At 53.3% G+C, this 275289-nt stretch overlaps 12 protein-coding genes, 1 non-coding gene and 2 pseudogenes across 21 annotated transcripts in view; 8 read left to right on the forward strand and 7 right to left on the reverse strand.

The window, feature by feature from the left end:
- The first annotated feature begins 13159 nt into the window (after nt 1–13159).
- Nucleotides 13160–44124, forward strand: POU2F2 (POU class 2 homeobox 2). The gene is made up of 16 exons (XM_036275889.1): nt 13160–13205; nt 21499–21564; nt 21664–21698; nt 21807–21863; nt 25324–25440; nt 25677–25955; nt 37301–37406; nt 37494–37585; nt 39635–39796; nt 40094–40235; nt 40318–40466; nt 40541–40717; nt 41965–42031; nt 43122–43326; nt 43455–43528; nt 43780–44124. Exons 1-16 carry the CDS (start codon nt 13193–13195, stop codon nt 44109–44111), a joined length of 2073 nt encoding a protein of 690 aa, XP_036131782.1. The 5' UTR covers nt 13160–13192; the 3' UTR covers nt 44112–44124.
- A 9161-nt stretch (nt 44125–53285) lies between these two features.
- On the reverse strand, nt 53286–59188 carry ZNF574 (zinc finger protein 574). The gene is made up of 2 exons (XM_036275953.1): nt 59056–59188; nt 53286–56247 (listed from the first exon to the last, which is right to left on the reverse strand). Exon 2 carries the CDS (start codon nt 56225–56227, stop codon nt 53537–53539), a length of 2691 nt encoding a protein of 896 aa, XP_036131846.1. The 5' UTR covers nt 56228–56247; nt 59056–59188; the 3' UTR covers nt 53286–53536.
- Nucleotides 59189–63710: 4522 nt separating this feature from the next.
- On the forward strand, nt 63711–117625 carry GRIK5 (glutamate ionotropic receptor kainate type subunit 5). Of its 2 annotated transcripts, none has more exons than XM_036275580.1 (20): nt 63711–63800; nt 67256–67384; nt 67639–67803; nt 70328–70425; nt 70539–70704; nt 72823–73001; nt 75097–75150; nt 75249–75410; nt 77004–77156; nt 77538–77642; nt 77760–77867; nt 87470–87673; nt 102523–102639; nt 102848–102957; nt 103459–103632; nt 109794–109959; nt 111188–111413; nt 112906–113034; nt 113126–113247; nt 116650–117078. In XM_036275580.1, the coding sequence occupies exons 2-20, from the start codon at nt 67306–67308 to the stop codon at nt 117076–117078; spliced, it is 2946 nt and encodes a 981-aa protein (XP_036131473.1). In that variant the 5' UTR covers nt 63711–63800; nt 67256–67305. The 2 variants fall into 2 exon arrangements, with proteins under 2 accessions (XP_036131473.1, XP_036131472.1); XM_036275579.1 differs by having other exon boundaries at nt 63758–63800; nt 102526–102639; nt 116650–117625.
- Nucleotides 68580–68651, reverse strand: LOC118639703 (annotated as a pseudogene).
- A 4025-nt stretch (nt 117626–121650) lies between the features above and the next one.
- ATP1A3 (ATPase Na+/K+ transporting subunit alpha 3) lies at nt 121651–142154 on the forward strand. Of its 2 annotated transcripts, none has more exons than XM_036274860.1 (23): nt 121651–121773; nt 125509–125598; nt 125697–125756; nt 125866–126069; nt 127143–127256; nt 127369–127503; nt 127833–127950; nt 128088–128356; nt 130822–131020; nt 131097–131206; nt 131287–131421; nt 133479–133671; nt 133924–134099; nt 134185–134321; nt 134621–134771; nt 134887–135055; nt 138139–138293; nt 138371–138494; nt 139278–139423; nt 139967–140097; nt 140474–140575; nt 140921–141012; nt 141318–141710. In XM_036274860.1, the coding sequence occupies exons 1-23, from the start codon at nt 121768–121770 to the stop codon at nt 141344–141346; spliced, it is 3045 nt and encodes a 1014-aa protein (XP_036130753.1). In that variant the 5' UTR covers nt 121651–121767; the 3' UTR covers nt 141347–141710. The 2 variants fall into 2 exon arrangements, with proteins under 2 accessions (XP_036130753.1, XP_036130752.1); XM_036274859.1 differs by having other exon boundaries at nt 121734–121773; nt 125470–125598; nt 141318–142154.
- A 4254-nt stretch (nt 142155–146408) lies between these two features.
- On the forward strand, nt 146409–149014 carry RABAC1 (Rab acceptor 1). Its single transcript, XM_036275138.1, has 5 exons — nt 146409–146574; nt 146866–147078; nt 147366–147463; nt 148601–148702; nt 148786–149014. The coding sequence occupies exons 1-5, from the start codon at nt 146519–146521 to the stop codon at nt 148872–148874; spliced, it is 558 nt and encodes a 185-aa protein (XP_036131031.1). The 5' UTR covers nt 146409–146518; the 3' UTR covers nt 148875–149014.
- A 36738-nt stretch (nt 149015–185752) lies between these two features.
- On the forward strand, nt 185753–190294 carry ERFL (ETS repressor factor like). Its single transcript, XM_036275997.1, has 5 exons — nt 185753–185819; nt 188495–188729; nt 189054–189249; nt 189353–189470; nt 189846–190294. The coding sequence occupies exons 1-5, from the start codon at nt 185753–185755 to the stop codon at nt 190292–190294; spliced, it is 1065 nt and encodes a 354-aa protein (XP_036131890.1).
- A 740-nt stretch (nt 190295–191034) lies between these two features.
- Nucleotides 191035–209925, reverse strand: ARHGEF1 (Rho guanine nucleotide exchange factor 1). Of its 3 annotated transcripts, XM_036274941.1 has the most exons (31): nt 209865–209925; nt 205569–205614; nt 205397–205480; nt 205039–205152; nt 203083–203181; nt 202813–202855; nt 202371–202617; nt 201948–201977; nt 201625–201724; nt 201428–201524; nt 201308–201343; nt 200938–201075; nt 200157–200262; nt 199518–199529; nt 198521–198688; nt 198078–198223; nt 196582–196728; nt 195303–195385; nt 195043–195168; nt 194832–194946; nt 194619–194719; nt 194319–194396; nt 194054–194129; nt 193807–193974; nt 193136–193223; nt 192924–193010; nt 192525–192595; nt 192340–192426; nt 191820–191983; nt 191620–191722; nt 191035–191368 (listed from the first exon to the last, which is right to left on the reverse strand). In XM_036274941.1, the coding sequence occupies exons 2-30, from the start codon at nt 205599–205601 to the stop codon at nt 191639–191641; spliced, it is 2928 nt and encodes a 975-aa protein (XP_036130834.1). In that variant the 5' UTR covers nt 205602–205614; nt 209865–209925; the 3' UTR covers nt 191035–191368; nt 191620–191638. The 3 variants fall into 3 exon arrangements, with proteins under 3 accessions (XP_036130834.1, XP_036130835.1, XP_036130836.1); XM_036274942.1 differs by lacking the exon at nt 199518–199529; XM_036274943.1 differs by lacking the exons at nt 198521–198688; nt 199518–199529.
- A 1135-nt stretch (nt 209926–211060) lies between these two features.
- On the reverse strand, nt 211061–214853 carry CD79A (CD79a molecule). 2 transcript variants are annotated; one of them, XM_036275182.1, is made up of 5 exons: nt 214576–214853; nt 212709–212903; nt 212259–212377; nt 211647–211715; nt 211061–211521 (listed from the first exon to the last, which is right to left on the reverse strand). In XM_036275182.1, the coding sequence occupies exons 1-5, from the start codon at nt 214649–214651 to the stop codon at nt 211408–211410; spliced, it is 573 nt and encodes a 190-aa protein (XP_036131075.1). In that variant the 5' UTR covers nt 214652–214853; the 3' UTR covers nt 211061–211407. The 2 variants fall into 2 exon arrangements, with proteins under 2 accessions (XP_036131075.1, XP_036131074.1); XM_036275181.1 differs by having other exon boundaries at nt 212598–212903; nt 214576–214850.
- Nucleotides 214854–217171: 2318 nt separating this feature from the next.
- Nucleotides 217172–217273, forward strand: LOC118639640. Its single transcript, XR_004961220.1, has one exon. It is a non-coding gene; the product is annotated as a U6 spliceosomal RNA (small nuclear RNA).
- A 1792-nt stretch (nt 217274–219065) lies between these two features.
- Nucleotides 219066–227124, reverse strand: RPS19 (ribosomal protein S19). Its single transcript, XM_036274987.1, has 6 exons — nt 227062–227124; nt 226552–226622; nt 226178–226278; nt 220530–220713; nt 219962–220016; nt 219066–219133 (listed from the first exon to the last, which is right to left on the reverse strand). Exons 2-6 carry the CDS (start codon nt 226620–226622, stop codon nt 219107–219109), a joined length of 438 nt encoding a protein of 145 aa, XP_036130880.1. The 5' UTR covers nt 227062–227124; the 3' UTR covers nt 219066–219106.
- Nucleotides 227125–232348: 5224 nt separating this feature from the next.
- DMRTC2 (DMRT like family C2) lies at nt 232349–237242 on the reverse strand. Its single transcript, XM_036275918.1, has 8 exons — nt 237019–237242; nt 236786–236940; nt 236422–236498; nt 235965–236145; nt 235694–235820; nt 233741–233801; nt 233411–233585; nt 232349–232461 (listed from the first exon to the last, which is right to left on the reverse strand). The coding sequence occupies exons 1-8, from the start codon at nt 237240–237242 to the stop codon at nt 232349–232351; spliced, it is 1113 nt and encodes a 370-aa protein (XP_036131811.1).
- A 12596-nt stretch (nt 237243–249838) lies between these two features.
- LYPD4 (LY6/PLAUR domain containing 4) lies at nt 249839–251425 on the forward strand. Of its 2 annotated transcripts, XM_036273946.1 has the most exons (4): nt 249839–249905; nt 250072–250215; nt 250653–250976; nt 251223–251425. In XM_036273946.1, the coding sequence occupies exons 1-4, from the start codon at nt 249839–249841 to the stop codon at nt 251423–251425; spliced, it is 738 nt and encodes a 245-aa protein (XP_036129839.1). The 2 variants fall into 2 exon arrangements, with proteins under 2 accessions (XP_036129839.1, XP_036129840.1); XM_036273947.1 differs by lacking the exon at nt 250072–250215 and having other exon boundaries at nt 249839–249936; nt 250645–250976.
- A 6006-nt stretch (nt 251426–257431) lies between these two features.
- On the forward strand, nt 257432–258482 carry LOC118638918 (annotated as a pseudogene).
- Nucleotides 258483–266262: 7780 nt separating this feature from the next.
- Nucleotides 266263–275289, reverse strand: part of LOC118638259 (carcinoembryonic antigen-related cell adhesion molecule 1-like) — a 16325-nt gene continuing 7298 nt past the window's right edge. For 2 of the 3 annotated variants that reach the window (XM_036273943.1, XM_036273942.1), the window contains exons 5-9: nt 269810–269936; nt 268207–268259; nt 267877–267908; nt 267434–267475; nt 266263–267190 (exon numbers count right to left, since the gene is read on the reverse strand). In XM_036273943.1, the coding sequence (XP_036129836.1) occupies nt 267125–267190; nt 267434–267475; nt 267877–267908; nt 268207–268259; nt 269810–269936 (320 nt within the window). In that variant the 3' untranslated portion in view covers nt 266263–267124. Of the gene's footprint in view, nt 267191–267433; nt 267476–267876; nt 267909–268206; nt 268260–269809; nt 269937–273843; nt 274212–274465; nt 274572–275289 lie in introns of those variants that run through there. The other variant, XM_036273944.1, reaches the window with a different exon arrangement.

The raw sequence follows: 275289 nt of genomic DNA on the forward strand, positions 1-275289 counted from the left end.
CCTTGTGAGGGCCAGAGGAGGGGGTGTTGGGGAGCAATGTACAGAGACCCCGGTGGCCCCACCTGGTTTGCTCTTCCTCTCCCTCTTTCTCTTCTCTCTCTTTGTCTCTTCGATCTGCCCATCTCTTTCTCTCTCTTTTTTTTGCATCCTTCTGTCTGTCTCTCTGTGTGACTTGACTGTCCTTTATTGCTGCCTCCCCTTCAGGGATTTAAGAGCCCCACACCCTTCTCTGCTCTCCCTGACAGTCCCTGGCTGTTCTTTCCCTGCACCCCTCTTTCTCTGCCCTGCTACATGCTTTCCCCTCCGACCTCCCCTACCTGCCTGCCCCCCACACCCTGTCTCATTCCACGGCTCTCTCGGTCTAGCCCCTCCTGCAGCTGTGAAAATACACAGGGCCCAGGCCTGGGAACGACCGTCAGCAGAAAGTCCAGAGAAAAGGTGTAAGGCCCCTCTTCTCTCTTCTCTGGGGGCGTCGGTGTCCGGTGAGAACTCATCCACACCTGCAGAGATGGAGCTGGAGAACCGGAGGCTGCGGCCCAGCTGCCTGCCACTGTTGTGTAGTGTGGCTTTTGCTCAACGCACTTGCCTGCCCTGAACCTCGGTTTTCCTCTGAAAAATGAGCTGCTCAGATGGCCTTTATGGCCTCTCCAGTGGGAGAGCCAGTGGTCTCAGGCTCCAGGGGAGGGAGTGGGGGGCAGGGTCCTCCTGCTGGGGAGCTGGTCACCCCTCTGTCCAGGTGCCTCTACTGCGGTGACATCTCAAGGTTGCAGCCTGCCCATTCACCTCCTAGTGGGTTGGGATGGTGATGCTGGGCTGGGGAGCGACCGACCAGAGTCATGCTGGAGGGAATAAGGAGGACATGGATTCCAGACCCAGGTCTCACCTCCATTGTCAGTTCTGGAGGGCAGAGGCCATGTCACTTGTCCCTAGCTTAGCGGTTAGGCCGGAGGAGCGAGACAGAGAGAGGGCTGGAGATGGAGCAGGGCTGAGGACCAGGGGAAGGAGCCAGGGTGCGGACATCTCTGGGTTGAATCAATGGGGAATTCGGGGCACTTGGGAGGAGAATGTTTCAGGGATGACTCCGGGCCTCCTTTGCAGACAGCCACCCTTCACCTAGGACGCAGTGGCCCAGTCCAAAGTCCCTACGTTGGTGGGGCACTCGCATTCCCTCCTGTCAGGCCTCACAGCCACCAGGCTTTGGAGGGGGAGCAGGGGCTCTGTGTTCGATCCCTCTGGCACGTGGGAAGAAGCAGTTTGTGTTAAAAAGGTGGCGAATGTGCCCTGGCCGGTGTGGCTCAGCTGGCTGGAGCGTCGTCTGGTGGTGGGTTCAACCCCCGGTGGGGGCATGTGTGGGAGGCAACCGATCAGTGTTTCTCTCTCACATTGATGTTTCTCTCTCTCTTTCTCCTTTTCTCTCTCTAAAATAATTTTTTTAAATTGTAAAAACAAAAGTGGTGTGTACACATGCATACCCACCCACAGCCTGTGCTTGCGGTGCCCGAAACAGTTCTCTCCTTTTGCCGTCAGGGATTTTTATGTACTACCTTCACGTAACGGTTCTGCGGTTAGTTAAAGGCCTTCCTAACAGGAGAGAGAAAAATCCCTTTGGGCCACGTGGTAAGGCAGGGCCTGTGCAAAAGGTCCCACCAGAGCGGAGCCAGCAGGGCCCTGGGATGGGGACGAGGTTGGCAGGTGACTGAGGTATATGGGACCCTGGCTGAGGCCCAGGAAACCTGGAAGGAGATGAGGGGTCTGAGGGCAGAAGGTGGAGACAGGGGGCAGGAGGTCAGGTTCACACTTCTCAACTTGACAGCCGGACACAGACTTGGGAGTCGCTTTCCATCTGGCTCCAGAGGCCTGTCCTTTGAGCGGTCCTCTCTGATTGACCCTCTCTCCACTAGTCTCTAATCATTCCCAGACCTGTCCCTTTGCTGGGACGGTAACAACCCTAACAGCTGCTTGTGGATTGCATAGTGCCTGTTAAGTACTCACCTGTGGGCTCTTGCTGACTCCCTCGATCACCCTAGGTGGCATGATCATTATTCCCCTTGTAGGCAGGGACACTTTGGCTCAGGGAAGGGAAGTGGCTTGCCCAAGGTCACCAGCCATTGAGTGGTAGAGCCCCAACTGCCATTCAGGCCCAAGTGGTTCTGGTTGGCTCTCTTCATGGGTCCAACCCATTAATGCTTGTCGAGAGCTCACTGCTAGGGGTCAACTTCTTGGAGGTGCGTGGGAAACAGGACTGCCTGGGTGAGGGGTTTAATCCCATCTCTGCCATGGGCTTGCTGTGACCCTGTGGGCAGGTGTTTTTTCCTCTTTGAGCCTCAGTTTCCTTCTCTGGGTCATAGCCACCATCTCCCAGGGGTCAGTGAACGAGGAAATGTAAAATGTCCAGCAGATAAGGTTACATGACAAATGGCCATGCCCTTCTTTCTTGTTCTCTTCTGAATTTGCCCGACCTCTAAATTCCAGCTCTTTGGAGCTTTTACATTTGAAGAGCATTTTTTTTTTTTACCAAACCACTGTCAATATTCATTGCTTGGATCCTCACCACTACCCTGTAAGGAGGAATTATTTTCTGGATTTTGCAGAAGTGGAAACTGAGGCTCAGGAGACTCAAGTCCTCTGCCTCGGGTGCTTGTCTCCATGACGGATTCATTAAACTGACAGTCCACATGTCTGCTGAGCACCTGCTATGTGTCGGGCCCTGTATTGGGCACTGGAGATAAAGCAGTGGACAAAATTGGCCCAGTCAACTTTCATGGAGTTTAAAAACTGGAGGGGATGCAGATCTTTACGTATAAATATCAATTACATGAAAAATCAGAAATTGTGATAAATTCCTCTGAAGTCGAGACAAGAATAAGGAACTGACAGAGAGAGGTCAAGACATTTAAACTGAACTTTGAAAGATGAGTAGGATTTAACTAGGTAAAGGATGTTCAAGGCAGTGGGACAGGCACATGCAAAGGGCCTGGGGTTGGAAAGAGCTTGGTTTGAAGGCTGCATTTTCTTTAGGAGGCCAGGGAAGCTTCTGGGAGGCAGAGACCTGGGTTGTGTCTGTTTGGTGTTCTCTGTGCAAACCTTAAGGTGGCTGGTGTTTTGGCCACTGAGGAGAAGTTTATTGCCAGACAGAGGTCCTGCATGGAGGAGAGTGAGAAGCCTTTCCATAGGAGACTCCAGCTGGAAGTGGGCTCTGAGCAAGGTGGTGCAGGGGGCGAGTGGGTTCTCTCACAGTTGCCTTAGCTCTGTGAGTTTGGAGAACGTCCCAGGGTCCCGAGGACACTTCAGTGTGCATCCCAGCGTTTCTATGACTTAAGGCAGATGACCAGCATGAAAGCTCTTAGTGAATGGCTCATATGGAAGGAGGCCATATTGGGACAGGGATGGGAGGCATGTGGACACCTCAGATGGCAAGCCCCGGTCCAAGTCCAGTGTTCCCTGCTGAGTCAAAGGGAAGAGGTGGCCAGGGTCTGGGCGACAGGCAGAGTGCATAGATGGCAACATGGACTTTGGGGGCCGACTGCCTGGATGCTAATCTTGCTTCTATCTGTGTGACCTCAGGCAAATGATTCTACCTTGCTGGGCATCAGTTTCTTCATCTGTAAAATGGGCATGTTGACAATGTTTCTCTTATGCAGTGTGGAGAAGATTCAAAAAGAAAAGGCATGGGAAGTATTTCTCACCAGTACGTTCAGGGTTCTTCCTTTGTCCAAAGCAGAACTCTCGATTCTTGGTCCCTGAGCTCCTTCAGGAGCGCGTCTCCATCTCAGCAGATGCACGTCCCACCAAAACGTACCCATTTCCCTTGATCCTTCACTCTCTCAAGTGTCCAGAGCTCTGCATTATTAAAACTAAATAAAATAAATAAGCAAATCAGTAAATGGAAGAGGGCTCTGCCCAGCCCTATGATGGGAGTATGCTGGGAACGCTTATGATTAGTGTGATTTTGTGCACCTGAGGCCCTTTTATTATTATTTTTAATTAAAAAACTGTTTTGTTAATTCTCATTGGAGGATATTTTTTCCATCACTTTTAGGAGAGAGTGGAAGGGAAGGAGGGAGGGGAAGGGAGAGAGAGAGAGGGGGAAAGAGAGAGAGAGACAGAAAGAGAGAGAGAAACGGTGTGAGAGAGACACATTGATTGGTTGCCTCCTGCACACGCCCCAGCCGGAGCTGGGGATTGAACCTGCAACCTAGGTATATGCCCTTGACTGAAAATCAAACCTGCGACCCTTCAGTGCGCTGGCCAATGTTCTAACCACCAGGCCACATTGGCCTGGGCTGCACCTGAGGCCCTTCTAAAGAGAGGCTAAAACTAAACAGGGCTGACATGCTTCTTGTCCTAGCCTGAACATTGGGGTGGGGGGAGACAGATGATTGACACATGGTGGGAACTTGAGCAGGAGAGAGCAAGCAGTGCTGGGAGAAAGTGCTCATGTAAAGGACAGAGTGCGAGGAGAGGGCAGACTGTGTAGGTGGGATGATCAAACGAGTTCTCTGTAGCTCTGGCCAATTTGGCTCAGCGGTTAGAGTGCCGTGCGGTCCAGAGAGTCCTGGGTTCGGTTCCCACTAAGGGCATGTACCTCGGTTGCAGTTTGTCCCTGGCCCTGGTTTGGTCGTGCGGGTGGCACCCATGTGTACCTTTCACGTCGATGTTTCTCTCTCTCTCTCTCTCTCCCTTCCCACTCTATCTGAACAAAAAATGGAAAAATGTCCTCGGGTGAGGATAAAAAAAAAAGTTCTCTGTGGAGAGGACGTGTAAGTGGAATCCTGGAATAAATGAGGGAACACACCTTGGGACATCTGGGAAAGTTGTGGGGGGAGAGCAACAGCAAAGGTTCTGAGGCATATTGGAGGTTGCGCTTGGGTGGCAGGAACAAAAGCCAGCCTGGAGGAAGTGAGTGAGGAGTGGGGAGTGACAGGAAGTGATGTGTTAGAGGCGGACAGAGGCCAGGCCACATGGCAGGGTCGTGGGGTGGCCGATAGGATAAGGAGTCTCGAAGCTGGCCTTAAGTACCCTGGACAGCGGCCCTGCCGATCACTGGTTGCCTTGGGCTCACCCTACTGAACGAATGAGAATGAACGAACGGGGACTTCTATTAAGGTCCGCTTCTTGGCAGTGAATTGGGGGTGGGTGGAGAGCAGATGATATTGCTATAAGTACAAATTGACCCCTGCCCACAAGAAGCACCATCGTGTAGGTGAGTCATAAATGTACAGTTTAATCAATCGAGTGAACATCTGTGCTGTCACAACTTAGGTCAGAAAAAAGGAGGCAGCCCCTGTGTGTCCCTTTCCAAACACAATCCTGCCTCCCTCCCTGCTGGAGGCACCACGGTCCTCACTTTGGGGTAATCATTTCTTTGCTTTTCTTCGGGTTAGTCATCTGTGTATCGCTTAACATATTCTCATTTTAATTAAAAACGAATATAATCTCATTATAAAAGCCAAAATGATAACAGAAGGTGAAAATCCCCCCTTTGAGTTTCCTCTGCTTTCCCAGTCCTGGTCCCTCACAAAAAAAAGGTGTGGTGTTTTTGTACGTGTTTTACATACATTATATTAAATTGTGCAAATCATTCTACCACTTGCCTTTCACTCAACAGGTCTTAGAAAACTTTCCATATCCATACCCATAGGTGTGTCTTGTTCTCTTTTATGACCATGTACTGACTATGAATGTATTTACGTAGCCATTGCTCTGTTGTGGCATCTAGGTTGCTTGATTTTTTTCTATTGCAAACCTTGATGTGATGAACACTCTGTGAACTTTTTGAATTCCTTGTGCATGGTGGCAAGTACTATATTTAATATCAGTGAAGTTCCTGTCAGCTGATGTTGCTTCCCCGATTTCACAGCTGAGGTGCCTGAGGCTCAGAGAGGTGAAGTCACTTGCCCAGGGTCACACAGCAAGGAAATGGAAGAACCAGTTCCCAAATTCTCATCTGTCTGACTCTCAAACCAGTGCTTATATACACCTGTACCTGTGATTACAGTCTATGGGACCGATGTCCTCATTCCACAAACATTCCTGGAGCCCATCAAACCCCACCCTGCCCTCTAGCCTTGCCCTGTGGCCACAGACTCATTGAGAAGTAATTACAATGCAATAGGATTAGCGATAAAGCCCAGGATGCTGCCCCGAGCTATGGTAAGACTGGAGTCATCGCTATTAATCTGGCCTCTAGTGGAGGCAGAGAAAGCTTCCAGGGAGGGGAGATTTGAGCAGAGTCTGTAGAGGTGGGTAGAATTTGGGCGACATACAAAGAAAGTACAAAGGATGGGTACATAAGGCAACCCAAGTTAAACCGAGAAGTGAGGTCTGAGGGCTTAATGGCGAAAGAGGTTGGCAGGGGCACCAATCTACTTGAGCTTGGAGAGCTAGCCTTGGACTTTATTCTGTGGGCCGTAGGAGCCAAGAGGGGTTCATTCACTCAACAAACAGGGTTTGAACATCTGCTTATGTGCCAGGCAGTATTTCTAGGTGCTGAGGATACCACAGTGAACAAGACGAAAGAGGACACCTGCTTTCAGAGTGCTTACATTTTAGAGGGGGAAACAGGCAGCAAACCACGTGGACGGTGTTTGAATTCCAGAGGTTGCCTTGAAGAGAGTGAAGCTGGGTGATGCAGTGGACAGTGACGGAGGGAGGGCCTCTCTGAGGAGGTGGCCTTCGAACTGAGGCTGGAAGAAGCATCAGAAGAATGGGAAGAGATGGGAAACAGAATTCTACGGGAGAGGTCAGCAAGGTCAGAGGTCTCAAGGTGGGACAACCTTGGCTCCCTCCAGTGTGGCTGACACGTGGTGCTCTTGCAGGGTGCTGGAGGCTGTGGTGAGGGCACTGGCTGGCAGTAGGGAGTTACCGGAGGGCTTCTGGGCCAAGGACGAGGGCTCGTGCATTTCAGCCGTTGGACAGCTCCCTGTGCTGTGGACCCAGCGGGGGCCATGAGCCTGTGGCCAGCGCTGCGTGAGTGGGAAGTTTGGGCTGAAGTGAAGTGTGTAGCATGGGGCAGGTGGGGGTTCCTGGGCTATGGGCGGAGCCTGGTCAGGGGAGAGCCCAGGGTCCCAGTGGTGAGGGATGCCAAGAACCCTGTTCTTGGAGGACTTACAACCTGAGAGACAAAGTCAAGATAAGGAGCAGGGAGCTCAGCACAGCAGTTAGCCTGTGCCTAACAGGCTTTGATATAAGAGACTCTGGGTCCACGCCAGCCTCGCTATGTGACCATGGGCCTCAGTTTCCTCTTCTTTAAAATGGGGATAATACAAGTCCCTGATGAAAGGTGAGGAGTCCATGCAACCCTCAGTACACTCAGCCAAGCCCTCTTTAGACTGAGCCCACAACACATTTACTTTTGGTATAATTCTTCTAGCTGGTTGATCCATCAATCCATCTTGCCTGTTCTTTTTTTTTTTTTTTTTCAAGCAGAATGGCAGAGCTGGAAGAAGTCTGAGTGCTCCTTTGGGTGGGGAAACTGAGGCCCAGAGAGCACAGGGAGCTGGCCCTAGGTCACCAGATGGCCAGCTTCAGAATGGGGACCTGATGGGTTTTCTGACTTATCTTCTTTGAGCCAACTCACAACGCTTCTCAATTTCCTCTTATTTGAGGTGAACTCCCGGAAATTCTGGTGGGTTTGGGAAATTGGTGGTGGGGGGGGATGCAATAGGAGCATTTGTGTCAATGCATTTATTAAGTGTCTGCTGGCTTCCTGGTGCATAGACCTTGCTGCTTCTGAGATGTCTCTTCCTGATCTTCCCCTTGGCACTACCCAAATCTCTTCCCCAACCCAGGCCCCTTCCCACTGTGCATTGGTGATGGCCTCAGGCTCACCCAGCTCCCTGCCCAGCCACCCATGTGCAGGCTTACTAGAGTCCTGCAGACTGGCACTGGAATTTGTAGCCTCATCTGCATCCTCATGGTCCCTTCCTCCCCTGATGTCTGAGCCATTGTCTCCGCCTCCCCTCTGGTCACCCTGCCTGCGTATTCCCCCCGCCAGCCTGTCCTCAAGCCAGTCCCCCATGGATCGCCCTTACAACACACACTCTCCCTGCTCAGAAGCCGCCCACCTACAACATGAAATCTAACCTTGAGGCACGGATGGTGTCCTGCTGGGATCTTTCTCATCTGAGCTTGATCCTTCCTCCCCCATCTCTCTGCTGTAGGAAAGGCACTTCTATGTTCCCGGCCCTCATTCTTTACTTGTCCCTCTCCCCACACCCCACCTTCAGCCAGTCACCAATCCTGTTTCTACTCTCAGAATTGCTTCTGGAGACACCTGCTCCTTTTCTACCCCCGCTGCCACCACCTGTTCCCAGCCATCATCAACTTTCATGTGGACACCACCATTTCTTCATGGCTGACCTCCTTCATGCTCTGGCCCCTCCGTACTAGCCTCCCACAGAGGAATTGTCCATGAAAATGTGCACAGAGCCCGGCCAGTGTGGCTCAGTGGTTGAGCGTGGACCCAGGCACCAAGAGGTCATCAGTTTGATTCCCGGTCAGGGATGCCCAGGTTGTGGGCCCGATCCCCAGTGGGGAGCATGCAGGAGGCAGCCAATTAATGTTCTCATTCATCGATATTTCTATCTTTCTCTCCCTCTCCCTTTCTCTCTCTCTCAAATCAATGAAGAAAAAAAAATTTTTTTTCAATGTGCACAGAACCACGTCACCCACCAGCTTACAACCATCTCAGTGGTAACCCACTGTACTCACAGTAAAGTCCAAAGTGCTACCCTAGCCTGCAAGGCCCTGTGGCCCGGCCTGCCTTCCTCTCCACTCCATCTCCCTCATCCTCTTTGTTCACTCTGGTCCAGCCAGACGTGCCTCCTTTTTGCTACTAGAATTGCTGTGTTGCTTGCTGCCTCAGGGCCATCACCTCCTCTGTTCCTATGGCCTGCATGCTCTTCCCCACACTGTTTGCCTTATGAATGGTCCAACTGCTGAGTAAGTGCTACCCTCCATCTTGCATCAGGTATCCTATTCTTGAAAACACTTTTCCCAACTTGGAATTGCATATTTACTTGGTGGCTTTTAAAAATTGTTCCCCCCAAAAGACTGTAAGCCATTTGAGGGGGAGGGCAGGAAAAAACATCTTTGTTTTGCTTTTTCAAAAAATTCCAGCTTTATGGAAGTATAACTGCTTGTTTTGCTTTTAACCACTGTGTTCTCTGAACTTAGCGATGGCCTGGCACATCATAGTGTGTATCGGATACTTACTGACCCAATGATGGAATATCAGGGTATTTCATCAACTCCAGTCTTCCCCTTGGACCATGAGCTCCTGAGGCAGGTTCAAGCTCATCTCTGGGTCCTCAGCCTCCAGCCCAAGACTTGTCACTAAGGGACACATAGGAAATGTTTGGACTGAAGGAAACGGGGAACTGATGGGTTCCTTCAAGAGAAGGAGTCCAGTCATTGCTGAGTGTCAAAAATAGAGTCTAAGGGCTATGGAGGGTTAGGCTGTGGGCTGTGGGGGAGATTCCGGTGTCCCTGAGTGGACAGGGAATGGCTTTCTGCTGTCCACTGGAGGATGGGGAGCATTTCAAAGCTCTAAGGAGGCCCATGGCTGAGTAGAGAAAGAGAAAGCTGAGAGAACAGCTCTGGTTTGAATACCACTCACATGCTGTGTGACGGGAGGCAAGTGACTTCACCTCTCTGAGCTCCAGTTCATCAGTAGAAAGGGGATAATAACAGACCTTACCTGCTGAGATTGTCACGAAGATTAGAAGTAATGTAATGGCTCAATTAGCACAGAATAGACGGTGATGCTGCTGCTGGAATTTTCAAGTCCCTGGATTCTGGATGCTCCTAAGAACATGGGGTAGATACAGCTGACCTTGACTTGGGGCCACTGGAGAAGCAGTTCTGAGGGCAGGCCCAAGGGTGAAACAGATGTGTAAACGGGAAATGAAGACTCGAGCCCAGAATCCGGCAAGGTGGGGAAGAGGTGGGCAAGCAGTGCCCAGGGCGGGCCAGGCTGGGTTTGAGTTGGAGTATTGGGGGCCCACTGGAGGATTGCATGGCCATATAGCAGGACCAGCTGGACATCCCTTTGCCTGTGTGTCTGTCTGCCACCCTGATCCTGTTTCCTCATGTGTTTAGGTGCCTAAGCCAGCTTTCCCTGTCCCCCCAGAGGCTGCCCTGGCCCGGGCTCCACTGAAGACAGATGTGCTGAGATGCAAAGGGAGGTTGGTGGTGTCAATGAATCTCAGGCCCAGGTTCGTCTTCTGGCCACAGACTCACAGCGTGGCCCGCAACCCAGTCTCCCTGTCTGCTTCCAGGCTGAGGGTCTGAGGGGCCTCTGAGCTCCCACATGCTACTGCCCTACAGATTAGGCAGCAGTTATAGGAAAAGACCCTTTGGGTCCCCACACAGTGTGGGGACACAGCCAGGGGCTCAGTGGAGATGTCGCCAGGCACAGCAGCATCCAGAGAGAGGCTGGGGAACTGAGCTGCAGACAGGGTCCCCAGGGGAGGCCCAGAGGAAGAGGCCATGGCTGGGGGCCCTGAGGGGTGAAGAATCCTGCTCTGCGGTCCCCGGTGGGCTGGCTGCTCCCCCCACCACTCCCCACCGGGCCCCCGGGGGACCTCGCTCTAATAATGTATTTGATCGACTCGCTGGCCGCGTACAAGCGATTATTGTCTTGTCGGGAGTCAAACGTATCGATCCGGTGAGAAATATGAGCGGAGCAATGGGGCCCGCGTGTCAGTTACCAGCCCCGCTGGCCCTGGGGAGCCCCCTGCGTCTCCTTTAATTACCGCTCAGCCCTGAGCCCAGCCTGGCCTCCCCGTGCTGCCTCCCACCCAGGCTCCCTGCACCCCCAGGGCCCCCACTGCTCCCCAGCTCCCATGCCCTACCTGCCTTGCTCAGCATGGCTTAAGGCTTCTTCTGTAGCTGAGAGGCCACCATCTCCTGCCTGGGGCCACCCCGTTCCTGGCTGCCAGGCCCTACCCACCCAGGGTGCCCCAATCTCTACTCCTCTGTTCTCTTAGGCAGGGGGACATCTCACACCGATTCTCCTTCAAGATCCCCTGACTTAGGCTCAGGGACTTTGTTCTGGTTTGCCTGAGGCCATAATAGTGGAGCCAACATGGTTGGCAAGAGGGGTGGGGTGACCTCATCCCGCGGGGAGCATGTAAGACTCTCCTCTGCTCCATACTCAGCTGAAGGCCTGGGAGGGCAGCCAGGAAATGAGCAAAGCTTCTCTCCTTGCTCACCAGAGGGGGCTGACACCCGTCACATCCGAAAGCACACTTCACACATGGGCAGTGGTAACTATGTCTGGGGTGGAGCATGGGGGTGGCTTGTTGGGGTTCGTCCCCTTATAGTGTCCTGATGACCCTCATTTCCAAATCCCCCAAAACATACATCGTGAATCAAAACAGAGTGTGTTGGGCAAATGAAGCTTTAAGACAAGGAGACTCCAGTACCCTACTGCCACCAGACTGCTATCTGGAAAAACCCTCGTGTATAGAAATCCTCCGAGAGACCGAGAGAGAGAGACCAGGAGGCAGGAGGTCTGAGTTGGAGTGGGGTTGATGCTGGAAAGTCTGGATTTCCTCAGTGAAATGGCCTTTACAACACAGAATGTTGTGGAGTGTAGACAGCTAGGAATGTCCCCTCTGTGTGCTGATGTAAGGACTGCTGGTCATTCCCATCCAGTGGGCCTGCCTGCCTGCCTGGGTGTGTCTGAGTACACAGGGTCCATGCAGACAGAGGGGCACTCGAGCAGATCTGCCTGTGTGTTATATCCTGCGTGAGTGTGCATGGGTGTGAGTGTGGGCACACTTGGCCAGGAGGCCTGCCTTGGCATACATGTGTAGATGTGCTCTTGTGCTATGTGTCAACGTGAGAGAGCAGAGGGGGTGTCTGAATCGGCAAGTGGACAGGGAGGGTTCATGTTGGGGGGGGTGCACAGAGTGTTCCTGTATGTCTGTGTGTCCACACGTGTGTGTGAAGTGCTGGGGTCCGTGTGTAGAAATAGTTGGATGCATGTGTGTGTGCGGGGAGAGTGCGTCCAGGAGTCAGTGTGCGCGCGTATGTTTTGGGGGTCCCCCAGCATGGGGCGTAGTGAGTACTGCAGGGCCCCGGGAGGGCAGGTGGGCTGTCTGGAGGAGCCGGGCAGCCCGGCAGCCTCGAACCTGGCACCGGGAGGAGGAAGAGGGCAGCCGCTCTCCCGTGCCTTTGTCTGCGCCGCGGTGCGCCCGGGAGTCCTGCGCCTTTGTGTGACCCTCGCAGGTGTGCGCGCGGGGGTGGATGAGGGGTGGGCGGGGAGGGGAGCAGAGGGAGGGGCTCCTTTCTCTGCAGCCGGCCCCGCCCTCCCGCCCATTGGCTGGGCGCTGCCGCCCTCTGGCGGGTGCGAAGGAAAGCGCTGGCCGGGGGCGCCGCGGAACGAAGAGCAGCCCGCAGCCAGGGCACCTGTGCTCCCCTCCACCGCAGCCGCCTCCGGCGCCGTATTTGCCCTCTGGCAGACTTCCTGCTGCCCTAGGGCAAGGCCCGGACTTGCTGCCTGCGCTGCACTGCCCACAGGTGCCGCTTCCTCTCAAGGGTGGCCCGGACGCCTCACCTGCTGCACAGGTGCACGGCAGGCTGTCCCCTTCCCACCGCCGTGCCGAAACCCACCACCCAGGCTGCCTCCTGCTGTGCCTGTTGGTGGTGGGCTCTGGTGAAGACCACCCTACCTCTCTGGTCCAAAGTCTTTTCTCCTATAAATGGGGCAAATAGTACCCGCTGCAAGAGATGACGCTTGTCACATGCGAGGTGCAGGGCCTGGCATCGGGAAAGCTTCCTCCCTCCACCCCGCCCCGCAAACCCCCAAACTTTAGCCAGTGTTTTAGTGTTGTTGGCCCACCTTCTCTCCGGGGCCCACACGCCCCGCTCCTGAATTGCCCCGGAGGCAGGCGGCCGGGGGCTGGGCAGCTGCCGCGCGCACCTCCGTAGGAGCGCGGGGGACTCAGCTCTTCCAGCGGCCTGGGCTCTGCCCACTCGCCCCGTCCCCCTACGCACGATTTGGGGTCGCTGCCTGCAGGGGTGGGCCTTCCAGCCAGGGTATTTTCCCTTCTGAAGGGGGCGGACCTTGTGGTTTCCTCCCAGGGTGACTTCCGGCTGAGAGGACTTGGCCCCCAGAGAGGGTGGGGAGATGACACAGTTGTTCCCCCAGCCCTGCGGGGCGGGCAGCGCGGTTCACTCCAGCATGGGGGCTCCAGGTAAGGGGCCCGCGCCACTGCTCAGAAATTTGGGCAGCTCCTGGGGGTTTGTCCTGCCGTGCCCATCGCCGCTGCCCTGCCCTTCCTCCTTAGCTGTGTCTTCTGTCCTTTCACTCTACCTCAGCAGCTTCCCCCTTCCACCCTGGGTCCCCACTCCCAGCTCCTTTTCTCCTCCCCGTCCACACCGGACACCTGGGGACTTCCAACCTCTTCTCCCTGTCTCTGCCCTGGTCCGAAGGTTCCAGGGCAGGGCTGCAACCCCGGGTGGTAGCAAGCTCTCATATGGAGGACCAGTAGGCAGGTGACAAGAGTTGGGGCAGCAAACGGCTTGGAGGTCTGTGTGAGTTGCTGGACTTCTGAGTGTGTGTGTGTGTGTGTGTCTGTGTACCCAGTGTGAGAGGTCCTCATGAGTCTCCTGAGTGTGACTGTCATGTGTCTGCATGTGAGGGATTTGGGGGCTGTTGTGTGTGGCATTGTAGGGGTAGCCTTGGCAGTGATCTCGTGGCTTACTTTCCCACTTCATTCGCCTCAGATGTCACCTCCTCAGGGAGGCCTTCCCTGACCTTCCCATCTAAACTGGCAACGAATCCCGCCATTCTGTCCCCTTGCCGTTTTGTCTTTTCTTCACGGCACTTACCACCGCCTGAAAATGTATTGTGTGTCTGTGTGCTCAGTAACTGCCCCCCCCCACCCCATGTCAGTTGACCGAGTGAACATTGAGTGCCAGGCACTGTACAAGGTGATTTGGGTTTGTTGTCTCATTTGGTGTAATGCGCCTGTCTTTGCATAATGGTAGTTATCTCTCAGTGCGTGTGGGAGAGTTACATGAGGTAATATATGTCAACCTGGAACACGGCGAACGTCAGTGCCTCATGATTGTTTTATTTGTGGCCATATAGGCGTGACTGTGGGTATGCCTCCCAGTTCTGGGTACCTGTGGCGATGAATCTTGCTTTGGTGTGTGCCATCCTGTGTGCATCGGTGTATGTAATCCTTCATCAACATGTACTTATTGGCAGTTCTGTGCTGGTGCGGGAAATACAACTGAAAGGCGGCTTCCGTTCTGTCCTCCTGGAGTCCCCGGTCCAAAGGGAGAGGGACAGATCAGTCGTCAGAGAGTGGAGCGGGCACAGACAGGCGGGTCAGGGGTGGGAGGCCGAGGCACAGGGCACTGTGGGAGCCCAGAAGACTTGCCCAATTCAGCCTGTGGGGTGTCAGAGAGGGCTTCTTGGAGGAGGGGATGTCTCGGCTCATATGTGAAGGATGAGCGGGTGTGAGCAAGGCAAAAAGGTGAGGAGGGGATTGAGATGGAAAGAAGACACCTTTCAGGATGGCATGTGATTATTTATTGAAGTGACTGTGTGTGCAACCATGTATGTGTGTGTGTGAATACGTGGTGGACACAGAGATCCAGAGCATCTGCTCACACAGGCCGTTTGTTCCACCACTGAGTCATCCCTGTCGGTGGTCGAATGGGGGTCTCATACGTGACAGGCACTGGGTTAGACCCTTTACTTGGGATTTCTCACAGTTGCCCTGACTGGGAGGCCTGCCCTGGCTCCTCTCACTTGGACAGGAACCAGTACATCGTGGGGCCTTGGGCAGATCACTCATGCTGCCTGGTCTTGGGCTGCACATCTGTGAACTGGGCTCAGGGGTCCAGTCTGGCCATCTCCCAGGATGACGTGGCTCTGGGTGTGTGAGTGTGTGTGTGTCTCTGTGTGTGTCTGTCTGAGTAACTGGACATGTGAGTGTTTGCATGTCTGTCTGTGTGTTACTCTGGATGTGTGAGTGTGTGCACGTCTGTCTGTGTGTCTGGGTGGATGTGAGTGTGTGCATGTCTGTTTATATGAGTGACTGGGTATGTGAGTGTGTACACATCTGTGTGTCTGAGTGGATGTGTGAGTGTGTGCATGTCTGTGTGTCTGTCTGAGTGGATGTGTGAGTGTGTGCACGTCTGTCTGTGTGTCTGAGTGGATGTGTGAGTGTGTGCATGTCTGTGTGCCTGAGTGGATGTGTGAGTGTGTGCACGTCTGTCTGTGTGTCTGAGTGGATGTGTGAGTGTGTGCATGTCTGTCTGTGTGTCTGAGTGGATGTGTGAGTGTGTGCACGTCTGTCTGTGTGTCTGAGTGGATGTGTGAGTGTATGCATGTCTGTCTGAGTGGGTGTGTGAGTGTGTGCATGTCTGTCTGAGTGGGTGTGTGAGTGTGCATATCTGTTTGTGTGTCTGTCTGAGTGAGTGTGTGAGTGTGTGTATGTCTGTCTGTGTGTCTGGGTGGATGTGAGTGTGTGCATGTCTGTCTATATGAGTGACTGGGTATGTGAGTGTGTACACATCTGTGTGTCTGAGTGGGTGTGTGAGTGTGTGCATGTCTGTGTGTCTGTCTGAGTGGATGTGTGAGTGTGTGCATGTCTGTCTGTGTGTCTGAGTGGATGTGTGAGTGTGTGCACGTCTGTCTGTGTGACTGAGTGGATGTGTGAGTGTGTGCATGTCTGTCTGAGTGGGTATGTGAGTGTGTGTGTCTGTCTGAGTGAGTGTGTGAGTGTGTGCATGTCTGTCTGAATGACTGTGTGGATGTGTGAGTGTGTGCATGTCTGTCTGTGTGTCTGAGTGGATGTGTGAGTGTGTGCATGTCTATCTGTGTGTTATTCTGGACATGTGTGTGGACGTCTGTCTGTGTGAGTGGATGTGTGTGTGTGTCTGTGAGTGACTTGGGGTGTGAGTGTGTACGTCTCTCAGTGACTCGGGGTGTGAGTGTGTGTAAGCAAGTGCAGATGTGCCTACTCGTGTCTGAGTGTGTTTTGCATATCTGTCTGTGCCACTGTGTCTGGGCCCATGTCTTCATCTGCACACAGTCCTGTCTGGGATGTGTGCACACCCATCCCTGTGTGTGTTTGCAGATCTCCATCCATGTCTGGGACCCTGCCTGGCTGTGGCTCTGGTGTGTGTGCTGTGGCCACTCTTGCCTGCTGTCAGCACAGCTGCGGGGCCACATCTTGTTGTGTCTGCCCGTATCTCCATCCCTCCCTCCCTCCTGACAGCTCAGAAGTGTTCACTCCCTTGAGGCTGCCCAGGGACAGCTGTGAGGGGGTGGGGGTGCGAGGTGTGGTTCCTGAGGAGGCCGGGACTAGGCCAGCTGGGCCCACAGAGGTTCCTGGCAATGCAGACCCAACCCAAAGGGGCTCCCAGGCCAGGCCTTGATTGAAGCAGGCTGTGGAGGCAGGGGGCCCAGGGGACAGGCCAAGCGGGACCAGGAAGGGTGAGGGGCAGCCCTTGGGCCCTCTATATTTAGCCCAGTTTTCGGTAAGTGCTAACGAGAAGCTGACCCAAGTCTGCTAAAACCGGCTGGGGGAAATGCAGAGGAGAAGTGAAAGTCGGGGTGGGAGGGGCAAGGGAGGGGTGAGCAGAGGAGGGCAGCCAGAGTCCCAGGCCTGGGGCAAGCCCACAAGCGGCTGTGAGGCCAGGGGCGTGGGCAGCCCAGGATGGGTCTGACTCGAGGATGGTGGGAATCCAGGGGTCTGTAGGTTCTGCATCGCCCGGTCCGCTACAAAGTTACACACTGCCTGGGCTGGGAGCAGGGTAGCATGACCGTCAGTGACCAGCCAACCTTTCCATGCGAATGTGGCTTTGAAAGCTTCAGGGCAGGAGCACGGGGCGGGGCTTTAAAATCCTGATACCCAGGTTGCACGCTGTCCCCGTGGGAATAGCATTAGCATTTCTGTAGCTAAGAGAGGGGCGAGGGGCCTCCCTGGCTGTGCCTACGTGCAGACTGCCTGCCGGGTGCCAGGGCCCTCCGGTCTCCATTAGGGCATCGGCTGGCTTCGGGTTCACGGTGGAAATGGAGTCCCCTATTCGTGCTTGGTGGAGATGATCTGATGAGACCCTTTTCTCCCGCGGGGCTCTGATGGAAGAGGAGAGAGCCAGCGAGGCCCGGGCAAAGGGCAGTGCTGGCCGTGCCCTCAGCCCAGTCTGCGGCACAGTGGTGCAGGGCTGTGTGTTGTGGGGGTGGGGGTGGGGAGGAATTTGGGAGAACAGAGGACACAGAACGATGGGAATGTCCCCTCAAACCACTTTTGCCCCTTCAGCCACTATCCCTGCAGAGGGGATGTTACCTTAAAGGTTAGGTTGGAGTTGCTTGGTGTTGGGCTGAGGGTTGAGGTGCCAGATGACAGCAGGGAGAGGGGCTTTTTTGGGACAGGAGTGGGTTCTGGTCCCCCAGAGAGTTTTTCATGCATTTATTCATTCCAAAGATACAGTCCCAGCCTGTGCAGCAAACACTCCAGGCTGGGCCCACAGTCTGGGGCAGGGGGCCACTGCCCAGCTGGTCAGGGTGTGTTAGGGTGCAGGGGCAGGGGGATCCCAGATGACAGAGACGCTGACCACCTGGGGAGTCAGGGAGGAACTCACAGAGGAGGTGACTTGTGAGCTGGGCCCTTCAAGAAGAGCAGGAGTTTGCTGCTAGAGAAGGAACAGGTGGCCCCAGGTAGAGGGAGGTCAGGGTTTTGGGGCCACTCTTGTTCGTTGGACCCACACATCCTGTGCTGGGTACTGTCAAGCACCCCAAGATAAGTCAGACCTGCCCTTGAGGGGTTCCTAGTCTCATGGGGAGATACATACTGGAGCCCAAATGGCTACAGTCTCTAGGGCAGTGACAAAGGGAGAGGCTGGGTCAGGGTGGAGGGAGCAGGGGAGAGACATCTGGCGGCATCAGGGGTGGTGACTTCACACAGCCTGTGCTGGCCCTGAGGGATGAGTAGGAGGTCACCAGGTAGACGGAGTGGAGAACAGCACCAGGCAGTCCCAGGAAATATGTGTTAATGGCCCAGAGACAGCAGGACAGAGGCCGGGACAAGGGAGCGACAGTCAGAAACATTGAGTACCTGTTCTGTTGAACTGGGTGATGCCACCGGTGAGTCAGACCCCACTTTGCATCCAGGCCTGGTGGGAAAGGACCGGGGCACAGCGGCCACAGCCCTGTGGGCTCGGGGCTAGGACAGTGGGGGAGCACAACCATCAGTGTATCAGTCTGTGAGGACTGCTGTAACAAACAGCACAACTGGTGGCTTACACAACAGATATTAGTTTTCTCGAAATTCTGGAAGCCGGAAGTCCAAGGTCAAGGTCTCAGCACGGCTGGTTTCTTCTGAGGCCTCTCTCCTTGGCTTGGGATGGTCGTCTTTTCCCCGTGTCTTCACTTCATGTGTGTCTGTGTCCCGATCTCTTCTCATGAGGACCCCAGTCATACTGCACCACGGCCCACCTGATCCAATGACCTTATTTTAGCTTAATTACCTCTTTAAAGACCCTGTCTCCAAATACAGCCGCATTCTGTGGAAAAGGGGTTAGGGCTTCAACCTATGAATATTGGGGGACATGACGCATCCCGTAGCAGAGGCCAAGGGTGAGCACGGACTCTCTGGGGTGGGGTTGAGGTCAGAGGCCGCCCTCGTCTGCGGCGAGAGGCATTCGCCAGCGAGGTGGGAAGTAGGGAACCTGCAAGGTCTGGAGTCCCCACGCAGCAGAAGCCCCAAGCAGGGCATTCGTGGTGTGGCTGAAGAGCCTGGTGCCTGGTGGGTGGAGATGGCAGTGGAGGATAGCAGGGCCACACCCCGAAGGCCAGGCCGAGGAGCCCGGCTTACCTCGGGTGATGGGAAGCCAGGGAAGGGTTCAGGGCCAGGGAGTGCTGGGTAGGGAAGGATCTACGTGGGGCGCTGTGGAAAGTGGCTGGAGTGGGGGACAGGGCTGGGCAGGGGTCTCAGGGATGCTAGGAGGGGTGGGGTTTAGGGCTGTTAGGGTTAGCTGTTGCCTGGAGCAGGGCCAAGGGCTGGGGGATGTGGGACCAGGACTGGCAGGATTCCTGTCTGGTGCCCCAGAATCAGGAGCGGGGTCTCACCGCAGCTCCCTTTGTGTTCTCCTGAGTCTCGGGTTCCTTGGTTGATGCCCAATCCCCAGGGCCCAGAAACAGGCCTGAGCTGGGCACCCACTCTCTACCCCAGCCTTACTAGCCTGTGCCTTACTAGGACTATGTGCTGGCTTATTCTTTTTTGGAGAGAGACAGGAAGAGAGAGATGGAAACATTGATGAGAGAGAACATTGATTGGCCGCCTCCTGCATGCCCCTCACTGGGGATTTGGCCCACAACCTGGGCATGTGCCCTGACTGGGAATCGAACCGGCGACCTCTTGGTACATGGGTCGATGCTCAACCACTGAGCCACACCGGCCGGGCTAACGTACCTATTGTAAAGTGCCCGCATTTTAAGTGTACGGCTCAAGATGAGAACATTTCCAGCCTCTGCAGCCTTTTTCAGGCCCTATCCTGGCCAGCACCCCACAAAGGCACCCACTCTCGCCGGACCTTGGTCGTCTGGTAACATCTCGCCTCCTTCTGAGCTTCGAGTAATCAGAGTTCTACTGTCTGTCCACTGTGGCGTCTGATGTCCACCCTCGGCGGCAGCTGGGCGACGCAGGAGTTCGTTCTTCCCCCGAGGTGGATATTCACTGTATGGACATACCACATTCGGCTGAGCCATTTCCCCGCTGACAAGCCCTTGAGTGATTTCCGGCTCAGGACCTTCACTGAAGGGCTGCTGGGGACACGTGCACCCGTGGGCATGGTGGGCATGGAGTGGACGGGTGGCGTCGTGGGAGGGGCACCTCTTGGCCTCCCTGCCTTGCACTTATATCGGTCTACACTCCCACCAGCAGTGTGTGACCTGGCTTTTCGATCAGGAATTTTAAACCTGAGTGGCATTTCATGTCGAGTAATCCTCAGTCACAAAATTTTTCCAGCTGCTGAGGATGTCCCGGCTCTCTTCTCAGCTGGCCTTCTAGAACTGTCGGGTGCAGAGCACACTGGAGTCAGGCAGCTCCTCGGATAGGGTGGGATCCTGCGCAGGTGGGGATGTGGAGTGACCCGTGGGAGGTACCTTCGGGTCTGAGTCAGGGTCATGAGTAAGGTCTGAGGCCAATTTGGGAAGCGAGCCCAAATGACGGTCTTGGACTGTCTGGGTGGGCGTTGGGATCCAGGGTGGGTCAGGGGATTGAGAACGGGGCGGGCAGAAGCCCAGGTGTGTGTGGGGGTGTAGGACCAGAAAGGATTGGGCTTGAGTCGGTGTCAGGGTGAGCCTGGGGTGGGGTGACTGTTGCAGATGAGGTGGGTGGCAGTCATCACTGGGGTTCATTAGCCTGCGACAGTCCTGATTGAAGGCGGGAGCGCTGGGGTAACAGAGACTGAGGTCCGATCAGGACACCTGTGCTGCCTCACAGTGCTCTTGGGGAAGGGACCCCTTCTCAGAGCCTCAGTTTCCTTCTCTGTGAAAGGGGAGGGGGTAATATTAGCACCAACTGCTAACGTGAGTTTGGAGTCATAATTAGCACTGTGCTTGGCACTGGTAAGCACGCAGCTTTCCACCGACAGCGTCAGTGTGCTAAGACAGGGCACGGTCTCCGCTGCTGAGTGTCCCCTGGGGCCAGCTTGCTGCTTGCCACCTCCCCTTGGCCACCTCCCTTCATTTCCAGGGTCTACAGAACTATAGAAAGGGATTGCATTTCAGGGGCCAGGTATCTCTCTGGGATGGGGGCGTGTGGTTGGAATTCAAGGCTGAAGTCCCAGGTGAGGTCTAGGATTAGGTTTGGGACAAGGTTGGAGCCGAGCCGGAAGGAGTTGGAGCTGGAGTTACTGCGCTCAGAGTGGTGGGGCTGCTCGCTCACGGATGGCAAGAAGGGAGGCGGTGGGAGTGAGGTGTGGACAGGAACGCGGTGTGCCGGGGGAGGGGCTGGCGGCCGCTGAATCACGCCTGATCTTCAGACCTGCTCCTTCGGGGATGCTGCAGTCCTGCCCCCCAGGCCCCGCTCAGAGTGGAAAACACGCCTCAGCCGAAACCTGGTGAGGCAGGACGGGCGCCTGGGCGGCAAGCCCGAGCTCAGGGCCCCGGCTGAGTCTCTGCTTTGGAACATCACCAACTTCCTCTTGGGCAGCCGGGCAGCCAAGGGCTTCTCACAACCACTCTTCACTGTCTACCTCCTGCCCTGCCCCATGGCCTCCCAGGGGTGACCCTCCCTGTGCACCTTCCGGAGGGTGAAAAGGGTCAGGCGGGAGCCCCAAGGCCTGAGGGCCCCGGAGAAGGGCAGAGGGTCAGAAGCAAGGGCATGTCTCCTGGAAAGAGACACTGGCGAGGTGGCTGGGGGTGAAGGGGATTTGGGGAGAGGCTGGGATGGTGCTGAAGGAAGGGCTGAGAGACCTCCTGCCTTCCCCCTCCTCACCCCACTTCCATCCTTCCTCTGTCCCCAGAAATAAGAATGTCTAAGCCCCTGGAGGCCGAGAAGCAAGGTCTGGACTCCCCATCAGAGCACACAGGTGTGTGGGAAGGTGGAGGGTGGGCAGGGGCAGGGGCCGGTGTGGTGGGGACCGGCGGAGGCAGCCCGGTGACAGCTCACCTTTTCTCTCTCATTTCAGACACTGAAAGAAATGGACCAGACACTAACCACCAGGTCAGGAGGGAGTGGATGAGCAGGAGGGGGCTCCATGGGGGAGGAACAGGGTGTCAGAAGCTGCTTCATTTCACTGGTCCCATCCCTACCCCAACTTTCTCTTCACAGAACCCCCAGAATAAGACCTCTCTATTCTCCGTGTCCCCAACTGGCCCCAGCACCAAGGTAAGCACCTGTCAGAACAGCCAGGGCAGGGGGAGGGGCGGGGTGGCAGTTGCTCTTGTCCCACAGGCCTGCCGGGGCCCAGGGCCTAAAGGGACACCTAGCCCTGCTACCTTGGTAATAAGACTCCTCCCACCCCTTCTCACCCTTTGGCTACGGCCCCAGGCCTGTGACTCACCCGGGCTCCTTCCCCTTCCCTGGGGGGTGGGGGTGGCCAGGGAAATCCCCCCCAGAACCCCAGGGCGATGAACAACAGGAAGCCAAGGGCCCGCCCCCATCCCAACTTCCCTGACTGACTGGGGCTTGCCCCACCCCACCCTCTGTCCCCCAACACACTCAGGGCTGGGGGGGCCAGACCCAGTGAGGATGGCTGAGGGACAGAGGGGATGCGGTAGGAGAGGTAGGAGAGGACAGTGAGGAGGCTGGACGTGGCCAAACAGCAAATCCCAAATCCAGAGCAGGCCCTGCTGCTGGGCACTGATGGGCTTCCTGGGGCGTCGGGGGGCCCAGGTCCCCATCCTCCAGCCTGGTGGGGGTAGCCGGCAGGTCCAGAGGCCTGAAGGCAGCACAGGGGGCAGGGACAGATGGGGCACAGGCAGGACTCCTGATCCTGACCAAAGGTGGCAGAGGGATGGGGTGAGGGGGCTGGGGACTGCTCTGTGACCATGGGAAAATCACACCCCCTCTGGGCTTCTCAGTTTCCTCTTCTCTGACACGGGGGGGGGTGTGGGAGGGACAGTCAGATTAGATGGACTCTGAGGTCGCTTGTACAGCCAGTGCGCCCTGATGCTGCTTGGTGGGGAGGTGTCTCGTCCTGAGCCGGTTGCACAGGGCTCAGGAAGCAGCTCCAGCTCGGACCTCCCTCCCTCTGGCCTTGGCTCTGGCTCTGACCTCAGCCCTCAGAGCAGGTCCTCCACACCTTCCTTCCTCCGCTGCATATTTGCAGCCTCTCCTGACCCCACAGCAGCCCTGTTTCCCCATGGGGGAACCCGTGGGGCCCAGGGAAGGAGGGGTTCTCGTTCCCCTGCCTAGGCCGGGGTCCCGGATTCCAGGGAAAGCTCAAGGCCACCCACCCTCCACCGCTCCCTTGTCGGTCTGTCCCTGGCTGCAGGCTGCACGTGCTCCCATCACCATTTCAGACAAATCCACACACCTCCGTGTACAATTATGTACATCACACCTTTGTTAATTGGCTCCATTTTTAAAAAAACATTTTACTGGGGGGAATGTGAAGCAGACACAGAGTAGAAAGAACAGCATAATGAAAATAACCCCCCAGGTACCCATCAATCAGCTTCAACAATTACTGACTCATGAACCGGCCTGCTCTTTCAACAGCTGAAATAAATGCTTTTTAAAATGGAAATTTCATGAATGGAAAACCAAAATTACTTGCCATGGAAATAAATACAATGATTATGAAAATGTACCCAGAGACGCTTGCCTGACGAAGGGTCTGAGCCTGAGGCCTGCTCTGCTAACAGGGGAGTTGGCCAGTGTCGGGAGGTGGTAGAGTCATCCTAGCTTCTGACGGAGACTTTTTTGTTTTTTGTTTGTTAATCCTCAGCCGAGAATATTTTTCCATTGATTTTTAGAGACAGTGGAAGGGAGGGAGGGGGAAAGAGAGAGAGAAACACACATCGATGTGAGAGAGACACATCCATTGGTTGCCTCCCACATGACCTGGACCAGGGCTGGGGATCGAACCTGCAACCTAGTTAGGTGCCCTTGACCGGGAATTGAACCTGTGACCCTTCAGTGTGCAGACCGATGCTCCAACTGCTGAGCCACACCGGCCAGGGCATGATGGAGACTTTATTAAGAGAACCAGAAAAAACAAAAGATGTGCCCTGGCCAGTTTAGCTAGGCGGTTAGAGCATCGGCCCGCAGACCAGAGGGTCCCGGGTTCGGTTCCCGCCAAGGGCACGTACCTAGGTTGCAGTTTGTCCCCAGCCCTGTTTGGGGTCGTGTGGGTGGTGACCAGTCGATGTGCCTCTCTCACATCGATGTTTTTCTCTTTCTCTTCCTCCCTCTCTCCCTCACTCCTTGTCTCAGGATAAATGCAAAAATGTCCTCTGGTGAGGATAAAAAAAAAAACTAGGAAAAGAAAAAAAGAACAAAAGATCTCAGAAGGAGGAATAGTGTTCTCACCATGGCTGTTGATGTTTTTAAAACTCTGAATTGAAATATGACACACACATAGATCCTCAGTGTACGACTCTGGGTTTTCACAAACGGAGCAGCTGTGTCTCCAGCCCCAAAGCAAGACGCAAAACACGAGCAGACTTCCAGCAGGTCCTTCATTCCCCGCCAGGAACTTGGCCGCTGCCCCGGCTTCTAATACTCACTATTGCTGCATCCTGTACCCCCAAGACTTTCTCACACTTGTATCCCATACTTTGGGGCATGCTGCTCACTCTCTATTATTCGGCCTTTTCCAGGCCTCCGTCTGTCCGTCAGTCTGCATTCCAGTTGCCATGCCTCTGCCAAGCAGCTGTGTTACCTTGCACAAGTTTTTTTCTACGGGCCTTTTTTTTTTTAGCAAAATGATGCTGGGACATTGAGCTGCAGGATGATCCCGAATGTCCCAAGAGTGTGTGATTCATCAAGCCATGCCTCCTCCCACCCCCGAGTATTCTTTACCAACAGACTCCCCCCCACCCCCAGGCAAGCCCACTGGTGTCTGGCTTTTTGTGTAAGAGAGGGAGGAGGCCAGCGCTGCTTTGTGCTGGGCTGCCCTGCTTCTGATGCCTCCACATCCTGCAGAGAGATGGGGGAGCTCTGGGGCGGGGAGCGCAGGCTGGCAGCGCCGGGCCACACCAGGCTGATGTGCGTTCCTCCTCCGGCAGCGTTTGTGCTTTAGATTTTAAATGCGCGGCTGGCGGAGCAGAGTAGGACGGGCAGACCTCCCCTGGGCCGCGGCGGGGCCTTCAGCCCACCCGCCCATCTCTGCGCACGTCGTCCATTTGTGCTGTCTGCCTGTTTCTGTCTGCACTTGAATTCGTGACCCACATTCTAAAGCAGTCACCCCTGTTCCCAAGACCCTTTCTCCCAGTAAAACCTTATTCCATTGGCCAAGTGAGAGATGCACCTCTGGCTGAAGCAGATGAGGGCCGCAGGACCCCTTCTTCGAGGTCCCAGGGCCCCATGGCATCATTTCCCATTTTACAGGTGGGGAAACTGACTCCTGAGAGGGGAACGAGCCCTCCAAAGGTGGCCCTCTCCCGTGGGGAATCTGGGTGCAGGGGGTGTGGGAGCCCATGTGACAGGCTGGAAGGGTGGTGGCCCGAGGCCCCCAGCCGGTCAGTGCAGGGTCAGGCCTCGGTACCGTGTCCGCTCTTCCTGTGCTGGCTGGAGGCTGCTGTTGCCACACTCGTGCCCTCTCTTTGGTTCACAGGTGGGCATTCTCTCTGGCCTCCACTTAACATTCTGGGGTCCCGGACCCTGCCTCTCTCCCCCCCAGATCAAGGCTGAAGACCCCAGTGGCGAGTCAGCCCCAGCAGCACCCCCACCCCCCCAGCCGGCTCAGCCACATCTGCCCCAGGCCCAGCTCATGCTGACGGGCAGCCAGCTCGCCGGGGTAAGTACTCAGGGAGGACAGTGCCAGGGGCACAGGCCAGTTGCCTCCCCGTCAGTTACAGGACCGGTGGCCTGGGCATCCCTCCAGGGCCATGCCACTCTCTGCTGCCTGCCTCTTGCCCTCCTCTGCCTCCTGGAAGACTTGCCCCTAACCTGTTTGGCTCAGACACTAACCCCTCTCTGCCTTCTCTGCTCCTCCCCACGCCCCCTGTGCCCCGCTGCCCACCTGCCCCACAGCTCACAGCGCTGATGCCCGCTCAGCAGCAGCTCCTCCTGCAGCAAGCGCAGGCCCAGCTCCTGGCCGCCGCCGTGCAGCAGTCCAGTGCCGCCGCCGCCGCCGCTGCCGCCTCCTCCACCTCCTCCTCCTCCTCCTCCTCCTCCTCCTCTGCCTCCTCCTCCACCTCTCAACCCCCAGCCTCCTCTGGGGGAGGCGACCTGCCACCGCCACAGCCTGCCAGCCAGCCCCCCGGGACCCCACAGCTCACTCTGTCCCAGCCCATCCAGCTCACAGCACAGGTAAGGGCAGCCCCGGAGCACAGTCCCCCAGTGGAGGACTCGCAGGGGTGAGCAGTGGACCATGCCCACCGCCAGCCACATGCCAGGCGGTTCCCAGCAACCCTAGGAAGCCTTGGGAGATGCTGTCCCCATCTCTCGGAGGGACAAGGCGAGGCTTGGTGAGGGGACATCCTCCACAGGCTGGAGTGCCCGGCTAAGTGCTTTCTATGCATCTGGCTGAGGGGTCACAGCCACCTGGGAGGTTGGCACACTGTCCTCAGTTTACAGCTGAGGAGACCAGAAGTCGCCCCACGAATGGTACCTGTGTTGGGTGCAAAGTGAAAGGCTGAGAATGGGGCCTCACAGTGTGTCCCCCGCTCAGCCAGGAGTTGCTCTTTCAGAAAAGGGGCCTGTGACCTCTGAGCTAGGAAATCCCGCATCGTTGCTCCCGTCCTGGAGACGTCTGGGTATTCAATCGAGAGTTAGGGGCTGTGTTGCTTTCCTAGGGCTGCGGTAACAAAGTTTCACAAACTGGGCGGCTTAAAACAACAGCGATTATTGTCTCGGACTGGAAGTCCGAATCTGGTGTCAGCAGGGCTGCGCCCTCTCTGGGGGCTCTCAGGGAGAATCCCTCTTTGCTTCTTCCAGCTTCTAGCTTTGAGGGGTGCGGAAATCCTGGTGTCTTGTAGGTGGATTGCCCCGATCTCTCCTCCCACCTTCTTCTTTCTGTGGGTGTCTATCTCTGTGCCCACATTTCCCCGTCTTATAAGCACACCAATCACTAGATGAGGGACCACCCCAGGGGCCTCATTTTAACTTGATTGCATCTGCAAAGACCCTGTTTTCAAATAAGGTCATAGTTACAGGCACCAGGATTAGGACTCCCAACATATCATTTTTGGGGACACGATTCCACCCGTGACCATGGCCAACAGTCTTCCCTTAAGGATAACTGGTGGGAGCAGAGCAGGAGCTGGGCAGACTTCCCCTCGCACCGGGCCTGCTCTCCGACCCACCCGTCCACATCTGCCCCCGTCACCCGCCTGTGCTACCTGCCTGGTTTCCGTAAGCATTTGCATCTGCGGCCCATGTTCCAAGACGGTGAAGGTCCTGAGAAGTCCTACAACCAGAAACCCTGTTTAACTTCCCTTAGCCCCGGGTTTCCCACAATGGCTTTCTCTCGCCACCCCCTTCCATGGACCCCTGGGCAGGTGCTGCTACACCGGGGTGCGGGCCAGTGCCCGCAAGGCTGTTCCCTTGACAGGGTTCTGCCTCCCATGGGCCTTTGCACTACTCACCAGTGCTCCCATTGGGGACTGTCCCTCACACTGAGCTGGTGTCTGCCTCCTTAGCGCTTCCTGCCTCTGGGCCTGGTTCGGCAGGAACCCACAGAGCCCTCCGTGTCCCCGGTGCCATAACGGCTCTTCAGACATAGCCTCCCAGTGCTGGCCACGGTCACCATAACTGGAGCCTGTTTGGTGCCGTCTTGGTACCAGGCACTGTGCTAATGTGACCGCCTGGAATCCACAGACCACTACGGCCGAGGCTCTGAGGGCGCAGTGACTAGCCTGCCCCAGGTCATACTATGAGCATGAGTGGCTGAGCAGCCTGGGAGGCCAGGATTCTAATCACATGACCTGGGGCTGCTGCTTTTAGCTGTCCTGCAAGGGACATGTGTGCTGCCTTCCCACCCCGGCCACCAGAGACCCTAGCAGCAGGTGTCCCGTTTCCTCGTAGAACATGCAGCCCTTCACAGAGCACCACCGAGGCTCAGGGCTCCGCACTAGGTCTCGAATCTTGGTGTCCCTGCTCTTGTCCTTCTTTCTACCTGGAAGTCGGCTTCCTCCCTTTCCCTGGACAGCTCCTCGTCATCCTTCAATCCCCAGCTTGGGAGTTCACACCTCTAGGAAGTCTGCGGTGACATCCCTCCCTCCAGCTGGTTTGCTTTCCTGCTTCCTGCCTCCAGGGGCCTGCAGCCCAAGCTCCTCTGATCTCCAGGGCCATGTCCTGATATGCCTGAGGAACAAAGATGACAGGGAGCAGGAAGGACAGGACAGCCTAGTGCAGACCCAGCTTGGCCATCATCCCGTGAGCAGCAGACACCCCCTAGAACCGCATCCCCCAGGCTCCCTGTGGACCCCAGCAGCAGGCTGACCCTGCCACCTGCCATCCCACCTGGCCTGAGTCTCAAATCTCCTGAAGCCCTCGCCGCCAAGCCCTTCCTCTCGCTCCCCCCGTGCCGGCTTCCCTCGGCTCTCGTCTTCCTGTCTGTCCTCCGAGAGTGCAAAGCTGGGCCAAGCTTGTCCTCTGGGAGTCCTGTAGCCCGTGACCCCTTTCCACAGCAGACAGACGTGTACCCTGTTCCACTGGTCTGCCACACACCTTGCTGGGCCCAGGCTGTGGCAGGGAGCAGGTTCATTCTCCCCTGGCTGCCCACCGAGGGCCAGCTGGCCCAGCCCCGGGGCTTGACCCTCTCCCAGCCAATGTCTCGGGCCTGCCTATTCCACATCCCGTGCCTGCTCGGCTCTGTCCTGTGGTCATTTCACAGATGTCTCTGGGCCTCCTGCGGGTCAGGCCCTGAGTGACTCACGCCCATCGTTGCCCCCATCGGCTCCCAGTCTTGTAGGGAAACAGACACACCAAGGAACCACTAAGAAATGTTTTACTTGCCTTGGCCAGTTTTGCTCAGTGGTTAGAGCGTTGGCCTGTGGTCCAGAGAGACCCGGGTTCGGTTCCCACTAAGGTCATGTACCTCGGTTGCAGTTTGTCCCCGGCCCTGGTTAGTCGTGTGGGTGGCAACCACTCGATGTGTCCCTTTCATGTCGATGTTTCTCTCTCTCTCTCCCTCCTCTACCTGAACAAAAAATGGAAAAATGTCCTCGGGTGAGGATAAAAAAAAAAAGAGAGCCCTGGCCAGTTTGGCTCAGCGGTTAGAGTGTCGGCCTGCGGTCCGGAGAGACCGGGGTTCGGTTCCTGCTAAGGGCACGTACTTCGGTTGCAGTTTGTCCCCGGCCCTGGTTGGTCGTGCGGGTGGCAGCCACTCGATGTGTCCCTTCACGTCGATGTTTCTCTCTCTCTCTCCCTTCCTCTCTCTCCCTCCCACTCTATCTGTACAAAACAATGGAAAAATATCCTCGGGTGAGGATAAAAAAAAAAAAAAAAAAAAGAGAGAGAGAGAGAAAAGAAATGTTTTACTTGAAAAATGCTGGGAAAGTCAAAAGCACCCATAGCCCTATCACTTCAAAATTATGAAAAGCAGGAAGGGAAAGTCCCCTCTCTGTCTCTCTAATGCCAGTTTCCAAAGTCATGTTGGTTAGACCGTTTGGCAGGAACCCTCCCGGAATGTTCCTATAGCTTATGCAGGTCAAGGGACAATCATCATACAATTTTATAACTTGTGTGTCCAGCGCTCGGCATGATGCTTGCTGCTGAGGGGGCTGCACGGGTGTTTACTGAATCGGTGAGGGATGTTTTACTGCAGCTTTTTAATCTTGAGTAGGGAAGTCGCCCTGGCCGGTTTGGCTCAGCAGTTAGAGCGTCGGCCTGCGGTCCAGAGAGACCCAGGTTCGGTTCCTGCTAAGGGCACGTACCTTGGTTGCGGTTTGTCCCCGGCCCTGGTTGGGTCGTGCGGGTGGCAGCCACTCTATGTGTCCCTTTCTTTCACGTCGATGTTTCTGTCTCTTTCTTCCTCTCTCTCCCTCCCACTCTATCTGAACAAAAAATGGAAAAATGTCCTCGGGTGAGGAAAAAAAAAAAGAGTGGGGAAGTCACCTCTCCAGGTGAGTCATTCAGAACATCTGGGGGTAGGGGTGGGCATTGATTGAAAATTTACATTAACTGTTAAAACATCATTTTGTAGTTGGAGAGGGGAAAAAAATCCCAGTTTTCATATGACCATGGCAAATAGAGCTTGATAAAATCTTTTAGGCTGGTAGGACCTAGTGAATAAAGGTTTCCCAGGGAAATCTACAGGATGTGGTGGGAAAAGAAAGGAGACCTATGTCTGAGGGAGTCAGGGAAGGCTTCTTGGAGGAGGTGGTATCTGAACTGAGGTGGGACAAGTAAGAGATTACCAAGTGGATGAGCTGAAGAAAGGGGTTCCAAGCAGTGGAACGGGGAATTCTAAGAGAGCAGGTTGGTCTCGGGGAGTCTGGGGGTGGGAGCCAGTGTTGGAAGACATTTAAGGATGAGCTGGGAGAGGGTGTCAGCTGGGCCACTCCAGGCAGCTGAAAAAAAAAAAAAAGAATATTTGGTTCATATCACTGAAAAGGCCCAGCCTGGAAGGTCAGGCCTAGCCCGAAGGATAGGTCCCCCTTTTCCCCTTTTCATTCTACGGTGGTCAAAATGGGTGTCAGAACTTATGCAGCTACCTAGCCCAGGGAAATAAAACACACCCAGTGGACAGCTTTGATTTTTAATTAAAAAAAATTTTTTTTAATCCTCATCCGGATATGCTTTTATTGATTTTAGAGAGAGAGGAAGGGAGAGAGAGAAACACCAATGTGAGAGAGAAACATCAATCTGTTGCCTCCTGCATGTGCTCTGGCTGGGGATCAAAGCTGTAACCTAGGTATGTGCCCTGACCAGGAATCGAACCCGCAAACTTTGGGTGTTTGGGATGATGCTCCAACCAACTAAGTATCCAGGCCAGAGCCAGTAGCCAGCTTTGAGTCTGTGCCCCAACCCCTGAGAAAATGGGGTTAGCCCCACCTGGACCTTGTGATCTGAGAGTAGGGGAGGGCAAGTCCCCAAAAGGAAGAGATGGGTCCTATTGTTTGAAGGTAGTGGGCGCCAGGCCAGCCAAACCACCCACCTGGAGGGTGTTGTCAGTGCAGCCACAGGCCCAGGAGCCCAGGAGCCGGGCCGAGGCGTGCCAGTCACTCCACAGTTCCTGGGTTGGGATCTGAATTTTAGCACGAGGCAGCATGGATGTAACACGCAATCCACATGCAGGTGGTTTTCCTCCCTGCTGAGTGGGTCTCTGTTCTGTGGTGTTCTGTCCCAATCAGTGGGACTTCCTGGGCTCTATGTGGCAGGGCCACCTCTGCCCCCAGAGCATAGAAGAGCCCACACTAGAGACAGGCATCTCTGTTCGCACCCCTCCCCTACTTTTAGAGCTTCACCTAGTACAGTGTCTGGAAAAATCATAGCGGTTTATTCATTCAGCTGACACTGAGCACCGTGTGTGTGCCGAGTGGCCACTCATGGCCCAGAGGGGACAGCTGTGAACAAGGCAGAGGTGGCTGCCCTTGAGGACATTATGTTCTAGTGGGAGGACAGTAAACAAGTAAACAAACTAGCAAAACAAGACTGTTTTAGAGTAAGTGTAATGGAGAAAATGAAACTGGGCGGTGCTGTAGAGGAAGGAAGCCACTTTTAACAGGGGGGTCAGGAAAAGTTTCATTGAGAAGGTGGCCTTTGAGAGTTGGGCCTGAATGAGCCAGTCATGAGTAAGCTTAGGAAAAGGCAACAGCAAGTGCAAAGGTCCTGAGGTGGAAACACGCTCAACTTGTTCAGGGCACAGAGGAAGGTGGTATGGCTGGAGCAAAACGAATGAGTGGGAGACAAGTAAAAGGTGAAGGGAGGCCGGCAGGACCAGGTTTTGCAGGGCCTTATAGGGCCCAATCAGGAATTTGGAATGAATGCAAGTGTGATGAAAACTACTGGGAGTTTTTAAATAAGTGAGTGGCATGACCCGCCTGTCCCCTGCCAAAGCTCTCTCCAGATGCCGCGGGGAGAATGGACTGTGGAGGGCGGGAGTAGAAGCGAGGAGCCCAGTCCTTGCGGGCATCCAGGTGGGAGATGGGAGTGATGGTGGGTGGCCAGGTGGGTATGAATCTCATAGGTTAAGGGTGATCCTAGGACTTCAGCTTCAGCCTGTGTGTGGTGGTCAGGTGCTTTTCCGAGATGGGCAAGATGGAGGAACAGGGCGTTTTGGAAACCTGTGGGGTAGGAAACCAGGAGTTTCGCTTGGGACGTGGTAGGGCGTGAAGCGTCTTAATCATCTAAGGGGAGACGTCAGATAGGCAGACGGTATGTGGGGCTGGAGCTCAGCAGAGAGTCTGGGCGAGGACTGGAGGTTGTGAGTTGTCAGGAAGAGGATGGAATCGATAGCCAGGTGGGGCTTCCTCGCGAGCTCATGGCTGGGTGGGGTGACGTGGAGGCGTGACATGAGACTGCAGGGGTAGCAAATGGCCGTGTTGGAGGACTATGTTGATATTTCCAAAACACTCTGTGGATAATAATATTCCTTAGGCCTCAGAACCACCCGGTGGAAAGTTAGACATTATTACCCCCATTCTGTAGATGAGAAAATTGAGTGTCTAGGAGAGAAATGACTCAGTAATAATGACTGCCATTTAGGGAGGACCATTCTATACATGTTGTCTCACTTCCTTTAATGGCCCCTTGAGGTTAGAATTATTGAGGTGTCACCTGAGGAAATTGAGTCTCTCTTTATTTATTATTTTTTTAATCCTCACCTGAGGATATTTTCCCATTGATTTTTTTCAGATAGAGTGGCAGGGAGGGAGAGAAAGAGAGAAGTATCGGTGTGAGAGAGACACATTGATTGGGTGCCTCCTACATGACCCCCTTCGGGGCTGGGGATCAAACCTGCAACCCAGGTACATGCTCTTAACCAGGAATTGAACCCAAGACTCTTTGGTCTGTGGGATGATGCTCTAACCACTGAGAAAACTGGCCGGGGCAGGAAATAGAGTCTTTTTTCTTTTCTTTATTGATGCTAGAGAGAGAGGAAGGGAAAGGAAGAGATAGAAATATCAATGAGAGAGAACATCGATTGGCCGCCTCCTGCATGTCTCCCACTGGGGACCTGGCCCCCAACTGGGCATGTGTCCTGACCGGGAATCAAACTGGTGACCTCTTGGTGCATGGGTTGATGCTCAACCACTGAGCCACACCGGCCAAGCAGAAAATTGAGGGTAAAGTGCCTGTGGTCCTAGGTGTGTGAGGAACAGTCAGATTTCTGGCTATCTCAAGAGCCTAGGTCTTTCCAGATCACCGTGCATTTTCACTCTATTAGCAAGAAGCAGACAAGAGGGCGAAGGTCAAGCCCCCAAGGTTCTCAGCTGGAAGGGACCCTTGCACCCCTCTAGTCTACCCTCTGCACTGTTCTGGGCAGGTGGGGGTGAAGTTTCACCCAGGTGGCCCCCAGGCCAGGGGCTCACTGCCTTCCCAGGCAGCCCATTCCACCACTGGACAGACTGACACGAACCCAACATGATTTATGTGGTCTCCAGAGCCCATCCCTTCCTGTTCTCCCACTCTGGACTTCACTCAAGGCTGTCCGTGTCTTAGAACTGGTCATGATTTGTCAAATCAGGGACGGCCAGTGAGTGTCAGCACACAGACACCATCCCGGTGGAGGTGGTTGCCAGAGCAAGTGTGGAGGCCTCTGGCCGGGGCCAGGGGATGAGGCGCTGCACCCCGGCTGGGGACCGCCAGCCGCTCTGGGTCCAGGCCTCCTCTGGCTCCTTCCCTCCAGGTGGAACCTAGCCAGATGGGGGAAATGAATGAACAGTTACACTCCAGGTCACCCGTGTGTCATATAAACTGTGTGTCTCAGTCTTTCTGCCCCCAATCTGTGGCCAAGATCCCAGCTGCAGCAAAGCACCGTCTGCTCCAAACACTAGTCCTGGGTTTTATCTCGTTCATTCGCTGTTAGGTGCCTGTCCTGGAGCGGGGGTATCGGAATACAGCAATGAGCAAGAATGGGTCTCTTGCCTTCTCGGCTTTGATGTGTGTGCTAGTCTCTCTCCTGGGTTAGAGACTGAGCAGGTGATACACTAAATATCCTGGCGGGGGGGGGGGGGGTGCCTTTTGGTCACTGGCATCTCTACTCTTTCTCTAACTTCACCTTCTGACTCAGTGGTAACTCGCCCCCAAGCCCAGAGCGGCTTCAGAACACAGGCTGTCTCTAGATTGTGGAGAAATGGGGCCACCTACTGGCCAGCCCCAGTCCTGAGCCAGCTCACTGTTCGCCCAGAATCTTCTCTCTCATTCTTTTTTGTTGTTGTTGTTAATCCTCACCGGAGGGTATTTTTCCATTGATTTTAAGATAGAGTGGTAGGGAGGGAGGGAGGGAGAGAGAAACAGCGATGTGAGAGAGACACATTGATGGGTTGCCTCCTGCACAACCCCAGTGGGGTTGGGGATCGATCCTGCAACCCAGGTACATTGACCGGAAATCGAACCCATGACCCTTCGGTCCTCGGGCTGACGTTCGACCCGCTGAGCCACACCGGCCGGGCACACATTTGTTAATTTTGATAGACATGGCCAAATTACCTCTCTCCAGCGATGTGCAAGTGTTGCCCCTCACACCCTAACACAACGTGTCCCGCACTGTTATCTTGGCTGGTCTGATAGGTAAAAATAGTATCTCGGTGTGGTTGTAGCTGTGTTTATCTTACTGTGAGTGAATCTGACGATCTTTTCATTCCGAGTTGTTTGTATTTGGCTTGCCGGGCAGTCACCATACCTATCCGTTGGCCAGATTACTACTGGGTCATTAGGTTTTTCTCCGATTGATTTTGAATCGCTGTTCATATATTAGAGAACTAAGCACTTAGTGTCGAGTTCCTTTTATTTTCCACCAGTGGTTCACTTCCTGGGACATTAAATTGGTCTTTGGAATAGTAATAGCATTGGGAGGAATTGAGGGCATGTGTCATCCACCCAGTTTCTCAGAAGGAAAAACATATTATAACTGTAAGTAATATACAGGGTGGGGCAAAGTAGGTGTGCAGCTATTCATATGGAAAACAGTACAATAATGAATAAATAATAAAACAAGAAAAAACTCTGGTGTACTCACAACTGTAAACCTACATTTGCCTGCCCAGTAACTTGCAACTAACCATACATAAAAGTTGCTAAGTGGATTATGAAATATCAGCCTTGGTTCATTTAACAAAAATATGTGGAGTACCTACTGGGTGCTGGATGCTGTTCTAGGTACAGAGATTACAGCGCTGACCGAAACAGTCAAGACCACTCTGTCATGGGGATGATGTACCAGTGAGAGAGTCAACAGAGGAGAGATATCTTGAGATAGGGATAAGTCTATGAAAGAGTTGAAGTGGAGGTGACCGAGGGTGGTGTGGTGCTGAGCTGGTTTAGATTAGGACACCAAGGAGGGCATCTCTGAAGAAATGACTTTGTTTTGTTTTTTATCCTCACCCGAGGACATTTTTGCATTTATCCTTAGACAGAGCGGGAGGGAGAGAGAAAGAGAGAGAGAGAGAAACATCGATGCAAGAGAGACACATCGAGTGGTGCCACCCACACGACCCCAAACAGGGCCGGGGACAAACTGCAACCAAGGTACGTGCCCCTAGCGGGAACCGAACCCGGGACTCTGGTCCACGGGCTGACGCTCTAACTGCTGAGCCAAACCAGCCAGGGCTAAAGACATGACTTTGTGTTAGGACCTGAGGGCTGAGGGTAAGAGCTGGAATTACCTGGAAGAGGGAAGAGCACATGTAAAGGCCCTGAGGTAGGAGCTGAGGTCACGACACCAGCACAAGCCTCAGTAGAAGGGAACTTCGAGGTCCGGGGAGGAGTTCAGGGGTAGCGCTGTGGGCTACACGAACCCACTGGACCGTTTGTGTGTGAGGGGATTTTGCTTTTTCTTTTGGAAATGTCTAAAACTAAAAGTAGAGAGACGATATGAGGAACCATACACATCTTCACCCAGCTCAACAGATACCAACATTTCACCAATCCTCTTCCATCTATACTACTTTTTTTGGTGGAGGGGCTGGATGTTTTTTCCTTTCCCTGCCTCATTCTTTACATTAAAGTATAAAAAATACCAAAAAGTGCACAAATCTTAAGTATACAGTTCAATGACACGCACTACCTGAGCTCGTCTGTTTAACTGGCACCCAGATCTAGAAACTGAATACGGCAGCAACCTGGGCGTTCCCTGGGATCCTTCTAGTCTCTACCTCCCAACACCTAACATGCAGATGGATCAGAAAAGGAATATCACAGGATGTTCTCTACTACGACCAGCTTCTTTCACGTATCATTACACTCGGGAAATGTATCCCGCTGTGTCACTCAGACTGTAGACTGCGCGTTCTCAGCACTGTGGCCTTCCACAAATCACAGTGTAATACCCCATCCACTCGTTGGTGGGTGCCCGGCTGTCTTCAGGTTCTGGCTATTCCAAATGGTTCTGCCATGAACATTCTAGCACATGTCTTTTGGCCAACACCGGGATGCACGCGTGGTGGCTCGTACCCAGGCATGGAATCGGCTTCAGTGAACAGTGCCTGTATTCATATGCCGGAGCTGCCATGACAGAGAACCAAGCCTGGGTGTCCTAAACAACAGAAAGCTGTTCTCTTACAGTTCTGAAGGGTACCAGTCCAAAATCAAGGTGTTGGCAGGGTCGGTTCCTTCTGAGGGTTGGGAAGGGCGGATCTGTCCCAGGCCTGTCTCCTTGGCATGTAATGGCCATTCTCTCCCTGTCTGCACGTCTTCGTTCTGTGCGTGTCTGTCTGCATCCAAATTTCCCCTTTGCATATAGAAACCAGTCATCATGGGCTACGGCCCACCCTAGTGACCTCATTTTAACTGGGCCATCTGCAAAGACCCTATTTCTAAGGTCACACTCTGGGGATCTTGGGGAGCGATGCCAACATATCCTTTTTTGGGGGGAACGCAGTTCAACTCATAACAGTGCCAAAGAGTTTCCCAAAGTGGCTGTTACTTTCCTCGCCTCCCAAGTGCGGGAATGCTTTAAAGTTCGTTCCAGACATGATACTGTTTGCCTCAGAAGTGTTTTATTTATTTTTTAAAATTCTTTTTCTTTATTGGTTTTAGAGAGAGAGGAAGGGAGAGAGAGACACATCAATGAGGGAGAACATCGATTGGCTGCCTCCTGCATGCCCCCCACTGGGGATCGGGCCCACAACCTGGGCAGGTGCCCTGACCGGGAATTGAACCGGTGACCTCCTGGTGCATGGGTGGACGCTCAATCTCTGAGTCACACTGGCAGGGCCTCAGGAGTGTTTTAAAAGGAGGGAAGACTTGGTCTGATTTACATTTTAAAAAATTCTATTTGTTCCCTGGGAATGTAAGACAAGGCAAATATTTCATCAAGAAAGAAAAGGTATCAAAAGAGTAAGCCCTCCTGGGACAGCCCAGGTAGGACACTCCCGAAGCCTGGGGTTGGGACAAACTTCCCAGGTACTCTTAGCTCAGGGATGCCATTCAGACCCGTGTTCCATCCCTCACTGCCTGGCGTCAGGCCACCCTGTGCAGCACCCTGTGGGGCGCAGGTACAGCAGAGGGACTCAGGTTGTCTTTCTGTCCACCCCTCTCCTTGCCAGGACATACAGCAGCTCCTCCAGCTCCAGCAGCTGGTGCTTGTGCCGGGTCACCACCTTCAGCCACCTGCTCAGTTCCTGCTGCCGCAGGCCCAGCAGAGTCAGACAGGTAAGGCCCCAACCGGATGGCCTCCCTGCCGCCCCTAAAGAACTCCCTCTCCCCCCTCACCCTGTGTGTTCCCCCTTGTCTTCCTAGGCCTGCTACCGACACCAAATCTATTCCAGCTACCTCAGCAAACCCAGGGAGCTCTTCTGACCTCCCAGCCGCGGGCCGGGCTGCCCACACAGGTGAGTGTCCACCGAGTGTGCCAGGCTGGGCCAGCAGCAGGGCCTGCGGAAGGCTGGGTGGTTGAGGGGGGAGGTATTGGGGGGAGGATCTCCTCTCCATTTGGCCCAACCCACAGCCACAGGAGCCAGGACAGGAACTGGGAGACCCAGAACCCAGTCCTGTTCTGCTAATTTGCTGTGGAACCCAAGGCACGCCACTCCCTGTCTGATCTGCCACAAGAATTTTAAAAACGTGCTATACCTGACTATTTAGTCAGGGGTACTGACCTCTCTTCCCTTAGATTGTAAAAAAAAAAATGACAGCAGCCAACACAATAGCTGTCTAGTGTGAATGAATCAAAATTACACCCATGTTTTTTGTCAGATTGGCAAAAAAAAATATGTTTTTTGGTGAGACGCAGAATTTTAGTCATTAGTCTGTGTGTGCCATAAGATGAAAAAGGTTGAAAATGGCCGCTCTGTAGAATGAGGGGAGTCAACCAAACCAGTGGCCCTTAACCCTTCGGGCACATGGACTCCTTTGAGAATTCGATGGAAGATTTGGATCTGACCCCCACCACCCCTGAGCGTGCATATGCACAGATCCAGGAAACGAGGGGGATTTGAAAGCCTTTAGGTACAAGTGCCTTGGGTCTGTTCCAGGAGTCCAAATGGAAGGTTCTCTGAGGAAGGGCCTGTCAGGTACTAATGCACATCCCCTTCCAGGCAGGCACTGAAAATGGGGGCACAGATATGTTTTATTTGGCCCACACCATATTTTAAAAATTGAATTAGTTAACAACAAAATTTCCAGGAAACACCAGATTCCCCGCTTCTCTTGACAAACCGGAAACTCTGGCAAAACTTATCTGTGTCCATGTGGCGTGGTGGCAGTTGGCAGCTGGCCACTGGCCACAGCAGGGGTCCCCTCAAGCAGGGTGTGAGTTCTCCAGGCCTCCTCGGCCTCCTCCTGCCTGGTCCCCGTGGTCTTTCTTGGCTTGCTGCCTCCGTTCTAGACTTTGATAATAATCTTTCATAATCCTTTACAGATTTCAAAGTTCCCTTCTACCCATTTTTTGTAACAGCCCTTTCAAAAAAAGATATGAACTATTTAGAAAACTCTAAAAGTTTAGAGACTAATAGAGGGCCTAACTGCAATTCTGAAATCCAAAATTGCTCGGAAAATCAAGCTGTTCTTGTAACGTGGGCACCAGAAGTCATTTGGCTGCAAAACCTGTCTTGACCTGACACAGGGCGGTGAGGGCTTTTCTTCATCCCTCTTTTGTGATTCGGGCTTTGTTGAGGGCTGTTAATGTGTCCGATTATGGGGTGATGCCTTGGCCCTGATTGGGAGGGTCACATCATCTATGATATATGCCCATGTAGGCTTTCTAAAATCTGAAAAATTTCGGAATTCCAAAACAGATCTGGCCCCAGGGTTTTGGGTAATGGATCAAGGACCTGTGTGACGAACCTCCCTGCACCTACCACTTGCTTCAGATCTTTTGTTTTTGGGGAAATAAAGCATTCCAGAAAGGGCTGTTGCTTCTTTGTAAATTCCCCAGTTTCCCTTCCCATCTATTTTTTAATACTTTTACTTTATTTGCAACCTACCCTTTTTACACCAAGTTTTCCCAACAATCCCATGCAGTAGGTAGAGCAGCTGTGATTGTCCCCATCCTGCAGAGGGGGTAACTGAGGCCCTGAGAGGTTGAGGTTTGCCCGAGTTACCCAGCAAATCTGTAGCAGAGCCAGTCCAGACTCCTTGCGGGAGAGGAGGACTGAATCACCGCCCCCAGCCCCAGGGAAAGAAAGAGCCCTTGACAAGAACCCGACTGCTCTCCGGGAGTTTGCAGGCTGGGAGGGAATCTGCAGAGTTGCAGCAGTGAGAGGCCCCACGGAGGGCAGCCCATGTGTAGGGGCAGGGGGCCTCTCGTGGGTAGGTGGAAGGGAGTCTGCAGGAAGAGGCTGGAAGGCAGGGAGGGAGGGAGAGAAGGGGACTGCGCAGCCAGTGCTGAGCCCCATCCTGGTCCTCCGTCCCGCATCCCGCCCACCTGCCCGCTGCACCAGGCCGTGACCCGCCCCACGCTGCCCGACCCGCACCTCTCGCACCCGCAGCCCCCCAAATGCTTGGAGCCACCATCCCACCCCGAGGAGCCCAGTGACCTGGAGGAGCTGGAGCAGTTCGCCCGCACCTTCAAGCAACGCCGCATCAAGCTGGGTTTCACACAGGTCTGGGGCCACCCGAACCTGCGGTGGGCGTGAGGGTGAGGGGGCCAGTCAAGCTGGTGGGCGGAGCCAGGGCAGAGCCCTCTAGGGGGCGGGGCGAGGAGCAAGGTCGGCTGGTGGGCGGGGCGAAGGCAGAGCCCTCTAGCGGGCGGGGCGAGGAGCAAGTCGGCTTGTGGGCGGGGCGAAGGCAGAGCCCTCAAGCGGGCGGGGTGAGGAGAAAGGTCGGCTGGTGGGCGGGGCAAACCCAATACCCGAAAGCCCCGCCCTGACCTCCGCCTTCTCCTTGCCCCAATGGCCCAGGGTGATGTGGGCCTGGCCATGGGCAAGCTCTACGGCAACGACTTCAGCCAGACGACTATCTCCCGCTTCGAGGCCCTCAACCTGAGCTTCAAGAACATGTGCAAACTCAAGCCCCTCCTGGAGAAGTGGCTCAACGACGCAGGTGGGACTGGGGCTCCCAGGTGGGCAGCAGGCACAGGGTCGGGGGAGGCGCCCTCTCATGCCCTCTCTCCTCCCCGGCACAGAGACTATGTCTGTGGACTCCAGCCTGCCCAGCCCCAACCAGCTGAGCAGCCCCAGCCTGGGTTTCGATGGGCTCCCTGGCCGGAGACGCAAGAAGAGGACCAGCATCGAGACAAACGTCCGCTTCGCCTTAGAGAAGAGTTTTCTAGCGGTGAGGCCTCATCCTGGGCAACCTGGAGGGCTGGTGGGAGAGTGAGCCTGGACTAATGAGCCCTCTGCCCGCAGAACCAGAAGCCTACCTCAGAGGAGATCCTGCTGATCGCAGAGCAGCTGCACATGGAGAAGGAAGTGATCCGCGTCTGGTTCTGCAACCGGCGCCAGAAGGAGAAACGCATCAACCCCTGCAGCGCGGCCCCCATGCTGCCCAGCCCGGGGAAACCGGCCAGCTACAGCCCCCATCTGGTACCAGAGCTGGGGGTGGGGTGTGGGGGACACAAAGCTCTGCCACCTCCTTGCCCCTCAGCAGGCACCTTGTGTGAAGCACAACCTACCTGGTTGTCCACCATGCCGAACAGAGGCAGGGAGAGTCACCCTTGCAGACAGGCTATCACATGGGTGGAGCACTGTCACCCAGGGACAGTTTCCAGGGAACTGTGGTCTTATGTGGAGGTATACAAGCACCCACACATACCAACATAGCCAAACAGCTATCACAGGACGTAGTCACACAGGGATGGATACTAGGTAAGAGATGCAGGCACCACCCCCTACACACACACACACACACACACACACACAGGTTCACAACCACACAGACACAGGCAGGGACACTATTACATCCCTAGGTGTGCACTCAGTCTATAGCTGCATACAGACCTGCTCGGGATCAGACACACCAGGACACCCCTTTGTTCCATCTAGTGTGGAAAGGGCTGTGACACTACACAGACGAGCAAGGGGTCCAGAGGAGCACCCCCCATGATGTGGAGGAAAGAGAGACCATCTGAGTTAGTCATAAAGGACAAGGGAGAGTCAGCCAGCCACATGAAGGACATGTGGCAAAGGAACTCAGGTACACAAAAGCCTAGAAGCCAGAGTGTGTCGAGCCCAATTTGAGGAACTCCAGTACAATTCAGTGTGGTTGGAGCTGGGATGTATTGAATGAATGTGGGGAGTGCGTGTAGTAGGGAGTGGGCAGGGGCCAGACACCCAAGTTACATGCTGAGGAGCTTGAGTTTGAACTTGGGCAGCGCAGAGCTAAGAAGGAGTTTTGAGCCGGGGAAAGACAGGGTCACATTTAGAATGAGGCTTCTGGGGCTGATGGAAGGATGAGACTGGAGACGGGGGGGCCAAGGAGATTGGCGGATGTTCCCAGAAAATCAAGGCATGTGACATCCCAACACTTATGCAGAGACACAACTTACCTTCATACCCCCGCCCCCACACACTTCAGACCTATAACTAGATAGTGTCAGAGGAGAGGTGGCCCCTCAATTGGGAATGATTCACTCCTGCTGCTGGCTCAGGGTCACCTAGGGCACATGTGAAGAAAGATGGCGGAGAACACCTGGCACAATACAAACAGCACTGTATCCAGAGCCCCCTTCCTCATCCTGGGGGCGGAGGAGAAGGGACCATACCCACAAGGAGCACCACAGGGGTTGGTGGGAGACAGTGGCCTAACCATGCCTTCTTTCCTCTCTCCCTAGGTCGCACCCCAAGGGGGTGCCGGGACCTTGCCGATGTCCCAAGCTTCCAGCAGTCTGAGCACAACAGGTCAGGGAGGGCAGAAGACAGTAGGGGTGGGGTGTGGGGGGGAAACACAATGCAGGCCTGAACCCAAGGGTCTCAAGTGGCTCAGAATGTCCATGGGCCTCAAGGCTGAGCCTGGGGATGAGGGGGCAAGGAGGACAGAGGGGAGAGGGCAGACTCACCCCTTCAGGCCAGAGAAAAGCATGGGGTTGCTGAAAGGTGACGTACTTGGATTCTGTTCCTGGCATTTATAAACTGTGTGTACTACAGAAGTGACTTTACCTCTCTGGGCCTCAGTTTTTATAAAATTACTGTGAATGTATAATGCATGTAGAAGCTATATACAAGCCTATATACATAAAAGTGTCACACGTGTACACACACATACATGCACACACACACACATGCCCTTTTGTACAAAGCCCTCTCTTCCTGGGACAGGGCGTAATACACTGTACATAAGAATACTATTTTAAAAAACCCACCATATTGCCCCTCCCCAGGTTAAGAAATAATAAGTGGAGGTTTAAAAAATAGTAAGAGTGTTCCTGGCATTGTTCTAAATACTCTATAAAGAATATTGACTCATTTAACGCTCACACCCTTTTATTATCTCCATTTTCCTGATGAGGGAACTGAAGGCCAGAGAGGTGAAGGCGCTTGCCCAAGGGCACAGGTGAGACGTGACAGAGCCAGGAATTGCTGCCCTGGCTGTCTGGCCTGAGTCTGGGCTCTGAGCCCTCTCAACCTGCCAATTCCTGAGTCAAAAACCAGTGCATAGTCGCAACCGCCATGCCTGGCCCCTAGAGGGAGCCATAGGGCTTTGTCTTCTGGGCACCCCCAGTTCTTTTCCGTATAAAAGGATCCCTGGGAAGAGGTACAGGGCATGGGCTCAGTCACAGCTGCTCTTACTTCGGTGACTGTGATTGCTGTCACAGTGGCAGAGGCACAGAGAAATGGCCCTGGGGAGAGAGGGCAGGAGGCCCAATTCGGCTCTGACTGAGGAGATGCTGGGAGACTGAGGGTGGAGGAGGCAGGCAGGAGTCGACCCCAGGTTCCTGAGTGGAGGACAAGTGGAAGCTGAAGTCTCCCTCTCTCTGTCTCTCTCTGGCAGTTACTACCTTATCCTCAGCTGTGGGGACACTCCACCCCAGCCGGACAGCCGGAGGGGGTGGGGGCGGGGGCGGGGCCGCGCCCCCCCTCAATTCCATTCCTTCTGTCACTCCCCCACCCCCGGCCACCACCAACAGCACAAATCCCAGCCCTCAAGGCAGCCACTCGGCGGCTATCGGCTTGTCGGGCCTGAACCCCAGCGCGGGGTAAGTGGGCAGCTGCAGGTGGGGAGACTGGGGAGAAGCAGGGTCGCTGCTGCTTCCAGGGTGGGGAACCGAGCTCCATTCTGATGGCGGCCCCACCCCTGCTAATGCCTCTGCTTTGCCTCTTGCAGAAGCACAATGGTGGGGTTGAGCTCCGGGCTGAGTCCAGCCCTCATGAGCAACAACCCTTTGGCCACTATCCAAGGTGCGTGCTGCCTCATGTCACTCCCATGGTCACCAGCCCTGCCCTCACGGGCCTCGAACCCCTCCATTGCTGCTCCAGCCATGCCATCCTGCCCCTGCTCACTGCATTGCTCTCCTCTTCATACCCATCTCACCTTTGGGGAAGGTGTGAGGGTTGCTCATGGGGGTCAGTGGGGCTGATGGGAAGACAGGGGGCACTGCGGGCAGGATGCTGGAAGGCGCCCCAGCCCAGCCTCTCTCTCTCCCTGCCAGCCCTGGCCTCTGGTGGAACCCTGCCCCTTACCAGCCTTGATAGCAGCGGGAACCTGGTGCTGGGGGCAGCCGGTGCAGCCCCAGGGAGCCCTGGCCTGGTGACCTCGCCACTCTTCTTGAACCACGCTGGGCTGCCCCTGCTCAGTGCCCCGCCTGGCGTGGGCCTGGTCTCGGCAGCTGCTGCAGCTGTGGCAGCCTCCATCTCCAGCAAGTCTCCTGGCCTCTCCTCGTCCTCCTCCTCCTCCTCCTCCTCATCCTCCACTTGCAGTGAGGCCGCAGCACAGACCCCTGGAGGCCCAGTGGGGCCAGAGGCGGGGTCCAAGCCCGAGTGAGGGCCCCCATGCCTCCCTTCCTACTCCTCTGACTCCCACTTTGGTCCCCCGCCTAGAAGAGGGCGAGGAGGCCAGTGATGGGAATGTAGAAGGTCCTTGGAGCAGGAGTGACAAGGGAGGAAAGACCAAAAAATCAAACAACCAAAAAAAAAAAAAAAGAAAAAAGAAAAAAAAAGAAAAGAAACCAACAAAAAAGAAAACCAAAAATAATCACAACAGAAACCAGCTGCCCCAAAGGAACCAGAGGTGAAAAACAAACAAAAAACCAAAAACAGACCAAAAAACCCCCCACAAAACTAAACAAACCAAAAACCAGTTGCAAGCCAGACCTCAGTGTGCTCACCCTCAGCGCTAGGACACCAAATAAGAGCCCGCCAGCCAGGGGCCGAGAAGCCTCGCAGGGCAGACCTCACCCTGAGCCCCTGGCTGTGGGGCCAACCTGCAACTTTGCCTCCCCCAGTAGGGGCCAAAGAAGGAAAAAGAGAACATGCCAGCCTCCTAGCCCCAAACCCCAGCCCTGGGCCAGTGAAGACAGGGCACAGCCTGGGGCAGAGGGGTGGGCTCAGAACCACCTGCCAAATGTTCTTTTCCAGAAGGTGAAAGAGAAAGGGCCTGAACAACCTTACACCAAATATTCAGTAGCTTCATCCAAAGGATGTACAGAATTTTTAGCGTTGTGCTCAACAGAATGTGTCTCTACCATGCGTCCTCCTCTCCCCTGACCCCCAGCTCTCCCCACCCAGGCAGGGGGTCTTGCTTTAACCTCCTCCCTCCCCCAGCCAGGGAGAGTGCAGGGGAAGGCCTGGGATGACTTTTCACCCTTGTACCTCCCCCCTTTCCCTTTGAAGGGTGGGCTAGGCCGTTTTTTTTGCTAAGTTCTAGCTCTCACACATTCCCCCCTCACCGAGTCACCCTCCTCTGCTCTGGGACCTCCCCCCTCCCCAGCCCATGGGAAGGTAGAAGTTCCAGGCAAGAGGGGACAAGGTGAGGGCATCCGAGTTGTCTTTTTTCCCATCCTTGTCTGTCAGTTTCCCTGAAAAAAAAATTCATATTCCAGTGCCTATCCGTGGAATCCTTCACGTTCTTTGACATTGACCAGAAACCAAAAAGAGAACTCACTTCACTCCCCCCCACCCCCGTGCCCATCCGATACTGGCAGATGCCTCTTCCTCTCCCCCACACATGCAGACACGCATGCACCCCAGTGGTGGGGTTCCTCGAGATGGCCTCCCCATCAGGGTCCATGTGGCGGGGACAGTGCCATGACCTGTGGTCCCCATCCGAGAGGGCACTGTGGTGGCCACTGCTCCCTTGAGACCTCCCTCGAGTCCTGGCTGGACCCTGTGTTTGCTCAGCCCTGGACACATCTCGTCGACGGACAGAGGAGAGATGCCGCTGGGAGCCACTTTGCCCTCCTGCTCTCGTGGAGGCCAACAAAGTTTTGAACCAAAAACAAAAAACCAAACAAACAATAAATTAAAACTAGAAAAAAGAATTTATATATATATATAGATATATATATATATTTAAGGGAAAGAAGACGAGGACTCTTCAAGAATAAGAAGGAGCCGCAAGATGGAGCCAAGCCCTGCCCCAGTGGTCCAGGCCCTTGGTCCTCAAGGCGGATGGAAGGACAGATACTTCTTTCTCTTCACAAATACCTCATGGACGTCGTCTTTGGGAAAGCCGGAGGGGGGCGGCTAGGGCAGGGCCTGTCCCTCAGCCAGGGCGGAAGGAAGCGGGTGGGCAGGGCTGAGAGAGGGTGTCAGGGACTGGGGTGAAGAGCCCCATACTCCTTGCCCCACCCCAATCAACTGAAAAAGCTTTAAAAAAAAACAAAAACAGGAAAAAAGGAGTAAGAAGACAAAAAGAATGGACAAAGAAAAACTAACAAACTTTTGGGTGGTTTGATTCCTCCTTTGATTTTTCTATCCCGTCTGTCCCCGCTCTTCTGTGTCCTTTCTCTCTGCTCGCCACTCTGTCTCCCTCTTCTTCCTTCCTTCTCTCATCTCTCTCAATCTTGTTCTTTCTGTGTCTCTCCTCAAACCAAAGTGTTGCTGTGAAGGACGCGAGCCATGGAAATCAGAGTGGCCCCGCCCCCTGCGGGGCAGAGGGGAGCAGAGGGAGGGGAACCCCAGAGACAGTGCTGCTGGACACTCAGAGGAGAGGCAGACAGAGCTTCGGCTGCCACCCTGGGCCCTGAGGCCTCAGCGTTCTTTTTCTCTTGTCTCTCTTCTCCCACCCGGGAAACCAAACTATTGGGCTGGGCCACAGAGGCAGCAGAGACTCAGCTGTTGCAGGGGTCTGGGATGTCTTGTCTGGCCGCGGTGGAGTGGCCTCCCCTCCAACCCTGGCACCCATGATGGGGCCTGGTGTGCCATCAGCCTGTCCTCGCCAGAATGTAAGCATCTCCGCTGAACCAACTCCCCGCCCTCACCCTACCTCTGAGTTTGTCCATTTTTATTTCCTGAAGAGAAGAGACTGTCGAGAGGGCCTGGGCCCCAGCTTGAGGGTGGAGAGGGGGGCCAAGGGCTCCTGAACAGACAGTAAGGACATTTGAGCAGAGCAAAGTCAAGGAGTTACAACCAAAAACCCCTCCGAGAAGACAAGCAGCATGGAAGGCATGGTGGAGATGACAAAAACTATGATTCTAGACCCCAGAAAAAAAAAAAAGAAAAAAAAAAAGAAAAGAAAAAAATGGGGAAAAAAAAAGGAAAAAACATCCAGGATTCACCACCCACTTCATCCTGCTTCCTCCCCATCAAGTCCTGCCACCTGGGACCTCTCCCCCACCCCAGTGTGGGGGTAGTGGGGCAGACAGCAAAGGAGGAAGTAGGGGGCAGGGATAGGGCCAATGCCCTGACACTGGTGGAGGGGCCCCCATGCAGGTGGGGTGGGTGGGGTGGTGGGGACCCTCCCCATACAACCCCTATAACTGGGAAAAGAAAAACAAGAAAAAAATTCCTGGGAGGGGGGAAAAATAACCAAATCCCAAGCTTTAACTACAGCTGTGAAACCAAATATTGGGAAGGGGGTGGGAGGGAGGGAGGGGCAGGTGTGCCCCAGGTCTCCCCCCTGGGCCCCCCTCCCCCGAGGACTCGAGATAAGGCACCAAATACCTCATAGAACTTTAATGTTAAAAAAAGGAAACCAAATATCGTTGGCTGGGGGCCAGCCAGGGCAAGGGGCTGGGGGGCAGGAGGGAGCCAGGGTTGGGAAGGTGACGGGGGAATTCATGCCCCCCACCCCCCTGTTGCCCTTTCCACTCCAGTCCCCCGTCTGGACTCCGGGAAACAAAACTATCTCATCGTTTTTATTTTGTGGTCTGTACAGAGCCTGTGTCCGTGTGTCTGTGTGTGAGCGAGAGAGTTGAAGGGTTGGGGAACATTATATGGGGACTGGGGAGGGAGACCCCGGGCCAGGCTCTGGGCTAGTTGAGATGTCTGAGGTGAGAGGCCAGGGGCCTAGGCTAGAAAGAGAGGAAGATGAATGGATTGGAAAAATGGGGCAGGGGAAGTCCTCTGAATTTCTCTTCTCCCCAACCATGACCACCTACTTGCGGGAGGGACAGAGACTGGGTCTACTCTAATGGTGGGCCTCTTAATTGTGCCAAAAAAAAAAAAAAAAGCCAGTAACTAAAACACCTGTCTCTGTTCTCTTCTGGGAGGGAGGGGCAGGGGTGGAAGTGGGGGTGGTTGGAGATGGGGAACCCAGGCCCCTGGAAGAGTTGGGGCTAAGATCAGGAGGAAGGGGAAAGATATTTCCCACACATTTCCCTGGGAAGAGCCAAGAGGGAGGGTATCCAAGTCCCACAGCCAAGCCACGTAGGGGTGACCTCCTGACATGACTAGACTTCCTCACCCACCCAGATCCCAGGATGCCTCTCTCCCATTTAGCCCAGGGTAGGGGGAACTGAGTGAGAGAGAGAGTGAAACAGACTGAGCAAGACTGAGACACGCGGGCCCCCACTGGCCTCTGAGTGGGAAAGGCAAGTGCGAGAGATAAAGGCCTCCAAGAGAAAAAAGAAACAAACCAAAGATTTAACCATTAAAAAAAAAAAACCCACAGACAACTCCGCTACCTTTTTATACGTTGGAAAAAAAAGTGAAAAAAATTAAAAAATAAAAATTAAAAAAATACACAAAACAAGCCGCAGTTCCTTCGTGCGGTTTGAACTTTGACCTCAGCAGTCTCCAAAGCAAGATGACGATGACAAAGGCGAAACAAAAAAAGGAAAAAAGAAAAAATGATGTATATTTTTAAGTATTTGTCCTTGAGAAGTTAGCTCCTTGTTAAACACAAAAAGGAGAGAAAAATCCAGACAGAAGTGTTGCTGGGACGGAGACAACTATTTACTATGTCTGTGACCCCTCTCTGCCTCCCACTTCCTCTCCCCTCCCCTTTCCTCTATCCCTGCTGCTCCCCCCCAAGCCTATCCTCCAAGCCCAGGGGCTCAGTATTTATTTATTTATATAATTGCAGGGTGACTGGGGGCCTCTCTCAACAACTTGTGGAGAAGGCCTTTGGATCATGGTGGGTGGGGAAGGGGCAAGGAGTCTTTGGGGAAAAGCAGGGGCCTGATCTTTGATCAACTCCTCTCTGCTGGCTCCTTCCTGGCTTCTTATCCCACTGCTGCCACCATCACCTCCCAAATCCAGGGCTGCACTAGGGCAATGTGACACGCCCGCCCCCCCCATATAAAGATCTGATTGGCTCAGCTTTTGCTGGGTGGGTGTCTCTCACCTACTCATTTGAATGACCGGGTTGGAATGGGGATGGGAGGAGGTGGCAACTAATGGGCATGGGAGACCAAGAAGTGGCATCTGGAAATTGACTAGGTCCTGGAGACCTGCCCTTCCTTCATTCTCACCAAGTTAGCCCCCATTTCAGTTCTGTCTGACCCCTGTGTTGGTAGCCCCTTCCTTCCCATCCTATACCCCCTTCCTGTCTCTTCTCGTGGTAGCGGGTTAGCGTTTCAGTGTTCTTAACTCCAATCTGCTTGTTCATTGTACAATGTGCTTCTTTTAAGGCCCCATTTTTGTAACTTGAGTGTGTCATTCATCTGAACATCAAAAAATAAAAAATTAAAAACTGTACAGAGAGAAATGCTGCCTGCCCTCCCTTGGTCTTCTCTCTGTTCTGGGAAGAGTGGTGGGGAAAAGTCAGGATATGAAGTGGGTATGTGGGTGCTGGGGAAGGGAGGGCTTTACTTCTCTTGGGTAAACATTCACTCGCAGAGCCCTGGCCTGCGAGTATGGCTAAGTTGGTTGGAGCGTTCTCATACACTTAAAGGTGGCAGGTTCAACCCCTGTCCAGTCAGGGCACATACCCAGGTTGTGGGTTCAATCCCTGGTCCCTGAGGTTTCTCTCTCACATTGATGTTTTCTGTTTTATTTTCTCTCCCCACTCTCTTCCTCTAAATATCAATGAAAAGCATATCTTCTGGTGAGGATTAAAAAAAAAAAAAAAAAAGCACAGGCCCAAGCAGTTTTTTTCACCAATCAAAAACCAAGTCTCAGAATTTAGGATGAATTCAAATTCCTGAGTTCAACTCTCAGTTCTGCCATTTTATAGATACATGACCTTTGATACGTGAGTTTCATTGTCCTCATCTGTAACTGGGACAATACCTACCCTGGGACTGTAAGAATTAAATGATGGAGAGCTCCAGCACATTGTCTTCAATGAATGAGAACCACACACACAAAAAGCCAGGAAAGCAGTATTTCCCCACTTCCATCCCCAGAGGACTAACAAAACCCTTTAAAAGTGGAGTTGACTTTGAAGTTGTCTGGTGAAACAAGGTATACACCCTTCTTTTTCAGAGCAATATACTCAAACTGTTGTGCCCATACTAAGTCATTTGAAAGGAAAAGCTTCAAAGGGTAGGCCATGGGCTGATCACCAAGACCCTATCACTGAAAACCAGAAATAGTATCACAATTGGGTTTACTCACTGCCATTGGGTCTCCTTGTCACTGTTCCATCTTCTCATATATGGCACTCAGGTGTTGGGATTCTGCAAATCCAATAGTGGGGGATGGAGGAAGAGAAGAAAGGAAGAGTGGGAAGGTTTTGATCATTTAGAAAAATAAAAAGTAGCACTGTATTGTTTTGGTAAGATTGAGAGACAAGTCAGTAGGAATGGGATGTTGGAATAGAGGTTCAGAATACCCTGAGGAAATCCAGCCTCTGACTGCAGAGTGCAGTCAGAACTATACAGACCCAAAAGTTCCTTGTCATTCAGGCCATCTTGTGACAAACACAGATGCCACACCTGAGAGCACTGTGGAGCTGAACTAGCTCTGTGAATGTACCCAACCATTCCACATGCTTTCTCCTGTAGTCATACTTGGACCTCCTCTTGTCGAGAACACATTGGGCACTGGAGGACCACTGTTCTGTCCCCTTGACAGTTCTGCTTATGCAGCTCTTCCATATCCAAGTATAAATTGGTGATGCAAAGCTCTTAGAGGGTCTGCGAGCCACCTGCTTCAAAACTGGTGTGTTCAAAACACAGATTCCAGGGTCTCACTCACACGTGCTGCTGGACCCAAAACTTTGGGGGAACTGCCTAATACATGTTAAAGTTTGAGAATCTTTGCCTGCCCAACTAGAACCCCAGCATCCAAGGATTTGATTAGTGCCATCTTTTTTGACAGTGGTTAAAATGAGGACTGTGGAAATTTCAGCAGTGATAGTGAATAATGAGTCTTGTTCTTCAATTTGTTTGCACACATATATTTTTCTCAGGGTGGGAGCCCAAAATTTCCTTTAGAGGATCTAAAAAGGAACCACAATAGTGGAAAGGTGGTTACCCCACTGTCACAGAGCCTTTCTTCTCTGCTGAAAGCATCTTTATCTTGGGGTCAACCAGCATCTTGAGCTTTTCAGGATGATTTTTTGCTGGTTTTGCAAGCATAAATGCTCCAATTGTTCTAAGTACTGATTTGATATGAATGTCAGGATAGGATGTAACAGCTCTTTGTGAGAGGCAGTTGGAGGATAAATCTTTACCTGGTGATTGGGGGTGGGGTGGGGGCATTGATCTGGCATGCTGAGCTAACTTGGCACGAGTCCTTTCTGCAGAGTATAAGATTACTGAAAGAAGGTATTTGGCTCAACACTGGTTGAAAACTGATTAACAGATAACGTGTTCTTCATTAGGAGCTGTCAAGATACCAAACAGGTGAGTGCTTTTTTTTAAAAAAATGACTAAAATAAGCATAATGTAGCAAAATCTATTAATGGTGTTAGGAGACCTGGTTTCTAGCCTGGCCTCATCACTTGTGTGGCCTTGGTCGCTTCTCTCTCTGAGTCCTCCTTTTCTTTTTTTTTAATCCTCACTTTCCCATTTTTTGTTCAGGTAGAGTGGGAGGGAGAGAGAGGAAGAGAGAGAGATAGAGAGAAACATTCGATGTAAAAGGAACACATCGAGTGGCTGCCACCCGCACGACCAACCAGGGCCGGGGACAAACTGCAACCGAGGTACGCGCCCTTAGCGGGATCCGAACCTGGGTCTCTCAGGACCCCAGGTCGATGCTCTAACCGCTGAGCGAAACCGGCCAGGGCTGAGTCCTCCTTTTCTTACCCAAGCCACAGGCTAACCCAGTCTGTCTTAGAGCCCTGGTGCCAGAGGGCCACAGGACTGGTGAAGGGAGTCCAGAGTAATGCGAAGGCCCAAGTGAACAGCAGAGACTGAGTGGGCAGATCTTGGGCCTCTCTTTCCCCTGGCTTCAGTACAAACAACTTCTCTTTTACTTCTCATTTATTGTGTTCCAATTAAGAATCCTAACAAAAAGACTAGAATAATCTTGGGGGTGGGGAGATTGTTTTCCTTGGAGTGTGCCTCTCAGAAACAAGACGACCATAGCAACTGAGCATTCCCACCACACACTCACCATCTCCTTTCCTCACCACCCTCCTCCAGGTATGTAGAAGGCAGCAGTGTAAAGTAGATGAATGATTAAAGCAAATGAAAGTAGACTTAAATTCAAGTTCTGCTTTATCTAGTTTAAATGACTTTGGGCAAGTCATCTCACTGCTTTGACTTTGGATTCCTTCCCTGCAAAATGTTCTCCTCACAGGATCAGTCTGAAAACTATTCCAAATGGCCCTGGCTGGGTGGCTCAGTTGGTTGGAGCATCCCGTACAACAGAAGGTTACAGGTTTGATTCCTGGTCTGGTTCATTCCTCAGTCAGGGCATGTACAGGAGGTGACTGATGTTTCTCTCTCCCTCCCTCTCCCCTTTCCTCTCTCTGTCTCTGAAATCAATAAAAACGAATCCTTGGATGAGGATTTTAAAAAATTACAAAAAATGTAGAAAAGTACTTGAGACAAACTAGACATTCAAATATCAGTCAGCTACACCAACCATCCCTTCCAAATAACATCTGTTAGCTCAGCCAGAGTCCAACTCCAGGTTAGTATCAAGGCACCTCCACTTATGAAGCTTCCTCCCCCCAGCCAACCCTTAGAATCTTCCAACTCCACAGCTGGGTCTGGTCCCAAGAGCCACACTCCTCTACTGCCGTGGAGATCATGCCTTTTCCAGACCTGCACATGCCCTCAGGAATCCATAGTGAGAAAACCAGATGGCCCTGGGGAAGTCAGGAAGTGGGGGACAGCGATGGTGGTGAGAATCTGATTTCCCCAATTGTTCCCACCACCAGTAGAAACAGCTTCAGGCTTTTCTTTCTTTCTTTTTTTTTTGGTGTGTGCCCCTAGCAGGAACCAAACCCAGGACTCTCTGGTCCACAGGCCGATGCTCCAACCACTGAGCCAAACCGGCCAGGGCACTGTGGGGACCTCTAGTGGCAAGAGAGCCATGCTGTCTCCATCTAGAACCAGAGTGAAGATCCTACTCCCCAGAAGCCATAAGCATGGAATTCAGGTCCTCTTCTTCAATTTAGCAAATATATGGTGTCCCCCCAAAAATGAATATGCACTTAACAGTTGATAGTTCTATTTGTTTCTTTCCAGATTTAACCCATTCAAATTTATAATTATTCAAAGTGTGTATAACATTTTTGGGGGACACCCTGTTTTTATGGAGCTCCTACTACCTGCCAGGCCATTCTAGATGCTGGGAATGCAGCCACGAAAAGTACCTGGGCTCATGGCTCCCAAATTCAACCCCTCACAGCCAGGCCAGCCAAAAGCACATAAATGTCCAACTCAGTCTTTATTGACTATTTCACCTTGGGGCCACCAGTGCTAACAGGTAGATGGGTGAGGGGCACCTCTACACGTTATCAAGAACCCCAAAACACCCCTCAGAAGAGAATAAATCCAGTTACAGAACTTACATAGCAGTTGGGAAGGGTGGAGGAAGGGGCACTGTATGTACAGAAACTTTAGGGGATGTTGGAGAGGGTTCTTCAGCAACAGGACATAGCGCTGCTGAAGAGGGAAATGGGCAGGATCAGCCACTGATCTGGACTCCCTCGGCCTCAGCCAGAGGGTAGATCTCAATGGCCTCCACCAGGGGCAGTGCCTCCACTGCAGTCTCCATCACTGCCAGGCCAACAGCAGCCTCTGCCTCTGCCAGCTGCTGCCGCACAGCTGCTTGATGCTGCTGCTGGTGGGTCTTGCGGTGTTTCCATAGGTTGGAGAAGGAACGGTAGCTCTTGCCACAGTCGGGGCAGGAGTAGGGTCGTTCGCCCGTGTGAATGCGGCGATGTTCTGCCAGGCGCATGGAGATAGCAAAGGCCTTGCCACACACTTCACAGGCAAAGGGCCGCTCACCTGTATGCAGGCGCCGGTGGTCCTTCAGGTGGGTACTCTGACGGAAGGCCTTTCCACAGTCTGGACAAGGGTATGGCCGCTCACCTGTGTGGATGCGCCTGTGCACCTGCAGTGATGTCTCTGTGCTAAACAGCTTCTTGCACTCACTGCACTCCAAGCCTCGGCGTCGAGCAGGGGTGGCAGGGGCTGCAGCAGCAGTGCCTGCAAGGGTTGTTGGGGTAGCAACTGGTGTGCGAGTGGCCCGCGGGGCCCGGGGGGCAGGAGGCTCCTTAGCCAGGACCTCTCCAGGACCAGCAGCTGCATGGGCTGCCTCATGTGCCTGCAGCCGAGCAGCTGAGCCCACTTTCTTGCCACAGGTGCCACACTCAAAGCGTCGTGGGCCCTGGGCAGCAGCAGCTGCACAGCGGTGCTCACGGAGCCGCAGTGAGGAAGGGAAGGCTGCCCCACAGGATGGGCAGCGGTGGGGCTGGCGCCCAGCGTGGGCCACAAGCTGGTGCACCTCCAGCAGCCGGCGGAGCAAGAAGGAGCGGGGGCACTCGCGACACTTGTAGGGGTACTCGCCAGTGTGGTGATAGCGGTGCATGAGCAAACGGTAGGGGCGGTGAAAACGCACTCCGCATTCCTGGCAGCGGTAGGGGAAGTGCTGGGCATGCACCAGGCGGTGCTGCCTCAGTGTGGAGCTTTGAGTGAAAGCTTTGCCACAGTCCCCACACCGATAGGGCCGCTCCCCTGTGTGCGTGAGCCGATGGCGGGCCAGGTTGGCAGGCGAGTTGAAGGGCTTAGAGCAGTCCGGGCAGGGGAAAGGCCGTTCCCCTGTGTGCGTGCGCAAATGGTTTCGCACATGAGACTTCTTCTTGAACATCTTTCCGCAAATGCCACACTTATGGCGCCTTTCTAGTCGGTGCACAAAACGCTGGTGCCGGGTGAGCTGTAATGCCTTGCCAAATTCACGGCTGCATAGGAGACAGCGGTAGGTGCCTGGGGCAGTAGGCTCTGCTGAGCTCTCTTCGGACACTGGGGGCTCTGGGGCCTCTGGCTCTCCAGTCTCTGCTGGAACTGGCTCAGGGAAACCAACGACAGGTTCCTCTGGTGGGACTGGTGTTGTCGGTAGAGGGACACCTCCTACCCCGTGAGTACGCCGGTGATAAAGGAACTTGGTGAGGTTGACAAAGTTCTTTCCACATGGACATGAATGCAGAGGATTTGGGGTGTGGGCTCGCCGGTGGGCCAGGAGGAGGGCCTCTGTGCCAAAGGCCAGGCCACAGTCCACACACAGGAAGTGAGACTCACTGCTGTGGTCTCCAAGGTGTTGGTCTAGACTAGAAGGGCTGGGGAAGACACGACTGCACAGGGGGCACTTAAAGACACCCTCCCGGTGACTCCGCAGGTGCTGCTGTAGCTGGTGAGGTGAGAGAAAGAGCTGATCACAGGCTGAGCAAAAGAGCTCCTGGGTGGATGCCCCACCTGGCTCTCCACTGTTGTTCCTCCTGGCCTTGCGACCCCGGCGATCACGCCCAGTGGCTTCACCATTGCGCAGCTCATAACTGTGGTCAGAGGATGGCAGGGAATCAGGCTGAGTCACAGGCACCTCTGCAGGTGATGGGGTCAAGGTCTCTTGCTGCAAGGCAGGTTCCTCAGACTCTGAGGCAGGAGCAGGGAAGTGGCTGGCCTGGTGCTCCAGAAAATCGGCTGGCAGCTGGAAGAGCTGGGAGCACTCAGAACACTTGTAGAGGAGCAGCTCCACCTCAGTCACAACCTCAGTAGTGGTGGCAGCAGCAGAGGGGACAGCTGCCCCTTCCCCACCCTCTTCTGCTTTTCGATATGAATGCTCCACAGCCACGCGGGCCTGGCCCATGGGGGACCCTAGAACAACTGGCGACCCCAGAACAACTGGGGCTGGAGGCTTGGTGGGAGTAGCCCGGAGGTGCGTTTGCCGGTGGTTCAGCCAGAGCTCCTGGCTGGCGAAGAGAGCCTTGCAATCAACACACTCATAGTGGATGGTACTGGAGCTCAGAGGGGGCACCTTGGGTGGCGACTCAGCTGGCACTGCCTCCTGAGGTGCCATCATTTTAAGGTGCAGTTCCTGGTGCTCCAGGAGCTGGCTAGGTGACATCAGCAGCTGCCCACACTCCAGGCACTGGTACTGGCTCTCCTGCACTACAGTCTGATAAAGGCCTGTGCCAGAAGCTGCCTCGGTGGCCACAGTGACTCCAGGGTCAGCCACACCCACCAGCTCAAAGTGCTGCTGGGGCACGTGGGAGTTCTGGTGCATGAGCACCTCCTCCAGGGATCCATAGAGCTGGTTGCACTCAGAGCAGACAAAGCGATGCTCAATGTACAAGACTGTCTCCTCTGACTCCTCAGTCATGGCGGCAGCAAGGTCCTGGGCTGGGAAAGGGGAGATTTGGGGACAAATCACAACTGAGCTACTGTGTCCTCAGGAATGATTCTTTCCTTTTACAGCCCTCCTTCCCCGCCTGCACCTAGATCTATATCCCCTTCTAACTTCTCACTTGCATTTTTTCACTACCACTCCTCTCCGTAACAACCTTTCTTCTCCCAAACACATAAGAGCACCAAGCATAAAATCTTCCCTTCTTGATGAATCTACCCAAATCTCACCTCTGAATCAACTAAAATCAAACTCTACCCACCAGATCCTTATAACCTGTCCAATCCCTCACAGCTGGCCCAAGGCCCCACAGAACAATGGTCCTCTCCACTCAGACCTCCTTCCACCGACTCCTCTACCTACCAACTAACTCACTACCCTATTCCCACTCCCAGGCACCCAGGGAAGTCCACCAAGGCTCTAACAATCCACTTCTTCCAGCCTTGCTCCTCCTCTGTTCCCTCCCCCAGTTACTCAATATCTCTCTTTTTAAAATATTTTTTCTTTTATTGATTTCAGAGAGAGAGAGAGAGAGAGAGAGAGAGAGAGAGAGAGAGATAGATAGAAACATCGACTGGCCACCTCCTGCATGTGGGGACTGGGCCCACAACCTGGGCATGTGCCCTGACCAGGAATCAAACAGGTGACCTCTTGGTGCATGGGTCGACGCTCAACCACTAAGCCACACTGGCTGGGCCTCAATCTCTCTTTAAACCCAGACTACTCAAACTGCCCCATGCCCCACACCTTCAGGCACCCTCACATTGTGCAATTCCTCTCTTTTACAAACAACCCTTGCTATCCACATTAACTGTCTCCCTCTGGTGCCCAGGATCTTCATCAAACTATCCCTTCCTCCCATCAACTTTTCTCACACTGGTCTCATCCATCTCCATACATAGACTTTCCCACTTAACCACTTCCCCATGAGACCCAGGTCCTCCCCTTCAAATAAAGGCCCTCTTCCACAACCCTGACCCCTTACCTAGAATACCGAGACCCAACTTCACAAATACCTAATCCTTTCTTCATACCTAGACCCTTCCCACCACCCTAATTTGTGTCTCCAGGGTACCCACTCTTCACGTTGATCACCTTTTCTTTGCACTGAAACCTCACCTACAATTCTAATTTCCTTCTGGGATACTCCAATCTTCACATTGACTTAAACCCCTTGTCTTCATTTACAACCACCCTAACCCACTCTGGGATTCCTAGATCTCCTTTCACATCATCATTATTATTATTACTATTTTGTAATAGTAATATTTTAGTCCTGGCGGGAACCAAACCCGGGACTCTCTGGTCCACAGGCCTATGCTCCAACCAGTGAGCCAAACGAACCAGGGCTCCTTTCGCATTATTAACCTTACCTTTTTTATTTATTTATTTTTTTTTGCAAAAAGACCCACTCCTACCCTAACCCATTCTAGGGATGCTCAGACCCCCTCTTCGTATTAACTTAAGTCCCCTTCTTTGCATTAACTTAAGTCCCCTTCTTTGCAAAAAGATCCCATACACACACTAACCTAATTCAGGGATATTCATACTACCCTTCCCAATAGTTTGAACCGTTTTCACACATGGACCCTCCCACTGCCTAAGCCCCCCCCCCTTTTTATCCTCACTCGAGGACATTTTTCCATTTTTTGTTCAGATAGAGTGGGAGGGAGAGAGAGAGAGAGAGAGAAACATCGACATGAAAGGGACACATTGACTAGCTGCCACCCGCACAACCTAACCAGGGCCAGGGACAAACTGCAACCGAGGTATGAGGTACGTGCCCTTAGCGGGAACCAAACCCGGGTCTCTCTGGACTGCAGGCCGACGCTCTAACCGCTGAGCCAAACTGGCCAGGGCTGCCTAAGCCCCCTTTAGGGATACTGAGACCCTCTCTTCTTATGCATAACTTCTCCTTACCCCCACCCTAACCCAGACAGAGCACAGCCAGCCTATTATATACTCTGGGGATACCCAGACCCCCAACTTAATCAACCTAACAGTGATACCCTGACACCCTCTGTGCCCCCAACACAGTTCTCTCTCACCACCCCAACTCCCTCCAAGAACACCCAATTCCCACTCTTCACCTTGACCTAATTCCCTATACTTTTCAAAAGGGCTACCTCCATCCAACCCAGACATCATTTTCACATAACAACCCTTCTTTGCAGACCCCGTGCAAAGGATATCCAAAACCCCTTCACTTTAGTTTATCTCCTCTTCACATTAACCCCATTCTTCACAACTGGACCTCTCCCTCAGCTCTAAATCTGCCCTCTGGGGATGTCTTTTCACGTCAAGACCCTTCTCTCACTGGCCTAATTTTTCCAAATATCACTCGATCTTCTCTTCACATTAACTTAATTACCACTTTTCTCAAGCCCTCAACCTCCCCAGGGTACGCACGTGACCTCTAGCTGTCCATCCCCTTTTGGTTCTGGGCTATCCCAGGGCCAAGTCTTTTCCTCCGTTACCCCCTGGAGCCCTAGAGACCCCCCCATGAGAACAGCTCTAATGCCTCCCCCCGCACACAGGACCCTCCCAGGCCTCAACCAGAGCCCCGACCCTCCTCACTCAGCCCCATTACTCGACTCTAGACCCTTTCCCCAGCCACCGCCCCGGCCTGGCTCCCGCCCGGCTGTCAACGGACCTCGCCGGCGGTTGGTGTCGCTCCGCACTCACTGGCCCGCGCGCGCCCCCTCTCCGGCCCTCAGTGCGCAGGCGGAGTGGCGAGAGCAGGCCGCAGCGGAGGGTTGAGCGGCTGGGCCGGTCCTTCGCGCGCGCCACCCGCCCACACTCACCCGCTTCCGCCGTTTCGCACGCCTCGGGCCCGGGCCCGGGCCCGGGCAGCCGCTCCCCTTGCGCAGCCACCCTACCGCTGCGCCCTCTCTAGCTCCCGCCGTCAACTCTCGCCTGTTCCGCAGCCTCGCCCTCGCCCCGAATCGCCCTCAGCAACGCCCCTCCCACCTTCCTCCTCGGCCGCCGCGCGGACGTCCAAACGCGTCCAATCATCGCCTGTCTGGCCCCGGCCGTTTGGCCAATCGACGCTTACGTCTCCAAGCTTTGGGCCAATAGTGTGGGACGTTGGGCCCTTCAGCGCCCAGCCAATCCTCTAGCGACGTTTCCTGGACCGCCTGTCCCCGGCTTGATAGTGCCCGCCCCCTGAAGTCCCCTGGAGGATGCTCCTCCTCCACCTCCTGGTCGACTTCACTGGATGGCTCCAGAGGAGGGGGAGGCGTGATGACGTCAGGCGGCGGATGAAGGCTGCGGACGCCATCTTGGGGACACGTGGGGTAGTCGCCTTGGGGTCCAGGGGGAAAGTGAGGAAATTGAGGCACACCACACCCGGAGTACTGGGCAGGGGGAATTGAGGCGCAGGGGCTGCGAAGAGCGAAGGGCGAGAGTGACGACGCACGAGTCAGAGCGAAGACGAGAGGAAACTGCAGCCCAGTCGCAGGGAGGGGAAAAAGGGAAATCAAGGCCCTAGATTCACTTTGTTAGCGTGAAGAAGAGAAAAACTGAGGGACTCTTGAAGGAGGGGTGGGATAAATGTCAGAGGAAAAGCAAGAAGAAGGAATCTGAGGGAATGAGGAAAATCTGAAGGAGAAAGGAGAATATGGGAAGTGGAGAAAAAGGAAAAGCAGAGATAGGCAGTTTCATTTGAACAAACAGCGAGTGCGAGGGCTAGATGACCTACAGGTCCCCTCTGGCCCTTAGGGCCGTGGGGGCGAGTTGCCCCAGCCAGAATTGTTGTAAATGTTTCTCGAGCTACTCCCTAAACCTAGAGCTGCAAATTGACTTGGTCCACCCCCCCTCCCCCAACCCTATTTCTCAGATGAGAAACTAAGTCCCAGAGGAGTTGGTCATTTACCTTCCTGAGGCCAAAAAACTACTAGGGGACTTCAAACAGAGTAAGACCTAGCTGTGACACTTCAGTCATAATTTTGCTATGTTATACAGTTGGTTCCTACCTGGGTGTCCTAATTTTCCATTAGATTAAACTCCCCAACACCAGGCTCTTGTAATTAAAACAGGCTGCTTGGATTGGATTGGACTGGATTGGAATCTTGGCCCTGCCACTTCCTGGCTGCTGCTTTGGGCAAGTCAACTCCCTTGTGCCTCAGTTTCCCTATCTGTGAAATGGGGATAATGGCCCCTCTCCCATATGATTATTGTGAGGTACAGAGTAAAAGCTATGTAAGAGTTATATTTATCAGGACCTCAAGTAATAACAGCTAATGTGTCCTAAGTGTATTAAAGTGTTTAGTATTGCCCTGGCTGGTTTGGCTCAGCGGTTGGAGCATCGGCCTGCGGACTAGAGAGTCCTGGGTTTGGTTACCACTAGGGACACGTACAAAAAAATAAAAATAAATAAAGTGTTAAGTATTTTGCTCAGTGCTTTCCATGTATTACTCAGTTTAATCCTCTTAACCCTAGAAGGGAGGCATGTTGAATGGATAAATGCAGGAAGTAGAGGAAAGAAGTTGGTGGCAATCAGTAAGTTCTAAAGCTGGTAATATGGGTTTTCCCTCAGGGTGAAATCACCTAGAGTGGGAGCCAGGGAACCTGGAAGCTAGTTTCAGACTTTGACAAGTTCTGTGTTCTTGGGCAGGTTCTCAGTCCTGCATAGGCCTCCTCTTCCCACCTGAAAATGCCAGCCAGCCCTGGCTAGTGTGGCTTAGTTGTTTGGGCATTGTCCTGTGCACCTAAAGGTTGCCAGTTCAATTCCCAGTTAGGGCACATACCCAGGTTGCAGTTTAGTCCCCGGTAGGGGGTGTATTGGAGGCAGCTGATGGATGGATGGATAGATGGATGGATAGATGGATGCCTCGCCCTAGCATCCATGTTTCTCTCTCTCCCTCTCCCTTCCTCCCTCTATAAAAATCAATAAAAATATTTTTTTAAAAAAAGAAAATGTCAGCCAGCTTGGCTTGTCAGGCCCCTTTCTGCTCTGACCTGCTTGGACCTCCCAACTGATCTGGGTTGGCTAGTCCTTTCTCTTTAGATGATACAGGAGTAAGCTGAGGCCTGCATCAGTCTTCCCAGAGGTGGTTGCTCAGGATTAGGACTTCTGGGACAGGTTCAATTTAGAGAGAACAGGCATTCTATACTGGAGTCCTGTATAAGCAATGGCCTAGAAGCAGGTGTGAGTCTGGGCTTTTAGGCTAGCTGAAACTGAGAATGGGTGTTGGGAGCCATAGATGTTGCCCAGGTAGGGTGAGGAGGTGTGTGCAGAGTTGGTCCTTCAGGGTCAAATGTGTGTGTTAGATGTATGTCAGGGATGCCCCCCATACCAGCTGCACAGGGCTTCCCATAGAAGGCCAGTGTGAGTTGCCATGTGCCACATGTGTGCTTGAGGCATGCAGTCACGTGCTGGGTGCTGCACATGAGTGTGCCAGTGTCTCCTCCCCGTCACGAGCAGTTGGGGGTGGTGGTGAGTCATGGACTCAGGCTTCAGCACCAACTGTCATGTTTCTTCCCCCCAAATTTCACCCCCCACCCAGGCATGCACTACCCACCCTCGCTCCAAGATCTGTATCACTGCCTCTCTCTTCTATCTCCCTGCCCTGCTCAGCTCCCTCCTGAGGGGGAGGAAGTCAGCTCCCTGCCCTTTCTCACTGTCTCTCTTCAGGTGACTAGAGAATTTAGGGCCTCTACTCCCTACCCACTCATTTCCATGGGTCCTCTTCACCTTTGTGGGGGGCTGTTTCTATTTCTGGGTGCTTCTCCCTTATCTCCATGGGCTGGCTACTCCTGCCTCAGTGGGCCTCTTGGTCTGCATCCTGGTCTTTATAGGTTCTCTGATGTCTGTGGGCCTCCCCCCATTTCTGTGATCTTTTATTTTCCTCGGCCCTCCTCTCTCCTCTGTGATTTGTTTTCTTGTTCTCATTTCTGTGGGCCTCTCCTGCCGGTGGCCTTCTCCCATCACCATGGACTACTCCTCATCCCTGAGCACGGCTTTCTGTTCCCATAGACCTTTCTCCGTCTTCACAGGGGCCCTCTGGGTCCACAGCTGCCCTGTCTCTGAGGTCCTATGCTTGGTTTGCTTTCATGTCTGCATGGGCCTTTTTCTCTTTTCTCTGGGCTTTTCCCTGTCCTTGTCCTTGTGGGGTTTGTGGACCTTGGCCCAACTCTGTGGGTCTTGATGACTGTCTTTCTGTTTCTTTGCATGTTTCTTTATCCCTGAAGCGCCCCCCCCCCCCCCAGCATCATGGCCTTCTCCTCAGGTCTCCCTGCTTCTCAGTCTCTCATCTCCTCTGCTCCTGTGCCCAAGGGCTGCCTGGGCAGGGCGGTGGCATGGTGTGGTGGAGGGGGTGGCCTGGGGGTGGGCCCTCTGTCCAGTGCAGGGCATTTTCCTCATCAGCATTCTCCTCGAGGGGGCCCTCCCCAACCCCAACCAATACGACCAATACCAGCTCCCCCTCCTCTGACTCCCCTCCCTCCTCTCTTTCTGCCTGCCTCCCTCCCTTCCTCTAGCCCGCCCTCCTCCCTGCCTCCCCGCTTCCCTCATCTCTCCGCCCCCCCTGGCTCCAGGACCCAGCGCGGGTGGCAGGCAGGCAGCCAGGCAGGCGGGCGGGCGGGCGGGCCAGCAGTGCCCTCAGCCTCGGAGGGGAGAAGGAGAGGTGGTAGTGGCAGTGGTGGCTGTGGGCAGCGGTGACGGCTAGCAACAGGGAGGCAGGCCCAACTGGGGACCAAGAGCCAGCGGCTGATCCTCGCAGGGAACCAGGAGTCGGTGGCCAGGCCCTCCCACCCAGGCTCTGTGCTGGCACCCCCAGGACACCCCACCCTCTTCTGCCTTCCTCTTCCACCTGCTCCTCTCCATCCTCCCCTCCCTTGTCCTCTTCCTCCTTCCCATCTCTCCACCTCGCCTATTCCCTTTTCTCTCCGGGTCTCTCAGCACCCCATCCTCTCCAGCCCCTCCACTCCTCGGTCTCTCTCCGCCCCCAGCATGCTTTTCCCGTGGGGGCTGAGGGTTTGAAGACTCCAGGCCCTTGCCTCATCCAGGGCAGGGCCGAGGCTGGGGGGAGGGGGGAAGGGGTGGCCCCCTCCCCCCCATCAAACCTTCCCCTCCCCCACTTCTCCTGATGGCTGGCTTCCTTGTCTCCACCCAGTCCTCGCCCCCAGTGGCCCCCCCAGGCCGGCCTGGCTAGGGGAGGGGGCAGGGGCCCTTTCCTGGGCCAGCTTCCCCCTCCCCCGGCTTTGCCTGTGTCCCCTCCTTCCCATTTTCACCTTCCTCTCCTCCTTTCCTTCCTCCTTCCCCTCCATTTGCTCCTTAGCCCTCTCCTCTCTCCCCTTCTTTCCTCCATTTTCTCCTTTCTCCTTCCTCCCCTCCCCGGCCCACCCTCTCCTCTTCCACCTGTCCTTCCTCCCTGCTCCTGGGGAGCCCCACTTTGGATTAGTTGGGGGCCACCATCGGAGGTGGGGGAGGGGGCCCTGTGGACTGCCCTCTCCCCCCACCCCACCACACTACACCCAGTGCCAGAGCATCTCCGTGCTGTCTTCCTCGGGCCTCGAGGGAGCCCAGCCCTCCGTCCCATCAGGATCCGTAAGTGTCTGCAGGGCAGGGGTTGGGCTGGGGCCGGTCTGAGTCCTGGAAGGCTGGATTCACTGCTGCCTGGTGAAGGGGAGGGGGGTGCGTACATTTTCCTGCTCCTGGGACTGGCAGATACCTTCCCCCACCAGGGGCCTGCCGTCTCCTCAGTCTCCATTCCCCTTGGCCCTTTCTCACCCCTTCTAGAAACACAGCTCACCCTTGCCCCTCAGCTTCTGGAGTCTTGAGGGGCTGACTGGCTCTTACTTGTGGTCTCACTCCTTCTCCAGACTCCGGGCACGTCTCTTCCCCTGCTCTCTCCAGCCGGGGTCCACAGTGACCAGCTCTGCTCACTCTCTGTGTCTGTCTCCCTCTTTCCTAAGCCCCTCATCCTGTCTGCCTGCCATGGACCCTCCCCATCCCACCCCATCTCTATCTCCTGGAAATGTCATTCTGTTTCTGAATTTCCATTTCACATGGCCGTTGGGCCTCTCTCTGACTCGGTCCAACTTCTTTCTTCTTTGCCGGTAGCCTAACCATTTCTTGGTTGTTGTGTCTCTGTTGATCTCTCTCTCTCTCCAAACTCCCCTGTCTCTTGTCTCTTCTGGAGGCTGCCATGCCAAATCTAGCCCTCTGGCCACCTCTCTCTGTCTACTCTGCTCTGCCTGGGCCTCTGCTCACTTGGCCTCCTCTCTCTTTAACCCTGGGCTTGGAGACCAGCTTCCTTCTCTCACTTTTCTGCTTTCCTCCCGATTTACTCTGTGTCCATCCCCTTCACTCCTTAGCTACTAACCCGCTCCACGGTTTACTTTGTGACTTTGTCTCTTCTTTTCCTTGGAGGTATTGCCACCCCCCGCAATCCCCTTCCCACTTCTGACCCTCCTCTCTCCCCATGCCCCAGGTCCCCCACCGTTCCCACAGGAACCCTGAGTGGATGCACCGCTCTGTGGACTTGCTTCCCTCATATGGGTGCTTTGTCCTGTTCCTGCCTGTGCCCCTCCAAGTCACTTCCCACCTCAGTTTTCCTCCCTGACTCTCATTCCTCTTCTCTACTAGTTTGTGAGTCTATCTCGGTCCCTGTCCGTCTCTCCCAATCTTGTGTCTTCCCACACACTCCTTCTTCTGTAGATCTGCCATGTGGCCCTGACATGTTTTTTCTCTCTGTCTCTTTCCTGGGAGGCCTCTTTCTTTTCAGAGTTTTGCAATTTCTTTCCTCCCCACATTTCTTATACCTGTTGTCTTTTCTTTTGCCCTCTCTGTTACCCCATTTTCCTTCTCTAACGCTATTTGCCTTCTCACCTTTGATAATATCAATATCAATATCAATATCTCGCATGCCCACTTGTCTGTCTACCTCCCCTGGCAGGGCCCCTAACTCAGCCCCTTCGCTCGGTTGGCAGCTGTATTTTATCCTAAGTCCTGAGCCTGTAGGGCCCCGGCCTGCCTCATTTCTTGCTCCTCCTCTCTCACCCTCCCTCTGGTTTCTGTCTCCTTGGGTGTCTTCTAGCCATGTCTGTGTGTCCTTCTCTCGTATTTAGCCCCAGCTACTTCCCTTAGGTCTGTCTTTCTGTCTGTGCCTTCCTGTGCATCTGTGTCTATCTTGTTGCCCCCACCCCTGGCCCTGCACTCTGTCTCTGTCTTTCTGCTCCCAAATGTGTCTGCCACCCGTGGGCCCCTACCGTTTTGGCCCTTGTCTTTTCCTCAGTCTTTCATTTTCTAGTCTCTGCTCCCTGATTTGCCCCAGAAGCCCCTGGTGTCTCAGGATGACCCCCTCACTCCTGCCTCTCTCCCAGCCCCAGCTTCCACTTCCCCCCCTGTGAGTTCTCCTTCTGGGTCTCCCAGTTTTCCTTGCTGCTCCACCCCTGACAAGCCTTCGCCTTAGATCCAAATTGCAGTCTGCAGCCCCCGGCCTGTCCAGCATGCCCTTTCACCCCGCAGCCCATCTTTCTCAGAAGCCCCCATAGAGAGACAAACAGACAGACTTACTGAAGGTCACGTGGTAGTTGGGGATAGAGCGGGGGACTGGTTAGGTCTCCTGCTGCCCTCGCCTAGGTTTTCCTGGCCAGAAGGGACAGTCTGAAGTATTACATTGTGTCTCTGTCCTCCCCTGGCAGGTTTCATTCTGCCATCTCACCAGCTCAAGCCCTCCTTCCTTCCTTGGTGATTGGGTGGGATGCAGTGAGACCCCAAAGCTGACCTCCCAGCACTCTGGGCCTCACAGTAACCCTCTCCCATGGAAAGCCAGTTTCCTTCCTTTGGGGCATGGCCCTTGTCCAGGGGAAGCCACGCATCTGGCCCAACTCATCCCTGCCCTGTGGTCAACTTGCAGAAGGCTGGGGTACCCGCAGGAATCTCTAACTCACTGGAGGTGGGGAGCAGTTGTGGGAAGCAAAGATGCACTGTCTCCCCTCAATCTTTAGCTCCCCAGAGCAGGCTGGGGGCCGCAGTGTGGCCCCTTCTTTGACAGAGAGTGCACTCCCTGCCTTACTTTTCCCTTCTGGCTCTCTTTGGTGGCATCTTGAGTGGATTTGTGTCTTTCTCCATTCTCTGTCTTCCTGTTCTATTCTGTCTCTCTTGTAACTTGACTTTCCTCTGCTCTGCTTGCCCTGCCCTTTCTCTCTCCATTTCCATGTCTCCCTACCTTCCTGCCTCTTCCCTCCTTCCCTCTCCTAGTTCTCTTTTTATCCCCCTATAACTCTCCTTCTTTGTTATCTCCACTGCTAGCCCCATTTCCCTGTCTTCTTATCATCTTTCTGTTCCCTCGTATTTCTGCCTGTTTCTCCCTTTTTCCTTTCCTGAGTCTCTTCGTATTCCCCCCTCTTAGCCTTTCTTTCTCTTTCTGTCTCTCTCTTTCCTCCCTTTTCTCTTTTTTAGCCCCTTAGCTGTCTTGGGTCCATCTGTGTGTCTTCATCTTTTCCTCTCTCTCCAAGTTTCCTAACTCTTGGATACTCTATCCTCCAGACCCCGGATGTCCAGGCCTCTCTCCCTGTGGGATTGTGGGAACCAGGGACGTCAGGAAGGTGGCAAGTGAGGCCTGGGAGGGGTTGCCTAGCAACCACTGCATCCTCTCCAGCCTGTTTCTGTTGCCTAGTAACGGCTGCCTGCCCAGAGACAAGGGCGGGACTGGGTGGGGGGTGGCACTTCTTGGTTTCCTGTTGGGGTGGGAATTCACTCTTACCTGAGATCCATATCATGCCTCCTTCCCGTTTTCATAGTTGTGAATATTCTCTAGCAGTGGCTCTCCCACTCAGTTGCCCAAGTGCTGTGTGTTCCTTCCTGGTAGTGCTCCTTGAGCCTGAGCTTCATTCCTAGCAATGCCCTTAGTCTTGTCTTGTCAGCTTCTCATGAGTGCAGGGCCCATCAGAGCTCACTCACAATGTCCCTGGATCTGTGGTTACCACCTGGCCAGCATTCCTCCAAAGGGGCTCTAAGGCCCCTATCAGCAATCTCCCCATGGTCAATCCCTGCAGGTGGCGAGTGGGGGCCGCGGCAGCTGCGTCCCCATGAGGAGGGGAGGAAGATGCCGGCTGAGCTGCTGCTGCTGCTGATTGTCGCCTTTGCCAGCCCCAGCTGCCAGGTGCTCTCATCACTGCGCATGGGTGAGGCCCTGCAGCTCTGCCCCCTCCTCCTCAGAGACCCTCCCATCGGGCCCTGGGCTCCTCTTTGGGAACCCAGGCAGGCCGTTTCCTCAGGACCCAGGGATTGGGGCCTCCGGTCTCAGCTTTCCTCAGCATTGAGGGGTAGCCGCCCCCAGGTACTTCTTCCCCAGACCCAGGAGTCTAGACTCCAGTCCCCATCTCCACTCCCACCTCAGGATCTCGGAGTCTGGTCCCCAACCTCTGTGTCCCCTCAGCTGCAATCCTGGATGACCAGACAGTGTGTGGCCGTGGCGAACGTCTAGCCCTGGCCCTGGCCCGGGAGCAGATCAACGGGATCATCGAGGTCCCAGCCAAGGCCCGAGTGGAAGTAGACATCTTTGAGCTGCAGCGGGACAGCCAGTACGAGACTACAGACACCAGTGAGCAGGGCCATGGGGGCATGGGGTGAGGCTGGGCAGGCTAGTAGCCCTCAGTGCAACCCTCAGCCCACGCCTCCTTAGCTTTCCTTGTCTTCTAGCTTCATCTGCCCCTTTCTTTATGTCAGCTTTGTCTTCCTCCCAGAGATGGTGCTGCTGGGCATGGGGAGGGGAGAAAGCACCAGACCCAGTCCTGCCCTGGAGGAGCTGAGGGCCTCATTTGCAAAATTAGCTTTGCCCTGCCCATTGTGGCTCAGTTGGTTGAGTGTCATCATGTGCACCAAAAGGTCATCAGTTCGATTCCTGGTCAGGGCACATGCCCAGGTTGCAGGCTCCATCCCTGGTAGGGGTGTGTATGGGAGACAACCAACTGATGTTTCTCTCTCAAACTGATGTTTCTCTCTCTCTTTTTCCCTCCCTCCATCCTTCCCTCTCCCTCTAAAAGTCAATAAAAACATATTTTAGAAAAGAAAAAAGAAGAAGCTTCATAGCTGGCCTGGGGACACAGCCCCCAGAGCTGAGTAATGAGGGGTCCAGGCAGTAAGGGAGGGGCCTCAGTGGCAGGGTTAGCGAAGGCTAAACTGAAGCTGAGCCCTGAAAGGTGAGCAAGGTAGAAGGAGTGGTATTGCTCAAAGTAGACCACATAGTAGGGGTGCATAAGTATTAGTTGAATACTGTGGAGTGAGCAAATGTTAATTGACATGTTGGGGTTGTAGACCTTTGGGAGATTCTGTCTTCAAAGGTGTTTTAGACAGATTTATTTATTTATTTATTTATTTATTTATTTATTTATTTATTTTAATTAAAAACAGATACTACACTTGATCTTAGCCAAAAGGCCGAGAAGTGATTAGACAGATTTCTTTTCTGCAGGCCTTATCAGAACCTTTATTATGTTCACGTGTATTTCAAACTACTGAGAGGGAGAATAAGGTATAACGTTTCCTGGACTTTTTGACTGGTGTAGCTCAGAATACAAATGGGAGAGGCCAGGATTGAGGGTGAGGAGGCAGATGGTGTTCCAGGCATGTGCTTGTAGTCTGGAGCTGGGACACATGAGAGGGGAAGTATTCAGAGCCAAGGAACAGGGTGTGGGGTTGCACCCATCCTGACCACCTGGACTCAGGACATGTTTGGGGGGATCATGAGAGATGACATCTGGCCTAGAGTGTGACTGGGCGTGGGAGGTGAGGTTGGGCTGATTGGCAGGCCAGCTCCAGGAGGCGTGCAATGGCAGGCTGAAAGATGCTGCCTTCACCTGTTGGCAGCAGGGAGTTGTTGGTGAGTTTAGACCAGGGAGCTGTTGAAAGTGAATCTGGAGGCCAGATTTGGGTGATCACTGAGGAGGCTAGTTCATGCCTGAGTTGAGAGCTCAGAAGTAGAGCAGGGGAGGAGGGGTCAAAGAGAAGGGGACAGCTGTGAGAAAATTTGAGGACAGAAAAGAGACAGGATTTGTTGTCTAATTGGCTATTGGGAGAAAGATTGAAGGCAAGGATCATTTCCAGGTACTTGGTCTTTGTAAATAGCAGGGCCCTCACCAATGTGGAATGCACAGAAGGAGAGCGTTTGGAGGAAGATAAGGCATTTAGTTTTGATTCTTTTATTTGAATGGGCAGAAACCCAATTCAGGCTGCCTTAAGGAAGAAAGAGAAATTATCAGCTCATGTCACTCACTTAAAGGCCTAAGGATTAATTTCAGGCATGGATGGATCTAGGTACTCAAATGATATATTAGGATTGTTTCAGGTATGGCTGGATCCAGGTGCTCAAATGATGTTCCAGGAATCTCTCTGTCTTTATTTCTGCATCCTGCTTTCCTCTAAGTTGGCTTAATTTTCAAGAATGCCCTCCCCAACTGGTGGCAATATGGTCCCAACAGCTCAGAACTTGTATCACCAATTCAGCAAGCCCAGTAATAACTGTAGCAGAAGACCTGGAGAAGGCTCCCTGTGGCCTGGTGTGAGCCCATCTCAGTTTCTGAACCAATCACTGTGGCTAGGTGGTTGGTTCCCTGAGGAAGAGTTAGGGTTCTGCCTTGAGAATGGGCACTGGGCAGCCAAGACAGCTTCTACCTTCTAGGCTTGAGACACACACGTGTTTAAGGGGAAAGGAAGTGGAAGAAAGAGGAGCAAGCAAACTCAACAGAAGAATGGTGTTTGGGGCATAGAGCATAGAGGGGACCTCGGCCACAGAGTCAGGGTGGATGTGCTGTTGGAGGCAGCCTAGGTTGTAAAATGGTTAGAAAGGCTGAGGAAGATGCAGCCAGAAGGAGGCCCCTGGTATTTCCTCTTTATCCCATCTTTTGTTTTTCTCTGGTTTGACCTGTCCCTCTGTTGCCATTTCTCCATATCTCTGTCTGTCTGTTTTGTGCCCCCTCAAGTCCATAGGGTGGCAGGGTTTGGGCTTCTGGGTCCTCATGGTGGCGGAGAGTGTCAGTTCCTCTCCTGGGCTGGGGTGGTTCACTGGGCAGTGAGGACGGAGAGGAGGGAAAGGGTTCTTGACTCCAGTCTCTTCCCACCCCTCTCAGTGTGTCAGATCCTGCCCAAGGGGGTCGTGTCTGTCCTGGGGCCCTCCTCCAGCCCTGCGTCTGCTTCCACCGTGAGCCATATCTGTGGGGAGAAGGAGGTGAGGTGGGGTGTGGGGTGGAGTGGGGTGGAGCGGGGTGGGAGGGTCCCTGGGAGGTGAGGGTGGGAAGGAGGGAACAAGATAGAAGCAAAGGCTCTTCTTTCTCTGTCCAGATCCCCCACATCAAGGTGGGTCCTGAGGAGACGCCTCGCCTTCAATACCTTCGTTTCGCGTCTGTCAGCCTGTACCCCAGTAATGAGGACGTCAGCCTGGCGGTCTCCCGAATCCTCAAGTCTTTCAACTATCCCTCGGCCAGCCTCATCTGCGCCAAGGCTGAGTGTGAGGAAGGAAACCGGATGTTTCATTTTCTGTTCCCCAAACTCCCTTCCCAAGTGATCTGGTCTCCCACACAGTCATTGGTGCCCCCTGGTTGGAATACCTGGGGGACCTGGGCACAGCTCTCCTAGTTCCCACTATTCCTTCCCCTTCAGGAACTCAGAGCTCTGCTTCCACAGACCTCCTCCCCCCACTTCCCAAAGGGACCATTTAGCTCACATATAGTGCTAAGCACCTGCCAGGTGCAAGGCCTCTGCTAGGCCTGGGCAAGGTCCCTGACTTCAGGGAGTTTCATGCCAGCAGAGGGCACAGTCGTTGAGCAGCTACTCTGTGGGGTGACACATGCTCTGTTAGGAGCTGAGCAGGGGCTGTCAGAGCACAGAGGTCTGGGAGGTTCAGAGCCTGCATCCCCAAGAAAGGGCATCTCAGTTGGACCTGAAGAGTGGGGAGGTGGGAAGGAGGTTGTGAGCAGATGGCATGGCAGGGCAGAGTTGCAGCCCAGGGCGTGTGGTTCCTTGGAGAGGCTCGTAGATGCTCCCTGTGACAGGAATGTGGGAGCATGAAGCAAGCGGGGCGTGATCACACAGGGCCTTTCGTTTGTTTTATCCCGAAGACGGAGAAGGTTCCTGCGTAGGATGGGCACAGGGACAGGGCCCAATGCGTATTGCAGGAGGCGGTCTTCGGCTGCAATGCAGGGAGTGGACTGGAGAGCCACACGAGAGGTGGCAGGGAGACCAGGGAGAGGCAGGGGAGATGGTGCTGGTCAGGGCCCAGGTGGTGGCAGTGGGATGGACAGACCACTGCATTTCAGAAGAGTCAAGAGGGAGGAGAGAGGCAGGGACATGAATAGTGACCAGATTCTGTCCAAGGAGGAGAGAACAGTCATTTCAGGGCACACACTGGGTTGGAGGTGTCTGAGACATTCAGGTGGAGATGTTCGAGAAGCTGGTGGGTGTGCAGTTGGAGAGAGAGAGGGTATGGTCAGGAACCTCCAGGAAGAATTCCTGTTTCAAAGGGTGTTTACTGAACACCTGCTATATGCCAGGCATTATTCTTGGTATTAGGGATCTGGCAGTGTGCAAGCCAGGCCGGAATGCCTGCCCTCGTCAAACTTACATTCTAACGGGAGGAGCTAGGCAGTGAGCGCAAATGACATTGTTTAGTCGGAAGGAATAAGTCCTGTGGACCAATAGATGAGAGTAATGGGGATTGGGCATGCTGGAATGAGGGGAGCGATTTGAAATGGAATGGCGGGTGTGGGTGTCATTGAAGGGGTGACATTTCAATAAGGATCTGAAGGTGGTAAGGGTGGGAGCTGTGCGGGGGTCTGGGAGAAGAGTGTTCCAGGCAGAGGCACAGCCAGCGCAAAGGCCACAGGACTGTGTGAGACATCGAGGAGACCTGGGGGGCTGGAAAGAGTGAGTGACACGGTGAGATGAGGTCAGGTGATATGAGGGGGGCGAGCAGACAGAGTGGGGCCTTGCAGGCTTTGGCCTTCGCTGTGAATGAATGAGAAGCTGTTAGAGAGTTTGGAACAGAGAAGGGACACATCTGCTTTACATGGTTCTGGCTGCAGAGTAGGGAATAGACTCTCTGGGGGGCAAGTGTGGCTGTTGTAACAGGCAAGAGATGGCACTAGCTTGGGGCACAGTGGTGGCGGTGGCATGGTACAATTAGATGGGATTTGATGTGTTCTGAAGAGCTCAGATGGGTTGGGTGTGGGTGTGAAAGAGAAGGCCAGGCTGCCATCTAGGGTTTTGGTCTGAGAGACGGGCAGGCTGGAGTTGTTCACTGACGTGGGAGATGTGCTGATTTGGGCGAGAAGAGCAGAGGTTGGCTTTGTACATAATGAAGTTTGAGGTGCCTGCCACACATCAGTGGGGCAGAAAGGTGGCAGGAGGCTGGGAGGAAGTGTAGGTTGGATTTTAATTTGGGAGGACCCAGGCATTAGGCTCCTGGGTCCAGTGCCCCAAGATAGCCAGCTGCACTCTGGCAGGCTGCCCCATCTCCTGCTTATGCCCTACCCTATCCCCAGTTACCCATGGTGGTGAGGAGGAGGGAGTGTTTGCCCCATGTTAGGCATACAGAGGGGCTCTAATCTGGGACTGACCCCACCCCCAGGCCTGCTGCGATTGGAGGAACTGGTGCGAGGCTTCCTCATCTCCAAGGAGACGCTGTCAGTGAGGATGCTGGATGACACCCGGGACCCCACACCGCTGCTCAAGGAGATCCGTGATGACAAGGTGTCTACCATTATCATCGACGCCAATGCCTCCATCTCCCACCTCATCCTCCGTAAGGTGGGTCCCTGTTTCTGCTTCTCTATAGGGTCTGGGGCAGAAACATGGGAAAACAAGCACATCACCCAACACCTGCAGGCCTCAGCAGTATGGAGACCTGCTTCCTGTGTGCAGACGATAATCATGAAGTTTGTCTCTTGGCTCAGCCGCTCCTCAATTGCACCCCTAGTTGGACCCTGGATAGTCACCTCCCCTCCCCGTAATAGCTGCTGCTTCAGTGGGTTGCTGTGAGGGTTCACGAGTGAATGGTAGGGAAAGTGCCTGGGCCATGCCTGGCCCAGACGAGGGGGGGCTCCCAGTATCCTTATTAAGTGTGTGTCCTCCTATATGTTGAGGTGCTTTGCATGTATTCTTTATTTACTTATTTATTTTTTAATCCTCACTCAAGGATATTTTTACATTTATCTTAAGACAGAGTAGGAGCGGGAGAGAGAGAGAGAGAAACATTGATGTGAGAGAGACACATCCACTGTTTGCCCCCTGTACGACCCCAACCAGGGCTGGGGATGAACCGCAACGGAGGTACGTGCCCTTGGCTGAAATTGAACCTGGGACTCTTTGGTCTTCGGGCCAATGCTCTAACTGCTGAGCAAAACTGCCAGGGCTATTTTTGTTTTTAATCTTCACCCAAGGAAATATAAATAAATAAATAAATATATATATATATATATATTTTTTTTTTTAAATTCTCACTCGAGGATATTTTTACATTTATCTTCAGACAGAGTGGGAGGTAGAGAGAGAGAGAGAGAGAGAAAGAAATATCAATGTGAGAGACCGGGGACAAACCAAAACCGAGGTATATGCCCTTGGCTGGAATCAAACCCGGGACTCTTTGTTCCGTGGGCTGACGCTCTAACCACTGAGCAAACCAGCCAGGGCACATGTATTCTTTAGTTTGTCTCTCACCCACCCTGTGGGCAGATATGATAAGCATTTGTGGATGAAGAAGCTGGTATTCCTGGGGGGAACGGTCTGGCTCAAGGGCACTCAGAAGGGGCCAGCGTCAGAACCTTCCACCACGGGCCCGCTACAAGCCGTCCACCAGTGACCCACACTCAGTCGTCCTTCAGTGATCCCCTGCTCTTAGTTTTTCCTCATAGTCTAACCTGTATTCTTTATTTTTCTCCAGTTTATTTTCATTTATTTTAACTAGGACTTGAACCTGCGACTGACCCTTTGGTCAACACGCTAACCACTGAGCATACTTGGCAGGGTTATTTTCTCCAGTTAAAAAAATTAAAACCATATGTCACTGCTGATTGTAGCTTATAGGAAGAAGTGTGGACAGAATCCATAGGGCTCTGGAGGCAGGATGACTTATAGAAGAGATTCTGGCTCAGGTGGCAGGCAGGCCTGGGCCGGGGTCCTGGCCCTCCCTGCTGTGTGAGCCAAGGAACCATTGGTCACTTTCCTCTTGAGCCTATATGTCCTTGTTGTGGAGTGGGCTGTAACCCACATGATAACAGCTCCTGACACTCAGGCAATGCAAGCTGGTGCCAATTAATGTTCTAATGACCATAGTAGGAACAGGATTGGGCATTCCTGGCCTGGAGAGGTCTTCTAGTTTTGTTCTTCTCGGGGACTGTGAGAAAGGGGACTCAAAACATGAATCTTGAGAGCCACATTGGCTGCCTTTTGCTGCAGAGTGCTTTTAAAGATTGCAGGGATAGTGAGCCTGACACGTTAGCAGCCCGAACCTGGCTTGGGGCAGCATGAGTGTTGAGGTTCAGGTTATCCTCCCCACCTGCCCTGTTTCTGAAGTGTCCCTGTGCCTGTCTCCAGAGGGCAGTCTTATAAGTGACCTAGAGAGGGATGCAGGCATTCAAGGGTGCCATTCTCTCCACCAACAAAACTATGTCCCACCTGGGCCACCAGTCAATGCGGTTGTACATGAGAGATCAAGGTCTCCCTCTGCCTGCATGTGTCTTTTTCTCCCTGTGTCTCTGTCTCTGGGTGTTTCTTACTGTATTTCCCATGGAGTGCCTTCTCTCTAGTCTTTATCTCTAAATATCTCTTCCCCTCTCGGCTTCTCTCCATTTCTGCCTGTGGGTCTGCCTCTTTGGTCACCTTTTTTCCTGCCCGTGTTCTCCAGGCCTCGGAGCTGGGAATGACCTCAGCGTTTTACAAGTACATCCTCACCACCATGGTGCGTATCCCCAGCAACCCCTCTGGTCCTCATTCCCTCCCTTGGTGTTTGCACCAGTGGGGCCTGGCCCCAAGCCTCACACCTCTTCTCGGTCCTAGGACTTCCCTATCCTGCACCTGGACGGGATCGTGGAGGACTCCTCCAACATCCTGGGCTTCTCCATGTTCAACACCTCACATCCCTTCTACCCTGAGTTTGTGCGCAGCCTCAACATGTCCTGGAGGGAGAACTGTGAAGCCAGCACCTACCCAGGCCCTGCGGTGAGCACGCTCCCTCACCCCCGCACACAGACACTGGACACAGGCACCCTGGGCCCCTTCAAATCTCTGCCAGTTCGCGCTCGGAACCTCTGGTGCTCCCACGCACTGAGTACAAGCCATGCAGCCTCACTCTGAGATAAGTCTGACCTTGTCCTCTTCTCTACCTCCCATTCTGCTGCAGCCACATTGGTCTCCAGGGGCCTCTGCTGCCTCAGCACATGAACACCCCAGGGCCTTTGCACTTGCTCTTCCCACTGCTTCTCACTCACTTCCCCAGAGAACTGGTGACTTGCTCTCTCATCACTAAGTCATTGCTCAAATGTCCCCTCATTTGTAAGACCTTCCTTGGTCCCCCGTTTAAAATATTGGCAGCTCCCTACTATATGGCCCGTTTCCCTGCTGTAATTGCCTCCACAGCACCTATCTTTGCTTATCTAATCACCATGTGGCTTGCTCTATATTTTACTTAGATATAGATACAGATACACAGATTGTAAGTTCCCTGAGGTCAGGGGTTTCTCTCAGTTCACCATTGTATCCCAGCACCTAGAACAGCCTGGCTCAAAGTAGGTGTCCGGTAACATATTGAATAAATGCAAATGTACAAAAGATGCATATTTATGTGTGTTTGTTCACAGACATCTAGTCATATAATAAGATACCAAGACAGTCCTAGGTACACAGAAACTCAGGGATACCAAGCCGTGCAGTCAGATGTGCACACAGGAACATCACACACAGACACAGGCTCATTCCTACACATCCCTGTGCCTCCTTGCACGGCACAGAGGCTCACACCTGCACATCGACCCAGCTGAGACTCTCACAGATACACACACAAACACCATAGCTCAGTGGCAGCTTGTATCAAGCCCTCACTGTGTGCCAGGCACTGTTTTGAGTTCTTTATATGCATTATCTTGCTTGATCCCCACCCTAGTGTTCAGAGACAGAGATGATGGTTATCCCCATTGTACAGGGGAGGAAACTGAGGTCTAGAGAGGGGCGGGGCTTGGCCTACTACAGGGGATAGTAGAGCTGGGCCTCCAGCTCAGAGCTGCCTGACCCCCAGGCCTGGGCTCACAACCATTATGCACTCCTGCCTCCTAGACACCATGCCCTACCCTGAGTATAGACACACAGGTACATTTGCCCAGTGCTACCCATATAAACACCCCAGACACACTCAGAGAGGGGCTGTGGCCATTGTCTGTTGTCTGCATCAGCCACACAGATTCCCAGGCACAACCTCAGGCCCATGAACACCCTGTGTGGGTGACACAGCTGGCTGTCCAGCAGACTGTTTTGGACGTGCCCTTCCTCAAACAGACATGTGGCCACACACATTCAGGAAGAGATGCTTCACAGAGGCCTGGGCAGCATGCATACCTTCCCCCGTCACTTGAATTCCACTGTCACATGCATTTCCCGAGAAAGGCACCAGAGACTTGTCCTCACTCCTGACCTGCGTGGTTTGACATTCCCAGAGAAAGAGGAGTTGTCTGAGGGCCAAGGATAGCACCATGGGGCTTCGGGGCTCCCCTGGCTAAGCTGCCTCTTCTCTGTCCTGCCACACCTCTGCCCCCCACCCAGCTGTCGGCTGCCCTGATGTTTGACGCCGTGCACGTGGTGGTGAGTGCCGTCCGGGAGCTGAACCGCAGCCAGGAGATCGGTGTGAAGCCACTGGCCTGTACGTCGGCCAACATTTGGCCCCACGGGACCAGCCTCATGAACTACCTGCGCATGGTGAGCTGGGAGTGGGAGGGCTGAGGGTGACCAACCTGCCTCAGGTGGGGGACTCACTGTGTCCACCCTTTGGCCCCTCTGCCCTCTCCCCCACCTCTCACCCCACCCACTGCCTCTTGCTTTCTCTGGGCCTCTTCCTCACTCTCCCCTCTGTCCCTTCTCTGCTGGCTTTCCTCTGCTTGCCTATACTGCTGTTTCTGTGTCTTTGTTCCATCGCCCCTTGTTTGCTGGTGTGTTGTCTTGCTTGTTTAATTGTGGTCCTTCCTGGTCCCTCTCCCTCTCTCTTGTCCCCTCCACCTCTGTCTCTGCCCCTCTGGGCCTCTCCTACCCATCTCTCTGGGCCCCTGCCACCCTCCCTCTGGCCGCCTCCCACCCTGCTAGGTAGAGTATGACGGGCTGACCGGGCGGGTTGAATTCAACAGCAAAGGGCAGAGGACCAACTACACCCTGCGCATCCTAGAGAAGTCCAGACAGGGCCACCGTGAGGTGAGCGGGCCCAGGGTGAAGCCAGAGCACTGACCGGGTTGGGGTGGGATGGAGATGGAAGGGGGGAGGGCTGGCGGGACCCCACCAGTTAGAGTACCGCACCTCTCTCTTCCTCAGATCGGGGTATGGTACTCTAACCGGACTCTGGCCATGAATGCCACCACCCTGGACATCAACCTGTCACAGACACTGGCCAACAAGACGCTGGTGGTCACAACCATTTTGGTGAGTGGCCCTTGTGGGGAGGAGTAGATGAAGGGGCCTTTCCTGAGTGGTGCCCAGCTCAGTCCTAGTCGGAGGAGGGATGCCTCGGCTGGCACAGCACACAGACCAGTGGGGATGTGACTCGTGCACCCAGCAACCCCTGACTGGGACCAAGGTGTTACTGACCTAACTCCTGCCATAGCAGGGGAGGCACAGACTCTACCATCAGAGCCAGCCCATCCTCGGTTCTGCCAGCCTGCTGTTTGTTGAACAGCGGAGATGGGAAGGCCTGGCTTGCAGGAGAGCATCCTGAGCATTCCACGAGGCTGCCCAGGCACGGCGCCATGCCCGGCATCTGGCCATGGAAGGCTCCGTAAACCACAATCACAGGAATGGTCGTTCTATCATACTTGCCAAACAAGTGTGGTGACATGTCAACTTACTTAATATCAGTCTTGAAGATGTGGAAAGCGAGGTTCAGAGAGGTGAAGTGACTTGACCAGAGTCACACAGTAAGTAAATAGTGTAGAAAGGACAGAAGCTGAGTCTCTGAGGCCCCGGAGCCTGTGCTCTGAATCTTTAGTCTTCGGCTCTCGTTGTCCTCTACCCCAGAGGTGCTGCTCCAGCATTTTACCAGACCAGGGCGAGGCCTTCGTGGGTCAGCGAATGTTCTGCATGGGCACTGTGCTAGGCCCTTTCCAGGTGGCACTCTAAACCCCTCAGCCACTCCAGGAGGCTTGTCTTATTTTCCTTTTTTTCTTTTTGTTAATCCTCACTCGAGGATATTTTTCAATCGATATTTATTTATTTATTTATTTAATCCTCACCTGAGGACATTTTTGCATTTATCTGCAGATAGAGTAAGAGGGAGAGAGGGAGGAAGAGAGAGAGAGAAACATTGATGTGAGAGAGACACATCGAGTGGTTGCCATCCACATGACCCCAACCGGGGCAAGGACAAACTTCAACCGAGGTATGTGCCCTTAGCGGGAACTGAACCCGGGACTCTCCAGTCCATGGGCCAGTGCTCCAACCGCTGAGCCAAACTGGCCAGGGCTCAATTGATAGTGTAAGCGAGGGAGGGAGAGAGAGAGAGAGACGTCGATATGAGAGAGACACATGAATCAGTTGCCTCCCACACAACCCTGACCAGGGCCAGGGATCAAACCTGCAACCCATGTATGTACCCTTGACTGGGAACCAAATCCGAGACCCTTCAGTTTATGGGCCAACGTTGTAACCACTGAGTCAAACTGGCCAGGACTTATTTTCCTTCTTTCATTGTTTTTTACTTTTTTTTTAAAAATCCTCACCCAAGGATATTTTTTTATTTTCTTTAGGTAGAGTGGGAGGGAGAGAGAAACATCGGTGTGAGAGAGACACATTGAATGGCTGCTTCCCACATGACCCTGACCAAGGCTGGGGATGAACTGCAATTGAGGTATGTGTCCTTGACCAGAATCGAACCTGCGACTAATTGGTCTGTGGGCTGGTGCTCTAACCACTGAGCAAACTGGCCAGGGCTTTCCTTCTTTCAAAGATAAGGAAACAGGTCATACAGCAAGTCCCTGCTTGAGCTGAGTGTCAGTCTTCGAGGCCATGCTCTCTGCCCTGCATCCTGCTGCTACCCACCAGGCACGGTGGCATCCAGGAGGTCAGGGAGGGGTGACACACAGGACCTGTGAGCAGGAGGCTGTCTGGAGCAGCTGGGGCCAGAGGCTGGGCACGCCAGGCAACCATGCTCTTTGTAGCAGCCAAGTCCCTAGCCCACTGGCATCCACTGTTTGTGGGGCACTCAGTACCTCTGTACTGGGCTGGTTCATGCTGTGGATGCTGAGGTTGAAAGGATTACCACAGGTTCCGCAGGATGTCAGAGACCCCCTAAAGCAGCGTGTCTAGGGCCCGTTCTCTCAGTCCCTAGGGAACTCCTGATCTAAAAGTGGACTTCAAGTCCCTCTGGAGAAGGGCCAGTGAGCCTGCTGGGGAGGGACAGATGGCCTGCAGACTGGAAACCAGACACTTCGTAACAGCCTCACTAAGAGGCCCTGAGGGCCAGGCTGGGCTGGCTGGTAGAAGTCGGACCTCTGCTTGTGGGAGTGTTGTCAGTCCCAGGGCCTTTCTGGGGCCTGAAGAGACAGGGTCCTTGGTGGGGAGCAGGGACAGAGGTCAGGGAGGTGATGTCAAGAGATTAGAGGCATGATTCTAGGGACTTGAAGTTTCTTCTCACACTTATCTCTCCTCCCCAAGGCCCATGAGCCAGTGTTGTTCTCTTCCTGATATTCATTCTTCTCTTGATAGATTCATTCGTTCGTTCGTTCGTTCGTTCGTTCGTTCGTTCGTTCGTTCATTCCACAAATGTTTCCTGAGGCTGCTGTGTGCTAGGCTTTATACAAGTTCTGGAGGTATAGGAACGCGTCACACGTGGTCTCATGGTTTCCTTACTCTTGACGGGAGGGAATCCCAGTTCAAGGGAGGAGATTGGCATGGCCATAGTCATTCTCACACAGAAAGGAGGAACTGACTCAGCTTTGGAAGGCCCGAGGAAGGCTTCACAGAGGAGGTGGCGTTAGATGGCTTTAGAAGTTGTGTAGGAGTGGGGAGCTCAGAGACGCCAGGGGTGGGCATCCCAGGCATCAGGAGCCACAGGAGCAGGGGCCTAAGGAAGTGTTTGTCAGATTGGACGTGGAGGCGATGGGCTCAGTCTGCACAGCGGATGTACCTGTTGATTCACCAACATTTTCTGACTTGTGTTTCTGGACTTGAGTCAGCTTGGGCGCCTGGGGCAAGATGTAGTCAGGACTTGTCTTATTCCCTGCTCTGTCTCCAGGGCCTACAAGGGTGCCGGGCACCTAGCAAGCACAGAGGGGTGATGAGCACCGCACCAGAGGTGGGGGAGGGTCTCCGAAAGGACTCATTTACCTGTACCCTTTACCTTGGAGGTGTTGAGTGGAAGGGGCAGGACCAGGTTAGGATGTCAGAATGGCTCCTGGGCCCATGAGGGACGTTGCAGGAGAGGCAGGTGCTCCAGATGGGGGAGTACAAGGCTTGAGCTGGGCTGGGCGATGGGCAGGGAGGGGGATCTGCTGTGGGATGTTGAGAAGATAGGGTTTGGTGCCAGTGGTGCCCAAGGGCTGGGCTGAGGGAGGGAGCAGGAGAAATTCCTCTATGGAGTGGAGGGTGGGGGTGACCCTGGGGTGGGGCTCAAAGGCCTGGAGCTGAGAGAAGGCTGACTGGTGCCAAGATTAAGAGGGGCCCCACAGGGAAGGTGGGGGTGTAAGGGAAGGCCCAAGGAGATGAGGCTGTGTAGGGGTCTTTCCTCAGGCCCTGCTCCTCCTGAATAATTCTCAGGGCTCTCTGTTGATTCCCATGATTCCCTTCATCAAGCTGTGATGTCTCATCCTGCTCTTTGGTGACTCTGGGATCAGAAAGACCTCGTCGCTCTCATTCCTGGCTTTGCTCCCTACACTCAAGTTGTCCATACTTTCATCTGTAAAATGGGTCCTTTAATCCCACTTTGAAGGGCTGTGCAGGGATTGCACAAGATCAGCACGTGTGCTAAGCACACAGGAGTCCTTTCCCCTCCTCTCTCCTGATCTGTCATGCTTGATAAAAAACAGCAATCTTCATGGCCAGTGTCTTTGAGCACCATGCTACTTGCTTCATCTTCATGGCAGCCCTGAGGTGGGTACCATTATGGCCCTGATTTTCAGATGAGGGTAAAGTGACAAGCCCCAGTCACCGAGCCAGAGGGTGGCAGAGCCCACATTACTGTTCTTTGCACTACACTGCCTTGCTTTGCCTCAATGTTTGATTTTTTTCTGAGCTCGGAGGGCTGCGTTCTAGGCCTGGCTTTGCCATTCGCATGGTTGCATGCTACAGGACCTGAGTGGGTCTCTTCTGTAGTTCTCAGTTCCCTCCTTTAAATTGGGGTAATTAACATATTCATAATAGAGTAAAGGGACTGGACTAGATCAAGGTTGTATAAACAGCACTCCAGAGTCCTGGGTTCACAGAAGGGCCCAAACAGCTTGTGAAGAATGTTCTAGAACCCACCCTACTTTAAGTTTTTTGTTGTTTTTTTTTTATCCTTTCCTGAGGACATTTTTTGATATTTTGTTCAGATAGAGTGGGAGGGAGAGAGAGAGAGAGAGAAAGAGAAACATCGACGTGAAAGGGACACATTGAGGGGTTGCCATCCACACGACCCAACCAGGACCGGGGACAAACTGCAACCGAGGTACGTGCCCTTAGCGGGAACCGAACCCAGGTCTCTCCGGACCGCAGGCCGACGCTCTAACTGCTGAGCCAAACCAGCCAGGGCTGTTTTTAGTTTTAAGAGATTTTTATGGAAGTATAACATGCACCCAGAAGCTCATGCAAATCCTCAATGTACTGTTCACTGAATTTCCAAAAACTGAACACACCTGAGAAACCAATCTTCTCACTCGAACCCTCCTCCGTACCCCTTCTGGTCTCTAACCCCGCAAAGAAACTACCATCTCAACTTCCATCACCACAGATTCGCTTTCCCCACCTTTGAACTTCACGAGAATGGCATCGTGCTTTGTGTTCTCTCTCTTGTCTGGCTCCCTCTGCTCACGTGTTTGCAAGATTCGTCCAAGCTGTGAGTAGTATAGTCTCATTGTTACATGTTCTGTTATAGGAACATGTTCTGTTATAGCAGTTTACTTAGCCACCAACTGTAGATGCACTTGGGAGTTGTTTCAGGTGTTTTGCTATTATGAAGAGTCCTGTTATGAACATCTTACTACATGCCTTCTGGTGAACACACAGCATTTCTGTTGGTGTATACCCAAGAGTGGAATTGCTGGGTCTTCTCAGCTTTAGGAGATACTGCTAAAGTGCTGTCCATAGTGGTGGCACCCTTTGCACTCCCACCAGCAGTGTATGAATGAGAATTCCAGTTGCTCCTCATTTTTCTCGGTGGTGAGTATATATAGGACCCAGTCATCCTGCGGTTTTCCCTAATGTGTTTATTGGCTATTTGGGAATCTTCTTTTGGGAAGTCTGCACTCAAGGCTTTTTTAAAAAATTGGGATGCATGACCTTTTTATTGATTTGTGAGTTATTTATATATTCCACATACAGTCCTTTGTCAAAATGTGTGCTACAGATGTCCTCTCTCACTTTGTGACTTGCCTTGCCACTCTCACTGGTATCTTTTTCTCCCCAATGATATCTTTTTCAATTCTCACCCAAGGATATATATTTTTTATTGATTTTAGAGAGAGAGGAAAGGAGAGGGAGAGATAGAGAGACAGAGAGAAACACTGATGTGAGAGAGAAACATTGAAACATTGGTCAGCTGCCTCCTGCACGCTCTTCACTGGGAATCAAGCCCAAAACCAAGGCACGTGCCCTGACTGGGAATCGAACTGGGACCTCTCAGTCCATGGGACAACGCTCAGTACACTGAGCCACACTGGCGAGGCCATTCTTTTATCATTTAATAATTGTCTGGACCAAGGTCACGAAGTCTATTTTCTAAAATTAACCAATTTTCTTTTTATATTTAGATTTGCAATCCACCTGGAATTGACTTTTATGTATCATGTGAGGTAGGGGGTCAGAATACGTTTTATTTTTCATGTGGATGCTTAGTTGAACAGCACCATTGATTAAAATTGTCACTTTACCACTTCACCACAGTCTTACCTTTGTCATAAATGAGTATCTGCTCACGTGTGAGTTTCCCACCCTCTGTTCTATTGTCCATTTGTCCAGCCTTGTTCTCATACCACATTGTCTTGCATACCATAGCTTTAAATTGAGTGTTACTATCTGGTAGGGTAAACCTCCAGTTTTCATGTTCTTTAGAATTGCTTTGGTTCTTCTCGACCCTTTGCATTTCCATCTGAATTTAAATATCATACTTCAAATTTTTATTTTATTTTTTAAATTATTTTTCCATACTTCAAAATTTTAAAATATTTTCTTATTTAATATTAAAACTCTTAAAGTGGGGGAGGGACAGAAGTTAATATAAACCTAAATTAAATGGAATTCAAAGAGGGTGTATGAAGTGGAAAATCAGCCCCCCATCTTCCTCCCAGAGGCCACATCCTTCCAGAAGTGTCAGTGCCTATACAAGCACAAAGAGAAGCATATTGTACACATTCTGTAGCTTGTTTTTTTCCTCTTGATAGATCTGAGAGAACTTGTTATTTTAGTAGTTGCCTGGGATACTCTGATGACGTCAATAATCTTTTTACCCTGTCCCAAATTAGGTTGCTTCCGTCTTTGTTCCCACTACAAGCAATGCTGCTATGACTCTCTGGAACCTATATTTTTGTGTACAGGTGCACAGACATTTGTAGGATGAATTTTAAAAAAAATATTTTTATTTATTAGTTTTAGAGAGAAAGGTAAAGGCAGAGAGAGAGAGAAACATCAGTTGGCCGCCTCCTGCCTGTCCCCCACTGGGGATTTGGCTCACAACCTGAACATGTGCCCTGACCAGGATCCAAACTGGCAACCTCTTGGTACAGGGGTTGATGCTCAACTACTGAGCCACACCAGCTGGGCTATAGGATGAAGTCTTAACTCAGACTTAGGAACAGCCTGCCGTCTGTCTGCAATGCTTCCACAGGAGATCTCTTTGAAGAAGCCTGAAAACCTTGGCTTAGGCAGTGGTTCTCAACCTTCCTAATGCCGCAACCCTTTAATACAGTTCCTCATGTTGTGGTGACCCCCAACCATAAAATTATTTTCATTGCTACTTCATAACTGTAATTTTGCTACTGTTATGTCTTAGGCAACTCCTGTGAAAGGGTCGTATGGCCCCCAAAGGGGTCGCAACCCACAGGTTGAGAACCGCTGGCTTAGAGGCTCCTTTAAGATCCTCGGTTCATCCCTGGCTGGTTTGGCTCAGTGGTTAGAGCGTCGGCCTGCAGTCCGGAGAGACCCGGGTTTGGTTCCCGCTAAGGGCACGTACCTCGGTTGCAGTTTGTCCCCGGCCCTGGTTGGGTCGTGTGGGTAGCAACCACTTGATGTGTCCCTTTCACGTCGATGTTTCTCTTTCTCTCTCTCTCTCCCCCTCCCACTCTATCTGAACAAAATATTGAAAAATGTCCTCGGGTGAGGATAAAAAAAAAAAAAAGATCCTCGGTTCGGATGGTCTGGGGCTCTAGGTTGAGTCCTGCATCGTTGTTTTCTGATCTTGAGTTCTGTTCATAGGCCCTGTCCCCATTTCTGGCTCTATAACATCTGACCCTGTCCTGAAGCCTTGACCTCAAATCCACAAGCCAAGTGCCTCAGTCTTGAATTTGGAGATCAGCTTGGTCTGCTAGAAGGAACAGGGGATTGGACCCCACAGCAGCTGGACTTTGAATCCCTAGATCTTCCTAGTCTCCCCTTCCTGCTGTCCTGCTTCTGCTGTGTGGCCTTGGGCAAGACATTTGACCTCCCTGAGCTCCAGTTTCCTCCTTTGCATGTTAAGAGGGCTGTACTAGAGCCTTCCAGCTCTAACACTGAGTACTTACCTAGATAATTCTTGATTTTTGATTCTCCAGCTTTGACATCCTTCTTGGGTCTCTGTCTCTGTGTCTGGGGTCTCCCATGTTGCTCTCGGATTCTGTCCACTTGAGTTCAGTCCAGCTCAAGGCTTCAGAGCAAAGCTTTGGAGTCAGATTGACTTTTCCCTCTCAGCCACATACTACTTCACTTCTCAGGACCTCAGTGTCCTCATCTCTAACGCTGGGGTAATAATACCGGCCTCCCACGCTGACAGAATAGCTTGTCACACAGTGAGCCCACAAGAAACGCTAGCTGCTGCTGCTATTATTAGTAGTATCTCACATTCCTACCCCCAGTTCCACAGTTTTGGATTTCAAAAGGCAGCTTGGTCAAGAGAAAAAAAGCAGTGACTTCCCTGCATTTCGTTGTCCCTCAGCTGAGGGGCTTTGTGTCCTGAGCTCATATCAGGACCTGGCCTCACTGTACCTACCACTGTGTAACCACCTCAAAACCTGGAGGCTCACAACCTACCACTGTGTAACCACCTCAAAACCTGGAGGCTCACAACCTACCACTGTGTAACCACTTCAAAATCTGGAGGCTCACAACAAGAGTGATTATTTATTTCTCATAATTCTTTGGGCTGACTGAGCAGTTCTGCTGGTCTCGCTTGGCTGCTGTGTTCATGTAGTTAGGCTGGGCTGCTGTGTTCATGTAGAGTGGCTGTGGGTGCTGTTGGCCAGGGCATCTTGGTTCACTCATCCTTCAGCAGGCTGGCCTGGGCTTCCTTACATGTTGGTCCCAAAAGGCTGCTCTGAAGGCCCAGGCTCTGGAATTCACACAGCATCACTTGTGCCACATTTTGTTGGCCAAAGCAAGTCTTGAGGCCAGCCCAGGGCCAAGGGGTGGGGAAATCAGCTCTACCTCTGGGTGGGAAGAGCTGCAAAATATCTGCCTCAGAGCTCAGTAATGTGTTGAATAACTGAGAGTTGGCAGGTCATTTGACCTCTGTGAGCCTCAGTTTCCCCATGTGTAAAATGAGTGTAATAACACCTCCCGTGTAAAGTCACTGAGGAAGCAAAGTGATAGGATCCAGGAACATATGCAGCACAGGCTGTACTCAGCAGGTGCTCGCTACATGCTCACTGTCGTGGCTGGTATTGCCAGAGATCTGCTAGCTGTTTCCTAAGTCCTGACTCCTTCCGTTCCTAAGCCCACAGTGACATTGCACAAACAGCCACTTAGACAATAACTCCGTCAAGGTAAGTTTCCCTTCTGTTACGGGCATCTTCACAGGCCTCGTCTCATCAGCACTTGGCGTATTCTCTCAGCTTTTGCACTTACTTGGCATGGTGGGGGTCCATAAAATTTGCTTGAACCCCTCAGAAATAAGCATCATCATAATGAACCAGCTCTAGGCTAGAGATTGCAAACTGTCAGGTATTTAGCCTGCAGAGCATTAAAAAAAAATGTTATTGGAATTTGAATTGTGGCTAACCTTTATAATTAGGAGAGTTTACAGAACCACCTGGGTTTCCAAATTCTCTCAACATGGGCCATCTGGCATCTCAGGCCCACTTCCTTCGTGCTGGCATTGGGCTGGAGCTGAATCTTGGTGGGGCGGACCCTCTTTGGTCCCCTGCTGGCTCATGAAGTCGGTGGATCACTACCGGTTGTGTAAAAAAAAATGTGGAACCGAACAAACAATATCAGGTATATTACCATAGGCATACACATAAGGATTGCTGTGGAAATAAGTTTCATCATGGCATGGGAGTCTATGCGCATATATGTGTGTGACTTGGGTTGCAAAGTCAAATGATCTCTTATTGTGGGTCATAGTCAAATATCTGACAGACCCTGTTCCAGCTTGGCGTGACCTCCATCCAGTCTGATTCACTCTTAGGTTAGCTGCCTCCCTCCTAGGCACTTGCAACTGAGATGAATGCCAGCTTGGCCAGTGGAGATTAAAATGGCACCTGTGATCTGCTGGGGGCTGATAGGGTCCATGTACTTTGCCCCTGGCTTTCAGGCCTGTTTCCCACTCTGAGCAGATTCTGGATCTAGCTGCCCAGCCTCGGCCCCAGGATACCGCCCCCACCCCCAGATGCCAGGTCTCTGACCCCACTTCTCCCCTGCCTCTCCAGGAAAACCCATACGTCATGCGCCGGCCCAACTTCCAGGCCCTGTCAGGAAATGAGCGCTTTGAGGGCTTCTGCGTGGACATGCTGCGGGAGCTGGCTGAGCTGCTGCGCTTCCGCTACCGCCTGCGGCTGGTGGAGGACGGGCTGTATGGGGCACCAGAGCCCAACGGCTCCTGGACGGGCATGGTCGGCGAGCTCATCAACCGGGTACGGCTGCACTGGGCCAGGGCTGGAGAAGGGGTCACAGCCTGTGGGGCGAGGGAGGGTGGGCAGGGGGCAGCTAGAGAAGCCTCAGAACCAGCCTGGCCCGTAACAGATGAGGAATGGGTCATGGGCTCCTCACGGCCGTGGTGTGCTGTGCACCTGTGCCTGGTGAGAACCACGGGGTGCATTTGGTGGGGAAGAGAGGCAGAGTGTCACTTCCTGTGTCCCAGACGTTTGCCAAATGCTCCCCAATGCCACCATGGCTTAGCTGGTGCTCAAAGATTTGAGTGAATGAAAGAGATGTGGAGTGGGAAGCAGGCAGAGGACAAGGAGGTTGAGAGAGGTTTTCTGTGAAAGGCAGGGCTTGGGCCAGGAGGGCAGGGACTGTACCTCATTTGTGCACTATGCCCAGCACCTGCCAGGAGGGCACGGTACATTGTAGACATTGAGGCTGCCTGCTGAATGCACAAGTCTGCTTTTTTAGTGTTTGTTAAGCACCTACTATGTGCACACCTACTCTTTGCACATGGTGGCAGCACAGGACGTAGAGGTGAGCCCAGTGGACCGGGACCCTGCCACCAAGAGTTCATTGTCTCCTTAAGATGCAGAAAAGCAATTGAGCACAAGACAGAGCCATTGGGGCTGTGATGGGAAATTCAGTCCTAGAGGAGGCTTCTTACTTAGCCAGGCATCCAGGGAAGGCTTCCTGGAAGAGGTACCCCAGTGGATACAAAGGGTGTGGAGTCAGAAAGATGGAGTTTGGGAGGAGGGCAATGTTTTCGAAGCTGAGAAAATGGCATTTACAAAAATGGGGGGATACAAAGTGGGGTGCACTGGAAGTGCCTGTGGGCCCTGAGTGTGTATGGGATTTAGATGAAGGTGAGATGGGAGAGGCAGGGGCCCTGGAGGTTATAGGTGAGGATGCACAGGAAAGAATATTTTGAAGTCTGACAAACCTGGGTTTGAGTGTTCAGGTACGTCATTTCTCTTCTCTGAACCCCAGATTCCCCTCCCTGGGATGGAGAGGATGATACCTGGCAGGTGTATAGTGAGAGCTACAGAAAATGGACCACATTGCACACATTGCTTGTTCGAGGGCGGGGCCCATGTGTAGTTCTCTTCAGTGCAGGCACTAGAAGCTGTGTGGGCAGTTGCCCAGAGGCAGGACTGTGCAGTGGGAGACAAATAAGCCCCAGTTTAGGGCACACCCAGGCAGGTATGCAGAGCAGGGACCTATGGCCATGAATGGTGAGGGCAGCCTTGACATTGGACTTGGCTAAGGGCACTGGAGAGTCTCACCCTCCCGTTTCTTCCATCCCAGAATTCACTGCATCCAAACCCCTGACTGTCACCAGGGTAGACTCGAGAAGACCGCTTTGCTTGACAAGGACATTTATCTCACACGGCACAGATTTTCAAGTTCTTTTGATTGCAGAACCTTTTTTCCAATTGAAAGTGCCCTCAGAACCCAGGACAAAGCAGAGCTGCTCTGGGGGAGGCGGAGGTCGGGGTGTCCCTGGTGGCCGGATCTCCCCCCCACCCCCAAGGGCAGGCCTGAGGCACTGTTCCACAGGCTGCCAGTGGTTTAAAGCTTCTGCCCCAGGTGGATTTAAAGGCCCTGAAGCCAGAACCTGAAACAGCAGAAGGCAAGGCGTGCCGGAGCTGGTGCCTAGCGCGTACCCACTGCCGGTTTCCACACGACCTCCATTCCACAGCTCCGTCATCAGGGCCCCAGAAATAAGTAGACTCCAGGGTATAACTCCCCCAACTGAAGTCACTAAGCTGGACACCAATTCATGCATCAACAGAGAAGTAGTGGGACAGTCCTATTGACAGGTTCAACCCCCTGTGCCTCGGGCCGGCCCCATAGGATTGTGGGAGAATTTGGTGTGATGGTGCTTGGGAAAGCATCAGTTGCTGGAGTTGTGGTCCTGAGTCCTGTTTGAATTTTGATTTTGCTGCTCACTAGCTGTGTGACCTTGGGGAAGTTACATCACCTCCTGGTAACATCATTTCTTCAACTGTAAAATTGGGGAAACAGCAGCTATTAGCACGCAGGGCTGTCGTGAACATGAAACAAGTACATCCACAGAGGGCCTCAGAATGGGGCTGGCAGGCAGTGGGTGCTGGGTGCAGGTGCCCTGTTCATGTTGTTTCTACTGGTACATGCATATATTCATGCACTTGTCTGTTCCCCAGCCAGCTAGCATTTATTGAGTGTCTACTGTATGCCAGGCCCTGAGCTATACCCTGAGTATATAGGAGCCAGGCCTGGCCGGCTCTTACTGAGTGGGTTAAAGAGTTTGACTCTCAGGCCCATGAGATGTGCCCCTTAGGGTTTGAACTGGCTGAAGTGAGGAAACAGAGCAGCGAGGTGGGGGTGCAGCAGGGGTGGCAGGATGACCAGCAGGGAGGTAAGGGGACAGCAGAGCTGGAGACCAGAAGAAGCTGGAGAGCGCCAGGGCTTAGTGACTGCCTGGGGTGGGGGGCATAGGAGAGAAGACGCGGGCATTCCTCCAGCTTCTGGCTCGGCAGCTGGGCGATGGCAGTGACATTTAGGGAGAGAACACTGGAGGAGGAGCAGGCTGGCAGCGCAAAGGCAGGCGGGGTTTGGCCTTGCCGAGGCTCAGCTCCTGCCGTGGGATGGCCGAGTGTGCTGAGCTTTGTGCGGATGCTCCCCTCCGGCCTCGCAGCAGCAGCAGCTGTGTTCGTTGCCTTCATGCCACGTGCCAGGAACTCTTCAAGTGTTACTTCATTCTCCTAACAACCCCTTATGGCCCAGAGGTCCCTGCCCTTCTACTGATGTGAGATCTGGGGCTCAGCAGTGAAGGAACTTTCCCCCGCCCCCACACACAGGGCAACCAGGTATGTCTGACCCAAGGCATGTGTCCTTTCCAGACACCCAGCAGGTACCTGGGAAGCCTGCAGTGAGCAGGATAATGCTCTCACACCATGCCAGGCCCTCCTCCAAGCTTTTTAAACTCCTTGACTCTTCATGGCCACCCCACAAGGAGGGCCTGGTATTAGCCCAGTTTTCTCTAATGGACAGAATGAGACACTGAGGTACCATGTCCAAGCCACACGGCTAGTGTCAGGCAGAGCCGGGGCTGGCACCCCAACAGGCTGGCCCAGAGCTGATGAGTAACTTCCAGATGGAAGACAGCCCAGGGCACCGGCATCCCCTGAGTCACCCCGGGCCAGGCTCAGGGCTCACCGTCAGTCTAGAATTATGGTCCATTTATTCCACCCAGTGGCCATTGCTGGAATTGGCCGCCTTGCCATCACTGCCACAGTGTGAATGCAGGCCCCGGCCCTTCTCACCATCCTCCGCACTGGCCTACGGGCCTCCCGTCTCTCTCTATTCCAGTTGTCCTCAGTGGAATCTTCCTGTAATGCAAATCTGACCTGTCATTCGCATGGTTTAGCTGTAGCCTCCCAGGGCCTTCAGGATAAAGTCTGCACCCTCCAGCCTGGCCCTCAAGGGCAGAGCAGATGTCTTAGGCTGGGGTCCTAGGAAGGGGACTTTGAGATGGAGCTTAGTAGGCAGTAATTATGCTGGGGTGTCCTGGGAAACCAGCCCTGTGAGGGGGTGAAAGAGCAGGCATGGGCAGAGGAAGGAATGGAGCTGAAATGCAGTTATGACTGGGGTTTAGCTGTCCCACGGGCAGCTCGGGAGCTGGGATGGCCATCAAAGGCGTCCTGAGGTAAGGGGGCAGGCCTTTAAACCCACCTGTGCACAGTTGCAGAAGACTGACATCAGGGAGGGTCGGGACCCTGGGTGAGGGGTTCTTTCACCTCCAGAGTGGAGCATGATCAGCCCCCAGCACTGTGCAGCTGGGGCAGTGGGAGTGCTCCCTCCACCACGGCACTGGAGCTGCGAGCTGGGTGGGGGCCAGGCAGAGCCAGCCTCTGGTGCCCTAGTTCCCCCGTGATCAAGCCCTTTCATCTCTCTGAAATGGGGATGATAGGACCTCCCTCAGAGTTTTGTGGGGAGTGGGTGAGGGAGAGTGCAAGGTTCCAGAGCAGAGCCCCCGTTCATGAGGATCTTGCGGGTAAGGAGTTTGGATATTATTGTATTGTGTTGGGAAGCCATGGAAAGGTTTTAAGCAGAGAATGTGCTGTGATCTAATTTGTTTTTTCTTTTTTTTTTTAAATTAATTTATTTTTTTATCCTCACCCAAGGACATTTTTGCGTTTATCTTCAGATAGAGCAAGAAGGAGAAAGGGAGGAAGAGAGAGAGAAAAACATTAATGTGAGAGAGACATATCGACTGATTGCCACCCACATGACCCCAGCCAGGGCCAGGTACAAACTGCAACCAAGGCATGTGCCCTTAGTGGGAACCAAACCCGGGTCTCTCTGGACCACGGGCCGACGCTCTAACGGCTGAGCCAAACCGGCTAGGGCTCTTTTATTTTTTTTGAGGTGAAATTCATGTAACAAAATTAACCATCTTAAAGTATACATTTCAGGCCTGGCCAGTGTGGCTCAGTGGATTGAGCATTGTCCCATGGACTGAGAGGTCCAGGTTTGATTCCCAGTCAGGGTGCATGCCCAGGTGACGGGCTTGATCCCCAGTAGGAGGTGTGCAGAAGGCAGCAGATCGATGTTTCTCTCTCACGTCGATGTTTTTCTCTCCCTCCCTTCCTCTCTTTCTCTCTAAAAAAAAGAAAAAGAAAATTAATAAAAATATTTAAAAATATACAATTCAGTGGCATTTAGTGTATTCACAGTGTTGTATAACCATCATCTCTATCTAGTTCCAATACGTTTTCATCACCTCCCCTAAAATATTTCAAGCCCATGAAACAGTCCCCATTTCTCCTTTCCCAGGCCCCTGGCAACCACCAATCTGCTCTCTATTTCCCTGGATTTACCTATTTCATATAATTGGAATCATTCAACATGTGGCCTTTTGTGTCTGGCTTTTTTCACTCAACATAGGGTATTTGAGGTCCATTCACATAATGGCATCTATCAGCGCTTCATTCCTTTTCAGGGTTGAATAATCTTCCATTGTGTGGATGTGCAACCTTGATTTAATTTTTATTTTTTATTTTTATTTATTTTTTATTTTTTTATCCTCACCCGAGGACATTTTTCCATTTTTTGTTCAGGTAGAGTGGGAGGGAGAGAGAGGAACAGAGAGAGAGAGAGAAACACCGATGTGAAAGGAACACATCGAGTGGCTGCCACCCGCACAACCGACCAGGGCCGGGGACAAACTGCAACCGAGGTACGCGCCCTTAGCGGGAACCGAACCCAGATCTCTCAGGACCACAGGCCGACGCTCTAACCGCTGAACCAAACTGGCCAGGGCTTGATTTAATTTTTAAATCATTTAAAAATTATTACTCTTGCCCTGGATGGTGTGGCTTAGCTGGTAGAGCATCGTTCCACGCACCAAAAGGTCACGGGTTTTTTTTTTTGGTACGTACCCCTAGCAGGAACCGAACCCCAGACTCTCTTGTCTGCAGGCTGATGCTCCAACCACTGAGCCAAACTGGCCAGGGCAAGGTCACTGGTTTGATTTGCAGTTAGGGCAACATGCCTGGGTTGCAGGGGTGATCCACAATAGGGGGCATGCAAAAGGCAGCTGTTGGATGTTTCTCTCTCATATCTGTGTTTCTCTCTTCTCTCTCTCTTTCTCTCCCTTCCTCTTTCTAAAATAAATGAAAGGAAGAAAGAAAGTCTCTAAAAAAATTATTACTCTCACTACTCTTGAGAAGTAACTGTAATGGGACAAGAGTAGAGACAGGATGGTCCCTTTAGGAGGCCACTGGATGTTTTGGAAGAGAGCAGATGCTGGCTTGTGCGTAAGTGGTGGCTGAGTCAGGCGTGCCGTTGGATCAGATATGCGCAGGAGGAAGAGAGGCACTGAGGAATCGAGGCTGACTGCAGGGTTTGGCCTGAGCAGCTGGGTGAATGGTGAGGCCGGTTTCCAACTTGGGAAGATGTGAGAGGTCTGGTGGGGTCAGAGAAGGAAGTTATCTCTGGACGTGGATCCTTTGAGATGCCTAATTGAAATTCAAGTGGAGAGAGATGGATTTCATTGTGAGGCTGAGCGTGCATTATTTAACTCATCCCCTATTGATGGATATTTGGGTTGTTTCCAGTTTTTGCTAGTGTAGGCAATGCCACCATCAGCTGGGTCTGGATTTGTGGGTGTGTTTCTGAGGGATGAATTCCAAGCAGTGGAAGCACTGGGTCAAAGGGTATGAATGCTTTTCAAGTTTACACTGCCAAATGGCTGTTCAGAAAGGTTCCACCAATATACTTCCACCAGAAGTGCACAAGAATGTCAAGCTTCCTACACTCTTGCCAACAGTGGGTATTATCAATCTTTTAAAAAGGTCTTCGCCAATCTGAAAAGCTAAAAATGGTATCTTATAGTTTTCACCTAAACAGGATGCTACATGGCTGCATGTTAATCCCTGCATGGATGTACTGTAATTAGTGAAGCATTTTTTATGTTTAGTTGTTTCCAGGTGTTTTTTTGTTTGTGCTATTATAAACAACTGTAAACAAACATCTTCATGAACAAAAGCTTTGATTGATTCTCTGACTAGAATGACTCCGTGAACAGTATGCAAGGCTTTGGTTGCATATTGTTGAACTGCTTTCGAGAAAGACTCCACCAGTTTCTAAATAGGCTCCTTTTCAGCACTGATTGGCTTTTGAAATATTTAGATATTTAAACAACCCTCTGTCTTTTTTTTTTTTTTTTAATCCTCACCTGAGGATATTTTTTCACTTATCTTCAGATAGAATGGGAGGGAGAGAGAGAGAGAAAACATCCATGTGAGAGAGACAGAGAAACACATCAATTGGTTGCCTCCCACGACCCTGAGCAGGACCTGGGACCGAACCACAACTGAGGTACATGCCCTTGACTGTACTCGAACCCGTGACTCTTTGGTCCCGGGCCGATGCTCTAACCACTGAGCAAAACCGGCCAAGGCCGCTGTCTATTTCATAGATGGCCTATCATTCTGACTTTTCTTGCTTTGACTGGTGAACACAGTGGGGCTTATGTGGTCAGGTGATAGATTGGGTATGAGCCCAAGTTCAACTCAAAATGGGCCCACTAGGCCCATGGACTCACCCTGTGTTTTCCCTGGTCTTGGTTGTGTAATTGGAATAGATACATGTGGCAGCTGGCGGAGCTGACCCGTGGAGTCAGGGTCATTATGGTAGCAAGAGCCAAGTGGAAGCTCCTAGAATTCCCCATCTTTCCCAGGATAGTAATCCAAAAGCAATTCTACATCCTTTGGGGGAATTGCAGCGATTAGTGCCACCATTAATGGCTTGAAAGAAGCCGAGATAGTGATCTCACCCCTGGTCAGCTGGACTTTGTGGTCTGTGCAGAAGGCAGATGGGTCTTGGAGAATGCCTGTGGATTATTATAAATGTAGTCAGGTGGGACTCCAATTGCAGTTGTTGGCCCAAATGAAGTATCTTGACTGGAGCAGGTCAGCACAGCCCTTGGCAGCTGGTGTGAGCTACTGACTTGGCAAATGCTTTTTCTCTGCGCTGCTTCCCCCGGACCACCACCGGAAGCAGGAGCACTCCCATGCCTTCAGTCTTGCCTCAGAGCAACTTCAGCTCTCCTGCTTCCTGTCCTCGGATAGGCCACGGAGGACTTGATCTCAACAGTCCACACAGGTACTACACTGAGCAGGAAGTAGCATTTGGGAAAAGGGTGGCAGTAAACCAAACCCACTGCTGACATCTGTCGGTCAGGCTCCAGCCTGGAGATGAAAAGCACCAGCTACTTCCACAGAGAAAATTCGATGTGAGAATTGTTAACTAGGTGGAAAGTTGTTAACCAGCTGGCTGAAGAGAAAAAAAAAAAGAAAAACACCAGAAAACCCCGAAGGGATCATGGAGGTAGCAGCTGTAGGAAGGCTGAGAGCTGAGAGCTGAGGGAACAGGGGAAGAAGTTGGAAGGATTAAAATTTAGGAACACAGATGAGGGGCCCAAACCGAGCTGAAATGCAGAGCTCGGACGCGGGGTGCTGCTTGGCTGGTTTTTGGATTTGGGCAGCAACTTTTACCTGGGTCTGAGTTGCGTGTGCTACTTCAGCTCATTTACCAAACAACCCGTTGGGCTTTTCACTGTGAGGGAGGCCCAGAGCCAGCTGCGCAAGCTGATCTGCCACCTGGGCTGCTGACCCAGCAATCAGAGAGCTGGGGGCTGGCAGGGCTGCAGCCACCCAGCGGTGATTCACAGCTTAGACGTCTAGGGTTTAGAGCAAATCACGCTGTCTTCTGCAGATAACAGACTATTCTTTTGAGAAGCTGCTCCTTACTGGGCCCTCCCGTGGGCAGCTGAGTGACCATGTGGCCCGAGCACTCATGTGACCTGTGTGTCGTCATTTTTGCATCAGTCAGGATCCTGCCAGGAGACAGGCCATGCCAGATATTTGAATGAAGAGAATTATTTACTAGGAATAAAGTCATTCACTAAGTAGCTGGGAGGATAAATTTGAACTCCAAGGCAGGGATCAGCAAGACTTTGTCTTTCTTTCTTTTTTGATTTTGAGAATACATTAAAGCTGGGGACAGTGAAACAAGGAAGGGCTTAGGATAGAAGAAACAACAGGAGAGCCTCGGCTGGGCTGCTGTCAGCCTACTGGAGAGTCGGAGCTAAGCGGGCCTTGGGGACAGTTTCAGAGGCAGCACTTTTTCTGTAAAGGGCCAGAGAGTAAATATTTCTGGCTTTGGGCCATATTGTCACAACTACTCAACTATTCTGTTGTAGGGAAAGGAGTCATAGACACATAAACAAATGGGCATGGCTGTGTTCCAACAAAACTTTATTTACAAAATCAGGCAGGTGGGCTGAACTTGGCCTCACCCTTGCTCTCATGGAGGAAGCAAGGCAGGGAGTGGCCAAGTCCCTAGTTCTGAAGGAACAAAGAAACTACTGGAAATGAAGAGGGGGTGTTGTTTGCCAGCCGGCTCTGGTGCCCCTGAGCTCCACGAGGCTGGTTCTGCAAGTGTTAGGAAGCTGCAAACTGGATTCCTCTGCTGTCCCAGGAAGAACCGCTGCTGTGGATGCAGAAAGGAGGCTGGGGACCCGAGAGTAGACAGGAAAGAGATCTCTTCCCCCTCCTCCAGCCTGCAGCCTCTTGGCAGAGGCTGGCAGGGAGCCCTGGCGAAGCGAAGCCGGTTCTCCCAGAGCTGGTGTAGAGGCGGGTTTGGGCTTGCAGACAGTCGCAAGTGGTTTGGTTGGCTTTGGGGCATTTAGACAGCAACACTGTCATTCTACAGGTGGCTCATGGTTTGAATTCTTCCTGCTTTCATTCTAGGGAGTTAAACTATTGTTGGGGTCCCCATGGGGAGGGAAGTCTCCTCTAATAGGTGTGCGCTGGGAAATGAAGGGGGAAGAGGAGGAGGTGGAAGGGGGTTTGAAAGGTGAGCCCTGGCCTGTTTGGCTCAGCGGTTAGAGCGTCAGCCTGCGGTCCACAGAGACCCGGGTTCGGTTCCTGCTAAGGGCATGTACTTCGGTTGCAGTTTGTCCCCAGCCCTGGTTGGGTCGTGTGGGTGGCGGCCACTCGATGTGTCCCTTTCACATCAATTTTCTCTCTCTTCCTCTCTGTCCTTCCCGCTCTATCTGAGTAAAAAATGGAAAAATGTCCTCGGGTGAGGATAAAAAAAAAAAAAAGAAAGAAAGGTGAGCGGAGCCTGGAAGGAACTTGGAGCATTTAAGAATCTGTCTGGCCCTGGCTGGTGTGGCTCGGTTGAGCGTCATCCCGTGCACCAGTGCACCGAGAGGTCGCTGGTTTGATTCCCGGCCAGGGCACATGCCCGAGTTGTGGGCTTGATCCCCAGTAAGGGACATGCAGGAGGCAGGTGATTGATGTGGTGTTTCTCTCTCTCTCTCCTTCTCCTTTCTTCTCTCTCTAAAATCAATTTTAAAAACGTATTTTAAAAAGTGAATTTGTGCCCTGGCTGGTTTGGCTCAGCGGTTAGAGCGTAGGCCTACGGTCCAGAGAGACCCGGGTTCAGTTTCCACTAAGGGCACATACCTTGGTAGCAGTTTGTCCCTGGTCCTGGTTGGGTCATGTGGGTGGCAGCCACTCAATGTGTCCCTTTCACATCAATGTTTCTCTCTCTCTCTCCCCCTCCCACTCTATCTGAACAAAAATGGAAAAATGTCCTCCGATGAGGATAAAAAAAAAAAAGAATTTGTCCCTGTTTCAGAGTGAAAGCCACATCTGACCACCTCTCTCTGCCACCACTTAGCCCCACCCCCAGCATCTACAACCACTGCCGTAGACAAAATATTTATGTCCCCCAAAATTCATGTTGAAATCTTAACCCCCAGTGTGATGGTATTTGGGTGGGGGCCTTTGGGAGGTGTAATTCAGCCCCTTCCATTCTTGCCTCTGTGGTCTATTCTCACAGTGGTCAGATTATGTCACCCTCTGATGGGATGTCCTGTTACCCTTGGAGTAGAACCCAGCCCCCTTACCCTGGCCTGCAAGGTCCTGCCTGGCCCTGGTCCTGCCCTGCTGCATTCTCCATGCCTCCATTCTGCCCAGCCACCCAGGACACTGCAAGTCGCTGCCCACCTCAGGGACCGTGCCCGCTGCCCTGCAGCCTGGAACTTCCTCCCCAGGTCTTCTCACACCTGGCCCCCGCACTTTCTTCCCGCTTGTTCCAAGACCGCCCTGCAGTGGTGGCGGATGGCAGTCTGGACCATGCTGCCCTGCTTGATTTTTCTTCATAGTGTTTGTTGCTTCTTGACATTATATATTTATATTCCCTGTTGTATTCCCAAAGCTAGAACTGTGTGGCCAGTGGTGGGTGTTCCGAAAATATTTGTCAAGCAGGAAATGAATGAACAGACAGAAAGGGCAGAGGGCCTGTTACGTGGGGAGGTGGGGCGGGGGGGCGGGTCTTCATCTGTTCAGGCTGCTGTAACAAAGTACCGTAGACTAGGTGGCTTGTAAACAACATTTATTTGTCACAGTTCTAGAGGCTGGGAAGCCCAAGATCAAGGTGTCGGCTGATTTGGTGTCTGGTAAGGACTCACAGACGGCCGTCTTCTGGCTGTCTCTCTCACATGGCAGATGGGTGAGGGGCCCTCTGGAGCCTCTTTTGTAAGGACACTGATCCCATTCGTGGGGGTTTCCCCCTCACGACCTAGTCATCTCCCAGAGGCCCCCACCCAAATACCATCACATTGGGGGTTAAGATTTCAACAGGAATTTGGGGGACACAAACATTTTGTCTACAGCGGGTGAGGTAGCGGCTGGAGGGTGCGGGCCTCATGGGGCCGGCTGAGGAGTACCCTGGCTGAGAGTGTAAGGAGAACGAGGTTGTTGCAACGTGTGAGCAGTGGTGGTGTGACTGGGGTTCCTCGGGCTGCTGTCGGGTGGCTGGGGAGGCAGACACAAGTTTTTCCATCCTGAGAGACGTGATTTGGGCAGGGGCAGTGGAGGCGGAGAGAAGCAGCATGATTCCAGGGGGTTTGGGGGACTTGAGGACAGATGCGGTGGAGGGACTGTCAAGGATGCTTCGAGCTCCATCCGCCTGGGATGACCTTAGGGAGAGGGTGGAGACAGGATTCGCTCCCTCTAGTCACTCAGCACTCACTTCTGGACTCCAGGGAGGAGTCTCACACCTGGACCCTGACCTCAGATGCCCTGGGCGTGGAAGGAGGGGCGGGAGCAGCAGACAGGGGAAGCCCCCTCAGAGGGCGTGTGGTTCTGAATCCTGGGGTCAACTAGAGTGAGGTCCTTACCTTCACTGTGCCTCGGTGTCTTCATGTGTAAGATGGCATCCTTGTCAGTCCCTCCGCATGAGGGTTGCTCTGGGGACTAATGGAGACACTCCAGGGAGGGAAAGCCCTGGAGCTCTGGCCGTGGGTAAGTGCCGTGTAACAGCCTCTGGACGTCTCTGGCCAGGGAGTGGCATGCTCAGAGGTGCAGAGGACAGAACATAGCTGGCACTAGAGGCCCAGGAATTCCATGGGGAGTCAGAGCAGCCTTGGGTTTGTTCAGAGAGGCCAGACTTGGTCAGAACCAAGCAGTATTTGTTGGGAACCTACTGTGTGTAGACTCTGGGGTGCGCTGCTAACTAGATAGGCAAGGAGTTTGTAATTTAGTAGGGAAAACAGTCCATTAATAGGCAAACAGGGTCATCTCCAGTAGTGTTAAGAAGAATGTAAAATAGGATGATGGGTAATGAGAGAGAGGACCCTGGGGCAGGGTGAGTGGGGTCTAGAAGCTGTTGTGGGCAGGGCCGAAGGGGTGAGGTATGAGCTAAGTCTTGAATGGTGAGGAGGAGTTGGGGAAGAGCGTGTGCAAGGGCCATGAGCTGGCTTTTGAAGAGCAAAAGGTGACCACGGTGAGCTGGAGGCGAGTAGGTGAGGGGAAAGGCCATGAGGTGAGGCCGGTGGGCAGGTGGGTCTCAGGTCATGTAGAGCCTCTTAGCCATGAAAGTGGGAAGCCACCACTGGATTTTAGATGGGGGACTCTCCATTTGGATTAGGGGTTACGAATGGTGATAGGGAGGCCAGGGAGGCTAATGCTGTTAGGAGAAAGATCCTGGTGCTCTGGACCTGGGGCTGGAGGTGGAGGAAGTGGACAGATCGAAGGAAGCAGAGCTGCTGCCCTCACCACTAGGGGAGATGAGGAGAATGTGGGAAAGAGAAGCAGGTCAGCTCAGGTATTTGGCCTGAGGCCAGGTCTCAGTGGGAGAGGAAGCTAGTGAGCAAGCCAGGGATGGAACAGAAAGGAACGGTAGCCCTGCAGGCCTTGGGGCAATTCGGGCTCCTAAGCACCTGGCCTGGGGACCACCTGGGTCCTTCTCCAGGACGCCACTGCCTCCTGCTTTCTGAAATGGGGACTTGGGCCCCCAGGAAGGCCTCCCCAGGACATAACTCCCATGGGTGCATAAAGATAATTGGATTCCTGTATTAGCTGTGATTATTCTTGACAGTTCACTTATTAATCATGAAAGTGGCAGTGCACAAGAAAGGGGGGAAATGCTCTTTACTCTCAACAACCAGGGATTCCCAAGGGCGTTCTCCAAATCCCGCCGTGTTCTGGGCCCCTGCCGCACTTCACCGCCTCTGCATTCTGTGTTGGGGCTGTGCCACTCTGCTCCCAAGTCACACCGAGGCCGGTGCCACCTTTCTCTCGCCCTGTGTTAGTTGTTTGACCGTGCCGTCTCTCATGCCTCTTGGTTTATCTTTTGGGTCGGACTTCTCTTCCCTTTCATTAAATTGTCTTTGAGACCTGTCTTATCTCTGCCTGACCCTGCATTTCATTCTGGGCCCACACACTCTCTCTTTGACCTTGGTTTTGTTTTCAGCTTGTGCCACCTCTCTCTGCCTTGTGGTTATCTTTCGAGCCTGTGCCTCTCTCCCCGCTGGGTTCTGCCTGAGCCTCTATCACCTCATGTGCTCTCAGTCTCAGCCCCTTCAGGATGAGTGCCCGTCTCCCCCCGGGCCAGTGATCCAGACCTTGACTCTTAGTTCAGCCCCAGAGGGAGGTCTCTGCTTGAATTTGGAGTCATTATGCCTAAAGGGACATTCTGGGAGCCAAGTCCCAACCCTCACCCCTATTTTACAGATGAGCGAACTGAGGCCCATAGATGCGGCCCCTGCCTGAGGTCACCCAGCGAGCTCAGGGCAGAGCTGGGCTCCCTGCTTCCTCACTAGGCCCTTCCCAGCACCCTGCCTTGCCTGGGTCATCATGTATGTATGCATGTGAGGGCCACATGTGCCAGTGTGGGCTCTCTGCTCCCTACATTTGTGTACAGGGCACGCATCTGTCTGCCTGTGTCTGTGTGGGTGGTGCGTCACTGGTCAGCCTGTCTGGGCACACACGTGTGGGTGCAGCGTGGTGAGCACATGGTAGTGGTGGTGTAGATGTGACCATGTACTGTGCAGTGCATATGTATGTCGGGGGGGGGGGGGAAGGGTGTGAGAAGTGCCAGGTTTTTCCCCAGCCTGTGTCCTGCCCACAGCCAAAGGCCAGCTAATGTCCACTTGGGCAGAGCGAGATGGATCAGGGATTCTAGGTGTGCCAGCCAGACCCCAGCCCTACTCTCTGTCTCACCCTACCCTCCTCCCACCCTTCTCCAGTTCAGACCTGCACCCCAGGCACCCCTCCCCTACTCGAGACCACGTGCAGCTCCCTTGAGGTCATGATCTCAGTTGAGCTGGGCACAGGGCCTGTATTGAGAGGGTACCTTAATGCACACATCTAGGCTGCTAGTGCCTGCCAGGGGCAGGAGGGTAGAGGTCATAGTTCCCGCCTTCATTTGCTAGTGCCATTGCCTCTGAGACTCAGTTTCTCCATCCATAGCATGGATCTAGTAGTGGCACTCAGGGAGCTGCTTGGAGGAGTACACAAGTAATCTAGACAGTGCTGTTTGGCGTGGAGCCTGGGACAGTAAGCATCTGACAAATGTTAACTAAGACAGACAAAACTAAGGCTCCAAGAGGGTCCTGAGTGGGCTGGCGTGCTGGCATCTCAACTCCAATCGCAAGTTCTCTCTCGGACCCCGGAGTTGTGGTGGGAGGTGAGGGTCAGCCACAGGGTTTGTAGAGCAACACGTTAATGATGACCTTGACGGGTGGGAAGGTTTGGGTGGGGGCGGGGCAGCCAGGCAGGAAACAGGCCGCAGAAGCCTCTTACAGCAGATGTGAGGTGATGAGGGTCCAATTAGAGGCACTCCTGGAGCCAGTCCAGGCTCCTCACCCCTCCTTCCTCTTCTCTTTGCCTCATTTGGCTTCTGAAATTCTCTCATAGTTGCTTTCTGTGCATTTCTCCCTAACTGCCCGTCTGTCTCCCTGCCACCTCTCTGCCCCCACCTACTTCCCCTCCAGCAGAAGGCAGACCTGGCTGTGGCTGCATTCACCATCACAGCTGAGCGGGAAAAGGTCATCGACTTCTCCAAACCCTTCATGACCCTGGGGATCAGCATCCTCTACCGAGTGCACATGGTACGGTTTCCGTGGAGACATGGAGGCTGGAGGCAGGGGCTGGCAGTGGGGCCCACATGCCTGCATCCCCAAGGGAAAGAGAGGCTGTGGGCTGGACCTGGGAAGGGCCCGTGGGGCTCACGGGCCCCTGGTGGGGGCGGGGGAGCAGGGGTTGGCATTCGTTGACTCAGGTCAGGGTGGCTTGGGGTCTCATTCCCTTTCCTCACAGGGGCGCAAGCCTGGCTACTTCTCCTTCCTGGACCCCTTCTCCCCTGCTGTGTGGCTATTCATGCTTCTTGCCTACCTGGCTGTCAGCTGCATCCTGTTCCTGGCTGCCAGGTGAGCCCACTGCCTGCTGCCCGGGAAGAGGGGGCAGAGAGGAGGCCTGAGCCAGGGCCCCTGACTCACCTGCATGTTCTGTCATCTGTCTGCACCATCCTCCGCCTTTACTCGGGGCCTCTGACTCTCTGCACCTCCCTTCCCCGTCCTGGCCCTGTCTCTGCATTTCACCCCGTGGCTCCGACTCGCTCTGTGGTTCTCTCTCCGGCCACTCCCTTTACCATTCTTTCTGTCTTTCTCTGTTTCTCTGTGATTCTTTCTGCCTCTTTCTGCCTCTTCTCTGTGTCTCTTCACCTCTGTGTGTCTCTGACCCCTCTTTCCGTGTGTCTCTCTTTCTACCTCTTCACGTGTGTGTCTCTCTGTTCATCTCTTGGTCTCTTTTCCTTCTGTGTCCTGTCTCTCCCCCATCTCTTCTGATCACGGTGTGCTGTCTCATTCTTGTTTCTCTCCTTTCCCTACCCCTTGGCCCCCTTCACCCTCCCCCACCACATCTCTCTGCAGGCTGAGCCCCTACGAGTGGTATAACCCACACCCGTGCCTGCGGGCACGCCCCCACATCCTGGAGAACCAGTACACGCTGGGCAACAGCCTCTGGTTCCCCGTCGGGGGCTTCATGCAGCAGGGCTCGGAGATCATGCCCCGGGCGCTGTCCACGCGCTGTGTCAGCGGAGTCTGGTAAGAGGCTTTCTGTCTACCCACCTAGGGGTGGGAGGGGCACTCTGGGGCCTGGGTGGATACCTGGTCCCCACTGCCAGCTGTGTGGCAGGGAATGGGTAGGGAGAGCTGAGCCCCACACTGTCTCTCACTAGCTGTGTGACCTTGGGTAGGCCACATTCCCTCTGTATGCCTCAGTCTCACCTGAAAAATGGGGATAAAAATGCCCATGGCTCTGGTTCAGTGAGGCTGTTATAGAAAAGTGCTCTGCTGACATGCAGGGTCAGAATCAGAGTAGTACCAATGCTATCACTGCTTCGGACATTGCCCTGGCAACCACAGCGCCTGCGAATCCTTGAGCCAGGACACCCTTCACTGTCCTGAGGCCAAGGCCCAGACAGGGACGCCTGGTCTCTCAGAGCCCCATGAGGGCCTGGTAGCTTGGACAGAACTTAGTTTGCCCCATGACAAGCTCTGAGAAGCTAAGGTCAGAGAACGGACACCAACAACTCATGGTGTCTCAGGCAGATGCAGAGAGGGAGTGATGTACTATAGAGCATGCATTCGGCTAGAGGCAGGGCAGGGCCGGCCAAGCTGGGTTCCGGCCAAGCTGGGCTCCGGCCCCACTGCCACTCCCCCAGCCAGCCCTGCTCCCTAGGCCTTTGGTGACTTCTCCAGGGCAATCCCAGACATCGGGCCCGCTCAAGGGGCGCTTCTGCCTCACCTCCACCTGTCAGTCGGAATTCCTGCATCAGCAGTCACTCAAGAGGCAGAGGAGCCGAGAATAAACAAGTAAACAGAAACATGAACACAGGGATGTCATCTTTTGTACGAAAGATATAGCCTAATTTAAAACTTGTTTAATTCTAGACTAACTGTTACGGTGGCAGGTTTTTCTCTCTCCCAATTAAGCGGGACTAACTACCATATGGCGTCGTTTGCAATTCACTCGGTCCACTGACTTGGAAACTTTGGAGTCTTGATGTTTTCCAGCCTTTGGGATTTGCAGCATTCCAAGTGCTGTGCTCTGTATTTGTTTCCTAGTGCTGCTGCTGCACGGGACACAGCGTTAGTGGCTAAAATATCACAAGGTTCTGCAGGTCAGCAGTTTGAAATCGATCTCACTGGGTTAAAAGCACGGTGTTGGCCGTTTGGTTCTTCTGGAGGCTCCAGGGGAGAATCCGTTTCCTTGCCTTTTCTAGTGTTTAGAAGCCACCTGCCTTCTTAGCATGTGATCCCTCCTCCAACTTCAAAGCCACAGCACAACATCTTCAAATTCTCTCTGACTCTGACCTCCTTCTTCCACTTATAGGGACCCTCGTGATTTCACTGAGCCCACCTGGCTAATTTAGGATTCCCTCCCATCTCAAGATCCTTAACTTCATCACATCTGCAAAGACCCATCTACGCTGTGAGGGAGCATACAAACTCCAGGGATCAGGGTGTAGACATCTTCCGGGGGGGGGGGTGCTTCCTTCTGCCTACTTCACACCCCAGATGAAAGTTTTCAGGGTCTAGGTGGTGCCTGATGTCTGCCAGGCACGAAATAATTTTGTCTTGAGTGAATTACAACATTGGGGTTGAAGAGATTTTGTTTCTGGAGAGAAGGTAGGAGGTGTCAGACTCTGGGTCTCTGGGTATTGGGTTTTGGTTTTCATTTGCAGGAGGCTTTATTATTAATCGCTTGTCCTCCTATCCACCCCCACCCCAGTGCCTTGCACAGTGCTGTGCATGTGAGCTCAGCAAAGGACAGCTGCTGTTTTCATCATTATTATTTTTTAAGAATAGTTTATTGATTCTTGTTGAGAGAGGAAGGGAGAGGGAGAGAGAAGCATCGATGTGAGACTACAACATTGGTCCCGCCCTGGCCGGTTTGGCTCAGCAGTTGGAGTGTCGGCCTGCGGTGCAGAGAGACTACAACATTGTTCTGCTCAATCCTGCACTCTCCCTACCAGGGACTGAGCCCTCAACCCGAGCATGTGCCCTTGACCTGGAATCGGGAGTCGAACTGGCAACCTCCTGGTGCACAGGACCACACCCAACCAACTGAGCCACACTGTCCAGGGCTGTTTTCATTGTTATCTGCGGGAGGAGGTGTGACCTGGGAGGCCCTCTCAGCATCTCCCTGTCTTCAGGCCCCACAGATCTATACCATCTGCAGAGACCTGGCCTTTCTCACCTGCCAGGTGTTAGGACAGAGAGGGCCAGGGTGTGAAAGACAGTGGCTATCCTTGGGTCACCTAGGCAGGCCAGTGGTTCTGAGTCAGTTCTGAGTCGCCAGGACGAGAGCACACACTTGCACAGATGTAACTCTTACAACAGCCCTGTGAGGAGGGACCTATGACTGTACTTACCTCACAGGTGAGTCCAAGGTCACACAGCCAGGCAATGATGGAGCCAGGATTTGGGGGTTTTCCAGAGATCTTTTTTTTTAATCCTCACCGGAGGACATTTTTTGTTCAGATAGAGTGGGAAGGAGAGAGAGAGAGAGAGAGAAAGAAACATTGACGTGAAAGGAACACATCGAGTGGCTGCCTCCCACATGACCCAACCAGGGCTGGGGACAAACTGCAACTGATGTACGTGCCCTTAGCAGGAACTGAATCTGGGTCTCCCTGGACCACAGGCCAACGCTCTAACCACTGAGCAAAACTGGCCAGGGCCAGAGATCTTTCTATTATTGATTTCTAGTTTAGTTCCATTGTTGTCAGAGAACATTCTCTGTAGGATTTTAATCCTTTGAAATTGATTGAGACTTGTTCTGTGGCTCAGCATGTAGCCGGTCCCGGTAGCTGTTCTGTGTGCACTTGCCTAAGCTGTGCTGTTGGCGGGGGCAGTGTTCTATAAATGGCAAACAGGGCCAGTAGGTTGATAGTGTTATTCAGGTCTTCTGTAGCCTTACTGATTTTCTGTCTACTTGTTCTAGCAATTATTGAGAGAGGCGTGTTGAAATCTCCACCTGTAATTGTGGAGAAATTGTATCTATTTTTCTTTTCAGTTGTATCAGTTTTTGCTTCATGAATTTTGAAGCTCTATAATTTAGATGCATACGTGTTTAGGATTATTATGTCCTCTTGATGAATTGATCCCTTTGTCATTATAATGTCCCTGTTTATTCCTAGTAACGGTCCTTGTTCTGAGGTTACCTTGAATATTAATGTAGCCATGTTTTCTTATGCTTAGTATTTGCATAGTACATCTTTTTCCCATCCTGTCACTTCCAACCTACCTGTACATCATATTTAGAGTGGGTTTCTTTTAGGAACCCCATGTACTTAGGCCATGGAGCAGGGGTTGGCAAACTGTCTTTATTGGGCCAGATAGTAAATATTTAAGGCTTTGCTGTAGCAACTACTCAACTCTGACTATAGTGTGAAGGCAGCCACAGACAACACACAAATGAGAGGGTGGCTGTGTTCCCATAAATCTTTATTTATGGACACTGACACTGCAATTTGGATTCTATATGTCATGTGTCATGAACTATTACTCTTCTTTTGCTTACTTTTGAATTATTTGAAAATGTGAAAACGATTCTTAGCTTGTGTACCAAAACAGATGGCAAACCAGATTTGGCCTGTGGTCCATAGTTTGACAACCCGATTGAGACCCTTCTTGTAATTATTGATATGGTCAGGTTTATATCTGCCAGCTTGCTGTTTGTCTTCTGTTTGTCCTCTCTGTTCTTTGTTCCCATTTCTTTCTTTTCCCTCCCTTTTGGACTTATTGAGATTTTTTAAATTCTGTTTTATGCCCTCTCTTCACTTATTAATTATACCTCTTTGTTTTATTTTTTCTTGGTAGTTGTTCTGGGTTTACCACATGCATCTTTAATTATCACAGAGTACTCTCAAGTACCATTATGCCCCTTCGCATAAGATGTCAAACCCTTACAAGAGTGCACATCCGTAACTCCTTCCCCTCCTTCGAGCTACTGTGGTCACGGTTTTACTTCTACTTATCTTATGAATCCCACAATACAGTAGGAGTGTGTGTGTTTACTTCAACAGATAAAGTTTTTAAATGAGGAATATGTCTTTTATATTGACCCACACATCTACCATTTCTGGTGCTCTTCATGCCTTTTAGGTTGGCGGGGTTTTCCCCTTTCAGCATGTTGTTTCATTATCTGCATACTTCCTGACAAGAACTCTGCTATCACTCTTACTTTTTTTTTTATCCTCACCCGAGGACATTTTTTGCATTTATCTTCAAACAGAGCGGGAGGGAGAGAGGGAAGAAGAGAGAAAGAAACATCAATGTGACAGAGACACGTCGAATGGCTGCCACCCACATGACCCCAACCAGGGCCGGGGACAAACCTCAACTGAGGTACGTGCCCTTAGCGGGAACTGAACCTGGGTCTCTCTGGTCTGCGGGCCGATGCTCTAACCGCTGAGCCAAACCGGCCAGGGCCTCCACTCTTATTTTTGATTCTCTATGTGTAATATATTTACCCCCACTTCTGGTGCTTTTTAGATTTTCTCTCTATCACTGGTTTTCAGCAGTTGATTATAATGTGCCTTGATGTGTTTTGTTTGTATGTCTGTTTATCCTATTAGGGTTTATAAAGCTTCTTGGATCTGCGCGTTTATAGTTTTCATCAAATTTGAATGTTTGGCCAGTACTTTTTCAAATATGTATATTTTCTATTATCCACTATCTCTTCTCTCTTTCTGGGACTCCAGCCACATATGTGAGACCGCTTAATATTATTTCCTAGGCCACTCAGGCTCTGTGCTCATTGTCAGTCATTTTTTCCTTTCTGTGTTTCATTTGGATAGATTCTTCTGCTTTCTTCCAAGTCCCTGTTCTTTTCTGCCTAATCTTTGTAATCCCTTCCAGTAAAATTTCCCTCTTAGGTATTGTGTGTTTCATCTCTGGAAGTTCCATTCACTTCTGTTTTATATCTTCCATTTCCCTCTGCATTCTATTCATGTCTTTCTTTATATCCTTGAGCATTCTGAACATTTTTATAATACCTGTTTAATGTCCTTGTCATCTCTGCCAGTTCTGGGTCTGTTTCATTTGACTGATTTTTGTTCTTGGTTACAGTTTCCTTTGCTTTTGTATATCTGGTCATTTTTTTTTTTTTTTAATTCTCGCCTGAAGATAGGTTTATTGATTTGCGAGAGAGAGAAAGACATTGATGTGAAACAGAAACACAAATGGTTGCTTCTCATATGCTCCCCAACTGGGAATTGAACCTGCAACCTTTTGGTGCATGAGATGATGCTCCAACCAACTGAGCCACCCAGCCAGGGTTAACTGGTAATTTTTTTACTGGATGACATACATTGTGAATTTTACACTGTTTACATTGTTGAATGTACTGACTTAAAAGAGTCTTGGACTTTTATGGCAGGCAGTTAAGTTACTTTTAGATTATTTCTATCCTTTCCAGGCCTGTTTTAAAGTTCTTTTATTGCAGGTTTAATGTAGCCTTTATTCTAGGGCTAAGCTAACTCTATTTCTAAGGTGTCCTTTTGGGTCTCTACTGAATGTTTCATGAATCCAGTGAGATCTCTCTACTCTGGCTGGAAGGAGCTCAAAAGATTCCTAGCCCTGGGAATTGTTCTCTCTTTGAAAGTTGTTCTTGTCTGGCCACTGTAATTTCACCCTGTGTGTATACAGATTGCTATTCAGCCAAAGACTCAAGGGGGCCCCTGCAGACTTCTGGAACCCTCTCTGTGCAGCTCTCCTTTTGGGTGCTCTATCCCACAAATCCCAGCCATCCTGGCCTTCCTGATTTCTGATCTCCATCTCCACAACTCAGCGAGCCTGCCAGACTGGGCTTTCCTTCCTTCCTGGCGCTGCAGTCTGTAAATGAATCCAGCCGGCAGCCTTGGCAACGACAGGGCTCACTTCGTTTGTTTTTTTCTCAGGGATCACAGTCCTGGGATGCCTGTTGTCCTATGTATTGAAATAGTTTTCTATATTCTGTCTAGTTTTCTAGTTTTTCTAGGTGGAAGGATATTTCCAGACCATCTTATTCTCCTGTGTCTGGAAGTAATATTTAAACTGAGAGAGTCTCGCTCCAGAATCTAGGCCCCTAGTCTCTCCACTGATTGGCTGTCATTGAGCTTTCTATGTGCCAGGTTACTGAGGGGGGCACCACCACTGGGGCCCATGGCCACGGGCAGGGTGGCTCCAGCTGGTAGCTCACCCCTCCCACCCCTCAGGTGGGCCTTCACCTTGATCATCATCTCCTCCTACACGGCCAACCTGGCCGCCTTCCTCACCGTGCAGCGCATGGAGGTGCCTGTGGAGTCGGCTGACGACCTGGCAGACCAGACCAACATCGAGTACGGCACCATCCACGCTGGCTCCACCATGACCTTCTTCCAGGTGGGGCCCCCAAAGCCACCTAGGCTTGGTGTCAGGATCCCTGCCATGCATAACAGCTCAGGGTGGGCTGGGAAGGGCCTCCTGGGTCAGAGGAACTGACTGTCCTAAAGGTCGGGGAGGCCAGGGATCAGAAGACACACTCATACTCTCGAAGAGTCTACTGTCTGGCTGGGAAAACTGGACTTTCACCCAGGGAATGGAGGAAAGGGGGCAGGTGTGGGGTTTAATGTTGAATCAGTGCAGGACAGGCCAGATGGGGTCCAGGGCGCTGCTAGGGTCAGGCTTGGCCAAGTGGGCCAGCAGAGGAGGGGGGAGGCCCTTTAAGGTGATGGGAGCTGGTCCATATGCATTCTGGGGTGGTGGGAAGAGAGCAAAAGGAAAGCAAAGCTGGCGAGGAGGTTTGGGTGAGAAACTGCAGAGGCCTCGAATGCCGGGGGATAGGACTGAGACTGGACCGTGTGAGTGGGGATGTGGGAACGGTTGAGGGGTGACCCCTTTAAAAGCTGAAAGTTCCCTTTGGGGCAGTTGGGGGTAGATGAGTGGAGAGGAGGTGTGGAGTTGGGCAGGGGCTGCTTGGCTGAAGGGGTAAGCAGGAGAGGAGGAGAGGGGTGAGTTCCTAGGTCTCTCAGGTGGGTGGCTGGACCAGTTCCCAGGTGGGAGACCTTTGGAAGAGGGTTGGGAGGTTGCCAAGGCACGGGGGGGGGCCTGTGGGGTACCAAGGAAGAGCAAAGTCTGGAGCTCAGATCAAAGAGGGAGAGGTGGGTGTGAGGGGCAGGCATCAGGTGGTGGTCATTCCCAGAAGGTCCTGCAAGGCCTGTAGGAAGTAAGCTGTCCTATTCGGCAGGGACTTGGGTCTTCCTGAACCAGGCTGGGCCCAGGTAGATTTGGGGGTTGAGTATCTGCTCCCCCGTTCTATGAGTAAGTCCTGGGAGCACTGGGCAGCCAGGGCTGGTGTCAAGGCTAAGCCAGGCACAGGATGGAAGAGAGAAGAAGGGTTGAAAAATAGACCATGACCCCTTCTTCCCAAGCCTTTGGGCCTCGGGGTCCTTGATGGGCTGGGGGTGGGATGACTTGGACCTGGCCTCGAGCAATCTGTCTATCTGGTTTCTCCTCTATCTTCCTCTGGTCTCCTTGCTCTCTCTTGGGTTGAGGGAGACTTGCTGGAGGGCAGGGGAAGGGCAGGGGTGGAAAGCTCCTCACCTCTTCTCCTCGTGCTCACTCTGCCCAGAATTCCCGGTACCAGACATACCAGCGGATGTGGAACTACATGCAGTCGAAGCAGCCCAGTGTGTTCGTCAAGAGCACGGAGGAAGGCATCGCCCGCGTCCTCAACTCTCGCTACGCCTTCCTGCTCGAGTCCACCATGAACGAGTACCACCGGCGCCTCAACTGCAACCTCACCCAGATCGGGGGCCTCCTCGACACCAAGGGCTACGGCATCGGCATGCCGCTGGGTATGGTGGTGGCAGGGCTGGGGACTTAGTTGTAGGCCGGGGACAGGCTTGGTGTGTTGTGGATGTGCCCTCCTGGCTGTGTGGCCTTGGGCTGGTGACATCACCTTCTTGAGCTTCTGCACCCTCAACCTGCAAATGAGTGCAGCCCCGCAGGGCTGTTGGGAGAGCACCAGGAGACTGCACAGGTAGCATCTCAGGCCCGGAGGCTTGGCGCCTCCCACATTGGCTCCAGGGCCCGAGGGTGAGGACCTGGTTTTATTTACTTCATATTCTCTGCACTAAACCCACAGCCTGGCTCAGAACAGGTGCTCAGAAAATGGATGGCGGATATCGTTGGATGGATGGAAGGGAGGGAGGAAGTATTGGCGAATGGACAGACTTGCCAGGGGGACTTAGACATGCTTTTCCAGGACTCAGTGCTGGAAGTGCACCGCCAATTTTGTCACCACATTTTGACATGTTAGCTTTTAAACCCATCCATAGCGGATGACCATGAGGCTTGAATAAATTTCTGTAAACCAAGGGTCTGGCACACAGTAGATGCCTGATAAATACGAATCACCCCATTCGCCTGTATCCCGAGTTCCTGGCACTGGGAGATGTTCAAGAAGTGAATGAAGAAATGAGCACAGGAGAGAGTAGGCGTGGGGAGTTTGGAGCCCAAGGTTGGTCTGAGGGGAGGAGACAGGTGGTCCAGGGTTGGGGCATGCAGAGGAGAGGTGTGGCCGGGAGTCTGAGGCCCAGCTGTGTGCCGGGCATGTGCTGGATGCTGGGACCACACAGTGGGGAGCTGCCAAGCCCCACCCTCCTGCCCTATATTAGAGGCACAGACAGCAAACTGACAGAGAACACGGCTTTATAATGTGATGTCAGATGGTGACAACCTCTCTGAAGTAAATTAAGGGGAAGAAACTGACAGGGAGTAGAGTGTGTGGTGTCATTTTAAATAAAGCCAGTCGGAGAAGACCCTGCAAGGAGGCACCTCATGAGCAGAGCGGAGTGAATCGAGAGAAGGAACATCCAGGCAGAGCGACAGCTGCTAGGGCGGGATGGCTCCTGGAGGACTCGAGGAACAGCCAGGAGGCCAGTGTGGCTGCAGCCCAGAGCTGTGGGGGCGGCAGAGCCCCAGGCGGCCCGGCCAGCAGCTAGGAGCTTGTAGGTCAGGAAAGAACGGTGTTCTCACAGCACCGGGAAGCCCCTGGAGAGTTTAAAGCATGAGAGAGGTGTGACCTCTGACTCTGTTTCTGAAATTGTCCCTCTGGCTGCTGTGTGGAGAAGAGCCTAGGGAGGAGGGGACCATGACAAATGGGATAAGGTGTGGGGCAGGGCCCAGTATGGCTGCAGGGGAGGAGTGGTCAAACTCACAGGTGACAGGGCAGACCCTGGGGACATGGCAGAGACAGGAGGAGGGTCTGAGGTCAGGGAGCAGGGGGTTTGGTGGGCAGGGCTCCAGGGCCCTGATGGCGTTCCCCGCCTCGTGTGCCCGGTCCAGGCTCCCCCTTCCGGGATGAGATCACACTGGCCATCCTGCAGCTTCAGGAGAACAACCGGCTGGAGATTCTGAAGCGCAAATGGTGGGAGGGGGGCCGGTGCCCCAAGGAGGAGGACCATCGAGCTAAAGGTCAGCCACCCTGCACGCTGTGCCCTCCCGAAGACCCCTCACAGCCCCTGTGCCCGCACAGCCCGACCCCTGGCTCTCCCCCCGCCCCCAGGTCTGGGCATGGAGAACATTGGCGGCATTTTTGTTGTGCTCATCTGTGGCCTCATCATTGCTGTCTTCGTGGCCGTCATGGAGTTCATATGGTCCACGCGGAGGTCGGCAGAGTCCGAAGAGGTGAGGAGGCTGGCAAAGGATGTGGGGGGAGAGTGGAACCCAGAGGGGGAGAGTGGGATGGGGGACGGAGGGAGGCAGGGGGGGCATGAAGACTGTGGCACCGGGGTCTCACTGGAGGAAAACAGGCAGCGAGGAGGGGCCGGGGAGTTAGGGAGGTGAGGGGATCTGGGAAAGTCCAGGGGTAAAAGAGATCAAGAAGAGAAGAGAGCAGACAGCCTGGGGGAGAATCCACAGCCATGAGGAGTATAGAAGAGGAAGGGGGCAGAGGCAGCGAAGAGGATGCGGGAAACAGTGAGAAGGACGTAGGTGGGCAGAGGTGGTAACACAAGAAGAAACAGGAGGAGAGAGGTGACGGGAGTGCAGCTGACCCAGACTGGATTGCTGGCTGGCCTCACCCCGTGTCCGGGCCCCAGTGCTGCCAGGTAGGCAGGGTACTCCTCACTGCCAGACCCGTTGGTGACCTGCACTCCTTCCCTCCCCCTGCCAGCCTCCAGCCCCTCCTCCCGGTTCTCACTTTTGGCTGATGACCTTGCTTCTGCTCTGCTGAGGTGAAGGTCCACGCTCCTAGCGAGGGCGCCTATCTGGCCCCAGGGTCTCCCTCAGCAGGTCTCTCCTTACTTCTGTGTGTCACTTGCTCCTCTTTACTGGATCAAGGTGGGCAGCATAGAAACGTGCTGTCCTTTCTTCCATCTTCAAAAATCTCTCAACTCCTCCTACCCTCCCAGCCTCCACCGCCCCCTTCCCTTCCCTGACAACCTTGAGAGACTGTCTACCCGCTGTTCCCAGCTCCTCTCCTCCCACTCACTCTTGGACACACTCCAATCCAGCTGCTGCCCCACCTCTCCGCCGAAGCCACTCCTGTCACCAGCATCCTCCGCGGCTGACATCCAGCGCCAGAGTCTCAGGCCTCACCACACGTGAGGTAGTGATAGGCCTCAGCTCAGCCCATCATTCTGTCCTCAAAACCCACTCTTTTCCCTCCTACCCCCGGCCACTGCTTTGTGGGGACTCCTCTGCTCGAGCCCGGAATGACCTCTTCTCTCCTTGCTCATCCCATCGAACCACATGGTTTGTAAGACCACCTCTGCGCTGGACTCCTGTATTAGTTATCCATTGCCATGTGCCAAATTGTCTCCAAATTTAGCAGCTTAAAAGAGCAAACAGACATATCAATTCACAGTTTCTGTGGGTCAGGAATCTGGGAGCAGCTCAGCTGGGTGGTTCTGATGAGGACATGATCGCGATGTTGGCTGAATGCTCAGTTGGGGCTGGAGAAGCCACTTCTAGGCTGGCTCACTGTCTCAAAACATACCTGTGGGATTTTAGTATTTGGAGGTGAGTGAGTGATGGCGTGGAGAAGCCAATGACATTGAAAAAAGATTTTTATTATTTAGCGTTTCCCAAGAGGAGAGCCCACCACACCACACAGGGCTATGTGGGAAGCACTGGGTTTGTGCAGGAGCGAGCGGGGAAGCCTAGGCCGAGCCTTCACCGGGTTTCCACTGGAAAGACAAGGCAGGGCAGGGAAACAGCTTAGAACTGGCTTGTGTGGATAACGTCAGAGGGCTCTGGGCCAGGGGAGTGGTCTCCAGTTGTCTGGTACCTGGTCCCAGGTGAGTCAGGGCAGCTGGTGTGTGGGAGAGAGGTGGATGAAGGGCGTGGGTGGGGTGTGGACTTGGGATTGGTTGGTTTGCATATGGAAGGTGAGTCCGTAGCCCTTTGCTATCTATCTCTAAGAATGGGCTCCCTCTGGGAGAGGCAGTCTCTCCCTGGTCAGCAAGATTTTAAAGATGTCAAAACATCCTAAGATACAGAAAATGAAGAACATGATTGATACACGCATTCACATGGCAGCTGGCAGGTGACCTCAGTTCCTCACACAAGGACCTCTCCACAGGGCTGTTTGAGTGTCCACACCATAGCAGGGGACTTCCCTGAGTGAGTGATCTGAGAGGGAGCCAGGCAAAAGTCAGTGTGTCAGCTGACTTGGCCCGTTCTGGTGGTCATACAGCAACCTCGATACAGAGGCAGAGGGGCTTGCACATGGGTGACAACACCAGGGGATGGGATCTTGGGGACTGCCTACCATAGCCCCTGAATGTGTATCTTACAGGGGCCTCTCCCTGAACCCAGGATTTGTAAATGCAGCTCAATACTCGACCTCTCCACATGGATGCACACGTATCGCAGGTGTCCAACATGGAGATTCTGCCCCCTACCAGGCAACGCCATCATTCGGGTTGCTCAGGCCCAAATATGTGGAGCTACCCTTCTTTCACACCCTCTGTCTGATCTCTTGGCAAATCCTGGTGGCTCCACCTTCAAAATACCATACCCAGAACCCAGCCCTTTCTCACCTCCTCAGCACCCTCAGTGCCTCCCTGCCCTTGCCCTTGGCCCCCCTACAGTCCATTCCCAATATGGTTCCAGAGTGATCCTGTGAGAGCACAGCATCCCCTACTTCAAACCCTCTGCTGGCTCCCACCTGACTGAGAATAAAAGCCAAATCCTTACGGTATCCTTTGGCCTCACATGAGCTGCCCCCATTGCTCCTCTGACCTCATCTGCTCTCCCCCTCGCACACCCCATTCTCATGGTGCATGAACACACCTCAGCACGGCACTGTCATCCTGCTGAGCTGTCTGCCTGCTCTCCAGCCAGGCTGCAGGGGCATACCAGCACTGCCTTTCAGTCTCACTCGAGGGTCCTCTTCTCAGTGAGTTGTCCCTAACTCCCTGGTTGAAGTTCAGCATCACTCCTCACCTACATACCCCACCTCTTTTGCAGATTTTATTTTTCTCCAAAGCACTCATCACCAGCTCACATACAACCTGCATTTGCATATGTGTTATTTTCTTTTGCCTCTGCACACTGGAATATAACCTCCACAAGGGCAGGGACTGCTGTCTGGTTCTCTGCTGTCTGTTTGGTTCTGTGCTGTATCCTCAGGGCTCAGAACAGTGCCTGGCACACAGTAGGTGCTCAATAAATATGCTTTGCAGTAATGACGTTATGAATCAGAGGCAGGAGATGGAAAACAAGTAGGAGGGAAAGAATTAGAGGCAGTCAGAACATTTAGAGTGAAAAGACGAGAGGGAGTGAAGGGCAGATGTAGGAAGAAACCCAAATAAGAACAGTCAGGTCAGACAGGAGCTGAGAGGTGAAACAGGAAGAGCGGGGGAGATAAAAGAACCAGGAGGGAAAAGAAAGAGGAGGCGAAAGGGCATGGGGTTGGGGTAAGGGAAAAAAGGTGAGGAAAGCAGTGGGGCAGGAAGAACAGAAGAGGGGGTGTGGAGAGAAGCTGGGGGTGAGGGGCGGGCAGAGGAGAGGCAGAGGCAGAGCCAGGCGAAGGGCCTGCGGCAAGGAGAGCGCGGGCCGGTGACCCCCGCTCATTGTCCGCAGGTGTCGGTGTGCCAGGAGATGCTGCAGGAGCTGCGGCACGCGGTGTCCTGCCGCAAGACGTCGCGTTCCCGCCGGCGCCGGCGCCCGGGAGCCCCGAGCCGGGCCCTGCTGTCGCTGCGCGCCGTCCGCGAGATGCGCCTCAGCAACGGCAAGCTCTATTCGGCTGGCGCTGGCGGGGACGCGGGTGGCGCGCACGGGGGCCCCCAGCGTCTCCTGGACGACCCGGGGCCGCCTGGCGGGGCCCGGCCCCTCGCCTCCACCCCCTGCACCCACGTGCGCGTCTGCCAAGAGTGCCGGCGCATCCAGGCGCTGCGGACCTCCGGGGCCGGCGCACCCCCGCGTGGCCTTAGCGCCCCCGCCGAGACCACCAGTCCGCCCCGGCCGCGACCAGGCCCTGCCGGCCCCCGTGAGCTGGCTGAGCACGAGTGACCACGGGTGGGGCCAGGCAGGCGGCCGGAGTGGCCGCAGCCACAGGGCCCGCCCTAGGCCCCGGCCGCCCCTGCCTCTCCAGCGAGCGTGGAACAGGACTTGTGCCCCGGCATTCCGGAAGCCACGATTTTGCCTTGGGTTCCGGGTGAAGTCCGAGGCCTGGCTCTGGAGCCTGCCTGCGCCCCCTAGTGGACTGTCCAGAGGGTGCTGCCGACCCCACACTGCCCCCACTGCGGACAAGAGGAGCGCTGCAACCGAGGACTGCGGGGCTGTTCCGGAAGCGGAAAGCAATCCGCTGGGAGAACCCCATCCTGGACTGCTCAGGCTCCTAAGACTTGACGAAGCTCCCCACTTCTGGAGGAGGGCCTCTGGGCCGATGAGTGTCCCCTGGTGCCCCTTGCCTCTTTTCTCTCTCTTTTTTTGAGGGAGAAACTTCGGAATTTCTATGAGACCTCCCCCAGGGAGGGGGTCAGTTGGGCCCTCATCCCTCCCCCTGCCACACCCCAGTCCCGTTGGAATAAAAAAAGAACAAAACCCCCAAACTGGGGATACCCCGATCTCATTTCCTGGGAGTGTGAGGGCATTAAAGGCTTGGATCCCCCAGGGAGTCTGCTGAGAACCACAGACTGGATGGTCACTTTTGCACTCTCCACCCTCGACCCTGCCACAGACCAGCAGGTCAACCCAGGTCACAACAGCTGGCCTTTCTCCACTGACCTTCTCTCGGGACAGAAGGAGGCTGCGACAAAGACCCTGAGACAGATGGAGAGCGATGCGGGAATCTGGAGAGGTGGAGACACCAGGAAACACAGACACAGAAAGACAAACCAGATGGGGTTGGGGGAGGGGAGGACAAGTGAACTCTTCCGTGTGGTGGTGCCTGGGTGGCCCGTGTGGTGGCAGGTGTGTGCCTAGGCAGGGGTAATTTGGTGACTTTGTAATCGTGTGCATATGTGTGTGTCCGTACATCCATGAGGCCATCTTCAAACGTCTGTGACTGACCCTGTGTTTCTACCGCAAATGTACCTCCCCAGCCCCCAAGAGAGGAATTGATCAATCCCTGTAGAGAGGGAGAAGGGTGGGTCTACGTTCTGTCCCCGCACTCTCCCGCCCCGCTGGAGGTTTCTGTGGAAACTGCAGCTGAGAAAGGACGAGTGAAGGTCACAAAGCAAGAGCCAAAACGAGGCCGAGTAGAGGGGGAGAGATGGAGAGGTGGGGAAAGAGACAGAATGGGAAGAGACCCAGATCGGGGAGAGAGGTGGGAGAGACAATGATGGGAAGGGCAGAGAGGGATAGGGAAAGAGGGGCAAAGAGGAGGAGGAGCTGGAGCTGAGTTGTGATGAGATGAAAGGGTGAGATAGAGGGATGGGCATGGGGGAGACAGATGAAGCAGGGAGGGTAAGATACCTGGGAATAGGGGCTAAGAGAAGCAGGGATTGTGGTGGAGCAGAGACAGGTAAGAGACAGAAAGCCATAGAAAACTAGATGGTTACAGAAGCGGGCTGGAGCGCTGAGTGAAGCCAAACGGGAACAGCGAGGGAGAGAGGGTGGGCCTTCCCCTACGGCGGGTGGCCCAGAGCAGGGAGCTGTCCGTTCAGCACCGGCCCGGCCACAGCATTGCTGTGTCTCCCCCGCAGGGCCTGTCTTTGTAGAACTTGGGCAGGCCACACCCCAGGAGACCTGCCTGTCACACAGCACCCCCAATCTCCATCCAGCCGCTTCTGTGCCTCAGATACTTGCTTTGTGTGTGCCCCTCAGGGACAGGTGTGGGGGTGAGCTTGTGTCTTAGAGGTTCTGTTGTCTCCACATTTGTTTTACAGACTCTAATCCATGTCTCTGCCCTTGGGCCATACTATCAGTCTATCCGGCGACTAGAATATAATTGCAGACATTTCTGGTCTCTCCCAGTCTTGGTCTCAATGCCACGCTGCTGGTCTTCTCTGAGGCCTCTTCCCAATTCTGAGTTTCCCCTCCCCCATTTCTGCTCTGAGTGTCTCCGGTCTTTATCTGCGAGTCTCTCCAGTTTGCTAACCATGTCTCTGCCTGCTGTGTCCTTGCGTCTCTGTCACCTTCACCGAGTACTTCTGTTCTGTCTCCCTCCGTCCATTTTCTCATCTCTCTTTTTGCCCGTCTGTCTTTGTCCATCGGTATCTGCCTCTCTCTGGTTCTGGACTGTGTGTCTTATGTGTTTCTCTGTCTCTAGTGCTGAGTTCCCCTGTCACTGTCCATCCCTGTGACCTTCCTAAGTCTCCCACACACACAACTTCCGCAGAGCCTCTCACTGGGAGCATGATGCACAGTCATCAGTCTCACAGGGGTTGTGTCTGAGGAGGGAGTGCATGTCTAGGGTGGGGTGTAGGGGACCAAGGTCTTCCTGAGCACAGGAGGAGAGACCCTAGAATTTCCTGGGATCCAGACATCCCCAGACTTCTCTGTCTCTCAGTCCCCTTCCCCATGGTCCAGGCTCATCCCTGCAGGCCAAGGTGTCAGGAGAGGGAAGGGATATGTTGACAGGTCCTCCTTCTCTTCTCCCAGAAGGGGGCAGAGTTGGGGGGAGGTGTCTGGGGGCCAACTACCTGGCTTAGAAGATGTGGCTCCCCCCTTCCCCAGTCTCCATGGAGACAAGCCAGGTCTGCAGTCCCAGCCTCCTTTGCGGCATATTTGGCCTTTCTGTTACCATGGCAACAAGGGACAGCAGAAAGGGAAAGGGTTGGGTCAGAGAACAGGATTGGGCAGAGGCTCTGGGTGCTGGGGGAAGCCTAGGAATGGGTTCCCTGCCTCCTTCTACCCTCTGGCCCTGTTTCCCTGTCCATGTCCATCTCTCTGTGGCTCTGAATCTCTGCCTCTGTTTCTGTGTCTCTCACTCTGGCCTCCAGCCTTTCGCATGTTTCCCTGGCCAGATCCCTAACTTTCTCATTACCTGTACACCAGGCTCACACTGTGCTCCTTGCCTGTGGACCCCACATGAGCACTCCAGTACGTGGAGAGGAGATCCACATTTTGAGAAAACTAAAGGGACAGGCTCTCTCTTGCTCTCTGTCCCTTCTACTCTCCCCAGGGAGAGTCTGGAGCATTCCTCATAGAGCAAAAGTGTGGGGTGGGAGGACATGACTCTTCAGTTCCAGTGGGTGGCTGGTGGGGTGTTGTGTGTATGTGGCAGGCTTGGGGTGTGAGTGCTGGCTGTGTGTCTGTGTGTGCATACACATACAAGATAGTATGGGTGGGGGTGTTGGGTTGTGTTTAGAGGTGCAACAAAGGTATATATAATAGCACCCCAATAGGTGATGTGTACAGCATGGGAGGTGTGTGGGATGGCATTGTGTGATATTTCTGTGAATTATTGTGCCATGTATGTCCATGACCTCCTTTTTGTCTGTCATTAACAATTAGCAACCATAATCATCAATTTTGCACTGTGAGCCTTTGCTCATGCCTAGATATACTGGGGAGGAGCATATGTGATGGTGTGTGTGTGTTGTGTGACCATGCAACAGTGTCCATAAAGGCTCCTGTGGTGTCTGGAGGCAGTGTGAGGCCTGTGGTGTGCGATGGTGCTGAATGTGGATGTGTGTTGGTTCTGAGGTCCGTGGGTTGCATGGTTTTGGGATGGAACAAGGCCAGGTATGGTGGAGTGTGTGCTGTGTCTCTGATGTGGAGTTCTGAGGGTGTGTGTTAATCTGTAAGGCACTTTATGACTGTGATTGTGGTTCTGTTGTGGTGTGATGGGGTGTGTGAGGTATGTGCTATATGCTTTTCATTTCTACATGTTCATGAGCCTTGCTTGGGGTTGTGCGATAAGGTAGTGCAGTCTGTGTGTGTGAGGGTACTGGAGTTGTAAAACTGTGGTGGGATGTGATGGAGTGGTGTATGTGTGTGTCCCCAATATCTGGGCTACCTGGGTGATGGTTGCGTTTGTGATGCTGAGTGTCCTCTGGCTGTGATGCGTCCCCTGTGTACCTGTGCGGCTGTGTATTATTGGGTGGCTCTGCCTCGGCTCCGGGTAAGGGGGACACACACAATTGGGGAGCCTCAGAGCTCCCCCCTCTGCTGCACCCTCTCCTCACTGTGGGGTCTTACTTCTCTCTTGTACCCTCTCCAGCACCCACTCCTGAGCAGAGCCGCACGCCGTCTCCAGCCCCCCCTTCACTGCGGACGGAGGTGCTCTGGGGCCCCTGCTTGTTGCGGTGGTTTACAGGGCTTTCCCCCACCTGGTGTCCACCTCCCGCAGTGCATCCCTGTCCCTCATGGCACACCCCCACAATGAGGGGAATTCTGGGGCTCTCCCTCCCTCAGTGTCCCCTACTCGGAGATACCCCTACATTGTGAGGGTCTCCAGGTTCTTCATTGCGGGGATCTCCGGGATCCCCCCTCCTGCAGCGTTCCCCCTTAGCGGAGGCTGGGGGTGGGGAGGATAGCTGCAGTACCAGGGGCGGGGCCGCGGGCCGTCCATCAGGGAGGCGGCTCCCCTGATTGGCCGGCACCGGTCCCCCCCGCGGGCGCGGGCATATGAGACAGCGGAGGCGGCGGGCGCCGCAGACCCTGTGCTGAGGGCTGACCGCCGTCGGACGCGCGGACCGAGGCGCGGGCGCTGCAGAGGCCCCCAACCCGAGCCCGCGCCTGAGCCCACCCCGAGGGCCCTGCCCCGGCCCCCTCCCTGCCCGCCGGCCCCCGACCCCCGAAGCCGCCAAGATGGGGGTAGGTGCTGGGGCCGGCCGGTTGGTGTGTGTGTGCGACAAAATCCAGTGACATTGGGTGTCTGCGGGGGGTTGGGCTCCGGGACCCTTGTGCTTCGGGGCCAGGTCTGCGGGACCCCGTGAGCCCGCTGACCCGGCCCGCGTGTGTTGTGTCTCTGACTGAGCGTGTGCACGGGCCCTGGGTCGCAGGGGTCTGTGGCGCATGTCGGTGTGTCTTTGTGTGCCGGGTCCGCGGGGCACGGACCGGTCCGCCGCATCTCTGCCTGCCCTGATGCTGTGGCATGCTCAGTCGTGTGTGTGTGTGTGTGTGTGTGTGTGTGTGCATGTGCGCCCGTGTGAGCTCCTGGCTGTCAGGCCCTGGGAGCATCGTCTGCCCTGCGATTGTGTAGCTTGCGTTTTGTCTGTCTGCAACCATATCTGGGTGTGTCTACTAGCTGGTGTTTGTGTCTGGGGGTGTCGAAGCCCCTCTGCCTCCCTGGCCATGGAGACCAGATGACCTCTCTTTCTCCTTCCAGGCCTGGGGCAGGGTGGGGAGGGCTCTGCAGTGCAGTGTGTGAGGCCTGGGGCTGCAGTTTGTGTCCAGCCCCTAATTTGAGGGAGCAAACACTGGGTGCTGGGAGGAGCAGGAGAACCATGGCCGGGAGACTGAGTGTCTAGCTGAGGGCAAACGTTTGCAAATGCGTGGTGGAGGGGGTGGGTACCGTGCATGCCTGACTATGTCCTTGCCTCAGTGTCCGTGTGTCCTTGTCTGTCTGCGAGTCTCTCCAGCAGATGCGGCTTCCTTTCCTGGCTGACCACCTGATCCCCCCTGGAGCCTGGATTCCTCCCTGCGTGTCTGGGGCGGGGCCGCGGGGGAAGGAGGCGGGTGGGCTGGGCTGGGTGGGATGAAGAGAGAGGGTCTGGATGGGAGAGGCCATTGGAAAGGGAATACGAGGGATGGGGAGAAAGATGGCGGACGAAGGCGAAATGGCCCAGGGATGGAGGTGGGGAATGGAGTTTCAGATCTCTAGATTGGGGTGAGTGAGGGGGGATGGGGAGAAGAAATGGGCAGGGAGAGGACTAGATGAGAAGGGGGAGATGGGAGTCAGTGATGCTTCCAGGTAAGTGGGGTGGAGGGAGGGGAGGCCGTGGGCAGATGGAGAGGATGGAAGCTAAAGGCCTTAGAGAAGGAACTGTGGGGGAGGGGGGTAAGGGCGACTTAGGAAAAGAAGTGGGGACAAGAGAAGTGAGGTGCTTTAGATATGGGAAGCAGAGACAGAGAGACCGAGACATGCAAATATGGAGAGAAATGAAGAGACAGAGAGATGCTCTAAAAGAGACAAGGAGAAAGTGACACACAGGCGGAGAGACATGAGTAAGACACAGAGAGACAAAGAGAGAAACTGAGGCTGAGATGAGGTGACCCAAGGACAGACATTTGCTATCCAGACACAACCTGAGTCAGCATGAATGATGGGAAGAGGAGGCAGAGGTCAATAGGGGAGGTCAAGGGAGAGTTGCTCAGAGATGATGCCCTGAACACCCCGAGAGGGGGAGGGACAGGCTGGTCAAGGTACCGAGGCTGTGTGAGCTAAGGGTGCCAGGAGGAGGGGGACAGCACAGAAAATGGCAAGGAGCTGCATAGGCGGGCTGCAGCGACAGGCGTGCCCCCGCCCTCGGAGGTGCCCCCACCCCACAGTGCACCCATCCGGGCTGAGAAAGCCTTGGCTCCCTCTTCAACACATGGGAGCTTGTCCCCAGGGGAGTCTGGTTATGGCAAGGGCAGGCCAGAGCCAAGGTGTCCCAGCCTCCTCCTCCTTCAAACCAGGAGTCTAGGCCCCCAGCCCCCGCCTTCCTCAGACCAGGAGTCCAGGTCCCCCTCCTGGGCCTCACAGGGACCCAGGCATCAGCTCCCAGCCTCCCCTACGGCTTCAGGGTTGAGCAGCTGCTTTTCTTCCCGCTCCTGCCAGGCCCCCCTCTCTCCTTCCTGCCTCCCCCTTCATATCTCTACCTTGACCCCATGAGCTTATATCTTCACATCTCTCCATCCATGGGTCTACTTCTCTGCAGAGGCTGAGACCCCTCCTGGGACAGGGGATGGAGGAGTGTCCTCACTGTCCCCCAAGACTCTGTGCTTTCGTGTCAGACGCAGTGCTGCTGCAGGGCTGGCCCAGGGCCAAGCCTCTCTCCCACCCCCCTTCACTCTCTTAGAGGCTCCAGGCTGCAGCCCTTCCCAGTAGCCCTCCCAGCTCAGCCTCGGGTCTGGGGGCAGACAGCAGGCAGCTCAGCCCTCCGCAAGGTCACGAGGGGATTATCACTGAGCCTCGCTGAGCCTGGGATCCTGGCTTGGCCATGGGCCCACAGGATCTGTCAGCGGCCCTATACCAGCACCTGGCCTCTCCCCACTCCTCCTGTCACCGTCCCAGGACACTGCCTTCCTCATCTGCCACCAGACTGGAGATTCAGTCACTCCCCCTCACACTCATCCAGTCAAGCCAGGCCCAGGGCTTCTGCCTCTTGCTCTTCTGCACCTGAAATCCCAGCCAGCTCCCACCCTGTCCTCCAGAGACCTGACTGTGCCCACCCCCTGTTCCAACCTGTCCATGGCTCCCACCAGCCCTCCGGAGAGAGGCCAGGACCCACAGCTTGTCAAGCAGGGCCTTCAGGACTGGCTGTCTCCCAAGATTTGCTGAGTCCTCTGAGAGACAGACTGAGACATCCATGGGGCTGGGGAGTGAGGCCCAGGAAAAGAGACAGGTGGAGAAGACAGGGAGAGCAACAAACAGGAGAGCTGGAGCTGGAAGGACAGATGCCGAGATAGACGCAGAGACAGACAGACACCGGGCTAGAGAGAAAGATCACAGAGCGAGACCATGAGAGACAGACAGGCAGAGACACACCGAGCATCACAGAGAGGAGATAGCTTGAGAGATGAAGACAGAGACACAAGACAGAGTTAGGCAGTGATAAAGATAGAAGAAGACAGTCTGAGATCCCAACACACCAACTCGGAGGGAGATAGGAACCCCAAGAGACAGACTCAGCTGGCCTCAACAGAGATAGTTCAAGAGATGGAGACACACTGTATGAGAGACTGAGAGACATCAAAAGCCGGAAAGGGGAGGGAAACAAAAATCATAGGGAGACACACGCAGAGAGATCAGAGACAGAGAGAGGGAAAGACAGACAATTAAGTCATGAGGGACAGAGGTCAGGGGTAGAGATAGCCACAGAGATACAGAGATGGGGAGATGAAGAGATAGAAGGAGACAGAAACAGACAAAACAGAACAAAGCAGTGAGGCACAGAGACCCAGACGGATCAAGAGACAGACAGACAGACATAGTGAAAGACAGACACTTGGAAGGTTGGACAGGCCCAGAGAGGGGGAGAAAGACAGAAGAAGACACACAGAGATAAAAAGACACAGAGATAGAAGAGAGCGACCCATACACATGGGCACAGAAACAGAGAGAAGCACAGACTGACCCAGGTGGAGACCCTCAGGGACAGACACCCCGCGAGAATACATGGGGCCAGAGACGGTGAGGCCAGTTGGCAGAGATGAGACTCACGGGTTTGAGAGACCCCTAGAGCCAGAGGGAAACCCACTCAGAGACACAGACTGAGACCCCGAGCCAGCCCCCTGCCCAGGGACACGAGGCAGGCTGAGAGGGCTCGGAGGGCCGGTGTGCCCTGTAACCCTTCTCGCCCGCAGTCTGGTGGCTCTGACAGCTATCGTGTCGCCACCTCGCAGGATAAGAAAGATGACAAGAGCTCGCCTAAGAAGAGCAAGGCCGCCAAGGAGCGCCGGGACTTGGACGACCTCAAGAAGGAGGTGGCTATGGTAAGCCCCAACCTCAGCACCAGTGTCCCAGAGCGAGCCCTAGCCCACCCCTGGGGGCCTCGCCACTCACACGCCTCCCCCAAACCCCTGTTCCTCAGACAGAGCACAAGATGTCAGTGGAAGAGGTCTGCCGGAAATACAACACGGACTGTGTGCAGGTGCGGGGTGCGCTGGGGCTGGGGCTGGGGCTGGGTCCTGAGTGCTCGTGAGGTGTGGAGATGCCAGGGCTGCTCCGGGAAGGTTCTGTGTGAGTCCTGTGCCCCCCAGGGTCTGACCCACAGCAAAGCCCAGGAGATCCTGGCCCGGGACGGGCCTAACGCGCTCACGCCGCCACCCACCACCCCGGAGTGGGTCAAGTTCTGCCGCCAGCTCTTCGGGGGCTTCTCTATCCTGCTGTGGATCGGGGCCATCCTCTGCTTCCTGGCCTATGGCATCCAGGCGGGCACCGAGGATGATCCCTCTGGGGACAACGTGAGTGCCCCCCGTCTGCTCTGCACAAGGGCACGTCTCCCCGTCCCGTTAGACTTTCCGAAGCCCACTCCCCTCCTTCTTCTCGTCTAACTTTCACAGTCATCCCATGAAAGAACTGGAGAAGGTACAAGGAAAACTGAGGCTCAGACAGGCCAATGAACTTACCCCAGATCACACAGCAGGACATGTGAGCTGGGGCTCCATCCCAAGACTGTGTGATCTCAACAGCCTTGGGGACAGACACCACCAGGTGGTCGTGGCCTGAAAGACACCCAAAGAGAGAGTGTGCTCGTGTAGAGACCAGGCACACCCATCTATGGATCTGTCAGGACCCATCCACCAACCCAGGGGACACACACGCGGACATGGTCTCAACAGACGACATGCCCATAAACCCAGGCCCACACACGATTACATATAGATTTTTGCAGGCACACACACGCACATATGCACACATGTGCAGAGAGTCAGTGTAGCCACACTTGGAGACGGTCACACAGCCACCTAGTTCAGAGACACAGGTACGGACAGACAGACTGATGGAAAGACAGACACAGGAACTCAAACACACACAGTGGCAAGCAGACAAACATGAGAATCAAGAGAGACAATATTCTCAGAAATTAAAACCCAAACAGGAAGACAGACAGACAGACGGAGACAGAGATACACACACCGAGACTCAAACGCAAGCAGTCCCATAAATTTAAAGCCAGGCATGCAGACAGACAGACACACTGACTTAAACACAGACAGACCCATAGACAGACAAGAGCACACCCCCAGATTCTCTAACACAGGGAGACAGACAGACAGACAGATGCACAAAATAGATGGATGGACCCAGACACCCAAACACATCCATGCTCAGAAAGAGGGACTCAAGTACGGTTGGGCAAATAAACTCACAGGACAAGAGAGACTCAAACCACAGACTTTCAAATGCACGCAGCTCTGGGGTCAGGCACACAGTCACAGGCCCCCATTGATGCACAGCTCCCTTCCCAGATCCTCCAACTCAGGGTGGGCTGGGGAGCGGCTCGGAGCAGCCGTGACTCTGCATCTCCCCGCAGCTGTACCTGGGCATCGTGCTGGCGGCCGTGGTCATCATCACCGGCTGCTTCTCTTACTACCAGGAGGCCAAGAGCTCCAAGATCATGGAGTCCTTCAAGAACATGGTTCCCCAGGTGAGGGGTGCCCAGGAAGGGGCGGGAGGGGGTGTGGACAAGTGTGTGGGGACCATGCCACGTGACCCCAGGCAGAGAGAGTCCAGAGGTGACTCTTTTCTGTCCCACCCAGCAAGCCCTGGTGATCCGGGAAGGTGAGAAGATGCAGGTGAATGCCGAGGAGGTGGTGGTCGGGGACCTGGTGGAGATCAAGGGTGGAGACCGAGTCCCAGCAGACCTTCGGATTATCTCAGCCCATGGCTGCAAGGTGGGCCTGGGGCCTGGGGCCCAGCTCTGCCCTTCCTGGAGTGGCCCAGGAGTCCAGGCCCCCAGTTCCTTCCTCCTTCAGGCTCAGGTGTCCAGGCTGCTGTCCCCACCCCTCTGACCCATAGGTACCTCATACCTTAGCAGGAAGCCCCGTACCTTCCTCATCTACAGGAGCCCAACCTCTGGTCTTTCAAATACCACTCACCCACCCAGGCACCCAGGCTTCTAGCTGTGACTTCAAGAGACACAGGCTTCAGCCCCAGACTCCTCTGGACAAATGGCCCCTGATCCCAGGCCCGGGGCTAAGCCCTCTCTCTTCCGTACCCGCAGGTGGACAACTCCTCCCTGACCGGCGAATCAGAACCCCAGACCCGCTCTCCCGACTGCACACACGACAACCCCTTGGAGACTCGGAATATCACCTTCTTTTCCACCAACTGCGTGGAGGGTGAGGGGGGGTGTGGTGGTGGCACCAGCTTGGGGCTGGGCTGGTCAAGACAGAGGGACGTGCATGAGGGGCTCGGGTCCCTCTGAACTTCACTGAGCGTCTCCCCCACCTCAGCCTAACCCCCTCTGGCCCCACAGGCACAGCTCGGGGCGTGGTGGTGGCCACAGGGGACCGTACTGTCATGGGCCGCATCGCCACCCTGGCTTCAGGGCTGGAGGTGGGCAAGACCCCCATCGCCATCGAGATTGAGCACTTCATCCAGCTCATCACTGGTGTGGCCGTCTTCCTGGGGGTGTCCTTCTTCGTCCTCTCCCTCATCCTTGGATACAGCTGGCTTGAGGCGGTCATCTTCCTCATCGGCATCATCGTGGCCAATGTCCCGGAGGGCCTGCTGGCCACTGTTACTGTAAGGCCCGGACCTTTACAGTGGGTCTGGGGGAGGAAGAGCTGGGGCCAGACCCCTGGGTCTGAGGCAGGAGAGCGCTGGGGGCCAGACTTCTGAGTCCTGGGAGAGAGGGGGACGGAGGTTCAGGCCCCAGGTCTGAGGAGGAGGGGCTGGGGTGTGGATTCCAATGTTCTCGATAAGGGCAACTTGGGTATTAGGGGTTGAGCCTCCTAGATCTTGAATGAGGAAAGTCCTGGGACCTGATCAGAGATCCTCATTAACAAAACAAACAAAATCTTGGGAAACACTGCGAGGCATAAAGAGCTAACAAGCCTATCACTTTTCTTTTTTTTTTTTTTTTTTTTTTTGTTGTTGTTGTTCAGGTAGAGTGGGAGAGAGAGGAACAGAGAGAGAGAGAAACATCGATGTGAAAGGAACACATCAAGTGGTTGCCACCCGCTCAACCGACCAGGGCCGGGGACAAACTGCAACCGAGGTACGCGCCCTTAGCGGGAACCGAACCCGGGTCTCTCAGGACCACAGGCTGACGCTCTAACCGCTGAGCCAAACCGGCCAGGGCAAGCCTATCACTTTTCAAAGTTAACTTACAAATTTAAGAAGTATACCATAGTGGTTCAAAAATCTAAAGAATACATTAAAAAAGTTTATTTTTTTTTCTTTATTGATTTTAAAGAGAGAGAAAGGGAGCAGGAGAGAGAGATGGAAACATTGATTGGCCGCCTCCTGCATGTCCCCACTGGGGATTTGGCCCACAACCTGGGCATATGCCCTGACTGGGAATAGAACCAGCGACCTTTTGGTGCATGGATCAATGCTCAACCACTGAGCCACACCGCCGGGCTACATTAAAATAATATAAAATAGCCCTGGCCGGTTTGGCTCAGCGGTTAGAGCGTCAGCCTGCGGTCCAGAGAGACCCGGGTTCGGTTCCCGCTAAGGGCATGTACCTTGGTTGCAGTTTGTCCCCGGCCCTGGTTGGTCGTGTGGGTGGCAACCACTCGATGTGTCCCTTTCACGTCGATGTTTCTCTCTCTCTCTCTCTTCCTCCCCACTCTATCTGAACAAAATATCGAAAAATGGCCTCCGGTGAGGATGAAATAAATAAATAAATAAATAAATAAATAAATAAATAAATAAATAAATAAATAAATAAATAAAAATAGTTTAAAATAAAAGAACAGTCCTCTTTCTACAGCCCAGCTCCAGCCCTCTTTGCTCCTCCCCGGAGGTGTGGGCACGTTGCAGTGTGTTAGTAAGTTTTCACGCACATAGAAGGAACTGTGCTAGGAATGCTAGTCTGCCCCTGATCATTTACTTGTATCAGCAGGCAAAGGTTCTATTCTAGCATATTCAAAGCTACTCTAGGTCAAAGGCTTTTCATTGACATGTAATATACACACACAGTGTTGCACATACGTATGTACAGCCTGAGAGTCTGGGCTAAACAAAACACACCCATGTCAGCTGCATCAGGCTCAGGTTCCCCAGAAACCTCAAGACCTCATTCAGCCCCCACCCCAACCCAAGGGAACCCCGACATGGGCCCTGCTGAAGCGTAGGTTTCCTGCTTCATATCAGTTGGAGTAATTCAGTGCGAACTCTAATTTCTGGTTCTTTTTGCGGAACCTCGTGTTTTTGAACTTCATCCCTGCAGTCCTGCAGCAGTAACTTGCTCTTTTTGGTTGCTGTATAGCATTCCATCTTAGTACACAATCTATTTATCCCTTCTGCTGTTGGTGTACATGTGGGTTGTTTTCATTTTGAAACTTATAAACGCTGCTGCTATGAACATTCCAGTGCATGTCTTTTTAAAAATATTTTTATTGCCCTGGCTGGTTTGGCTCAGTGGTTGGAGCGTCGGCCTGCGGTCCAGAGAGACCCGGGTTCGGTTTCCACTAAGGGCACGTACCTCAGTTGCAATTTGTCCCTAGCCCTGGTTGGGTCGTGTGGGTGGCAACCACTCGATGTGTCCCTTTCACATTGATGTTTCTCTCTCTCCTTCCCACTCTATCTGAACAAAAAATGGAAAAATGTTCTCGGGTGAGGATTAAAAATATATGTATATATATATATTTTTTTATTGATATTTAGAGAGAGAGAAAAGGAGAGGGAGAGAAAGAGAGAGAGAAAAACATAGATTGCTGCCTACAGCACGCCCCCTCCTGGGGATCGAGCCCACAAATAGGGCATGTGCCCTGACTGGGAATTAAACTGGCAAACTTTTGGTGTACAGGACGACGCCCAACCAAATGAGCCACACCGGCCAGGACCAGTACATGTCTTTTGAGACACATTTTTCTGTTGGTTTGTGCCTTGGGATGGACTTGCTGGGTAACACCGTTCTGTCTTGCAAGCTACCCAGAATTCTCCCTGGGCCAGGCAGTTGGGTAGTTGGCACTCATGTTGCTGGTCCAACCCTGCCGCTTGGTTCTGCCTGTAACTTGCCTGTCCTTGTGTGTCCACAGGTGTGTCTGACACTGACTGCCAAGCGCATGGCACGGAAGAACTGCCTTGTGAAAAACCTGGAGGCTGTAGAGACCCTGGGCTCCACATCCACCATCTGCTCAGACAAGACAGGGACCCTCACCCAGAACCGCATGACGGTTGCCCACATGTGGTTCGACAACCAGATCCACGAGGCCGACACCACTGAGGACCAGTCAGGTGAGGGGGGGCCCAGGTGGGGATCGAGGGGGCCTGGCCCCAAGATGTCCCCAGCTGTGACACATGCCTCCTCCAGGGACCTCGTTTGACAAGAGCTCGCACACCTGGGTGGCCCTGTCCCATATCGCTGGACTCTGCAATCGGGCAGTCTTCAAAGGTGGTCAGGACAACATCCCTGTGCTCAAGGTGGGTCCGGCCACCTGCCTGGCCTTGGCCCTGCCCATGCCCACCCCTGCTGCTCTGCCCTGACAGCCCTCTCTCCCCAGAGGGATGTGGCCGGTGATGCCTCTGAGTCGGCCCTGCTGAAGTGCATTGAGTTGTCCTCCGGCTCTGTGAAGCTGATGCGGGAACGTAACAAGAAAGTGGCTGAGATCCCTTTTAACTCCACCAACAAATACCAGGTACTCGGGGCTCTCCGTGGGAGCCAGTCTGGACCTCACTTTCTCTGCGATACCTTCGCAGCCAGCTCCACCCCACCGCCTCCTGCTTCTTGCAGGTTACTAACCTTCGCCGAGGTCGGTTTCCCCATCCACCCAGCGGGGAGAGGAACAGAGCTGAGTGAGAGCAAGGTTTCTGCTGGGGCAGGAAGCAGAGGAGTAAAGATCTTCCTGCAGTAGAGAGTGGGAACCAGCCAGGGATCTCTTTCACTCATTCAACAATTTTCTTTTTAAGCAGCCACCGTGTGTCAGGCACGTGGTTAGGTGCTGGGGATATATAAACACAATGAGTGAGTCCCTCTTGTGGAACTTACACTCTGGTGCTAAAAAGCAGATGATGACAAAGTCACAAGGAAATATGGAATATATCTGCCAGTCATTGTGCTGAGGGTGGGAGCCAGGGGAAGTGTTCCAGGCGGTTGGCACAGTACGTGCAAAGGCCCTGAGGCAGGAGTGTGTTGATGTGTTTTAACAAGAGCCAGGAAGCCAGTGTGGCACAGCAGTAAGCCAGCAAGGGAGCTGAGGGCAGTGGATGCTGGGCCAGGTCCCGTCAGGCCTTCTGGGCTGTGGAGAGCACTTGGGTATGACTCAGGGGGACATGAGCCATGGGAGGGCTCTAAGCAGAGGAGAGATGGGACCCGACTCACATTATTAAGCAGCTTTAGTGAAATATAATTCACATGCCACAGATCTCCCATTTGGAGTGCATCATCCAATAGTTTCTGTATATTCACGGATATGTGCAGTCATTACACAGCCAATTTCCACACATTTTTCTCACCTCAAAAAGAAACCCCACATTTCTTTTTCCTTTTTCTTTTAAAAAAGTTTATTTTCTTTAGTGATTTGAGAGAGAGAGGAAGGGAGAGGGAAAGAGAGATGGAAACATCAATGAGAGAGAACATCGATTGGCCACCTCCTGCATGCCCCCCACTGGGGATCGGGCCCACAACTTGGGCATGTGTCCTGACCGGGAATCGAACTGGCGACCTCTTGGAGCATGGGTGGATGCTCAACCACTGAGCCCCACCGGCCGGGTAAACCCCACATTTCTTAGCTATTGCCCCCAACCTTCCCCATCTCTCCGAGCTCTAGGCAACCACTAATCTACCTTCTGTCTCTCTGGATTTGCCTGTTCGGACTTTTCACATAAATGGGAACCTACAATATGTAGCCTTTTGTATCTGGCTTCTTTCACTCAGCATGATGTTTTCAAGGTTTATCCATGTTGTAGCAGGGATCAGTGTCTCATTCCCTTTTATGGCCGAATAATCTTCCATTGTGTGGATAGACCACAGTTTGTTCACTCCTATTGGCTACTGTGAGCAACGCTGCTGTGGACATTCACGTGACACGTGTTTGTGTGGGTGTCGTTTGCATGTCTCTTGCGGGTATACCTAGGAATGGCTGGGTCATATAGTAACTCTACATTAACCTTTTGGGGAGCTGCCAGACTGGTTTCCAAGTGGCTGCAGCATTTGTCACTGACGCACAGTGTTTAAAGGATCCTCTTGGCTGCTGTGGGGAGGAAGTGCTATGGGGCAGGGAAGGCCGAAACGGGGGTTCGGTGTGGAGGCCGCTGCGGTGTGCCATGGGAGAGGTGGTGGTGGCCGACAGGGGCCCTGGAGGTGGGAGGTGAGAGAACAGAATCTGGCTGTATTTCAGAGGTGAGCTGACCAGATTTGGCGATGGGTCAGATGCGGGATGAGGAGAGTCTGGGGAGGCAAAGGGCAGGGAGAGAGGCACATGACCTAAGAACAGGCCATATTTCTGTGAGAAACATAGAAGGGCAGAATTATCTGTGGGACAGAGAGACAGAAACGGGCAGGGGTGAACAGAGATCTCTGCAAGAGTTTGAGAAAGAGATATCTCTCAGGCAGAGATTTAGACAGCGCCCTCTGGGGGAGCTGTCTGTCCTGGCACCCATGGCTCTGGGTGGGGCTGGGCGTCCTCTCCCTGTCGGGTGCAGCCTCCAGGTCCCTGTGAGGCTCAGGCACACCCACCTTCTGCTCTGTCCACAGCTCTCCATCCATGAGACCGAGGACCCCAATGACAACCGGTACCTGCTGGTAATGAAGGGCGCCCCCGAGCGCATCCTGGACCGCTGCTCCACCATCCTGCTGCAGGGCAAGGAGCAGCCGCTGGATGAGGAGATGAAGGAAGCCTTCCAGAACGCCTACCTGGAGCTTGGTGGCCTGGGCGAGCGTGTGCTGGGTGTGCAGCATGGGTGGGACCGAATTGGGGAGGGACGGGGTCATCTCCCGGGGTAAGGAGGCGGGTGACGCTGCCCAGAGCTGGCTCAGAAGAGGGTCTCCCAGAATGCACTGGGAATGAATGAAGGGATGAATGAGTAACGAGAGAGGATGGCATCTTTAGGAAATGAGTGTTGGCTGACTGGCCCACCGGGAGATGCTGGGACTGGAAAGCCAGAAGCCGTGGGGCAGGAGACACCGTCTCTGCCACCAGGTTTCTGCCATTACTACCTGCCTGAGGAGCAGTTCCCCAAGGGCTTTGCCTTCGACTGTGACGACGTGAACTTCACCACAGACAACCTCTGCTTTGTGGGCCTCATGTCCATGATTGACCCGCCCCGGGCGGCTGTCCCCGATGCGGTGGGCAAGTGCCGCAGCGCAGGCATCAAGGTGTGGCCTGGGACCGCTGGGGGGACGGGGCCAGCACCCCAGGGGCCAGTTCAGAGGCCGGACCATCCCCAAACAATGCCCGCAGGTCATCATGGTCACGGGCGATCACCCCATCACCGCAAAAGCCATTGCCAAGGGTGTGGGCATCATCTCTGAGGGCAACGAGACTGTGGAGGACATCGCCGCCCGGCTCAACATCCCAGTCAGCCAGGTCAACCCCCGGTGAGCGCCCCCCGCCGGTCAGCCTTCTCCCCCAGAGGGCAGCGGGCTCCCCTTCCCTCTGGGCCTCCTCTGTTGACTCAGCGCCGGGTCTTGTTCCTCCTCCAAGCGTGAGGACTGGCAGGCTGGTATAGGTCCACATCCCAGCTTTGCCACTCCTGAGCTGTGTGACCTTGATCGAGCCTCAGCTTCAGAGCATGGTCTTCTGCCTCTCCGGTCTGTGGTTCTGGCCTGCCTGGCTCTCTGTCCATCCATCACTGCACCACTCCCCACACGTCCTGACCACTCTTGGCTCTTCCCAGGGACGCCAAGGCCTGTGTGATCCACGGCACCGACCTCAAGGACTTCACCTCCGAGCAAATTGACGAGATCCTGCAGAACCACACCGAGATCGTCTTTGCCCGCACGTCCCCGCAGCAGAAGCTCATCATCGTGGAGGGCTGTCAGAGACAGGTGGGCTGCGGCTGGGGTCCCTCACAGGGCGGGGCCAGGGCCTGGACTCCTGGGCCCTGAGAAGAGGGGGCTGGGGCCAGGCCTCCGCTGTCCTCCTCACCCTCTCTCCCTGCAGGGCGCAATCGTGGCTGTGACTGGGGATGGTGTGAACGACTCCCCGGCTCTGAAGAAGGCTGACATCGGGGTGGCCATGGGCATCGCTGGCTCTGATGTCTCCAAGCAGGCAGCAGACATGATCCTGCTGGATGACAACTTTGCCTCCATCGTCACGGGTGTGGAGGAGGGTGAGTGGCCAGGTGGCGCTGGAGACTGGGTCCCTGCATGAGGCTGGGGAAGGGGAATAGGCCGGTGCTGCAGGATGCGGGTGGGGAGACCCCAGAATCCCACTGGGCCTCTGGATCCTGAGCTTCTCCTTTTCAGTCTCCCTCCCCCAGGGGTTGGGAGCCTCCTGGGGGCAGGACCCAGCGCAGGGCTAGTCTAGACAGCAGATTCCGGAGCATTTTAAAATACTTGCAAGGCCCTGGCCAGTTTGGCTCAGCGGTTGGAGCGTCGGCCTGTGGACCAGAGAGTCCCAGGTTTGGTTCCCGCTAGGGGCACGTACCAAAAATAAATAAATAAATAAAATAAAATACTTGCAAGTGCCACCAGGGGAACAGAGGGTCCCTTAGGAAGCCCCTCACCCAGCCTGGGTCAGGGTCTAGGAAGCTTCTCAGGACTATGTAGGTGTTTTCACGTAGGTAGTGCAGGAAGGGAGTTGCTGGCAGAGGAAGCTGGGGGTGTGAGGCGGGGACCGCTGGGAGCCCAGGCCACAGACGGGGCTTGTTCACGCGGGGTTTTTTTAAAGATTTTTAATTGATTTTTAGAGAGACAGAAAGGGAGAGGGAGAGAGAGGGAGAAACATCATGGGTGTGAGAGCAACATCTATCGGCTGCCTCCTGCACGCCCCCTACCGGGGATCCCGCCTGCAACCTGGGCATGTGCCCTGGGTGGGAACTGAACCGCCGACTTTTCAGTGCACTGGATGGCACCCATCCAACTGAGCCACGCCGGCCGGGGCTGGGACTTGTTCACATTTAATCTTATTCTGATCATCAGAGTAATCCATGATAATTACATAAAATGTAGAAAAGCATGACGGAGAAAATTGAAATCACTCGTAACTCACCATCCGGGAATAATCACTGTGCCGTGGTGCACTTTCTTCCCGTTTCTCCCTCCCGGTCTGAAATGTCCCTAGTGTAAAAAATAATGTGCAAGAGAGAATTCAGACAGGAAAGCAGCCTACAGTGGCAAATTAAATGTCCTTTCTTGTCTCCTCCCTCCCAGAGGACACCACGGTTAACCCTTTGTCGTCCCCCTCCCCGCCCAGGCACCTATGCGTATGCAGTGTACACACTCACAGACACACGTGTTCATGCCTTCCAAGCACTTACCGGGATCCCACCTTGTGCATCACTCAGGGTGCTGGAGATGCAGTTGTGAGCAGAGCAGACAGGGTCCCTTCCCTCAAGGATCTGGGAGAGACAGCCTTAAGTTCACAAACAAATAAATACATAATTACAAATTCCGACAAGTGCTACCAAAACAAGCAGGGTGCTATGACAGATAATAATGGGGTTCCTCTGCCTAGAGAGGGTGGACAAGGAAGGCCTCTCTGGAGTGACAAAAACAAAGTTTAACTTCCGGGAGGGGCAGTTCCAGGTATACCCCAAAGCACAGTGAAAGTCTTAGGGAGCCCGCTGTCACCATAGCGCAGCTCAGACAGTTACAGTTCATGCTTCAACTCCCCTCCCCCACTACACAGCTGGATCATGTTCAAGCACATTTAAGTCATCATTTCATCCATAAATATTTAAAGATGAGATACCACTAGTTTGTGGAGAGCTGTGCATGCATTCGAGGAAAAGGAATAGCAGGTGTGAACACGTAAGCGTCTTATTTTTACACAAAGGTGATCAAACCATCCATACCTGTGTGCAGTCTGCTTTCCTGTTCCTTCTTTTTCTTTTTCTTGTTTTTTAATTATTATTATTATTTTCTTTGTTTTAAATCCTCACCCAAGGATATTTTTACATTTATCTTCAGACAGAGCAGGAGGAAGAGAGAGAGAGAAACATCGATGTGAGGAAGACAGATCAAGTGGCTGCCACCCACACAACCCCAACTGGGTTGAGGACAAACTGCAACCCAGATACGTGCCCTTAGCGGGAACCAAACCCTGATCTCTCCCGTCCGTGGGTTGGTGCTCTAACCGCTGAGCCAAACCAGCCAGGGCTATTCCTCTTCCTTCTTAACAATATATCTTGTTGCTCATGTCTCTCAGCATATGAGAGAAGGTGGAAGGAGGGGCTGGCTGGAGTCATCTTTAGTTTCCTTGTACATTATACACAGTGTACTGATTGAGTTTTTATTGGGCTATGACATTTGTACAGTAAGGCGTGCAGCTCGATGACTTTTACACATGTACACATGCATGCAACCACCAGACCCTGATTGAGAAGCATTTCCAGCCCCCAATTAGGGTTTCATCATGTCCCCTCCAGAAATAACCACTATCTTGACTTTTTTTTTTTAATCCTCACCCGAGGACATTTTTCCATTTTTTATTCAGACAGAGCGGGAGGGGGAGAGAGAGAGAGAGAGAAACATCGATATAAAAGGGACACATCGAGTGGTTGCCACCTGCACGACCCAACCAGGGCTGGGGACAAATCACAACCGAAGTACATGCCTTTAGTGGGAACCAAACCCAGGTCTCTCTGGACCACAGGCCGACGCTCTAACCGCTGAGCCAAACCGGCCAGGGCCACTATCCTGACTTTTGACACCATAGATCACTTTCAAATCTTATCTAAATGGAATCATGCAATATGAATGCTTTGGTGTCTAGCTTTTTCACTCAGTGTACCATCTGTGAGATTCACCCACGGAGTTGGGTGTGACATAGCGGGATCCTTTCCCTTGCTGAGTCCTATTCCATCGTATGGATGGACCAGTTTGTTTATCCACTCCCCTGCTGATGGACATGGGGGTCGGTTCTGGCTTTTGCTATCGTGACTAACGCTGTGATGAGCATTCACACTTGCTTTTTGGTGAACAGAAGCACTGGTTTCTGTTGGGTATAAACCTAGGAGCAGGATTACTGGGTCAATAGGGAACGGGATGTTTTACTTTAATAGAAATTGGCGAACAATCTTCCACAGCGGTTGTGTTTCAAGAATGGTTGAACAGGGGTGACACAGTTGGACGTTTGTGTGGACGGGTGAGGAGATGGATTAGAAAGGGCACGGGGACTGGGCAGGGAAGGGGCAGAGAGAATAAGATGCCCTGTGTGAGCACCTGAGGTCTGGACCTGTCCCTGCCACAGGCCGCCTGATCTTTGACAACCTGAAGAAGTCCATCGCCTACACCCTGACCAGCAACATCCCTGAGATCACACCCTTCCTGCTGTTCATCATGGCCAACATCCCGCTGCCCCTGGGCACCATTACCATCCTCTGCATCGACCTGGGCACTGACATGGTGAGCCCCCAGCCACTCCCAGGGCCCTGGAGGGCAGGGTCCCTCACTCCCCGGCTCACCGGGCTTCTCCTGCCCAGGTCCCCGCCATCTCATTGGCATACGAGGCTGCTGAGAGTGACATCATGAAGAGACAGCCCAGGAATCCACGCACTGACAAGCTGGTTAACGAGAGGCTCATCAGCATGGCCTACGGGCAGATTGGTGAGGATCTGGGGACCCTGTCTTGACTGTGGCAAGATGCCCAGGACCTAGAGCAGTGCCTCGCCCACTGTGCGCCCCAGAAACCTTGTGCTGAATGAAAGGAGTACAAGTAGGACTTGGTGTTGGAGGTTTGGAAGGAGTAGCTTACAGATGGGCGGGGCCGGCACAGGTGGAGGACAGGCCTGCAGGGGGGTGCACCTGGGGAACACGTGGAACACTGAGTGGCAGATCCGGGTTGGCCCCAGGCTGACCACTCCAGAGCCTGTGATGGGAAGGATAAGATCAGCTGGTGAGCTCTGTGGGAGCAGGAGTGAACCCCTTCACATTCCTGTCTGCCTCCTCCTCAACCTGCTGCTGGAAGTGATGTGTGCTGAGCCTTAGAGGTGCTGAGCTCCCCGTCACTGGGAGTGTCCTAGTAAGCAGAGGCTTTGTGGTGGTGATCAGAAGCCTGGGGAGGTCATTCCTGAATCTGGGGGTTCCTCAGACTCATGCCCAAAGGTCCTTGGGGATATCCTGATGTCCAGGTGGCCTGGGTCAGGTGGGAAGGAGCCATGAGGTTTCCATCTGGGGAGAGAGAACCTGCTCCCCGAGGCTTCCGTCCTGGGACCCACCTCAGGCGCTCGCCACTGGACTGCCCTCTGGCGGCCCAGCCCCGGATGTTCAGCAAGAGGATTGAGGTGACCCACCCTCTTCCTGGTGGGGGCTCAAGGGGCCCCAGAGGTGCAGGGGGCTGGCTGCCGGCTGCCAGCGACGCTTCTCCTCATCTCCCTTCTCTCCTCCCAGGAATGATCCAGGCTCTCGGTGGCTTCTTCTCCTACTTTGTGATCCTGGCAGAAAATGGTTTCTTGCCCGGCAACCTGGTGGGCATCCGGTTGAGCTGGGATGACCGCACTATCAATGACCTTGAGGACAGTTATGGGCAGCAGTGGGTGAGTGGGGCTGGGCCCCACAGCATGGAAGGGGCTCCCCGTCAGTGTCCCCCAGGCAAGCGCCCTGCTTCCCGTGATGGCCCTTCTGCCCCAGGGTCCACATCAAGACCCTCCCTGGGCTTGCGGGGCCTCCTGGTGCTCTAGGTCCAGCCTGTTGTGGGCCTGGTGTCCACTGGCCGCGCTCTCTGCCCTGCCCCGTGAGTCACCTTCACTGCCTTCTTCCTTGTCTCAGTCTGTCCCTTCAAAGTTCACTGGTGTCTGTTCCCTCAGGAGCCCATGGGGTCCTTGACCTCCTCCCACTCCCCTCCAAACCAGGGATGGTCCTGGACCCTGACTGAAGACTGAGGTCCCCATTCACCTCTCCTTCCTATACTTCCCTGACTCTTCCCAAGGGGCTATGAGCCTAAGATGGGAGACATTTCTGAGGCCCCGGGGGACCCCATCGGGACACAGCCCCTGCTTCGCCCGGGGTGCAGACCAGGAGCCTGGGCCCGGCTGCAGCCACACTGACCGCCGTCTGCACACTGGTCATGGCTCTTGCAGACGTACGAGCAGAGGAAAGTGGTGGAGTTCACCTGCCACACGGCCTTCTTTGTGAGCATCGTGGTCGTCCAGTGGGCAGACCTGATCATCTGCAAGACCCGCAGGAACTCGGTCTTCCAGCAGGGCATGAAGTGAGGGCTGCGCGGGCGCGAGGCTGCTCTCCCCGGCACTGTCCCGTGTTTGCCTCTGGGTTGATTTTGTCTCCAGTGACCACGTCTGTCTTGGATTCTCTGTCTCGTGTGTGTGTGTGTGTGTGTGTGTGTGTGTGTGTGTGTGTGAGATTGGGTCACTCTCTGGATCTGCTTACCTTTGCACACCCCTGCCTGCCTTGTGTCTGTCGCTGTTTATCTTCCATTATCGCCATCTGCCTGGATCTGTCTCTGCCTCTCTGTCTCTGTCTCCATGGGTCCCTGTGTCTGTCGCCCCTGCCCCCACGGTCTGCCTTGGGTGTGCCTCTGTCTCTGGGTGGGTGTGGCTGCCTGGGTCCAGCCCTGCCTGTGCCTCCAGGAACAAGATCCTGATCTTCGGCCTGTTTGAGGAGACGGCCCTGGCTGCCTTCCTGTCCTACTGCCCCGGCATGGACGTAGCGCTCCGCATGTACCCTCTCAAGTGAGTAACCCTCCCGCTCCCACGACCCCCTGCCGGCTTCAGGAGCCTTCCCAGTGGGACATCTTTACAGGCCCCACCTCTCCTGCTGTCCCTTGGAACCCCCTTCTGTGTGTCCCCCACTGCAGTCCCTGTTCTGATGCCGCCAAGCCTCTCCCGTCCCCTGTGGGACATCATCAGAGTGGGTGCTCTGAAGACCCCGCCCACAGCCGTGGCCAAGGCACCCCTTACTTGTGGGCAGGAGGGATCAAGGGAGAACCCACCTCAGTGTGGCCCCTCCCCTGGGACTCTGCCAACTGTCCCCATTTGGGCTCCACACTGACACCTCCTGTTGTCCCATCTCCACAGGCCCAGCTGGTGGTTCTGTGCCTTCCCCTACAGCTTCCTCATCTTCGTCTATGACGAAATTCGCAAACTCATCCTGCGCAGGAACCCTGGGGGTGAGGGGCTAACGGGGCAGAGGGACTGGGCAGAGAGGGCTGGGGGACAGGCAGGCGCTGCGGGGGCGGGGTGGGGAAGCACCCTGATGGCTTGTCTGACGCTAACTCACTCTGTCTTTCCACCTCCCTTCTGTGTCCTCTCTCCCTTCCCTTGCCAACTCCTTTCCCTCCCTGTCTCTCTGGGGCTCCTCTCTGTCTTTCCATGTGTGTCTCTCCTTTTTGGTTTATTTCTGTGTTGCACGCGTGCTCTCTCTGTGTGTGTGTCTCTCCATGCCTGTCTCTCTGTCTGTTTCTTTTCTCTCCAGGTTGGGTGGAGAAGGAAACCTACTACTGACCTCAACCCCACCACCTCACCTGTCTCTTCCCTGCCCCCGAAGCCCAGGACAGCCCCCTCCAGTTCCCCCCCATTTTGTATTCTCGGGGGAGGGGCCTTCTCTCCCGGTGGCCCCCACCTTGGCCCCACCACCTCAAAGTATCTCCCGCTCCCTCCCCCCAACCCTCCCCCTGGCTGGCTTCTCTCCCCACCCCCTGCCCCCGCCTCTCCTCTCTTTTCTGTGTCTCTGTTCCTCTCCCTCTCCTCACCCCTACCTCCCAGCGCCCTCCCTGTGTTCTTTTTTACTCCCCCTCAACATCCCCAACCCCGGCTGATGCCATCTCTGGTTCTGGACAATTATCAAATATATCAGTGGGGAGAGAGACGCGGTGTGTGTGTGCTTTCTGGACTGGAGGTGGGGGCGGGATGTGCCCCTGTGCTGGCGGGGGGTCACGCCATGCCAGGCGTATGGCCTGGCCCCAGGGTCATCGAATCAAGGAGTTTTCGGTGGAACTAAAGTTACAGTGAAAGCAGCTTGAATTCCAGGCAATGGGATTACGGGATCAGACTCAGACTCGTGATCCTCTCCTGTTGGAGTAGGACCCAGAGGCATGTCAGCGACACCATGATGGTGGTTCAGTGAGCATCCACTCTGTTCTGCCCTCTGCTAAGCACTCTATGTGTATAAACTCATTTAATCCTCACAGGCATGAGGCCCAGAGAGGGAGAGTGACTTGCTTAAGGTCACACAGCTGAGAGGTGACAAATTTGGGATTTGTAGAAGCGGTCCAAGCTCTAAGTCACTGTGCTATTTTCTCTTTTTTATTCTCACCCAAGGATATTTTTCCATTTATCTTCAGATAGAGTGGGAAGGAAGGAGAGAGAGAGAGAGAGAGAGAGAGACATCAATGTATCTCACATAGATTGGTTGCCTCCTGCATGACTCCGACCAGAGCCAGGGATGAACTGCAACCCAGGTACGTGCTCTTGACCGGAATCAAACCCGCAACTTTTGGGTCTGTAGGCTGACTCTCTAACCACTGAGCCACACCAGCCAGGGCATCTCTCTCTTTTTAAAAACTGATACTAGAGCCTGGCCAGTGTGGCTCAGTGGCTGAGTGTCGACCCATGCACCAAGAAGTCGCCAGTTCGAATCCTGATCAGGGCACATGCCCATGTTGTGGGCCCGATCCCCAGTGTGGGGCATGCAGGAGGCAGCCAATCGATGTTCTCTCATCGATGTCTCTATCTCTCTCTCCCTCTCCCTTCCTCTCTCTCTCTAAAAGCAATAAAGAAAAAAATTGTTTAACTCTTACTAGAGAAAGGAATGGGGAGGAGAAAGAAATATTGATGTGAGAGAGAAACATCGATCAGCTGCCTCCCTCAGGTGCCCCAACCAGGGATGGAATCTGCATCCTGGGTATGAGCCCTGTCCAGGAATCGAACCTGCCACCTTTTGGTGCATGAGACAAAGCTCCAACCAACTCAGCCACCCAGCCAGGGCTCTCTCTCTCTTTATTGAGATAAACTTTCATAGAGTGAAGTACACAAATCTTAAAAGCACAGCTCAACAATTTAAAAAATTACATCCACCCTGGCCTGGTGGCTCAATTGGTTGGAGCATTGTCTCGTGCACCAAAAGATGGCAGATTCGATTCCCAGTCAGGGCACATGACCGGGTTTTGGGTACTATCCCTGGTCCAGGTGTGTGTAGGAGGCAACTCATCCATGTTTCTCTTTTACATAGATGTTTCTCCCTCTCCCTCTAAAATCAATAAATAATAATAATAATAATAATAATGATAATAATAATAATAATAATAAATTACATCTGCCCAGATCAAGGTATAGAACATTTCCACCCACCCAGGAGGTTCCTTTGTGCCCCTTTCCCATCAGCCCCCCCTCCAAAGGCAACCACTGATCTGATTTTTGTCACCATCCTTTAGTTGTACCTGTTCTTAGACTTTGTATAAAGGAAACCTTATGGCATGTTGTCTCATGTGTCTGACTTCTTGTTCTCAGCATCATGTCTGTGAGAGTCACCCTCATTGTCACGTGTTGGTAGCACATTCTTTTTCATTGCTGTGTAGTATTCCACTGTGTGACTATAACATAATTTGTTCATCTGTTCTGTTGATAGACATTGGGTTGTTTCCACTTTGAGGGCTATTGCAATCGGTGCTGCTAGGAATAGGAACATTCTAGCAATGATATATTGGGTACATGCCTAGGAGTGAAACTGCTGGTCATGGGATGGACTGAGTTTAGCTTTAATTGAAACAGCTAGACCTTTTCCAGAGCTCTGTGTCATTCTGCATTTCCACAGTACATGCAAGTTCCAGTTGCTCCATAACCTAGTCAACACTTGATATTGTCAGTCTTTTGAATGTCAGCCATTCTGGTTGGGCAGCTATTCCGCCTCCCTCAAGGCAGCCTTTCTAACACAGCCCAGAGATGCGAGTCAGAGGAGGAGCTGGGGTCAGGATGCTGAGAGCTCACAAGTGTGGCTGAGTGTGTGCACATGCCCACTGCACAAAACAGCGCTGAAGGAGTGAGTGCTTGAATCTGAGGGGGAGGGGTTGCGTGAGCCTGGACCTTTCCCAGGGAGGCTGCAGAAACTACATTATTCATCAGGTACAGGGTAAGAAATGCTCCCATAGACAGAAATGCAATCAGAGGCCCAGAGAGGCCAGGGACCTCCTTGAAGTCACACAACAGTGATATAACCCAGGTTTCTGTGTTAAGGTCTTTTTACCCTCCCAGCTCTTCTTCCTCTGGGGACCCAAGAGGCAGGAAGGAGACCTTAGGCTAGACTCTAGCCACTAGAGGGACCATGGGGCCAAGGCCCATCTCCCACAGCCTTATCGGGCAACCCCTCATCTCCTACCATCCCCCTAATTCAGGGTCCACCTGCCACAGGCCCCCTCTCTCAAGGACCCAATCGCCCACTATCGCCTTGTCTCAGGGATCTTCCTACCTTTCACAATCTCTCTCTCTGCCCCCAATACTTGTTTCAAGGGTCTCCTCTCCCACACTGCCCCTGGGACAAGGCCCCATCTCCCTAAACCCCTCATTCAAAGTTCCTCCCATGCCCTGCTCAGAGGCCCCCTCCAACAATGTCCTTGCCTCTGGACCCCACAGTCCATGGCCCATGCTGTTTGACACCTCCAGGCCTTCTTTGCCCATTATGTCCTCTGCTCAGAACAAGTGCTGGTGGGTTATGGAGTAAAATCACTTTCATTGAGTTCCTGTAAACTCTCATAACAAAAGTCAAACCCACATTTCTCAAGGTTGGCCATGGGGGGAAGCAGCTGCTGGACCTCTGCCTCCAACTCTATGCTCTCCAGTATTTATTTTCCTCTTGGGGGCTCTTTCATTGGTGACCCTTGCTGCGCCTATCACTTTGAACTCAGGTGGTGCTCCCCTATTAACACTCTGGACTAAATGTGCACTCACCATCCTCCTTTGAGTTCCTGAAGCCAAGTGGGAAACCTGAACAACACTCTACTAAAAGTCTGGGGCTGATAAACAGTAACAGCCAATTTGATCTTCGAAGTGTGGCTCATTCAGCTTCAGTTTAGGAACCCCCTCAGACCCCCTCAGAGGGCCTCCCTGCCTATTTCTCCACTAGCCCCTTTGGCAGAGGCCTGTCCCCCAACTCCTGGGAGTGCCCTCTAGTACTCTGTCCATGTTCTCTGGGTGAGAACATGGACAGAGGCCCTGCAGGGTGCAGTCACTTCCTGTATACAAGCCAAGTCAACCATGCTGAAGTCTCTATCTTATTCCCTGGCTGACTGGCTCTTTGCCACCTCAAAGCCCAAACCAAAACAGGATGTGGACCTTGGAAGACAAGAGTTAGGGCTAAGAGTCACCTGGATAGCCCACATGGGGTTTCTCTTTCAGTCCCATCGAGCCTTGAAAAATTAGGCCCCCAGTCCAGGCTTCCTGACACTTCCACACACATTCTTGAGGCTGTTCTGTGCACCCCTTTAGAATGTTGGTTGTTTTCCCACAAATCACTCAGAGGTGGGGTTGGGGCAAAGACTGAGAGAAACAGCTGTGAGAACTAGGGCAAAGAAAGGCCCAGGTCTCAGACATCCAAGGGGCCAGCAGCCCTGAATATGTTACTGTTAAATTTGAGAAGGCTGAACTCTATAGAATAATCATAACATTCATACTATAGTAGCAATAACATCCACTACCATTTATTGAGCAACTACATAGTATCAAGGCGTAAGCACTTTACATGGACCATGCAACTGAATTACCATAACCCAGTTGAGTGTGGTATCAGGATCCTCACTGTCCAGGTGAAGACAATGAGGTTCAGGGAGCTGATGAGGTCAACACAGCGTGAATTTTCACCTCTGACTCCAAATCCCAGCTCTTTTGGTTACAACAACACCCTCTTTAAAAAATTCTCAATGGCTTCCCTTTCCCAACGTCCCTCCTTCCTACTCATGGGGGATGGGGAAGTGGGGGCAGGGTGTCTCTAGGTTCCTAGTCTTAACCTTGGGAGCCCAAAGGTTTGAGGGGAGTTTTGCTCCCCACCTCAGATACCCCTTCCAGCAACCATGGCCCTCTCACTAGTTTCTGCCTCTTGAGGAAGGAAGAAATAAGATTCCCATGAATTCTCTAGTCTCACTATACAAACGTGGTCCATGCACCAGTAACATCAGCATCACCTAAGAACTTGTTAAAAATGCAGATGAATGGGCCCCACCCCAGATTTGCTGAATCAGTGTTTTATGAAGCCTCCAGGTGTTTCGTTAGCCCTCTAGAGTCAGAACGACAACTCTACACGGTCCCCATTGTACCCTCAACGGGAGAGAGTAACACCAGCTTCTGCCTTTAGAGCTCCCTTCACGGTGACTCCCGACAACCTTCCCGACGCCACACTCCCGGCTTCTGGAACTACAACTCCCACAATGCCCAGAGGCTCTCGTCGTCACTTTATGAGACTACATTTCCCATGACGTTTTGCGAACCAGACTACCATCACGGCGTCCACCCTTCCCGACATCATCAGAACTACAAGTCCCACAATGCTCCACGGCAGAACTCCCCTCCCCAGCGGCCCCCGAACGGCGCCACGTAGGCTCGGCTGGGTGGGGCCCCGCTCCGGAGGGGCCGGCGGGGTCTGCAGGACCCAGAACTCGTAACAGCGGTTCTGCTCCTCAAGACACAGACATGGCAGCCGAGAAGGACCAGCAGAAGGATGCCGAGGCGGAAGGACTGAATGCCGCGTGAGCAGGCCGGCTTAAGCTCCCCCTGACCGAGACCCCGGAGTCCTGGCCCTCCGTCCCTTCTCCCTCGGGTCCCAGGAATCCAGTCCCCCAGACACCAGAGTTTAGGCCCCTGGTCTTCCCTTCGAGGACTCTGGAGCCTGGGCCCTCAGCCCCCTCTTCCCCTAAGATCCAGGAGTAGTCTTGCACCCTTACCCCCCAGAACCCCGGAGTGTGGCCCCCCCCAAGCCTCCTGTAGCTGGGGGTCGGGCCTCCATCCCCGTCTACCACTGACCTGTCCCCGCCCACCAGGACTCTGCTGCCGAAACTGATCCCCTCCGGCGTGGGCCGTGAGTGGCTGGAGCGGCACCGCGCCACCATCCGGCCCTGGGGCACGTTCGTGGACCAGCGGTGCTTTTCGCGGCCCCGAAACGTGGGCGAGCTGTGCCAGCGCCTCGTGCGAAACGTGGAGTACTACCAAAGCAACTATGTGTTCGTGTTCCTGGGCCTCATCCTGTACTGCGTGTGAGTGCCTCCCCGCCCCCGCCCCCGCCGATCGCACTGGTCAGCTCTGCCCTCAGCGGCCAGCCTCTGCCCTCACTGGCCAGGCCCCCGCCCACACGGGATAGCCCTGCCACCCTTTCACCCAAAGTCTGGTCCCTGCTTCCCAATCAACCTGGCCAGTGTGACCAAATGTGACCTGAACGTGCCTGGCTTCAAGGACATAGCCTGCCACCCGCTGGTGTAGAAAGTCAGGGTCCTAGCTGGGCCAACCCCAGCTGCCTGACTGATGTCTGCCTGCCCTCCTCCAGGGTGACATCTCCCATGCTGCTGGTGGCCCTGGCCGTCTTCTTTGGAGCCTGTTACATCTTTTACCTGCGCACATTGCAGTCCAAGTTTGTGCTCTTCGGTGAGACATCCCCTGCCCTGATGGACCCCTGGACCCTCAAATCCTGGTGTCTTGGAACAAATCCCTAGACCCCCAAATCCAAATCTGCCCACGCCTAGATCTACACAAGATCCCCCCAAAATCTCAGACTCACCAGATGCTCTCACCCAGTCTCAGCCGCCCAAACTTTTATTCCCCAAACCTAGAATGGGATACCCCAGAACTCATTCTCCACCTAGGTCCTGTCCATTTATCCTACTCTCCTTCTCCCTCATCCCTAACCTCTTTGGGGAAAGCATCAGCTGCAGATACCCACACTGGACACCAGGTGGCAATCTTACACTGGTCTCGATCTGTCCCCATCCCTGTCCCGCTTCCTGAGGGGCGGAGGGGGGGGGATTAGAAAGGTCCTGGGACTTCTCAGAGAGGGAAGCTGAGGCCTGTGGCTCATGTGGTCCCAGACTGCCACCAAGCACTACTGGGAAGAGAGGCCTGAGTCCCCACTCGGGATGCTCAGGGTTTGGAATGGTGACAAGAAGTTGGGATCAGATAAGTAGGTAGTCCCTTCAGAGGCCTGCAGGTTATGTACATGACAACGGTGGGCTGGTGGAGAGGCATGGTGGACAAGCCCAGGGCTGGAGGGAGGGCATGGAGGGAGCACCCGGAGCACAGCCACAACCTGGTTTCAGCTGCTACTGCCCCAGGGGCCTGCACACTTGTTCTTCCCTTCTGCCATGAGAAACCAGAATCTGTATTGTTATGTGAAATCATTTGGTTGCTCTGTCAGCCTCAAGTCACATTCTTGGGGAATGTTTTGCAGACTCAAGAAACACATTTGTAAGAGAAACTTGGCTCTTGGGCCACTAGTTTGAGACTCCTGGTCTTTGTGAAGAGGAGAGCCCTAGTCTTCAGGAATGGGGGCTTTGGGAGCTACCTAGAGGAAGGGGGGTTGAAGGCAGAGGGAGGGCTGAGGAAGGTGTGCTGTATTCTGGCAGACAGTAAGGAGAAGTGGGTGGGGCCTGGACTTGGAGGGCCTTGGCATGAGGAGTTTGGGTGATCATGAGGCTTGTGGCACCAGACTGGTGAGGGGCATGCAGCGTTATCCTGGGAGAGTGCACGTGTATCTGAACAGCTGCCCCAATGCCATCTGTCCCCTAGGCCGAGAGGTGAGCCCCGTCCATCAGTACGCCATGGCTGGGGCAGTCTCCTTTCCCTTCTTCTGGCTGGCTGGTGCAGGCTCAGCTGTCTTCTGGGTTCTGGGTGAGTATAGGGTCTGGGTGGCAGGTGTGGGTGGTGGGGGCCAGGTGAGGGGGCAAGGCCCTGAACTGTCTGTTTTCCTTCAGGAGCCACCCTCGTGGTCATTGGCTCCCATGCGGCCTTCCACCAGATTGAGGCCATCGACGGGGAAGAGCTGCAGATGGAGCCGGTGTGAGGAATCTGCCGGCCTCCAGAGCCAGCGGCCCCACCCCTGTCCTGCACAGCTCTGCTGCAGCCGAAGGCCCCCTTCCCTCATAAGTCCAGGGAACCAGCTTTGGAAATAAAGCTGCTGTAGTTGTCGTTCAGCATATACCATACTCTCCCAGGATCGTTTGTGGGTCTGTGTGGGGTGATGCTGGGATAGTACCGAGACCGAGGCAGAGGGGGCCTGCCGTGGGGGAAGACAACAGGCAAGATAAATAATAAAAACATGAAAGAGTGGCCAGTGGTGGTAAGTGCAAGGAGAAAAGAACTGGGAAGGGAGACCGTGCCAGGGGCCCTCATGTTTGATGATTTGCTAGGGGGACTTGATACACAGCTGGCTCACAGCTCTGATTTATTGTGGAAGGACGCAAAGCAAAATCAGCCGAGGATAAAGGCACTTGGGGCAAAGTCGAGAGGAAACCAGGCACGAGTGTCCCAGCGTCCTCTCCCAGCGGAGTCACACAGGACGTGCTGGCTTCCTCCAGCAGTGAACTGTGACGTGTGAAATGTCTGCCAGGGAAGCTCTTTGGCGTCTCAGTGCCCAGCTTTCTGTTAGGGCCTGGCCCCATGAGTACCCTCTACCTGACACGGACCACAATTCCAGCTCCCAGAAGGAACGAGGGTGTTCCGCGTAAACAATACCATTTGCACAGTTGAGCCACGCAAGCCCCTCCTATCGGAATGGTGGGAACTGCCCTGAAGTCCAAGTCCTCAGGTGCCAGCCACGGGCCGGCTATGCAGGCAGGCCTCTCTAAGGACAGCAGTCTCGGGCCTGCTGTGTTAACTGCACAGAGAAAGTTCTGGGGGTGAGTTACAGGTTAAAGAAGGCCTCCCTGAGGGACGTTGAGTGAAGACCTAAATTGAGTGCGGAAGCAGCTGCAGACCCTTGGGAGGAAGAATGTTCTGGGCAGAGGAAGCAGTGGGGGGTGCAAAAGCCCGGAGGCGACAGTTTCTGGAGGCCCGAGGAATGGTAAGGAGGCAGTGTGGCCCGAGCGGATGAGCCGGGAGAACTGGGAGACTTGCCAGCTTCAGTGCGAGCTCTGGTTTTACCCCGAGGCGAAAGGGACAGGGACTGCTTCTCTTTGTAATGTGAAGACGGTCTGGGGAAATGCTGACAGAAGAGGAACACCTGGTAGGGAAAGCATTAGGCAGATATGACAGCAAAGTAAGGTGACAGAGGGCCTGGAAAGCTGCTTCAGATGGGGCTGGTCCTGGAGGGCTCTCTGAGGAGGTGACATTTCAGTTAGCCCTGCGGGACATGAGCCAGCCACAGGAGGAGCTGCAGGGGAAGGGTCCTAAGCAGAGGAACAGCCTCTCTAACCTCTTAACTCACGGTTCATCATTCACTCAGCAAATGTTTAGCAAGTGCTCGCTGAGGACCCAGCGTTGTCCTGGAATCCTGTCATATATGGTGGCCATCAGCCACATGTGGCTGCTGAGCACTTGAAACATGGCTGGTCCATATTGAGACATGTTAGGAGGGTAAAACAACAGATTTCAAAGACAGTAGGACAAGGGTGTAAAATGTCTCAATTTTTTTATGTTGGAAGGATAATGTGTTAGATATACCAGTTTAAATTGTTTTCTCCTTAAAAATTTTTTTTTTCTTTATTGGTTTTAGAGAGAGAGGAAGGGAGAGGGAGAGAGATAGAAACATCAATGAAAGAGAACATTGATTGGCCCCCTCCTGCACACCTCCCACTGGGGATTTGGCTCACAACCTGGGCATGTGCCCTGACCGGGAATCGAACCAGCGACCTCTTGGTGCATGGGTCGACGCTCAACCACTGAGCCACACCAGCCGGGCTGTTTTCTCCTTTTTAATTTACTTTTTATAATTAAGTACATTTGTTGCTCGTATTCTGTTCCTACTGGACACACCGGCTAAGATGCTGGGGAAACAGGGCCACAAGCAGATGAGGCCCTGCCAGCTCAGAGCCCACATTCGGTGGGAAAGGCGGAATACACAAGCCAAACCACCAGCAACAGAAAAGTCTCAGTTGTGAGCACTCTGAAGCCAACAAAGCGGGACTGGGTGAGGCTAGAGAGCAGTTGAGGAAGGTCGAGGGCAGGAGCTCATTTAGAATGGCGAGGTGGGGCCATGCTGGGCAGTGACAAGACTGGAGGTCTTGGGGAAGAGCACTCCATCCCGAAGGACCAGCAAGTGCAAAGACCCTGAGGTTGGACCTGCTCAATGACAACGCCGTGCTTAGGAGTGAGGTGACAGCCTTGGGAGACAATGGTGGGAAGGATATTGGGGGCCAGGTCACGCAGGTCCTGCAAACCATGGTAAGATCTTTGAATTTTAGTTTAAGGTCACGTGGAACTATGGAAGGGCTTTGAACAAGGGAGGGACAGGGTCAAGTGTGAACATTAGAAATAACCCTTTGGGGTGCTGCGGGGCTGGGCTGGAGGGAGTGAGATCAGGGAGGATGAGCCAAGCTGGGAAGATGAGGCAGGTATGGAATGGAGAGAGAGACAGGGAATGAGGATTCAGGAGGAAAAGGGCCAGGACTTGGTAACTGAGCTGCATGGGAGCTGAGTGAGAGGGACCAGGCAAGGATGGGCCCCCCAGGTTTCAGGCCTCCTGTAAGATGTAAACACCGGGTGGCCTGGGTGTCTGGGTGTCTGGGTGTCTGGGTTCACACTGGTCCTAGTCACCAGGGACGTGCTTCCAGTGGCAGCCACCAGAGGGCGGGAACGTGCTTCTATCAGACCTTCTCCGAGGAGGGAGCCAGAAATAGACTTGTCCTGGGAGAGGAGACCTGGGGTGCATGATGCCCAGAGTCAGGTGCCTGGGTTACTCTGAGACCAGCGTCCCCATCCCAATGTTGGGGTATCAGGGAGCATTTTGTTTGTTGATTCAGATAACCAGTGTTCCTGGGGGAGATCAAGTTTCCATACCCATAGGCATGGAAGGGTTAGTCACTACATCCAATTTAGGCTGCTGGGCCTGGAGTGAATGTGGTCAAGTACCTTGTTGGAGGGGACTGAGCCTGGGGGCCCAGGGACCTGGAGCTGAGATCACTGAGACAAGCGGTCAGCAGCTTGGGGCTAGGAAGCAGCGGGGGGCTGAGACTCAGTCCAGAGGCCTATTCCAGGGGTGACTGACTACAGGTCCCTAATTCTGATGTTGAGTTATTGAGATGCTGAGACCAGAAGATTCCATACAGGGCTGTCAAGACTCAGGGTCTTTTTTCCCATCCATCCCTCCCTGAACAACATTGGGGTTGAGAGGTTTGTTTTGGGGTAACAGAAACTGGGGGCTTGGTGTCTCATCGAGGAGACAGAGACCAAAAGTCTGGTTGTCAATTTTGATAATGGAGGCTGATTGGGAGTGACAGATTAGGGAACTGGTTGTTGACTTCGTGATTAAAGAGCCTCACCCTGGCCCTGCCGGTGTGGCTCAGTGGTTGAGCGTCGACCCATACACCAAGAGGTCATCATGCACCCCAGGTCTCATCTCCCAGGACAAGTCTTATTTCTGGCTCCCTCCTCAGAGAAGGTCTGATAGAAGCACATTCCCGCCCTCTGGTGGCTGCCACTGGTCAGGGCACATGCCCAGGTTGTGGGCCCCACCCCAGTGGGGGGCATGCAGGGGACAGTCCATCACTGTTCTCTCTCATCGATGTTTCTTCCTCTCCGTCTCCCTTCTTCACTTTCTAAAATCAATAAAGAAAAAAAAAATTGTAATTAAAAAAAAGCCTCACCCTGGCTGGTTTGGCTCAAAGGTTAGAGTGTCGGCCTGCAGACCAAAGGGTCACAGGTTAGATTTTGGTCAAGGGCACATACCTTAGTTTCCATTCAGTCCCCGCCCTGGATGGGTCATGCGAAAGGCAACCAGTCGATGTGTCTCTCTCTCATCGATGTTTCTCTCTCTCTCTCCCCCCCCCCCACTCTATCCTCATGTGAGGATTAAAGAAAGAAAGAGCCTGTGGGCCCAGGTCTGAGGCAACGGGACAAGGGATCCAGTTGTCCATTGTGGACTGACAGAGCCTACTGGTGGGTGTCAGACTAGGCATCTGGTTGTCTTGTTTGGGTTGAGAATCCAGTTTCTGTTTTGAGGTAATAGAAATTGGGTATCTAGCCCTGGCCCGTTTGGCTCAGCGGTCAGAGCTTCAGCCTGTGGTCCAGAGAGACCGGGGTTCAGTTCCTGCTAAGGGCATGTACATCAGTTGCAGTTTGTCCCTGGCCCTGGTTGGGTTGTGCGGGTGGCAGCCACTCGATGTATCCCTTTCATATCAATGTTTCTCTCTCTCTCTCTCTCTTCCTCTCCCTCCCTCCCACTCTAACTGATCAAAAAATGGAAAAATGTTCTCGGGTGAGGATAAAAAAAAAATTGGGGCTCTATGACCAACTTTGAGGTGACAGGCTAGTGGTCATTTATCTAGCTTGGGGTGACAGAGAAGGGAATTCTTGAGGCCTGGGTTTCTAGGTGGCAAATTTGGAAGGATGACACTGGGAGTCTGTGGTCCTAGTTTGGGATGACATGGTAGGGTGTCCTGTTGGCTGGAGGCAAGCTGATTGGGGTCTGGTTGCTTATTTGAGGCACCAACGCTGTCTAGTGGGTGGTGACAGAGCCTGGGGGGCCTGTTGTATCATTTGGTACAACAGAATGGGGGGTCTCATTGCTTACTATGAAGTGACAGTGACTGGGGGTCATGTTGTTCAGTTTGGGGAACACCTGCTTGTCTAGTTTGGCCTTAAAAACACCAGTGGGTCTAGTTCTCAAAGTTTAAGTGACAGATTAGGGACTCTTTTTTCTGGTTGGGAGTGACGGGCTGGAGTTGTTCGAGGTGTCAGAGACCTGGATTCTTGTCACGGTTGTGGTGATGGGGGCTGGGATTCTAAGGTCTAGTTTGGGGTGACAGACTGAGAGTCTGATTGTCTAGTTTGGGGTGACCAACACTGGTATTCCTGGAGCTTCTTTAGGGGTATCAGAATTGGGGCCTAGTCTCTTTTGGGGTGACTGAATGGTAGTCTGGTTGTTGGCTGAGACACCAAAATTTTAAGGGTTGAGAGGCCAGACTGAGATTCAATTGCTAGTTTGGAGTGGCAGAAATTGGGGGTCTGGTGGGTGTCTAAGACTTGTGGTCTCATTTTGGATGCCAGAGACACAGGCCAATTGTCTTGCTTGGGGTTATGGAGACCAAGGGACTGGTTATCTAGTTTGAGGTGATGAATGACACTAGGGTTCAGAGCTTTGGTTTGGGATGAGAGACAATGGGTGGCCACCAGTCTAGGTTGAGGTGACAGACACTCCAGGTTTGTTTCCTGGTTGGGGTGCCAGACCGGTTGTTGAGCGTGGAAGCAGAGATTACCAATGTGGTGGTTGTGACTGAGATCTCAGAGGGCTATGGGCTCTTTTGTCTAGTGTGGAGTCCCAGAAGCAGGGTGTCCAGATGGCTAATTTGGGATATCAGAATTGGGGGGTTGTTTGTCCAGATTGGACTGGCAGAGACCAGGAGTTGCAGGATCCCAGGACTTGGCTTGTGATGACAAAGGCTAGGAAGTTGAGCCTGGGGTGACAGAGACCAGGAGGCTAATTGCCTAATTTTTGATGACAGAGATGAGGGATCAGTTGTCCAGTTGTGATGAAATGACTGGGGTTCCAGGGTCTAGTTTCGGGAGACAGAATGGGAGTTTGCTCGTCTAGTTTGGCATGAGTGGGACCAGGAGATGAAGGTTAATGGGGCTGTGGGTCCAGTTTGAGGTGACATGTCATGCATCGGCTGCTCGATGTGGAGTGACAGAGCCTAGAGGTACTACTGTCTTGTTTGAAGAGTCTGGAGGTTGGATGTCTAATATCATGGGACTGGGTGCTGGGCATATTTGGGGTGACAGCGACCAAGAGTTTGGTTGTATCCTCTTATGAGGAAGAATCTGGGGTCCCAGCAACCTTCGGGTTGATAAGACCGTGGAGGTCTGGTTGCCTTGTTTTGTGGGACAGAGACGAGGGCCCCTGAGTATACTTGGGGTAACAGACTGGTGCCTGCTTGTCAAGTGTTGAGTAACAAACTATGGGGGCCAAAGAGCATTTGGGGCATAGAGACAGGTTTAGCTGTCTACTTTTATAGGACAGAAACTGAGGTCCCAGGGTGTATTTAGAGTGACAAACTGGGAGTCTAGTTGTCTAATTTGGGGGGATAGAAGCTGGGGCCCCAGGATTTATTTGGGGTATCAGAGAATGTGGGTCTAGTTTACTAGGACAATGACTGAGATCTCAGAGTGTGTTTGGGGTGGCAGAGATTAAGGTCTGATTGTCTAGTTTTGTGGGACAGAGACTGGCATCCCAGAATGTTTTGGGGGTGACAGACTGGTTAAGAGCAGAGGTTTGGCTGTAGAGTCTGGGTGGGGGACTGGTGCTTAGCTTGCTGACTTGTGGAGACTGAGTTCTGGTTTTGTAGTTGAATATGGCAGTTTATTCATCCATTGTCATGGTTGGGGTGACAGACTGTAGGTCTAGTTATCTGGATGGTGTGACAGAAACTTGGTATCATTCTCTAGTTTGGGTGACAATGACTGGGGCCCTTTCTCCTGGTTGAGGAGACAGACTGGGATCAGGTGATAAGACCAGATGTCAGAGGCCCTGCTTTGGGGTCACATAAGTGGGGGATACAGTCTCTCAGTTCCAGGTGACCGAGACACTGCTTGTCTCTGGGCCTGGAGTAGATTTGTTTCACCAATAATTCAGTTTAGGTTCAGAAACTATGGGACAAGTCATCTAGCTTGGTGTGATAGAGTTGGGATTCTCTATCTATTTGGGGGTTATGGTGTAGCAAAGATTGGGGATTCTGGTGGGTTTGAAGGAATTGAGATGGGGGAATTGGCCTGTCTCCTATGGGTAAATTATTGGGGGTATTAGAGACAGGGGTCCTAGTAGTCTACTTTGGGGTGACAGCCTAATTCAGTTGTCTGTTTTGGGGAGGCACAAATGGGAGAGTCCAGTGGCTCAATGTGAGACACATGATGTTGTGGAGACCACGTACGCTTTCATACTGAGGGTCTGGCGCTCTGTTTGGGGTGGTGTGACTGGGGCTGTGGGCACCTAACTTCATATGACAGAGATCAGGGCCCAGGGTCTAGTTTGGGGTATGAGGTCAGGAATCCAACTATAGTGTGTGGCGACATGGCAGCTCTGGCTCAGGGCACAGAGACGGGCTGTCAGCTGTAGGCCTTGGGACCGGGATCACCTTTCTTAGTTTGAGGTATCTGGAGCTGTCATTGCAATCCCCTAATTTCAGGTGCAGAGCCCAGGGAGGTGCCTTCCAAATGCACCTGAGTCCGAGACAGCTGACACCTCATTGTTCCTGGGATGACTGAGTTGGGGGTCCTGCACCCAGCTATGGTGTCCTTGATGAATGTGGACTTCCAAGCAGTGTGACCTGGGGGGAGCCCTGTTGGTTACTGAAGCAGGGAGTCAGGAGGACAGGACCCCAGGACCCAAGACCCACTTGAGCTTGGGGATGTGTGTGACATGAAGGCCAGTGGCTCTCAAGGTGGAGCATCTCCGCATGTGAGTGTGGAGGTGACACATACCGGGGCAGAGATGCCTGGCGTGGGGAGGATTGAGGCTGGGGGGCTTTCTGGCCCCACGAGGCAGGGTGGGCTCAGATGCCTTTATTGGACACAACAGGATTGTAGGAGTCAAAGTCTGGTTCGGGGCAAATGGTTATAGTGATAGAGACGCACCACTGCTGAGATGAAAACTGGGGACCCAGATGCCTACTTTGGGGAGATGGGCTGCATTTCAGATAATAAATTTGGGATGACTGAGGTCCCTCCTGCCAAAGTCTGGGCATTTGTGAGCCCAGCTCTAGATCTGCAGTCGTGTGGACTGACGTGGGAGCAGGAAGGGGCTACTGACACCTGAGGGGAAGGACCTGTCAGGTATGGGTGAGTGATCTGGAGACTCAGCCATCCAGTTGAGAGGGATGGTTGGGGTTCGGTGGTGACATTTGGCAGCCCATATGTTCATTTTGGAGTCCTACTGGTGACTAGTTTGGGGGTCACTGAGCCTGGGGGTCCCTCACCCTGGTTTCAGGGGTATCTGACTCTGGGAGGCCAGATGCCGAGCCTGTGGGTGACTAGCTGTGGGGTTCAGATGCTTATTTTGAGAGTGACTCACTGTGGCTGTACTGACTATGGAGACCTGAATGTTAATTTAGTGGTGAGACTACGGCCTACATTCTAATTTGGGCACCAAAGCTGGGGCCCTAAATGCCAAATTAGAGGTGACTTACCCTGGTGTCTAGGTGGAGGTTCTGGTGTCAGGGCCCATAGCCCTAGTTTGGGGTAACTGAGGCAAGCTACTCAGATGTCTAGTTTAGGGGTGTCCCCTATGGGCTGCCCAGATGTTGAGGCTGGGATGATCAACTGGGAGTACCTGTGGTGGACCATGTCATCAGATGCCTCCTGGGGGTAGGTTGTCATTCTTGTGTATAAGAAGCCTAGATCGGGGGGGGGGGGGGGCATTTGAAGGGGAACTCGCTGCCTAATTTGGGGGTTATTGATTAAGAGTTCCTAATACTTACATATAATTTGGAGCTCACTAAGCCTCAAAGCCTAGTTGCCAAGGTTAGAGGTGACTGTCACTGGGGTTCCTTGTACCTGGCTTGGGGTGATAGAGTTTGGGGTATTGTTGCCTAGTATGGGAGTATCTGAGGTTAGTCTCCCAGGTACTTAGGGGCAGCTGATGTGGAAGCTCAGACCTTGGGGAGCCTAGATGACTGGATTAGGGGTGGCTTAATTTGGAGGTCTGATACCTAGTTTGGGATGGACTACACCTCGGGGGCCCCATGCTGAGTTTAGGGTTTACCAACTAGTGGGGCTCTGATGCTTATTTTATTTAGGGATGCTAAGGCGAGGGGCCCAAGTGCCTCAGTTTGAGGTGACTCAATGTCAGCTGTCAGTGAGGTTGTGGCCATGAAGAAGTTAGAGGTTACTGCCTGTGGAGGATCCCAAGGCCTTTTTTTAAAAATATGTATTTATTGACTCTTTAGAGAGAGAGAGGAAGAAAGAGAGAAACATCAATGTGAGAAAGAAACATAGATCGGCTGCCTCCTGCATGCCCCCTACTGGGCACCGAGCCTGCAAGCTGGGCATGTGCCCTGGCGGGGAATCAAACCTGGATCTCTTAGTCCATGGGACGATGCTCAATCCACTGAGCCACACCAGCCGGGCCCCAAGGCTCTTTTAATGATGATGGTGGCTGTGACTTCACAGACACACTTCGGGGCTGGCTGAGACTCAGGACCTAGTTAACAAATGTAGGGGTGCCTGTGGGTCCGATGCGATGGTGGGGAACTGCACTGAGATCCAGAAGCTTGGCCTGGGGATTAGAAGCTAGTTTGAAGCACTTGACAGTGGGAGTCCACATCCTAGTTTTGGGGGTCACTGAGTCTAGGGACACGCAGGCTTGGTTCGGGAAGCTGTTAGTTTCCTGTGGCTGGCAACAAATTGGGTTGCTTAAAGGAGCAGAAATGTATTCTCTCAGAGTTCTGGAGACTAGAAGTCCAAAATCAAGGTGATAGCAAGGCCACACTCCCTCTGAAGGCTCCAGAGGAGGCTCCTTCCTCTCCTCTTCCAGCTTCTGGTGGCTGCGGCACCCCTGCCTGCCTTTGCATGGCCTTCTCTTCTCTGTCTCTTACGAGAACGCTTGAATTTAGGGCCTACCCAGTGCATCCAGGGCGAGCTCATTCTGAGACCCTTCACTTCATTACACCTGCAAAGGCCCTTTCCAATCAAGTCCAGGGTTAGAACATGGGCTTTTAGGGGCTACCATTAACACACTACAGGGTGTTTGAGGCTGGCACCCTAAATTCTGAGGTTGAGTTTCTCTGTGGGGTTCTGAGAGTTTGGCTTAGGATGACTGACCTTGGGGGTCAGCTCCTAATGCCTGACTTGGGGGCTCTTCACCTGATTTGCCCTTCACTTAGAGTGGGGGTAACAGCCTATGAGGTCCTAATGGTTGGTGTGTGGGTAACTGAACTTGGACTAGAGGCATAGTTTGGGCACTGTTCAGCTTCAGTGTCATTTATTGAGGAGTTTGTGACTCTTGTGAGTGGGGGTGACTGAGGGGGAAGGTCAGATGTGTATTTTAAGGGCAGCTGATACTGGGGTTCCAGATGCAAGGTATGGGGGTGATGGTAGAAACCTAGATTATTAATGTCAGGGTGACTGGGGGGTCCTGATCTTGGTTTAGTGGAAACTGAGTCTGGGGAGCCAGATGTCTAGTTTGGGGGAGTCTTAAGCTGGTGGAGCCCAGATTCTAAGTTTGATTGATTTGGGATCAAGATTGGGGTTGTGTAGTTTAGGGGTGACTGAGTTTCAGTTCCATTCCTAGTTTGTATTGAGAATGGGGGTCACATGCTGAGTGGGATTATAGCAGCTGAGGGCTCATTTGATTATGTCATGGGTGATTTATCTTAGTGTTCTGATGTTTGTTTAGGGTTCAGTGAGGAAGGTCTAGTTTAGGTGCCTAATTTTGGGGTGACTAAGTCTGGGGTGCCTACTTTGGGGTGACTAAGGCCCATCTCCCTTATCCTATCAGTCTTGTGCTGGACACTGTTTGAGGTAAATGGTGCTGGGGCCCAGAATCCTCATTTTGGGGTGTCTGGGCTGGGTTAGGGGTACATCCCTCATGTTTCTGAGTCTGGGTAACTATTCTTGTGGCCTGGGGTGGTGGCCCAGCTCAAGGTAAAGGTCAGATCCTAAGGATCTCCTGTCTGCTTGGGAGTTTCTGAGGAAGGGTGGGGGTTCACGTGCTTGATTTATGGGTATCTAGACACCTTCTTTAGGGAAATCTGAAACTCGGGCCCAGAAGTGCTAAATCAGGCCCCAATGCTGTCCCAAGGGTTGGCCCCTGCCCCTCCGACAGTCCATTTCCGTGGTGACGGATTTGGGGATCACATACCTGAAACACGTGGTTCTGGTGGGGCCTGCGGGGGGGGGGCAGGGCGGTAAGAGCGGGGCGCCGCGGCTGCACCCCCGGGGCCGGCTGTGGCGGGGGTTCCCGCGGGAAGCCGAGCGCGGCGGGGCCGCGGGCGTTGGGAGGGCGAGCGTCGGACTGACAGGAGAGGAAGAAAAATGGGCCGAGAAATCAGAGTGGACGCGCGGGGGGCGCGAGTCCGGGAGCGGGCGGCGCCGGCGACGAGCGGGGGCCGCGCCTCTGCCTCGAGGGACGCCGCCCGCGCGCCTCCCCGGGCCCCCGCCCCGCCGGCCGGGCCGCTGATCCGACCTTCTCCCTAATTCCAATCTGCGCCCCCGTGTTCCAGCCCACACCCTCCCGCATCCCCGCGCCCTCTCCGGTCTACAAGCCCCCGCCGAGCTCGGGCTTCCTCCGGGAGCTCTTTGTACTTTCCGCAGGCCGGCCCTCCCCGCGGCGCCCCTCCGCTCTCCGCCCGCTTTCTCCCGGCCGCCCGCGTTCCAGGCTCCGGTCCGCGCCCCCTTCCCTTCGCGTCCCAGGACGCCCCCTCCTTCTCCAACTCGGGCCCGGCTTCCCAAGTCCTGCTTTCTCCAGCCCCCCGCCCCCCACCCCTCATCCCTTTCAAAGGTTTGAAGCGGAAACGGGGCGCTGCGGCGGCGGCGGGGGAGGGGCGGCGGGGGAGGGGCGGCGGGGCGGGGCGGGGGCGGCGGCCAATGGAGCGGGAAGCAGGACAAATGAGGCCCGGCCCGCGCGGCCGACAGGCCCCTCCATCTTCCCATTAGCGCCTAATGGCCCCCCCGCCGCCTCCTGATGAAGATTTATCGGCCCCGGAACTCCCGCCCCCTCCTCCCCCTCCGGCCCGGGCCTCCCCCTCCGGCCCGGCCCCGCCACCGCCGGGACACCTGATGAAGCCGTCAGCAGGGCGGGAGGGGCGGCAGGAGTCCGGCCCCGGACGGCAGAGACCGAGCGAGACGGCCGGACAGAGACGCTGCGGCGGCGCAAAGTTCCGCGACGCGGACTCGGAGACCCGGAGGGACTAGAGGGAGGGGTGTGACCAGCGGCCCAGGGAGCCCCCAGTGGCGGGCGATCGGTCCTTAGCCCGGTGCCCAAGCGCCTGGGAAGGGAGTGGGAATGGGGGGCTCCGGCCTCCGCGGAGTCAAGCAAGGCCGCCCGCGTTCTGCGGGGGTCCAGAAACCCGGGTCTGAGAGAGAAGTGGACTCGGGACCCGAACTCTGGATCCTGAGAGAAGGTTGGGGGCCAGGACTCCTGGGTTCTGGGAGGCAGAGGGGGCTGGGAATCTGGCATGGGGGGGCTGGGGTGGGAGCCCCCTGATTGATTTCTGTTTACGGCTGTCCCCGCGGGCGGAAGAGCGAATCGCGCCCCATCCATCAACAGGCTCGCAGCCTCCCTAATAAAAACATTTTACTCCTAAATGATCTCGAACTAATTAACTCAAAGTGTTAATTAAAGTTTGCGCAGACAGCATTGTCATCAGGGAGGGCGGTGGATCCATCTTCCTGAGAGAAAGACAGGGTTTAGGGGGGCATCTGGAGCAGAAGGGAAAGCTCCCCCTCCCCCTCCCACGCTGATCCCTGCCCACTGCTGGGCCCAACACCCCTGCAGCCTCCCTGGCCTCTCTCTCGGCATCTCTCTCCTCTCCGAGTGTTTCTCTGTTGCTCTCTTTACCTGCCTGTGTTTCTCCCATCTCTGTCACTAGGTCGGACTGTCTCTTAACATCTCTTGCAGGCACACTATCTCCCCAAGTTGCTCCCACCTCCCCTTTATGTGGAGCCTTTATCCCTGTGTCTGTGTGCCCTGGGGCTACATGTGTGGACACGTGTGTGTACCAGAGGGTACATGTGTGTTCGTTTGTGCATGCTCATGAATTCAGGGGCATGTGTGTGCCCAGTGCCAACAGACAGGCTGTACGACTCTAGCAGTGTGTTCCTGAGACAGGGAGGACCTCTGAGAGTCCCTGTGGACAGAGCCTGGGTCCCCTTCCTGTCTCCCAGGCAGGTAGAAGCAGATTTGCAGATATACCAGGTAAGTGAGTGACCAAGCATGAACTCAACTGTGAACTCAGGTGAACTCCTGTACACGTGTGTGTGCAGCCCCTCCCTCTGCCCCTGGACTAGGCACCTCCTCCCAAACCTGACTCTGCTCAATGCCCCTTCCCCCTCTTCCGCAGTCTGGGGCCGGCGGGGCAAGGGAGCTGGGGCCAGGACAGGCCACCAGGCCATGGGCATCTGTGGGGTGGCTGGCTGGGCGGCCCGGTGTGAGCTCATACATCAGGGCTGACAGGCTCCGAAAGCCCCGGAATTAAAACCTAAATCGAATATTGATCACCCGCTCCGGCTCTGGCCGTGGCGCCCACTACTGCCCCCCCCCCAGCTCCAGCTCGTGCTCCCTGCTCCCCTGCTCTCAGGCATCACCACTGTCCTGTCTTTCTCTCTCTTGTCTCCTCTTTCCCCTGCTTCTCCCCACCCTGACCCCACTTCTGGTGACTTGTCCCTGGCCCCAGCAGGTGTCCTCTCAGTCAGAGACAGAGAAATAGACACCCAGAGACAGGGAGATAGACACAGCCACAGACACCTGGTTGCACAAAGCAGACCCAGACATGAAACAGTTAAACACACACTGCAGTCAGACCCAGAGCAAGCAACACAGGGACACAAACCTGGGCAGACAGACACACAGCACACAGGCACCCACAGATGAACATACAGGACGTCACACACAGTCACACCCTGAAAATCACACAAATACTGCACACAGGATGCACATAGAGAAAGTTACACTCCGACATGGGTAGACAGACAGACATCCACAGGCCCATGGAGTTACAGCCACACACACGGATCACATAGGCATGGGGTGATACACAGTCACAGTCACAAAGCAAGTTATAACAGCCAGAGTGAGACAGAGAGACAAAGTACAGTCATCCATGCAAGACAGACACACTGAGCTCTGGAGTGGCAGAGAACACACACACACACACCCATCTCCCCATTTCCACTTATCCTGACATAACATAATGGCCACCTCCCTCTGACTCACCCCCTCAGATGCCACCCCCACTGCTGGATCCAGACACCAGGAAGACCCTCTGCACAGAGAAGATGCTTTCAGACCTCATTTTCCCCACCCCAAACCCAGTGAGCAGTCCCCTCCATGCCCCAAGGTCTTGGGCCCCAAGGAAGGGAGCTGGAGAGGCAGACCCCAGAAAGGGCATACAGAGACCCCCACCACAGAGGGGCAGGGACAGGGCCAAGGTCATGCTGCCCAGGCTAGTCCAGGGATCTGTGGTTTCAGTTTCTGAGACCACCTCCACAGGTGGGATGGAGGCCAGACAGCAGGAAGAACTTCCTTGGGGCATGAGGGGTGAGGCCCCACAGAGTGGGCAGGGATGCTGCCCCACCCCACCCTCACCCCATGGCTTCCAGGCTGGGGTGGGTGGTAGTGGAGGCAGGCGGTGGTGGCTGCCTGGGAGAAGATGAATCTTTCATGAGTGATTTGCGGCCGCCTCTTCTCGTCCCGTGTTGTTTAATGTTTCAATTTGGGCGAAAGCAAAACATTCAATCAGGCGGATTAAGTGCGTAATGCGTCTCATCGCTCAATCTGTCGCCTCCGCCGGGCAGCCCGCCGGGTGGGGGGGGATAGGAGGGGGTGGTGGGTAGAGACCCCAGTCAGGGGAGCCCATGTCTCCAGCTCCACTCCTGAGCTGAGCTTCTAGAAAACCCTCAGCCTGGACCCCCGGCCAGGCCACAGTCTCCCCCCCGTCCTAGATCCAGCCTTACCCCACATACCACTTTCTGCTCCATCTCTTGGGGCATCCACTTGCCTTTTGGGGCCCTGGCTTCTCTGACTTCTGTTCACCTGCCTCATTCTGCCTGTCTTTCCATGTGTGTCCCCCTGTCTTTCTCGGTCCACCTCTTTCTTGTTTGCCTGAGTGTGTTGCCTGTTTCCTTCTCTCTGTACATCTGTCTGTCTCTCCAGGAGTGTCAGCCCATCTCTTTCTCTGCCCTTCTCTGTGTCTGCCTGTACCTCCTGCATCTCTCTGTCCACCAGTCTTCTCTCTGCCTGCTCCCCAAATTTCCTCTGCTTTACATCTCCCTCTTTAGATCTGTCTGTCATCCCTCTGTCCCTCTGTCCTGTCCACATGGTTCCTATCTTTCATACTATCTGTACCTGAGTATTTTCACCAGCCCAGACTCTCTCTGTCCTACAACAGTCTGCCTGTCACCCTTACTCTCTGACCAGTGTCTGCAGGGACCCCCCTTATATCCTCCACCTTTTCCCTCTCCCTCTCTGATTTGGTCAGTCTCCATGTCCTCTCCCTCTCTCTCCCACTCTCTCTCTCTTTCAACCAGTGTCTCAATCTCTGCCTACTTCTCTGTTCCCTATTCATCTATGTTACTGTATGTGTCTGCCCGTCTCTCTGTCCAAATCTCTCTGTGTGTCTGTCTGTCCTCCCACTTGGGTCTGTGCCCCTGCCTTCCCTTCCCTGGGTTCCTTCACTCGTCAGCTCCGGTGGTCCCTTGGCTGGCCCAATCTCCGTGTCCACTAGGGGGCAGCAGGTACAGGCTTTTCAGATGGGGAAGCTTACTGGATAACTGAGGAGCTTCCCAGCCAGCCCTGTGGCCTGCTTGCAGACCACCCCATTCATGAGTGTCCTTGCCAACCAGCTCCCTCCTCCCTCAGACCCAAGAGTCCAGGCTGCCAGCACCCTCCTCCATCAGACTAGAAGCCCAGCCCCCCAACCTCCTCCTCCATCAGATCCAGGAGTCAGGGTCCCCAGCCACCTTCTCTCTTAGAATCCAGGGGTCCTATCCAGCCCCCTCTGTCCTCTCTTCCAGGCAGCCTGTGACCTGCTCGAGGATAAATAGAGATTTCAGCTGGGGAACTGACAGGCACTAACCAGAAATGTTGTCACCACTGCCTGCTGCTGAGACCCATGGGGCTGCAAGGCCAGGGACCCACAGCATGTGCAGGCACAGGAACGGGGCACACACAGATGGACTCCAGGAGTCATGACGTGCAAGGAAGCACACAGACCACAGTAACCACACGCACAGCACACCCCTACCATAAACACAACCCATCACACTGGGTCAGACCCCTTGCTCCCCAGAGAAGTTCAAAGACACACACACACATTCACACTCTGCCTCCGCCAGCTCTGCAGTTTGGACCTGGACACACACACACACACACACACACACTCCCCCCCATTCAGAGGGACTTTGGGGGACAGCACAGGCAGGACAAGAGGTTCTCCCCAGACCCCCATCTCTGTGTGTACCCTCAGCCTGTGCCCCTCTCTGGGCAGCCCTTGCACCCCACCTCTCTCCTCCCCTCTGCCTCCATCTCTTCTCTCTTTTTCATATTCTGTCCTCTCTGTTGTTCAGCTCCCCTCAGCTCCCCGGCTCCCTAAGTTTCTCCTTCTCCAGCTCTCACTTTTAGTGTCTCTTCCATCTGTCGGTTTCTCCTGCCTCTTTCTCCATCTTTCTCTTTCTCTGAATTTGTCTTTGTCCATTTCTTTGCACCCTCTGGCAAGTCCCTAACATCTGGGTTTCTCTGTGACACACGCTCAGTTTGCCTCTGTCTCGCTTTCTGCTTTCTTATCACTCCCCCACCCCGTCTCTCTATCTCTGAGTCTCTCTGGGCATGTCTCTGTCTCTGTTTCCCTCCCTCTCTATAACTCTAGGCTTTAGGGTGTCTAAGTTTCTCTCTGTGTGTCTCCCCATCTCTGCATATCTCTGTCTCCCCTGCCCCCATCTCTCTGGGCTTCTCTTTCAGTGTCTGTCCCTCTCTCTGTCTCTGTCTCTCTGTCCATCCATCTCTCTCTCCCCCCAGCCCCTCCCTCCCTCCCCCTCTCTCCCTCTCTGTCTCACTCTTCGCCTCTCTCTTTTCTCTCTCAAGTGTTTTCAATTTTATTCTGAGTGGAATTAACTACCCCTGATGTCAAATTGCCGCCGAAATCGATAATAATATCTTTACAAAAGAGGATATTCTTCTCTCGGAGAACGGCCTCTGAAAAATGGAAAATTTAGTCGAAATTGATTCATTACTTGACACTTTATAGAACGGCTGCGTATTGATCGCACCTGTCATGTCCCATCTCCCCTAATCGAAGCTGAAGGCCGGCTCCGATGCCTGCTATTTTTCATAATTCCACCGCAGCCGACAGCTCCACAAACACGGCGCTCGCCGGCCTCCGCCTCCCGCTCTGGCCGCCGCCGCGCGCCCTCGGCCTGCCCGGCCTCGCGGGCCGCCCTGCCCCGCGCCCCTCGGCGTCCGTCTGTCCGCCAATTCCCCGCCGTCCTGTCTGCTCTCCCTCGCCTGACCACGCTCCCCTGCAGTCTGTCTGTCCTCCCCCGCCCAGCCCCAAGCCCGAAGTCTGTCCGTCCTTTTTATGGGACCCCCCCACCCCAGGTCTGCCCACCGGTCTCTCGACACCCCCCTCCCCCCACCGCCCTGGTCCGTCTGTCTGACTCCCCGCACCCGCCCCGCCCCGCCCTGGCTGGCTACCTCCTCCTGCTTGGCGTCTGTCTGTGTGGCTGTCTGTCCTCCACGCCACGGGCCAAGCCATCCGTCTTCTTCACCCTTCCACCCCCTTACAGGGGTGGGGGATGGTGGAGTGGGGGAGGGGTGGGAATGCTGTCTGCCCCTCCTCCCCCTAGCTCCGGATTCCCTCAGGGCTCCCCAATACCCTGGGTGTCGCCTGGCTCAGCTCCAGCCCTGCGTTTGTGCCCTCGGGCCACCTCCCTAGGACGTTGCTTGCCCTTCTCCCTCAACCCCTCTCTACTGGGTCTTCCCTCCACCCTCCCTGCTCTCCTTAACGTCCTCCCCTCCCTCCCTCCCTGTTCCCCCCTGGCCCAGAATGCCCGGTTCTGCCCGCGGTGAAGACCCAGGGACCAGTCAGACACAGGCCCTGCCCTCAGGGAGCCTTGAGCCAGGGACCCCCCCCTTCTCCCTCCGCCCTCCCACTCCCGTGGGGATGGGGATGGAAGACTGCCGGAGGAGGTGCAGAGAGCCTTGGGGTGGGGGGCCGTCTGTCAGAGGTGGGGGCCGTCTGTCAGAGGTGGCGACCAGAGTCTGCGTGAGGGGTGGTGGCTGTGTGTACACAACGGGCAGTACTGCCGGTAGATAGGAACACAGCACGGGCCCTAGGGCCAGGCTGCCTTGGCTTGGGTCCCACTTCCAACACTGTCTAGCTGTGGAACAGTGGACAAGTGGCTTCTGTGCCTCGGTCCCCTCACTAACAGCACCTACCTCATAGGGCGGTTGTCCTGAGAATGCAATGACTCCATCTGTGTATAGAGTTTGGGCCAGTGCCTGGCCCAGAGCAAACACAACTGAAATGTCCATGGTCATGGTTATTCTAACTGTGCCCTGAAACTGTTCAGAGTGCCCCCCACACCTTGTGATCCTGCGGTTCAGGGAGGGCCATTCAGGGAGTAGGTTAGGGGGATAGATTCTTGGGTAAGGGGGTCAGCTCACACCCCTCCTGGTTTCACTCTCTGGTGTTAAAAGCAGTCTAAAGGGACGTGTTAGCCCTCACAGAGGGATCCTCTTACTGCTTGGGGGTTTATAAAGAGTCTAATGGAGGTTACAGACCCCAGAGGTGTCTTCTTTCTTTAATGGGTAATAAATTTAGTCTCTTGGGTGATAAAGGCACGAGAGGGTGTCCTTCCCTTCTTCTCTCTCTCTCTTTTCCACGAGGCATTAAACATCCTGAGGGTGTTCTCTCCCAGGGGGGTCTTGACTACAGCCGGCTGCTATTGCAGCCTCCCTGGGGATATTAACTACAGCTTAATGGTCCCCCTCCTGTGAGATGCTTCCTTCAGTCAAGTAGGTGTTGGCGATACTGCTAATGAGTGAATATACAGCCTCGGTGGGTGGCACACCCCTCCTCAGGAACTGCTGTACTGAACGGACTCTCATTTTTATTGAGCACCTTCTATGTGTGTACAGGGCATATCACACTCTGATGTCCACCTTATCATGAATCCTCCCTACCACCTGGGGCTCAGAGAGGGAATGTGGATGGCCCCAAAATGCACAGCCCAAAAGGTGTTACAGAAATCAAGAAGATGTCTTCTTGGGGTGGAGGCGTTCAGAGCAGTCATATGGGTGTTTTTCACATGTCCATTATCCTGTTGTATAGCCTACCAGGTCCTGGCCACTCAAGGTAGCAGAGCTCCCCCTGGGGGGCTTCCATGCCCCCAGTGGGCATTGTAAGCCTGTAAGCTCCTCACAGGTGTTGCCTACAGTCTCACAAGTGTTTCTGACACCCTGGGATAGCTTCATCTCTCCCAGAGGTGGGGCTTAGAGATTAAGAGTGTGAGAGCCCTCTTTGCTGACACTCTTGGCTGTCTCATGGGTGTCACTAACATTCTGAGGATGTTTACTTTCCGAAAGGGTGTTGTGTACAGTGTAATAAGCGGTATCTTCCCGGAGAGTGTGCTGTCTTACTGAAGGCTCTTACGTACAGTCAATCATGTTCTTGCTGCTCAGGTGTTCTTTCTCTCTTCGTCGGTGTCCTTTTGCACATTTAATGACCATCAAATACATTCCGGTTGGTGTTCTAGCTCTCTTGAAGGGGGTCATATCCACCTGGAAGGTGTTTTCTTTCTCCCAAAGGGTGGCGAGTGCAGGTGAGGAGTCCTACCCCACAGACGGTGTTCCAGAACCCCTCCTTGGCATCCAGAGACACCCACTGTGAAGGTGCTGGAAGAATGTTCTCCACAGTCTGGTGGGTGTCGCAGACACCCAAAGGGTCTGCATGTCAGAGACTGTCCAGCTGGTGAGCTATCCTCAAGGATGCTGTGTGCAGTCAGGATTGCTGTAGACGCCAGCGGATCAGTGCTCTCCTGAGGGGTCTCAGGTACCACCTAATGAAGGGGGTAGGGACACCCAGTGTAGGGACTTCTTGTTGGCTCCTCGAAAGAGTGCTATTCCATGTGGAGACAGTGAGGGAATTCTGGTTTTCCAGCAGAATGTGTAGTGTTTTTAATATGATTAAGTTAAAGTAGTGCTTAGAGTGACTATGTTTATTTGGTGTTTGGAACAGAGTCAAGTGTGCTCCCTTGTCCCGATGTTTAACCCTCCCAACAACTTTAATAGGCAGTCGTCATTGTTGCTCCATTTTACAGATGAAGAAACTAAGGCCAGGGATGCTTAGTGACTTGCCCAAGTGAGTGGTGAGCGGTGGTAGAGCTGGAGCCTGTCGGAAGTCCCCTTCATGCCCACAGCACCTGCAGAGCTGTCCTGACGGTGGCATATCCACTCAGGGACTTTGGTCTTGCCCCAGACTCTCCCCTCCTGAGGCAGGTGACTCTAAGGGTGGCTCCTAAGAACGTGGCTTTGGGACTTGGTGGGGAGAAGCCTGACCTGGGAATGGGAGGATAAAGTAGAGGGAAGTGACGAGGGGAAGAGGGAGAGGGGGTAAAGGAAGGCACCAGGCAGAGGATAGGTGGGTGAATTATGAAGGTGGGGTTATCCTGGGCCCTGGAATCGGCAGTGGAGCTGAACTCCGGAGCGAGGGGCTGCTGTGTGCAGGGTCTGAGGGTATATTTCCTTATTTCAATGGGAGCAGATCTGCTGGGCCCCTCCCTGTACTGCAGGTGTGCACGTGTGTTCCTGTGATTGCATGGGCATTCGAAAAGGTGTGTCAGTGTATCTGTCTACATGTCCTGGGCTTGTGTGTTGGTGAGGGTTTTGTGTGTCAAAGGGTGGAGTGTAGCTGTATGTCACCATGGATCTTGTGTGTCCGTGTGTCCAGTTGTTGGGTCAGGGTAGCTCAGTGTGTGCAGGCTGTGTGTCCATCTCTTTGTGTATAGGCTTCTCTGTGTGTGTTCCTGAGTAGGGTTGTGTGTCTGTGTGCCCACTCGGCTGTCTTGTGTGAGTGTGTTTGCACTGTCTGTGTTACCGTATCCGTGTGTCTTTATGTCCGAGTGTGTCCCAGGGTCCAATTTTGCGTGTCCAGCAGGGGTTCTGGCCTCCACCTCGTGCCTGGTCCATGTGGCCAAGGGCGTCCTCCTCGGGAGGGGAGGGGCACGGCAGGAGGGGAAGGGGGGGCTCTCCACCTCTCCACCCACCCCCGCCCCCACTCTCACTCTCTCAGTCCCGGGATCGAACCTTATTTAGAGTCGCGATTCGACATCTGTTTTCAAATTTGATCAGCTCTGAACTTTATTTTCCGAGTTTGAGGAAAATTATATTCCATCGATCGCGCTCCCGCCCCCTCCCCCGCACCGCCCGCCGCCGCCGCCGCCGCCGCCGCCTCCTCCATATATCTGCGCGCCCAGCCGGGCCCGGCGGCCGCGAGGGCGGGAGCGCGGCGCGTGGAGGAGCCCGGGGAGGAGGAGGAGGAGGAAGAGCAGGAGGAGGAGCAGGAGGCCGCCCCACCGCGCCCCCGGCCCGGCCCGGCCCGCTCGCCGCCCCGCCGCCCGCCCAGAGCTCGGTCCCTGGCGCTCCCGCTCTGCGTCCCAGCGCGTCTCTGTTTCATGTCTCTCTGCGTCTCCCTGTCTCTGCTCGGCCCGTCTCTGGCTGTCTCCCTGTGTTGAGTCTTGCTCTGTCCCGGTCTCTCAGTGACTCTCGCTCCCGACCCGCGCCCTCTCTTGCTGCGCCCCCACCCCCGGGCCTCCGGGCACCTCCCCCGCCCCGTCCGCGCCCCTGCGCCCCCTCCCCAGGACGCCGCGGGGCCATGGCTGCGGGACTCGAACTTTAAACACTTCTCTCCGGACCAGGGCGGATGCGCGAACCCAGCAAGTGAGTGAGCGGCCGGCCGCGCAGGGGCGGGGATGGGGGGCGGGGATTCCTGCCCCGGGCGGGGGCCGGGGCGCCGGAGTGCTCCCGGGAGACCTTCGGAGAGGGGCTGCGGGAGCCCGAGGCGGGGAGGCGGTGGGGTCGCCGCCCGGGCAGTGGGGGCGGGTGGGGCTGCTCCCCTCGCTGGGGAGGCGGGAGGAGGCGGGAGGAGGTGAGAGGGCTGGAGGTGCGCGGAGCCGGGATAGGGATCGCTTTAGGGGGCCGGGAACGTGTGAGTGCCGGAGAGGGGGCCTGGGAGAGACTGGGGTCTGACTGTTTGGGAATGGGGCTGGCGGGCTGTCCTGAGGGTGAGTCTGGACATTTGGCAAGACTCCTGGTGGGGGTTAGAGGCCCGGGCTGAGGGCTTGAAATTTGGGACCTGGGGGCGCAGAGCCAGGAGACTGGCTATTAGGAGTTGAGAGCTGTTTGGGGCTGGAGGTCAGGACTGGGTGTGTAGATATTTGGGGCCGGGTCAGCATGGGGGTTGGATTTGGGGTGCTAGGAGGTCTACATTGGATCTCCAGTTCAAAGCTGAGGGTCTGCAAATTTGGATCTGGGTATTTGGTGTGAGGGGTCAGAGGGACTGTGGGAAAGCTATTTGGGCCAGTTTGGGGGTCTGCACAACTCCGGGATGGGAGCACAGGCCTGGCCCGGACTTTCGAGGGCCCATGTCCTTCTGGGGTCAGATGACTCACTGTGCCACTCACCTTTTCTGTCCCAGCCATTCCACAACCATCACAGGGCCATGCTGGGCCACCTTTGCCATCTCTCCCCTGGCCACATCTCCTCACTGTGTCTGTCTCTTCCAGCATCTCAGTGTCCACCTCTAACTCTCCCAGAATCCGTCTCTCTCTGGCTCTTTATCTCTGTCTCTTGCAGCATCTCTATCTCTTTGGATCCAACTCTCAGAATATCTCTCAGAATCTCCTTGCCTATCTCCCTCCGTGTCTTTCTCAGCATCTCTCGGTCTCTCTGTCTCTGCCTCTCTTTCTCTATCTCTCTGTCTCTGCCTCTCCCAGGGTCTCTGTCTCTGTCTCCCCCTCGCTGGTTTCCGCTCAGATTAAGCCGGGGACCTAATTCCAGGCCCAGGATCGAATTTTCTGGCAACAAAGGGAAATAGCGAATCGATCGGTCGCTCCGGAGATTAAGAGACAAGCGGCGCGCGGATCTATCACGGCTAAACGGCCCCCCCGCCCGTTCCCCCCCGCCCTGCTGCCGCTGAGGTCCAGACGCGCTCCGCATCGCCAAGCAGCCTCTGGAGCACCGGCTGCCCGGCAGGCCGGCCCTACCGAGCCCAGAACTAACTGTGTGCCCTGCTGAGGATCGAGCCTTGGGAGGGATGGGAGAGCTGGAACTGACCCCTGGGGAGGGGAGGAGAAGGGAATAAGTGAAACCCAGGCAGCAAACTACCGGGAAGACTCGTGCTGCACACACCTGTGGTCTCAGGTAACACCTTTTATCCACACCTGTCTATCAACACACCTGTCACATCAATGTCCTTCAGTTCCCACATCTGGACCTCCAGGTAACATTTTTTATACCGGCCCTTTGCAGATAACACCTGTCCTCTGCACCTGTTTTCTTCATCTGCCCCAGTAGGTATCACCTATTTCCTCTCACCTGCCCCCTCCAGGTAATACTTGTGCCCTTGAAACCTGCTTCAAAGATACCCATGATTTCTCATTCCTGAGTGTCTTCTACCTGCCTCTCTAGGTAATACCTGTTCTCCAAAACCTGCCCTTTCCACCTGAATCCCTGCATCTGTATCATTTCATATCACTTTGTCCCCTTCCTACCTGCACCCGCACATCCCACCTGTCCCCTAAAACTGTAAACACACGTGTTTCTCACACATTCGTATGCCTCCCCTCAAGCAGGACCATAGATACACACACACACACACACACACACACACCTTCCTTTGCACAGAAGTACTAACATGTGCGTTCTCCTAGTCTGTTCCCAGGTGACACCTGTCCTCCCCCACCCTCCTGGCTCTCACCCATACTTCTCCCTTGCAATGCTAATCTTGTCGCCCTCACACCTGTCCTTCCAGAAACATTTCCCACACGTGTCACTGAAGAACACACCTGCTTCACACCACGCTCTCTGCCTGTACCTCGCTCCCTCACCCTCCATCTCCCATCATTTTACATAAATACACCTACTTCCAGCTGGTTCTCCCTGCTTTTCCCACACGCCACTCAGGTGACTCGTCCCAGAAGACACGTGCACCAATCCCACCTGTCTCCTAGCCCAATGCCAGCTGACCGCTCACACATGCCTTGGTCCTTGGGTATCATGTGTGTCCTTCCTCGCGTCTCTCTCCTGCCATGATGTCTCTCATAAGCCCTTAGCCTCAGAAAGTCCCACCTGCACGCTTGCTGCTCGCCTTGTGTCTGACGTCTGACTCCTCACTGTCTATCTCGCTGTCTTTCACAACACACAACACCTTCACACATACATACCTTGGGGCAGAGAATTTGTTCTCAGCCACAGGTGTCCGCCTCACCTGTATACCTGCTTCCCTGTACCTGCCCCTCAGGTTCTGTCTCTCCACCTCTCTTCTCTTCCCACATACCTAAGATCTCACATGTCTCACTTGCTCTCTCTTGCCGCACAAGGTCACACCGGTATCTCCACACACCTGCCTGTACCTCACCTGTCTGCCTCAGGCATCACCACCTGCTCTGGTACCGTGTTCGCTGGTTGCTTCAGCAGATAGGCACTGAGAACTCCACACCGCCCTCCTTGATCTCTCTCAGCTTTACAGTTCTTCAGCTGGGTCTCTGCCCTAGCCTGGCCTTCCCATCCTGTCCCCAAAGGGAACAGCTACTCCTGGCCACACTCCTGCCTACAGGCATATACCACCTGACTCTCAACACTGCCCCCCCCCATCCTTCTCCTGCCCAAAACATCCGTGTAACCCTCGTCCCTTCATAGCTCTTCAAACATTGTGTACCCATAACCACCTTGTCTCGGCAGTGCCGACCTCACCACCTGCTCATGCAGTCTGTCAGCCCCATACCTTGGGAGACAGACCTTCAGATCCTCTCTGGAAATGCCTGTCTGTTTTCATAGAACATATCCCCAACCACCTACCTCCTCCAAGAGCACCTTTTTGGTGAGCATGAGTAATACCTGTAGCATTTGCTACACACGTCACATCCTTCCAAGCCGTCCACACACCTGCCTGCTGCATCATACAGAATCCTTTAGGTTGGGGGTTCTCAGACCTCAGTGTGCATCATACAGAATCCCTTAGGTTGGGGGTTCTCAGACCTCAGTGTGCACCAGAACATGGGCGGGCTTGTTGGAACACAGAGGGCTGGGCCTCACCCCGGAGGCTCTGGGGCAGCAGGTCTGGGGTGCGGCCTGAGACCCTGCATTCCTAACAGCTCTAGGTGCTGCTGCTGCTGCTGCTGATCTGCTGACCACTCCTTGAACGGCACCTGCTCCTAGTGTGTTCCCAGCTGCCACTGTATTACACCTGTCTCTGTGACAGGCACCGTTCTTAGTTCTTCATATCCATTGTCTCACTTCTTCCTCACGAGACCCTTACGAGGCTGGTGCTTAGTCTTCTCCCCATTTTTCTGAGAAGAAAACTGAGCCCAGAGAAATGGAGTCATTTCTTTGAGGTCTCAGAAACTGGTAGATGTTGGAGACTTGAGTCAAACTGAGGCCATGTGACTTCAGTCGTCCAGGTGTCCTTGCCTCCCACACCTGCCTAGCAGGTGACCTCCTTCCTCTGAAGACTCTCTGTCCGCCTGGTCACTGGGGCCACACTTGCTCCTCCATCACCTGCTAGCTCTCCAACACCCCGGCCTCACATTCTCCCTCCCCTCCTGCCCTGGGACACGCCTGCCTCCCGCTCTCACACCTGTCGCTCTCTGACACTGGCTCCCAGCCAAGCTCGTCATCTGAATTTTCACTCCCACCTGCCCACCCCCCCCTTCCCACGTGGAGCCAGCACAGCCACCTGCCACCACGCACCTATCTCCCCAGACACACCTTGGTCCCCAGACCACCCATCTCCACAGGTACCTCTCTACCCGCGCATGTTTCCTATGTGCCCACCCTGCCTTTATTCCCTTCCTGTCTCCCTCTGCCCCTCTCCTCCTCTGCCTATCTCTGAATCTGAGTCTTTTGCTGTGTCTCTGCCTCTCTTCCCCCCTCTGGGTCTCTCTGTCCCTTTGTGGTCTGTTTCCCCATTTCTGTGTCTTTTTCAGCATCTCTGTATCTCTCCATATCTTGTTATAGCTCTCTGCCTCTGTGTCTGTCCTGCACTCTCTGTCTCCTCTCTCCTCTTCTCTGTCCCTTGCTGTCTCCTCTGATAGTGCAAATATGGGGGCCGGGGCTTAAAGTTATACTGACTCCCATTTGAGTCCAGGCATCAACATTTATCCCTGTAAAACTTTGGCCAAGTTAGTTTCCCTGTCTGAGCCTCAGTTTCCACACCTGTGAAATGGGTGTCATGACAGTTGCTACCTCCCAGGTCGTGGTAAGGATGGGGTGCCGAGGGCAGTGAGAGGACCCAGGATAGACAGGGGCTGAACTCCCATCCCTGGGTCCCTCTCTGTTCCTGGTTTCTCAAGGGCTGTAGCCCCGCCCGGCTGTCAGTGGGAGTGTGTGTGGTGGGGGGAATGGAGAGAGAGGTGGGCAGAGGCGTCCTGGCCGAGGCCTGGGCACGGGACCAGTGTGGGGCTGGGGACAGGGATCGATCTACTCGGCGGCAGTGCGCGGACCAGGATTGCATCTTGTCACAATAATTTATTGCTCTCATCCCGTCTGATCGATGGCGCTGAATTAGCACCGTGCGATGCCCCTGGAGCCCCGAGCTTCCCCAAGCCCCCTGGACCCCGGCCCTTCTCTGGCCCTGTGGGATCCCCACAACCTAGTCACCCAGCTCCAGCTGGCCCAGACCCCACACTGGCCCCCAGGCAGGTGCTCGGGCCCTGCCCTCTGTCTACTCTTTCTCTGTCCCTGTGTCTCTCCACCCCACGCTGTCGCACTTTGCCCTCATGTTTGCCTTCCTGGGCCTGTGACACCATGTGTCTGTTCCTCATTTCTCTAGCCCTCAGTCACCCACTTCTCCCCCATTTCTGCATCCATTTAATTCCCTTTTCCTCTCTGTTTCTGTGTCTCAGCCTCCTATCTGCCTGTCCCTCTGCCCCCCATCCCTCTGGTTCTCTGCGCCATCCCTGTGTGTCCACCTCACCCTGTCCCTCTGGTTCTCTGCGCCATCCCTGTGTGTCCACCTCACCCTGTCCCTCTGGTTCTCTGCGCCATCCCTGTGTGTCCACCTCACCCTGTCCCTCTGGTTCTCTGCATCATTCCTGTGTGTCCACCTCATCCTGTCCCTCTGGTTCTCTGCGCCATCCCTGTGTGTCCACCTCATCCTGTCCCTCTGGTTCTCTGTGCCATTCCTGTGTGTCCACCTCACCCTGTCCCTCTGGTTCTCTGCATCATCCCTGTGTGTCCACCTCATCCTGTCCCTCTGGTTCTCTGCGCCATCCCTGTGTGTCCACCTCACCCTGTCCCTCTGGTTCTCTGCGCCATCCCTGTGTGTCCACCTCACCCTGTCCCTCTGGTTCTCTGCATCATCCCTGTGTGTCCACCTCATCCTGTCCCTCTGGTTCTCTGCGCCATCCCTGTGTGTCCACCTCACCCTGTCCCTCTGGTTCTCTGCATCATCCCTGTGTGTCCACCCTACCCTGTCCCTCTGGTTCTCTGCATCATTCCTGTGTGTCCACCTCACCCTGTCCCTCTGGTTCTCTGCATCATCCCTGTGTGTCCACCTCACCCTGTCCCTCTGGTTCTCTGCATCATCCCTGTGTGTCCACCTCACCCTGTCCCTCTGGTTCTCTGCGCCATCCCTGTGTGTCCACCTCATCCTGTCCCTCTGGTTCTCTGCGCCATCCCTGTGTGTCCACCTCACCCTGTCCCTCTGGTTCTCTGCGCCATCCCTGTGTGTCCACCTCATCCTGTCCCTCTGGTTCTCTGCGCCATCCCTGTGTGTCCACCCACCTGTCCATTGTTCTCTGGCCATCCCTGGTGTCCCACCTCATCCTGTCCTATGGTTCTCTGAGCCATCCCTGTGTGTCCACCTCATCCTGTCCCTCTGGTTCTCTGCGCCACCCTGTGTGTCCACCTCACCTGTCCCTCTGGTTCTCTGCGCCATCCCTGTGTGTCCACACTCACCCTGGTCCCTCTGGTTCCTGCGCCATCCCTGTGTGCTCCCACCTCATCCCTGTCCCTCTGGTATCTGCGCCATCCCTGTGTGTCCACCCATGCACCCCCTGTCCCTCTGGTTCTCTGCGACCATCCCTGTGTGTCCACCTCATCCTGTCCCCTCTGGTTCTCTGCATCATCCCTGTGTGTACACCTCATCCTGTCCCTCTGGTTCTCTGATCATCCCGGTGTGTCCACCCTCATCCTGTCCCCTCTGGGTTCCTGCATCATCCCGTGGTTCCCAACTCATCCTGTCCCTCGGGTTCTCTGCGCACACTCCCTGTGTGTCCACCTCATCCCTGTCCCTCTGGTTCGCTGCATCATCCCTGTGTGTCCACCTCACCCCTGTCCCTATGGTTCTCTGCATCATCCCTGTGTGTCCACTCAACCCTGTCCCTCTGGTTCTCTGCTCATCCCTGTGTGTCCACCTCATCCTGTCCCTCTGGTTCTCTGCGCCATCCCTGTGTGTCCACCTCATCCTGTCCCTCTGGTTTCTTCCTGCGCCATCCCTGTGTGTCCACCTCAACCCTGTCCCTCTGGTTCTCTGCGCCATCCCTGTGTGTCCACCTCATCCTTCCCTCTGGTTCTCTGGCGCCATCCCTGTGTGTCCACCTCACCCTGTCCCTCTGGTTCTCTGCGCATCCTGTGTGTCCACCTCACCCTGTCCCTCTGGTTCTCTGCGCATCCCTGTGTGTCCACCTCACCCTGTCCCTCTGGTTCTCTGCATCCTTCCTGTGTGTCCACCTCACCCTGGTCCCTCTGGTTTCTCTGCAGCCATCCCTGTGTGTCCACTCACCCTGTCCCTCTGGTTCTCTGTGCCATCCCTGTGTGTCCACCTCACCTGATCCCTCTGGTTCTCTGCGCCAGCCCTGTGTGTCCACCTCACCCTGTCCCTCTGGTTCTCTGCACCATCCCTGTGTGTCCACCTCACCCTGTCCCTCTGGTTCTCTGTGCCATCCCTGTGTGTCCACCTCATCCTGTCCCTCTGGTTCTCTGCATCATCCCTGTGTGTCCACCTCACCCTGTCCCTCTGGTTCTCTGCATCATTCCTGTGTGTCCACCTCACCCTGTCCCTCTGGTTCTCTGCATCATTCCTGTGTGTCCACCTCATCCTGTCCCTCTGGTTCTCTGCGCCATCCCTGTGTGTCCACCTCATCCTGTCCCTCTGGTTCTCTGCGCCATCCCTGTGTGTCCACCTCACCCTGTCCCTCTGGTTCTCTGCGCCATCCCTGTGTGTCCACCCCACCCTGTCCCTCTGGTTCTCTGCATGATCCCTGTGTGTCCACCTCACCCTGTCCCTCTGGTTCTCTGCATCATTCCTGTGTGTCCATTCCTGACTCTCTGCCCCCTTGTCCCAGGTCTTGCTGCCCCACCCCCACTTCTGTCCCTTGTTCTCTGGCTTTCTGTCCCTTTGACTCACCATCTCTCTGTTTTCCTGCCTCCTTCCTTTCATCTGAATTCCATTTAAACATTTTTTTCCTGAGCACATACTTGGCACCAAGCCCCATGAACAGGACACACAGGGCCCTTGCCCCTTGGCAAATTTACCGGGTGTCCGTCTGTCACTTTCTCTCTGGTAGAAGACTTGGGGGTCAGAAGGTTCAGCCAAGGCAGCCTGATGGGCCTGGGGTTTGGGGATGAGGAGGTGGGGAGAGGGCTGGAATTGAGGGAGAACTTGCATTGGGAAGAGGTTGGGGATCAGGATGAGGCAGGTTGGGGTGTGGGGATGGGACCGGGTGGAGGTGAGGGGGTGTCTTGGAGTTGGGGTGGTAGCCCTGAGCTGACCCCCAGGACTGCTGAAGGGCCAAGGTGGGCATCTCGGTGGCCCTGAACCCACCCTGAGGTCAGCCCCCGCCTGCCAGACTCTCAGGCCTTTGCCATCCCTCCCGCCTCCACCCTGCAGCGGTGGCTCTCCCTCACCCACTCCTCTGCCTCTGCCCTAATCCCTCAATTTTCCGCCTCTCTGCCCCTCCTCTTCCTCCTCCCTGACCCCGGCCTCTCCAGCAGCTCTCTCCCCTTAACCTCCGGCTCTTTAATTCACTTTGTCAACGCTCTCCGACTCGGCCTCCTCCGGGTTCTCCTCGGATCCCCCTCTGTCTCTGTCTCTGTCTCCCCCTCTCTGTCTCTCCCCTCTCTGAGTGTCTCTCCGTCTTCGCCTCCCACCCCGGCACTTCCTCCATCTCTCTGAGTCTCTGAAGGGAGGGGCCGGGCTCCCCTGCAGGGGTTGGAGGAGCAGCCTGAGCCCTGGGTCCGCATAGCGGCTTCGCCTCCGCCTCCCTCTCCCCTCTCCCAGCGCTGCTTGGTAGGCGGGGTGCGTGGCATTGCGGCTCCCACCTCCCCGGGGACGCTCTCTCGCCACCCCCCTGCTGACACCGTTCCGCGTGCTGGCCTCAGCCCCAGGGACATCCGTGCAGAGCCTGGGACTCAGGGAGAGAGACAGAGACCCAGAGAGACCCACGGCCCCAGACAGAGAAGCTGGCTAGAGGGAGAGACTGCAAGGGGAGGGGGTGAGGTCTCCATCCCTGCCCTGGCTTGGTGCCTCCTAACCCCCCTAAACCAGTCACAAGACACCTTTTCTGGGCTGGGAGCCTGTGCTCCGATGTCTGTCTGCAAATCTGTCCCTCAGTCTGTCTTGCATAATGCAGCTTCGGCAGAGGTGTGTGAGTGTGTGTGTGTGTACGTGTTGAGTGTGTAAGCCATGGGGACTGTCTCTGTGTGTGTCTGTGATGTATGGCACTACATATGTGTGTGTGTGTGTGTGTGTGTGTCTTGGCTGTCTTTTTGTGTGACTGTGATTTGTGGAGGTGTGAGTCCCTGGGCACAGGTGACTAAGTTTGGGTGCCCAAGTAAAGCTGTGTGTGCTGTGTTTGTGAGCATGTGTGTGACTTGTGTGCAGAACCCAGTGTGAGCGTCTGGTGTGACTGTCCAAACTCAGGAGTTGTGCCGTGTCTGGAGTTCCCGTCAGGTGGCCAAGCAGTGTGTCTGAGTGACCAGGACCACACAGCCCCCATCTCTGAGGGCCAGGAGGCGAGAAGGCTTTGTCCCAGGGAGATGGCGGAGGGACAGAGTGCGTGCTGCCCCCACAGGACCCCAGGAGCCCCGCTCTTGAGGGTGGGTGTGAGGAGCTCAGGAACTGCCCTGGGAAAAGGTCACAGAAATCCCCCAAATCTGTGCATCGGAGACTGGCTGTGAGCTTGTGTGGCAGTGTGTTTGTGTGAAGGGGTTGCCGTTGTGTCTCTGAGCCTGTGGGCATGTGTCTGAGTCCAGGGTCAGACGTGAACCATGTTTTGTGTGTGCGTGTGCATGTGTGTAGTCATTTTGGGAGCAGGATGTCACAGGCTGGATAAGGAGAGCCAATTCATGAGAACTGAGTGACCGATGCTGTGTGACCAGCCCTAAAGACTGTGGAGGCTTGTGTGGTTGTGTGCGCTCCTCGTGTGAGCTGATGCCCTGTGACGTGTGGGGGCCCTGTCTCTGCTCACGTGTGAGTGCGGGCGTGTGTGTGTTCTGTGTGTTTCCATCTCTGTGTTGTGTGCCTGGGTGCGGATGAGCCAGCTCTCAAAGGAACCAGCCTGTGGTGGGGGTGGCAGTGTGCATCCTGGAGAGTAGTGAGGGGTGTGTGTGTGTGTGTGTGGTGTGTACGTACCCGAGGCACAGAGGCATCCTCACTCAGAGTCAGGCCAGAATATTGGTTAATGTGGGCAGGGTAGGATGGGGGTGACCTTAGGGGAGTGTGGTTGTGTAAGTCCTGGCAGGAAAGTCCCATAGCCTTCCTGACCCTGTTCTCCCAGGGTCTCCTCAGTGCCTGTGATGGGATAGTCCCTGAGCCTGGGTTAGTGTACACATGGATGTGGCTGTAATCTGTACGGGCTGGTGTGCGTGTGAGCATTCACACGTGTAGAGTGTGACAGTAGGCAGCCAGGCTGTGTGTGGTGTGGGACGTGTGCCTACTGGGGGGTCCAGAGAGGGAGTGTGCAGGGGGTGCAGTGTGGTCTCTACTGTGTGCATGGCTGTGTCCTGCACGTGTGTGTGTCGTAGGGAGGGGCGTGTCCCCCAGGTGGGTGCAGGCGGTGTGTCAGGGTCTGTGTGTGTGTGTGTGTGTCCAGGCGTAATGTGTGTGCCTGTTGGTATGTGTGTGCGTGTGGGGGCGGCAGAGGGAGAAGGGTCTTGGGCCGCATCTCTCTCCTCTTTAGACAGAGCCCTGGAGAAGATATGAAATTTAAAAAAAAAATCAATTTTCATTCCACTTGTGCAGATTGTGTTAAGGGGAGCTGGGGGGGCTGGGTGAGGGATGAAGGGGCTGGGTGGGGGTGTGTGAGGCCCGAGGCAGCTCCCGAGGCGGCCGGAGCAGCTTAGAGAAATCAAAACAACTGGTTAAACCCCAGCCCAGGGGGCCCCAGTGATGGGAGGTGAAGAGAGACATGGAGAGACAGAGAGAGATGCTCATAGACAGAGACAAGAAACAGAGACACTGGGAAACAGATATTTGGAGATAGAGGCAGACAGAGAGATGGAGCCGCAAAACCCTCAGTGAGAGAGACACTGACACCCAGTGGGGTCTGAGAGAGGCCAGGATACCTATCTCTGGAGAGACAGCCAGAAGCAGGCCCAAGCACGCACAGCTTACAGGCATGTGCACACATGCAGAGACATGCATGGCTTACATGCATGTGTGCACATGCAGGTATACGTGCAGTTCACAGGCATGTGTATACATGCAGAGACACACCTGGCATGCATGTGCACACATGCAGAGACACATGCATTACCCACACACTTTACATGTATGTGTGCAGTACAGACAAACATGCACACCTTACCTGCAGAGGCACGCGACCTTACATGTGTGCACGTGCATAGGCACACACACACCTTACATGTGCACACATGCAGACACACATGCAGACACACATGCAGAGGCATGCACACCTTACTTGCATGTGCACACATGCAGAGATGTGCTTGAGAAGGGTGAGTGGGTGGGTGGGTGGACAGGCAGGCAGCTGGGCAGATGGCGGCAGGAGCAGCAGGGTCTTGGGTGGGGTTCCCTCTGTATCCATCCCCATCCCAACCCAGCCCCTCCCCAGATGGCCAATGGATCTGAGTGTGCCACTGTTCAGACTGGTCTGTGTGTGTGTGGAATTGGTGCGTGTGCACCTCTGTCTGCATGCATGACACAGCACATGTGCACGCAGGGTCTCTAGTGCTTGTCTGTGTGACTCTGTGTACTTTTATGTCACTTGTGTGACTGGCTGTGCTGTGCTGGTGTGTGTGCGCCTGGTGCCAGGTGTGTGTTTCTGCATGGCATGGTGTCACTGTAGGTCTGTATATCTGCATGATTGTGAACCTGGTGTGTGGTTGTGTCTGTTAGTGTCTGTCTGTGATCTGTAATTGTGGGTCTTTATATGTGACTGAATTAATGTGTGTTGTATGTGTATCTGTGTATAACTGTCTTTGTTTCTGTGTGACTGTCTGTGATCATGATGTGTGTCACTATTTTAACATATGTGTCTGTGTATTGGTTGCATGGGGTATGTGTGCCTGAGTTGCTGTGTGGGTCTATGTGATGTGTGTTGGTTGTAACAGTATTTGTGAATATGATTTTGTTGACATGTACATCACACATCTGTGTGTTGTGTTGTGTGACAGTGTGGTGTGCATTGTTTTGTTGACATGTGTCTGTGTGTTGTGTTGTGTGACAGGGTGTGTGTTGCTTTGTTGACCTGTGTCTGTGTGTTGTGTGACATGATGTGTGTTGCTTTGTTGACCTGTGTTGTGTGACAGTGTGGTGTGCATTGCTTTGTTGACCTGTGTCTGTGTGTTGTGTGACATGGTGTGTGTTGCTTTGTTGACCTGTGTTGTGTGACAGTGTGGTGTGCATTGCTTTGTTGACCTGTGTCTGTGTGTTGTGTGACATGGTGTGTGTTGCTTTGTGACCTGTGTTGTGTGACAGTGTGGTGTGCATTGCTTTGTTGACATGTGTCTGTGTGTTGTGTTGTATGACATTGTGGTGTGTATTGCTTTGTTGACCTGTGTTGTGTGGCTGTGTTGTGTTGTGTGACAGAATGGTGTGCATTGCTTTGTTGACATGTTGTCTGTGTATTGTGTTGTGTGACATGATGTGTGTTGCTTTGTTGACCTGTGTTGTGTGTTGTGTGGCTGTGTTGTGTTGTGTGACAGAATGGTGTACATTGCTTTGTTGACATGTGTCTGTGTGGTGTGGTGTGTGACGTGGTGTGTGTTGCTTTGTTGACCTGCGTTGTGTGACAGTGTGGTGTGTGTGCCTGGGTTCGTGTGTGGGTCTGCGTATCTGCTTGGCAGGGAGCGGAGGGAGGCAGCCTCAGCCTGCCCAGCCCCTCACACTGCTGTGCACACGCACACGCGCACACACATTCAGTGCCATGGCTGCGGGCAGTGGAGATGGGGGTGGGGGGGTGGAGGAAGCAAAATAAAATTAAAAATTAAAGCTCGCCCGGAGTCCCCATCCGCACAGCGCAGGCCGGTAGGGAGCCGCAGGGGGTGCAGCAGCTCCCCCTTCGCAGCCACCCTGGCTGGGGCTGTCTGTCTGTCTGTCTGTCCGTCCGTCTGTGCGGCTGTCCTACCAGACCCCTGCCTGGCCCCGCAGCCCGGCCTGCAGGCCCCTCTCCCTCCGTGGGTCGATCAGTGATCAATGGGGCCAGGGGGGCGCCAGGGGCAGGGCGAGATCAAAGGGGCCCCGAGAGATGGACACTGGGACGGAAATGAGACTCGGAGACAGACGGAGAGACAAGGAGTCGGGATGTGGAGCAGAGAGACCTGGAGACCAGAGACTGGGGGGGCCTGACCCAGAGACAGAGACATGGGGACCCAGAGATACGGGGCTTCAAACCCGGACAGAAGTCAGGGCACAAACGCCGGGAAGGGGACAGAACCAGAGGAGGAGGCAGGGACCAGTCCCGGAGGGCCTGACAGGACGGACCGGAGACAGAGACGGGAGAAGTGGCAGCAGAGACCGCGAGATGGCAGAGACGCCTGTGAGAGACGGGTGGGGGGGGAGCGTGGGAGCAGGGCCTGGAGCGCCGATCCCACGGCTCCTCGTTATAACGTGTCCGGAGGAGGCGGCGGGGAGTTGAAAGCGTTGGGAAGAGAAATCAAAACCAACACGGAAATGAGAGGGGCCAGTGGGGGGGGTGACGGGGTGGAGGGAGGAGGGGGCACCCAGAGAGGCAGAGAGAGCCGGGGAGGTGGGAGAGGTGGACAGGGAGAGGTGCGGAGTCGGGGTGATGGAGACAGATGGGGAGAAGTCGGGAGGGAGATGGAGGGAGAGACAGAGACCGGGACGGTGGGGCAGAGACAGAGATGGGAGAGTTAGCGCAGAGGGAAGGAGGGAAAGAGGCGGATGGTGGCGAGAGGGAGAGAGACTGAGAGATGGAAGAACTGGGGAGACAGCGAGTGAGACGGACGGTCGCGGGGGCAAACGTGGGAAAGAGATGGGGGTGGGGGTGGAAGACAGAGAAATAGGAAAAAGAGATTGAGTGGAGGGAGAGAGGCGCAGAGAGATGGAAGAGACACCCCAGGTTGAGGGGAGACAAGGAAAGATAGAAGAGAGAGAAAAATGGGAGAGATGGTTGAAGGAGGCAGAGAAGGGGAAAGACAGACCCGGTGAGGAGAGAGCGAGCAAGAGGGAAACAGACAGAAAGTTGGGCAGATGGGGGTGTGGGAATAGGGGAGATCCTGAGTGGGCAGATGTGGGGTGGGACTGGCCCCAGAGGGGCTGAGTGCCGGAGGGAACCTGTGGGAGGGACCTCAGTAGACACTGGGCCACAGAGGTTGGGGTGAGGGTGTGTGTGGGAGGCTGGACAAGTCTGGACTATCGGACAAGTCTTGCTGGTGTCCAAGGAGTGAGGTGGGGTTTATGGGGGAGCCGAGTGTCTGTGGGTTTCTGAGGGCTGTGTAGGGTCTTTGGGGAACAGTGGGGTGTCTAAGAGGATTGGTGTATTTAAGAGTATGGGAGGCTGAAGTATCTAAGGGGAGGGGTGTCTGGGGTGGTGGGGTGTCTGAAGGGGAGGGGCTGTCAGGAAGGGGAAAGGTTCTGAGAGGGGCAAGGAGGGGCTGGGTGTCTTAGGGGGACCAGGGGTTGAGGGAGTGGGGGTCTGAGAGGGAGGACCTGTCTGAGGCAGATCTAAGGTGGAAGAGGTGTCTGGGGAGGCAGGTCCGTGGCAGGGGTCTGCGGGGGAGCGCGGGTTGAAGGGGGGTGTCTGTGGGAGGGCACATGCAGGCGCAGGGGGCTGCTCTGCCGGTGGGTGGGCGGAGGGCAGGGGTGGGCCTGTCCTCTCGCAGCCTGTTGGGAGGCACCGGGTTCTGGCCAGCTCTGGGCAGACAGATGAGAGCGCGGGGCTCTGCGGGGCTGGATGAACCAACCCGCCGGTCAGCCAGGGGGCCGGGTGGGGGCGAGGTTCTGGGGCAGCCACAGAGAGACGGAGGGAGACCCAGAGACGCACAGAGGGAGAGGTCAGGCACAAGACAGGGACACAGCGACAGCGGCAGAGACGGCGCGGGGCGGGCAGCGGGCGGGCGGGCGCGAGCCAGCGAGTGTGAGTGAGCGAGTGAGTGGCGAGGAGCGAGGGGGGGCTGGGAGCACCCTGGTGCTGAGTGATCGAGGCACAGAGTAAGGGGAGGCTGCCGAGGCGCGGCTGGGAGGGAAGGATCGTGGTACAGGGTCGGGGAGAGGGACCAGGACAAGGGGCAGAGGGGTGCCAGGGTGGCATGTGGGGGGAAAGGGTGGTGGGCATCAGGCTGGGCAGGGTCTTGGCACTGACCCCTCTCTTTCTCTCCTGCCCGCCGCCCCCGTCCTGTCCCCGTGTGTCTGCCCGGCTCTCTGCAGGGCCGGCCCCAACATGGACTGTAGCTGCGTCTCCGACCTTCTCTTCGCCCCGCCTGCACTGCCGGCTCTCTGGACCCCCGGTAACTGGCCCGGACCCCCCACCCCCCAGCTCTCGGGCCTTCCCAGCGGCCCCTCCTTTCTGTCTCTCACTCTCCTCCCTCCAGCTCCCGGGTCTCTGTCAGAGTCCCCTGAATCCAATCCCTTAACGAAAAACTTGGCTGAAAACTTCACAGCCCGATGTCCCTGCCACCTGCCTGCTGGGATGTGAGGGTCTTTTGGAGGGTGGGTGAGGTACTGAGTCCGAGAGGAAGGAGGATTCAGGGGCCTGAGGTCCTGGGGATCTGCTGTGCACGTGGCAGCTGCTGTCACCCAGGACCTGCGGGCAGAGGAGCAGGGGGACTGGAGCCCCACGGGCACTGATGGAACAGGGGCAGGGACCCAGGGGGCACTAGGCCAGGTGCTGGTAGACAAATGGACAGACGGGACTACCCAGACAGGGGGACTCGGAGACACGGCCCAGCCAGCCGGAGCCCTGGGAGAGCAGTGGATGCTCAGGAATGGGGATGTGGACAGTAAGACCAGCGTGGGTGTGCGTCCAAGTCACACGCCCCGCGGGTGGGCAGTGTGTGTGTGTGTGTGTGTGTGTGTGCGCGTGCGCATCTGTGTATTTGTGCAGACAGACCTGTGCCTGGCTATTTGGGGCCGTGGTGTGTGTCACTGTCACACTGGAGTGTTTCTGGAAGAAGGGGTCCCTCTGGGAGCGCGTGTCTTGTGCATATATATAGCTGAGACCACCTGGGTGGCTCTGGGCTGGGCGTGTCATGTTTCTTTGGGATGTCTAGTGTGTCTACATTTTAGGATTGGGGGTGTCTGCCAGCTGGTTGAGCGTGCCCCTGTCTCAGTCGGTTGAAGACCCTTCGCCTGGTCTTATGGGTCTGTCGCATGGTGTGTGGCATTCTTAAAGGGTGTCTGGGTGCTGTGAGGGTGGGTGGCCCCCTGGGACTGTGTCGGGGCTGTGTCCGTGTTGGTGCGTGTGTGAGGGGTTTCTTGCGTCTGTGTGTCACCGTGACTGAGTGTTGGCGGCTGTCACACGTCTTTGTGCCGAGGTGTGGGTCCTGTCTCCGGCGTGTTGTGTTGTGTGCTGTGTGTGCCTCAGCAGGGGCCACACATTTGAGGACGTGCATCTGGGGACAGGTAGTGTTTCTGGGTTGGGGGGGTGTATCTGCGTGTGTGTGGCAGCTGCGTTGTCATCGTTGGGGTCTTATGGGTGTGTCTGTGAGAGACGCTTCCCCACGAGGATGTGTTCTGGGTGTGGAATGGGCCAGAGCTCGGGTGTTGACCGAGCCCTGTGGTCTGAGGTGAGAAAGACCGAAATGGAGTTGAGAGAAAACTCCCTTCAGGGAGGAAACCGTCTGGCCTTCCCTGGCCTCAGGCGGTGGGGGTGGGACCCGTGTTTATACGCCAGGCAGCCTGGCCGGACCTTGCTCCTCTTTGCCTCCCTCGCCTGAAGTCCTGATAAGCCAGAGAGGGCGAGGAACCGCCCGGATCACACAGCAGTGGACACAGGCTGGCCTCCCAGCTCGTCACCCCCCTGGCGAACCTCCTTCCCTTTCCTGCACGGCTGTCAGCTCTCAATCCTGTCTTGTTTTAGTGCCAGGGTCTGGGGTCTCTGAGGAAGGGAAGGGCAGGGGATGTGGCCCAGGGGCAGAGGTGGGGCCCAGGGCCTGGGGCTTTCTGGGTGGTGAGATTCCGGGGTGAGCAGGCAGATTCCATTCCCCCCAGGGTCTGGACAACGGGGTGCGATGCCATCGGAGTGTGGAATGTGGGGTGCTGGACGAGCCGTGGGTGTTACGGAGTGTGGGCACCTGGGTGGAGGCTGTTGTCATGGCGTCACCCTGTGTGTGCCTGTCAGGTTGACACATGCGTCGCGATGCTGCCTCGCCGTCTCCCCCACATTCTGTCCTGTTTGGGTCTCTGAGGTCCTGTGTGTTTCCGGACATGACTGTGGTAGTGGGTCCCGGTTCCAAGGGCCTGAGCTGTGTCCCTGTGGGTTGGGGTGGGCGTGTCTGCCTCGGGGCACAGTGTGTTGGTGTGTTGTGCCCCGGCAGGAGCGTGTCCTGGCGTAGCTGGTGTCCCTCCCCGGGAGAGCGTGTCTGTGTGACGTGTGACCGTGGATATCTGCAGACACACTGCTCTCAGACCGGCAGCACGGATGCGGGGAGGGACCCAGGAGCGTGAAAGGCATGAATACATGACAGATGCTGAGACGTGTGCACAGAGGCCCAGCCTGGGTGTGCCAGGGTGGGGTCAGTCCACGGGGGGAGCTCTGGGGAGAATGGAGCAGGGGGGTGGCACAGGGAGGCAGGGACGCAGCAGGAATCAGGGCCCTGAACGCAGGAGACCAGAGACCTCGGGGCGGGAGGGTGGGGCGCCGTGGAGAAGGGGCTAATAGTGCGAGGGGTCCCCTTCCCTGCAGGCTGGCTCGTCCCAGCTCCTCCCCACCCTCAAGGGTGCAGTAAACTGGGGCCTCCCACCTTCCCCCCAGAACACGGAACCTGGAGAGTTGTGCCAAGATAGGGACCCAACGCTGAGTTCTCTCCCTTTACTGGGCAGTTTGGGGACCAGGCAGCAACTGGGGTATGGAGAGTGGGAAACAGGTCCCTAAAGATGCCTGTGGCTGGGCAGCTGCTCGTCAGGGGAGGGCTGGGTGTCTCCCGGGTTCCAGCAGGGCCACTCCCCTGCCTCCTGTCCCCAGGGTTCGCCTTCCCGGACTGGGCCTACAAGCCGGAGTCGTCCCCTGGCTCCAGGCAGATCCAGCTGTGGCACTTCATCTTGGAGCTGCTGCGGAAGGAGGAGTACCAGGGTGTCATCGCCTGGCAGGGGGACTACGGGGAGTTCGTCATCAAGGACCCTGACGAGGTGGCCCGGCTCTGGGGCATCCGCAAGTGCAAGCCCCACATGAACTATGACAAGCTGAGCCGGGCCCTGCGGTGAGGGCTGGGGCCTTGCCCCTTCTCCCCTGACTGTCCCTCGGGGCCCCCACCCCGGGGCGCTTTCCCTGGGCTTCCTGATCACGCGCAGGGCTCTCCACAGGTGTCAGCACTTCCTCGAGTGGAAGGCAGGCAAGGAGGAAGGACCCTACTCTGGGCTTTGGAGCCACACAGGCGGGACCCAAGCCCCTGCCTCAGCCCTTCCTTGCTTTGGGACCTTGGTCAAGGGGCCTCTGTGAGCCTTATTTCCCCAGGTGTGCTCTGTGGCTGGCGCACAGCTCGGCCCGGCCTCTCCCTTCAGCTCCGCTGTCCCTCTCCCCACAGCTACTACTACAACAAGCGGATCCTCCACAAGACCAAAGGGAAGAGGTTCACCTACAAATTCAACTTCAGCAAAGTCGTGCTTGTCAATTACCCACTGTTGGACGTGGCGGCAGCCACCACGGGCTCCCCACTCTTGCTGACCCCTGGTCCCTTTGCGGGGGGCCCTGGGCCAGACGTCCCTCCCCTCACCCCTGAGGTGAGTTAGGATGCTGGGGTCCCAGAGCTGGGGCATTTGGTGTCCCCCAGCCATGGAGCCCGGGGAGGGGTGGCTGTCTGAGCAGCACTGTCTCCCTCTCCAGACCCTGCAGACCCTGTTCTCTGCCCCACGCCTGGGAGAGCCGGGGACCCGGGCACCCCTGTTCCCTCCTGAGACGGATAAACTGCGTCTGGACAGCCCTTTCCCCTTCCTGGGCTCGGGTAAGGGCCCGAGGTTCCGTGGGTGCCGGTGGGGGGGATGCTGCACGTGTTTGAGGGAAGATGGGCAGAGGAGGGAGACGATGCAGGAGGCCAGGGCAAGGCTGGGGGTGTTTGTGTGTGTATGTGTGTGTGTGCGTGTGCGTGGGTATGTGTGCACGCATTTGAAAGCTAGAGGAAGAGGAAAACTGGGAAGCTGGAAGAGTGGGGAAGAGGGCTTTCAGGGGCACTCAAAGGAGAGATGGGGATGGGGGTGGGGAGACAGGTGCGGGAGGGACAGCGGGGAGCACCATGCAGGTGGAACACCCTTCGCTGAGGCCCAGGCAGGCAGCCGTGACTGGAACGGGGCCCCAGCCTGACGCACCCCTGTGCCCCCAGGTGCCACCAGCTATTCCAAGCCCCCTGGTCTGCTGGGTCCTTACAGCCGAGCCTTCCCAGAATACCCCTGGAACTTTAACCCGTACCTCGCCAGCCCCTTCCCCAAGCTGCCCCCTACCCTCTACCCCCCACACTTCTACCCCAACCCTCTGGCCAGCTCCCTGGGCCACCTGCCCTCAGCAGGGGCAGGGGGAGGCCCCACAACTGCACCCCTACTGGCTGCCACAGGGGAGGGCCTGGGCCCCGAGCGCCCCTCGGGCCTGGCAGCAGCTCCCCGCCTGGCACTGCCGGGGGCGGGGGGTCCTGAGGCCACCCTGGGAGGGAAAGAGGACAGCGACTCGGAGCTGGAGATCACAGATGTCAGCGGCTGCAGCTCTGACAGTGAGGGCGACGAGGGCCTCCCGGTGCTCCCCAAGGCCAAGGCGGGCAAAGGGGGGGTTGGCAGCTGAGCCGGTGTGGGGCGACGGATTTTGCTGGGGCAGGGACCAGGGCCACTGCCTGTGCAGCCTGCTCCGTTGTCCAGTCTGCCCTTGACGTCCTGCCAGAGGCCAGGGACCAGCCCTCAGCCCCTTCCAGGGCCGGACACATGGCTGCCCCCGTCTTCTTCCCCAACCCGACTGGGGTTCTCCCCTCCAGAGGGGCGAGGGAACATGATGGCCTCCACCCTCCTCCCCAGGCTCCAGTTTGAGGGGGTCCCTGCCCGGCCCCTCTCCCAAAGTGCAATACGGCGCCCAGCCTCCCCCGCCCGCCCCCGTGCTGTGACCTGTGTTTGTGCGGCCGTGTGTCCCCTGTGCCGGCCCCAGTCCTGACACCCTCTCTACACAGGCCCCCTGGGGACAGGGCGCTCAGAGCAATAATCCCGCCCCTAGCCCCTGCCCAGGGGGGCTCCCCTCCCCACCAGCTCCCCATGACCCTCAACGCCACCTCCAGAGTTTACTACAAAAATAAAAGAACAGAAAGGAGTGTGGATGTGGGGTGCCCAGCACTGTGGGTGACCATGGAGCGGGGGCGGGTGCTGGGAGGGGCTGTGGGGGGCCTGGGGTGGAGCTGTTAAAATGGGGGTAAATGGTCACAAGGAGGAAGGCAGAGGCAGAGGTGATGTGTGGGACAGACCCAGGAAGGGGATGTCAGACGGACGGTCCAGACACCCTGCAGGGCCCCACCCTCACAACACAGACCTCTCCTTAGATACTATATATTAAAAAATAAACTTCCAATTCAGGATATAAAACAGAGCAAAGGCACTTAGGGGTGGGGGATGGAGGGTGGCCCCCCCGGCAATACTGAGATGGCCTGGGAAATGGTGATCACTGTGGTGCCCCCAGGAATGATGCCCTGAGTCCCCCAAGCAGAAGGCCAAGGCCGACGGGAGGTTGGGGGGAGGCAGTGATCCCAGCTGGACACTCTCAGACGTGGCCCCGAAAGCCCGGCTCCCTCTCCTTGGGGCCTCGGGGTTGCAGATGCTGCGGCAGCTGTGCAGTGGTGGTGGGTGGTCCTCACCTCCTCTCCATCTTGCAGAAGGCCTGGGGGGATGCAGGAGAAGAAGGGAGATGAGAGAGATGGGGGGGTGGAGAGAGAGAAACAGGGAAAAAAGGGAGAGAGAGGGAGGGTTGGGAGAAAGCAAAAAATGGCCAAAGAAACAGAAACTGACGTGGAGAGATGGAGACGGGAGGTGGACTGGGGAGATTCAGAAAGACAAGGCAGAGGGGAGAGAAATGGGTGTGGAGGGGGAGCCCCTCCCTGGGCAGTGCTCAGGCCCCATCTCCCCGCTCACCTGCCTGGGGCAGGGGGCCTCAGGTACAGCCAGACTGGGGGACAGTGTTCTCCCCGAGCTGAGACAAGATGAGTCGCAGGCGACAAAACTCCTCCTCCACCTCCTGGTTGGGGGGTCATCCATGAGAGGGGTCCTCACTGAGTCAGCCCCTTCCCTTCCTTGCCCCCTTCCTGCCCGCCCGCCCTCCCGCCTGCCACCACCTCCAGCTGTTTAATGGTCTCCTCCAGGCTGAGTAGCTCCTCTCGGATTTCCTGGGTCTGTGTGGGGCTCCGGGGGCCGCCCCCCGGGACTCCATCCCCTTCACGGGGAGGTCCGGCCCCACTGTCTTCCTCTGAGGGGAGCAGGAGCTGCTTCAGGGACAGCACTGCAGGGAAAGGGGGCAGAGTCAGAGTGGGGCCTGGGTGAGACGGGGATTCAGACGGGGACAGGCAAGGGGCAGAGGGTGGGAGAGGCCGGGGCACGGGGGTGGAGTGAGGGTAGGCACCAGGCCAGGCTGAGCTAGGGGTTCGCCAGGCCTGCAGGTGGGGCTGGGGATGAAAATGGAGTGCGGAGGTGAGGCTGAGGCAGGGGCAGGGCGGGGGCATCAAGGGTGGAGAGGGGTGCAAAGAGACTGAGCTGAAGGTCAAGGGACGGGAGCCGCAGGGGGCGAGGCAAGTTGGAAAGCACGTCTGGGCTGGCCGGCCCTGCGGGGGGGGGGGGGGGGCAGGGGGGGTGAGCTACCTTTCTGAAGGGCTCTGGCGGCAAGCTGGCCCTCGGGGCCAGGCCTGCAGAAGGGCAGGAGGGCGCTGAGGGTCCTCTCGATCCGGCCTGGGTGGGGAGCAGGATGGGTGGTCAGATTCTGCCTGGTTTCCTGTGGACACCCCCACCCCCACCCCCACCCCCACTCGAGGCCCCTCCAGACTCACCATCAGCTGCTGGCATCTCTCGGCTGCCACCGTTGCCATTCTCAGAGCTGCTGAGCAGGGGTTCCCGGGTGCTGGGGGAGGAAGTATTGAGTGACCCCCCATCCCTGGCCCAGGGGATAATAGGGGCAGGGAGAGAGAGAGCTGGAGGTGAGGAGGTCTGGAGACAGAGACAGGTCAAGGCAGGGAGACAGGGAAACAGAAAAGCCCGCCAGCGGAAGACAGAGGCCTGGGTAGGAGACAGCTGGGCCGTGGTGGAGCGGCACACACGGGCACGCACACACACGGGCACGCACACACACGGGCACGCACGTGGACCAGGGCTAGAGCTTGAGATTTGGGGACACACAAGGGAGCCAGGCCTAGCCCCCCAGCCCTCCAGGTCCCTCCCTGGCCCCTCACCTGCTTGGGCTCGGCCGGGGTTTGGGGCGGGAGGCAGGGGCAGGGACCTTCAGGGATCCGGCGGTCTCGGTGATCAGGGCACACCAGCTGGGGAGACAGGCCAGCCCTGGGCAGTCAGAGCCCTAGACGTTGTGCCAGGGCCTCCCACCCTCCCCCTGTCCCCAGGGACTCAGGGACCTGGCCCTCCTCCTTCACCTGTTCGTGGGACTTACTTCTTCCGCTCCGACACGGTCTGTGCCACCAGCTCGTATATCTGGGCTTCCTGGTCCCAGGTAAAAATAACATAGAAGGCTTTGTGATCTGCGAGGTGAGGGAGAGGCCGGGCTCAGAGCCGGGGTGGACCTCACGATGGTGGAGCCCCTGGGCTCCCCGACTCACTTCCCCCTCCTGTGTCCCTAATACCTACCCCTCAGGTGCCCTCCTCCCAGCCTTCCCTCTCGTGCTCCCCCATCCAGCCAGGCAACCCATCTCCACCACCATGGCCCTGGGCAGCTTCTCGGCAACATGTTTGCAAATCCCTTGTCACTGGGCTCCGGCTCCCACCCCTGCACCTCTACAATCCCCAAGTGGCAGCCAGGCATGTTCAAAATAGCAGGCAGAGCGGGCTGCTGCTCTGTGCAAAACCTGGGGCGGTTTCCCGTCTCACTTAATAAAATCCACAAGCCGGCCTGGGCCAGGCCCAGCTCTCGGGCGTCCCTGCCACAGCCCTGGCCTCGGGCACGCCAAGCCTTGCACTTCTCAACCTCTGCTGTAGCCTCCCCTTCGCCAGACTACGAGTTACCCGGCTCTTTGGGGGTCACCCTAACCCTAACCCAAAGAGTCGGGGGGTTCCCCACCCACTCCCTAGGCAGCCACGCCGTGAGCCACCGGGGCTGGGCCTCACCGGTGGCCACCTCGCGGGTCATGGCAGAGGTGAGCCGCAGCACGGGCCGCAGCATGGTCTTGCCGTCGGGCGTGGGCGTCAGTGTCCGGCTGTGCGACTTGAGCAGCAGCCGCTCATCCTGGCGCTGGAGCAGCAGCAGCAGGTCGTCCAGCAGCAGCACGTGCACCTCTGCAGGGGCGAGGCTGTACTCAGCACCCCTACCTGAGCGCCTGCCCCCCAGGCCCCAGCTGGCTGCCCTGGGGCTCACCCACAGCCTTGTCCTTTGTCACCCGCCACGTCAGTGGGCCTTCGTGGACCAGCTTCTTCTTAGTGATGTCCAGGTTCTGGAGGCGGGAAGGGGTGATGGTCGGTGCAGGCCAGCGCAGGGCAAGGGAGGGTGGAGATGACCATGGGGTTGGGTATCGCAGTCAGGGGTCAGGATGGGTGCTGGGTGGGACGGGGAGGGTCCGAGCTGAGGGGCCTCTCTGGCTCCTTGGGTGCGTTATCTGAGAATCCCTGGGCAGCAGGGTCACCTTGAACTCGCTCAGCATGGGGTCACTGCTCTGCCGCAGGTGGGACAAGTCCAGGCGCCTCTGATAATCCTTCAGCCGCTGGAACAGGGAACAGTGTCCTAAGTGCAAGCCAAGGGCTGGGGCCATCCCAGTGACCCGCAGGGAGATGAGCCCAGGGTGAGGCCTGACCTCTAGTAATCCTGAGAGGGAGGAGCCAAAGGCCCAGGTACCCCTGGACAGGCAGTAACCCTCAGGTCAAGCTGAGGACCAGGCCTGCCTTGCAGAGCAGAAGTGGCCCTGAGGCGAACAAGGCAGGCTCACCAGCAGGTCCTCCATGTCCCGCACGGCCTGGTTGACGTGGTGCAGAATCTCCCGGCAGCACTCGGCCGCCAGCTCCACTTTCTCCCGTTCCGCGGGCTCTTCTGTGGGCGAGGGAGGGACCAGCCCGGTGAGCTCCAAGCCTGGACATTGCTGGTCCCTGGCCAGGGCGGGAGACGGGAGAGCTGGGGCGCAGCAGAGTGGGCCAGGCCGTACCTGTGTTCTGCCCGATGCTCTGCAGGAGCAGGGGGTACTTGGTCAGCCGCTGCATCTCCGTAGGGATCATGTCCTTCAGCTGCAGGCGGCGGCACCGTGGGCGGCTCTCGGCCTCCTAAGGCAATGGCAGCGATGAGGTGGCCCACGCTAGCCCGTAGTCAGGGATACCAGCCCCTCCTCCCTGGCACGCCGGCCCAGACGCGCCCCCCACCTGCACGAAGGCGCAGAAACGAGGCTCCTTGCGCTGCTTGGCTTTCAGCTGCTCTAAGGCAAACGACTGGCGGCTGCAGAAGCGGGAGGAGATTTTCTGGAACCAGGAGCCCTCGGCACCATCAAACTATAGCGAGATTCAGGCCAGGGGTGTCTCAGGTGGGACATGAAAGCCCAAACAAAAGGACAGGGCTGGGCCCAGACCCCAGGCTTCCGGGTCCCTGGCTGGGAGGGGGTGGGGGCTGGGCTGGGCACCCTCACCCGGGCCAGCAGCACATCTCCGATCTCCTCGATGAGGTAGCCGCTCTCATGCCTCCGCTTCATCAGGCGATCCAGGAACAGGGCTGCGGGGTGCGTGAGGATAGGGGGTGCGTGAGGATGGGGGGTGCAGTGAGGATGGGGGTGCGTGAGGATAGGGGGTGCGTGAGGATAGGGGGGTGCGTGAGGATGGGGGGTGCAGTTGAGGATGGGGGTGCGTGAGGATAGGGGGTGCGTGAGGATGGGGGGTGCAGTGAGGATGGGGGTGCGTGAGGATAGGGGGTGCGTGAGGATAGGGGGTGCGTGAGGATGGGGGGTGCAGTTGAGGATGGGGGTGCGTGAGGATAGGGGGGTGCGTGAGGATAGGGGTGCGTGAGGATGGGGGGTGCGTGAGGATGGGGGGTGCAGTGAGGATCGGGGTGCGTGAGGATAGGGGGTGCGTGAGGATGGGGGTGCAGTGAGGATGGGGGTGCGTGAGGATGGGGGTGCGTGAGGATGGGGGGTGCAGTGAGGATGGGGGTGCGTGAGGATAGGGGGGTGCGTGAGGATAGGGGGTGCGTGAGGATGGGGGGTGCGTGAGGATGGGGGTGCAGTGAGGATGGGGGTGCGTGAGGATGGGGGGTGCGTGAGGATGGGGGGTGCGTGAGGATAGGGGGTGCAGTGAGGATGGGGGTGCGTGAGGATAGGGGGTGCGTGAGGATGGGGGTGCAGTGAGGATGGGGGTGCGTTAGGATAGGGAGTGCAGTGAGGATAGGGGTGCGTGAGGATGGGGGGGTGCGTGAGGATGGGGGGTGCGTGAGGATGGGGGTGTGTGAGGATAGGGGGTGCATGAGGATAGGGGTGCAGTGAGGATAGGGGGTACGTGAGGATAGGGGGTGCAGTGAGGATAGGGGGTACGTGAGGATGGGTGCAGTGAGGATAGGGGGTGCATGAGGATAAGGGGTGCAGTGAGGATAGGGGGGTGTGTGAGGATAGGGGTGCAGTGAGGATGGGGGTGCAGTGAGGATAGGGGGTGCGTGAGGATAGGGGGGTGCAGTGAGGAGCGGCCAGATTGTATGTACAGCCCACTGGGGGTGGGGCCACAGGTGTGTTGGTCTGATCCTTGGGATCGGTGGGCTGCCCCCCTGGAATGTGAGCTCAGGGGTTCCAGGGTGGGGTTGTCCCCAGTGCCAGAACAGAGGGTGCCCGTGATGGGGGTTCCAGGAGAACTTGCTAGGCCCCAAGGCCTCACAGGAGGGAGCCAGTGGTGGGGTGCAGAGTAGGGCCAGGGCCCTGCACTCACAGTGCACCTCGATGAGCTCGTCCAGGCTGGGGAAGATGTTCTGCAGCTCCTCGAGGGGGAAGAAGCCGCCGTCGGCCATGGGCTGGTAGAAGAGGTCGTGCAGCACCCGCAGCATGCGCACGTGGGCGGCTTCCGTCACCAGCAACTCTACCGGGCCACCAGGAAGAAGCATGGTTGGGGAGGGGGCCAACTACGGGGGGCAGTCTCAGAGGCAGGCTGGGGGACGAGGAGAAAGGGATGGGATGGGGACGACTCTCTCTGGGGTGACGTCCTCTGCCCCTCAGAGAGCCGCTGAGGACTTGTCCGACTCCCTGCCTCTCCTTTGTAGCAGCGGCAGCCAGGGTGACCAATGTGCTCGGCACCCACAGGCTTCCCAGGACACGGGGCTTTTAGTGCCAAAATGGGGAAAGTCCTGGGCAAACCAGGACGACTAGGTCACCCCACACTAGCAAGCTTGCAGCTGTGTTCAGTGCCTAACCGTCCAGCAAATGAACCAGCCTTGGTTTCCGGGACGACGGCTCCCTCTGCACACAGGGGGATTTGACAGCCTCAGGTCCAGGGCCCAGCGGGGTGCGTGCCTGAGCTCCAAGGGCCCCGGAAGTGCCCGGAGACTAAATGCACGGTTTTGTGTGTTACGCATATTTTTCTGGTGAGAGAACTTGCTATGCCCCCCGAAGTGGTGGCCCCTAGCCACATACAGTTCTTCAAACATTGATTAAAGTGAAGTGAAACACAAAATTCAGTTCTCGGTTGTATTCGCCACAGTTCAAGTGTTCAATGGCCATTATGTGGCTGCTCATTACCGTGTTGGATGGCGCAAATATTGACATTTCCATCATTCCAGAAAGTTCTGAGAGCACTGCTTAGGTTTTGATCATATTCTGGGACCTGAAAAGCATTCACCTACTGCTCTAAAAATTCTGAATGAGTACCTTCTTCAAGGAAACTTCCAAAAGCATCTACTTTTGCTGAATCCCCTTTACACCCACACGCTTCGAAATCACAGAAAAGAATCAATACAGAAACGATGTTCCCACCCCCTCTGCCCAGAAACACAGACTACGAATATACTGATGATCGATCTCCCCGGGATTGTGGCAGCCACAGCGGGTGACTCTGCCCTCACGCCAACACTGCGCTACACGCGTCACGGGACTCGTCCATCCTCACGGCGGCCCTTTGCGACAGGAATGATTGCTGCCCACATTTCACAAACGGGGAAACGAAGGCTCACGCTAGAAACACAATCTCATATACGTCCCCTGCTCATAACATCAGCACGGCCTCGCGTGACAGTCTTCAGAGAGGCCGCCTTGCCAGCAGCGCTGCTGGTCCACTGAGTGGCTGGTCTACAGTTTTTGTAACAAATGGCCCCTCTGCCTTCGTGCTCTGCCTGTTGTAAGTAACACTGGGATGGACATCTCCCTGCATCTGTCTGTCTCTGTGGAGCTGGACTGTGTCCTTGGCCACGGAGGGCTGGAGAAGGTGGCACTCACCGCTAATGACCTCTTGCCGCTTCACCTGGCTCTTGGGCAGGCTGTGCAAGGTGCCTGGGGGGACGAGCTCCCGCCAGCCGGGGGGTTCTTCTGGTTCCAGCTCTAGTCCTGACCGTCCCGGCTCCCCCTCATCTCCAGGCTCGGGGCTGTGGGACAAAGGCCTTGTTAAGGCCCTGGCTCAGGGCGCCCAGAGAGACTTTGACTCCTAGTGTCCAACCCCCTTCTGTGGCTTAAGCATCCATGCCCCTAGGATGGCCCATGCTGCAAACCAGCCCCCAGATTTCGAGAACAAACTGTCCTACCCCTCTCCTGTGACCACTGTAGGCCTTCAGTGACCTCAGCATTCAATACCCAGTTCTCACGACTTTGTCAAGGCCCCCTCCCCCACCCTCCCTGCCTCTCCTGGCTGACTCAGTGGTTGGGGGGGAATTGGAGTGACGTACGTGGCTCGTCGGGCAGGGCCAAGCACGGCCGTGGCAGAGCTGGGGTCCATGTCCACGTCGCTTCGGGAGCGGCCCCCACCCCGGCCCTTAGCCCCGAGGCTGCCCCGGGAAGGCCGGCGGCGGTCACTCACCCGCAGGCTCTCCGAGCGCCCCAGACGCCCCGATAGCCTGGACCCCGAGGCCAAGGACAGAGTCAGGCAGAGGCCAAGACAAGGACAGAGACAAGGAAAGACCAGGACAGAAAGAGATGGGGAGAGACCAGGACAGGGACAGACCACGGCAGGGACAGACGGGAGAGACCAGGACAGGGACAAACAGGGAGAAACCAGGACAGGGAAAGATGGGGAGAGGACAGGGACAGGGAGAGACTAAGACAGGGACAGACCGGGACAGGGACAGGGACAGACCAGGACAGGGACAGGGACAGACCGGGACAGGGACAGACCAGGACAGGGACAGGGAGAGACCAGGACAGGGACAGACCAGGACAGGGACAGGGACAGGGAGAGACCAGGACAGGGACAGACCAGGACAGGGAGAGACCAGGACAGGGACAGACCAGGACAGGGACAGGGACAGACCAGGACAGGAGACCAGGACAGGGACAGACCAGGACAGGGACAGGGAGAGACCAGGACAGAAATCGAACATGCAACAGAAGAGAGGAGAGAGTCAGAAGAGCAGTGGGATCTAGGGGTGCTGGGCAGTAGGGGGTGGTCAGGAGGGATACTGAAATTTGGTGGGGGAGGGAAGGGGAACCCAGTGTGGAACACAGGACTGACCCCTCCCTCCCTGAGGTGGGGGTTGGGGGCAGAGCCAGGAGTTGGAGATGGGAGAAGGGGGATTTTAATACTTAGCTCTTTGGCTGGGAGGGTGGTGTCCCCACCCACCCCTCTCAGGGGTGAAGGGGAGTGGTTGGCCCATGGGGGGAGGGGAGGGGCTGGGAGAAATGGGGGAGGGGCTAGCCCTCCCCCAGACCCAGGGCCCAAGCACCCACCTCTTCCACCTTCTGAGGAGAAAGGGGCACAGGGTCAGAGGTGGACCCAGATGGAACCCAACTGACCTCCCCCTGCCCACCAAAGGTCCCCCAAAGCAGCGGCACAAGGACAGGCAGGGGGCAGAACCTGCCCCCCAACTGTGAGGGGGACAGGGCCCCCAGGCAGGGAGCACAGAGGACTGGGGGCTGAGGGGAGGGGCACCAGGAGGCAGGAGCAAGGCAGCGGGCTGAGGCTTGAGAAGAGGGAGGGATGAAAAGTGAAGGGGTGGAGGGAGGGGCCGGGAGGAGCTGAGGGATGAAGGGCAGGGACAGAGGAGGAGAGGGGGAGGGGCAGAGGCTGATGAAAGGACAGAGAGGGAGGAAGAAGAGGAGAAATAATTGTGAAAAAGAAGAAGAGAAGAAAGGGAGGAAAAGGAATGAAAGAGGAGATAATAAAAGGAAAAGGGGGAGAAGGGAGAAGAGGGAGGAAGGGGGCGGAAGAAGGGATAAGAAGGAAAAAGGGGGGAAGAGGGAAGAGGGAGGAGCAGGCCAAGTGGAGGTGGCTTGGGGACAGCAGGTGCGAATGGCAGCAAGACCCCAACACCCATCTTTCCAGCCCCGACTGCTGCGCTCAGCGCCCCCAGCCCCCCGCCTGGGTACCTCTCGGTATCAGGACCCTCCTCGGTGCTCTCCAGGGGCGCCGGGGGCTCCAGGCTGGCTGGGCCCTGCAGGGGTGGGTCCCCCAGCTCCGGTGAGGCATCAACACCTGTGGGAGCGCAGGGAGGGCAGGGCTGGCTGGGAGGTCCCTTGGGCACAGACGCCACTCTGGGGGTCTGTTTCCTCCACCATGGCATGAGGAGTGAGGGGCTGCACCGTCCAGTGCCTGGCAGACACCAAGCGGCTGTTCCGTGCTTCCACGGCAGACGGACGGACAGAAAGACCTCTGAGCACGCAGCCGTGGACGGCTGGGGCCCACAGGATGGGCGGGGAGGCTGGATGCTCTGCTCAATGTCTCCACATCCACCTGCTCTCCCGACCCTCAACCAGGACTTTCGGGAAGAGGATGTCCCCCGCTTAGAGGAAGAGACAGACCCGGTGGCTGCCGGGGTGTAGCAGAAGCAAGCCGCGGAGCTGGGACTTGAACCTGGGCCTGCCCCAGGAGCTGAGGTCCCAGGGGCTAGGGCCACCCGAGGACTGTGAAAGGAAGTGGCCATCTCCCGGGGCTGACTGGCAATGTACGCAGAGAAGGTTCTGGGAAGCGAAGCTGTGGGGGTGATGGGAAATGTAGTCCACGGAGGTGGGGAACATCCCCAAAACAGAGGTCGGAGCCTGGGAGGAGAGCCATGGAAAGGGTGAACTAAGGGAAGGGGCGGTTGTATGAATGACACTGGTGACCAGCAGCAAGGAGGAACATGTGGGGAGAACAAGGGGAAACTCTCACCCGGTTCCCGGTCAGGGCTGTCCCCAGACAGAGGATGCAGTGACACTCCGGGGGAGTCTTGTCCAGGGGCCCCGACATTACGGTCCCGGGAGGGCACCCCCAGGCCTCCCTTCCGGTCTGTGAGGCCAGGCTTCTCAGCTGGGGAGACATTGAGGAAGAAAAGGGGGAAATGAGAGTCCAGTAACGAATCCACAGTGGCCTGGGGGATCCGAGACGCTGTGCTGCAGCCCAGTCCTCTCCATCGCCCAGGAGACCCCTCCTCCTCCAGACTCAGGAGTCCACCCCCGGCCCCCTCTTCCCTCAGGCCCGAGAGACCCCCTCCTCCTCTCTTAGGTTCCCCAAATGAATGCTCTGGCTTCAGGACCATTACCTTCAGCCTCCACTTTGAGGTGTCGAAAATCTGGGGCTGAAACGAGAGATGGGACCAATGGGACCGTGAGGGGGGGTGGGCGGCCTGGGGACATCAGGGCAGAGAGGCTGGGCGTCTCACCCGGTGGCTCTCCCCGGTTCCACCGGGCAGCGTCCAGGAAGCTGCTCAGTCCTTTCTTGGTCTTGGTCGGCTCGTCTGACCGCCGGTTCCCCATCACCTGCGAGTGGGAGGCCAGAAGGAGCTGGTATTTCTGAGCCACCAACACAGAGGGATTGGACCCAACGGGGTCTCTGGGGAGGAAGCACTCAGAGAAGCACCTTTTTCCGGAAGAAATTCCTCCCCGACTTCTTGTCCCCGCTCTTGGTCCGCACCCCAAGATGGCGCATGTACAGGCTGATGGCGCTGACCACGGCGGCACTGTGGGGAGGGGACAGTAAGGACCCCACACACACACATGCACACTGCTCCCCCAGGCTTTCCCCTCCGAGTTCGCTTCCCACCCCACCCCCACAACCACTTCCCGCTGGGTGTCTCAGGAAAGGGGCGAGGGCTCCCGGGGCCAGGACCCGCACCCCTGGCGCCCCTCCCTGGGGCCCGGGACACTGCAGTGCCTGTCTGCTGTCCTCTCTGCTTCCATTACCTTTTTTCTTCGTCGGCAGAGATGGTGTGTCTGAAAGGAGAAGAAAGATAAACTTGCTAAGCCTGGGGTCCCTGCCCACGCAGCACACATGTCCACTGCTGTCCCTCTGAAGCTGGGACAGGACAGAGGAGAGGCAGGGAGGGCACTGGGAAAGAGGGTCACGGAAGAGAGATGACCTCATCGGGGCGCAGCGAGCAGAAGTGACAAGGACGGGACCCAAGTGCCAGGCCTGAATACAGGCCTCGGACAGACCTGAAACTGGAAGAGACCCCAAAGCTAGGAAGGGGAGATGAAAAACAGGATGAACTAAAATGCCAGGGCTGTGGGGCCCAGAAGTCGAGGGAAGATGCTAAGGAATGGATGCAGAGCTGCAGGGGGAGCCCCGACACGGCTGGGGTGGCGGGGAGGGCTGGCCCCACTCACTGCATCTCCTCCAGGTGGGCCAGCAGCCGCTCTGCCACGTGCCGCTCCCGGGCCTCGAAGCTGGCGCGGTCCCGCCCCACCCAGGCCTCCAGCTGGGCCAGCTCCTGCTCCCAGGGTGTCATGCCCATGAGCCGCTTGGAGCGGAAGTCCTCCAGCTGCCGGCTGACGGCGGCCTGCTGGTTCTGCATCACCTCCTGCACGAACTGCCGCTGGATGTCCTCGGAGATGAGGTCAGGCCGTGTGCGGTCTGCAGGAAGAGGGGCATGGGCTGGGGGCCAGTTTCCTGGGCCTTGGCTCCCCACCCACCCTCAGACTCCAACAGTCATGCTTCCTTGGGCTGCTATGGCCAGGAGCCGCCACTGACCAAGGAGCGCGGGCCCGCGAGCTCCCTCCTGGCCCCTGCTAGAGACTCCTCCCGCATCCCAAAGTCCCCTCTTCTTACCCAGTTCAAAGGCGACCGTGGGAGGCACAGGCACCCGCAGAATCTGCTCGAGAGAGATAATGGAGTGAAGGGGAGGACTCGGCAGTGACGAGACGGCAGCGTGGGTGCCCCTGGGAATGGTGGTGTGAGGGGAGGAGCGGTGGGGGGAGGGCCAGGCTGGTACGGGGGCTCCCCCGGCCAGGCCGCCCTTCATGCTGCCCTCCGTGCGGTGCAGGTAGCTTTCCAGAGCCAAAGGCAGGAGGGCTGGGGCCCCTGGAAGGTGTCCCTTACCGCGGTCTTGTCCAGGAAGCTGTGGTAGAAGTCGAGGAAGGCCTTCTTGGCCTCTTTGGGGCCCAGTGAGCCCAGCATGTCCGCGTGCAGGCAGCAGAGCTGGGGAGACAGAGTGTGACCTGTCCTCCCTCCCCACCACCCAAACCACACTTGTCCTTGCAAAGTCTCGGGGCTCAAATCCTCTAGGAAGTGTGCTCCCTGATCTCCACCATCTCCACGCCCAGGCCCTGCCTGTCTCGAGGCCTCCCCAGGGCCACCTTGAGCATTCGGTCATTGTTCATCCTGTGAAATGGTTCCCTGTGGCTCTGTCTCCTCCCTGCTGCCACTACCGCCAGCTACATTCCAGACGCCTTCTAAACCCTTTGTACACACAAACCTGCTCGCTCACAGGGACAGCTATCCCATTTCGCAGGTGACAAAACTGAGCTCAAGTTTACTCAAGTTCACACAGCTAGTAAGTGGCAACGCTGGCATTGCAACCAGGCAGCCACCACACTCCATTGTCTAGAAATACCACGAACAACTTGAGGGTTCGTGTTGCCGGGGCGGGGTGCAGGTTCTGATTCATCGTGTCTGCCGGGGCCCAGTGCGCGGTGGGGGCTGGGTGCATACACAGGTGAGCAAGTAGGGCTCACATGTTCTCTCGTGAGGCATTTCCTGGGTCTGCCTCTGTGCCAGCCCTGTGTTGGGTGATGCTGGCAATGCAGAGGGAACTCCAACCTGTCCTGACTCCGGGGGTGCTTGTATCAGGTAAGGGACATGGTCTGGGTCTCAGTGTGCTAAGGACTCTGCCCAGTGGGGGTGCGACTCTCTAAACACTTTCAACAAATAGGTGTCACCCCCCACCCCCACCCTAAAGCAAAAACCCCATGAAAGGCCACCGGGAAGCAGCCCAGGACCACAACTAACCCTCAGCTGCTCCCCAAGCTGACGGATGAGGGAGCAGCCTGAGGACACATCTCAAAATGCTGGAGGCCACTGCGGTCACCTCAGCCAAACCCTGGCCCTCTCAGGCCTCAGGTTCCAACCTGCGGAAGGACCTGCTGGTCAGCACCATCCCTGGGCTGAGTCCCAGCGCTCCAGTTCTAGAAAGCCCCAGGCTGAGGGCCAGAACATCTGTGCACCAAGGGAGGGTCTGCTGCTTTTCTGGAGAGAAGGCAAGTTCCTAATTTCCTGCCAGTTTCCAAGGCTTCGGTGCCAGTGCCCGTGCCCTTCCTTCTGCATCCCCCAGGCTTCCCCCCTGGCATTTCCGCCAGTCTCCTGACTTTTGGAGGGATCTGCTGCGTGTTTCCAGTACAGCCCAGCGCCCTGGGCTAACCCCGCGCTCGGCTGTGCGGGCTGCACTGGGGCTTCCTGGAAAGAGACCCTTGTCCACAGAGCTTCTTCCTTCCAACATCACCCACTGGGTCCTCTAGACTCCCGGTGGTTTGCACAGCACGGCTCTGCATCGGTAGCTCCTGGGCGTTTTCTGTCTGCTACAGGACGTTTCTGGCTCACTGATTACATTCTCTCTGCCTGTGGGCTGCTTGTTTCTGAATCAGGGCCTGCTGCACCACCTAGATCCGAGGAAGCTAATGGATTCTCCCAAGCACCAGCCCTTAACGACAGACTGGTGGCACCTGCCAAGGCCACAGAGCGAAAGATTCGATTTCCAGAGTCCGTGGGAAAGTCTGCATTGATGGGTGACAGCGCCACAGGCACAGGAGGGGGTGGGGGCACGGTTTCTCCCAGGCTTCTGGATTCTGTCACTCTCTGCATGGCCCTGCCGGGGGCTCTCCCGGCCTGCACATGCAGCTGATTCATACAGGCACCTGTGATCTTGTCTGGATCCTGCGGCGGGCCCTCTGGCTCTCTAGTTCTAGATCTGCTTTCCAGATCTGTTTGTTAGACCCTCCCGGCTCATCTCCACCGGCCTAATGCACTGACCACTCTGGCCTGGCCCAGCCCCGCCCTCACCAGGGGTCCTGGCTCGAACTGCAGGGCCACGTGCTGCAGGAGGGCCATCAGGTGGGCTGGGCGTCGCTTCACCTGCTCCAGGCTCTGGAACTGGCTGTTTTGCTCCTCTGAGTTCTGGGGGAATAGGGAAGGAGGTGAGACTGTGGGGCGTAGAAGAAGGGCCTTGGGCTTGACCCTCCCCATTCCCTGGCACTTTCTGATGGAGAGAGAGAGAGAGAGAGAGAGAGAGAGAGAGGCACTGAGAGGATACAAGGACAGAACTGGACTTGAGGTGGGAGGGGACCTGAAGCTGGGACTTGACGGGCTGAAGCCCCAGGGAGCCAAGGACAGAAGCTTTTTCACTCCATCTCCTCCTCACCGTCTCCAGTTCGTTCTCAAAATCCTCATCCTCAGCCCCAATGATGCTGATGGGCACCAGGCCAGGTCGGGGGGGCCCTGGGGCCTGTGGAAGAGGAGGGTTGGCTTCAGCCCACCGTGCTCCCCACCTCAGAGCCCCCCAACCCTCTTACCCCTTGGCTCTCTCCACTCACCGCCCCTCTGGCCAGGACGCTGTCTGCCTCCATGGGCTCTGCAGGGCTGGGGGAAGAGGAGGGGCCGTGGTTAGGGGATGGGAGGAGGTGGCACAGGGCGGTTACTCACAGATTCCTGGCCCAGGTGTGAAGGTGAGTAAACAGCCTTCCCCCGTCTGGGCCTCCGCAGCTCAATGAGGCCTCTGTGTGGCGACAAAGAGCCCTTCAGCGGCCAGCCAGGGCGGGGAGCCCAAGGACAGGGAGACTTGTGGGGGAGAAGCTGGAGTCCCAGGAGCCTGGGTCCATGAGAGAGCTTGCAATTTTTGGGTCCCTAATGCAGGAGGGGGCTCGGGCTCAGACTCTGGGATCCTAGGGAGCAGGGGTTGGGGGCCTGGACTCCTGGGTCTGAGGGAGAAGGGGGGGCTGGGCCCTTCAGAGGCAGGGTCTGCAGGCCAGTAGAGTGGGGAAGGTTAAAGGAGAGGTAGTAGGAGTAGAACTGGGGTGTGTGGGGGCTCTCCTCTGATCTGTGACAGGCTTGGGGCAGGATGTTGCCTCTGAACCCACTAGCCCCACTTCCTGTGACAGGAAATCACAATGGCAAATCCCCCAACCCCCAACTGTCTACATAAGAAAATAAAACTCTGAACCCTCCTCCCTCTGGGACCAAGGGTCCCCGGACCCTTTCCCTCAGGCATCTGATATCTTTCTGGCTTTCAGTTGCAGAAAAACAAGGAATAATCCTCAGCCAACTCATCCCAAAGGTGTGTCTGCCTCCCTCACCCATGTCTGTCTGTCTTGCTGGCTCTCCTTTCTCCAGCCAGTGCTTCCTGGCTGTCTCTCCCTTGAATCGACCTCATCTTTACCTCTCTTCTCCCTGTTTCCTCATTTTTCTCTCTCCCTTCCTTTGGACCTGCCTCATTTTTCCCACTGTCTCTGCTCCCCCCTCCTTCCTCCTTCCCCCTCAGGCATCCCCACCCCATCCCTGCTTCTGTTGCTCCCTGCCTTTCCCTTCTGTCTCTCTTCTGCCTCTGGTTCTGTCTCCCCATGTTGGTTTCTGCAGCCACTGTCCCTGCCCCTCTCTGAGTCGCTGTCTCATATCTCTTTCTGCCATGTCATCTCCCTTAATGTCTCCACTTCTCCCTGCGTCTTCCCACTGACATCTTCTGTGTCCTTAATTTGTCTGACTAATGCCACACGAGCCCATGTCGGGCAGGAAGAGCTGTGGAAACAGGAGTGGGGTGAACCAGTGGGGGTGGGGGCTCTCCCCATAGGTCCAAGGCTATTTATAATCCTAGTTGCCTGAGATCCACCCTTCTCCCTCTTCCACAGGCCTCCTCCCTAATACTCAGTAAATGGTAGCTAAGATTTTGATTGTGATCATTAAACAATGATGCTTTCTGGAGTCCAAATGCCATCCCATGGGTTCACCCAAGCAGGCATTATTTTTATTCTTTTCCATAAAGGGGTCTGTATAACATCCAAGCTTGGGTAAGTTAAGATTTGAGCATTGTTAAATGTTCACATAAATGAAATTGCAAACCAAGGCAGAAAAATAATAGTAAATATTTATTATGAGAGCTAAACTTACATAGCACTTACAGGGTGCCAGGCATTGCTCTGAGTGCTTCTCACACAGTAACTCAGCTCTCATAAACACAAGCAGCCCATGCTACTGCTATTCCCACCAGAGATGGAAAACCTTCCCTGGGCTGCCAGCTGCAACTTCTGGACTGGAAAACATGACCACGAACACGGAGAGTCCATGCTCATCTCACTTGGGAGTGGACAGGTTCAACAGAAACAGGGTGATTACAAAAGAGCACAGGAGAAGACACAGGTCATCTGAGCAAATGCCAGGCAGCCCCCCAAATCATGCACTTGACACGTACGATCTCCTGTATTCCTCGTCACAATAATAGGAAATAATAACTAACACTTAATGTGCACTAAGTACCATTAAGTATGTGCCAGGCATAGCATTACTGCTTCATCCGTCTTAGCCAATTTAGTCCTCTCAGTGACCCCTTGAGGTCATTATTATTGTTATCCCCATTTTACACAGGAGAAAACTTAGACACCGCTCATAAAGGACAGAACCAGGATTCAGATCCAGGCAGTCTGGCTTCAGAGTTTATGCATTTAACTACTATAATGTGCTGCTTCAGAGCATGGGGAACCCCAACCTTAGGAAACTAAAATCTGAACCAAAGCTGAGTCACATCAGGTCTCCTTATGGGGCCCAAGAAGGTCAGGGATATGTGGGCACTGCGGCCTGGGAAGAAATGCAGGTTGGACTCTGCTGCTGCACAGAGGGTCTGGGCTGAGAGAGGATGGGGTGGGGGGATTGGCTGTTTAGGGGATGGGGATGGGGGGCGGGGGCGAGGGGCTGCCACAAAGGTTGAAGCTGTCAGATGGATCTTTAGGCAAATGACAAGGTCTGAGGTCCAGCAGAGGGCGTGCTATGTGAATGGTGGGGGTAGGGGGTGGGCAGGCATCAGGGCAGATTTAGGGTGGGGATCCTAGAGCAAAGTGGACACTTGTGGGGGACAGCATGGGCACCTGGGTTCTATGCAGGGCTCAGGGTCTATAAAATATTGAATGGATAATCCTGGTCTTTATGAGCTTCTGGGAGCCTTAAAGAACCTCAGATACACAGTAGTCAAGGTGAGTCCATAGGGGCCCAGATTCCATTTCACACATGGTGGGTCTACAGGGATCTGAGGGTCACACATGATCATGAAACCAGAGAAAGTAGCCAGTCTATGGGACCTCTGGAGACTTAAAAAGGGACCAGAACTGTATAGGGGCCTGTGGTGGTTCCTAGACCCAGGATCTACAGAGCCCTGGATTCTAGGGGATGCTACTGATCGATGGGGATCCCATGAATGTAAGGAATGGGTCTCCACAGGGGCTAGAAGAAACCTGGGGAGTCTGTAGAACCCTGTTATCTACATGGAACGTGGCGGGTCTACAAGAGCCCCCAAACCTACATGGGACATGGCTGGTCTACACGGGCCCCAAATCCTACAGGGAACGTGGCGGTGTGCACTGCCAGGGATGCTGGGGAGGACGTCCCAAATCAGGGTGTGACGACCGCCGGGGGCCGCGTCCCTCACCTGCTCCGTGTTGGAGAAGTCACCGCAGCCACCAGGACCCAAGCCTCCGCGCGTCGGCTCCGGGGTCCCCCCCACCCCTTCCTAGTCGCTCTAGCCGCCACAGCAGCCACCTTTAATTCTAGCTCCACTCCTCCCGCCAGCCGCTCTAGCCCTCTCCTGCCAGATGACTCTATGCCTCCTGCCGGCCGCTCTAGCTCCCCACTGAGCCACGCTGGCCAGATGGGGCCGCTCTGGCCTGCCTTGGAGGACACGCGTTTCCGTATCTCGACTGCTCCCGTCACTCCCTGGGCCCCGCCCCCAGTTCCCCCCGCCCATTCTCCGGCCGGAGGTGCAGAGGGTTCTAGCCCCACAGCCAGGGCTCAATCTGAGATCTCGGTCACCCTGGCTCCTTAGTTCCGGGACAGGGCCCCCCACCCTATTTTGGCTCCCTAACTCGGGGATCAGTTGAATTCCCAATGCTCGTACATGAATTCTCCCCGCACCCCCACCCCAAACCCCACCCCAGCACACCTTCCCCTTGGCTCGGAAGCAAAAATCCTGGGTTCGAACGTACCTTTCCCACTGACATGCACTGTAACCTGGAATAAGCAATTACTTCTTTCCGGGCCTCAGTCTTCCTATCTATACAATGGGATAATATCGCCAGCTCTGTCCCCCACAACCCAGCCCTGGGGGTATAATTAATAGCCCAGAAAAAGAGATTTCCAAAAACGCTTTCAAACGCGCTCTGCAACCTTCAGCTTCAGAGCGGCCTACAACGTCGCTAACTCGTTTTTCTTTTTAGGGGGTCCTAAAGCCAGCGGGGTTGGAGGACGGCGCTCAGCGGACGGCACTTCCGAATTCAAATCCCAACTCCACTGGGAATCACGTGTGCGCCCTGCGGCGAGCCGGTTCTGCTCTCTGGCCTCAGTTTCCCCACCCGTACAGTGGGAGTGATCATTCCTCCTCCGCTGGGCAGTGGGAGGCTGTGACCCCGGCCTCGCTCGCCTCACCCCCATCTACTGTCACCCGGCAGGTACCAGTTCTCCTCTCTTTGCCCCTTTGACAGATGGGAAAACTGAGGCCCAGGGAGGGGCGGCCGCTGGCTCAGGGGGCCCGAGGAGGCCCCCCCCACTGCCGGCCGCGCCCCAGCCCCTCCATCCTCCTCCCACGTCCCCGAGCCGCCGAGGGGAGGAGCCGGGCGGGGCCGCGGACCGTGTACCTGGTGTCCGCGCGGGGAGGTGACCGGCGGGGCGCCCGAGGTCGGGCTCGGCGATCCCGGCCCTGCGTCCCGGCTCCCGCTTCCTGGCTCTGGCGGGGCAGGAAGTTGGGGCGTTTTTCCGGAGGCCCCCGCCCCGCCGCCCCTCCCCGCTTCCTGCCCGCGCCCCGCGCCCGCCCGGCACCTCCGCTTCCTTCCCCTTCTCGCTGCCCGTCCGGCCCCCGCGGGCACCGGCCCCGCCCCGCCCCCGCCGATCGCTCGCCGCGGGGCCGGTCGTGGGTCTGCGGGGCGCGGGCTCCACGCTCTCACCTCTGCCGGTGTCTGCCGTCACCTCCCGGCGGGCTGGGGGCGACTGCGTCGGCCTCAGGCTGGCAGCCTCCCCCTTTCCGTCTTCCTCTCTTTCTCTGCCTCTCTGTTTCTATCCGAGTCCCCCTCCCTGTCTCTGTCTCTCTGTCTCTCTCCCCATTTCTCCGCCGGGGGCTCCCCGCCCGTCCCCGCTCCTCTCTCTCACTCTCTCCCTGGAGCCCTTCTCTTCCCACCTCTGGTCTCTGCTTAGCCATGCAGCCATTTCCCACCTGTTGCTTCCTCTCTGTGTCCGTTGTTCTGTGGATCTTTCTATCTCTTTCTGCTGTGTGTCTCTGATTCCCTGTACTTCTTTGTCCCTTCACTTGCTCTGTGTCTGTCACTATCTCTCTGTGTCTGTCTTTCTCCCCTCTCTATTTCAGAAACGCGGCATATCGGTGCCTCTCTGTCATTGCGCCTCTGTCTCTGCCCCTTCCCCAGGTTAGGACCACAGACTCTCCACATCCCCTGCCACAAGTCTGCTCCCAGAGAACAGGTGGGGCCATAGAAGGATTCGGTGCTAGCCTCACCAGACAGTCCCCTGTAATTCTGAGACTTAAATGTGCCTAAATAAATATGATCACCTCGATTCCCTCCTGTGTTCTGTGTCCCCCACCCTGCTCAGGGAAGACATGGCCTGGGGCAGATCCCTCCCCAAGACACTTGCTGTTTCTCCCAGGGGGGCAGCTAAGATTGGCTACCCGGTCCCAGGTACTGAGTGTGGGCAGCGGGGTGTGTGTGTGTGTGTGGGGGGGGCAGACTCCTGGATCTGGAGGGAACTGGAGGCCTGGACTCCTGGGTCCCAGGGGAGGAGGGTGGGTGGTCCCCATGAGATCCATGACTGCTGCCAAGGTCTGTAGTTGGGAAGCATTTATTATTGCTAAGTGGCCATGACAGAGCAGGGAGGGGGGAGGTGACACTGAGGCTGCTACAATCAGTCCCCTAGAGGCAGTGATTAAGGGCTCATTACCAGCTGGGTGGGTGAGTGGGTGGGAGCCTGGAAGGGCAGCAGAGAGAGGACTGAGTTAGGGTGTGTGGAAGGGATGAGGGCAGTCTAGACGGAGGAAGCATGGACACTCCCAAGGGGGAAGTTGATGCAGGACACTCCCAGGAATGATTGTGAAAAGAGCTGGTGCCAGGGAGAAAGGGAGACACTGGAGCCGGGAGCACAGCAGGGAGGGGCAGCCTAGCTGGCTGGTCACAGTCATGGCTTCTCCAGCTGGACGTCTCCGATGTGGAGGCTGCCCACGTCCTGGTAGGTGCCCTGGAGGCCCCGGGAGATGTCCTCGTACATGGAGCAGTCATCAAGGTTCAGGCCCTGGGGTGGGTGCAAACGTGGTGGTGGGCCTCAGGGTCCTGATACCTAGGGCCCTGCCCCCAGCCTAGCCCATGAGGACCCCCCCGGACATACTTGCTCCTAATCTGTCCCCACCTTCCACTCACCTCATAAAGATTTTCATCTTCATAGTCATCTCTGGGGTCCACCCCGAACTTCACATTCTGCCACCGTTTCTGGGGGGGAGGAAGGAGGGGTATGTTTTCAGACCCTCCTAGATGTCAGGAGGTGCTTTACCAAAACTAAGGGATGTTGCTGAAAGCCACATATTGGGTAAATAGCAAGTCTCTCTGGGTCCAAGCCGCTTTTGGCTGTCTCTACTGCCTAGTTGTTCTCCATGAATAATAACATCAATAGTAAATTGCTATAGTTGCCCTGTGGCCTAAAGGGACTGCAGGTCAGAGACTGGGAGGACCCCAGCCCCCATCTGCCCTGGCCTTGGCTACATCTGGAGGGCACAGCATTCCTGGGTCAGGGGAGAGTAAAGTACCTTTGAGGGGGAGGTATAGAGTGAGAACATCCCTAGAGATGGGCAATGAGGACAGCCTTGAGGGGAGACTGAGCAAGGACACCGCCCCCAGCACCGTGTAAATCCCTGTCATTGTGTTAATTTGTTCACACTCCCCCACCCCCATGGCCCCTGTGGGGTGGGTGCTATCATTCTCCCAAGTGTTGGGTGGGGACCCTTCGACTCGGGGGCCTGGTCCCAAGTGGCTCACCCTGAACAGCAGCAGTGTCCCTGGCACCACAGCGCAGAACAGCAGGATGATCCCCTCAGCTGTGATGATGTTGTTCTTGGTGCCCTCCGCCATGTCCAGGAAGGGTCTGGGGGTAGGCTCTGTGAGGACGGGGCGCTGCTCAGAGCCCTGGCGGCTGGCCCCGCCCCCAGCAAGGCCCCGCCCCCAGCAAGGCCCCACTGAAAGCCCCCACGTGCAGATGAGAAAGGGTTACGTGTGGGAGCGGGAAGTAAGGATGCCGTGATGCAGGCTCTGGCTCTGCCCCCGCTTCCCAGACAGGAGGCCAGCAGTCCCCAGCTGCCGCCGTGGGACCGCACTCACCACGCACACGGAGGTAGGTGCCACAGGAGCGCATTTCCGTTTCGTTTTCCTGAACATGGCACCTGTATAGGCCTCTGTGGCTCTTGTTCACCGATGGGATGGTCAGCTCACCCATATTGACCTCGCCCAAGTTGTAGTGCTGAGGGGGCCACGTGAAGTTCCCTTCAAGGATCCGCCACCACGTGACATTAGGTCTGCTTTGGGGGAGGCTGCTCTTGTGCACGCAGGGGAGGCGGGCCTCCTCCCCCACGAACACTGTCACTGACGGCGGGCCCGAGTCCACCCACAGGGTCTGGCCCCCTGGCCCTGCAAAGAGGCCGATAAGTCAGGGACTGCGGATGGGGACACAGGCTCCGGCCAGCCCTGCAGCTGCAGCATTCCTGGGTGTGTGGGGGACAGAGGACACACAGTGTTGGGACAGGTAGGGGAGGGGTACCTAGAGGAGGAGAGAGACACACCCCTGCCAAGAGAGAGGACACAGCTTGGGGGGGTGGGTTGAGGATATCCTGGGGGAGGAGAGTAAGACACCTGGGGTGGTGACACACTCCTGCTCCCCCCATGCCGTCTCTTGCATTTGGATACTTGGTTTCCTGGTGTCAGAGTGCTCCTGCCCAGGCAGCAACTTGCAGAATCAGTTTGGATATCACCTCTTCCTGAAGGTCCCCCTGGTCTACTTTCCCAGCTCCGCCCAGCCCTGCACCTGACACTTTATCTTATGTAATTTTCACAAACCCCAGGGAAGAAGGTTCTCTCATTATGCCATTTAAATTTTTAAATTTTTATTTTTTTATCCTCACCGGAGGAGATTTTTGCATTTATCTCCAGATAGAGTGGAAGAAAGAGAGGGAGGAAGAGAGAGAGAGAGAAACATTGATGTGAGAGAGACACATCGAGTGGTCGCCACCCACAGGACCCCAACCAAGGCCGGGGACAAACTGCAACCGAGATACGTGCCCTTCGCAGGAACCGAACCCAGGACTCTCTGGTCTGCGGACCCACGATCTAACTGCTGAGCCAAACCGGTCAGGGCTGATTATGCCATTTTTCAGGTGGGACAAGCAGAAGCCTGGGGCAGCAGGAGTGGCAGGGAATTCAAACCCCAGGCCCCCTGGGCTTCCTCCTGCCAGCTTGGATCTGCCTTGTCCAGTGTCTCTGAGCCTACCCTCATTCTCTGTGACCTGCACCTGTCAACCTGGGGGTCAGGGGTTGAGTTTAGTCCTTGGGCTGGGGATTAGGGGAGTGTCTCAGAGGGGGTTAGTGAGAGGAAGCTGAGTGGCCCAGCCTGGCTGCTTGGGAAGCCCCAACTTTCAGCGCCCCAGGCCAGTCCACATGGCCGCTCTGCCCCTTCTGGAGCGGGGAGGAGGAGGCAAGGAAGAGACAAGGAGGAAGAAGTGGGGAAAGAGGCAGCAACCTCAGAGTCACAGGCTCCGTGCCTGGCTCCAGTGTAACCTTGTGTGATCAGCTGCCTCTCTGAACTCCTGAGTCAGACAGGCAGGTCGAGGCCCTGCCAGCTGGCATTGCTGAGGGTGGGGAGGGTGGTGTCATGAGGTACCCCTTCCCCAGCACTGAGAAGGGGCCCCCTGTGTAGGGGTGTGACTGGGATTCAAGGCAGAGAGAGGGAAAGCATTTTCTTCCCTCCGAAGCGGAGTGTTCCGGGAGGTCCCCTCTGCCCTGCTCAAGGGCAGCCTTAGTTCCTCATTTTGACCTGTGAGGCAGGGTGGAGAAGGCACTTCTGACCCCTGCTTCCCTCCATGGGGCGGTGGATGCCCCTTCAACATTGCTGAGCCCTCTCCAGCCTCCCCTAGGCCTATTTGGGACAGTCAAGCAGACAGATGCAGTTTCCACAGAGGCTTTTCCCAGCCCCCCTCCTTCTGACTCCTCTCTGCCTCCCTTCCTGTAGCCCTACTCTCTGCCTGTGCCCTCTTCAGCCTCCCCAGCCCCCACTCCTCTCCCGAGTACCCGCGTGTCAGCCACGTACCCAGGCCAGCAGCAGAGATCATGAGGAGGAAGAGTGTGCCAGGTGGGGCTCGCAGGACTCTGGGACCCCCAGGCATGTTCTCCCAGTGGGTTGGTTCGTCTGGGTTGTGGCAGTCTTGGGGTACCAGATCCCACCTCCGCTGGCAGGTCCCAGACTCCACCCCACTTCCTGCCCAGCCCCCACGGAGATCGGCTCCACTGGCCCCACTGCTGGGCCCTTCAGCTGGCTGTCAGGCCAGGAGCAGCTCCTGCTTCAGACGTGAGCAGAGAGGAACTACTCCCTGCACCTGTGGTGGCCACAATTCCCCTGAGAGGAGGTGCTTGGGTGGGGGACAAGGCCAGTTCAAGGCCTGGCTCTTCATTGGGTGCCTGCTGTGAGCAAACAACCAGGACAGTGATTCTGAGCTTTCTTAGTCTGTTCTTACCGGTCTTAGGAAAACCTGTGTCTTGTCTGAACCTCTTTGTCCTCACTTTGTGGGGTTGGAAATGAGGGGTTAAAGGTGTTGCTCGTGCACACCACTGAACGCAGCGCCCGCCACGTGGGCATAGTAGGTGCTCAGTAAATGTTGGTTACTATTAATGCTCACGAGGAATAAACGAGGCAGGCCAGCTGGTTCTGTGACTAAGTGGTGGCTTCCCTTTCCAAGCCTTGGCATTTATTTTTATTTTTTTGTTATTCCTCATCCAAGGATATTTTTTCCATTTATTTTTAGAGAGAGTGGAAAGAAGGGAGGGGGAGAAAGAGAGAGACAGAGACAGAAACAGAGAGAAACATCAGTGTGAGAGACACATCAATTGGTTGCCTCCCACACGACCCTGACTGGGGCTAGGGCTGGGGATTGAACCCACAACCCAGGTACATGCCTTTGACTGGGAATTGAACCCAAGACCCTTCAGTGTGCAGGCTGATACTCCATTCATTGAGCCACACCGGCCAGGGCAAGCCTTGGCATTTTAAATCTAAGAGATGAGGATAAGAATATCTCCCTGGTGCTGTGACCTGAGATGATATCCCGGTACCCAAGGAGTTAATAGCCACTATGGGCTCTTTCTTGGCCTTTTTTCATTTTAGCCTCCCACAAGTAGGCAAGCTCCCCTTTCCCCTTTTACAGAAGAGGAAACTGAGGCCTGAGAGGGACTCTGTCACTGTCACTTGTCTGGTATTATATAGTCTGGTGGTGGAGCAGGGATTCTAAGTCACTATATGTGCCCAGGTTCCTCTGAACATCATTTTTATTTATTATTTATTTATTTATTATCCCTCACCTGAGGATATTTTTCCATTTATCATCAGATAGAGTGGGAGGGAGGGGGAGAAAGAGAGACAGAGAGACACATCGATGTGATAGAGCCACGTCGATAGAGCCACGGTTGCCTCCCGCACGACCCGACCAGGACCCAGGATGAACTGCAACCGAGGTACGTGCCCTTGACCAGAATCCAACCTGAGACTCTTCAGTCCATGGGCCGATGCTCTAACTGCTGAGCCAAACTGGCCAGGGCTCCTTTGAACATCATTGTAGTTCAAAGGGGAGGGCAGTGAGGTCTGAGGGGTTACACTTGAGGGACCATCACTGACACACACACACATGCACACACACACACGGAGACACATAGTAAAACATTGCAGGGAGATTTTTGGCAGCAAAAACTGGGATACAAATGAAAAGCCCATGCACAAGCGAATGGATGCATACATTTTGGTACAGTGAATAGAGTAGTACAGCCCTGGCCGGTTTGGCTCAGCGGTTAGAGCGTCAGCCTGCGGTCCAGAGAGACCCGGGTTCGGTTCCCGCTAAGGGCATGTACTTCGGTTGCAGTTTGTCCCCGGCCCTGGTTGGGTCGTGTGGGTGGCGACCACTCGATGTGTCCCTTTCACGTCGATGTTTCTCTCTCTCTCTCCCTCCCACTCTATCTGAACAAAATATAAAAAAAAAATGTCCTCGGGTGAGGATAAAAAAAAAAATAGAGTAGTACACAGCAGGAGAAAAGGCAGACGCTCACATGCCAACAGGGCTGCATCTGAGAAAAAAACATGAAAATGAGAAGACACAGTAGCATGATACAGTTGACTTGTTTTCGAAAGGCAAAACATTGCTGTGTGCTGCTAGGGACGTGTGCACCTGCGGTGAAAGTGCAGCCCTGTGCAGGGGAGTGACACCCATTCCGGGGAGGGGTTACTTTTGCGGGAAGCCAGGAGGTTGTGACTGGGAAGGGTACACAGAGGGCTTTGTCCGTCTCTGTTTTATGCCTTGTTTTATTTTATTTCTTAAGTTGGGTGGTGGGCTCATGAGTGTGTTTCACTATCATGTATAGTGTTTGTTTGCTTGAAGTATTTTATAATTTAAAAAAAGGAACTGTTGCCCTGGCCGATTTGGCTCAGTGGTGTCAGTGCATGGACCAAAGAGTCGCAGGTTCGATTCTGGTCAAGGGCACATACCTCGGTTGCAGTATGGTTCCTGGCCCTGGTCGGGGCTGTGCGGGAGGCAGCCAGTTGATGTGCCTCTCTCACATCGATCTTTCTCTCTCTCTTCCTCTCTATAAATGGAAAAATATCCCCGGGTGAAGATTAAAAATAAATATCAAGTCACCATTCCATGCTCGCTTCACCAGCACACATACTAAAATTGGAACAATACAGAGATTAGCATGGGCCCTGTGCAAGGATGGAATGAAAATTTGTGGTGTTCCATATTTTTTAAAAAAAGTCACCATTCCTGGGTTTGAATCTTAGCTCTGTCGACTGACTGGTCCTCTGAGCCTCAGTTTCTTCTCCTGTAATCTGGTCACACCCTCCCCTCTCCCTGTGAGGCTGTGAGAATATTAGTGTGCTTAGCAGTTTCTAGGGTGAGTTCCTCTTCTCTGGCCTGGAGGCCTTCTCCTTGTTCCTCTATGCATCCAGGTGTTCTGTTGGGACCCTGATGTATATAGCAGGTCATCAACCCCTCTGTGTTTCAGTTCCTCCTTATGACCCCCTCCTAAAGTAGCCTGGAACCACAGGCTGCAGCCGAGCCGGTTTCAAAGCCCTCGACTGCCCCCCAGCGGCAGAGAGGCGCGGCCGCGGGATTGCAGGCCCTCTTAGGCCTGTCTGGGCGACTCCACCCCCCCACTCACCTAGCACCGGGGTGTCTGGTGTTATGCATGGGAACCAGATGTTTGGCATTTCATTCTCATGACAAATCTGGGAAATGTCTTCAATCTCAGTCGGCAGAGAGGGCGCTGGGGCCAGAACGAGGAGTAACTTTGGACCTCATTTTCCCATATCCTTCACTTTCGAGGGGGCAGTGCACCCTAGTAGATAGAGCCTGAGTCTGGATCCAGATGCTGGCCTAGCTATGGGACATCTGACAAATCACCCAACTTGTGACTTACTTTCCCCTTCTCTACACTGCAGGTGCTTTTTGGCACCTACCTTGCAGGGTTGCAGAGTAAGATACATTATTTATAAAGCGCCTTGCACGTGGCAGGCTGGAAGTGTTTCTTCAGTAGATTCCAGTACAGACACCTGAGCTGGGAGGGATGACAGCTTCATTCCTCAACGGGTAGATTCTGGTTTGATATTCTTTGGACATCTTGGTCTTAAATTGGGAACACCAATTGGCTGTCTGCCGGTGTGCTGAGCCCAGGCACCATCTATCTACACCGGGTACCTCCAGAATCCCTCAGTAGGCAGCGCCACACGAGGAAGGCTTAGAGCAGGAATAAGTCCTTGGGGTTGCACAGAATTAGGGGCAGAGTTGGAATTCGAACCAAAGTTGTTTGGGAACCAGAGTCCAGGCTTGGCACTAGAAGGCAAGGCGTGTGATCTGAGTAACCTGGATTGGGGGAACCTCAGGGGCCTCCCGCATGCCAGCTCAGCATTAGCTCTCCCCAGTCGAGGGTGGGTCTGGTCACATGGGGGCAGTAAGGAGCCCTTGTCCCTATGGCTTGGCACATGCCCACTGGGCATCCACTGGTTCTGCCAAAAGTGCCAGGGGCCCAATCACAGGCAGAGATCTTGCCCCTTTGGCACCGAGGACCTTGCACCAAGCGAAGGGACCCCGTACTTGGCCTCTGCAGGCACTTTGGCATTACTGCCCCCGCCCCCCCCAGGGTGTGGCAGTCAGGTCCCAACCTGCTTGTGCCTCTTTAGCACCCATCACAGTCCCGGGCCAGGCACACCTAGCTCCATTTCACAGCAGCACCCAAAGCCACAATGCAGAAGTGAAGGCTCAGGCAAGACCATCCTGCCCACGTAGGCCAGGGAAAGGAGGTGCGTACCAGACACCTGAGCTGGAGTGGGCTCAAGGGGCCACAGGGAGTCAGGGCTCTGTCCCAAGAAAACGTGGGCCCCAACGCCCCTCCTGTTGTGTTCCAGCAGGGGCCACTGCTTGAACAGCCTCTTTCAGCTTCTCCTTTTCTGCGAATTGCAGTCACAGCAACCCAGGGACCCCGGCTCCTTCTTCCTATGTCCCCAAATGGAAGAGGAGCAGACAATCAAGAGACCCAGACCAGGATTACGAATGAGGCAATTTATTAACCCAGCATTTGTTCTAATGCTTCTTGTTGGCAGCTGCCACCTATGGGAAAGATGGAAGAGTGAGTGAGTTAAGATCAGCCATGGGGTCCGTGTTCCGGCACTTTGTAATAGCTACCCACCGCCCAGACGACACCAGGCACCCTGATTTGTAGTCTCACATGTATTCATCTTGTCTAATTCTCACAATCCCAGGTATTCCCTCCATTTTAACAGAAGTGTCAACTGGGACTCAGGGAAGAGTGGGATTCCAATACTGCCGATGCCCCGTCATACACACTGGTGTCTGTGCCAGGCCCTGCTCTGGAAAAGTTCACCTTCTTTCAGGCCACTGGACTCTCAGAGGGCGACACTTTCCATTCCTTTCTGACACCTGACTAAGTGACTAAACACTCCAAGGCTCCTAGGAGGCCCGGGTCAATGACACAGAAAGGAAACCAGCAATGGGTTCATGCCAGGCCCTGGTGGGCTCCCACTGCTTGCAGCTCACTGAACCCTAACCACCACTCTGAGGCAGGCGGGAGCAAATCGCTCCAGCGACAGGGAGACGGGCTCCAGCTGCACCGCCTGACCCAAGGGTGTCCAACCAGTCAGTCATTGGGATGGAGACCTGAGTTCTGAGCCAGCCCGCCTCCCCTCGACCCGATGCTCAGCCAGCATGAAGAGTAAGGACGAAACACTGAAGCCAGAATCTGTGCAAGGCCAATGCCCTGCAGGAAAAGCAGCCCAGCTGCACCACGGCCCGGGTTCCCATAACCCCAGCTCTGGCAAGAAGTCAGTCTGCTGCCTGCTCCCAGGGAAGGAAATTCTGATCCGACAAAGCTCAGGCAGTGACAGAAGGACCCAGCCCTAGCATGCACCCAGGCCTCACCTGTCCTGCGATTCTGTCCAGATCTCTCTGTCCCTGAGGTGTCAGTTTGCGGCCCCTGGAGGACAGAAGGGTCATGTAGCCACAGGCGAGTGCAGATTCTCAAACCCCCTCCCGGATGTGAGTCAGGCTTCCCCAAAAGGCAGCTGGCCACAGGACCACATGCTGCCAGCCAAGTCCCACCGAGAGCTCCAGTGGGCTGCATTCTAACGAGGTTGGGGCGGGAGTGGGAGCCCCACTGGGAGCTGACAGGGTGTCGTTTGTGCAAGCATTAGATCAAAAGCTCCGAAAAATCAATTGGGCAAAGTTAACGAGCAGGCTAATGAAAGCGGACAGTCGCTAAATTACCTTCCTTGAGCCCAGGGTAGTCAGCTAGAGAGGTCGGGGTGAGGCCCTTAGCTGTTTTCTTTTCTGCAGAATTTCCTGCCCACCTGAGGGTCAGGGGCAGATAGTGCAGGGGCAGACCTGGCACCTCTCTGTGAGGGGAGAGGGGGACGGCCCTCGCTAACTTCATTATAAGTGACTTGGCCCCAAGGTTCCTCCATCACCCCCCTTTCCCTTCCTTGCTTACCCATCCTGGTCCTTTTCCACCATTTTCAGCCCCTCCAGGGCTTGGAGGACCCGGCGGGCCACACTCTTGGAGCCTCTGCTAAAGTGGCTGGGCATGACACCATTTCTCTGCCGTCCTCCATAGATCTTGGTCATGGAGCCAACCCCAGCGCCACCACGGAGGTACAGGTGCCGTGCTGTGGAAGCTGGGTGGGGTGCGAGGGAGGCTCAGGACCCTTCTCAGGCAGTGAAGACTCCTCTCCACAGCTGAGGCAAGGGCCTCGCCACATACACATTTCTGTGAGTGGCAGCAAATTCCCACTATTTTTTTTTTTTCATTCTCACCCGAGGACATTTTTCCATTTTTTGTACAGATAGAGTGGCAGGGAGAGAGAGAATGAGAGAGAGAGAGGGAAACATCAATGTGAAAGGGACACATCAAGTGGCTGCCACCCACACGACCAACCAGGGCCGGGGACAAACTGCAACCAAGGTACATGCTTAGCGGGAACCGAACCCGGGTCTCTCTGGACCGCAGGTGGAATGCTCTAACCGCTGAGCCAAACCGGCCAGGGCGCAAATTCCCACTATTTTACAGCCTGGAAAACCGAGTACACACACTAAGACCCCGGATCTGACCCCCCTCTCCTACCACGACCAAGCCATACTGCACCCTGGGCCCAGGCTGAGAGACAGGGACACCCAGGCGGTGGAGGGACTGCTGAAACCATATTGCTGAGGCTGGACCCAAAGGCCCATAGGCAGAGTTTATCATGTGTTTAAGCCACAACTGTCTGCCCCATATACCCAAGGGGCAGGAGAGTGAAAGGACCCATTGCCACTTGACTGCACTCTGGGCCCCAGTGATATTGGGGGGAAGGGCAGGACTGAGACCCCATGCAGATGTTCCTAACCTAGAATGTGCATCACCCCCTCTGTGGACATGGGGTTACTGTCCCTAGACTGGCTTGGGTAAGTCCCTGGTCCACCTGGCCAGCCTCCTTGCAAGTACTCACTTCGTGTGGCGCGCCCGTCTGCCAGGCCCCGTACACCCGCTTTTCATTCTCTCATGCGGTACTAAGATGACTCAGGAGCTGGCCTATTAGTGTGGCCCTGGCAAGTCACCTACCCTTATCCTAGAAGCAGGAGTAACTGTCCTTCAGAGGAGGGTTATTGTAATGATTCCCTGCAAATGTGTCAAGTACTGTTGTCCTTTACAGAAAAGGAAACAGGCCCTAGAGGGACAGCTCTCCCAGACTGTTTTGGTTTCCTACCCCAGGGGACCACTGAGTCACAGGAATTGGGGTTGAGGTGCACAAGTGCCCAGACTTCAGTCATCACATGGCCCTGCCTAGCTGGGAGCTAAAGAGCAGAGACTCCAGGCCACTCCATGATCCTGAGACTAGTGTTATAACTACTTATTGCTGAGAGCCAAGCGCTGGGCCATGCCTGTGACCCACCAGTGTTGTGAACAAGGGTGAGTGGGACTGACAGGTGAGGTGGGTTCCACGTCCCCTTCAGCTGCGGTTCCTAGAGCTTCTTCCATGCTACCTGTTTCCAGCCTTCCCTGCCCTGATCATCTCAAACAGCCATGGGCTTCTGGGGTCTCTGTGGTCTCACTGCCTCTGCTCACTTTAGTAACCACTCTCCTTGGTTCTTTCTTTTTTTTTTAAATCCTCACCCGAGGACATTTTTCCATTTTTTGTTCAGATAGAGTGGGAGGGAGGGAGAGGGAGAGAGAAACATCCATGTGAAAGGGACACACGAGAGGTTGCCACCCGCACGACCCAACCAGGGCCGGGGACAAACTGCAACCGAGGTATGTGCCCTTAGCGGGAACCAAACCCGGGTCTCTCTGGACCGCAGGCCGCTGCTCTAATCGCCAAGCCAAACCGCCCAGGGCTCCTTGGTCCTTTCTACCCCAACCTTTCCCTCACCCAGCCCCTCTTCCAGGCACCAAGCCGCCCACCCTCTGTGAGGATGAAGAGACTCACTTGGTATGTCACTGCACACAATCTTTTTACCAGCAGGGACATCCCTGGAAAACACCCTTTAAGGCCAGTGCAAATGCCCAACACCCACCAATGTCCCACCTGTGCTTGTCCCTGGACGTGCCCCCTGGCTCTGGGTGGAGACCTGCTTTCCCACTCAGGCCGGGGAGAGGACAGCCTCAGAGAGAGGGGAAGATGAACATTCCCGAGACACTCAGAAGAGGCTGCACAGCAGAAACGAGATGCCCAAACTTGGTCTTGCGGTGTCAGGACTGGCTCTGGCCAGTCCGACTGGGCTTCCTATGGAAAGGGTGGCCTAACACTGCTCCTCATCAGCCGTGAGTCTGCCCACCTTTCAGGTTTGTGTGGCGGTAATGAAGGGGACGGCTTACTTCAATCCTGAGTAGTGACTGGCAGAGAATAAGCCCCTGTAAAGCCTATTAGTTTCTTCAAGAGGGTGGGTTGGGTTTAAATGTCCTTAATACTATGTAAAATCATCTGGAGTGCTGTCGGATGTTACAAGCCCCACCCCCACATCAGTTTGTGACAATTATCTTCCTGACCTACTAAGGAGGAAGATTAAGCTCACAAATTGAAAGTTTTAGTAGTTGAAATACTGACCTCTTTTTCACTCTCCTCTCTTCAGCCCTTGAGACCCAGTCCCCGGCACCCTCCCCCTTAAGTAGAGTTGTAACCACACCAAGCCAGGCCACCCCAGCTGGTGTTTATGAGGACCAGTGAGCAGGGGTCACAAATGGCTTTTCCTTTGGTCCCTTCAATGGCCACCCGCTCCTCGGGAAACCTTGTTGAGGAGTCATTCCCCACCTTGAGCTGTGAAGGAGGGACCGTGTAGGGTCTCCTACCTTCTGTGAGTCCAGTCAAGGTAGGGTAGCTGCATGTCTTGCTAGGCCACTAGATAGGACATGCTGCAATGAGAGTCATGGTAACACTGTGCTGAGCACGTGGCTGACCAAGCAATGTTTTGCCAAGTATCTTCACAGGTTAGCACCTCAATTGTTGGTTTTAAGTTCAGATTTGTGGTCCCATCCTGACCTACTGAGTCAAAGTGAGGTAAGGAAGCCTTCAGATGCATTTTGCCCTTGACCCTTCTCTGCTACATTTCTAAGGGATAAAATCAGTTCCCTGACCTTGACTCACCCCTTGACTTGCTCCTGCAATGTCTCCCAAGCCTTGTTCCTTCCACTAACACAGCATGAACCCTGTGCAGGGTTATGAAGACTAGTCTCTATCCTATTATAAAATGCACTCAGGCGTCCGAACTTAGCAGCTGCTCACCACCAGAACCTAAAGATACACACTGGACTGTCACCGCACCCCCCGCCAAAGTAGGCCATTTTGAGAATTGAGAGAACCAGAGGCTTATCCAGGGCCACACTGCACCAACCCCTTCACAAGTGGTCTTCCCTTGACACTGTTCTTCCCTTCGCAACAGGTCTCCACTCTTCCAACACAGGTTCTTTCTAGCCCCACCTCATTCCTCACCCCGCCACTGCCTGGAGACTCCTTACTCCTACAGCTGTCCCTCTTCTGGACTGCCCTCAGAGGGGCCCCTTCACTCTACACTAGCTCCTACAAACCTCCAGAATTTATACCCCCATCACTGCCAATGCCCCAAAACTAAGGGGGCAAAACAGGCCAAGTCCCCATGATCCAGAAAGAGCAAAAAGCAAATACAGCATAGATCCTGCTGTGCTCTACCCACCCTGGGTCCCTTCTCCTGTCTGTGCCTGTTTCCTCTTTGGTAATGAGAATGTCCGATGACTCCAAATTGTACAGAGAATAAACTGACCACCAAACTAGGTGAGAGCACCCTAGATTCTAGAATAGAGGTCGGCAAACTTTTCTTGTAAAGGGTCAGACAGCAAATACCTTAGGTTTTTTAGGCCGTATTATCTGTCACAATTGCAACTGTGCTCTGCTGTGGATGTACAGATGGGTGTGGCTGCAACCCCAACAAAAATGCACACAACAGACCTTGGTCTGGAACCTAAGGAAAACCAGCAGGGTCGGCACAGGACACACCCCAGTATGAGATCCTGGGGAAGGGGCATGGAGGGCAAAAAGGGGCCATAGCAAATAAAAATTACACAGGGCCTCAACCCAATTTCCCGTTAAGCTCCCCCCACCTAAAAAATAAAGTATGAAAGACCGCCAGGGAAGAGATGGAGCCCCTCTACTCGGCAATGACAGGTGGGACAAACCTATAAAACAGAAAGCACCGGTCCTGTTTGGGAAGTTTTGATAGGTACAGATTAAAATGGGAAAAGCTCTGCCCTGGCCAGTTTGGCTCAGTGGTTGGAGCGTCAGCCTATGGACCAGAGAGTATGGGGTTCGGTTCCCACTAGGGGCACATACCAAAAAAAAAAAAAGGGAAAAGCTCTTAGATTCTTTCTCCCAACCTCAGATCCAAAGCTGCCCTGACCTACCGACTCTTGGGGCACTGGCAAAGAACATCCAGGACCAGGCAGCCTTGCTTCCCAAGATGGGTGATGGGATATGATTTTGTCCAGGTCCTTTCACTGTTGTGTGCCCAGAAAAGTCAAGACAGCGTCCCCTCACCGACCCTTCCCACTTCACAAAGTTGAACTTCTAGTCTTCAGGGGTCAGCCAGAGGCTGTGGCTAAGTCATATTGGCACCCGTGCCCAGTCTAGAGCACCCCAGGGACATCTGATGCACAAGTACATGACCAATCTGCAAAATACATGGTCTGAAGTGCTGAGCAACCGGTACCCAGGGCAACTCTTCTCCAGGTCATTCTGAAGTTTGGTCAATTTCAAAACTCTGCTTCCCACCAATTTCCCATCTGGAGACAAGCTTTGACCAGGACAGAGTCCCTATAGACGAAGGTTGTGGGCAACAGTACAGGGAAACTTGAAATGTTAAGAACAGGTGAGAGCTAGCACTGTGCAAGTCAGGGGTTCCAGCTGCAATCCTTCCAAGTTGTTATTACTGGAAGATTAATAAAAGAGGGGGCTGGTAAGTGGTCACAGGGGGACCATAAGATTTTCTTCTGAGTATTTGGGACTTGTCAAGATTTAGAGCAAGGAGTGACCTTACCAGATTCCCAACCATTTAGGAATAACTTGCCAGACACAGGGAGGAAGCTAGCATGATAATCTGAGCAGTAAAAAGAAAACAGCTGACTTTTTTCTATGATTACTCTGCAATAGGCAAGCATATTTTAAAAGTTTGCCTGTATTAAGCTCATTTGATCTGACAATAATCCGCATGGATACACCATTAGCTCCATTTTAGAAACAGAAAAACAGAAAGCACAGGCAGATGGAGGCCACCAATTAAGTGTAGAGAAGGATCTGAACCTGTGGAGTCTGGACTCCACGGATATAAAAAGGATAATGTCTGTCTCTAAAACAAACCACCTCTAAGCAAAATATAAACACTCATTTGTCCTTGGGTTTCCCTTGAGGATCAGAAGATGCCACAGATTCTCACACAAACCTCTTACAAATGAAGAAGCAAAGTCAGGGTAAATTCTTGACTGTCATGCAAAAGCACACAGTGACAGAGTCAAAAGGCTTCTGCACTCTTGCAGTGGGGGAGGAAGGCAAGGAAAAGCTCACAAAGGGGACAGAAGTATGGCCTGGGCCAGGGGTCACTCAGCTCCCCACTACCCAGCCAAAGGCCCCAGCTGCTCACCAGCTCGTGTGTAGAACCAATTCTCATCATAGGGAGCCAGCTCTTTATGCTTGGCCAGCTTGACAGTGTCCACCCATTCAGGGACTTTCAGCTTCCCGGACCTAGAACCAAGACAGTAAGAAAGGCACAATTCACCGATCTCCACAAAACCCCTCACCCCGTTCCCTCAACAGGACTAGGGGTTAACAGGAGGCGGATGTTGCCCAGAACATCGATAAAGAGGCTGAAACACAAACACTACCCAGGCCTCGTGCAGAAAGGGTGGACTCCGCACCGAGGTCCTCTCTAAGTCCCCGGCCAGAAGAGGGCACTGCGGGCCGGGGGCCAGGCAAGGACCACCGCCTGCACCGTCGGGAACCGGTCCCCACACTCACTTTTTGAGGAAGGCGGCCAGAGCTCTGACGAACTCCTGCTGGTTCACGTCTTTTACAGTGACTCCGGGCATCTGCGAGAAGGACCAAGGATGTGAGCACGACCTGAAGACAGGACCGCCGGCCGGGGAGCCCGAGCGCGACCGACACCGCCGCCCTCCCGACCACAACTCCGGGCCCTAACGGCCTGGCGCCTGTGGGTCCTAGAGTTCACCGGCGCCCACGGTCTGTGTGGGCCGCACGAACGCAGCCCGCCCGCGATGCTGGAGACGCTGTAGGACCCCCGTCCCTGCCTCTGGGCGTCGCGGCACTCCCGGCTGCCCACCAGGCCAAGGCTCGGTGCTCCGACCGCGCCGAGCCGGCATGTCCGGGCCTGCAGCTCGCACGTGGCTGCGACTTCAGGGGGCGGGGCGGTGCCGCGCGGACACCCCAGAGCTCCGAGGCATGCGCTTGGGGCCGGGCAGCCGGGTCTCGATGCTCAGCACCCAGCCCGAGTCAGAGCGCTAGTCTTACCGTGCGGCCTCCGCGCTGCCAGCCAGGGGAAAGGGAGCAACGGGGTTTCCCGGGCGCACAAGTCGGGCGTCGGGTCTCGCGAGAGTTCTGAGAGATCGCGAGAACGGGGTTAGACAAGGCAGCTCCGCCTATCTCAGGGCAAATGGGGCTTCGCTTACGCCGAGGTGGGCGGGTGCGTCTAGTGAGGGGGATGGGAAGGCAAAGGAAAAAGCTATGGGGACGTATATGGAGGCCTGTTTCTTCCGGGCCCCTCCTTTTCCCGGAGCGTAATCGAGGAGAGCGTTCCCGTCTAGAGCTGGGGGGAAACTGGTTTCGTTTGCATTGATCGAAACAGCAGCGGAGGACACTGATGGCGGAAGTTATGAAGTTCCGTGGGCTGGGAAAAGACTGAGCCACTTCCGGCGTCTCCAGAGTAACTACCGCCCACCCTCCTAAGTGGAAGTGGCTTTACTGGGCGGAAGTGGGGTAGTAAGGGCGGAACTGTGGTGGGAAACCCAGAGGAAGTGTTAAGAAATGTGTCCATTACCTTTTCTGTTTCGACCACTAGTTCTCGCGAGAGCAGGAGTCGGAAGCCCCTCCCTTCTTAGGGCGGAAATTACTCCACCGCAACCCAGGCTAACGGAATTGGAATAAGGCGCTGGGGGCAGAGGGGAGATAAGGGAAGGGACAACGAGGTGGAGGCGGAGCCTTCGGAGAAATTTGTTCAGCTCTGCCTCCTAGTGCCGGAATCTGTTCGTTCAACCCTTAGCCTTACATGACCGTTTATATTTATCTACCTTATGGACCTGTGCAGCCTTAGGCTGTCCATTTGCCTTGTCTTCAGTCTCTCCATTAAGAAAAAGAAGAAAAATATTTAAACGGAAATATCGAGATCCCGATTATTTGCCTCTTTTAAGTGACTGCTTCTGTACATGGTGCATCACATATGAGTTCTAGTGATAGTTTTTGTGTGTGCCTATTCTGTGCCAGCCATAGGTAAACATTATGTAGTATTATCACATGCACACTCTAGTTTAATCCTTATATGGTTCAAGAACAAGGACACACCTATAGTCTGATGGAAGTGTTAACTTGCTACAAAAATGGAAATATTTAAATGTGTGTAGCTATTTTCTTATGTTTGAGAGTTTAAAACAAGAGCAAAAAATTTTTTTCCACAGTGAGCTACTGTGTATGCAAAATACCTTAATTATTAAGCCAGTATTTTATACCAATATCTGTTATAATTAAAACCAACTGTCTTAGGTTAGGCTGCTGTAACAAAATACCACTGACAGGGTGGCTTGTAAACAGCAGAAATTTATTTTTCTGCAGGCTCAGAAGTACAAAATCACCAGCAGATTTCGTGTCTGGAGAGGGCCCATTTCCTGGATCATAGACTACCATCTTTTGTGTGTCCTCATGGTGCAAAGGGTGAAAGGAAGCTCTCTGGGCCTTTTTGATGAGAACACTAACTCTATTTATGAGGACTGCACCCTCATGATCTAATCACATCCCAAAGGCACCACCTCCAAATACCATTACATTGGGCATTAGGTTTTAACATATTAATTTTGGGGGGAGGAGGGCACAAACATTCAGTTTATAACACCAACCATGCTTCTAGCATGATACAATCATGTATTTACTTTTTTGTTAATCTTCGCCTGAGGATATATTTTTTTCCATTGATTTTCTTAGATAGAATGGGAAGGAGGGAGTGGGGCGGGAGGTGAGGGGAGAGAGAGAGAGAAACATAGATGTGAGAGAGAGACATCAATTGGTTGTCTCCCACAAACCCCAACTGGGGGCCAGGGATCAAATTTGAAACTCTCTGGTCCTCAGGTTGACGCTCTAACTGCTGAGCCAAACCGGCCAGGGCATAATATCATGTATTTAAATTAGGGGCTTTACATTCATGTAGAATGTTGTCAAAACCTATTTTGCATTGTTCTTAAAACTTGAGAATAGTTTTAGTATTTCATATTCCCCCCACCTGTGAATCAGCTTATGTGTGTTGAATTTATATTTGTATCCATATGTAACTGTAAATGTACCCATACACTTGGGGTTTTTTTTTTTTTTTTCTTTTCTTATATTTGGTTATTTATATTCAATTTTTATACATTTCTGATGTACATTTCTAATATCAATGCTGAATCATTTAAGCTTAATTCCCTTTAGTCAATTCACCAAATATTTCTTTAAAAAGAAAAAAGAGCCCTGGCCTGTTTGGCTCAGCGGTTGGAGCATCGGCCTGCTGTACAGAGACCAGGGTTCGGTTCCTGCTAAGGGCACGTACCTCGGTTGCAGTTTGTCCCCGGCCCTGGTTGGTCGTGCGGGTGGCAGCCACTTGATGTGTCCCTTCACATCGATGTTTCTCTCTCTCTCTCTTCCTCTCTCTCCCTCCCGCTCTATCTGAACAAAAAATGGAAAAAATGTCCTCAGGTGAGGATTAAAAAAAAGAAAAGAGCTCTTCAGAGGAACTGTGTAGTGCCTCATCAAACAAAGGGAGAGACAAGGTTAACATAGGATTTGCAGAAGGATGGAGCTTAGGTAAAATTTATATTGAGCAGTGTTCTGATAGACCCAAGGCAAAGCATGTTTTATGCAATTGAGTCAACATCGTGCCTAGGCTGAGAAGCAAATACAGGGTCCTGTTTCCTTGGGAATTACAGGGTTAAGATAAATGTGCAATATTATCTCTAGAAACCCTCCTCTGAAACTCTGCACCTGGGCTGGAATCATGACTGCTTCTCTGTGTCAGTGACTTAGACTTTCCAGGAAAGAGTGAGATGTCTCATTCTCACTATTGTTGGTGATTTCAAAGAGCAAACATTCTGACAGTCTTTGATTTTAGATAGCATGGTTCCTCAGCACTGTGTCCTTGGTGTTAATTTGTGTAGGAGTTCATTTTTACAGGTTGATAATCTCAACAACTCTGTGAGGTAGTTACAGACCAGGCAACTGGGGCTTAGAGAGTCAAGTCACTTGGCCAAGGACAAGGTTAAAGCGTGAGCTGGGATTTGAAACTACAACTGATGAATGCTCTAGTCCCTTCAGTCCCATCAACAGAGACTTTAAAAATGGTCTGAGATAGCCTGGCTGATGTGGCTCAGTGGATGGAGCATCATCCTGTGCATCAGGTTACCAGTTCGATTCTCAGTCAGGGCACATGCCTGGGTTATGGGAATCCAGATGCTTTAATCGCTGAGCCACACTGGCCAGGGAAATTCTTTACTTTTGTAAAGTGATTTTGAGAGAGAGGAAGGGAAAGGGAGAGAGAGAGAGGGAGGGAGGGAGGGAGGGGGAGAGAGAGAAAGAGAGAGAGAGAAACATAGATCAGCTGCCTCCTGCACACCCCTTATTGGAGATTGAGCCCGTAACCTGGACATGTGTGCTGACCAGGAATTGAACCAGCAACCTTTTAGTATACAGGACGATGCCCAATCAACTGAGCCACATTGGCCAGGGCCTGTCTGCCTTTCTGAAGGGTGGGCATGGGAGTGGGGATCTCCAAGGCTTAATATCTTTGGAATAGCTAAATAGGTCTTCATATATTTGGAATGGTTCAAGGGGAGGACTTGACAGCAGAGGACTAAGAAACAAATGCAGGTACGATCTTAATACTACTTCATGATATATTGAATAGAAAAATAAAATACTTTTTGAAAAACCCTTGGGACTCATGTCTGTCTCCTGGAGTCCTGAATCTTTCACACTATGTTTTATAAAAATTACCTACTAATTGATTTCAGTCTTGGCAAGAAGGAAATGTCCTCTAATATTTACCTAGACATTCTCCCTAAAATACTTGGGCAAGTAATTTTATCTTTTTAAGCTTGTCCCTTTATTTGTAGAATGGGAGTAATCATGCATAGTTTACCAAGTTGCTGTGAGGATATATGTGAAAAACATACAGTGGGCACTCAGTAAATGGTAAAAATTGTCTCTAACCTTTTACAGGTCCTTCAAAACTTAGACACACAAACCTTCCTAGTTCAGGAAAGATCCTTGATAACGACTAATTTGATTCTTCCTCTCCTGCTTGGCCTGTTTCCCCATTTGAAAAATATTAGAATAGTATGAAATTGGCGTTTCATTGGCCAACGCTGGCCTGAAGATACATTTCCTTTGGCCCACATAGGATTTAAGGAAGAAAACTGAGCAATATTTGAACATTAAGATATTTTACATAGAAATCTAGTTTTCCAGATTCTCTTGAAAAATCAGAAGATGGGGCAATACTGAGCCTACATTTCTGCCTGGCAATACTCTGCTAGGACCAAAAGGAGGCTGCCCTGTAAGGTAGGGCATGATTTCTAGGGCTCACCTGGCCTTCTTTACTTATTTATCTGCTGGCCCTGTAGGCACTTCAGTGTGTGACCCTCTGGACAGCTGAAAACTGTCTATACCTGGCATAGAGCAGTTTCTGATTCATTATTGAATCAGTGAATTTCCCACTGTCTCCCTGTACCACTCTTTTTTTTTTCTTTCTTCTAATTGTTTTCTTTATGGATGTTAGAGACAGAGAGGAAGGAAGAGAGAGATAGAAACATCCATGAGAGAGAACACTGATTGGCTGCCTCCTGCATGCCCCACACTGGGGATCAGCCCACAAACTGGGCATGTGCCCTGACTGGGAATCAAACCGGAGACCTCTTGGTGCATGGGTCAACGCTCAACCACTGAGCCACACCGGCCGGACTCTACCACTCTTTCTTATTTGGTCATAAGAAATCTGTATTGATATGTATCTGTGTTAATTACTGAATAACCAATTTTCACTTTGAGAGGTGAAATGAACAAATCCTTTCTGTCAGTCAGGATAGACTAGGTTAGGCTGTGGTAACAAACAATCCCCAAATCTCAATAGCTTAAAACAACAAAGCTTTATTTCTTCCTTATTTACACAAACTGAGACACAAAATGAAAATAGTCTCCTGTTTTCACAAATGTAGAGACAGACATAAGTGCATAGGTATATACAGAATCACGTCAAATAAATATCCTGGAACATGAAATCCTGCAAAAACTGACTTAGAAGCTTAAATCGCACAGCTCTATCTTTGTTGGGATACTAAAAAGGTCCCAAGACCCAAGTGGGTAAGAGAATATCCACCGTTGGCCAAATAAATGCCCATGCTGCAAAAGGAATCAAAAGCTAACAAAGCACCCGAAGGCTTAAAAAGAGCCTTTAGCCTGTACTACATTAAATTCCATGCATAAATCCATAAGTAAAATACCAAATATTCAGTGCCTGCAGGTTGTTGCACGGTGCCCCAGTAAGGCCCCCACCTCTGGGCTTCTAGCTTAGGAGGGAGATGGAACCCAAACGCCCAATATGCAGAGCCACGGAGGGGGCTGGGCTGGGTCGAAGGGAGGGGCCAACGGGCTGGAATCCTCTTCCTCCAGCAGGAGCTATAGGCAGGAAGAAATGGGACAGGACCAGGTCACATCCATTTCCACTCTCAGCAACTCCCTCTTTTACCCCATCCGATACAGGCCTCATTTTTGTTTACCTGGATTATAAGCAAACACTTCCTGCTCACTGATTTTCCCACCTCATCTTGCCTCCTCTAATCCTTCCATCACATCCACCATACCAGTCTTTCTAAAGCTCAGGTTCTCTGAATATGTCCCCACCTAGCTCAGAAACATTTTCTGGCTCCTCTTCATGCACAGTTGCTGTTCTAGACTCCTAAGGCTGGCATGCCAGACCTCCATTACCAGAAAAGCTTCTCCAGCTTCATCTCCTCCTTTTCTATCAGTTCTTCCAAGACAGTTTCCTTATCTGCACACCATGCCCAACCCACCATTTTGGACAGGAGAATTCTCAGTCTTCCCACTCTGTCTCCATAGGTGTTTCTCATTCCTCAAGATTCCTATAGTTCTCTCCAGGTTTGTCACTGAGCTTTGTGAAGGCATCCAGTTTTCCCAAGTAGAATGGAAGCTTCTCAAATGCAGTTATCAAATCCCCTTCCAGGCCAGACCCTTGTTATCTCTTCAGCCCCTCTCCAAACTTCAGCAGGAAAGTTGTGTCCAGAGAGAGTCTTGGCCTGGAGTCAGGAGACCAGGCTCTGCCACTGTCTTGCTTTATGCCCTTAAGCAAGTCCCTGTCTCTCCCAGGGTCTCAATTTCCTTGCTATCAGGGCACTGGACATTTGCTTTTGAGCACAGAATTGATAAAACTGATCCACTGAGTAACCCTACTACACTCCCTAGAGACTAGGTTGAGAAGCTTGGGGCCTGGGCCTGAAAACATTCAAGCTGCTGACCCCCTGATCTCCTTGGTTAGTTCCTGCTTACTCCAGTACATCCATTTCACAGCCATCCCTACCCCATCCTCTCTTTTCAGGAAACAGGTTACCTGGTGGGCCACGGGGATGGAGCAGAGAGATCCAGGCAGAGTTGGGGGGGACAGAAGGGGTCAGGCAGGGAGCCTGGGATGAATCTTTCAGCCCCACAAGAGCCTCAGCTGCCTCCCGCTGCAGCTGCCGCTCTGAGGAGGCCGAGGTCCAGGCCAGGCGAGAGGCTCCAGGGGCCTGTAAAGAAAAGGGAGAGAAGCAGACTGGGAACCCCCACTTCTGCCCACCCTCCAAGTGCTCCCTCAGCCCCCAGTTACTTAACTATCCCCTACTCTTCCCTTCCCCAGGTCAACTTCCTCCAAGGGTCCTAGATCCCACTTCTTTCCCAGGACCTGTGGTTGTAGCAGAAGAGGGTCTGGGGTGCCACAGGGCTGAAATATCAAAGTTGAGCATCTAAAAACAAGGAGAGAAGATGTCAGGAACATTAAACACATGGACAGACATGTACACATGGAAAGAGGGGCAGGATTTTGCTATACAGTCATGTACCACATAACAATGTTTAGGTGAATGATAAACCACATATACAGTATTGGCCCATAAGATTATAATGAAACAGAAAAATTCCTATTGCCCCATGAAGTTGTAGATATTGTAACATCATAGTGCAATGCACTTATGTGTTTGTGGTGATGCGGGTATAAACAAACCTACTGTGCTGCCAGTTGTATACAAGTATACAATTATATACAGTACATAATACTTGATAATAAACCACTATGTTAATGTTTTATGTACATACTTTACTATACTTTTTATACTATACGCTTTTTACTCATAAAACAAAGCTTGCTGTAAAACAGTATGCCCTGTTACACTGGCAGCAGCCTCATACATCTCGTGTTTATTGCATCATTTTCTCTTGGGCTTGATTTAATCTCATTTTGTTTAGTAAATTTAGTAGAGCCTAAGTGTGAAGTGTTTATAAAGTCTACAGTAGTGGAGCCCTGGCCAGTTTGGCTCAGTGGCTAGAGCGTTGACATGCAGACCGAAGAGTCCCGGGTTTGGTTCCCGCTAAGGGCATGTACCTCGGTTGCAGTTTGTCCCCAGCCCTGATTGGGGTCATGTGGGTGGCAACCACTCAATGTGTATCTCTCACATCGACGTTTCTCTCTCTCCTCTTTATCTCTCTCCCGCTCTATCTGAAGATAAATGCAAAAATGTCCTCGGGTGAGGATAAAAAAAAAAAAGAAGTCTACAGTAGTGGACAGTAGTGTCCTGGGCCTTCACATTCCCTTACCACTCACTCACTGACTCACCCAGAGCAACTTCTAGTCCTGTAGGTTCATTCATGGTAAGTGCTCTATACTGGTGTACCACTTTTTTTTTTAAAGCTTTTATACCATATTTTTACTGTATTTTTTCTATGTTTAGATACACAAATATTTACCGTGGTGTTACAACTGCCTGCAGTATTCAGTACAGTAATGTAATATACAGGTTTGTAGCCTAGGAGTAATTGCCTAGGTATGTAGTACCATCTAGGTTTGTGTTAAGTGCGCTCTATGATGTTCACACAATAATGAAATTGCTCAGAATGAATCCCTGGATTTAAGTGGCTCACATGACTGCATTCTAATCTGGGAATCTGAGTGACTGCTGGGTCATTAGGCTTTGTGGCCTTGGACAAGTCCCTTCCCCTGTGTGGGCCTGCTTTGTTTTCTGTAAAATGACAATCTCTGCCAGCTTCTTTTTCCCAAGGATACTGAGAGGGTAATGGAAAATCACTGGTGTCAATTTTTTTTAAAAAGACAAAACATCTAGAGGAAATGGGATGACTATTTCTGCCCTACCAGAGTCTGATTTCCCTCCCCCTAGTTCCCTATTCCTCATGGAACCTGATGAGCAGCTTGGCCCACCTTCAGGAAGCTTTCTCTAGTGTCCTCTGGCCTCTCTCTTAGGCCTCTGAGGCTCTCATCATCATGCCCCCCCAACCCATTTCAGCAGGCAATTCAACCTCATCTTATCTGTTTAAGCATATTTAATAGCTACTATTTGTTCAAGGCCAGGGTCTGGGCTAAGTGTATCAGATATTATTATTATTGCTAATTCTCATGACAACCTGAGAATTAAGTAATAGCGTCTCTGATTTACTGATTTAAAAAACAGGCTCAGAGAGGTAAAAATACTTGTATAAAGGTTCACAACTAAGCAATGGCAGAGCTAGGAAGGCTCTGCCTCACCCATTAATTAGTCTGAGACCTTTTGTTCTTCCTTATCATCTACTATAGTATCCAGCATAAAGTTAGGCACATGATACACACATCTCTTCTCTCCCTACTCACATGTGGGGCAGGGCAGAAGGCCCTTGGGAGTCTCCAGAAAGCGGAGCCGTCAGTATTGTGTGAGATCCTGGGCAGGTTGGGAGGGGCCCATGAGTGGGCAGCCTGAGGGAGGTGCCAGGGTCAAAACCTAATGAGGGGAAGAGAATACAGATTGTATGGGGATTAGAGGCCATGGCTTCTGTCCTCCCTCTTCATAGCCTGTATCCTCTTCCTCTTCTCTTTCTGATACAGTGGTACACTGGCATTCAAACATCTGTTGAATTCATCTTACCAGGGAAGGGATGCAGAGGGACAGCAGGTTTTTGGCATAGCAAGCGGCACACCACTGGGGGTGGCATGGAAAGGCCTGGAGGCAGCCAATGTCCAGGGGTCCAAGCACCTGGAGGCACTGGAGTCCAGGGCAAAGGCAAGGCTTCTGGGGGACGGCTAAGCAATAGAGGCCCCTGGGAATTCTCCTGCAAGGGCAGAGTACATAGGTTGGAATCAGGTACAAGGCTGGGGAAAGAATGAGTATATCCTAGGATGAGGGTAGGACCTCAAAACTTCAGAGCTTGGGGGGGCCATAAAATCCCACCCCCTCATTTTGCCCATGGAAGAGGAGAGATTTGCCCACGATGATACAGCAAGTCAGGGTTGGACCTAGAACCCAGGTGTCAAGGGCAGAGAGGAAGGGGTCTGGGCAGGGGCTAGGAGAGGAGTGACTCCCTCAGGGCCCAGGCTTTCCTTACCTTCCCAGGGGGTGTCAGTGCCAGTGGGATTGCCCCATGGAGGGTCTGAGGCTGGGGCGCTATGTTCTCCTTTCCGGCTGCGGGAAACCAGGGAGAGCTTTAGTGAGTCCTTTCTCCTGAACCCATCCCACTCCAAATGAAACTGAGTTCTCATCTTCCCACGGGCCCTTTTCTATCCCCAGATCTCAATGCGGCCTCCCAATACTTGATCACATTTTAAAGGTGGGGAGGCTGAGTCCCAGAGAATAAAAGGAGAATAAAAACACCTTGCCCAAGGTCACACACCAATTCAGTGGTATGTCTAGAGCTCTTTTCACGTTTCTCAACCCAAATTTCTGTCCCATCTCGAGCCAGAGACACTCACGGGGGACCCCTGGTCGCGTGGCTCCCTTCCTGACCCGGCTGCGAGCTTTGGGAGATGCCGCCTCTCGCATCAGTCCCTGAGTCAGGTGCCTCTTTAGCTGCGCCTCCTGCTGCCGACGCAAAGCCACCTGGGCGGCCATGACCTTCCGGCGCTCCCTAAAAAGGAGGCTTGTGAGTCAAGTCAGCCCCCCTTGAGGTGGAACCCCTCATCCTCCCTTCCTGGGATCTACTCACAAGATGAGGACACATTTGTGACACTCGCAAGCCTGAAAGAGGCAGAGGCGCTTGTGGCCCTTGAGGTGGGCAGTGACACCGTGGTTGCGGCAGCGGGCGCAGGTTGGAGAGCGACTGACAGCTCTCTTGGGGATAAGCCCCAGGCCCGCGGGGCCTCTGGTCTCATCCCCTGCAGCAGAGTCCGAGGGGCAGTAGTGGACAGCAGGCAGTTCACTGGGTTCCATGGATCTGGGGGCAGGAGTGGAGGGTCAGGACGGCCTCGGGAGCCCTCTCCTGACCAGCCCTCCTGCCCCTGGGAGGCCACACCTGAGGCCTCTAGGCTCAGCTTTCACCTCCGCTTCTCCCTTTTGCACCCCACTTCCTTCCTCAGGCATCCTCCTTCCCAAGAACCCCGCTCCTTTTCCCTTTCTTACGTATTCTTCCAATCCCGGCACCCTCCTCTTCCGCCCCCCAGTACCTGCCCACGCACACCACGGCGCACACCGTGCAAGGAGCCCTGCCTCCCCTTTCCACAACCACCTTGTTCCAGCAGTTGTTTGTGTTTTTTTTTTTTGGCATCCTCTTCAACAATGATCATCCTCACCTCCTGCATTTATGCAGTTCCTACAAATAATTTCTGCTTCCCTTTCAACTCGTAGCCTCACAGATGCCCTGCAATTCAATGTCCCCTTTGCACCCCTTTTGATGAGATCACTCTCTTGCCCCAACAGGAATGCCATTACCCTCAGGGAGTCCTTGCCCCACTTTCGAGAATTATTTTCATGCACTCCACGAGTGGTTTTTTGAGCCCCTTCCACGTGCCAGGCCCTGCTGCAGCACCCTCCTCCCGGGGGAAATTCTGCTCTTGCACCCAACGCGGCCTCCAAACTCTGACCCAAACCGGCGCACGGCTGCGCCCCAAACTTCCTGTGCGTTTGCTCACAGCCAACAATTGATGTCTGGCCCACCCCACCTCCCGCAGTGCATGCCCTCATGCAGCTGTGACTCGATGCACCCCCTTTCGGCTGCTGTCCCCCCAAAAGCTGTGCTGTGGCGGGTTCTCGGGTTCCAGGGTCCCAGGGAGGGGGCGGGGTACGGGGAGCGCGTCGGCCCACGGGGTAGGGGAAGGGAGGCGAGCAGCGCGAGGGGGAATGTCAGGGGTAGGAGAGGGGGTGTGGGGGGCGGGGAGGGTGGGTCCAGCGCAAGAGAGTGGGAGGTGGAACAGGGAGGGGCGGGGTCGGGTTCGCGTCCTCAGCCCGCGGTTACCACAGTCTCGAGCTGGGTCAGCCTCAGTCAGGAGGAGGCGAAAGGAAGCGGTGAGGAAGTGACCTAAGGAACGGTTGAGCTCGCGCCTATTTTCCCGCCCCTTCTCGGACGGACCAATGAGCATCAAGCACCGCCTCTTGCCGCACAGGCAATTGGCCAATGAGCTTCAAGATTCTTACATCCAGCCTGCTTCTCCTCGTGCGGGGCTAGCAGGCCAGCCAATAGCGCGTCGAGTTGAGACTCGCGCCCCTTTCCCCTCTCCCTGTGGCTTGCCTTTCCAGATTGTTCTTCCCCTTTTGAGGAAGGTGCTCAGTGGCGCCTGCGCATACGGCTTCCAGGACGAGGCTGGCCCTACCCCCCCAGGCGCGGCCCGCGCAGCCCCACCCTGGATCCGTATGCGCAGGCGCCATCTTGCCCGCTGGCCTGTAGTGTGTGGCTCGTTTCTTGTGCTCTTGGCCTCGACGCTGGGTGGCTCCTCTTTGATGCGAGGACGCCCGTGTCTTCTCTCACTTCTCTCCCGGTGCCCCAACTCCCAATCTACCCTTCTCCTTCTCTGTGTTCCCCATCCTGTGATTGCCCCTGAGCCTCACCACAGACCGCACCCCCTCCCGCGTCTCTTCTTGTCCATGTCGGTGCTGCTTTTACGAACCTGGTTTTCCTGTTCTCTCTGTTTGTCCATAGGCTGGTTTCGGACGTCCTTTCTCCCGTGCCTCATTCCCTAACAGCCTGGTCCCCCCCCTACTTTCTTCACGTCCCTAGCCGCCCCTGTCGTTCCTGTCTTTTCAGCCCTTCCCACCCTTGGTGTCATCTCCCTTCCGGATTCAGGCCGCGGCTCTCCGCCCTGTGGACGCTGCCTTCCGGCGGGTCTGTGGGGCCCTCCTCACGCCTTCGTGTGCTGTCCACTTGTCTCCGTGTGTTCCCCCTGTCTCCTCCTCTCTGTCACCCTCAGGGAAGGCCTCCCCTTGCCCCCAGACCCCGGCCTGGGCGCCATTTCCCGCTTTCCCCGCGGCTCTGGCTGCGCCCTCTGCCGGTCCTCTGCCTCCCTGCCGGGCTCGGCCGCCAGTTTGCTGCTGCTCCTCCTCCGCCCACGTTCCCTCGCCGGGGAGCATCTCCTCCAAGCACTACTTAAACTTCCCTTTTCCTTGAGGATTTCATTCCTGTTTTTACCCCCCTTGGTTGTGTCCCCGCTTTTGCTCAGGTTGTTGGCTCCCATTGTTTTGGGTTCTAGGCTGGTGTGTGCTGTCTCCTCTGATTGGCTCAGTCTCTGTGTGTGATCCTTCGTCAGCCTTCATTTCTCATCTTGATGTCCCTGTTCTGTTGGTCCTAGTCCTTTTTTTTTTTTTTTGGCCAAGATTTCTGGGACACAGAGCCTCTGTATCAGGCGTTCCGGACAGAAAAGGGTGGCGGTAGGTGATCTCTAGCTGGACTGCTGTGCAGGGGTGCAGAACTGGACAAAGTTGGAAAGGTTGTTTGGGGCCAATCTAGGGGCAGTGGGGTGGGTGAGTGGTAGGGATGAATGCCAGCTAAAAATGTTGACCTTCATTCTTTAGATAGTGGGGATGGTGGGGGCGGGGGGGGAGGGAGAGAGAGAGAGAGAGAGAGAGAGAGAGAGAGAGAGAGATTTCAGGGAACCCCTTATGGAGAGCTTAGCACTTGCCTGGCACTTTATGTTAATACTTTTATTTTTTCAACAATGACCCTATGATCTACATTATTTATCCACTTTATAAGTGTGTTCAACAAATTGCACAAGGTTTCACAGCTAATAAGTGGAGGGTGAAGATTCCAGCCTTGGTCTGCATGTGAATCCAAAGCCTATAGACTTTGTGCCACCTACATTGTTTTAGTTATGTCTAGTAATCCCCCTTCCCTGCTCTCATCCCCTCACCCTTTCACAGGCACTCAATTTCAGGCGGCTAATGCATATATCCTTTGGTTTGTGTGTATTCTTGCAAGATGTGCAGCGTTTTCCGTGCATGAGGTTTTGATTTATGCAAGTGATATTGTATTCTTCACTATTTAAAATAATTAGTACTGTGCATTTACGATCCCTCCATGTACACATTATGTGTACATCTAATTTGTTTCTTTTAACTGCTGCATGATATTCCATGGTGTGCATCCCCTGTGTGTTGAGTGCTCACTTGGTCTCAGGGAAGGATGCTCACATTGCCTTCAACTTACAGTCAGCACAATAATGTTGCATCCTCATACATGTTTTATTGTAGGTGAAGGTGGAAATCTCTGTTATGTTTACCTAGGATATACCAGAAAGGGGTATTTGTAAACCTAGTTTAATTATTGCCAGAGTCTTCCCTGCAACGGTGCTTTGGGCCTGAGACACTCATCAGAACTCCCATCTGTTCCTCAGAGTCCAGAAGAGGGCCCTATTCCACCCCTCCCCTAACCACTCAATGGGCAGCCATCCACCAGGGTCTCTAGCCCTACATTCCTTGTCTATTTCCAGCTGTCTGATCCTTTGCCAGTCTGATGAATGTACAGTTTGATAGATTTCGTTTTTCTCATTATTGTTGAGTTCGAGTGTCTCTTCACATGCTTGTTAGCCTTTTGGTTTGCTCTTCTGAGAATTGCCTCTTCATGTGCTTGGCCCATGTGCCTACTGGGGTTACTCTCTTTTTCTTGTTAATTTGCCAGAGTTCCTTGGTAATTCTTATTGGTTTAAGACATTGCATTTACTCTTCTATGCCAATTCTGGCATTTCATATTACTTTAGAAATTTATCCACTTCATCTGGGTTTTCACATTTATAAATGTAGAACTATTAAAGATACTTTTATTATTTTTAAAACATCTGATGTCTGCCACTTCCTATTTTTCATTCTGCATTTTTTATTAAAAATTTTTTTTTTGTCACAGATGTTTCTCCTTCCCCCCACCCCGGCAGGCACCCCCCTCCCTATCCCGCCCTGCCAAGCATTGTTATCTATGTCCATTGGTTACGCATACATGCATATAAGTTCTTTGTTTTATCTCCTCCCCACCCCCACCCCGCCCCTCTCCCCTGAGGTTTGTCAGTCCGAACCATACTGTTTTCTGTCTCTCTGGGTCTGTTTTGTTCATCAGCTTTCTTTGTTTATTATATTCCACAAATAAGTGAGATCATGTGGTATTTTCTTTCTCTACTTGGCTTATTTTGCTTAGCATAATACTCTCCAGGTCCCTCCATTTCATCTCAAAGGATATGAGATCTTTCTTTCTTACAGCTGCATAATGTTCCATTGTGTATATGTACCACAGCTTTTTTATCCACTCATCTATTGATGGACACTTGGGCTGTTTCCAGATCTTAGCAATTGTAAATAGTGCTGGTAAATAGTGCTGCTGTGAACATAGGGGTACATATATTCTTTCTGATTGGTGTTTCAGGCTTCTTAGGATAATATCCCTAGAAGTGGGATCACTGAGTCAAATGACAGTTCAATTTTTAATTTTTTGAGGAAACGCCATATTGTTTTCCATAGTGGCTGCACCAGTCTGCATTCCCACCAGCAGTATACTATAGTCCCCTTTTCTCCACACCCTCGCCAGCACTTGTTGTTTGATGATTTGTTGATGGCAGCCATTCTGGCAGGTATGAGGTGATACCTCATTGTTGTTTTAATTTGATTTCTCTGATGATTAGTGATGTTGAGTATTTTTCATATGTCTCTTGGCCATTTGTATGTCCTGATTAGAGAGGTATCTATTTAGGTCCTCTGCCCTCCCCCCTTTTTTTTATCCTCACCTGAGGATATTTTTGTATTTATCTTCAGATAGAGTGTGAGGAGGAAGAGAGAGAGGTGAGAAACATTGATATGAGAGAGACACATGGAGTGGTTGCCACCCCCACGACCCCCATCAGGGCCGGAGACAAACCGCAATCAAGGTACATACCCTTAGTGGGAACTGAACCCTGGACTCTGTGATCCACAGGCTGACGCTCTAACTGCTGAGCCAAACCGGCCAGAACCCTCTGCCCATTTTTAAATAGGGTTCTTTGTCTTCCTTTTGTTGAGTTGTATGAGTACTCTATATATTTTGGAACTTAACCCCTTAGCCGATGTATTGTTGGCATTGGCAATTATGCTCCCATATAGTGGGTTCCTTTCTCATTTTTTTTTTTTTTTAAATCCTCACCCAAGGACATTTTTTTCCATTATTTTGTTCTGATAGAGTGGGAGGGAGAGAGAGAGAGAGAAACATCGACGTGAAAGGGACACATCGAGTGGCTGCCACCCGCACGACCCAACCAGGGCTGGGGACAAACTGCAACCAAGGTATGTGTGTGCCCTCAGTGGGAACCGAACCTGGGTCTCTCTGGACCGCAGGCCGATGCTCTAACCACTGAGCAAAACCAGCCAGGGCTCCTTTCTCATTTTTTTTTTTTTTTTTATCCTCACCCGAGGACATTTTTCCATTTTTTGTTCAGGTAGAGTGGGAGGGAGAGAGAGGAATAGAGAGAGAGAGAGAAACATCGATGTGAAAGGAACACATCGAGTGGCTGCCACCCTCACGACCGACCAGGGCCGGGGACAAACTGCAACCGAGGTACGTGCCCTTAGCGGGAACTGAACCCGGGTCTCTCAGGACCGCAGGCCGACGCTCTAACCGCTGAGCCAAACCGGCCAGGGCTCCTTTCTCATTTTGATGGTTGTTTTTGCTGCGTGTGAAGTCTGAAATGTTTTTGCCTACATTTTCTTCTAGGATTTTTATGGATTCACAAGTCACATTTAAGTCTTTTATCTATATTGAGTTTATTCTTGGGTATGGTGTAAGTTGGTGGTCTAGTTCATTTTTTTTGCATGTAGCTGTCCAATTTTCCCAACACCATTTATTTTTTATTTTTATTATTTTTTTAATCCTTGCCTGAGGACATTCTCCCATTTTTTTGTTCAGATAGAGTGGGAGGGAAAGAGAGGGAGAGAGAGAGATAAACATCAACGTGAAAGGGACACACTGAGTGGCTGCGACCCGCATGACCCAACCAGGGCCGGGGACAAACAGCAACCAAGGTACGTGCCCTTAGCAGGAACCGAACCCAGGTCTCTCTGGACCGCAGGCCAATGCTCTAACCGCTAAGCCAAACCGGCCAGGGCCCAACACCATTTATTAAAGAGGCTGTCTTTACTCCATTGCATGCTCTTGCCACCTTTGTCAAGTATTAATTGAACATAATGTCTTGGGTTTATTTCCGGATTCTCTGTTCTGTTCCATTGAGCTATATGCCTGTTCACGTGTCAGTACCAGGTTGTTTTGATTATAATGGCTTTGTAGTATAACCTGATATGCGGTATTGTGATCCCCCCTACTTTGTTCTTTTTTTTTTTTCAAGATTGCTGTGGCTATTTGGGGTCTTTTTTGGTTCCATATGAACTTTGAAGTATTTGTTCTAGTTCTGTAAAAGATGTTGTTGGTATTTTAATGAGGATTGTATTGAATCTATAGATTGCTTTGGGTAATATAAACATTTTAATGATGTTAATTCTTCCAATCCATGAACAAGGTATATGCTTCCACTTTCTTATATCTTCCTCTATTTCTTTTTTCAATGTCCTGTAATTTTCTGCAAATGGGTTCTTCACTTTTTTGGATAAGTTTATTCCTAGGTATCTTAATTTTTTGCTGCAATGGTAGATGGAATTTTTTTTAGTTTCTCTTTCTGTGAGTTCATTATTGGTGTATAAGAATGCCGTTGATTTCTTGATGTTAATTTTGTATCCTGCTACCTTGTCAAATTTGTTTATTAAGTCTAGTAGATTTTTGATGGAGTCTTTAGGGTTTTCTATGTACAATATCATGTCATCTGCAAATAATGACAGTTTCACTTCCTCCTTTCCAATTTGGATCCCTTTTATTTTTTTTTCTTTTTGTCTAATTGCTGTGGCTAAGACTTTCAGTACTATGTTAAATAAGAGTGGTTAAAGTGGTCATCCCTGTCTTGTTCCTGTTCTTAAGGGAAATGTTTTTAGTTTTTGCCCATTGAGTATGATGTTGGCTGTAAGTTTTTCATATATGGTCTTTATTATGTCAAGATATGCTCCCTTTATTCCCACATTGCTGAGAGTTTTTATCAAAAATGGGTGCTGGATTTTGTCGAATGCTTTTTCAGCGTCTATTGATATGATCATATAGTTTTATCTTTTATTTTGTTTATGTGGTGTATCACATTTATTGATTTGTGAATATTGTACCAGCCTAGCATCCCTGGGATGAATCCCACTTGGTTATGGTGAATAATTTTTAATGTATTGCTGGATCTAATTTGCTAATATTTTGTTCAGGATTTTGGCATCTATGTTCATCAGGGATATTGGCCTGTAGTTTTCTTTCTTTGTAGTGTCTTTACACTGGCCTCATCAAATGAGTTTGGAAGTCTTACTTCTTGAATTTTTTGGAATAATTTGAGGAGATTGGATGTTAGTTCTTTTTTGAATGTATGGTAAAACTCCCCCGTGAAGCCGTCTGGGCCAGGACTTTTGTTTACTGGGAGATTCTTGATTACATCTTCTATTTTCTTAGTTGTTATTGGTCTGTTAAAGTTTTCTATCTCTTCCTGATTCAGTTTTGGAAGACTATGTGTTTCTAGAAATTTGTCCACTTCACCTAGATTGTCCAATTTGTTGGTATATAATTGTTCATAGTATTTGTTAATGATTCTTTGTATTTCTGTGGTGTCAGTTCTTTTTCATTTTTGATTTTGTTTATTTGGGTTCTCTCTCTTTGTTTCTTGGTGAGTCTAGCTAAGAGTCCATCAATCTTTTTTATCTTTTCAAAGAACCAGCTCTTTGTTTCATTGATCTTTTGAATGTTTTTTAAAATCTCTATGTTGTTTATTTTTGCTCTGATCTTTACTATTGCTTTTTTCTTACTCGCTCTGGGTTTTTCTTTTTGTTTTCTTTCTAGTTCTTTAAGTTGTGAGGTTAGATAATCAATTAGACATTTTTCTTTTTTCCTGGGGTAGGCCTGTGGTACTAAGAAATTCCCTCTCAGGAATGCTCTCCACTGCGTCCCATAGATTTTATGTTGTTGTGTGTTCATTTTCATTGTTTTCCAGGAAGTTTTTAATATCTTCCTTAATCTCCTTGGTAACCCATTCATTGTTTAATAACATCCTATTTAGCTTCCATGAGTTTAAATGTTTTTGCTTGTTTTTATTGTAATTGATTTCTAGTTTCATGCCATTGTGATCTGAGAAGATGCTTGATATGATTTCAATCTTCTTGAACTTGTAGAAACTTAGTTTGTGTTCTAACATGTGGTCTGTCTTTGAGAATGTCCCATGTGCACTTGAGAAGAATGTGAATTCTGCAGTTTTGGGGTATAATTCTCTGTAGATATCTATTAAATCCATTTGATCTTGTGCATCATTTAGAGTCTCTGTTTCCTTGTTAATTTTTTGTCTAGAGGATCTATCCAGTGATGTCAATGGGTGTTGAAGGCCCCTGCTATGATTGTATTGCTGTCAATTTCTTCTTTGAAGTCCTCCAGAAGTTTTATTTTTATTTTATTATTTTTTTTTATCCTCACCTGAGGACATTTTTTCCATTTTCTTGAAGTCCTCCAGAAGTTTTAAAATATATTTTGGTGCTCCTATTTTGGGTGCATATATGTTTATCAAGGTTATATCTTTCTTTTGGATAGATCCTTTCGATATTATGTAGTGGCTTTCTTTGTCTCTAGTTATGGCCTTCATTTTGAAGTCTATTTTATCAGATATGAGCATTGCTAACCCAGCTCTTTTTTCCTTTCTGTTTGCTTGGAAAATTTTTTTCCATCCTTTCACTTTCAACTATGTGAATCTTTTGTTGTGATGTGGGTCTCTTATAAACAACATATATATGAGTCATACTTTCTTATCCAATCACTACTCTGTCTTTTGATTGGAGTCTTTAATCCATTTACATTTAAAGTGAATATTGATATGTACTTTTTTATTGCTATTTTTGTTTATTGTGGTTATATTTTTTTTCCTATTTCTTCTAATTACAGCAGGCCTTTGAATATTTCTTGCAGTGCTGGTTTGGTGCTAATATATTCCCTCAGCTTTTTTTTTTTTTTTTTTTTGTCTGGGAAGCTCTTTATTTGACCCTCTATTTTGAACGATAGCCTTGCTGGATAGAGTAGTCTTGGATTGAGATCTTTGTTTTTCATTACTTTGATTACTTCATGCCATTTCCTTCTGGCCTGTAGTGTCTCTGTTGAGAAGTCAACTGATAGCCTTATGGGGGTTCCTTTGTAGGTAGCCTGTTGCTTATCTCTTGCTGCCTTTAGGAGTCTCTCTTTGTCTTAAATTTTGGCATTTTAATTATTATGTGTCTTGGTGTGGGCCTGTTTGGGGCTCTCTGTGCTTCTTGTACTTGTATGCCCTTTTCCTTCACCAAGTTAGGGAAGTTTTCTGTCACTATTTCTTCAAATATATTCTCTAACCCTTGCTCATTTTGTTCTTTTTCTGGAACTCCTATGATGCAGATGTTGTTACATTTCATATTGTCCCAGAGTTCTCTTAGGCTGTCTTCCTGTTTTTTAGTTGTTTTTTCTTTTTGATTCTCTGATTGGGTGATTTTTTTCCTACCCTGTCTTCTAATTCACTGATCCAATCCTTGGTCTCCTCTACTCTGCTGGTTATTCCTTCCAACGTGTTCTTTATTTCTGCTATGTCATTCTTCACTTCCAATTGGTTGGTTTTCAATGCTTCCGTATCTTTACTCATGCTGTTGAGCTTCCTCATGATATTTTTCTCAATTTCCTTTCATTTATTTCATCTTCTGTGCAATTGTTCTTTCATTTGGAATTTGTTTCTTTGTTTCATCATTTTGGCTGTCTCAGTGGGTTTTGGAGCCTGCCAAATTTTCCCTATGGGTGTTGGTGTTCCACTGGTTATGGCTCCCTCTACTGGGTTTGGATGAGTGTGGCAGGACCCACATTAAACACCACTGTCAAATCTTACTTTCCTGGGTAGATTTTCAAGCCCAGGAAAGGTTTAGTTATCCTCTAGCTTTTTACGTGGAGGCTATTAGTCTCAGTTACTTGATGAGCCTTGGGTTGTAGCCCTCAACTGAATGAAACAATCCCTCATGTGTTCAGGGTAAGAGGATTTCCAGAAGGTGGTTCAGATGCTTGCTACCTGTTAATGGGCCTCAATTTTCATTTCTCTGGCCTGGCTGGGTAGTGTTAAATTCCTGAGGGAGGGACTGTTTCTTTTTCTCAGGGCTTCAGGAAGAAGCTCTTTGAGTAATATGGCTACTGTCCTGTGAGGAAGTGATTCAGCAAAAAAACTCCCACTGCTGTCCCAGCTCTTCCAGCTCTCCCAGCTCCCGAGTCTCTCCACACACTTCCAGACCAGTCTACCCTCCCTCTGCCAGAGCCTAAGATGAGTGGTTGTAGCTAATTTAGTGCTCTGTCCCAGCCCTCTGTGGAGCCGGCTTGGGATTTTAGCCCCGAGGTAGCTGCTCACAGCTAAAACAGCTGCTGTCCGTGGGCTCCCAGCCCTCTCTCTCTGAAGTTCCTGCCAGGCTTGATTTGGTGTCCTCTTTCTGACCGTGGTTATATGGGTCCTCTCCAGCTGCTTTTCTGTTAGTTTTCCCTGATGATTTGTCTTTATTTTAGTTGTGATTCCAGTTTGGTCCTGGGAGATGGTCTGTGTAGTTTGCATTCACTCCACCACCATTTTGGAATTTAAGAATAGTTTTTAAAACAGTGAGGAGATAGGGGCAGGCTAGACAGTGAGGGACAGAACCATGGGAAGGGAAGGCTGAGACGCGGGGTCGTTTTCTCTGCATTTTATTTGCACCTTCTTTTTTCCTTTTAATTAGATTTGCTGGTGAATTATCTTAATTTGTCAAAGAATGTTAGTTTTTGTAATGATTTGCCATTTTCTATTTTATTGATTTCTGCCATCTTTATTTCTATCCGTTTTTTTTTTTTTTTTTTTAATCCTCACCCGAGGACACTTTTCCTTTTTTTTTATCCTCACCCGAGAACATTTTTCCATTTTTTGTTCAGGTAGAGTGGGAGGGAGAGGAAGAGAGAGAGAGAGAAACATCGACGTGAAAGGGACACATCGAGTGCTGCCACCTGCACGACCAACCAGGGCCGGGGACAAACTGCAACCTAGGTACATGCCCTTAGCGGGAACCGAACCCGGGTCTCTCCGGACCACAGGCTGATGCTCTAACCGCTGAGCCAAACCGGCCAGGGCTGTTTTTGTTTTTTTAATTGGTGGGAGTTGGAGTGGGGATGCTTTGTTGCTTTTTATATAACTTCTTGAGTTAATTCATGAACTTAAAAAAAAATCATCGCCCTGGCTGGTTTGGCTCAGCGGTTAGAGCATCGGCCTGCGGTCCAGAGAGACCCCGGTTTGGTTCCTGCTAAGGGCGCGTGCCTTGGATGCAATTTGTCCCCGACCCTGGTTGGGTTGTGCGGGTGGCAGCCACTTGATGTGTCCCTTTCACATTGATATTTCTCTCTCTCTTTCTTCCTCTCTCTCCTCCCACTCTATCTGAACAAAAAATGGAAAAAATGTCCTCAGGTGAGGATAAAATATAATAATAATAATAATAATAATAATAATAATAAAAGTCCTCACCTGAGGGTATGTTTTTATTGATTTTTATTTTTTTTAGAGAGAGAAACATGGATGTGAGATAGAAACATCGACTGGTTGCCTCATATGTGTCCTGACCAGGGATTGAATCTGCAACCTAGGTAGGTACCCTGACCAGGAATTGAACCCTTAACCTTTTGGTGTATGGGATAATGCTCCAACCAACGAAACCACCCAGCCAGGGCCATGAACATATTTTTAATGCTTTTTGTTTCTTGATAAATGTATTTAAAGTATAAATTTACTTTTAAATATTGCTTTAGATTTGTCCCAAATTTTGATGAGTAGTTTTAAAAATAGAATTTTTGATTTTGAAATTATTTTTAGTTCACAGGAAATTGCAAAAGTTGTAGAGTCTCTTAAACACTTCCTTCCTCTTTCCCATAGGGACATCTTATATAACTGTAGTTTATAAGCAGGAAATTGACATTGGTACAGTACTCTTTACTAGACTACAGACCTTAATTCAGTTTTCACCAGATTTTACATGCACTTGTGTATGTGTGACATGTAGTATATTCAGTATTATTCAGTTCTAAATACTTTGAAATTTCCTCTGTGTACCAAGTATTATTTAGTAATATGTCAGTTAACTTCTGCACATATATTTATTGTTCCAATCTCACTGTCTCTGGAGAATAGTGATCTTTGAATAAGCCAGTATCCTCTGCTCAGCACCCTGTCTAATGGGAAGAACCTAAGCAGGAGAGTGAGAGTCATGATCTGAGAAGCTAATGTGGTGGGTCCGGGTTAGGTTGGAGGGGAGACCATGGAGATGAGAAGACCTGTGTCCCTGAAGGTCTCAGGAAGCCAATATCAAAGAAAATGATAATCAATTTTCTGTCCTAGAAACAGTGACCTGGAAGAAGGTAGACAGAATCCAGGGACTGACAAGAAAAGAAGCAAACTTGAGACCTAGACTGAAATTGGTTCCAGACTGACCTCTAGCATCCAGGACCTTGACACAGGACCATGGGACCTCAGCATTTGAGACCTGTGCAGCTACTCTGCCTCCTAGGGGCCATCTCCACTCTGCCGTGTATGTGCTGTGATGCTGGATGCTTTGGGACAGCCGGAAGGAGGGAACTGGATATCTGTGTTCCTCAGGGGACAGGATCTGTGGAGGCTGAGCTCTTGGTTGGCAGTTCAGGGATGGTGTAGGTATTGTGAGGGACAGATAACTGGTAAGATCATTCTCTGTTTAGGGGCTGGGGCTCTTTTGTGCTACGAAGCAACATCCTCACTCTTCAGAGCTGTTTCTTTCCAAAACTGGAGATGGTTGCTGATGAGGAGTATGGTGTGCAAGCTAAATGAGGGCTGCGAGGAGACGCTGGTGCTCATCGAGACAGGTGAAGGAAAACAATTCTGATACTTTTTGGTGGTTCTTCTGATCTCTAGCTTTATCCCTAGCACCCAAGGACTCTGGACTCAAGTTCCAGATATTTACCACACATCTTTGGGAATAATGTCAAGACACTGGCGGGAGAGGGTTGTGGTGTGGGCTGGATAAGAGGTGGGCATATCCCAGGAGGAGTGGGGCAATCTGGGAGCCAAGGATGGGACACAAGGAGAGGGGAGCAGAGGGCCTCCTATGGGGAGAGGAGCGAGGAGAAACAGATGGAGACCCTGATATCTGAGCCCTGTGCAGCTGCAGTGAGTGGACAGTGGGAGGGGGGCAAAGTTGATGATGGGGCGAGCAAGCAGGAAGAACAGAGTGGAAGGTGGGAGGGTGGACTCTGGGTGTGGCCAAAACACTGATCAGAGCTCTCTAATCTCTGCTCCTCAGGGACCAAAAGGGGAGTTGTGGGTTTTAAAGGCTGCAGCCCAACCCCATCTTACCCCCAGCAAGTCTCCTACCTCGTTTCACCGCCTGGATTGTCCATTGCCTCCTATAGCCGTGTCTGCCGGAAATATCTCTGCAATAATCTCACCAACTTGAATCCTTTCATGAAACTCAAGAGAACTCCTGCATCTACGATATTTTCTTCCCTTAGTTGCCCAATCTGTGTGGGCGAGCATTCTAAGGATTGCCTCCCACATTTTGTCACCACAAGTTCTTGCCCCCAGAGTGCCCCTGCGTGTTACAGTTCCACCTTAAGGTTTCAGGCAGGTGAGAGGAGAGAAACTTTATCAAATGCCTACTCTATGCCAGGTGCTGTTTGGTACCTTCCCATTTCTGAGAGAGGCTGGTGGGATCTGGAGAGGGGACTGGGGTTGAATTCCAAGGAGAAAGGTACCTGGTGTCCAAGTGTTTGGTGGGAGAGCAGGTGTCCTGGTTTGTGAAGGGTGTCTGGAAGGAGGGGCAGAGCACTTGTGTCTTGAAAGTGTCCCTGATTCCTCTCTCTCTTCCTTACAGGGTTTCTCAATACCACCTTCCTCCTCATGGGCTGTACTCGTGGACATCACAAGCTTTTCACAGATTTTCATTATATCGGGACCATGAGAGTGACTGAGGTCCTCAACGTTTTAGAGAAGGCCCAGATTGCTGGTGCAGAGCCCTCCAGTTGGGATCCTGCTTGGGGCATCCTCTCAGGCCTCCTGCTTGCCTTTAGGGACTGACAATTTAGTTTGACTGGACAAACACCCAGACCCTTTCATATAACCAAATAAAGTCACAGAGTTGCCTTTTTGCTTTGTCCTATGCTTCGTGAGGGTATGAAGTCGTGGAAGGTGTTGAGGATGGCCAAACATGTCAAAGTGACAGTGTCATGCTCAGCAACCAGGAACAACCCAAATGCTCATTTTCTCCTCCCACTTCCTCTGGGGACTTGAGTGCTAGCCTAGGTTCAGGCACTAACTTAGAAATCCTGGCCAAATCTCTCCCCTTTTCTGGGCCCAGTTTCCTCCTCTTTGAAATAAAGCACCCCATGAATTAGATCTGAGTCTCATCAGGGTGATTTAAAAACACGATCACTTACTGAATGTATACTTGGTATGTGTCAGTTACTGTGCTAATATTAGAATCTCATTTAAATCCTCACAAGACCTCCGTGAGATAGCCTTTATCCCTATTTTGCAAGGAAGAAGCTGGTCCTTGGAGGTTAAATTATTCGCCCAGAGTATAATCCCTTTTGCCTCTCCTGCAATCTCTTTTCCTGTTGAGGGAATTTTGAGAAATTTGGAGACCTGAGCTGCTTTCCTCTGCCCAGTAGTTGTTTCTTTGTGTAAGCTGGAAAATAAGGAGGAAAGAGGAAGGAACAGTGCCAGGGTGGTTCCTTTCCACCAAAACTTCAGGTATCAAGCTGAGGACGATAGTGTAATTTCTCAATCTGGCCATAAGGGGGCAGCAGACATCCGTTTGGCAATATGAGGCCTTCAAATTGGTGTGTGTGTGTGTGTGTGTGTGTGTGTGTGTGTGTGTGCGCGCGCTGTCATGAGAAAAAGAAAAGGGAGAGTCTCTGCACTAGGCCATTTATATGTGTGATCTCAGTTTAATTCTCTCCACTGTCTTATGAAGTGGGGAAGCAGACACTAAGGGTACTTTTACTATGGGTTCAATATTTTTTGTGCATTACCTCATTCTTTCTGACTACAACTTTATTAAATAGATATTGTAATTTCTGTAATTCTACTTTACAGGTGAAGAAATAGGCTTAACTACCTGAGGCCCCAGAGCCCACCTTTGTTATAGCTTGGGCAAGTGGGCTCTGAAGCACAGGTGCCTGCAGTAGGCCTCAGAATGGGCCTGGCATGAAGACTTTGATTACTATGGACAGGTTTTGGAAGGGCGGCTGAGAAGCCAAAGAAGGTCATGGTATGTGCAGTAGATGTGAGTGGAGGACAAACAGCCTGTGGCAAGTAGGTGTTAGGTTGCAGAGGGAAGGTTTGGTGAGCAAGTTTTATCAGTGAGCTTCGCCTGTCCTCTACTTCTACTTGTGCTAGTAGATAGTTTTAGAGGGCTGAGCTGAGGCCTTGGTGAGCTAAGGCATATTTCCCTTAATCCCACTAGCCAAGGTGGTGAGGGCATCAATGACCTTCAAAAGGAAATGGAAAATCCAAGATGGTGGTATCCTTAGGTGTTGAATATGGATGATCCCAATCATGATATCATAGAGATGGGACATGTTTACCATGTACAGAAGATTATATGTAACAAAAATATTGGATATGGAGTGTGACTTAGTGAATCCCACAAACATATCACTTCACCTAAGAAATAGGATATCAAACATAGGGGTGTTTCTGATCTAGATGGTGGAATAGAAAAACACTGTGCTCACCTCCTCCCATGACCACATCAAAATTACAGCGAAATTATAGAACAGTGAACCTGGAAGACCATCTGAAGAATAGCTGAACAGAAGTCCTATAATGAAGGATATAAACAAGAAGCCATGTTGAGATTGGTAGGAGGGAGACACAAAATGTGCTGACCCCACCCATGTGAAGCGTTGAGAATCAGGAGGGACATCTCAGCCGCAGAGGTCCCACCTGAGGAGTGAGGGGGTCTGAGCTCCACACTAGGCTCCCCAGCCTGGAGCACCAGTGCCAGAAAGAGGATCCCTCACAACATCTGGCTGTGAAAATCAGTGGGGTTCTGTCTCTCTGGCTGAAATGCAAGGCTGCCAGAAACCCAGGCATCTTCTCAAAGGGTCTGTGCACAAGCACTCACCCTGGGCTCCCGCCAAGGGACAGCAGCTTGGGAGTGAGGGGACATATAGGGAGACATATAGGGAGAAACAGTTTTGTGGCTTCAGGGTGAGAGCTGGAGGGACAGCCACCATTGTCCTTGTGCTGAGCCCTTCTACCACACAGCAGGCAGGTAGGCACCATCTTTCCTGTGGCCAAATCTGAATCTGCATTAGCTTGGTGAACTCCACCCTGATGACTTCCTGAGACCCTGCCCCACCCAACTCATGCACTGCCAGCAGTGCTTTTGGCAACAGGCAGCTGGCCTTGGCCCATGTCTCAGTCTTTAAGAAGTTTCAAAGGTCCACAGGCCCCAGGCGGGTGGCACCTGGCCTCGGTGTACCATGTGCTTTTTGCTGAGTGACCCCAGTATCACTGGTGCCATAGCTGAATCTGCATTAACCTGGTAAACACCACTTACTGTACCCTGTTGACTCCCTGAGACTCTGCCTCACCCAATGCTTGTACTGCCTGAGCCTCTTTCAGAGGCTGAGCCTTACCAGCAGTCAGTGGGTGGCCAAAGGCCAAAGGGTGTCCTGTGCCTTTTCCTGAGCTGCCCCAGGCCCAGTGTTGGTAGTAGTGAGCCTGAGATCACAGCATGGCCTCTCCTACGCACCTCTAGGGCCAGCAAAGGCAACTACCAACTATGGATCACTTTGCCCAAAGAAACCTGGAAAAGAACAAATATGTCCAAAGTGAGCCCTGGCTGGTTTGGCTCAGCGGTAGAGCATTGGCCTGCAGACCAATGAGTCATGGGTTCAATTCTGGCCAAGGGCAAGTACCTTGGTTGCAGTTCATCCCGGGCCCTGGTCAGGGTCATGCGGGAGGCAACCAGTTGATGTGTCCCTCTCATGTTGATGTTTCTCTCTCTCTCCCTTCCCCTCTCTCTCCTTCCCACTCTATCTGAAGATATATAGAAAAATATCCTTGAGTGAGGATTAAGGAAAAAGAAAAGTCCAAAGTGAGTAGAAGGAAGGACATATTAAAGATCAGAGTGGAAATAAATAAAAAATAATCTAAAACAACCAAAAGATCAATGAAACCAAGAGCTGGTTCTTTGAAAAATTAAACAATATTGATAAACCTTTATTGACAAATCTTTAATGAGACTCATTAAGGAAAAAAAGAGAGGACCCAAATAAAATAAAAACTGAAAGAGGAAAAATGACAGCTGACACCACAGAAATGCAAAGAATGATAAGAAAATAGTATGAACAATAATAGCCAACATATTGGACAATCTGGAAGCAATGGATAAATTCATAGAAACATACAATCTTCCAGGACAGAATCAAGAAGAAACAGAAAATCTGAACAAACTGATTACTTCCAATGAAATTGAATCAGTAATAATAAAAAAATCTAAACATACAAAGTCCGGGGCCAGATGTCTTCATGGGTAAATTTTACCAAACATTCAAAGAAAAAATGAACACTTCTTTCTTTTAATGTTGATCTTTTATTTATTTTAAAATATGTTTTAATTGATTTATTTAGAGAGAGAGGAAGGGAGAGAGAGATAGAAACGCCTATGTGAGAGAGAAACATGGATCGGCTGCTTCTTGCATGCCTCCTACTGAGGATCGAGCCTACAACCCGGGCATGTACCCTGACTAGGAATTGAACCCAGATCTCTCAGTCCATGGGACGTCTCTCAGTCCACTGAGCCACACCGACTGGGCTAAACACTTATTCTTAAACCATTCCAAAAAGTTCAAGAAAAGAGAAGGCTTCCAAGTTCGTTTTACAAGGCCAGCATTACCCTGATTCCAAAGCCAGACAAAGACATTACAAAAAAAGAAAATTATAGGCCAATTTCTCTGATGAGCATAGATGGAAAAATCCTCAACAAAATATTAGCAAACTGAATTCCATAATACATTAAAAAGATTGTACACTGTGATCAAGTGGGATTTATTCCTGGGAAAGAAGGTTGGTATGATATTGCCAAACCAATTAATGTGATACACCACATAAAAACAATGAAGGAGTCTGGCTGGTGTGGCTCAGTGGTTGAGTGTCGGCCCATGCACCAAGGGGTGGCCGGTTCGATTCCTGGTCAGGACACATGCCCAGGTTGTGGGCCTGATCCCCAGTGGGGGGCAGGCAAGAAGTGGCCAATAGATGTTCCCACTCATCAATGTTTCTATTTCTCTCTCTAAAATCAATAAGGGTAGAATTTTTTTTTTAAAAAGGAGGATAAAAATGGTGTGATCGCATCAATAGATGCAGGAAAAGCATGTGACAGTACCCAAGATTCATTTGTGACAAAACTCTCAGCAAAGTGAGAGTAGAGAGAACATACCTCAACATAATAAATGCCATATGCAACAAACCCACAGCTAACTAACACCATACTCCATGGGGAAAAGCTAAAAGCATTTCCTTAAGATCAGGAACAAGACCAAGATGTCCACTTTCACCAATTCAACATAGTTCTGGAAGTCCTAGCCACAACAATGAGACAAGGAAAATAAAAGGCACCCAGATTGGAACAAAAGAAGTAAAGCTGTCATTATTTGCAGATGACAAGATACTATATATAGAGAACCCTATAGATTCCACCAAAAAACTCTTAGAACTGATAAACACATTTAGCAAAGTAGCAGGATACAAAATAAATATTCAGAAACTTGTTGCATTTTTTATACACCAATAATGAACTATCACAAAGGTAAACTAAGAAAACAATCCCATTTATAATTGCATCAAAAAGTAAAATAGCCCTGGCTGGTGTGGCTCAGTTGGTTGGAGTGTCATCCCATACACTGAAAGGCCGTGGGTTAGATTCTCAGGGTACATACCTAGGTTGTAGGTTTGATCCCAGGCCCCAGTAGGGGGCCCAGGATAGAAACTGTGGGAGGCAAATGATCCATGTTTCTCTCTCTCATCCTTCCCCTTGTCTAAAAATCAATGAACATGTTCTCTGGTGAGGATTAAAATACTAAAATACCTAGGAATAAATTTAACCAAGGGAGTAAAAGATTTGTACTTGAAAAATTATGACTCTGAAGAAAGAAACTAAGGAAGATACAAATAAATGGACACATATACTCTGCTCATGGATGGAAGAATTAACATCATCAAAATTCCCCTACTATCCAAAGCAATATATAGATTTAATGCAATTCCTATTAAGATACCAATGGTGTTTTTCACAGAACTAAAACAAACAATCTAAAAGTATATATGGAATCACAAAAGACCCTGAATAGCTATTGAATTTTTTTTTTTTTTAGAGTGGGAAGGAGAGAGGAGAGAGAGAGAGAGAGAGAGAGAGAGAGAGAGAGAGAGAGAAACATCGATGTGAAAGGGACACATCGAGTGGCTGCCTCCCACACGACCCAACCAGGGTTGGGGACAAACTGCAACCGAGGTACGTGCCCTTAGCGGGAACCGAACCCAGGTCTCTCTGGACTGCAGGCCGAGGCTCTAACCGCTGAGCTAAACCGGCCAGGGCAGCTATTGAAATCTCGAGAAAGAAGAACGAAGTTGAAAGTATCATGTTACCTGATACCAAACTATACCACGAGGTATAGCATGGTACTGGCCTAGGAGCAGGTAGATCAGTGGAGCAGAATAGAAAGCCCAGAAACTATATGACAAAGAAAAGAAGAACACACAATGGAGGAAAGACAGTCTATTCAATAAATAATGTTGGGAAAATTGGACAGATACATGCAAAAATATAAAACTAGATCTCTCTCTCTCTCTCTCTTTTTTTTTTACACCATATGCAAGAATAAACTCAAAATGATGAAATACTTAAAGGTAAGTCCCTTGAGAGGAGCAGGTGGAGGAGGCTGCTCTGGAGAAAGAGCTGGATCCCGGAGCTGGAGTGAAGGAGTCCAGCCCCTTTTGCCACCCCCCCCCCCCCCCACCCCCCACCCCCCCCCCCACCCCCCCACCCCCCACCCCCCCACCCCCCACCCACCCCCCCCCCCCCACCCCCCCCCCCCCCCCCCCCCCCCCCGCCTTCCCTCTGTAAGCGGGAGGGAGGCATGCCTGCTCAGTCTTTGGTGGCGAGGGCAGCGCTCCCATGCCAGGGGGAGGGAGAGCAAGCGGGCTCCTAGAGGGGGAGGTGAGATGTGAGGTTGTGAGGGTTAGCCACCGCCCATTCCCTTCGCCTTCCCTCCTCTCCCCCTCCACCGGCCTGGCCCCCACCAGCCACCTGTGAAGCAGCACCTGGTCAGGGCGGGTGGCCAGTCAGTAAGAAGAAGTTCAACTCCAACCACTAGAGGGCCTGCCGACCTCAGAAAAAGAACAGCAAGAAGCCACTGAACACATTGAAGTAAAAATGAAATAGACTTAATGAGCAAGCCAGTGAGGAGATTTTGAAAGTAGAAGAGAAATATAACAAACTCTAACAGCCATTTTTTTTATAAGAGGTCGGAATTGTCCTCCAAGTCCCAAATTTTTGGGTAACAACATTTCTCAACCATCCACAGCTCCGGGAAGTAGATGAAGAGGTGTTGCATTACTTGACAAGAGTTGAAGTGACAGAATTTGAAGATATTAAGACAGGTTGCAGAATTGATTTTTATTTTGATGAAAATCCTTACACCGAAAATAAAGTTTTCTCCAAAAAATTACATCTGAATGAGAATGGGGCTCCCTTTTCAAAGTTCACTAAAATCAAATGGAAATCTGGAAAGGATTTGATGAAATGTTCAAGTCAGACGAAGAATAAAGCCAGTGGGAAGAGACAGCATGAGGAACCAGAGAGCCTCTTTTTCTGGTTTACTGGCCCTTCTGATGTGGGTGCAGGTGAGTTAGGAGAAGTCATCAAAGATGACATTTGGACAAATTCATTGCAGTACCATTTGCTTCCTGACTTGGATGATGAAGAAGGAGAAGGAAAAGAAAATGATAATGAAGAAGAAGAGGAAGAGTTGGAAGATATTGATGAAGAAGGGGATGAAGATGAAGGTGAAGATGAAGATGACGAGGGGAGGAAGGAGAGGGAGATGAAGGAGAATATGGCTAGTGGGACACTGATGGATTCCAATCTTTTAAAATTTTCTCCGGTGCCTGGGAGCAAGTTGCAGTTTCTCTCTCTCTTTTTCCTCTTGTGTTCAGTTGCCCTGTTTTTGACATCTCTTTTCTTATCTTTATGACAAGGTTCTCAACTTATTTGGGGTGAGGGGATGTACCTTGAGCAGAATACAATGGGAAAAGAATCTCTGCCCCTTTCTGTTCCAAATTCATTTTTATCTCTTCCTGTTTCAATGAAAACTTTATGGAATCAACACCACTGTGCTCTGTGGGAAGAAAAGCATAAGCTTCTGCTCTCTTAGCTCTGCTGGAAGCTGGAGGGTGTTAGGCCCTGTGTAGTAGTGCATAGAATTCTATTTTCCTCCTTTCTCTCTAAATTGGGCTCAGAGATTGTACTGTGTCTCTATGTGAATATGGATAGTTAGCATTCACCAACATGTATCTGTCTACTTTGTCATGTTTAAAAAAAGAAAAAAAAAACCTTAAAGACAAGGGTGGAGGTTATATAAAGTCAGCAAAGGGTAGGTCTGAGATGTTTGACCCGGCTTAAGTGGACATTTTGACAACATGGCTTCTCCTCTGCCACTCAATGGGAGAATCAGCAGAACCTGTAGGATCTTATTCAGAATTGACATTTCTCTCTTGTAATTTTGTTCCTGTTTGTTTTTATTTTATTTTATTAAAATTTTTTTTCTCTATTGATTTTAGAGAGAGAGAAAGGGAGAGAGAGATAGAAACATCGATGAGAGAGAACATCGATTGGCTGCCTCCTGCATGCCCCCAACTGGGGATCAGGCCCACAACCTGGGCATGTACCCTGACCAGGAATTGAACTGGCGACATCTTGGTACATGGGTCAATGCTCAACCACTGAGCCACACCGGCCGGCAGTTCCTGTTTGTTTTTAAAATTCCTTTTTGTTTCACCTGAAAGTAAAAATGATGCTCAGTTTTAAATGTTGAAAGTGTACAGGGTGCTTTGTTACAATAAAACTAAATGTGTACAGCCATGGCCAGTTTGGCTCGGCGGTTAGAGTAATGGCCCATGGACCAAAGAGTTTTGCGCTTGATTCCTGGTTAAGGGCATGTACCTGGGTTGCAGGTTTGATCCCTGGCCCTGGTCTGGGCATGTAGAGGAGGCAGCCAATCTCTCACTCTCTCTCTTTTCCACTCTATCTAAAATAAAATAAAATAAAATAAAAATAAACAATGGCAAAATACCCTTGGGTGAGAATTAACAAAAACAAACAAAAAACTAAATGTGTATTAAAAAAGAAAGACTTAAATGTAAGACCCCAAGCCATAAAAAGTTCTAGAAGAAAACATAGGCAGCAAACTCTGTGACATTGCTTTTAGTAATTTGTTTTTATATGTCTACTTGGGCAAGAGAAATACAAGAAAAATATAAACAAATGGGACTGTATCAAACTAAAAGGTTTTCACAACCCTGGCTGGTGTGGCTGCGTGGTTAGAGTGTCGGCCCTTGGACCAAAGGGTCTTGGGTTGGATTCCCAGTCAAAAGAATGTACCTAGATTGTAGGTTTGATCCCCAGCCCTGGTAGAGAGGCAACCAATTGATGTGTATCTCTATCATCAATATTTCTTTCTCTATATCCCTTGCCTACCTTCCTCTGCTCTCCCTAAAGATTAGTGGAAAAATATCCTTCGGTGAGGATTTAAAAAAAGAAGAAGTTTTGCACAGCAAAAGAAACCATCAACAAAATGAAGACAACCTACTGAGTCAGAGGAGATATTCAACAATGATATATCTAATAAGGGGTTGATATCCAAAAAATGTCAGGAACTCATACAACTTAACACCAAAAAGACAAATAATCCAATTAAAATGGGCAGAGGACCTGAACATACATTTTTTTCCAAAGGGAACATCTGGATGGCCAATAGACATATGAAAAGATGCTCAGCATCACTAATCATCAGATAAATGCAAATTAAAATCATAGAAAGATAGCACCTCTACCTGTCAAAATGGCTATCATTAGTAAATTAACAAATAACAAGTGTTGGTGAGGATGTGGAAAAAGAGAGAACCCTTGTGCACTGTTGGTGGGATTGCAAATTGGTGCAGCCCCGATGGAAAACAGCATGGCAGGTCCTCAAAAAATTAAAAATAGAACTACCATATGATCCAGCAATCCCATTTCTGTTTTTTTTCTTATTTATTTTTATTTATTTTTGTATCCTCACCAGAGGATATTTTTCCATTTTTTGTACAGATAGAGTGGGAGGGAGAGAGAGGAAGGGAGAGAGAGAGAGAAACATTGATGTGAAAGGGACACATCGAGTGGTTGCCACCCACACAACCAACCAGGGCCGGGGACAAACTGCAACCGAGGTACGTGCCCTTAGCGGGAACCGAACCTGGGTCTCTCCGGACTGTAGGCCAACGCTCTAACTGCTGAGCCAAACCGGCCAGAGCTGTTTTTTTTCTTAAGAAATCCAAAACACTAACTCAAAAAGATATGCAGTGTAATTCACAATAGCCAAGATATTGAACCTAACTGTCCATGATAGATGATTGGATAAAAAGAGGTGGTACATATATACAATGGAATATTTCTTGGCCATAAAAATGAAATCTTATCATTTGCAAAAACATGGATTAACCTAGAAGTTATTATGCTAAGTGAAATAAGTCAGACAAAAACAAATACTATATGATTTCACTTATATGTGGAATCTAATGAATGAAATAAACAAACAGAACAAACTGATGGTTGCCAGATGGGAGGAGGGTTGGGGGGATAGGTGAAAAAGGTGAAGGAATTAACAAGGACAAAGTGATAATTACAAAATAGTTATGGGGACATAAAGCACAGCACAAGGAATGTGATAGCCTACTGAGTGGGAGAAGATGTTCAACAATGACACATTTACCAGTGTCACACCAATAAATTCAATAAAAATAAAAAACACACACAAGAAAAAGGTAACCATGTGAGGTGATGGACATGTTAATTACCTTGAGTGTGATGATTATCAATGTATATCAAATCATCAAGTGTATACCTTAAAAATATATAATTTCCTTGTCAATTGTACCTTAATAAAGCTGGGGGGCAATTAAAAATAAAGACCAGTGATACATCTGATAAGAGGTTAATATCCAAAATATATATAGAACTCATATAATTTAACACCAAAAAGAAATAGGATATCAGGAGTAACTTGCATTTTACCTGTATGTTTTTTCCCATCCCGTCTCTTTGACTCCTCCCATAAAGTAACCACCATTTTACTTGTTCGGGTTTTTATATGCTTTGATCACATATGTTTAATATGCTTGAACAATAAGTGTTGTTTATATTTGCTTGCTTTTGATCTATGTAAAAGTGGTTTATTGTATGTAGTGTTCTGGAACTTGCTTTTCAAAAACTCATCATCGTATTTCTAATATTCACCCATGTTCCAGTGTGTGGTTTTGTTCTTCATTTTCACTGATGTATTACTTCCTATGGTGTTGAATCACAATACAATTCTTATCAGTTATGCTTGGATTCTCCCCACCCCCCAGTTTTTCTGGTACTTATGGCCATTGCTGCTATGAGTATTCTTGTACAGGTTGTGTGAGAATTTCTCCTGGGCGCACACCCAGGAGTGGAAGTGCAGCTCTGTGAGACAATGCCAAGTTGTTTTCCAAAGTGGTTACAGCAATTATATATTACTGGTGAGAGAGTGAAGAATTCTTCTTAATCTACATGCCCTTCAGGTTCTCAGACTTTTTAATTTTTGCCTATCTGGTGAGTGTAAAATGGCATCTCATCACGGTCTAAATTTGTATCTCCCTGATTACTAAGTAAGTTGAACTTTGTTTTATTCATGTATTATTATTGGCTGTGCTTCTTTTGTAAGATGCCTATTTGGGGGGAGTCTCTTTTTCTGTAGGGTTGTTTATCTCTTTCTTACTGATATGTAGGCATTCTTTATGTATGTATGTTTATTATTATATCCTAATCCTTTGTCGGATGGCTTGTCTAAATTTTTTATGATATCTTTAGAAGAACAGAATTTTAATGTTGAATTTATCAGTCTTCCAGTTTTATGGTTGATTCTTCCTTTACCTTGCTTAAGAGACCGTTCTCTACCCAAATACGTAAAATATGTGCTCCTTTATATCCTCAAAAAATTAAGTTTGGCTTTTCACATTGAAGTTCTTAATTTGTGTAGAACTAATTTTTGTGGGTATTTGAGGTAGGAATCTTTTCATATGGATAACTAATTGTCCAGCCCCATTTATTGAATCCCCCCCCCCCCCCCCCGCCATTTATCTTCAATGGCATCTTGGTTGCATATTATATCAGAGTTCCATATTGGTATGAGTCTGTTTCTGGGGTTCCTGTTTTGTCCATTGATCAATTCATCTACTCCTGTGCCAATACTACTCTGCCTTAATTTTTATAGTTTTATAATAAATCTTCACACTTGCTAAGGCAAATCCTTCCCCTCCTCACTTCTTCTTCATCCTCAGGAGAATATTGGCTATTCGGCTTTTGCACCTCCACATACATTTAGGATCAGCTTATCAAGTTCCATGAAAACCTTGTTGGGATTTTGATTGGAATTTCAATGAATAATAGTTTATTTTTTTGGTATATGCCCCTAGCGGGAACCGAACCCGGGACTCTCTGGTCCACAGGCCGACGCTCCAGCTGCTGAGCCAAAATAGCCAGGGCAATAATAGTTTATTTAGGGGAGAGTTTATAGATTATGAACTCGAATCTTTCTATCCATGAACAGGTAATGTCTTTCTGTTATTTAGATCATCCTTAATATTTTTTCAGTAAAGGTTCTTATTTTCTGTATTAGGATCTTGCACATCTTTTGTTAATTTATTCCAAAATAAGAAATAGTGTTTATCATTATAAATGATATCTTTAAAAAAAAAGTCCTCGCCCTGGCCGGTTTTGCTCAGTGGTTAGAGCGTCGGCCTGTGGTCCAGAGAGACCAGGGTTCAGTTCCCATAAGGGCATGTACTTTGGTTGTAGTTTGTCCCCGGCCCTGGTTGGGTCATGAGGGTGGCAGCCACTCGATGTGTCCCTTTCACATCGATGTTTCTCTCTTTCTCTCTCTCTCTCTCTCTCTCTCTCTCTCTCTCTCTCTCTCTCTCTCTCTTCTTCTCTCTCCCTCCCGCTCTAGCTGATCAAAAAATGGAAAAATGTCCTCAGGTGAGGATAAAAAAAATAAAAAATAAAATAAAATAAATAAAAAAAATAAAAGTCCTCGCCCTGGCCGGTTTGGCTCAGCGGTTGGAGCGTCGGCCTGCGGTCCAGAGAGACCTGGGTTTGGTTCCTGCTTGGGGCACATACGTCGGTTGATTCTAGAGAGAAAGGAAGGAAGAAGGAGAGAGAGAAAGAAAGAGAGAGAGACACTGATGTGAGAGAGAAGCATCGATCAGAACCTCAACCAGGGATTAAACCTTCAACTTGGATATGTGCCCTGACCAGGAATGGAACCTGAGACCCTTCAGTGAACTGGATGATGCTATAACTCAACTGAGCCATACCAGCCAGGGCTATAAATGATGTCTTTTTAAAATTACATTTCTATTTGTTTTTAATTTATAGAAATGCAATTGATTTTTATAAAATATGTTGATCTTACAGACAGACATCTTGCTAGACTCTTGTCATTTCTAATAATTTATTTATAGGTTTTTTTGGGCCTTCTGTGTAGATAATAATCATTCGTGAATAATGACAGTTGATCTGTGCTGGCTGCGAAATCCCACTATAACATTGACAACACTAGGCATCCTTGAGTTGTTCCTAATTTAAAAAAAAAATTTTTTTTATCCTCACTGAGGACATTTTTGCATTCATCTTGAGATAGAGAGAGAGGGAGAGAGGGAGAAACATCTATGTGAGAGAGACACATGGAGTGGTTGTCACCCACACGACCCCAAACAGGGCCGGGGACAAACTGCAACCGAGGTACATGCCCTTAGCAGGAACTGAACCCGGGCCTCTCTGGTCTGCGTGCCAGCACTTCAACCGCTAAGCCAAACCGGTCAGGGCGAGTTGTTCTTAATTTTAAATGGAATGCTGCCATTTCCTTATTAACAGTGATGTTTTATTTTTTTGTTTGTTTGCTTGTGCTCAGGGGTGCTCCAGGCTGGGTGTGTTTCCAAGGTTAGGCACTGAGAGTCAGAAGTTAATTATGAAACATCCCCTCTGTGTTGTAGGCAAGGGAGTGGCCTGACCCTCAAGGGTAGGGAAATTCCCTGAGAAGCCAGAGGAGGCTCCGCCTCCCAGAGGCCACCCTCTGCGTGCAGCAATCAGCGTTGTGAGGAGCGTAATGGACCTGCCAACAACTAAGATCCAGACACATGCAATGAGTTCACGACTTATAAACTAGAGCAGAATTGGGTTATCCCTATAATAACACTCTCCTTGTTGTGTCTTTCTCATGTAGAATAGAAACCAGGGGACTTTCCAGCAGTCCCTTCTCCTGGAGTCTGCCCTGCTGCAACACGGAGGGAGAGGGGGCGGGGAGCATCGCCCAGGCGCTGTCTGTGGTGCTGATGGCCACCAACTAGGGATGTGAGCTGTGGGCTGTGATCTTGGAGCTGTGAGTTGCATCTTTCTTTTCATTTTTTACAATGAGCATTACTTACAAGGAGGAGGTGGAGAGGGCTGGCGGGACTGTGCAATGGCCTTTGTCTCCATCACTTGGGGGAATAAAGGTGTTGTGGACATCTCTGCAGGAACGGACCCCGCAGACAGCATGACCAAGTCCAGGCTGCCCACAAGGTGAAGGAACACGATGAACACGGCCTGGAAAGGCGTAGTAGACAGAACAAGGGCCCCTCAAGGTGTCCACATCCTCGTCCCTAAATAAAGGGAATTTACAGATGAAAGATCATGTGATTGGGAGATTATGGTTGTTCATTAGGTGGACCCATCATGATCACACGGGTTCTTTCTTTAGAAGGGAAGGAGGGAGGCCGGAGAGGCAGAGCCAGAGGAGAGGTGAGGATGGAAGCAGAGCATAGAGACTTGAAGAGGCTGTACCACCGGCCTTGGAGCTGGACGAGGGCCGCAGTCACGGGGTGCAGGTGGCTGTAACAGCTGGAAAGGCAAGGATGTCAGAAAGAACTCCCAGAAGGAACCACCATGTCTACGCCTTGGTTTGTGTTGTCTGCCTCCACCAAGTTTGTGGTAATTTGCTCCAGCAGCCATAGGAAGCCAAGGAGAGGCATCACCTTGTCTAATCCAACCTTGTGTGCATTGGGATGAGGAGTGAGTTAGAGCAAACATGACGGGAAACTTTGCAGGTTTGTTACCATCTCTCATCTCATGCCAGACAAGGCTCGGGCAGTGGGGAACATCCTCTTGGACTGTGGCTCTTGCCGCTGTGTAGGGCCAGCTTTGTGCAAATGTGGGCGCCCTGATCCGAGTGAACCTACATGGGAAGAGCGCCCAACCTGGGTCCTCAGGGAAGGACTGAGAACTGTGGGCCCAGCTGTGTAGAGGGGACTGCAGGTGAGGCATGCGAGGGAGGAGGCCCATGGGCCAGGGGCAGGGGAGACATTGTCCCGTTGCCACGGGAGCCTGGGAGAGAGTTGGTTTGGTAGAAGACCTGGATGCTTACTGGTCGAAGAGAGACCTGTTTCAATGATTTCTGTGTCAAGTAGGAAAGTACAAACTGATGGAAAGTGGGGGTCTGGGGGTCATGGATAGTGCCAAGGAGGGCTTTGCTCAGGGTAGGAGTCCTGGGTCCTCCCCACCTTGGTTACTCTGACAGCCTCTCTCTGCGTCCTCCAGATAAAAAAATGTCCTGTCGGCTAGCCTTTGAGTCAAAGCAGAAACTCATGGACAGGACCCAGCACCATGCCTCCTGGATAGGCAAGTTTATTCATGGGGACCACCAGTTGTGGACACCAGGGCCTGGGTGAGGCAGAAGACCAGGCACAGGACACTGGGAGACTCAGAGGGGCCCCACCCAGGATATGTGCTCTGCCCATGGGTGCAGGTAATGACCCCAGAGAAGAATCCTTGCTCATCTCTGTGAGGACACGAGATGGCCCCTATTCTGTGCTCTTGAGACCCAGTGACCATGTGCAGAGGGGCAAACCTGGGAGGTGTCCATGGCCTGGTCCCCTGGGCCATGTGAGGACAGCCGAACACTCTCCTGGCCAGGCCGCAGCCCCTCTCATCTCTGCCTGTCCCCCATCTCCGTGTCCACACCTCTCCTCTCTCCCAGGAAACAGCGATGGGGCTGGGGTAGCTTAGAGATGATGTTTTCCCTGTGTGACCCTGGAGAGAAAGGACCTAGAGTTTCAGGTGAATTTCTGCTCAAAGGAGTTCCCGTTCATAGAAAAAGAGCAAATGAGGGGACGATCCCCTTTATTCAGATCACTCGGGTGGTCCTGTGTGCTCACAGGCCTGGCCACATTTTAGAAGATGAGAGCCGTTATCCTGGTCCATCAGGGCTCAGTGCGGCCTGCCAGGGTCTCCAGTAATCAAGAGGGACCCCAACCTTGGGCCCAGGTCCCGAATATACTCAGGTCTCAGAGCTGGTTCTCTGGCTCAGGCTTCAGTTCCTGACACCCCTCAAGGACTAGGGTCTCAGGTTGCCCCTCCCCACAGCCTTGAAGGAGCAGGTGCTGGAGGAACTAGGAAGTCCCGTCTGCTGTGGGGTTGATCCGGCAGTACACATCTGTGTTTGGGTGCAGTAATTCCTGTGAAAGACAGAAGAGACCTCTGAGCCCTGCGACCTTCTCAGAACAAGTGCAGCGTTTCACAGGTGCTCCAGGGCCTGACTGTGCTGCAGGTGACTGTCCCCCAGTACCTCCCTCCTCCCTACCCTCGGTTTTCACTTTTGCTGCCATTTCCTGAGTCTGGAAGCATAGCCAGGGCTGGGTGGGGGCAGGTCCTGGGCCCCCTGGGACCTTCAGGACAGAATGTCCACCGTCCACACTCACCTGGTAGATGGGGCCGGCTGTCCTGGAGCCGGGTGGGGGGCCCTGTGCATCAGGGAGAGAGAGGGCATCAGGGGACAAGGAAGAAGGGTCATTTCTCCACAGGACAGATAGCTCTGCAGCTGTCTTCAAGCCTGTAGCCCTGTACCCCAATTTCAGTTCATACTGCATCCCCCCTGCCCTTGTTAGCCCAAGACTCCTGACTGGAGCTCTGTGCTGGACTCCAGGGTCTCCTCAGGCCCACCCAGGGACCTAGGGCAGACTCAGGACAGGGTGGGGTGGTCTGCCCCTGACATGGGTGCCCCCTCCAGGCCAGGGCGGGCTCGCCTTGTGCTGGCTGTTCTGGGGAAAGGGTCTGTGCTGTGCCGTGAGGGTGGACGGCACCCCTGCCCTGAGCCTGCACAGCTGGGACCCTGCATCAAGGGACAGGGCGGGGCTGGACCTACCTGGATTGCAGAGGTTCCAGAGGGACCCTGGCCTGGGAGCAGAGACAGGAGGAGTTAGCACCCAGGGGGTGAGGAAGCTGTGGCCCATTTTCCCAGGAGGGGTAGGATTTTTTTTTTAACTCCTAAGAACCAGGGGTGAAAGAGCATCCCTCAGAGTGGGACCCTCTGGCCAGTGAGGGTGGGGTGGTGACACATGCACAGCCCTGTAGGTCGGGTCCCCTGTGCTGAGTGGTTGATGAGAACCTCCCTGAAGCCCAGGGAAGGACAGGAGTGGACACTGTGGGGCAGGCCCAGGGGCTCCGGCCACTCCCTGGTTGAACAGATACTCACCAGGGGTAGATGCTGGGGGTGGGTGCTCTCTGAGGCCATGAGGGTCACTGGCCCTAGGAAAGGTGAGACTTATTTGTGAGGGGTGCAGGGGGAGCTTTTGTGTCACAGCAGGGGACAAGAGGGTCACCTTTCCCAGCAGAGGGTGGAGACCCCTCTGTACTGTCTAGGAGGGGGTGGGCCCAGGAGAGGGGAACTGAGGCAAGGTGTTAGGAATCCACAGCTACGCCCTGGCCGGTTTGGCTCAGCGGTGAGAGCATCGGCCTAAGGTCCAGAGAGACCCGGGTTCGGTTCCCGCTAAGGGCATGTACCTCGATGGCAGTTTGTCCCCGACCCTGGTTGGGTTGTGTGGGTGGCAGCCACTCGATGTGTCCCTTTCACGACGATCTTTCTCTTTCTCTCTCTCTCTCTCTCTCTCTCTCTCTCTCTCTCTCTCTTTCTCTCTCTCTCCCTCCTCCCTCCCTCCCACTCTATCTGAACAAATGGAAGGGTATCCTCGGGTGAGGATAAAAAGAAAAAAAAAGAATCCACAGCTGCGCCCGGTTTGGCTCAGCGGTTGGAGCATTGGCCTGTGGACCAGAGAGTCCTGGGTCTGGTTCCTGCTAGGCCCTAGTGGCTAGGGGCACGTACCAAAAAACAAAACAAAACAAAAAAGAACCCACAGCTGCTCAGCCGTTGTGGCTCAGCGGATTGAGCATCGTCCCATGGACTGAGAGGTCCCGGTTTGATTCCCGGTCAGGGCACATGCCTGGGTTGCAGGCTCCATCCCCAGCGTGGGGCATGCAGGAGGCAACCTACTGATGTTTCTCTCTCGCACCGATGTTTCTATGTCTTTCTCTGAAAAAGCAATAAAAACATTAAAAAAAGAAAAAAAGAATCCACAGCTACCCTGGGCCCACAGGGGAAGAACTCACAGGCAGATGGGGGAGCCCAGGGGTTAGTTACCAGGGAAGGGACTGAGGACCAGGACAGGATCAACCCCGAGGGTCTGACTTAGTGGGAAGGTCAAGGCTTCAGAGGGAAGCAAGGTCAGCACAGGTGAGCCCTGTGCATGTTGCATCGGAATAAACGCGGTGACCTGCTGTGGCCAGATCTGCCCCTCAGGCCACCGGAGCTAAAATGTGACAGTGGCCTGTCCTGTCTCCATCTGCCTGAACTAGAGGCAGAAATGACACCCACAGGATCTGCTGGCCGTCCAGGCCCAGGTCTCCCATCTCACACATCTGGGTTCTGGTTACCAAACCGGCCATGTGGGGGCGCTTGACTCCACTGGACTTGTCCAGGCTCTTCCACCTCAGCTGTGTGACCTAGGCCAGGATGACCTTCACATGCTGAGGCAGCAGATCCTGAGGGGACAGTTCCTTAATTGTACCTAATTTATAGACAAGGAGGCCGTTGGGGAAACCGCCCTGCTCAGCAGCTGATGAGGGAGGAGCTGGATGGAGTGACTTAGCAATATACATGGGGAAGTTGGGGGGCCACAGAGAGCCAGCTCGGAACCCGAGGACAAGGAGGGGATCTTCTCCCTCCTGGCCTAGGGTCAACTGAGGGTCAGCCTTGGGCGAGGGTGTGGGGCAGGATTAGGGTGAAGAAAATGCCATTGTACTTTCTAGTCCTCCTCTGGTACAGGAAATACCCCAGAGAGGTCCCCAGGACCACTACAAGGAGGCCTCCAATCGCGATGCCGGCAATAGCCCCATCTGAGAGGCCAGGATGCTGTGATGCTGAAACATCTGTCAAGGAGAGAAAAGAGAAGCATGAATGAAGCTGGTGACATTTTACAGTGGGGCTGCCCTGGGCAATGACTCCCAACATGAAGTAGTCTCGGCTTGTTCCTCCAAGGAATACATTTCTCTAGGAGGTAATTAGCTGACCATATGCTTGTAATTTTTGTCTGTCACTGTATTTCTAGGTCGGTGGTCAGACTTTCCTCAATTCCATCCTGGCCTTTCTGCACTCAGATATTTTTGGAGCTTTGGAAATGTGAGAGGGGCTCATTGCCATTTAGTAAGTTATGTTTTCACCATATCATGGTTGCATGTTTTTCTCTGTACCAGGTGGGGCAGCCATGAATATGTGCCACGCAGGTCTCCTGTGGTGAATGCACCACCTCCTTTGCACAGGGACCTGGCTTCCCACAGGCTCCCAGCAGGGATAAAATAACAACCAATTCTCTGAGAAATGGTTCTTCTGATGGGTGACTTGAGCTCAAGGACTCCCCATCAGCCTTGCAGATACTCTCTTAGAGACAGACTGCAACTGAAAACTGCCTTCTCTTTCTCTTTCCAGTACTCAGATCTGCATCGTGGTCTGAGGAATCTCCCAGGCTCCTCCCACTTCCATTCATATTACTTCATAGGCATTTTTTTTCAATAAATATTTTGTATGTCTAATCCATCTTGGTTGCATCTCAGGGGATGAAAACGAACAAACTAGGCTTAATATTTCGCACTGAATTCCTTTCCCCCCCCCTGTATTTAATCAGTAACCATGTCCAATGATATTTTTTAAAATCCTCATCCAAGGATATTTTTTCTGTTGGTTTTTAAAGAGAGTAGAAGGGAAAGAAGTGAGAAGGGGAGAGAGAGAGAAACATCAATGTGAGAGAGACATGTCGATTGGTTGCCTCCAGAACATGCCCTGATTGGGGCTGGAGATGAACCTGAAACCCAGGTATGTGCCCTTGGCTGGAAGTCAAACCTGAGACCACTGAGCAACACTGGCCAGGGCCTGTCTCTATGATTTTTGTGCGTGATGCCCCCAAATATAATACATTTTGCATCTGTTTCCTCTTTATTATTTTTTAATTTTATTCACCAGTCAACTCAAGCTTGATGATTAATATTAATGTTAGCTACTATATGGGGTATTTACTATGTGCCAGGCCCTGTGTTTAATACTTTATTTATATCTCATTTGATTCATATAATAACCCTGTCAGATAGACATTATTTCCATTTTACTGATGAAAAAATTGATGCTTAGACTGGTGAAAAACTTACCCCAAATCATATGATTAGTAAGAGGTGGATCTGGGCTTTGACTCCAGGACCACCTGCCTTCATAGAGGCTAGTGATAACAGTAGTAATAATAGCAGCTAACACTTATGGAACATTTCCTCTGTGTGTGGCATTTGCTAAGGATTTAAGTGATTATTACATTAAACATTAAAACAATAACATGAAGCGGTACTCTTGTAATTTTCAGTTGTGGAATATGAGGCTCAGAGAAGTTATGAATCTAGTGCAAGACATTTGTACTTGTAAATACTTACTTTAGAAAAGAAGGAAGATCTCAAATCAACAACCTAACTTTACAACTTAAGGAACTAGAGAAAAAAGAACAATCTAAACTCAAAACTAGCTGAGGGAAGGGAATCATAAGATTAGAGTGAAGATAATAAAGTACAGAATGGAAAAACAGTAGAGAAAGTCAATGAAACCAAAAGTTCATTCCTCAATAAAGATGAACAAAATCGACAATCCTGATACTAGATTGACTAAGATAAAAAGAAAGAAGATTCAAATTACTAAAATCAGAAATGAAAGTGGGGACATTACTATCAATTCTCAACAAATAAGAATTATAATAGTACTATGGATATTTATATGCCAATAAATTGGATAACTTAGAGGAAATGGACAAATTGTTAGAAACACAAAACCTACAAAGATGGAATCACAAAGAAAAAGAAAATATGAATAGACCTGTAAATAGTAAGGAGATTGAATCAGTGTAAGCAATTGACAAAATCCAACATCATTTTATGATAAAAACATTCAAACTAGGAATAGAAGGAAACTACCTCAACATAATAAAGTTCGTTTATGAAAAACCCACAGCTATCATCATTGTGAATGGTGAAAGACTGAAAGTTTTTTCCAAGATCAGGCATAAGACAAAGATGCCTCTTTAGCTATTTTTACTCAAAACAGTATTGGAAGTCTTAGCCAATAATTAGGTCAGGATAGCAACGTAGGTAACCAGTATTCACCTCCTTCCACAACCACATCAAAATTACAACCAAACTACTGAACAACCATTATTCAGAACCGCCTGACATCGAGCTGAATGGAAGTCCTACAACTACAAAATTAAAGAAGAAGCACATTGATGCCCTTCTGCTGTGGCTCAGTGGTTGAGAATAGACCCATGCACCAAGAGGTCACTGGTTCGATTCCCGGTCAGGGCACATGCCCAGGTTGTGGGCCAAATTCCCAGTGGGGGGCATGCAGGAGGCGGCCAATCGATGTTCTCTCTCATCGATGTTTCTATCTCTCTCCCTTCCTCTCTCTCTAAAATCAATAAAGAAAAAAATTAAAAACAAACAAACAAAAAAGAAGCACATCAAGATGGGTAGAAGGGGCGGAGGTACAGATGGTTGGTCCCATACCCACCTATGGCGGATAAAAATACCTTGGCTGGGAAGGTCCTCCCCAAGGAGTGAGGGTTCCCCATCCCACACCAGCCCTCCAGCTCAGGGTTCCAGTGCCAGGAAGAGAAGTCCCCATAACTTCTGGCTGTAAAAACCAGTGGGGCCCTGGCCGGTTTGGCTCAGTGGTTGAGCCTTTGCCTGCGGACCAGAGAGTCTCGGGTTTGGTTCCCACTAGAGGCATGTACAAAAAAAAAAACCACACACAAAAAACAGTGGGAATTGAGGCTGAGGGAGGCTGAGGCTTCTGGAGCCCCAGGCAGCTCCTCTTAAAGGGCCAGAGCACAGACTTACTTGGATTCATTCCTTCTGGGCTCCAGTGTCGGGGAAGCAGCTTAAAAGGCACCAGAGACATGCAAGAAAGAACTGAGTTGTTTGGCATTGTGGTGAGAGCTGAGAGGCAGCTTTCTCCCAACAGACATGCTGGCAGAGGTTGTTGTTCTTTTGGTGAGCCCTTCCCTCACGGGGCAGGCAGAGGGGCACCATATCTGGGACTCCAGCACCTTGGCTCACACTGTTGACCCGCCCTGGTGACTCCCTGAGGCCCCGCCCCACACAGCTTTCAGGCCCACCCAAGCTATTGCCAGTGGCTTTATGATAGGATTGGCCTGTCTTGGCTCCTGCTTCAGATTTTCTTAAATTCTCTCAAAGAGTAGAATGGTGGTTTCCAGGGGTTGAGTGGGGGGAGTGGAGAGCTATTATTTAATGGGTACAGAGTTTTACTATGGTTAGATGAAAAAGTTCAAAATGGATAATGGTAATGATTGCACAACAATGTGAATATACTTGTGCCACTGAGCTGTACACTTAAAAGTGGTAAATTTTGCCCTGGCCGGTTTGGCTCAGCGGTTGGAGCATCGGCCTGTGGTCCAGAGAGACCCGGGTTCGGTTCCCGCTAAGGGCATGTACCTCGGTTGCAGTTTGTCCCCGGCCCTGGTTGGTCATGCAGGTGGCGGCCCCTTGATGTGTCCCTTTCACGTCGATGTTTCTCTCTCTCTCTCTCTCTCTCTCTCTCTCTCTCTCTCTCTCTCTCTCTCTCTCTCTCTCTTCCTCTCTCTCCCTCCTACTCTGTCTGAACAAAAAATGGAGAAATGTCCTTGGGTGAGGATAAATTTTAAAAAAAATGGTAAATTTATCACATTAAAAATGGTAACAGGAAAAAAAAAATCCTGTGCAATGTCACACAGTAAAAGCCAGACCCAGGATAAGAAACTAAGTATACCTGGTTCAGAGACTGAGCTCTTAGCCATTTTGCCATTCTGTTTACTGTAATGTCTCCTGACTGACATTCTGCCCCCTGTGACTTCTGTCCATTCCTCGCACCACTGGAAGAGCAGTCCTCCCAGGGAGATGTCGGATGGGGTAAGGGGTCACTTACATTGTACATCCAGCCAGAGGGGGTCACTTTTGCTGGAACTGACAGGGTTGGAGACCTCACACTGATAACTGCCACCATCCTCCCTCCTGACGGGGTCTATGGTGAGGGTGCTATTGCCCTGGGACAGCTTCATCCTGTCCGTGAGCCACAGACTCTGCTTGTTAAAGAGCCACCGGATAGAGCCCTGGCCGGTTTGGCTCAGCGGTTAGAGCGTCCGCCTGCGGTCCGGAGAGACCCGGGTTCGGTTCCCGCTAGGGGCATGTGCCTCGGTTGCAGTTTGTCCCCGGCCCTGGTTGGTCGTGTGGGTGGCAGCCACTCGATGTGTCCCTTTCACATCGATGTTTCCCTCTCTCTCTCTTCCTCTCTCTCCCTCCCACTCTATCTGTACAAAAAATGGAAAAATCTCCTCAGGTGAGGATAAAAAAAAACAAAAAAACAAAAAAAGAGCCACCGGATAGAGATCCCAGTGTCATTTGTGAGGCAGGTCAAGACCACGGTGTCCTTGTGCTCTGTGACTGTGCTGTTCCTGGCTCGGATGGAGGGCTTCCCCACGGGCTCTGTGGAGAAGCAGAGGAGGTGACTGAGAGTGGGCTCCTCCTCAGAGATCTCAGCCACCACGGTCCACAGTGAGCTCTGTAAAGGTCACCAGAGGATGGACCTGACCCCTGCAGGGCAAGTATCTTTGTTCAGGTGACTGTGTAAGGAGGGGACTGCACCTTCTCTGTGGTCCCAGATCCCCCGAGGATGATCCCTGACTGTGTCCCTGGACATCTAGTATCAGCACCAGGAAGCTCTTCTAAGCCCATGTCCAGCAGCTTCATCATCAGGTGGAATTTTTCACCCACTGACTTCAGTGTGACTCTCTCCTAGAGATTTCGGTGACTTTCTAAAAGGTGAGACCTCCTCTCTAGTGACTTTACAAAGAGATGGGAAAGCATTTCCTTTTGTTAAATAATTTACAAGAGAATGAGAATAGTCCAAGCAGTCTTCATGTCCTTAGGACCTGAGAAATTCTTTTCTTTTTTAATCCTCACTTGAGGACATGCTTAGAGTGAGATAGGGAGAGAGGGAGAGAGAGAGAGAGAGAGAGAGAGAGAGAGAGAGAGAGAGAGAGAGAGAGAAACACTAATGTGAGAAAGAAACATCAATTGGCTGCCTTCTGTACAAGCTCCTACCGGACTCGAACCTGCCACCCATGTACGAGCCCTGACCAGGAATCAAACGAGCAACTTTTTCGGTGCACAGGATGACACTCAACCAACTGAGCCGGGCTGG

This window comes from Molossus molossus, unplaced genomic scaffold, assembly GCF_014108415.1.
Source record: "Molossus molossus isolate mMolMol1 unplaced genomic scaffold, mMolMol1.p scaffold_m16_p_21, whole genome shotgun sequence".
NCBI classification, from domain to species: domain Eukaryota; kingdom Metazoa; phylum Chordata; class Mammalia; order Chiroptera; family Molossidae; genus Molossus; species Molossus molossus.

What these genes read in the sequence shown, in the direction of transcription:
- POU2F2 (XM_036275889.1), top strand. An exon ending in TAGAGAAGAGTTTTCTAGCG is followed by an intron (nt 40,467 to 40,540) that starts GTGAGGCCTCAT and finishes CTCTGCCCGCAG; the next exon opens with AACCAGAAGCCTACCTCAGA. An exon ending in GGCCTGAACCCCAGCGCGGG is followed by an intron (nt 43,327 to 43,454) that starts GTAAGTGGGCAG and finishes TGCCTCTTGCAG; the next exon opens with AAGCACAATGGTGGGGTTGA.
- ZNF574 (XM_036275953.1), bottom strand. Translation starts at nt 56,227, where the DNA reads ATGACTGAGGAGTCAGAGGAGACAGTCTTGTACATTGAGCATCGCTTT.
- GRIK5 (XM_036275580.1), top strand. Translation starts at nt 67,306, where the DNA reads ATGCCGGCTGAGCTGCTGCTGCTGCTGATTGTCGCCTTTGCCAGCCCC. An exon ending in CCCACCTCATCCTCCGTAAG is followed by an intron (nt 73,002 to 75,096) that starts GTGGGTCCCTGT and finishes CGTGTTCTCCAG; the next exon opens with GCCTCGGAGCTGGGAATGAC. An exon ending in AGTACATCCTCACCACCATG is followed by an intron (nt 75,151 to 75,248) that starts GTGCGTATCCCC and finishes TCTCGGTCCTAG; the next exon opens with GACTTCCCTATCCTGCACCT.
- ATP1A3 (XM_036274859.1), top strand. An exon ending in GCCTGCTGGCCACTGTTACT is followed by an intron (nt 128,357 to 130,821) that starts GTAAGGCCCGGA and finishes GTGTGTCCACAG; the next exon opens with GTGTGTCTGACACTGACTGC. An exon ending in CCTGGGCGAGCGTGTGCTGG is followed by an intron (nt 133,672 to 133,923) that starts GTGTGCAGCATG and finishes CTCTGCCACCAG; the next exon opens with GTTTCTGCCATTACTACCTG.
- RABAC1 (XM_036275138.1), top strand. Translation starts at nt 146,519, where the DNA reads ATGGCAGCCGAGAAGGACCAGCAGAAGGATGCCGAGGCGGAAGGACTG. An exon ending in GGCCTCATCCTGTACTGCGT is followed by an intron (nt 147,079 to 147,365) that starts GTGAGTGCCTCC and finishes GCCCTCCTCCAG; the next exon opens with GGTGACATCTCCCATGCTGC. An exon ending in AGCTGTCTTCTGGGTTCTGG is followed by an intron (nt 148,703 to 148,785) that starts GTGAGTATAGGG and finishes GTTTTCCTTCAG; the next exon opens with GAGCCACCCTCGTGGTCATT.
- ERFL (XM_036275997.1), top strand. Translation starts at nt 185,753, where the DNA reads ATGGACTGTAGCTGCGTCTCCGACCTTCTCTTCGCCCCGCCTGCACTG. An exon ending in AAGCTGAGCCGGGCCCTGCG is followed by an intron (nt 188,730 to 189,053) that starts GTGAGGGCTGGG and finishes CTCTCCCCACAG; the next exon opens with CTACTACTACAACAAGCGGA. An exon ending in TTTCCCCTTCCTGGGCTCGG is followed by an intron (nt 189,471 to 189,845) that starts GTAAGGGCCCGA and finishes CTGTGCCCCCAG; the next exon opens with GTGCCACCAGCTATTCCAAG.
- ARHGEF1 (XM_036274941.1), bottom strand. Translation starts at nt 205,601, where the DNA reads ATGGAGGCAGACAGCGTCCTGGCCAGAGGGGCG. An exon ending in GCGTCCTGGCCAGAGGGGCG is followed by an intron (nt 205,481 to 205,568) that starts GTGAGTGGAGAG and finishes CCTCTTCCACAG; the next exon opens with GCCCCAGGGCCCCCCCGACC. An exon ending in CAGCCCTGACCGGGAACCGG is followed by an intron (nt 200,263 to 200,937) that starts GTGAGAGTTTCC and finishes GCGCTCCCACAG; the next exon opens with GTGTTGATGCCTCACCGGAG.
- CD79A (XM_036275181.1), bottom strand. Translation starts at nt 214,651, where the DNA reads ATGCCTGGGGGTCCCAGAGTCCTGCGAGCCCCACCTGGCACACTCTTC. An exon ending in GATCTCTGCTGCTGGCCTGG is followed by an intron (nt 212,904 to 214,575) that starts GTACGTGGCTGA and finishes GCCTCTTTGCAG; the next exon opens with GGCCAGGGGGCCAGACCCTG. An exon ending in AAGATGAAAATCTTTATGAG is followed by an intron (nt 211,522 to 211,646) that starts GTGAGTGGAAGG and finishes CACCCACCCCAG; the next exon opens with GGCCTGAACCTTGATGACTG.
- RPS19 (XM_036274987.1), bottom strand. Translation starts at nt 226,622, where the DNA reads ATGCCCGGAGTCACTGTAAAAGACGTGAACCAGCAGGAGTTCGTCAGA. An exon ending in CTGGCCGCCTTCCTCAAAAA is followed by an intron (nt 226,279 to 226,551) that starts GTGAGTGTGGGG and finishes TCTTGGTTCTAG; the next exon opens with GTCCGGGAAGCTGAAAGTCC. An exon ending in TTGGTTCTACACACGAGCTG is followed by an intron (nt 220,714 to 226,177) that starts GTGAGCAGCTGG and finishes CACCCCACCCAG; the next exon opens with CTTCCACAGCACGGCACCTG.
- DMRTC2 (XM_036275918.1), bottom strand. Translation starts at nt 237,242, where the DNA reads ATGGAACCCAGTGAACTGCCTGCTGTCCACTACTGCCCCTCGGACTCT. An exon ending in CACGCGACCAGGGGTCCCCC is followed by an intron (nt 236,499 to 236,785) that starts GTGAGTGTCTCT and finishes GGTTTCCCGCAG; the next exon opens with CCGGAAAGGAGAACATAGCG. An exon ending in CCTTCTGCCCTGCCCCACAT is followed by an intron (nt 233,802 to 235,693) that starts GTGAGTAGGGAG and finishes CCTTGTTTTTAG; the next exon opens with ATGCTCAACTTTGATATTTC.
- LYPD4 (XM_036273946.1), top strand. Translation starts at nt 249,839, where the DNA reads ATGGGACCTCAGCATTTGAGACCTGTGCAGCTACTCTGCCTCCTAGGG. An exon ending in GCTGGTGCTCATCGAGACAG is followed by an intron (nt 250,216 to 250,652) that starts GTGAAGGAAAAC and finishes TCTGCTCCTCAG; the next exon opens with GGACCAAAAGGGGAGTTGTG. An exon ending in CACCTTAAGGTTTCAGGCAG is followed by an intron (nt 250,977 to 251,222) that starts GTGAGAGGAGAG and finishes TCTTCCTTACAG; the next exon opens with GGTTTCTCAATACCACCTTC.